This window comes from Monodon monoceros, unplaced genomic scaffold (genome assembly GCF_005190385.1).
Source record: "Monodon monoceros isolate NGI ecotype Baffin Bay Population unplaced genomic scaffold, NGI_Narwhal_1 Super_Scaffold_6, whole genome shotgun sequence".
NCBI lineage: Eukaryota > Metazoa > Chordata > Mammalia > Artiodactyla > Monodontidae > Monodon > Monodon monoceros.
Window position 1 is genome coordinate 41,814,559 of NW_021703783.1, and position 287,742 is coordinate 42,102,300.

General features: G+C 43.7%; 9 protein-coding genes and 1 pseudogene across 21 annotated transcripts in view; 7 read left to right on the forward strand and 3 right to left on the reverse strand.

The window, feature by feature from the left end:
* Window positions 1-40,508: 40,508 nt before the first annotated feature.
* TESPA1 (thymocyte expressed, positive selection associated 1) lies at window positions 40,509-194,851 on the reverse strand. 6 transcript variants are annotated; one of them, XM_029204709.1, is made up of 12 exons: window positions 82,729-83,459; window positions 80,749-80,936; window positions 73,361-74,558; window positions 72,196-72,238; window positions 65,586-65,635; window positions 64,760-64,813; window positions 63,978-64,014; window positions 63,607-63,705; window positions 58,648-58,856; window positions 56,280-57,076; window positions 55,025-55,118; window positions 40,509-41,253 (listed from the first exon to the last, which is right to left on the reverse strand). In XM_029204709.1, the coding sequence occupies exons 3-12, from the start codon at window positions 73,521-73,523 to the stop codon at window positions 41,048-41,050; spliced, it is 1,752 nt and encodes a 583-aa protein (XP_029060542.1). In that variant the 5' UTR covers window positions 73,524-74,558; window positions 80,749-80,936; window positions 82,729-83,459; the 3' UTR covers window positions 40,509-41,047. The 6 variants fall into 6 exon arrangements, with proteins under 6 accessions (XP_029060542.1, XP_029060539.1, XP_029060540.1 ...); XM_029204706.1 differs by having other exon boundaries at window positions 80,749-82,258; XM_029204707.1 differs by having other exon boundaries at window positions 81,191-83,459.
* On the forward strand, window positions 114,038-121,672 carry NEUROD4 (neuronal differentiation 4). Its single transcript, XM_029204711.1, has 2 exons — window positions 114,038-114,312; window positions 120,668-121,672. The coding sequence occupies exon 2, from the start codon at window positions 120,677-120,679 to the stop codon at window positions 121,670-121,672; it is 996 nt and encodes a 331-aa protein (XP_029060544.1). The 5' UTR covers window positions 114,038-114,312; window positions 120,668-120,676.
* Window positions 169,243-170,496, forward strand: LOC114885190 (annotated as a pseudogene).
* Window positions 182,481-183,834, forward strand: LOC114885192 (olfactory receptor 9K2-like). The gene is given in 2 exon segments (XM_029204713.1): window positions 182,481-182,836; window positions 182,838-183,834. Coding segments are annotated over 2 exon segments (939 nt in total). The 5' UTR covers window positions 182,481-182,537; the 3' UTR covers window positions 183,478-183,834.
* A 37,810-nt stretch (window positions 194,852-232,661) lies between the features above and the next one.
* On the forward strand, window positions 232,662-235,162 carry METTL7B (methyltransferase like 7B). 3 transcript variants are annotated; one of them, XM_029205547.1, is made up of 3 exons: window positions 232,662-233,562; window positions 234,607-234,644; window positions 234,822-235,162. In XM_029205547.1, the coding sequence occupies exons 1-3, from the start codon at window positions 233,067-233,069 to the stop codon at window positions 235,056-235,058; spliced, it is 771 nt and encodes a 256-aa protein (XP_029061380.1). In that variant the 5' UTR covers window positions 232,662-233,066; the 3' UTR covers window positions 235,059-235,162. The 3 variants fall into 3 exon arrangements, with proteins under 3 accessions (XP_029061380.1, XP_029061382.1, XP_029061381.1); XM_029205549.1 differs by lacking the exon at window positions 234,607-234,644; XM_029205548.1 differs by lacking the exon at window positions 234,607-234,644 and having other exon boundaries at window positions 234,704-234,991.
* A 285-nt stretch (window positions 235,163-235,447) lies between these two features.
* ITGA7 (integrin subunit alpha 7) lies at window positions 235,448-254,497 on the reverse strand. 6 transcript variants are annotated; one of them, XM_029205544.1, is made up of 26 exons: window positions 254,104-254,481; window positions 249,854-249,981; window positions 249,675-249,754; window positions 248,332-248,587; window positions 247,709-247,840; window positions 246,263-246,470; window positions 246,088-246,153; window positions 245,960-246,000; window positions 245,495-245,583; window positions 245,243-245,370; window positions 245,017-245,112; window positions 244,815-244,876; window positions 244,523-244,692; window positions 243,942-244,091; window positions 243,189-243,304; window positions 242,425-242,617; window positions 242,262-242,342; window positions 242,076-242,155; window positions 241,863-241,937; window positions 241,608-241,710; window positions 240,947-241,123; window positions 240,628-240,759; window positions 238,748-238,861; window positions 238,424-238,522; window positions 238,210-238,335; window positions 235,561-236,162 (listed from the first exon to the last, which is right to left on the reverse strand). In XM_029205544.1, exons 1-26 carry the CDS (start codon window positions 254,307-254,309, stop codon window positions 235,932-235,934), a joined length of 3,339 nt encoding a protein of 1,112 aa, XP_029061377.1. In that variant the 5' UTR covers window positions 254,310-254,481; the 3' UTR covers window positions 235,561-235,931. The 6 variants fall into 6 exon arrangements, 5 of the variants coding, with proteins under 5 accessions (XP_029061376.1, XP_029061375.1, XP_029061377.1 ...); XM_029205546.1 differs by adding an exon at window positions 247,335-247,454 and having other exon boundaries at window positions 245,960-246,153; XM_029205543.1 differs by lacking the exon at window positions 247,709-247,840 and adding an exon at window positions 247,335-247,454 and having other exon boundaries at window positions 235,448-236,162; window positions 245,960-246,153; window positions 254,104-254,497.
* A 6,917-nt stretch (window positions 254,498-261,414) lies between these two features.
* On the forward strand, window positions 261,415-265,116 carry BLOC1S1 (biogenesis of lysosomal organelles complex 1 subunit 1). Its single transcript, XM_029204105.1, has 4 exons — window positions 261,415-261,586; window positions 262,321-262,393; window positions 264,495-264,627; window positions 264,910-265,116. Exons 1-4 carry the CDS (start codon window positions 261,526-261,528, stop codon window positions 265,018-265,020), a joined length of 378 nt encoding a protein of 125 aa, XP_029059938.1. The 5' UTR covers window positions 261,415-261,525; the 3' UTR covers window positions 265,021-265,116.
* A 1,059-nt stretch (window positions 265,117-266,175) lies between these two features.
* RDH5 (retinol dehydrogenase 5) lies at window positions 266,176-269,915 on the forward strand. The gene is made up of 5 exons (XM_029204106.1): window positions 266,176-266,523; window positions 267,075-267,402; window positions 267,569-267,827; window positions 269,119-269,282; window positions 269,578-269,915. Exons 2-5 carry the CDS (start codon window positions 267,093-267,095, stop codon window positions 269,799-269,801), a joined length of 957 nt encoding a protein of 318 aa, XP_029059939.1. The 5' UTR covers window positions 266,176-266,523; window positions 267,075-267,092; the 3' UTR covers window positions 269,802-269,915.
* Window positions 269,916-271,096: 1,181 nt separating this feature from the next.
* Window positions 271,097-274,305, reverse strand: CD63 (CD63 molecule). The gene is made up of 8 exons (XM_029204138.1): window positions 274,194-274,305; window positions 273,554-273,630; window positions 272,435-272,623; window positions 272,193-272,267; window positions 271,995-272,090; window positions 271,751-271,888; window positions 271,423-271,506; window positions 271,097-271,253 (listed from the first exon to the last, which is right to left on the reverse strand). Exons 2-8 carry the CDS (start codon window positions 273,617-273,619, stop codon window positions 271,188-271,190), a joined length of 714 nt encoding a protein of 237 aa, XP_029059971.1. The 5' UTR covers window positions 273,620-273,630; window positions 274,194-274,305; the 3' UTR covers window positions 271,097-271,187.
* Window positions 274,306-285,807: 11,502 nt separating this feature from the next.
* The window catches only part of GDF11 (growth differentiation factor 11), a 6,693-nt gene continuing 4,758 nt past the window's right edge, over window positions 285,808-287,742 (forward strand). Inside the window, 3 exon segments of the mRNA XM_029205892.1 lie at window positions 285,808-285,835; window positions 285,838-285,889; window positions 285,891-286,249. Of these exon segments, the coding sequence (XP_029061725.1) occupies window positions 285,808-285,835; window positions 285,838-285,889; window positions 285,891-286,249 (439 nt within the window).

Sequence of the window (287,742 nt, forward strand, 5' to 3'; positions counted from 1 at the left end):
TCCGATTAACCTTCATCCTAGTGCCCTGCTTTCTTTTCTTTCTTTTTTTAAATTGCCATTTAAAACTTTAACTTTAAAATTAAAAAAATTTATGCCAGCTTTACTGAAGTATAATTGACGAATAAAAGTTATATATATTAAAGATGTACGACTTGATGTTTTGATATACAGACACATTGTGAAATGATCACCACAATCAAGTTAATTAACATCCATCACCTCATGTAGCTACCTTCATTTATTTATTTATTTGTGGTGAGAACACAAGATTTACTCTCTTAGCAAATTTCAGGTATACAGTACAGTATTACTAACTATAGTCACCATGGTGTACATTAGGTCCCTAGAACTTGTTCATCTTATAACTTTGACCATCATCTCTCCATTTTTCCCACCTCCAGCCCCTGGCAACCACTATTCTCCTCTCTGCTTTTATGAGTTCCACCATACCATACAGTATTTGTCTTTCTGTGTCTGGCTTACTTCACTTAGCATAACGTCCTCCAGATTCATCCATGTTGTCTTAATTGGCAGGATTTTCTTCTTTATCATGGCTGAAGAAGAAGACATGACAATAGTGAAGAATATGAGGGTCTCCTCACAAGCGTTTCCTCTTATTAGGGGTCACAGGAAGCCTTCTCTAAAAGCCCCATCTAAGAATTTTTTCAGCTGCCATTGGCTACCCACCCCTAACTGAAAAGAAGTCAGGATGTGGTCATCTACCTTTGTATCCTTGATAGGGCCAAGTGGGCTGGCAGCAAGGAATATGGGAACTAACACAGCACTGTAAATCAACTATACTCCAATAGGAATTTTTCAAAAAAAGGAATACGGGAAGTGGCAGGTGAAAACATGGGCTGTCAGCTGAGTCAACAGCCAGGTGCCCACCACATAAATCAGCAGAAAGCCGAAGCATCTAACAGAAAATTGTGCTAAACATATGATAAAAAAATTCACAAAAGAATTCAAATGACCAGATAACCTTGAGAAATGTTTAACTTTGCTTGTGAGTAAAGGAATGAGAATTAAAGCAAAGAAACATTGCCTTTGGCTTATCTGACTGGCGAGGGTGGAAAAGAAAAATGAGAATCAAGTTTGGAGGGGGGGTTTGGAGAAATTGGGAATATTTACTCCATGCCGAACAATTGTCATTTTGCCAGTGTGTCTGAAAATCTTTTAAAAAGATGTATATATTTTTATCCCAGCAGTTCCACATTTAGAATTTTTTCCTGAGTAAATAGACAGAAGCAAATTTTATTGCTTCTCTCTGTTGTGGAATAGCCCATAATGAAATGGCCACTCCCTACAACTTACTTATCCACTGCGCTGGTGATGTTCCAGCCAGTTTTGTTCCAGCTCTTTGCTATCATGAACAATAGTGCAGTAAATAGCCTCAGACGTGTCTCCCTATGAATGTGTGTGGGGTTGGATTGTTGGGCCATAGGACGTATACATATTTAATATCACCTGGGACCGCCCGATTCCTCCTGGAATGGTAGAACCACGAACAGCTGATGAAAATTCCCTTTCTCCACATATCCTCATCAATACAGAATACACCAATATTTGTTTTTATCTATTTTTCTAATTTTTTGCCGCATTAATGGTGGTAAAGTGGCAGTTAGCTGCTTTAATTTGCATATTTCTGATTGCTAATACATTTAGAATATCTTCATACAGTACTTTTTAGCCATTTGTATTTCCCTTTTTGTGAATTTTATATTCTTTGCCCACTTTTTGGGTTGTGTTTCTTGTTTTATTGATACCATAAAAATTAGCTAATATGATTGTTTTTATGTGTTAGGCAAATACTTTCCTAAATAACTTAATCTTCACAATAAACTCTTATTATCTTCATATTATCGGTGAAGAAAGTGAGACCTTGTGTGGTTAGTAAGTTGTGGAAAAATTACAAGTTCTTTCTGCCCCTTTGAGATGTAAATATTTAAAAAACCCCAGACTTCTTCGGACTTCCCTGGTGGTCCAGTGGTTAAGACGCTGTGCTTCCACTGCAGGGGGCACAGATTTGATCCTTGGTTGGGGCACTAAGACCCCACATGCCTTTGTTTCAGTAGATTTGAGCTGAGACTGAGTTCTGGTCTCTCTCTCTCTATTGCAATAGCCTTGAATGAAGTCTTTCTTGCCTATTTAACTTTGTCCACTGTGGTTTTTTCAATTGGTTATTTTTTCAAAGAAAAACGATGAGAAAATAAAAACCGTATGATAGCCCACTTGTGTGCAATTATGCATACATGTACGTGTGCACAAAGACAAATATGAAATAGGGTTATAAAAATGAGCATAATGGCAATCCTAAAATGGTGGAATTGGGATTTCTGGTGATCTTTTTTTTCTTTTGCAGTACTCGGGCCTCTCACTGCTGTGGCCTCTCCTGTCGCGGAGCACAGGCTCCAGACGCGCAGGCTCAGCGGCCATGGCTCACGGACCCAGCCGCTCCACGGCATGTGGGATCTTCCTGGACCGGGGCACGAACCCGTGTCCCTTGCATCGGCAGGCGGACTCTCAACCACTGCACCACCAGGGAAGCCCGAGCAACTTACTTTTGAGAGAGAGGTGAAAGAAAGGATTTAGGTTCGGCGTCCACGTTATACTTTTCTAAGCCACAAATCGCATTGAGTCCCCTCCCCCACTCCCAGGAGAGTGAGTGAGAGCGCTGTGCGAGGCCAGGAGTACTGGACAAGCAGAACATTATCCGCACAAGAGGAAACAGCAAAATCAGGAAAGAAGCATTCCTCCTTGTGCTAAGAGTTTCCAATATCCATTCCTTTCTTCCTTATCAGTATCAGAACTCCTAAATTTAGCTAAGTCCATGGCCACCCAGAAGAAAAGTGACATTTCTCAACCTCAGACAAGTGTGATCACGTGGTTAAATACGTCCATGCGAGGTAAGCGGAAGAGGTATCGTGCAACTTATAAAAAGTTTCCTTTAAAGAGGAATCATGCCTTTCTTCTCTCTTTTCTTTCCTTCCTGCGGTGTGTCATGTGGGCCTGATAACTGAGGCTACAATAGCCACGTTGGGCCATGAGATGAAGAATGCATGGTCAGGATTGTAGAGCAACAGGATCAAAGAACCCTGGGTTCGTTATGATGGTGGATTGTTTACGGCAAGTGTAGACTTTCAGGGAGAGAGAGTGAGACAGAGAGAGAGAGAGAGAGAGAGAGAGATGTTTAGCATGTTTAAGCCACTGTTTCTTTGTTTATTTATTTATTCGTTTATTTCCTGTGGAATCCAGTCCTAACTAATCTATACTATGGTACTAGGAAATGGGAGGATACACGAGACAGAAATTAATGTTGGCTTGGTGATTGACTAGCGGGCAGCAAGGGCCCCCAGATTTTGCAGGGTGAAAGATTTTGCCGCTACTGTCATTCAGTGGCAACACGTTTGAAAAAAGGAAACTGCTAGAATTGGAGAGCTAAGCGCCTGCCCACTGAGCGTGTGTGGTATTAGTGGAAGTGATGGGAAATCGCCTATTAGTGTACGTCGGCTGCTTCTTGCCACTTTCATCAAAGTCCTGGGAGAGAGATGAATCCAGGCTAGAGCTCATCAGTCTGCAAGCCGAGATAGGAGGAGGTATAGCGCTTTGGGAGGTGCTCTCTGCCTGAGGCCTCTAATTTAAGTTGACTGAAAGTCTGTAATTTGGAGTCTTGAAGTTTGGAAAAGATAATCACTATAATATCCCCAAATGAAGCAGTTATATCAGTGGCTGTGAAGAAACAGCGGGAGCAGGAGATAAAACCATGGCCCCAAGCCTTTTTTAGCGTCCTCAAGGAAGAGTTTTCTGCCAATGAGAACCCAGTGCAACGGCAAAGATCAGATTAAGGATGCTGCCTTGATGCTAAAACTATTTTTTTTTCATTCTGAGCACCTGTAGATAGCTGCTATTAACATGATAGAGAGGAGAGAGGCCAGCCAGTACAAACCAGAGTCTTCAGATTTAAAATCCCTTTGATTGACGCTTAGGTTGCTTCCAGGTCCTGGCTATTGTAAATAGAGCTGCAATGAACATTGTGGTACATGACTCTTTTTGAACTATGGTTCTCTCAGGGTATATGCCCAGTAGTGGTATTGCTGGGTCGTATGGTAGTTCTACTTTTAGTTTTTTAAGGAACCTTCATACTGTTCTCCATAATGGCTGTATCAATTTACATTCCCACCAACAGTGGGATAGGGAGGGTGGGAGGGAGATGCAAGAGGGAGGAGATATGGGGATACATGTACATGCATAGCTGATTCACTTTGTTATAAAGCAGAAACTAACACACCATTGTTAAGCAATTATACTCCAATAAAGACGTTTAAAAAAAAAAAGCACGATAGAAAATCAGTTAAATAAACAATGTATTTCTGAATTAAAAACAAAAACAAAAAACCCTTTGATTGTGGGTTATTTGCTTGTGGGATATCTGGAACTTACCGGATACAAATAGATCAGGTCTCCACTAAGTTTTTAAGGAATTATAGTTATAAGGAAACCATGAGCCTGGCTGTAAAAGCCCGTGATTTTTCCACCTGCAAAACCTACAATCAGTGGGAAGTTGTATAGCTTCTAAGAAGGTGATGTTTTCTAAAGGTTCTAGGGTTGGCTTTGGCTACCGAAGGTGATGCGCAAGGAGGGACAGACTGGATAAGACAGAGGAAAGGGAGTTTACTCCTCAAGACCAGAAGCAGGGGAGCTGGATGGTCAAAATAAGGACTTAGTCTACTACCAAAGAACAACGGAATTAATTAATTGTTATGGACTAGTGACTGGTGTGTATTTTCCCTGCTCCTCTTTACCAAATTGTAGATTTAATCTGTGTCGAAATCCTCCATTGCATCTTGGTGTGTGTTCTGAGCAGATGAGGTCTTGTAACTTATAGGTCACCGGATTACAAGGAGTCATATCCAGACCCAACTGAGAAAGAGTTCATCACCCAGAGAGAGCCCTGACTCTGATCAGGAAGCTGTGACTGGTTGGGACTTTGCTGTTGTCTTTTTTTGTTGTTTTGTTTGTTTGTTTGCGTTACGCGGGCCTCTCACTTTTGTGGCCTCTCCCGTTGCGGGGCACAGGCTCCGGACGCGCAGGCTCAGCGGCCATGGCTCACGGGCCCAGCCGCTCCGCGGCATGTGGGATCTTCCCAGACCGGGGCACGAACCCATGTCCCCTGCGTCGGCAGGCGGACTCTCAACCACTGCGCCACCAGGAAGCCCTGCTGTTGTCTTTTTTGAGGAGCCAGTGTGCATGTCCTTTAGGGAGAGGAAGGATGTACACAGATAAAGCCAAAAAGACAGACGATGGTAGAGAAGGCAAGTTAGTTAGTCCCTAATATCCATCCTCCCCTTCTTCCTCAGCCACAGAAACTTCACATGTTAGCTGGGTACTTGGCTGCTGGACCTAAGGATGATTTTCTAACTGCCATTGAGGCCATTATGGCCGCAGGGCTGTATTCTGGCCAAGAGAGTGCGTACGTGGAAGAGGCTGGTGCATCTGCTGAGAGCATCGTCCTTAGAGAGGAGAATGGGTGCACCCTTCTTTTTCTTGTTTTTCCTTCTTACTGGCTAGGATGAAAGCATGTGAGCTGGAAGTGGAAGAGGTATCTTCAACCAGGAGGCAATGTAGAATCCACATCTTGGGGTGGTAGTGTAACAAGGTAGAAGGCAACTGGTTTACTGGTAATTGTGGAGCCAAGTACAGTGATGGTTCACCTCTGCTTCTGTGAGAGAAAAAAATGTATTTTTGGATCTAATCTTGACATTTCCCCCCAAATTTATATAATCATAAAAAATCCACTGCAGCATTTACTTATTTTGATTTTTTAAATTTTAATTAATTAATTTTAAATTTTATTGGAATATAGATGATTTACAATGTTGTGTGAGTTTCAGGTGTAAAGTGATTCAGTGATACATATACGTGTATCTATTCTTTTTCAAATTCTTTTCCCATTTAGGTTATTACAGAATATTGAGCACAGTTCCCTGTGCTATACAGTAGGTCCTTGTTGATTATCTATTTTAAACATTGTAGTGTGTACACGTTAATCCCAAACTCCCAATCTATCCCTCCCGCCCACCTTCCCCTTTAGTAACCGTAAGTTTGTTTTCTAAGTCTGTGAGTCTGTTTCTGTTCTGTAAATAAGTTCGTTTGTATCCTTTTTTTAAGATTCCACATAGAAGTGATATCATAGGATATTTGCCTTTCTCTGTTTGACTTACTTCACTTACTATGATGATCTCTAGGTCCATCCATGTTGTACAGCATTTTTTAAAATGACCAACCAACCAACAACATCCGAAAGAACCAAGTTGAAGAGATTGAGTAATGATTTGTATTCAGTTTGACTATCAAGAGGTCTAACAAACAAACAAAGCTGTGTTTTCTTTTCCCTCCGAGACCATCTTATTTGAGTGAAAGCACTCGATATATTGCTTGGGATTTGGGGATGGGCTGCTCTGCAACTTGACTGGCAATTACACAGCAGGCCCATGTCCCTGATACTGGCTTGATTTGCCCCCAGTGACGTACATTGTCTCCAGTGTATGATATTTGTCATAAGCAAGCTTTTCTTTTCCTCAACATCAGGCATAAATCGCATTTCTAAGCAGGCAAAAGAGATTAACTCAATGTTCTTTGGCAGTACATAAATAATTTAAACGGTACATAAATGCCACAGAAAGGTAAAGTATTTTGAACAAGTTGCAGTTATTAGATCAGTTATGATACTACGTAACAATAGATATGATAACAGCAATATGATGCTGGCCATTTTAAGTATAGATGTGTCTGTATTCTACATATATTAAATTCCTTTATATACAATGCATTATTCAAATGGAATTATTATACCACCTTGAAAAGTCTAATGCTAAAAAGTAATAGTTGAAGTATTTAAATGTCATAAACGTTTTAAATATATATGGAAATAAAACACTATAATATCCTTTGTTGTAAATTAAATCTGACTCTGACTTGTGGTATTTAAAAAAGTTGAAAGTTGAGCTCCTCTGATGCAAGCCCTGGTGGGCCAGGACCCAGAGCCCTCTCACAAAGTCCCTGCCCCAGTCCAGCCTCCACTCCCATAGGGGGTTCAAGGGAATGCCAGAGTTCGTAGGGTGCAGTTAGGCAGAACCTCTCTGGTTCTATGCTCTCACTTAACATTGGAGGTGACTGCAGCCCAGAGGGAAAGTTACGTGTTTTGGATTATACCATGTGCTTTCTTCTTCCATTAGGCAGTGGGAATCCTTACGGCGATTGGCAGGTCTCAGGAGCCCTGTAGCGTTATGGGAGAAAGCGCTTTTTGTATTACTCTTCAATTTGTTTGGTAGATTTACTAGAGAGAGCCTGTGGATGGAGGAGAAATGGAAAAGGGAGAGGAGAGGTAATGAGGGGAAGGAAGGTGCAAGGGTTACTCTTTACCGAGAGTAATCTGATAAGAAAGAGAGTTCCTTTCTTCCTTCTTTTCTTCCTTCCGTCAAACTTTTCAAAAAGTTAAACAAACAAACAAACATGACTCTCATACAACGTAGTATGATAATATATAAAGGATTTACTTAACTCGTCGATGAGGGAAACAGCAAGATAGGAGGGACTAGCATATTTGTTAAATTAAAGAAAAAAATGGTAGAATAAGATTGCAAAATTAAATCCAAAACTGGTTAATGTCCAGGACTCGAGCTTTGGGGTTATCTTTTCTATGGGACAGAAATCATTCACCGTTCACTATCTTTTCCAAGGTAATATCTGACTTTACAGAGTCTGGGCCCCACTCAATAATAAACAGAGTCAGACAACTATGTTCCCTAGACAATCAGATGATCCTTAAGCAGGCTTGTTAGACAATGTCTTGTATGAACTTGAAATGGTACAAAGTGAGTTTTTTGGTCTTCTTTCCAAGTTTTTAAATAATTTTTCTTAATTCTTCCTTCCTAATTTCCAAAGATCTTTAATTTCTTGCTTGCTCTTTCACCTGTGGTCCTTTATAAAACTATTAGGAGGGCTTCCCTGGTGGCGCAGTGGTTGAGAGTCCGCCTGCCGATGTAGGGGACACGGGTTCGTGCCCCGGTCCAGGAAGATCCCGCATGCCGCGGAGCGGCTAAGCCTGTGAGCCATGGCCGCTGAGCCTGCGCGTCCGGAACCTGTGCCCCGCAACGGGAGAGGCCACAAAAGTGAGAGGCCCGCGTACCACAAAACAAAACAAAACAAAACTATTAGGAGCTCTATTCTGTGCTCTGGGGTCCAATGGTGAAAAAGACATCTACAGAGTTCTAACATTTCTTGCTCCAGCCAGCTCTCTTCATTGTGATGACAGCTGTACCTTCCACCCCAATCTGGTGTTAGAGGTGAGGACAGTCTACATCTGCCTGATCCTTAAGGCTTAGTCTTTGCCATTCATGTGATGAGGATGCCCTGACAGCTTTTGGGAAGCCTAGTGTGGGCTGTTACTTGATAGACAGCCCTGGGAAGGATCAGGCATGTTATCTGCTGCTCACGAGACAGACCCGCAATCAGTGAGTGGAGTTCACGGGCTTCACATCAACGTACCCAGGCATTTACTGTGTTATTTTTTCCCCTCTACATTTGTAAGGCATTTCAAAATCCAGATATTCAATATGGTGTTTATCATGAACTCTTCCTCTGCCCTTTACCACTCCCATCTCCTCAGAGTTAGTCCTCGCTCTTTTAAGAACAAGTAATAGCTGTTATTCCATTTTGTTTGAACATAATTACATGACAAAGAGCTTCTAAGGTATCTCTTATGACAGACAGAAAAATGGTGAAAGAGGCTCATTATTTCCCTGTTTTCAGCCAGTAACTGTGCTAATTACACTGTGCTTTGTTACTTTCTGAATAAACAACAGGAGGGCATGAACCAAGCCTGACAGCTCCAATTGCATGAGTTTCCTTATTGCTTTTACAGTTTATAAATATTTCTTCAACCAGCTTCTTCACTAACAGGCGTGTGATTCCCAGCAATCTCTGTGAAGGCAAGTGAAGGAGAATAAGGTGAAGTTATCACAGATTCACCTTGCTGTGCAGGTGTCTGATACATGCGATACTGAAGTAGAACGCCGAGTTGCACGAGTAAAATATAATCCAGTGGCATATTTTCTAGAAAGAACTTTGTATCTCGGATTAAGTTTGAGAAAAATCTCAAAAATCCTTCTTCAACAACTGCAAATGGTCATCAGTCCATAGTAATAATTTCAACAAGCTTTTTGTTACAATTTTTAACTTTGACAGACTCAAAACTATAAGGCAGCGTCTTTTAAAATTATTCTTGTAACACCTGTTGGCTTGAAGTTTGATTAGTGAGAACACAATGTGTTTCTCCAATACTTCACAAAGTATTCCTCTCTCATTTTCCTGTTTTATTCATACCCTTTGTATTCTTCATTATGGCTTGCCTGGTGCTAGAAAAACCTGGTTTGTGTGTGAATGTAGATGTGTCTGACAGATTCCTGAACCTGGGCTTACATGATTTTGGTATTTTTCTCTCGATCAAAAATTTGAGGTGAAGAAGTTGATATTTTGCTTTTAATTCATCCTTCTATGATGTGAAGAATTTCCAAATAAGCCTTTTTTCATGAAAGACTCATGGTTAGCTGCAATTAAAATAATAAAAATTAAGTGTGATTCTTTTTTTTTGGCTGTGTTGAGTTCTTTTTGCTGTGCATGGGCTTTCTCTTTAGTTGTGGCTAGCAGGGGCTACTCTTCGTTGTGGTGTGCGGGCTTCTCATTGCGGTGGCTTCTCTTGTTGTGGAGCACGGGCTCTAGGCGCGCGGGCTTCAGTAGTTGCAGCATGTGGGCTCAGTAATTGCGGTGTGTGGGCTCAGTAGTTGTGGCTTATGGGCTCTACAATGCAGGCTCAGCAGTTGTGGCTTAGTTGCTCCGCGGCATGTGGGATCTTCGTGGACCAGGGATCGAACCCATGTTCCTTGCATTGGCAGGCGGATTCTTAACCACTGTGTCACCAGGGAAGTCCCAAGATTCTAAAAGGCTATTTTGCTTAATGTCATTTATGTTGGTATCCCAAACAATTCTAACAAGAGGAAGATCGATTAGTCTTCTTTTTATTATCATTTAAAATATATTTTATAAATATTTGTTGGCACAAAATGATATTATATTCTTTCTAAATCATCTAGCTGAAGCCAGATGAATGTACACTTTTCATATTTGTATTGATTAATAATTAAATTTATTTAACTATTTAAAAGTCCTTAGGAATTATTTTTATACATAAAATGAATGGATTTTACAATTGTTGTTAACCCTTGCTGTGTCAGAGGTCCCCAAGTCCACCCTTAGGTTTAATGACTCATTAGAAGGACTGATAGAACTCAGAAAAGAGGTAGTACTTATGGTTACTGTTTATTACAGCAGTAGTATACAGATTAAAATCAGGAAAGGAAAATGGTGCATAGGGCAGAATCCAGGAAAGACCAGGCATGAGCTTCAAGTTTCCTCTCCCAGTGGAGTCATGTGGACAGTGCTTAATTCTCCAGTGTGACAACTTGAATGAGCTATTGCCAACCAGGGAAGCTCACCTGTGCTTCAATGTCCAGGGTTTTTATTGGAGGTCAGTCATGCAGGCATGGAGCACCTGTGTGACTGACCTTAGCTACTTAGTCTCTAGCTTCTACAGAGGTCAAACAGATGCAGTGTGTGGCCCAGGGCCCCAGGTGAGCAGAAACAGGTGCTCCCCATAAATTAGATTGTTAGTGTAAACTATTTGGCATGGCTCAAGTTCCAGGTAGTCAAAGGCACTCTTAGCAGGCAGGCTATTCCAAGGGCTTAGAGGTTATTGCTCCGAAGGCAGTCAAGGGCCAGCCCTTTCTTTGGGATGGGCAGGGTCTGAACACCCTAAGCCTGCTAAGTTCACCTTTCATTGCACACTTGCAGAATTTATTGTTCCAAAAGAATGCTTATGTGAAAGTTAACAGTGCATCTGAATGACACAGCCTGTTTGCGTTACTGATAGTTTTAGGTTATTAGCTATGAAGGTACTTATGAGATAATATAGTCATTGGTCATCAGAGTCTCAGTAATGTCAGAAATGGATGTAGGTATTTAGCTAAAGACTGAGGCTGAAGTCAAAGTTGAAAAGCAGATTCAAAGACAAAGGAGGATGGCTTCCCTGGTGGCGCAGTGGTTGAGAGTCTGCCTGCCAATGCAGGGGACACGGGTTCGTGCCGCGGTCCGGGAAGATCCCACATGCCGCGGAGCGGCTGGGCCCGTGAGCCATGGCCGCTGAGCCTGCGCGTCCGGAGCCTGTGCTCCGCAACGGGAGAGGCCACAACAGTGAGGGGCCCGCGTACCGCAAAAAAAAAAAAAAAAAAAAAAAAACACAAACAAAAAGACAAAGGAGGAGGCCTTAGTTCTTATAGATTCCACAGTTTGCATCTTCCTTCTGCTCCTCATTCCCAGTCCAAGCCCTCAGGAGTTGTTTGGGTAAATCCTAAAGGCCCATGTCAGATATTTAACAGACACATATACCCTTGCACATAACACATTTCTCTTCTGAGCACCTGTTATGTACTTCATGTACATATCTCTACTGGAATATTTAAAATTCACTTTTCTCTTTCGTAGCTGGGTTAAACTTCTTGGAATGGTAAAATAATGAGCTGTTATCTGCAAGGCAGAAATAGAGACACAGATGTAGAGAACAAACGTATGGACACCAAGGGGGGAAAGCGGGGGGTTGGGGGGTGGTGGGATGAATTGGGAGATTGCCACTGATATATATACACTAATATGTATAAAATAGATAACTAATAAGAACCTGCTGTATAAAAATAAATTTTAAAAAAAGAGATGCTATTTTGCTAGGAGGACCAGAGAAACCAGAATCCTATGTCAATCCAGTCACTTCTCCAGTCCTTAGAGATCCTAAGGGGCTATATGTACACAAGAGAGGAAAAACAAAAGCAAAGGCAGAGTCAAGTCAAAATCAAAGCCAAAATCAAAGCAATTCTTTATAACTAGGGCTATTGGTGGCCAACTCCAGTGCAGAACTCCAATAAGTTGGGCAGGGTCTCTTGGAGGACTTTTTCTCCATAGTTCATTCATTCAGCAAACTTTTATTGAGTGCTGACTATGTATCAAAAACTGTTAATATTACTTAGCTGTAAAAAAAAGAATGAAATAACGCCTTTTGCAGCAACATGGATGGACCTAGAGGTTATCATACTAAGTGAAGTAAGCCAGACAGAGAAAGACAAATACCATATGATACTGCTTATCTGCGGAATCTAAAAAATGATACAAATGAACTTATTTACAAAACAGAAATAGACCCACAGATGCAGAAAACAAACTTATGGTTAATAAAGGGGAAAGAGGGGGAGGAATAAATTAGGAATTTGGGATTAACATTTACATACTACTATATATAAAATAGATAACCAACAAGGGCCTACTGTATAGTACAGGGACCTATACTCAATATTTTGTAATAACCTATACAGGAAAAGAATCTGAAAAAGAATATATATATATATATATGAATCACTTTGCTGTAAACTGAAACTAATACAACATTGTAAATCAACTATACTTCAATAAAAAATTTTAAAAAAAAGCAAAACCTGTTCTATATGGTGGAAATATAGGAGGTGTCATAAACAACAGCCCGATAAGTAAGGAGGTTGATTCTATTCAGGCCGTTGCAAAGAGCATGCCCAGATCTGAAAGTCTCAGCAGGGTGGTTTTGCCTTAGCTACTAATATAAGGAGGGGAAAACAAGTTGCAAATGGGGTGATTTACAGGTGAAGTAGTTGAGAGAGGAGGGGGAGTCCAGTCGGTCATCTGAACAGGAAATGTTTTCCTCCATGGTTCGATAGTTTTAAGGGACACATGGTTCTAATCTTATCTAATCAATTAGGAGGCAGGGATGAGAAGTTGGTGGTTCTGAGTCTGGCTTTGTCAGCAGGTTCAGGCAAAAGGAGAATGGTCTGTGTTTGGCCTTGTTGCAGTGAGTAAAAGAAAACTGCTGCTCTCATAGAGGTTACATTCTAGTGGAGGAAGACAGACAATCAAACAAGTAAATATATAAATATATCATAGGTCAGATGGTTAAGTGCTTTGAAAAAAGGCAGCATCAAATGAAATGTGACATTATTTTTTTTTTAATTCATTAATTAATTTATTTATTTTTGGCTGTGTTGGGTCTTCGTTTCTGTGCGAGGGCTTTCTCGAGTTGCGGCGAGCGGGAGCCACTCTTCATCACGGTGCGCGGGCCTCTCACTATCGCGGCATCACTTGTTGCGGAGCACAGGCTCCGGACGCGCAGGCTCAGTAGTTGTGGCTCACGGGCCTAGCTGCTCCGCGGCATGTGAGATCTTCCCAGACCAGGGCTCGAACCCGTGTCCCCTGCATTGGCAGGCAGATTCTCAACCACTGCACCACCAGGGAAGCCCCTGATGTGACATTTTTTGTTACGATGGTGTCACTGGGGAAGAATTCTCTGGGGAGATGATCTGAAGAAAGTGAAGGAGGAGCCTGGTGGATACCTGGGGAGGAGTGATCCAGTCCTGGGTGGAGCATGCCTCTCCGGTGAGTGACAGCAAGGAGGCCACCGTGGCTGGAGAGAGGTGAGAAAGGGCCAGAGTGGGACTGGATAAGATCAGAGGAGGGGCTGGAGGCCACATCACGTGGGGCTTGTGAGAAATGAGAAGCCTTTGCAGGCTTTTAAAGTGGGTTCTCTATAAACCCAAAGTTATGCATTAAGGACTCTGACGATGCAAAACCACATCCGAGATAACCAGTAGAAATGGAACTGGTGGCACTTAACAGGAGAGACCTGATTATTTCCTAATTTTCTGTCTCTTAGATACTGGATCCAGTTAGAAATCTGACCAATCATAACCATATTCCTCTTTTCTGGGCAAGAGTGAAGAGGCGGGTGGAAACTGTTCACCTCTGTCTTTTCTTTGGAGTTTAACAAACCTATGGTCAGCTCCTCGAAGTAATAGTTAACATTTATTGATCAGTTACCATATGCCAGGCACTGCTCTAAACAATTTACATTTATGAATTAGCTATTCTCAAACATATCCTCTAAATCAGGTGCTATTATTATTCTCATTCTTTAGATGTGGAAACGGGGATCAAGAGAAATTAAATAACTTTCCCAAGGTCTTCCAGGGCCCAAGTTGGGATTCAAATTCTGGCAGCCTGGCGTTAGAGCTTGGGGCTTTACTACAGCTGATGCTGTGGAAAATCAATGATATATCACGTATATACCCACCTGAGCCCAAAGCAATCGACCATACAGCTTCTTCGATGTTACCAGAGAAGATTCTGAATTGTGTAGAACTTAATTCAGTTAGTTCCAATACAATGCAGTAAGAATTTGCCTCTGCTTTCTCCCTCTTCCTGTTTTTACCCTTGGATTCAGGGTGTGTTTGGTCACCACGCAATTTAGAGAATGACCACCAGATGGCAGTACAACCCAAATTTAATACAATACCAGTAATTTTTTTTAAATGCCCTTTATTGAACAATTTTGGTTTCCTTCCTTTTTCATGCCTCCATACAGAAATAACGTCTCTAAATTGAATATTCTGCCCTTTGGTCCCACAGAGAAATTGTCCAGAATATTTCCTTCTGTTTTGCTCAGTTACAGCCCTGCAAATCTTTCCCAGGGCCTGGGTGGAGGCTGGTAGCTTCCCCTGTAGCTGTGCAGGGCCTGGGCTTGTACTGGTTATGTTTTCATTTTCAGCATCTACATCAAAAACTTATTAGTGAAACACAGCCAACTATTGGGAAAATAAAATGTTTCATTTTTCAAAGAATTGCATCTGAGGCACTAATATTGTTATCTTGCATCTGCAGGGATTTACTGAGGCCTCCTTCTTGCCCCTTAGAGTCGGTAGATGAAACTTAAGATTCTGGCTTTACCCCTTTCGTCGGGCTCCAGGAGTCCAGACATCTGGATGCTGAGGTTACTGCGGGTGTCACCTGTGGACACCACCATGGGCTCACACTGCCTGCAGCCTGTCCTGCTCATTCTGTTTCTCCATTTCCTGAAGGACCTCGAGGATATTTAAGCTTGTCCTGTCATTTATGGCAGCTGCCATAGCTTCCAAGGAGAAGGGTTTTTTTTTAATGCCAGAGAAACTCAAGAAGGTTCTGCCTTGGTCAAGCCAACATTCTTCTGAGCAGAGCTCCTTAGGGAGATTAATCTACAAAGGAATCAAGAAAAGCAAAAGCAACAAGGTTTTGGTATGTGGTTAAGCAATTCCTTCGCGTTTCACACTTCTTTCCCCTGCTTTCTTCCCTTAACCGAGACCTGGCTCTCTCCTGTGGATGCTTCTTCCGTGGGCTCGCCAGGCAGAGGCTGTTCGTGATCCTGCGTTTCATGTTCAAAGCCAGCATCTTCATTTACCTGCACCAGCTTCCATCGTCCTCATTTTCAGACTCTCCTGCCACACTGAGGGTTTCAGAACTTACTCAGTCATCCTCTGTATTTTAATCCCTGACATCATCACCCAATGTTCCTACCTCTATTTGTCCTTCTATAGCTTTTTAACTACTGTACCTCACCCTGGAAGGGCCCAAACTATAGCCTTCTTACTCTTCGTTGTACGGTTTTACCACCTGCTACTTAGTGGTCAGTTATTAAGCAGATGTTGAATTAGATTGATTGATCAATTATTATCTTGCGTTTGTTTCCTAAGTTAGAGATATCTAGTAAATTGGGTTAGACTAGTAACCTCAAAACTGGACGGCCATACCTTAGAGATATACAGTTACAGATAGCTTCAAGGGAATACATTTCCAGATTCTCAATTTCCACACATTCTTTCCTAAAATGTACTTGCCTGAGAACTGGCCTGTGATCAAGGACTCATGCTGGCTTCCCTTTCCCATCTCCTCTTTCACAGTTTCCCTTCTCCTACTTTAAAAAAGAAAAGCATATTTCTCATTCATGCAGAACAGATGCGTTAACCTTATGTGTAAAAACTCTAGAACATTAAACAGAGGGATATTTGAAATACGGTGCCAGTGCTGAGAAAGTGAAAGACTTGTATAACTGAATAGCCAATCATTTTGCAAATCAAGTGGTTTCTAAATATTTGTCATATGATAGATTATTTTTTTGATAATAGATGGTTGTGTGATGTTCTTAAACACATAACTTAAAAGGAACTCAAAGAACTGAGCGACATTGTTAAAACAAAAGTTTATCCTTTTCTACTAATTGATTTTTTGAAAAAATTGGTGCTCACAAATAAAAATAAAAATAGAAATAGTATTGATGCTGAACCCTGTAGCATTAAGTAATAATCATTCTTGGATACATGAACTAATTGGGAAAAAGCTCATCTATGGAATGCATTTCCAACAATATATTTTTATGTTTGATATTTGTCAAGATTTAGAATTTATATGTACTATTTTGATCGATAGTGAGTAAATTAAAATTGTAACGATAACTAAATTCAGACATAAATTTTCAACATGTGGAATTTTATGGCTACAGAAAAGATTTAAATAATATACATATACGTGTTGCAGAAGAATTTGATAGAGGAATCCATAAAATACTTTCAAGCATAAGAATATATAAAGATAAAGTTCTGTGGAGGAGTGGGGTATAAAACAGGTTAAGGAGAAAAAGGAATTTTATGAAATTTTTAACTCTAAACACATCTCATCTTAAAAATGTTCGATAGTGGGTATCAAATTGCTATGGCATTTAGATTCCATTGGATACCTTTAAAAGAGTGAAATAACAGCTTTGTTTAAAATGTCGGTATTTTAAAGTGCTGGAAGTTATATCACTTACAACTATTTAAACTTAAATAATTTCTTTAAAAATCCTAAATGTCTATTTAAAAATGTGTGAGAGGGTATGTAGGGTTCCCAAAAATTTTAAGGGTGCTTGTGAGTGAGATGTTTAGGGATCACTGGGCTAGGCCCCGTGGGTATCTTTTTTTTTTTTTCTTTTTGAGCTTTTTATTCTGCTTGAGTTGCCCAGTGTACCCATACTGTTTTTAAAAATAAGGGTTTCTAGTATGGCTTAATAGCTGGTAGAGTATATTTTTGAAATTAGCCTGGCTGTTTGTGGATTTTTGTCCTCATAATCCATATAAATATATACAATTTTGACCATGATTTTATGAGATATAATATCTTTATAAATTTATTTTAGGGTATCTTTTTTGACTCCAAGCCCAAATGGTCCCCTACTTCCCTTGCCTAAGACTGAATCTTGGAAGTTACTACCCAAATGGGATGAAGAGTTTATACCTACAAATATTAGAGGAAAAAGAGCCAAAGTGAAGATTTCCCCATTGCCTTTATTCACAGAAAAACATATCTTCACATTTGTCCTGAAATCTGACCAGTTGGAGCAGCACTTTTTCTCCCATAGAAGAAGTGAGGTGTCAGTTGTCAGAAGAAATGGAGAGCGGCTCTGTCTAGCTCCCAAGTGATACTGTGAGACTAAGGTACAAAATAAATGAAACTGGGAATATTTATATCTGCTTATAGTATTGAGTCGTGGCATGTTTAACCCAGGTTCACAATTTGAATAATTGCCACTGAACTGTAATAGTAATCAACAACTACTTCATTATTATTTTCTATGATTTTTGTGTTTCCCCTGCCTAAGAATGAGGGAGCTTTCCAAGAATTTGTCCTGCTTATTGTTAGATGGGGTGCATTTACCTTGATATTTGATGTTTAATACATTGAATTTTCTGATATTTTGGATTGAATGTTTTAAAACTGAATGATAGATAGGGAGGGTGGGAGGGAGACGCAAGAGGGAGGAGATATGGGTATATATGTATAACTGGTTCACTTTATTATAAAGCAGAAACTAACACACCATTGTAAAGCAATTATACTCCAATAAAGACGCTAAAAAAAACAACAACTGAATGACAGCCCAAAGGATTCATAGACATTATAGCTTGGTTAATAAGTAATAAATGAATATTTAAAGGTTGCTGGGTATCTATAGAATCAAAGATTATAGCATGTCCCATGGCTCTAGGCTCTCTCTGCTGTGCTGTGGGATTCAGGAGAACCAGAAAGAATCAGGAGTGAATTTCCTTCTAAGGATGGACGTTGCTTATGCACGAATGAACTGTATGTATGTTAGTTTCAGGTGCATTACATAGTGATTTGACATTTATATACATTATGAAAATGACCACTGTGATAAGTCTAGTAATCACTTGTCCCTATACAAAGTTATTACAATATTATTGACCATATTCCTTATGAAGTGTATTACATCCCCATGGCTTATTTATTTTGTAACTGAAAGTTTGTACCTCTTAATTTCCTTCACCAGAGGGTATGGTGCTAAGTAAATGGGAACTTTCTTAACAAGAAAAAGTTAAGGTCATTTACAAATGACCTACAGCAAATATCATACTTAACCATGAATTAGTAAATGCACTTATCTTAAAATCAGGAATAATTCAGAGAATGCTGCTATCACTATTTGTTTTCAGCCTAGTACCAGGTTCCTCGCTTGAACATTAAAATGAGAAAAGGAAAGAAAATATCAAATAGTTGAAAAGGGAGAAAGAGAAATGTCATTATTTGTGGATGACCTGATTATCTCTATAGGAAACCTGAAATAATCTATAATTTATAAAATAGACATATTTCAATTTCTCTATTTGCAAAATCTAGATTATAATGTCATTTTATGTTATGTTATTTTATTTTATTTTTAATTTTTAGAAGTAAGTAGGATGTTGTGTAGAGTCTCCCAACATTGAAATTGGACTGCAGTTTCCAGCTTCCCCTACAACCAGGAGGCAGTTTTGTGTGAACTAGCTCTGCTAATCTTAGCAACTTTTACAAGACCTTAATCTGGAGATGAGCATGTGTGAAAACACTCTTCATTTTGCTGGCATATATTGCCTGCAGAAGCATCCAGGTTAGAAAGAGAGCAGTGGTTGTAGGATTGAATTCTAACACGGAAGCACATTTCATAGGTAGCACTCACTATTGCTTAGTGAAATTCTTAGCGTTTAGTGCTCTGCCGCAGATGTGCTTATGGGAGTGGTTTTCTCACCAGACCAGCCCTTCGGCAGAGGTATTGCCATTGTTCCTGGAAACTTCGACATCATCCAGTTTCTCCAGTCCTTTGAGTGATTTTAGGATCCAAATGATAAGCTGTATTAAGTAACCTTTCTGCTGAAATTAGCTTTAGTCCAGGTTAGTGTGTAATAAGTGTCCTCCTGATACACAATTATTTTTACTTTTTTCTTATCTTTAACATGCATGCTTATTTTATACAGTTGTATTCATTGTGTCTAAACAAGATTGGATTTATAGTCACTTAGTTTTACTATAAATACTCTTTTCATGTTATTTGCTTTTCAGTGTTATTTAAAACTTGTTTTAATGGTTACAAAATAGTCCAACATTCTGTTAAATGCATTTTATTGTGAGACATTTGGGTTATTTCCAGGTTTGGGTTATTTTAAGAAATGTAGCAATAATCACTTTTATGCATTTAACTTTTTTCTTTCTTTGAATCTATTCTTTGGATCACTTCATGTGTGGCTTTTGTACCTACGGCTATGTTACTTCCCAAAATATTGTCCCAAATTTCTCAACATAACTTCTGAAACCCTGGAATGTAGAGTATTTTCAGAGAAGTTTTATACCCATTGTCTTATTTGTTCATCAGAACAAATTCCTTGAGTTTGACAGGGCAGGTTTTATTGAACTCTTTCAGTTGATAAAACTGAACTCCAGATTTTTCTATGACGTGTCCAGACATTACCCTGTAGTAGCAGAGCTGATATCAGAACCCCATGATGCCAATATACTATTGTCAGTGTCTTTGATTTCTCTCAAGTACCTATCCCATTTGCGACACTGTTCTAAGCCCTGGGGCTACAGCTGTGAACAAGACAAAGTAAACAAAGTTCTTACTCTCCTGGAACTTGCCTTCCAAAGAGACAGGCAAGAAACAAAGAAGAGAATCATATGGAACTTCCTTTAGGTATCAATTACTTTCCTGAAACTGTAGCATTTGAATGAATCCTTTTAACCTTTCTTCCTCCTTTTCTCTCTCTCTCTTTTCTACTTTCTTCCTTTTTGATTCCTCTTTTCCACCCTATATTTATCGATGTATTTAGCTGGACTTTGTGCTATATTTTAAGAAAAATAGTGCAACATGAGTGATGTAAGAGTGCAGAGTCTAGATGTGGAGAGAGAATGATTATAATAAAAGTGAATGTAATAGAAAAGCAGAAGATGCAACAGGATAAGATGGCAGTTCACTGAACCAATGTGGGTCAAGGAAGGCTTCCAAGAAGGAGGATGCAGGAGTGAATCTAGAATAATGAGATTTCAGGCAGAAGAGGAGTTGGAAGGGTTTTAGGACAGGAGTTCACAGAAGGATTAGCATGTAGAACAGCCCACAGGGTGCATTCTAGTGTGGATTACCATGGTTAGAACAGTTCAAACTGTAAGTTCCAATTTGAAGAGGAGCCTTCTCAGAGCAAGGAGGAATATGACCTCATTGGGGTGTGTATGAAGCTTTATAGATTGAAAACCGGACAAGATTCATAGGGTTATAAAAAAAGTTATTTAATACAAATTCCTGATAGGGATATAAAAATAAACTTCAAAAAGGGCAGTTTTTGTGAGGTATAATGTTCTGAAAACTTTTCCTTTAAAATTAAAAAAAAATTTTATACAAATTTTAAAGGTTACTTTCCATTTATAGTTATTACAAAATATTGGCTAAGACATGGAAACAACCTAAATGTCCATCGAAAGATGAATGGATAAAGAAGATGTAGTACATATATACAATGGAATACTACTCAGCCATAAGAATGGCTGAGAATGAAATAATGCCATTTGCAGCAACATGGTTGCAACTAGAGATTATCATAGTAAGTGAAGTAAGTCAGAAAGAGAAAGACAAATACCATATGATGTCACTTATATGTGGAAACTAAAAGAGGATGCAAATGAACCTATTTACGAAACAGAAACAGAATTATGAACATAGAGAATAGACTGGTGGTTGCCAAGGGGTAGGGGATAGGGGAAGGGATGGAGTGGGAGGTTGGGGTTAGCAGATGTAAGCTGTTATATATAGAATGAATAAACAACAAGGTCCTACTGTATAGCACAGAGACTACATTCAACATCCTATGATAAACCATAATGGAAAAGAATATAAAAAAGAATGTATGTATATGTGTAACTGAATCACTTTGCTGTACAGCAGAAATTAACACAACATTGTAAATCAGCTGTATGTCGATTAAAAATAAAAAAAGCCCAAACCACATAATATTGGCTATGCTCTTTGCATTGTACAATACATCCTTGAACCTATCTTATGCCAAATAGTTTGTACATTTATGTTTGTACATCCCGCTATCCCATCCTGTTATTTTCCCTCCCCACCACTGGTAATCACTAGTTTGTTCTCTTTATGTGTGAGCCTGCTTTTTTTTTTTTTTTTTTTTTGTGGTATGCGGGCCTTTCACTGTTGTGGCCTCTCCCGTTGCAGAGCACAGGCTCCGGACGTGCAGGCCCAGCGGCCACAGTTCACAGGCCCAGCCACTCCGCGGCACGTGGGATCCTCCCAGACCGGGGCACGAACCCGCGTCCCCTGCATCGGCAGGCGGACTCTCAACCACTGCGCCACCAGGGAAGCCCGAGCCTGCTTTTTTTATGTTCACTCATTTGTTGTGTTTTTAAGGTTCCACATATAAGCAATATCATACAATATTTATCTTTTTCTGTTGGACTTATTTCACTTAGTGTAATGCCCTCCAAGTCCATCCATGGTGCTGAAAATGGTAAAGTTTTGTTCTTTTTTATGGCTGAGTAGTATTCCTTTGTACATATGTGTGTGTGTGTGTGTGTGTGTGTGTGTGTGTGTGTGTATCTCACATCTTTATCCATTCATCTGTTGATCAACACTTAGGTTGCTTCCATAACTTGGCATTTGTAAATAATGCTGCTATGAACATTGGAGTGCATGTATATTTTTGAATTAGTGTTTTTGTTTTTTTGGATATATACCCAGGAGTAAAATTGCTGGATGACATGGTAGTTCTATTTTTAGTTTTTTGAGAAACTGCCATACTGTTTTCCAAGGTGGCTGCACCAATTTACATCCCCATCAACAATGTACAAGGGTTCCCCTTTCTCCATGTCCTAGCCAACATTTGTTATTTGTGTTCTTTTAAATGATAGCCATTCTTAGAGGTGTGAGGTGATATCTCATTGTGGTTTTAATTTGCATTTCTCTGATGATTAACCATGTTGAGCATCTTTTCTTTTCATGTGCCTGTTAGCCATCTGTATGCCTTCTTTGGAAAAATGTCTATTCAGGTCTTCTGCCCGTTTTTAATTGGGTTGCGTTTTTCTGATGTTGAGTTGTATGAATTGTTTATGTATTTTTGATATTAACCCTTTATCGGTTATATCATTGGCAAATATTTTCTCCCATTCAGTAGGTTGCCTTTTCTCTATCTGCTAATGCTAATATCCACCTTCTGAGTGGGTGTCTTTATGTGGTTCCTAGATTGTCTAGGTTCTCCACTTCACACTGGACTATGTATGTTGGGGCAGGAGAAGGTATGAGAAATTCCCTGTGTTTTCCTTGCTCTCTACTTTCATTTGGTTTTCCACAGCAAGTAGACAGAAATTGGTGGGACCACAAGGTATGTACTTATTGGCTACTACCTTGACTTATTTTTCCTTTAGCATGAGGTCTGTCTAACTTCATATTTAATAGAAATTTTACGGTAAAGACCAAAAAGTTTCAGCCTTTGGCCATGTACCTATTTGTGGTGGCTATAATCAGTCAATTCACTTTTCCTTTGGAGAATTTCCCAAGAAGTAGAAAATGACTTTATAGTGGGTACTTGTCAGGGAAGAAGTATGGACCATATAATTTTGACAGTCTTTCAGAGTGTATTGGAAATGTTTAAATCTTATTGCAGGTCAAGATTTAGGCCTGTCTTGCAGGTTTACCTATTCTCCCCTTCCCACCAGCATACTGATTTATTATAAATATTTTTTAATCTAAGACTTCCGGGCACCATGTTAAATATTTCACATATTAAATAAAAGCTTCATCTTACACCAACTTTTAAAAGTAGCAAATTGTGAAGAAGTGGAAATGGATGTACAGAGATCGTGTGTTGCTGTTCTGGACACATGGCATATATGGCCAAGAACTGCTTTGTATTCAAGTAGTCTAAGTTCAAGTAGTCTAAGGAGGCTGTTACTAACATTGCTTTATATTATTTCACTGTCTGGCCATATGTTGGCACATGATCAAGGATCTGTATTGGACTGCCTATGACTAAAATTTTGATCTTCCTTCTTTTCACAGTAAGGCTGTCTTATTGCATATTTTTGGAAAAAGATTTAATGTCTTGGGATTCTTCTCATTGTCAAACTTTCAGCTTGTGGTAGGCTCCTATGCTGGGTTCCATAGACCACCACATTCTTTTGGAGAAAAGTTGATCTTCTCCCATGTACTGGGCTCTAGGAGCTCAAAACTCAGATCTTTGACTCTTATGAATTCAGTGACATTAGGCACTGTTTTTCCCCTGGCAGGTAGTATATAAGGGAGCCACATTCTGTAAACTTCTATGGAACTGTCAACAATCTCTCTCTCTTTCTCTCTCTTTTTAATGTGTGTTACAGTTTTATTTGCATGAATTGCCTCACTAGTGGGGGATATTTGGTGAAGTCACCCAGCTGGTCAGTCATAGGCACACGTTGCCTCTTCTGCCTTTGGACCTGCTGGGCTGGAATGTGCCCACAGTTCATCTCACCTGATTGCCTACCTTCTCTTCACATCTACTCTTCTCAACAAATGTATCAGTATTCAAATAAAGCCACATTAAAAGTAAAATACATTTCCTCTTATAAAACTATCCAGATAGGAATGGAGAAATCTCAGGGAACAGAGTTAGAGCTGCACTTTGGAAACTTAGAGTAATAAATATGGAGCATCTGCACTAAATAATATAATCTGTGATATAAAATGTGTGCTAAACATGCAAAAGACCTTAAGAACCCAGGTTATAGGTAGTTTCCTTCTGCCCGAAATGATAGTTTTTTTGTTTTTTTTTTCTGTCTGCTTAATTATTTAATCAATATAACCAAGTTGGTCAATCTTCTTTTGTTGAAGACAAACCATCAAGGAAGTAAAGGAAGGCAGGTGACCCAGTGGAATCCTGTTATCAGCTGGATGTTGGGTAGGTAGACGAATATTCATTACTAAGAGGCAGAGACCATATTTGTAGAATGGCCTTAGCTGGATATCCAGATTTAGGGTTACTTATAGTAAATAATCCCAGAATCCATAGATTTATGAGCACAGATTTCTGGAAATGGCTATGTCAGCCATACATTTCATTTAATCATTTCACATATAAAAGTTTGTTTTAGGGCTTCCCTGGTGGCGCAGTGGTTAAGAATCTGCCTGCAAATGCAGGGGACATGGGTTCGAGCCCTGGTCTGGGAATATCCCACATGCTGCGGAGCAACTAAGCCCGTGCGCCATAACTACTGAGCCCATGTGCCACAACTACTGAAGCCCATGTGCCTAGAGCCCATGCTCCGCAACGGGAAGCCACCGCAATGAGAAGCCCGTGCACCACAACGAAGAGTACCCCCGCTCACCACAACTAGAGAAAAGCCCGCATGCAGCAGTGAAGACCCAACGCAGCCAAAAAAGAAAATTTTTTTTTAAATTTTAATCTTATACCAACTTTAGGATATATACATATCTTCTTTTTCATATTCTTTCCCATTATAGGTTATTACAAGATGTTGAATGTAGTTCCCTGTGCTATACAGTAGGTTCTTGTTGATTATCTATTTTATATATGGTGGTGTGTATGTTAATCCCAAATTCCTAATTTATCTCTCCTCTCCCCCTCCCCCACACTAGCCCTTTTGTTAAACATAAGTTTGTTTTCTATGTCTGTGAGTCTATTTCTGTCTTGTAAATAAGTTTCTATTATTTATTTAGATTCCACATATAAGTGATATATGATATTTGTCTTTGACTTACTTCACTTAGTATGATTATCTCTAGGTCCATCCATGTTGCTACAAATAGCATTATTTTATTGTTTTTTACGGCTAATATCCATTGTGTATATACACCGCATCTTCTTCATCCATTTATCTGTTGATGGACATTTAGGTTGCTTCCATGTAAATAGTGCTGCTATAAACATAGAGGTGCAAATTAGAGTTTTCTCCAGATATATGCCCAGGAGTGTGATTGCAGGATCATATGGTAGCTCTATTTTTAGTTTTGTAATGAACCTCCATACTCTTCTCCATAGTGGCTGCACAAATTTACAGTCCCCCCAACAGTGTAGGAGGGTTCCTTTTTCTCCACGCCCTCTCCAGCAGTTATTATTTGTAAACTTTTTTTTTTTTTTTTTTTTTTTTGTGGTACGTGGGCCTCTCACTATTGTGGCCTCTCCCATTGCGGAGCACAGGCTCCGGACACACAGGCTCAGCGGCCATGGCTCACGGGCCCAGCCGCTCCGCGGCATGTGGGATCTTCCTGGACCGGGGCACAAACCCGTGTCCCCTGCATCGGCAGGCAGACTCTCAACCACTGCGCCACCAGGGAAGCCCCTATTTGTAAACTTTTTAATGATGGCCATTCTGACTGGTGTGAGGTGATACCTCATTTTAGTTTTGATTTGCATTTCTCTAATAATTAGCAATATTGAGCATCTTTTCATGTGCCTGTTGGCCATATGTATGTCTTCTTTGGAGAAATGTCTATTTAGGTGTGTCCATTTTTTGATTCAGTTGTATGTTTTTTTGATATTAAGCTGTATGAGCGTTTGTATGTATTGGAAATTAATCCCTTGTCTGTAGCATCATTTGCAAATACTTTCTCCCATTCTTAGGGTTGTCTTTTCATTTTGTTTATGGTTTTCTTTGCTATGCAAAAGCTTTTAAGTTTCATTAGGTCGCACTTTTTTATTTTTGTTTTTATTTCCATTGCTCTCGGAGATAGATCCAAAAACATATTGCTGCAATTTATGTTAAAGAGTGTTCTGCCTATGTTTTCCTCTAAGAGTTTTACAGTATCTGGTCTTACATTTAGGTCTTTAATCCATTTTGATTTTATTTTTGTATATGGTGTTAGAAAATATTCTAATTTCATTCTTTTACATGTAACTCTCCAGTTTTCCCAGAAGTGGGAAAGCAATCTTGAACTTTAAACCTGGAACACATACTGTAGCTCATTCCTGACTTACTACAAAGATATACACATACGATCAAAGGATTTTTGCAAAGCTAGCCAAACAATTCAATGAGGAAATATAAAAACTCTTCAACAAATGGTACTTGATAAATATCAATATTACCGAAGAGAATCTAAACCTTATGTAATACCATTCCAAAAAATAAATTTATGATAGATTATAGATATAAACCTAAAAGCTAAATGAGAAAGCTACTAGTACAAACACAGAAAGGTATTTTATGAGCTTACGGTAGCCAAAAATTTCTCAGAAGGAATACAAAATGCATCAATATTAAAACAAAAAATTGATGAGTTGGACTTCGTCAAAATAAAAAAGTTTGACTCATCAAAACCACCATCAAGAGAAAATAAACAAGCCACCAATTGAGATAAAATACTAACAACACATATCTGATAATTTATGAATTAATAATGAAAAGACAAACAAGCAAATTGAAATGGGCAAAACACCTGAAGATATAATTTACAAACAAAGATGTAAATAAGCACGTAAAAAACCACTCAGGTTCATTAGCCATCAAAGAAATACAAAATAAAACCAAAATGAGATATCATTACATATCCACTACAGTGATTAAAATGAAAAAGTATGACAACAGATGTTGGCAAGGATGTGGATGAACCAGAATTCTCATTCATTGCTGGTGGGAGTGTAGGATAGAATGAGGACTTTGGAAAAGTGTTTGGCAATATTTAGAAAATACTTATATCTATCCTATAACCTGGCAATTCTATTTCTGGGTGTTTATTCAAGAAAACTGAAATATGTAACAAATGGTTTCATAAATGATAATTCACAGAAACTTTATTTGCAATTGCCCAACAGTTGGTGAATCTTTCTAATTTTTTCTCAAGTTTAACAGATGTATAATGATAACTCTTGCTGAGTTTTTTATATTTAATAAGAACTTTTTTAATTAGAATGGTAAGAAAGACATCCGTATTTTAATAGGATGAGGACTAAATAAAGCCATACAACGTACATGCAGGATGATATGCGCATATTCTTGCTGAATTTAATCAGCATTTGCTAGTCAGTAAATTCAAGCGTCTTGCGATTAGCTTTCTGAGTTCCTTTTTTTGTAAGTTGCCTATTCATATCCTTTGCTCATTTTCTCTATTAAAAGTGTTTTTTGATTGATTTTCTGCAGTTCCCTAATTATTTTAAATATTGGACATTTGTTGGTTTTAGAACCAACTTTTTATGTCAACTGTCTATTAACTTTGCCCATCATGGACCAAGAAGAGTTGAGGAATTAGGCATACTTAAGAAAAACATGAGAATATACTGGCATTTCCCAATAGCAGAGTTTTCACCAATTACAGATAGAAATCTTGACTAGAATAAATATATTATACCCTGGATCTTTTGTAGCATATCCACACTACTTATTTGCACCATCCTTTGAAAAATCCTTAATCAATATGGTTTATGTTAGTGTATTCTGTTAAAATGATGAAAGAGTTTGGGAAATTAAGCCCCACTTTGTAGCATATACTGTGTTAAAACGAGCTCATACATAGGATATATTTGGCTTTGTTTTTCCAGACAATTTCATTCAATGGAATGATCCCATCCTGGCACAATAAAGAATCTCAAAGACTTGATTATATAAATGGGAACTAATTAAATTTAAAAAACTAAATATATGATCCAGCAATCCCACTCCTGGGCACTTATCCAGAGAAAAACATGGTTTGAAAGGATACATACCCCTCAATGCTCACTGCAGTGCTGTTTATAATAACCAAGACATGGAAGCAACCTAAATGTCCATCGACAGAGGAATGGATAAAGAAGATGTGGTACACATGTACAATGGAAATTACTCAGCCATTAAAGAGAATGAAATAATGCCATTTGCAGCAACATGGATACAACTAGAGATTATCATACTAAGTGAAGTAAATCAGAAGGGAAAGACAAATACCATATGATATCACTTATACATGGAATCTAAAAAAAAAAATAATGCAAGTGAACTTATTTACGAAGCAGGAACAGACTCACAGACATAGAAAAGAAACTATGGTTACCAAAAGAGAAAGGGGGTGGAGGAGAAATAAATCAGGAGTTTGGGATTAACATACACACACTACTATATATGAAATAGGTAACAACAAGGACTTACTGTATAGCACAGGGAAGTATATCCAATATATTGATTTCCTATTGGCTGAAAAGTGTGGAGTCTGGAGTCTGTTCTTTACAGGGCACCTCTTGCTGCATGTACATTAACAACTCAGGACACACACAGGCCAACCTCTAGAAGACGTCTTAAAATATACAGGTCATGTATAATATAACTAAAATATTTCAACAAATTCCCACACTCCCTGAGCTTCCTGATTTGTTCTCAGGGATCTCTCCATTCACCTGGGGGCAAAGGCTAAGAACTGGATTTCAAACAGAAGCAAGTCTATTCATCAAGGGCTTCATCATTATTGCCTTGGTTAAATGTACATTGCAGAGATCTCAGAAAAAAATATCTATGTCTTTTAACCTATCTGCTACACAAGTGATTGCTATTCCTGATGCTGAGACATCACAGGATGGACCGGTGAGAGTTTAGCTAATGACTCCACGTGTGGCCAGGCAGCCTGCAGGTGCCTTGGACTGACATGAACCCCTCCTGCAAACGCACACCTCAGATAACAGCCACAAGTGAAAGTAAGTTCCTAACCTAGGAATCCTGTTAGCCTCTTCTCACAAAGTCACCAGGTAGAAATCTGAATTTTAGCAGGACCCTAAGCAGAAATCCTTAACAGAGTTACTGAGAGTGGGCCCCAGGCTTTCTCTATGAGCCCATAGGGTCTGACAGTTCATATAGTAGAAGTTTCTGCCCATATATGTGCAGACTAACCCTCTGGCAGAAATCAAATAGGATTTCTTTGCAAAGTTCTCTTGGGTTTTGGATTTGAAAACTACCCGATGCAGATTCTTCTTACAGACCATTTGAAAAACAGATGCAAGCTTCTCAGTGGTATTTGGTAAAAGTAGCCTCACTATTGAAGAACATCACACTGTTCTGAGGCCATAAATAACTATGGATTCCGGTCGTGCCCTGGATGATGGGAGATAGACAGTCAAATATGTGAGGACCATTAAGAAATGCTCCCTCATAGTGTGGAAGTTTACTTTTAAGGGTGTGCTAAGAATGAAATTTCAGGGAGTGACCCACTCATACAGAAACATGTTGTATTGCTGCTTGCTGGTGGCAAATAGGGCTCTCAAAGAACCTCCCTGACATCATTCCAAGTGGTCTGGGGCATAAAATGACTGAATTACCAATGAAAGTTCTTGAACTGAGAACAATGTTCCTGCTTGGAAGTTAGTCTCAAGCAGGCTCTGCAGATACCAAAACACTGATGAAAGAAAGCAAGGGTAAATCTTTTCACTGCATAGAGTTGAAAGTTCCTTATTTAGCAGTGAACAAAGTTTTAAGCTCCTGCCCTCTGGGGAGAATTTAGATATGATAGACAATAAAAAGAAATGATGTAATGAAGAAAACGCATCCAATATTAACAGGAAAATATTGGATTAATAATGGCTGTGGGTGAAATGACCTGACACCGGCAAGTGGATCACATTGGACCTCTATTGTTAGCACCACGGTTCTGTAAGTGGGTTTAAGTATTGGGTATTAACTGGGCACTCATGCTACACTAGGATTTGCTTATCCTGTAAAGGACTAATCTTGTATATAAAATAAAAGTGTGGAACAACCAATTCATCATTAGTTTGGTCCACTTGATTGTATTTCTTCTCAAGGTATGAACTGTACTGTTACTATGAACTACTATTTAATGTACAGAAGTGATCAAGAAACATGATGTTTTTTGATGAAATCCAGTTTTTCAATTTTCTTTTTCCTATTATTATCATTTTCCATCTAAGAAATGTTAGCGTTCCTGAAGTTTAGATAGATGCACTTTTTGGTTTAATTCTAGATGTTTTATAATTTTAGTGTTTATGATTTTGTCTTTGATTTTTGTGTATGGTATGAGATATGAATCATGTTTTTGTTATCATATAGGTAGTTCTGTGTTTTTTCAGCATAATTTGTTGAAAGAATTTCCTTTCTTCTATTGAATATCCTTAGCATTTTTGTCAAAAACCAATTAACAGTAAATGTGTGAATCTATTTTATAATTCTTTATTCTACTCCATTGACCATTTTTTCTATCTTTATGTCAATATCTCAACGACCTGATTAATATAGCTGCATAAGTTTGGAAATCAGGTGTGTGATTCCTGCAACTTTTCTTTTTCAAGATTATTTTTGTTCCCTGACATTTTTACTTTGTCATATACATTTTGCGATCTATTTGTTAATTTTAACAACAAGCCTTCTGAAATGTTGACTAGGATCAGAGTGAAGGTACAGACAAATGGATATTTAAAATTGTTATTTCTTCAATGACATGAACAGAATATACCTATATTTATTTAAGGTTATTTGATTTCTGTCATTGAAGATTTTTTTTTTTCTTTTTTGCGGTACGCGGGCCTCTCACCGTTGTGGCCTCTCCCATTGCAGAACACAGGCTCAGGACGTGCAGGCTCAGCGGCCATGGCTCACGGGCCCAGCCGCTCCGTGACCTGTGGGATCTCCGTGGACCGGGGCACGAACCCGCGTCCCCTGCATTGGCAGGCGGACTCTCAACCACCGCGCCACAAGGGAAGCCCTGTCATGGGTATTTTGATAGAGATTGCATTACATAGTTGCCTTGGATAGACTGATGGGACGTTTTAACAATATTCCTCCAATCCATGAATATGGGCTATCATTCTATTTACTTCTATCATCTTCAATATTCTTCTTCAGTGTCTTACAGTTTTCAGAGTGTACGTCTTTCACTTCCTTGGTTAGATTTATTCCTAATTTTTTGGAATAGTTTGAGAAGGATATAGGTGTTCACTCTCTCCTAAATGTTGGATAGAATTTACCTGTGAAGCCATCTTGTCCTGGATTTTGTTTGTTGGAAGTTTTTAAATTACTTCTTTGATTTCATTACAGGTAATTGGTCTGTTCAAATTTTCTATTTATTCCTGGTTCAGTCTTGGGAGATTGTACATTTCTAAGAATTTGTCCATTTCTTCTGGGTTGTCCTCGTTTTTGAATGGCAAGTGACCTAAGTTGAACCAATCAGACTGAAGCCAAAAACTTTTGTATGGAAATAGGGGGAAGAGATTTATTCTTCAGGTGACATGTACTTGAGGAAGCATTTAGCCCAGGATTGAGTGGCAGCCATTTTTGGATTATGAAAGGCAAATCTAATTGAAAACAGAACAATTATCAAAGAAGCAGAGGCAAGAAATGGAAAGAATAAGCTGCTTGGTCCCATTATTTGAGCTATAAACTCAAGCCTCAAGTGAAGACAGCTCTATCTCTAAATTCTCGGGCACATGAGACAGTACATGTCCATTATTACCTTAGACCATTTGAGGTTTTTGATACAATCAAAGTCATTTCTATTAGAACAAAGTTGCACAAACATAAGGCATTTAAAAAAGTGCTCATCAGCCTGTAGAACAGTGACTGGCATGTGATAGAGGTATTTGTCTTGAAAATGTTTTTGTATTAGTAGCAATAGTTAATTATTGTTATGTGTAGCAATAGTAAAAATTAGCAATGAAACTAATGATCACTTATGTCTTCAGGTTCTGGATGAATGTGGGTGTGACCACAGAGGCCTGAGCATTTGTTCAAATGAGACTTAACTGAGCTTTCTCTTTCCTACTTGTCACCATCTTCCCTCTTAATTGCCAACACCTGCAAACACACAGTTCTTGTCTCAGTAGAAGACCCCTGGCTCTTGAATATGTCCCCTTTGACATTTAAACAACCGATGCTCCTCATATGCACCATAAAACGCTCATATTTCAGCTCCTTCATAGGCATTCTAAGAGGGATATAGCCACATAGAGGGACCAAGGGGTTTGAACCAATTTTCTTTCTTGGGTAAGACCTGGAAAATTGGTCATCTGGGATTAATTATCCCTTTCCACTTCCAATACTTCACCCTTCCTACAAGCATATGTGATTTTTAAGGGACATTTCCCAATTGCCATGAATTCTTGCAAGTTTTCTGAGTTCACAGCCCTTTGAATTCTTTGAAGAACTTTGGTTTGCTTTTGTCTGCAAGGAGTTCCGAAGCAGAAATGCACTGTAACATCTTGCTCGGTCATCACTGCTGTGTTGCCTTATGGTTATTACTGACAGTTAGTGCCCCCATGGGTTTAGTCTTAACTTCATTCTGCTGAAATCTTAGCTCATTTCTCTCCTCCCATTCTTCAGCAGGGAAGAACAATTGTTCCCCATTCCCTGCAGGTAATAATGTGGCTTACGCATGTAAGCAATGACTCAGTTCTCACTCAATCTGCTCTCTCTTCAGCTACATCATCCTAATGCCCACTGGACAGACTGAAATAGTCCAAATCTATTTTTAGGCACTTTTGGCAACAGACAACTTAGAAAATTCATCTCACCCATCTCTCTGCATCTAGGCAGGATCACTTTTTGCCTGGTCGAGCAATATTCTTTCTTCCTTCTGAAGTATTAAGATCCTCAAGGGGAGGGAACAAATCCCAGACTTTCGTCCTACTGTTTCTTTACATAGCCACTAAAGCCCTACTTTCAAATTTCTTCCTTCCTTCCTTTGGGTGTACAGATAAAGAGAAGGTCCCAGTGCCTGTCTTCTAGTAGTTTTAATATATATTGGGAGATAAATTTTATATGAGGAACAAATTGGGAGCCATTTCTGGTGTAAGAGCTAACATAGAATTTATCTGAATGGATGAGGAAGGCTTTGCATCTAACCTAAATCTTTGTTGCTATTGTTAAGTTCATGAGATGGTGGACGTATTTTATTACAGTTCATTTGGGAGGATGAGGATGCAACAAGGTGGAATGAAAGCAAATGGTGAAATACCTCATGACTAAATCAAAGATTCAATGGTTAAGATTTGAGATCATCTAATCTGGTCTCCTCATTCCTCATTTGTTCATCTATTTAAGAAACAGAGTGACGCTTATGCATCAGGTGGTTTTCTAGCCCTGAGGACATTAGTGAACAAAACAGATAAGTGTTTTCCTGCACAGAGTTTACAGTCTATTAAGGAAAAAGAGGCAATAAACATGGAGGTAAACATAGAATGCGAAGTAGTGTAAGTTCTGTAGAGAAAAATTATGGCAGGAAAGGGGGATATGGATTAAAGGCGCTTCTACAGCTGTAATAGGGAGTTGAGGAGGACTCTGAGGCTGAGAGAGAGAAAGAGACTTGTCCGGGGTCAGGAGGCAGGTTTACAGCCATGACAATGCACAAGCTAACATTTCTTACTCTCAGTCCTGTGTTCATTCCTCTATTTCTTCTGCATGCAGTAACTACTGGTTACTGCATCCTGACTCACTAATGAGAGGCCACAGGGAAAAATGCCGAACAACGCATTTTTCTTAAAATGCTATAAATACAGTAACCTTGATTTTGATTATAGTATAAAAGTTGAATTTACAGGTACATTTGGGAAGTGGTATAGGATATAAAAAAAGACTAGCTGTGCCTTAAATTGCAACTTATGAAAAGAAATAATATAATGCCTTATTATATATATGTATGATTTACTGTTTGCTTTCATGCATAGAAATTATCTGCTTGCATATGATTGTTTACTGGTGACCAAGTATAGCCACAGGAATGTACGGAAGGAGAAAGTGGTATTAAAGAATGGTAACTTTATCATGCACTAAACATCTGAGAAAGAAATTTTCTTAGGATAGAAAATCTTTACAAAACCGTGTCATTAGAATTGTCTTGAGCCATTTGCTGTCCAAGCTCGGGTGTCCTATTATAGCCCTTTATGGAAACATTTCCCCGTAGAGACAGGACTGAGGAAGGATGGATGAAGCAGAGGACTTCCTTAGATACCCTCAGGCTATTAATTCCCATCCTCACACTAACAAAGAGGTGGGTATAGGGAAAATGATCATGCCGACCAGCAGGTAATATAATAGTCATTTTGCATTAGATATTAATAAGCACCAAGCATCAGCCTTCTCCACCCCTAGAAGAGTCACATCACTAATCTGGTTTGGTTTATAAAAACTGTGAAGTCTTGAGACCTTAGGGGCTGTGAATGTGTTAGAATAGGCAGCAAATGTGTGCTGAGCAAGGGCAGGAAAGTGACTGGAGATTAAACGTTCACCTTGGAAAACTGCCTAAGAATACAAACTGATGCCCAGGAAATTGAGACTTACAGTTGTTTTATGAGAAAATATCGTTTTTCTGTATTAAAGTCATTAGGTCCTAAAGAATTAACAAACCTCAGAAATGGAAGAAATCTCAGATATCATTTATAATATTAATAATTTCAGGGCTTCCCTGGTGGCGAAGCGGTTGAGAGTCTGCCTGCCGATACAGGGCACACGGGCTCGTGCCCGGGTCCGGGAATATCCCACATGCCGCGGAGCGGCTGGGCCCGTGAGCCATGGCCGCTGAGCCTGCGCATCCGGAGCCTGTGCTCCGCAACGGGAGGGGCCACAACAGTGAGAGGCCCGCGTACCGCAAAAAAAAAATAATAATAATAATAATTTCAAACCCTTCTCTCATGATTAATAAGTGCCAGGCACTCTGCTCTGCTCTTCCAGAAAATAACTCATTTGATGCTCACAGCAAGCTTCCGGAGTAAATATTATTCTAATTAGTATTGAACAAGATGGCCTTAATGTTCCCTTCAACTTAACTGAGCTTTAGGCAGGCTTCTTCTTGATTCTAGGCTCCTGATCTCCATTTTCTTAGAGCATTTTTTTTTTGAAAACTTGCCATTGTAGGCTTAAAGACTTAAATATAAGACATGGCACCATAAAATTCCTAGAAGAGAACATAGGCAAAACATTCTCTGACATAAATTGTACCAATATTTTCTTAGGTCTGTCTCTCAAGGCAAAAGAAAAAAAAGCAAAAATAAACAAATTGGACCTAATCAAACTTATTTTTTTCCACAGCAAAGGAAACCATAAGCAAAGCAAAAAGACAACCTACAGACTGGGAGAAAATATTTGCAAATGATGCGACCGACAAAGGATTCATCTCCAAAGTATACAAACAGCTCATGCAGCCCAATATCAAAAAGGCAAACAACCCAGTCAAAAAATGGGCGGAAGACCTAAATAGACATTTCTCCAAAGAAGACATACAGATGGCCAAGAGGGACATGAAAAGATGCTCAAAATCGCTAATTATTAGAGAAATGCAAATCAAAACTACAATGAGGTATCAAATCACACTGGTCAGAATGGCCATCATCAAAAAGTTTACAAACAATAAATGCTGGAGAGGGTGTGGAGAATAGGGAACCCTCCTACACTGTTGGTGGGAATGAAATTGGTGCAGCCACTGTGGAAAACAGTATGGAGGCTCCTTAAAAAACTAAAAATAAGTTGCCGTATGATCCAGCAATCCCACTCCTGGGCATATATCCGGAAAAGATGAAAACTCTAATTCAAAAAGAAACACGCTCCCCAATGTTTATATCAGCACTATATTTACGATAGCCAAGACATGAAAGTAACCTAAATGTCCATAGACAGATGAATGGATAAAGAAGATGTGGGGTGTGTGTGTGTGTGTGTGTGTGTGTGTGTGTGTGTGTGTGTATATATATATATATATATATACACAGTGGAATAATAGCCATAAAAAGGAATGAAATAATGCCACTTGCAGCAACATGGATGGATCTAGAGACAATCATACTAAGTGAAGTAATTAGACAGAGAAAGACAAATATCATATGATATCACTTATATGTGGAATCTAAAAAATGATACAAATGAACTTATTTATAAAACAGACTCACAGATGTGGAAAACAAACTTACGGTTACAAAAGGGGAAAGGGGGTGAGGGATAAATTAGGAGTTTGGGATTAACCTATACACACTACTATACATAAAATAGATAACCAACAAAGACCTACTGTATAGTACAGGGAACTACATTCTATATTTTATAATAACCTATAATGGAAAAGAATCTGAAATATATATAAAGAATGTATATATATATATATATATATATATATAAATAAAACTGAACCATTATGCTGTACACCTGAAACTAACACAACATTGTAAATCAACTATACTTCAATTTTAAAAAGTAAAAAAGGCGGGAGGGAGGGAGACACAAGAGGGAAGAGATATGGGGACATAGGTATATGTAAAACTGATTCACTTTGTTATAAAGCAGAAACTAACACACCATTGTAAAGCAATTATACTCCAATAAAGATGTTTAAAAAATAAATAAATAAAAAGTAAAGAAAAACATAATAAGAAAATAAAATCCCACCACAGCAAAAAAAAAAAAAAAAGAAAAAGAAAAAAGAAAAGAAAAAAAAACTCCTTGCCATTGTAAATTATTCCTCTACCCCTTTGAAACAGAAATCTCCAAGTCTCTTCCCAGTTCTACAACTCAGGACTATCTTTTACAGGGACCTGGGAGCCATCTCTTTGGAATGTAATCTTCGAAAGAGAATTAGCACCTTTATATCCCAGTTTCTGTGGGAGGGTAGGCGCCTAACATCATAGGTGCCTAGCCCTAAGTTGAAAAACTATCTCCTGTCACAAAGATATGAGAGAGATTTTTCCTTTGGATAAAGCCAGTTAGCAAATACAGATGGCCTATGGCCACCTCCTAAGGTCCTTGGTGCTTTTCCATTAGCTCACTCTCACCCTTAAAAACTATCACTCCTGCTTCAGCAGAGTTGAGTTCAGGCTTAGTTCTGGCCTCTCTCCATATTGCAGTAGCCATGAATAAAGTAACACAGTTAGTGAGTGTCTAGATTCTAAACCTACCCCTCACTTTACTGACATTCTGATGCTGTGAGTCAGGGCTTTCTGTCTCATTAGAATCCTTCCTAGAATAAACATTGCTGTGCTAAAAGCACTTTTATACCATTACTTTGCTTATTCCAATCCGGTATACTAGACAGGACAGTCCTCAGTAACTTTACTTTACAGTTGAGAACTTAGGGAGGTTAAACACCATGCCTAAATCATACAGCTGGCTAGTGAATGATGAGGGTATAGGCTTTCATATTTGGGGCCCCAAGTAGGGTTTATATCCTTGTTGCACTCTGGAGCTGTGAATCTAAGTAGAGCCAGATACCTGGGAAGGGATAACTTGAAATACCCACCCAATCCTCAGATTTTGGCAACTCTGAAAGCTTATACCCTCTCCAAACCAGCTAAGGACCTCTGGTCCCTCTATCCCCATTCCAATGGTCCCTCTCCCCACTCTTCCACCCAGCAGCCTCCAGAGGCCTTCATGTAGTCTGGAAAAGCCATCTCCTATAGCCTTTTCCACCCACATTACTTTCCTTTGAACCAGCTCCCTGTAATGACCCTGTCTTTCCCCAGCCTATACTTAGGATTCACTTAGAAACTGCAATTTGTATATGGACACCTGTCACTTTGCCTTGTGGGGCTGCAAGTATGAGCAGCCTGCTTCTTGTGGGTGTCCTACATCCCAGATTGGCTCCTCTCCTTTCACAGGGTTTCCTAGGTGACCCAGAATGGCAGTGAGGGCAATGGGGGTGAGGTGGGAGTAGTTGTGGCAGAGAGAAATCAGCATTGAAAGGGTGTTAGGGATTAATCTCCAAAATATACCAACAACTCACGCAGCTCAATGTCAAAAAACAAACAACCCAATCCAAACATGGGCAGAAGACCTAAACAGACATTTCTCCAAAGAAGACATACAGATGGCCAACAGGCACATGAAAAGATGCTCATCACTGCTAATTATTAGAGAAATGCAAATCAAAACCACAATGAGGTATCACCTCACACCAGTCAGAATGGCCATCATCAAAAAGTCTACAAATAACAAATGCGGGAGAGGGTGTGGAGAAAAGGGAACCCTCCTACACTGTTGGTGGGAATGTAAATTGGTAAAGCCACTATGAAGAACAGTATGGAGGTTCCTTAAAAAACTAAAAATAGAACTACCATATGATCCGGCAGTCCCACTCCTGGGCATATATCTGTAGAAAACCATAATTCGAAAAGATGCATGCACCCCAGTGTTCATTGCAGCACTATTTACAATAGCCAAGACATGGAAGCAACCTAAATGCCCATCGACAGAGGGATGGATCAAGAAGATGTGGTACATATATATATATTCCATTGTGTGTGTGTATACACACACACACACACACACACACACAAATGGAATATTGCTCAGTCATAAAAAAGAACGAAATAATGCCATTTGCAGCAACATGGATGGACCTAGAGATTGTCACACTGAGTGAAGTAAGTCAGACAGAGAAAGATAAATATCGTATGATATTGCTTATATGTAGAATCTAAAAAAATGATACAAATGAACTTATTTACAAAACAGAAATAGAGCCACAGATGTAGAAAACAAACTTATGCTTACCAGTGGAGGAGAAAGGATGGGGAGGGATAAATTGGGAGATTGGGATTGACATATACACACTACTATATATAGAATAGATAACTAATAAGGACCTACTGTATAGCACAGGGAACTCTAGTCAATACTCTGTAATGGCCTATTGGCAAAAGAATCTAAAAAAGAATGGATAAGTTTCCCCAGCTTCTGTGGAAGGGTAGGAGCCTAACTTAGGGGTGGGGGGAGGAGAGCTAGTTCCAAGTTGCAAAACTACCTCCTGTCAAGAAGATACCAGAAAGTTTACTTTTCCTTTGGGTAAGGACAATTAGCAAACAGAGATGGTCTAAGAAGCCTGCCACTACAGCTCTTAAAAACTCTCCAGCCCTTTGTTTCCACCTAGCTAGGCAACCAGACTGGTCTATGCTCTATGACTGGCAGTACTATCAAAATAAAGTAGAGTTCTGTTTGCTCGTAATATCTGGTATGATTTTTTTAATCTTTAACACTCATGGTTATCCTTTCTGTCTAATCCCTTTCTCCTGATCTTTGCTATTGTCGACTAAAAAATTATTCACAACCTAAAAGTTGAGAGCTGTTTTTTTTAAAAATATATTTATTTATTTACTTTTGGCTGCATTGGGTCTTTGTTGCTGCGCCTGGGCTTTTCTTTAGTTGCAGTGAGCAGGGGCTACTCTTTGTTGCAGTGCGCGGGCTTCTCATTACGGTGGCTTCTCTTGTTGAGGAGCATGGGCTCTAGGCACACGGGCTTCAGTAGTTGTGACACACAGCCTCAGTAGTTGTGGCGCACAGGCTTAGTTGCTCCGCGGCATGTGGGAATCTTCCGGGACCAGGGCTCAAACCCATGTCTCCTGCATTGGCAGGCGGATCCTTCACCACTGCGCCACCAGGGAAGCCCTGAGAGCTTTGTTTTATTTGGCGAGAATTTTTAGGACTTCAAGCCTGGGAGGCAGAATCTCAAGTAATCCTGAGAGTACGGCTCTGAGGAGGCCAGGGAGGGGAGCTAGGATACACAGGAGTTTTGTAACAAAGCGCAGGTAGTCGGGAACATCAAAAGATTACTATTAATTAAAGAAAACCAGATATGTCAAGTTAAGGAATTTCACGCTTTTCTATGTATGAGAAGATGCAGGAATGTGGCTCACTGAAATCATTCCTTTGATATACACCTCAGCTATCTGGGGCCAGTATCCTGTGTTTTCATATCCTGAGTTTCCTCAGGGCTCACCGACTCACGTTGAAGGGCTGCAGTCATTGATGACTGTGACATCCTTTGTTTGCTGGTATGGTAGGCAATATTCTAATTGTCTACCATACACTATCTTGCAGTGTATTAGGCAACCAAGTAATACATTACTGTAAGCGTGCGCGCGCGCGTGTGTGACCTCTCCCACCCTACTAAAATTTTCTTCGAGAAGGAATGTATCTAAAATGCTCTATACCACATATGGCCTGGTAGAGTCCTGTCAGTGTTCAAGCTCTGTTTATTGACAAAACATTTTCCTTCTGACACAAACCACAACTGCTTATTCTTTTTAAAATATGCGAAGGTTGGGCTTCCCTGCTGGCGCAGTGGTTGCGAGTTCGCCTGCCGATGCAGGGGATGAGGGTTCGTGCCCCGGTCCAGGAGGATCCCACGTGCCGCGGAGCGGCTGGGCCCGTGAGCCATGGCCGCTGGGCCTGCGCATTTGCAGCCTGTGCTCTGCAGCGGGAGAGGCCACAACAGTGAGAGGCCCGCGTACCAAAAAAAAAAAAAAAAAAAAAAAAAAATTCCAAGGTTTAAAAAAATACTGTGAATTTTTTGCCATGGCCAAGAGGAGGGATTCTGAATCCCACTCATCTCTTTTCCTATGAAGATCCAAAATTTAGGATACAGGGAGAAAATGGTTTTAGTGGGGAGGCTCCAAGCGTATCTCCTTGGATGAGGCCTCAAGAAGAAAAACAGGACAATGGTATGGTGGAAGACTTCCTGGAATTTAATTGGGAGCACAGAGGGATGAATAGAGGCTCAGAGGGAATCCTACTGTAGGCTGCACCAAGGTTTCAGGGCCTGAAAGTGGGATTTGTGCTTCCTCATTTAGCTTGAGCCCTTTGAGAGTATTCCAGTAGCAACCCTTGTTCCCCGAATTTGATCATCCTTAAATCTTCTAACTGTCCTAGGCAGTGTCAAAGCTTGAGAGAAAATTAAGTATTTGTCCAGGTTACCACTGTCCCTATCATGTAGATCATGTATTCTAATACCCACAGAGTAGAAAAACCAAAGAGAAATGAAGTGACTGCCTAAGGTCTGTCTCTGTGCATGCTGTTCATGATAGCATCAGGATGGAGATTCCAAGTCTCTTACTCTGGTCTTCTGTCCGGTGTACCAGGCTGCTTTTCTCCTACTGAGATTAGGAGTCTGTAGGGCCAGAGAGCAGGAGCTGGATATTGGAGGCCATACAGCCTCCTGCAAGAGGAGGTGGGAGTTAGGCTCTTCTATGAAGCTGCTGCTGTCAGAGCACGTGCTGTGGTGGTGGTAAAAGCCTGCAATGGGAATTTAAAAGAAACACATCATGCATTTTTTTAAAAATTGAAGTATAGTTGATTTACAATGTTGTGTTAGTTTCAGGTGTACAGCAAAGTGATTCAGTTATACATACATTCTTTTTCATTATAGGTTATTACAAGATATTGAATACAATTCCCTGTGCCATACAATAAGACCTTGTTGTTTATCTGTTTTATATATAGTAGTGTGTATCTGTTATTCCCAAACTCCTAATTTATCTCTCCCCTCTCCCACTATCCCCTTTGGTAACCATAAGTTCGCTTTCTATGTCTGTGAGTTTGTTTCTATTTTGTACCTAAGTTCATTGGTATCATTTTTTAAGTTTCCACATATAAGTGATATCATATGATATTGTCTTTCTCTGTCTGACTTACTTCACTTAGTATGGTAATCTCTAGGTCCATCCATGTTGCTGCAAATTGCATTATTTCATTCTTTTTTACGGCTGAGTACTATTTCATTGTGTATATATACCATATCTTCTTTATCCATTCATCTGTCTGTGGACATTTAGGCTGCTTTCATGTCTTGGCTATCGTAAATAGTGCTGCTATGAACATTGCTGTGCATGTATCTTTTTGAATTAGAGTTTTCACTGTATATATGCCCAGGAGTGGGATTGCTGGATCATATGGTAACATTATTTTTAGTTTTGAAAAGAACCTCCATACTGTTCTCCATAGTGCCCGCACCAATTTACATTCCCACCAACAGTGTAGGAGGGTTCCCTTTTCTCCACATCCTCTCCAGCATTTATGGTTTGTGGGTTTTTTAATGGTGGTCATTCCGACTGGTGTGAGGTGATACCTCATTGTAGTTTTCATTTGCATTTCTCTGATAATTAGTGAAATTGAGCATCTTTTCATGCACCTGTTGGCCACTTGTATGTCTTCTTTGGAGAAATGTCTATTTAGGTCTTCGGCTCATTTTTTGATTGGGTTGTTTGTCACATCATGCATCTTTTTTTTTTGCGGTACACGGGCCTCTTACTGCTGTGGCCTCTCCCGTTGCGGAGCACAGGCTCTGGACACGCAGGCTCAGCGGCCATGGCTCACGGGCCCAGCCACTCCGCGGCATGTGGGATCTTCCCGGACTGGGGCACGAACCCGTGTCCCCTGCATCGGCAGGCGGGCTCTCAACCACTGCGCCACCAGGGAAGCCCACATCATGCATCTTTGAGACAACTTTGTGTACTGGATTGGTAGAAACTTTTATACCCTACCTGGGGAAATGTTTCTCACTACTATAAGTAATATTTAAAGTTATTATTAGCAGCAGCAGCAATGGGATCAAAGAGTCATGTGACTTAGGCTTTCTGCTCTTCTCACCATGAAATGAGATTCCTGAAAAAGTTCACTTCTTAATGTTTAGACTTACAAAAGTATACCTATGCTTTTATTCTTATTCTTTTGTAGACTGCTGAGCACTGCTGGAGAAAATGACAAAACCATTCCCAATCCATGTTCTGCACCTTGAGCTGAGCCCTAATGCTATTCACCAATTCGACTATTAATACATATTTCTATTAATAAATATTATTCTTGTCCTTTCTCCATAGTGGTGATCTCAAATCTTTATGATCCTCCTCAAATTTCTTGCCTCATGCTTTTAATGATGACCCAACAGGAAAAAGAGAGAAACCAGTAAGCATATATTTCTTGACCTCCTCTCCAGACAACCAATGTAACTGTATTCACACCTGTCCTTTTTCCTTTCCTCTAAACTCAAAGGTCCTGGCTAAACCCTCCAAAATACTTTGGATCTCAACTTATTCCAGCTCTCTGTTGACCTCACATCCTCATTTCCCTTCCCTCCTGAACCATGGCCTTCTCCACCCTATTGATTCTTTTCCTTCAGCAAATATACATGCTTAAAACTTCCACATCCTAGAAAACAAAACAAAACACTCCTTAGAGTCTCTTGACCCCTTTACCTACTTTGTTTGCATAATTTCCTATTCATTTTTCACATTAATATTGTAAAGCCCTGTCACACAATAAAAATACTGTTACCAAGTTTCCTAATCATTTTCTAGTGGAAAATCCAAAGGTATAGTTGCATTGTCTTTCCTAGTGGATAGTTTATGACATATGTTACTGAACACTACACCTTCCTTCTTGAAGCAGTATTTTGCCTTTTTAAACTTATACTTTAAAATATTTGCCTTCCAACTTGTTGCTTCTACTGTATTTTGTTCTTAATAAAAGCGCATTAATATTCACTTAGTTACCTAAGAAACCTGCCAATTTCTCTGTGTTCCTTTATTTTTCTCATCCCTTCCCTCTCCCACAAACACAAATATGCTTGGTCTTAGGCTTAGCCATTGTACATATTAAATATCTCAAGATCTCACTCTTCTTCCTCTCTATTCCCAGCACTCTTGTCTTATTTCTGGTCATTACATTTCTCCTCAATCTTTTGTGGTAGACTCTGAGATGATTTTCCTTACTCCACTAGCTCCCTATTTAATCCATCTCCCATACCTCTGCTAGAATGATCTTTCTAAGAGATAAATCTAATCATGTCACTTCCTTCATAAATTTTTAAGTAGTCTCCTATCTTCCTAGACTAAATCAAAACTCTGAAAATAACACAGAAGACTTTGTTTCATAATCTGATTTCTATTTATCTTTCCTATTCTTAATTTTGATCCTCTCCCACATATTCCCTTTCGACCACTAGGCAGAAGGTGTAGCTTCTGAAGATACAGTATTATGACATTCCATTCCTCTTTGCCTTTGAACATGTTTTCTCTCTGCCTAGGATATCAATGTCTTGTTTCTTCTTCTACCTCCCCCCATAACTTTCTCCTGTTCAACTTTTACTCGTCTGTCCAGATTCACCTGGACATGTCATCCTCTGGGAAGTTCATTTTTCGATGTCCCTATGGCATTTGATGAAATTAAATCAAAGTAATTGTGGATTTTCCTATCATGTCTTTCACTAAACTATGAGCTCCAAGTGGCCTGTGAGTGTTCCTGCTTAACCTGCGTAACACTCATCTTGCCGGTGAGTTTATAAGAAGGCAAGCAAAATTCAGTGTTGATAAAGGTAGTGAGGTTATTGGTGCTTAGCTCAAAGGGTTAGGGCACGAGTAAATGAAGGTCAGATTCAAGTAAAGGTAGTGAGGCTTGCTCTGATCCACAGCTACAGTCTGAGCTCCTGCACACTCTGGGCAGTGTGCACTGATGAAAAGAGCACTGGTTTGGAGTCAGGAGACCTAAGTTCTAGCTCTGATTCTGATATTAACTAAATAACTGATTCACTTTGTTATAAAGCAGAAACTAACACACCACTGTAAAGCAATTATACCCCAATAAAGATGTTTACATAATCTTGCTAAGTAATTTTCCTGCTCTGAGCCTTATCAAGCATAGAATGGTTTTTGCTCTCTATGTGATTATAAGGTTTATGTGAGATAATATCTCCAAAAAGGTTATATAATCACTAAAGGCCATTCACATGAAGGGCTAGATGAGGTAGTGTGGATGGAGCCAGGGCCTCTGCTCTGCACATCTCCAGGAGCAATGCTTACACTACAGTCTATGTGAATGTTGACACATGAAGCCATGTGGCGTGACTGCCTTGGATACAGCCCTGGTAATCCACTGGAATATTTGAAATGTATAACGCAGAAAATGAACATTATGTTAGGCATATAGAAATTACTCTTCTGCCTTCCACAGTTCCAAAGAAGAATGAGGCAGTACAGATAAAGGGAAAGCAAAGGAAGAGAAACGAAGATGCAAAGAAGTGTAATGGCAAACACAAATTCAAAATAAGAAGTTAAATTTCCTTGTTGAGAAATAGGCTTTGCCTCCACCCCCCTTTTCTTAAAGCATGGTTCTTTTGTGTGTGGGGAGGGGTGATGAGAACTCTTAAGATTTACTTCCTTAGCAACTTTCAAATTTGCAATACAATATTATTGACTACTGTATCCAGGCTGTATACTATATCCCCATAGCTTATTTATCTTATAACTGAAAGTTTGTACCTCTTGATCCCCGTAACCCATTTCACTTACCCTCCAACACTTTACCCCTCTGGCAACCCCAATCTGTTCTCTGTATAATGAGTTTTGTTTTGTTTTTTTGTTTTGTTTTGTTTTTAGATTCCATATAGAAGTGCAATCATATGGTATTTGGCTTCTCTGTCAGACTGATTTCCTTTAGCATAATACTTTTTTTTAAACGTTTTTATTGGAGTATAATTGCTTTACAATGGTGTGTTATTTTCTGCTCTATAACAAAGTGACATATACATATATCCCCATATCTCTTCCCTCTTGCATCTCCCTCCCTCCCACTCTCCCTATCCTACCCTTCTAGGTGGTCACAAAGCACTGAGCTGATCTCCCTGTGCTATGTGACTTCTTCCCACTAGCTATCTATTTTACATTTGGTAGTGTATATATGTCAATACCACTCTCTCAATTTGTCCCAGCTTACCCTTCCCCCTTCCCGTGTCCTCAAGTCCATTCTCTAGTAGGTCTGCGTCTTTATACTCTTGAAGTCCATGTACGTTGTTGAAAATGGTAAGATTTCTTTTTTTAATGGCTGAGTAGTATTCCACTGTATACATATACCACCTCTTCTTTATCCATTTATCCATTGATGGACACATGTTGTTTCCATATCTTGGCTATTGTAAATAGTGCTGCAATGAACACAAGGGTGCATGTATCTTTTCAAATTAGTGTTTTCATTTTATTTGGATAAACACTCAGAAGAGCATTTACTGGTAGTTCTAATTTTAATTTTTTGAAGAACCGCCATACTGTGTTCCATAGCAGCTGCATCAATTTACACTCCCATCAGCAGTTCATGAGGGTTCTCTTTTTTCCACATCCTTGCCAACACCTGATATTTGTTGTCTTTCTTACCATGTTGACAGGTGTGAGGTGCGATCACATTGTGGTTTTGACTTGCATTAGTGATGTTGAGCATCTTTTCATGTGCCTATTGACCTGATCTGTATGTCTTCCTTGGAAAAACGTCTATTCAGATCCTGCCTATTTTTTAAATAGATTGTTTGTTTTTCTTATTAATTGAGTTATATGAGTTCTTACATACTTTGGATATTAACTGCTTATTGGGTATATGATTTGAAAATATCTTCTCCCATTCAGTTGGTTGCCTTTTTATTTTGTTGATGGTTTTCTTCACTGTGCAGAAGCTTTTCAGTTTGATATAGTCCTATGTATTTACTTTTGCTTTGTTTCCATTGTTTCTGGAGTCAGAGCCAAAAAAAAAATATTGCTAAGATCAATGTTAAGTAGCCTACTGCCTATGCTTTTTTTTTCCTAGGATTTTTATGATTTCTGGTTTTACATTCAAGTCTTTAATCCATTTTGAGTTAATTTTTATGTATGGTGTAAGATAGTGGTCCAGCTTCATACTTTTGCATGTGGTTGTCTAGTTTTCTCAACATAATTTATTGAAGAGACTCTTCTTTCTTCACTGTATCTTCTTGCCTCCTTTGTTATAAATTGGTTAACCATACATGGGTGGGTTTATTTCTGGGCTCTCTTATCTGTTGCATCAATCTGTTTTTATGCCAATGCCATATTGTTTTTATTACTATAGTTTTGTAGTATAGTTTGAAATCAGGGAGTGTGATGCCTCCAGCTTTGTTTTTCTTTCTCAAGATTGCTTTGGCTGTTCAGGATCTTTTGTGATTCCATATAAATTTTATGATTGTGTATTTGATTTATGTGAAAAATACCCTTGGTATTTTGAAAGAGATTGTACTGAATCTGTATATTGCTTTGGGTAGTAAGGAAGTTTAAATAATATTAATTCTTCTACTCCATGAGCATAAAATATCTTTCCATTTATTTGTGTCTTCTTCAGTTCTTTCATTGATGCCTTATAGTTTTCAGTGTAGAGACCTTTCACCTCCTAGGTTAAATTTATTCTAGGTATTTTAATTTACTTTATGATGCAATTATAAATGGGATTATCTTCTTAATTTCTCTTTCTGATAGCTCATTGTTAGTGTTTAAAAATGCAACAGACTTTTGTATATCAATTTTGTATCCTGCACCTTTACTGAATTTGTTTATTAGTTCTCACAGTTTTTTGGAGGAGGCTTTAGGGTTTTCCATATATAAAATCATGTCATCTGCAAATAGTGACAATTTTACTTCTTTCTTTCCAATTTGGATGCCTTTTATTTCTTTTTCTTGACTAATTGCTCTGGCTAGGACTTCCAGTACTATGTTGAATAAAAGTGGTGAGTGTGGTCACCCCTTCCTTGCTCCTCATCTTAGAGGAAAAGCTTTCAGCTTTTCGCCATTGAGTACGATGCTGGCTGTGGGCTTGTCATATATGGCCTTTATTATGCTAAGTCATGTTCCCTCTATGCCCACTTTGTTGACAGTTTTGATATATTTAAGTTGATAGCAAGTTAAGTTTGAATGCATTCTAAAACTCTATATTTTAACGCCCCCATCCACATTTTGTGGGTTTTATTTTTATTTATTTTTGTTTTTTAATTGAAGTATAGTGGATTTGCAATGTTGTACAAATCTCTGCTGTACAGCAAAGTGACTCAGTTTTACACATTATACATTCTTTTAAAATATTCTTTTCCATTATGGTTTGTCCCAGGAGATTGGATATAGTTCCCTCTGCTATATAGTAGGACCTTGTTGTTTCACATTTTGTGTTTTTGATGTCACATTTTACATCTTTTTATTTTGTGTACCTCTTACCTAATTATTTTAGTTCTAGTTATTTTTACTGCTTTTGTATTTTAACCTTCATACTGGATTTATAAGTTATTAATCCACTACCTTTAATATATATTTACCTTTACCAGTGAGATTTTCACTTTCATATGTTCTCTTGTTAGTAACTAGTGTCCCCTTTTTTCAGCTTAATGAAGGTTCTTTAACATTTACTGCAAGACTGGTTTAGTGGTGATGAACTCCTTTAGCTTTTGTTTGCCTGGAAAGTTCTTTATCTTCTTTTCAATTCTAAATGATTACCTTGCTGGGTAGAGTATTAATTGGTTGGAAGTTTATTTCTTTCAGCACTTTGAATATATCATGCTACTCCCAGCCTGCAGTTTTTGCTGAGAAATTGGCTGATAGTCTTATGGAGGTTAGCTTCTGCATAACAAGTTGTTTTTCTCTTGCTATTTTTAAGATTCTCTCTTTATCTTTAACTTTTGACATTTTAATTATGATCTTGGTGTGGCTCTCTTTGGGTTCATCTTGTGTGGAACACTCTGGGCTTCTTGGATCTAGACAGATCCAGACATCTAGTCTGTTTCCATCACCAAGTTAGGGACATTTTCAGCCATTATTTCTTCAAATATGTTTTCTGCCCCTTTCTCTCTTCCCCTTCTGGTACCCCTACAATTCAAATGTTATTCCTCTTGATGTTGCCTCATAGGTCCTTTAAGCTATCTTCACTTTTTAAATTTCTTTGTTCTTTTTGCTGGTCTGTTAGGTGAGTTCCACTGCCATGTCTTCCAGATCACTGATTCTTTCTTCTGCTTCATCTAGTGTGCTGTTGAACACTGCTAGTGTACATTTCAGTTCAGTTATTGTATTCTTCAAACCTGTGATGTTTGTTTTCTACTTTCTTTTATTATCTATAACTTTGTTTAAAGTTCTCACTGTGTTTATCCATTCTTCTCCTGTGTTTGGTGAGCACTTTAATGACCATTACTTTGAACACTTTATCAGGTAAATTACTTGTCTCTATTTCATTGAGGTGTTTTTGTTTCTTTTCCCTGGGTTTTTATCTTGTTCTTTCATTTGAAACATATTCTTTGACTCCTCATTTTTGCTTGACTCTCTGTGTTGTTTCTATGTGAAATAGCTACGTCTCCCAGTCTTGAAGGAATGGCCTTGTGTAGGAGATGAACCTTATCATTTAACCTTTCCCTAGCTTGTTGTCTCTCAAACATTTGTGTTTGTCTAAGCAGCCTGATTTATTCTGGGTAGGTCCCAGTTGTTGAGGATGTGCCAGGACCTCTGAGTGTCCTAGAGGAGGGATCTCAGTTTGGGGCTGATTGAAAGTTAGACCTTCAGGCAGCAGCTTTTAAGATATGCAAGTATATACGGTCCTGTGGGACTGAAATTGTAGACTCTGCTGGCATCAAGACCAAGAACCCGGAGATGTCCCTTTGAGAATGTTGCAAAATTCTGGGCTCCAGTTGAGTGTATAAGCACCTTTCTGGGAGGTACTGGTGAGCTGTAGTGAAGTCAAGTGAGAGTACTGGCTAATGTTCCCTGAGAACACTTCTGTAGCATCTAGATGTGTGGTTAACTTGAACTCTACTTCTCAGGCTGATGCTCCAGGACAAGTAAATAGGCCTTTTGCATGGGAAGACTGGGGGTTGTTTCAGTCTGCTGTCTGTGCAGTGCCCTGCGGGTGGTAGCCTGCCAAGAACTCTAATTGTTTCAGACCTGTGGAGCCCAGAAAGGCAATCCTACTGGCCATCAGAACTAGGCTGACTCAAGGAGCATTCCCCGTGTGGGCTGTGCTCACCTGGCCACTTTGGTAGGGCCATGGGGGTGTACTGTGCAGCGGCAGGTCACTCACCTGGCAGGTTAAAACATGTCTCTTTAGGAAACTTGTAAATTCTTTGTTTCTCTGAAATGTATGTCAATCTTTTTTAAAGGCAAGATCAGCCCCTTGAAACCTTTACAAACCAGAAATGTCTCTCTCAAGGATATGGAAGCCACTGCTTTGAAATGTATCAAGGATCATAGAACCCCCATCTCCCAGTCTCCAGTCTAACTTAGATGCCTGGCTCCAACTGCAAAACCACGAATTGCCATAAAAACGTGAGAGGTATTTATTATTCCTTTGGCTAAAGGCAATAAGCTAATATGGTTGGCCACCTCAGTTATCAGGTGAATCTAGGATGAACTATGTGTGAAAAATGGTGCTGTCAAGTCCTCTTACTTGAGGACTAGTTATTGTTTATTTTGACAACATGTATGTAATGGGTTGTATCTTCTTGGATATATAAGAGGGTAAGACCCCTTTCTGTCTCTGCAATCTCTTTAGCACATCCTTTGCCTGTGATGCACATCATATTCTGGTTTAATGTTTATTCAAAAACATAACTTTTTTCTTTCTCTTATACCTTTCCGGAGAGGGATTCTGGGGTGGCAGAAGGTTTTGTTTTTAATTATATTTACCCCACAGACACAAAACAACCTTGGTAAGAAATGTAAATGAGGCAGAAAAATAATCATCACATTCTCATAGTCCTCTCTCTCTTTCCTCTCCCTTTTCTTGTCTCTCCCTACACTTCCTATCTGATAGTTCCTCTTGAGAATTTATTTTGGTATAAAAATAACTGTGCCCAGGGTCATCACCTATAAAATGGGGAACAATAAAGCAAGCGAAATCACAGGATTAAATGATTTAATTCCCACAAAGTGCTAAGGATAGTGTATGACATGTAATAAGCACTATATATATTTGTTATTGTTAATATTATCATATGGCAAAATCTTTCATCAAGGAGCAAGTCTGTAGCTACCTGGCTCACAGAGTTTCCACCAAGCACAAACAGATAGTGTGTTGAGTTACCCACCATTTGGGATTATCTCAGACTAGTTCTCTTCTTTATCCTGTGCTCTGCACCAGCCTCCCCACCTAATCCTTCCTGACTCTTCTCCCACTGCTGCTAGCAGTGTTGATAATAAAATGAAACCTCTCACTTCTAGATATGATCACTTCACAAACAGGATATATATTATGCTGTACTACCTCAGATCTGGTAAAAGAAACAACAACAACAACAAAATAAAAATAAAAATATTCTCCTTAGCAGTGCTTCTCATAAATGTGGTAAAGGTCAAATGATTTAAATTTCAGCAACAGGGCACCAATAAAAGGGCCATGAAGTTGAAATTCTTGAGCAAGGTGCAAATTATGAGGGATGAGTGTCATTCTTTGCCAGGAACTTGGAGGAAGATTAAGACTTCTCTGGAAGAGACTAAAAGATGGAGCGGGAGGGATGAAAGCTGATAGCTGGGAACAAGATCCTCTTTTAACAGAAAATGTGCCCTTGTGCTAATTGCAGAAAGGTGCTCATCTTATATAGATAAATTAGGGGAAAAAAATAAACTCTCTCTTAGAAGAAGAAGACCCTTGAGATTATGGAAGGTAAGCTCAGTAGAGCTGGGTTCCAACCCCTATTTGCCTCTTCAAGTGAGTGTCTTTGTGAAATATGAGGACCACACAACTAGACACAGCTACTGGCTGGGTGCTGCTACCACTTTCTATCCATGCTTGCACCTCTCCTATGCTTGACAACAAGTAGTAGATTAACACCTGGGACTAGATACAGAGATCCTGGGAGATAATTACAGATCCTGGAAGGGGCAGTAGATCTGAGGAACTGTCCCACCTAGTTCTGCCTTTGATGGTGGTGAGTGAATTTCCCTATCCGTGTTTCTTATGCAGTCTTTAATCTTGCCAGTGCTGAGCTGTTTTCATAGCTACTTCCCACTCCATGTGATCTCTTAGAGGATGATAGAGGAGTGGATTGAGAGAGATAGCTTATAGCTTTGTGAGAAGATTAATAAAGAAACTCATAGAACATTGGAATGATTTGGGAACCACTGTGACCCCCTGCCTCAGCTGAAGTCTGTGTCAGTGAAGGAGAGATCTCTCATTTTTCTAGGGGAATCATAAAAGGAAAATCTATAAAATCACCTCCTCATTTACCTGAGAGGCTAAGTGCATTGAATTTCTAAAGTTACTGTGTTTCATTGAATCTGATAAAACATTGTTTGTAAGACATAATTAATTTTGTATTCCATTAAGAAGACAAATATATGTATTATATATATATATATATATATATACACACCCACACACACAAGTATATTGGTTGACACTGCCAACTGTTAGACCCATTCTATTTCAGAGATATTCAAGTGCAGAAAAATGTACATCTTAGAATAAGTGAAATACAGCATCTCTAAACACAGTAACTCCTGCTGTAATGAAATCCCATCACCTAGCAGAAAATGGAGTCTAGTTACATCTAGTTACTTATTTGAAATGTTTAACTCCTAGAAACCTCCTCCCTGGCAACTCAATTCCAATCTTTCTGTATACTGACCTTTAGTCAAAGATGGGACGTTTGTGAGAGGAACTGACGTTTTGGGTATTGCATGAATTGTCTAGAAAGGTATAATCATATAGATCCTACACAGCCTGCTTTGCTGGACAAATCGGCATTTTCTTGTGCGAGGCTGACATCTGCTGGACAAGTAACACTTGAGCAAAGCTTTGTTTTGCTATTTTAGAATAAATTAAAATTTTTGGCAGGGAAACCTAGCTGTGGTGCATATACTCCACATTTTCTATTCGAATTTTATAAGTTTAGCAGTTAATTTTCTTTTCAAATTTTGTATGCTGTGGCTGAGCTTCAATGAGCTTTAGAATGACAGCTTACCCTCAGGGCAACTTTAATATGTGAGGATAAAGCCCTTTAATTAAACTAGTCTTTCTTAACCCTCATGGGGTGTCAGAATCACTGTCTGTGAGAGACTGTTTATAAAGATGGCCACAGCAACCCTCCCATTCCACATTGCCTTTTCACAGTGTGACTTTGCCACTCCTATTTAAAAAGTAAAGTCTGTTTTCCTTCCTTTTGAATCTAGGTTGGCTTTGTGCTTTGATTTCAGCAATAACATGTGGTAGAGGGGGCACTGTACAACTTAAAACATATCCTTAAAAAGAGCCACTGCGACTTCAGTTTTTGCTGAACATCCACGTAAGAAAGACAAGTTAGACTACTGAAGAATGACTCACCACATGGAGAGAGTGCCTGCCTGCCTGCCGGTCAGCAGAGAGATTCAGCACCAAGGCCAGCGCCAATAGGGTGAGCCCATTTAGACCTTCTAGTCCAGCCCAGTCAACTAGCCAAAAACAGCTGCATAAGTGAACCCAGATGAACCAAGCAGAAGAATCCCCCCCCCCCCAGTAAACCCACTAAACAGCAAGAAATCATAAATAAGTTTTCCTTTAAGTCACTACATTTGGGGTGGTTTATTATGCAAAAATAGGTAACTGCTAACACGAGGAAACTTTAAAAGAAGAATAAACAATGATGCCCAAGTCCAAACCTAAGAGATTTGTATTTAATTTTATTAGGTGGAGCCCAGGAAATAGCAATTTTTTTAAAAGCCTGTAAGACTGGGATTCACTGATCTAAATATTTTGCCCATGATTACCTTTTCTAAAATCAGTAGCAACAGCAACGTCGTAACGGTTATTCCAGCATATGGTGCATTACCTACACAAACTCTCTGTCAGGTTTCATAGGAGCAAACAAAGTTAAGTGAGTTTGGCAAGATTACTGAGCTAGTAGGAGGTAGGTCATTTGACTCCACATCTTAAATTTTTTCAACTACATATAGTAGATTGCTGTCTTCTGACATTTTACCTCTTTTGTGAGTGACTGATACATACAAGCTATATACCTGGAGATGAAAGTTATGGGTAAGAGAGAACGTAGAGTGATTAGGACCCTAAACCCACAGATAATTAGAATTAAAGGAGTTGGAATCATAAAGACCTTTGTGATTCTGGACCAGTAACAATGAAATTTTGGTGTCAAACAAAAAGCTATTGGACTAGGAAGTGCAGTAAATAGTACTAAGACGTTCAAAATGGAGGGAACCCTAAGCAAGATGATTAAAAATCATTATCTATGATGCCATATTCTCTGTGGTCCTAGTGGATAGTCAGTTGAAGTACCAGGAGATTAATTTCTGCTTAGTTTAAATAATAAAACTTTAGTCAAAATTTTCAAAAACTAAAGGAAAGCTCTGAAAGAGTTAATACTCGAAATTCATATCTAGAGGAAAGACATTTTAGCTGCAATAACTACCTACGTGAGATTCATTGTCCTTCTTTGAGGAGAGAAGGAGAGCTATGTACATCAGACCCTAGCTGCAGAATGGAACTCAGAGCCTAAATGAACATACATGTGAGATACATTGAGGACTCTTGCCTAAGTCCTATGATTTGGGCTGATTAGAAAGTAGCTAAAAGCAGGTGCTGGGGTATAAATCTCCATGGTTGGTCTTCATCTGGTTGGTCTTCACCTGTTGCAAACTACAATGCTTCTCAAACTTCAATGTGCAAGTAAATCACCTAAGGATCTTAATAAAATTTGATCCATTAGGTCGGGGGTGGGGAAGGGCTGGGATTCCACATTTCTAACAAAATCCCAAATGATGCTAATACTGCTGATCTGCAGACTACATTTTGAATATTAAGGTTATACAGAATTTTCCCCCCGAGCAACAGTTCTCAGACTGTGATCACCAGGCCAACAGCATTGACATCACTTGAGAATTTGTTAGAAATGCAAATTCCTAGGCCCTGTCCAGATCTATTCAATCAGAAACTCTGGGAGTTGGGACCCAGCCATCTGTAGTGTCACAAGCCCTCCAGGTGATTTTGATGCTAAAGTTTGAGAGCCACTGATCTAGGAAAGTATTTATCCAGCCATAATAGAATTACACTAGGAGGTTTAAAACAAAAAAAATCAGTCCCTGGGCTCCACGCCATACCAATTAAATCAGAAGGCAGGATGTGGGACACTTCACTGTGAGTATTTTTAAAAATCTTCCCATGTGCTTACAATGTGCAGTGAGGTTTGAGAAACACACACACACACACATACACACACACGAGAGAGAGAGAGAGAGAGAGAGAGAGAGAGAGAGAGAGAGAGATCCACTTCACTTACTTCCTGAGTCTTTGCCAGCAAAAGTCTGGTAGAGGTGGTGGTTTCTGGATCTGCTGGGCCAGTGGCTCTCTTCCTCCTCACTGTTGCTTTGCACCTGTAACCAAGATCCCGGCAAAACTCAGTCAGTGCCAGTGTTGGAGAAAAGTGCAGAATGGCAGATACCTGTAAAGGAAAGAGGCTGAATGTACTTGAGAGACTTGGCCTCTTCTCTTGTGGTAGGAGCCTGGTAGTGAGGAAGGCAGGAACAGCTCTACATTCAATGAGAGGTGACATACATGCAAATGACACTGCAAATCATCATGGCTTCTCTTTGTGGCAAGGATCTGAGGGCTTTTCCTCGAGACTCTAGCACTTGATGGCAGTACTGTCCATAGACCCAGGCAAGAAGAATTCCAAGTTTTAGAGAGCTCACAGGATGAAGAGTTGGTGGACCTAGAGGATGTGTCCACTTTGATCTTGTACTACCCCTTCTAGACCATGCTCTGGATACCCAGAATACCCCCAAATGCTATTCAAATGGCCCCAAGCCTGTTTCAGGGAAATGCATTGGCTTTGCCTCGTGTCTGTTCTCTCAAAGACCAGCCTTTCTCCTAATGTATGCACTCCCAGGCCTGAGGGATGACTAATGGTGGTTATATGTGTGGGTAGGGGGTTTGTGGCATTTGTATATGCAGGCTGGGGTGTTCACATATGTATGTGCAAAATCCCTTATGGTGCAGGGCAGATCTGGCCATGGGAAGAGAAGGGGACAGGATGGGGAGGGTCTCTGCCCACCCTGCCATGTTCTAGCACTGAAGTCCTAAGAGTGAGAATTCTAGATTTGAACCTGAACTTCTAGGACTTTGCGGTTACATGCTTGTCAAGGTAGAAGAGAAGATTTCATTTACTCGTGTTTAGCCTAGTGTGTAACCTCTATCTGTACTCTTGTGTGGATCCCACAAATGACAGGGGCAGGTGTGCTTGATGAGAAACTTCAATGAAGATCAGATTAGATAAGGAATTAGAAAAATAGTGCTAGAAACCTGGGCACTCTTAAGAAACCAGGCTCATTTCTTTTTCTCCCTCCTTGTATATTAACCCATTCCCAAAGGTTTCTGAATATAATTCAAGAATTGAAAAAATAAAATAAATAAATAAATAAATAAAAAAGAATTGATATATCTGGCAAGGAAAAGGAGCCTGGACTTCCTTTACCCAAGGGAGGGAATCCAGAGCCTTTCTCTGCCAGCCTCTCCCTCACTTTCAACCCACTCACCTCCAAGTCCAAAGTGTCCTGCAGCTGCTGGGTTAGAGATCGGTGCAGTTCTGTTCTCTCTTGGCCCTGTTTCCATTTCTGTTGGATGGTGGACAGGTCCAGTGATTTAACCTTCCTGCCCATGGGATTCTTCTGAAACAGACTCTTTCTTGCTCTGCTCTTTCTTTTCCAGAAGGTCTCATCCTTGGCTGAATGGGCTTCCTTACTGGTGGCTTGTAGACCCCACAGCTGTCTCTTTACCTGTGCAGGGTCTGTGCTCCACTGTAGATCTGCTCTGGGCAGAGAATGTGTGCAACAGGGGTTAGAATCCAGAGTTTCTGATGGTTCTTGCAATGTGGACATCCCCTGCTGTGTTTCCTCTTTAAAGCAGAGGGCACATGGACAGGAAGAAGTGGGCAGCTTTGTACCCCTGATGGGGGGCACAGGATCTCCCTGTGGGACTGGCCCAAACCCAGGGTCTTGCTGGAGGACCAACTTCTCTCCTCGCACTCTGTCCATCACTTCCCACACCACCTGGTCTAAACTGTTCCTTTTGGGGGTGTGGTCGGGTGGTGATAGCCTATCTCGTGGGCACGTGTACAGGCACATCTTGGAGATGGCTTTCCGGAGGCGCTCTCTGGGTGAGTGAGGTTCAGGTTCTGGGGCCAGAATCTTGATGGATGGCACATCAGTTGCGTTGCAATTCCAGAACATGTGGGATGGTGTGAACTTTTGGACAGGGGTCTTAGATACGTAGGAGTACAGACAGAAGAAGGCATCGGCGGTGACGGCCAGTGTTTGCACTTGCTTAAACCTGCCTGAGTGCAAGAGTTGAAGACGGTGAGTCTAGGGGGTCATCAGCCAATTACTTCTTGAATCTTTCCCTTCAACAGCCTTCCTAAAACTCAAAATTCAGAAAGAAGGTGCCATTTTCTCTACCAGCGTTTCTCCCATTTAGATTTCTGACACCCAGGATTCTCTTTCTTGACCTTCTTGACTTTTTGACTCCCTATCCCAAATAGTCCAAAAATTAATTCTATACGGGATGAAAAACTTTTCTGTATCTTGATTTAGCATATCTTTTCTGCTGTCAGTATACAATGGTCTCTATCACTGTGTTTGCCTTAGATGACAAACATGACTAAAAAGGGCAAAATTAACATTATTTTCTTAGTAAGAAAACTTTAGGGTTATAGAAGTCTTCTTTGATAGCAGCAAATCTGAGGGATAGCAATTACTAGGCAATGGACAGAGGTAGAGAAATTTAGATGGACTATATCATTTCTGCTAGACTTTGCTTCTCAAAGTGTGGCCAGTAGTCCAGTAGCATTGGCATTACTTGGGAATTTATTGCAAATACAGACTCTCAGACTGTATCCCACACATTTTAACAATATCCTTCAGTAATTCACACATACACCCATGTTGGAAAAGCACTGTGATAAACCATATATCCCTTAAACTGTAAGTGTCCTAAAGGCAAGAATCATGTTTCTCTTGCCTAGCTGCTGTCCTTCCGGAATTTAACAACTAATTATGTACTTGGCACATAAAATAAATTCAATAAATCATCCTCAATCTTTAGTGTGTGAAAGAATCATCTAAAATGCTTGTGCAAATACTCCAACTCAAAATCCTTGTTCCAGCAGGTGGAGCTCAGAAGCGTAGTTTTACCAAGTTTTTAAGTTGAATCTGTTGCAAGGAATCTGAAACAGCACGGTCAGAAACACTATGTTGGGGGGCTGTAAAAGAATATAATTTGAAATATATTGTAACACATAGAATAAAATAGAGTCTTTATCCCTCATCCAGGTAGAGAAGCCCTCTCCTATCTTTCCTTAGTATGGAATTGGGACAACTTAAATCATTGTTTCCCTAGACGTGGTCTAAGGATTATACATAAGAATCATCGGCGTGCTTACTTAACATAAATATTCCTGAGCCCTTCCTTCTCTGGAAGAAAAGCCTATGAATATGAATGTTTGATTAACTCCTGCACAATTTAACATAATTAACAGAACCACTGCCCTAAATGGAAATGATTTTAATGTAGTGGCTATAAATGGGGAACATTCAATAATTCCAACTGAGAAATAGAAAATGGGGACAAGATTTAAAGACATTGTTCCTATTTGATTCAGCTGAAAGAGAGAAGATCTAAAGAAAGTAATAGTGATATGAGGTCTCTTGAAGACAATTTCTTCAAGAGAGAGAAGAGAAGTCAGAGTTCTCTATCTTCACTGAAGACAGCATAGGAAGAAACAGACACAAGAGACAAAGGGTCGAGTGAAGCTGACCAAGAGAAAGTAGTATTTAGAGCCACTGATCCCTGTTGTGAATGACTGCAGGCTGGGAGAGAAGTTGAGCATATATCCGTGGTAACACTCACTGGCCAGCATGAGGCACGGGTCTTCCATTTCAATCCTCCGCACCTGGGACTTCAGGAAGAGCTGGAAATCAATGCCTTTGGCCTGAGACGGAGTGGTGAAAAATCGGGCAGGAATTCGAGAAGTGTCTTTGTGGTCCTCCTGGCCAAAGCCCAGACTGAAAAGGACATCTTCTGCATCTTCTTGCACCTTGTCCAGAATCTCTGAGATGCTGCAAAGAGGGGGTTTGGGTAAACAAGCAAAGCTTTGAGACACAGGGTAATCCAGAGTTATCTAATAAAAGTGTCAGGAGACTGAGGTACCTTTCTGGCCATTTCTCCATCTGCCACTGTGACTGAGAAAAGCTTTCACTGCTCTGAATCTAAACTCTCTGTCTGAAACACGGGAGTTACAATCTCGCCCTGGTTTAAAAATTGAACGAGATTCTGTCATGACTACAGTGATTACAGATGAATGAAAATTTGCTATGAGAGGGATCTGAAAAATCAAAAGCAGTCTAGATGCAAAGAAACCTTGCAGTTGTGTTATTAACCTGTCAGTTCCCACTTGCACGTACTGTGACACAGCTGGCTTTTGCCAAGCGCTTTGTAACTTGCTACCCAGCTTGTGCCAGTGGCTGTGTGGAACACCCAGGCAATGAGTGTGTAAGGAACATAAAACTCATTTTATTCTCACCCTGAGGATAAAATTTTATCTATACAGGTATGCTCAAAACCTGATTTTGAGAAGTAGGCCCCTTTACAGCACAATTTCAGGACAGAAGTCCTGCATTACAGACCAAACACTTTCCCTCTGTCTCTGTCTCTGTCTCTCTCTCGGTATGGCACCAACGTATGTCTACATCCAAAGCTTGGTAGCACCAAGCTGGGTGACACTAGAGCTCACCAACTACGTGTTCCAAACAACCATGTGGGTAGGGGAGCTGTGAATTATTTGAGGCTTTGACTAATCACTGTTACTCTCTTCAGAAAGGAGGCTAGGCTTTTTGATCCAAATCAAGACCATCTTATTCAAGTAATAGCTGAATAATTGGAATCCCTGGATCTATTCTCGTGCATTCCTCCTAACTGCCAATTTTTTTTTTTTTTTTTTTTGTGGTACGCAGGCCTCTCACTGCTGTGGCCTCTCCCGTTGTGGAGCACAGGCTCCGGACGCGCAGGCTCAGCGGCCATGGCTCACAGGCCCAGCCGCTCCGCGGCACGTGGGATCTTCCCAGACCGGGGCACAAACCCGTGTCCCTTGCATCGGCAGGTGGACTCTCAAGCACTGCACCACCAGGGAAGCCCCTAACTGCCAATTTTATCTTCATGATCCTAAGTTTCCTTATCTGAATTGTGGGCATACGACTAGATCACCGAGGAGGGGGGAGATCAAGGTGGCAGAGAAGGAAGATGCTGAGTTCACCCACCCCAACGAACAGATCAAAAATACATCTCCATGAGGAGCAACTCTCGCTGAAAACACACTGGAGACTGATACACTCTTACACAGCCAAGGCTGTAAAGCAAGATCTACACGGAATTGGGTAGGAAGAGAAGAGAAACAGTCAGGTCAGGACCTGCATCCCTGCAAGGGGACACAGAGGAAGAGGGGGATTACATGGGCTCTGAGATCCTCCCTGGGGAGTGGGTGGTTCAAACCACAAACTGGGCACCCCAGCCCTAGGGTCTGACGCTGGGCAGAGGAGTCCCATTAGCTGGCTTGAAAACCAGTGGGACTAACAGGATGGCTGCAGGAACCCTAGACTCTGCTCGCGAAGAGAGCGCACTCGCTCGCTGACTCCCTGAGACAAGGAGGAGGAAGCAGATTGAAAGTGCCTTGACTCTGGCCATCTTCCTGTGACCCACACGGGGCACCCACTATAGTTCCTCTTGCTCCATGGTGCAGCTCTCCACTAGGGTGAAGGCTGCCATTACTGTGAAGGGTGTGTAGCTGTGGGCGATGGAGCTGGCTTGGACCTGGCGCTACACGTGAACCGGGCGATGGCAGCCATTACTGGCGCTCCCAGCAGAGGCAGATGGAGAGCGGTCTGGAACTCTGACTCATGTGCCAGGACCGCTCCCCAATGGGCCCTTGCTTGCAATGGGCACCTGCCCCAGCCCTTCTTGCTCCAGCCCTGCTCCCCTCTGGGGCGAAGGTACCAATGCTGGGATGCAGGAGAGCACACACTCAGAGGGAATGGAACCAGCTCAGACCTGACCCTCAGGAATTCTGCTCCAACAACTTAGGACACAGTCTTGCCCCGGATAGGGTGCTGTGAGCCACTGAGCACAGGAGAAGCCCTGGCTCACACCAGCCTCTGGCTCTAGCCCTTCCATCCCCAGCCACAGCTTCCACTAAGGTGACAGCTGCCAGCACACCTCGGGGGGGAGAGGTGACTTGTGTCCACTTCAGACCCGGTTATAAAGCTATAGTCATCAGAGCAGTTTGGTACGGGCACAAAAGTAGATATATAGATCAACGGAACAGAATAGAGAGCCCAGGAAAAAACCATGCACTTACAGTGCATGATAAAGGAAGCAAGAGTATACAATGGGGAAAAGACTGTCTCTTTAATAAGTGGTGCTGGGAAATTGGACAGCTACATGTAAAAGAATTAGAAAATTTTCTCACTCTGTATAAAAAAATAAACTCAAAGTGGGTAAACACTGTTCCATAAGAACAGAAGTCATAAAACTCCTAGAAGAAAACACAAGCAGAATACTCTTTGACATAAATTGTAGCAATATTTTTCTGGATCTCTCTCATAAGGCAAAGGAAACAAAAGCTAAAATGGACAAATGGCACTTAATTAAACTTAAAGCCTTTTGCACAGTAAAGGAAATCACTGATAGAATTAAAAAACAACTTACTAAATGGGAGAAAATATTTTCAAATGATATGACTGATAATGGGTTGATATCCAAAATGTATAAATAGCTCATACATCTCAATATCAAGAAACAAAGAACGTAATTAGAAAATGGGCAGAAGACCTCAATAGACCTTTTCCCAAAGAAAACATACAGATGGCCAGTAGGCACATGAAAAGATGCTCAACATTGCTAATTATTAGAGAATTGAAAATCAAAACTACAATGAGGTATCACCTCACACCAGTCAGAATGGCCATCATCAAAAAGTCTACAGGGCTTCCCTGGTGGCACAGTGGTTAAGAATCCGCCTGCCAATGCAGGGTACATGCGTTTGATCCCTGGTAGGGGAAGATCCCACATGCCGTGGAGCAACTAAGACTGTGTGCCAAAACTACCAAGCCTGCACTCTAGAGCCCAAGAGTCACAACTACTGAGCCCGCATGCTGCAACTACTGAAGCCCATGCGCCTAAAGCCTGTGCTCTACAACAAGAGAAGCCACTGCAATGAGAAGCTTGCGTACTGCAATGAAGAGTAGCCCCGCTCGCCGCAACTAGAGAAAGCCCACGTGCAGCAACGAAGACCCAACACAGCCAAAAATAAATTAAAAAAAAAAAAGTCAACAAATAATAAATGCTGGAGAGGGTGTGGAAAAAAGGGAACCCTCCTACACTGTTGGTGGGAATGTAAATTGGGCAGTCACTATGCAGAATAGTATGGAGATTCCTCAAAAAAACTAAAAACAGAGTTACCATATGATCCAGCAATCCTACTCCTGGACACATATCCAGAAAAGATGAAAACTCTAATTTGAAAGATACATTCACTCCATTGTTCATAGCAGCGCTATTTACAGCAGCCAAGACATGGAAGCAACTTAAATGTCCATCAACAGATGAATGGATAAAGAAGATGTGGTACATATATATACAATGGAATATTGCTCAGCCATAAAAAAGAATGAACTAATGCCATTTACAGCAACATGGATAAATCTAGAAATTATCATACTGAGTGAAGTAAGTCAGACAGAGACAGATAACTCTCACATGATATCACTTATATGTAGAATCTAAAAAAATGATTCCAATGAACTTATTTACAAAACAGAAATAGACTCACAGACATAGAAAACAAACTTAAGGTTACCAAAGGCGATAGCAGAGGATGGGGAGAGATAAATTAGGAGTTTGCAATTAACACATATACACCACGATATACAAAACAGTAAACAGTAAGGACCTACTATGCAACACAGGGAACTATACTCAATATCTTGCAATAACCTATAATGGGAAAGAATCTGAAAAAGTATACCTATATACACACACACACACACACACACACACACACATATATCTCTGAATCGCTTTGCTGTACCCCTGAAGCATTGTAAATCAATCAAATACACTTCGAAAAAAAGTTTTAATGCAGATATTTGAGTCTCATCTCCAGAGATTCTGTGTTAACTGAACTGGGGTGTTGCCAGGACTAAGGTTCAATAAAGACAAATCACTAAAGAGAGATAAGAGCTAATAAGGTCTCAAATTCAAACTCTGACTCCAAATTCCAAACAATTTTTATTATAGCACACTAGTTTTCATCACTTTCCATCTTGTTTTAAAGTTATTTGTGTGTGTATTTTGTTCACCCTATAGGCTTGGTGGGCTCCTGCGGGCAAACTCTTTGTCTGCTTCATCTTCGAATTCCACACAGTCATTGCCTGGCCTGCATTTGGGGGTACAAAATTATCTGAATGAATCAATGTTTTATTGCCTCAATCAACCAATCAATTAATACATTCATTGATTGTTTACTGAGTACTTATAGGTCCAGGAACTGTGATGGTACCGATACTACACCTCTTGGGGTACAAGGTGCAGGGGAGGAGACACCTGTATTTTACACACAGCATCCAGCTCTGAGCAGTAGATTCCTCTGCATCCCTGCTATTCTTGAAGCAAATATTGTTATGCTTGTCAAGTATGTGACTACATAAAAGCTCTAGCAGTATATCCCAGAAAAAAAACTGGCAACGGTTCTTAGTTCCATTCTCTTCTACCTCTCATCTTCCCCGCCCTTACACCCCTGCCAAACTTGGCACCTACCTTGAACTAGTCTTGTTGGTCCCACCAGTCATGCTACTGGAAGCCAAACTGCAGCCAAGATCCAGTAGCTGCCCAGGCCGGGCTGTCTCCAGGAAGCTCCTGCAGGGATCAACGCTGAAGTCATACTAATCTTGTGAGCAGTCTGCACCCTGGTCCCTAGACATGCCCTGCTGGGCACTGTCACTCCATGCTGGGTACCTTTGAACCATCTACTGTAAAAACTCAATCTATGGTCTCATTCCGAGTTGGAAATCTCACCTCTATTGTGAATCTTCAGCTCTTTGTTTTTAATTTCTTGGACTCTGACACCCACCCCAGTTCAGTAGGTCCTGAAGGAGACATTGTTCAGCCTGGCTCAACTGAACACTTACCTGGAGAAGAGTTTGCTGTTGGCGGCCAACAGTGTGGCTGGACAAGGAACAGAAAGGCAAAGAAAAAGTTAGAAGGGAAAATGCAAATCACCTAAGCTGTCCCTCCGAGCTTAAAACTCAGCCCCCTCTGTTCCTCTCTGCCACTACTATAGGCCCCTGAATCCCATGAACTCTGTTCTTTATATAAGTATCTGAAGATTATCAAACACAGACCTGGACAAATACAGCAGAGAAAAACTGGCCCCGAGCCTCTGAACTTCTGAACCATGCCTGGTGTCCAGACAAGAGTTTCTCTGTCCTGAGGAGGACAGAGTCATTCAGGCACCCAGGCTAGTGTTCCTGCCTCACCACGTGAGTCTCTACGGGTCCCAGAAGACACTGGTAGGTTGCGGTACCTCCATCCTTTATCCCAGCCCTTATTTTCCTCCAATGGAGTCTCTCTCTTACACCCAGTACTCAGACTGCTTGGGGCTTCCTATACAGAAAACCATCTCAAAGATGTCTGGGCAGCCACTTTTATGGTGATTTTATATATTCAGGGGCCAAAGGAAAGCTCCAATGATGGACCAGTAGATGTCTTGATAGGCTGGTGAGGAAGTATTTCTGGGCATGTGACACTTTCTGAGTTTTCCATTAGATCATATGAGATTGCCCTTTCCCTGCAGATAAGACTCCAGGGATGGGCTGCTTCTTTCTGCAGTTCTCCCCTTCCATTCTATCCTTAATTCATCCAGTAGATAGCCTCTTCCTCAATTCCAACCTCAGAGAGCTGTGCCACTTACCTTCTGCTCCGAGGGTCAAGTCATCTTCAAAGCTGGTTCCATGGCTGGGGCACCCTGTCAAATAATAAGGCAAAGGCTGCAGAAAATCAGGCTTGGACTCACACACGCACACACACAATCACACATTAGTATACACATCTACAACCACACAATTACATCATACATCCACATGTTTGAAAAACTACCCCAGCCACACAGATACTAACTCAGAAGTCACATTCATATTTTGATTTAAAAAATCACGTAAAAACTCACCTACAATTAACCTGTCCCCTATATCACATAGTCATGTACACAATCCTCTTCCAAAGAATTGGCACGTGGGGGTATGCACTCACACATAAATATACAGACACACATTTTATTTTATTTTGAATTTTATTTTATTTATTTTTTTATACAGCAAGTTCTTATTAGTTATCCATTTAATACATATTAGTGTATATATGTCAATCCCAATCTCCCAATTCATCCCACCACCACACCCCCGTCACTTTTCCCCCTTGGTGTCCATACGTTTGTTCTCTACATCCACACATATTTTATGAAGCTCGTTTTCCATAGCAGTGGTTGTTAGCTGAGCAGCCACTAACAGAAGCTAACCTTTGAGGACTAGTCAGCCTGTGGGCTCTGACCCAACACTTACTCTATCCTCTGGGCCTCCTGGACTGTCTTATGACCACTAATAGGTGTTCTGTAGGCAGTGAAAAGATAGCATCTTACACACGTGCACACACACACACACACACACACACACACACACACACAGCCGTGTCGCTGTCTAAGGTAGAGGAACAAGAGGAGAAAGAACAGAGCCTCTGCTTACCGTTGTGGATCGGCTGTCCTGCTTCCTCAAAAAACCCTTCTTCAAAGTATCTAAAAACCAAAAAGAATCTCATAGGTTTAAATCACTACATTTTCGAAAGGGCTTTTCTTCAAATATTTCCCACAAGTTCACGTAATTTTCCAATGAGAGTCAGTAGTATTTAAACTGCTTTTATGTTGAAGAAAATGGAGAGTGATGATTTGACTGACAAATCCATAGCGGTAGCCAGAAGGTGCTGTATTTTATTTTATTTTATTTATTTTTTTTGTTCATCACATTTATTCATTTTCATCCTAATTAATAATAAATAGAATTAGTTAAAGCAGGAATAATGGATTCGAGATTTGTTAGATAATGGATTTGAGAGTTGTTAGAGATCCTGCCAACACAGAGACACACAACACAATTTCTTACATAAAATAATTTTACATCCCAAGGGAATTATCAGTATGATACACACACACACACACACACACACACACATATATATACATAAAACTTCATAAACTGCCAAGGTGCTGTATTTTAGATTGTGCTGTCATTGTGCTGATAACAGTGTCCCAAGTCAGTTTAGCAATGATTCTTCAGTAGCTAGGAAATAGGAAAGATACGGAAGCAAAACTGGAGAAATATATTTACAGAAGCAGGGGTCTGGGTGCCATAAACTTTCCATCAGAAATACAAATACTGAAACTAAGAAAAAACTTTTAGGAGGTCATCTTATCTACCTACACCTCCTTCCTTTTCATTGAGCCCCATTGTTGCTGAATATCACATCTTTCAGGAAGCAGCAGGAACCGCATCTTGGTTAGAGAGTACATTTCTACATTTTGAGATATGGGCTTATCAAACATTTACTGTCTCCACGGGAAGAACAATTGGAATTCAGCATACATGGTAGTGAGAAACAACTTAAATGAGGAAGAAATTCGCTGTCTCAAACGGGTGATTGAAGTTGTCTGTGGAAAAAGCTTTGAACAGGGACCGGAGCACCTGGATTCCAGTCCTGGCTCCTGGCTGCTGCTATGTTCCCAAATATTAAGTAAGGGGATTTAGATGCCTAGATATTATCATTATCTAAGTTCACTTCAAACACCGACGTGCTGTGAGTTTTATAGTTGGCTTTCCTGAAAGTTTTAAAAATGGAAGTTGCACGTGATGCTTTGAATGTAATCTCAAATGGAGGCTGGAATAGAGAAGAGTTGTTCAAGTGAGTTAACAGGGAAACTGACTGGAGAGCATCCATTGGAGCTGGTCTTAAACAAGCCTTCTCCTTTATCAGTCTCCAGAGATCTAGGCACCTCTCAGGCTATTGGAGTATCAGTTCATGAAATGTTTATTAATGAAAATGGGCTTACCGACTCAACGTCTGTAGAACGAGCTGTGTTTAATTTTACAAAATAAATCCCTACACATATAGACATCTTTTGCTGGTACTTTCCTTTCAATAGTGAAAAAATCAACAATATTGTCTAAAATCTGGATTTTTACAAGTCCTCATGAGAAGAACTGTACATCAATATATGCTATAAAATGTGGAATGATACTCAAGGTAATTAAGAATGGGTAACTCTAATAAACACAACTAGAACTACAAATACATACTTCTCTTCCTAATATATAATTACATAAAGATATATATTATAATACTACAAACGTGTTAGTGTATATATAACATTACAAATATTAGTATAAATTAATATTTCCTATTACTATTAAAAAACATTATGATAACAATACAGTCAACTACTAGAAGGCTGAGATCTACTGTTGCATTTAATGCTTGTGCTGTAGCTACACAGTAATGCAACTACTAAGGCCTACAATTACTATAACTACAATAAAACACACTACTGTTACACTTCTAGGTATGCAATCAATGGAAATGCCTGTATACGTTCACCAACAGAAATAATGTTTATAATAACTCAGAATTGGCAGACCCCCAAATCTCTAGTTCTTGTAAAATGGAGAAGTTGCATGATCAATAGACAATGCTACACAACAATGGAAAAGAATGAGCTATTGCTGGATGCAAACACATGGATGAACATCACAAACATAATGCTGAACAAAAAAGGACACATAAAACAGTGCATATTGTATGGTTCTATTTATATAAAGTTTAAAAAGTACAAAATTTATCTTTGATGCTACAAGTCAGGGTATTGGTTACCCTTGGAAGCAGGGCAGTGAACAGAAGGGGACAGAAGGAGCTTCTGGAGTGCTGGTGATGTTCTATTTCAGATTTCATCACTATATTCCCTTTGAGAAAATTCACTGAACCATGTATTTAAGACTCGTTTATTTTTCAGTAAATACTTTATACTTCAACACAATTTATATTGCTATTATTTTATATTTATACGTATACATCTGTATATTTATATACAGCTTTATTTAGGTATAATTGATACACGAGGAACCGCACATACTTAATGTGTGCAACTTGATGAGCTTGGACACAGGTAAACACTTGTGATACCATCCATCACCAATCGAACTAACAGACACATCCAACAACTCCCAGAGTATCCTTATTTCCCTTTGATTTTTTTTTTTGGAAGTAAGAACACTTAATATGAGATTTACCCTCTTAACAAATTTTGAAGTGCACAATACCATATTGTTAGCTATAGGCACTATGTTGTACACCAGGTCGCTAGAATTTATTCATCTGGCATAGCTGAAATTTACATCCATTGAGTTGCACGACAATTTATATTAAAAAGAAAAATGCTACTGATATGTATGCCATACTTCAATAAAATTTACATTTAAAAATACCACTGATAAAATTCCTTATTTGCCCAAAGCAAAATTTAGTAACACAATATTTGTTGGGTGTGCATCTTTCATTTCTGTTTTCTAGCTGCGCGCTACCAGGCATGTCCATAGTCTCTATATGAGGACCAGCTCAGGCTGACCCTTGTGATCGTATGCTCTTCTATGTGTATGTGGAATACACCACAGAAGTATGGACATAGGCCTGGATCTGTTGATCCATGCTCAGCTCCTCTGAGCATGGTGGTTTGAAATTTCATGTCCCTCATCCAAGTCCCAGGCCTTTCATGAGTTATCGCTTAGAACATAAAATCAATGACTAGAGACTAGATCCATAGCTGCTCCTCTCCGCATTTGCACTGAAAGGTCCCTTAGCATCATTTCAAGTCTGACATAGAAGAGCCAAGCTACTGCTCTTCCTGTATACCCAATTCATAAACAAAGAGTAGGGAGGGGGATTGGACTGTGAGAAGAAGCATGTGGCTATTTTTAGCTTCTTCCAGAAATTTCCATAGATTCTGCCTGCAGAGACGGATGAAATAAAAATTCATTTTAAGGCAAGACAAAAATTTAAACAAATTTGTTTTCTGCCCATTTTGGCCTCCTTCCTCCCCTCTGGTGTGCATTATGCATTAACCAGACCTCTGCAATGGCAGAAATATCTGCTCAACCGTAGAGATCAATTTTTCTTCTTCTGGCACCAGCCATGTAATGACCTAGATGATATTTCTTTCTCAATCCCACGTATGGGGTCGTGATGACCCACCTCTCGCCTTGTACGTGCAGACATCTTTGGTGAACTTTATGTACAATTCCAATATGTCATTTCCCTTAAAGATAGGGACTGGTGCAGAACAGACTGGTCAGATGACCTGGGGAGATACAGGGCAGCACCTAATAGAATTTCTTAGCTTCAGTACTTACTTATGACCTATTAATGTTACTAGCTATATTACTTGTAATCTTATTTTAAAAGATTATTTTTTCTTGCATTACCGTATGTGTGACTGAGCCTCAGATCAAATTAACGATGATTAGGTGACTTGAAAAGATTGATCAAATATGTAGCTCTATAAGATCAGTGATAGTGTAAGTTTAGATATAGGAAGAAACAGCAAGAGGAAACAATTTCCTGGACCATAACAGACCAGTAAGACAGGTGGTCCAACTGGTCTAGTAACAGTTAGCTACTGTTAACAAGGCCTAGTCCAGTAATAGTACATTGAGTGGCCTATCAAAGAAATCCTCACCTGACCTGGGAATAAGCATTCCTAGTGCCATGGGACAAACTGAGCATCAAATGCCTCTCAAAGCTTGGTCGAAATTAAGACTGAAAGGGAAGGGATTGTAAAATGAAGAATGTTGCCCACCATCCAGTTCTACAAGAATCAAGTCATTAGCCACTGCAATCGCTGACCTACAATACACCTTGAAGGAATTTCAGGGCAAAGATCAGGAGAAGGCACTTTTGCGCTCTGGGAAAACTGACAGAACTGGCCCTCAGATAGTTAGATATTTTCAGGAGAAGTTTTACTCCCATTCCTTCCTAACATTTTTCCTTCCTAGAGGTAATCACTGTCCTAAAGTTGATATGCATCATATCTGGACACACTTTTCCGGTAAATAAAAGGATACAGATAGATGCCAGGTAAATAGATAGATGGACTTATTTTGTGAAATTTTAAAGTAGCATAAAACTCATCTTTATAAACTTCATGTAGGGGAGCAAAATTTGCCACCCTGAAATGTCTCTTTGGCATGTGGATTATTTCAAGCTGAAGACAACCAAGGCTCAAAAGACTCAGGAAGAAACCTTGACCTTCTGCCTTAGCTGCCTAAAGAATTTGGATAGAGGGACTGTAACAGGAATAGAGATCTCACTAGAGAATATGAACTAGGTGTGTTGGAATTCAGAGTCTGCTTAGTATCCCATTGTCTTTACATAGTCCAGTAAATGTTTGTTTACCAAACATTTGCTTTTTCATCTCCGTGTGAATTGCCTTCCTCCCCTTTGAAGTCCCAAACCACTATCCCCAATATCATCTTTTGTCTTTAGCTGAGGATGGTATTTAAGGTGAGGGTTTCACCATTTTGGTGAGTTACTCAGTTCTCCGGGGTGTCTCCCATGTATACATGTTTAAACTTTTGTTTGATTTTCTCCTGTTAATCTGTCTCACGTCAATTTAATTCTCAGATTAAAGAATTAAAGAAGGACCTAGAAAGAAGGGTAGAGGAAAATTCTTTCCTCCCTGACTCTCACCACTCACATAGTACTACAGAGTATAAAACACTTGTACACATATATCATTTAAATCTCACGAGAATCTTTTGGAACTTTATTATTCTAGCTCTCCACTTTACAGAAGAGGAGTCTGAGATAGAATTTCAGTTGTTTGCTTACAGCTGTAGAATTTCAGTTGTTTGCTTACAGCTGGTTATACAGATGGTTAGCACAAGAATTAGGCTCAAATCTTGGAGCCTTTTCACTCACCAGACTACTTTTTCATCATAAATTTTGGTTCAGGGTTTATCTTGGTAGAATATAGGTAGGGAAAGGTGATTTCTGGAATTTACAATCTTGTATTTCTGGGAATTTATTCTTTTCAACTAGAATGTAGTATGTTTGTGGTCAAGGAGCATATTTTAAACTACTTGGCACCCCTCTAGGCCATTTAGACAATCAGACAGTTAGCAAACTCACGGTCAGTAATAATTATTGACTTGATAAGACTGAAGAATAGTTAATGGGATAAAGACAGTAACTGAGCCCACTGGTTCTCCTGTACGTATCTGGAGAAGCATTTTAAATCCTGGGACAGTTCTCACACACCCAAACCTGCAAACATTACCACCATCCATTTACTTCCCTATATTTTGATTACCCTTAATTAACTCTGAAATTCCGAACCAGATTATGACAATAAAGACAACATGTTTTGTACACAACAAAAACACAAAATAAATTCTTCCTTGCCTTACCTCCCAGGGCAGAGTTAAAATAAACAACCTTGGATTATACAGTGTTATTTATTTCCTACCAAATAAGCCAGGATGGGTTTATTCATAAGTTAATAAACAAGTTTAGATGAAAGGCTATATACAGCTTGAAACATTTCTGAAGAGGAAATAAAGAGTAGGCGGGAGTTATAAGTTCTGAGAATTCATTATCACACAAATGATCACACTTAAATAGGTCACAGAAGCTTTCCCTCCAGGTCTGGGTAGACTGAACCTAAAATGGTACAGGCAGAGGGGGTGTAGGGTTTCAAATTTTAAAGTGTTTCTCAGGAAAGAGGTACTACATTTTGCCTTGAAGTACCTGCTCCAATTCGTCACTGCTTTGAATGACTGGGGTAAACCCTTAGCCCCTCTTCCTGTGTTCTTCAGTAGAAATAAACAACATAATGATTCATAATGAAGAAATACTCTGACCATAAGAACAATTAGGTTTCTAAGTCCTCTTTTGTTACACAGTGTAAAACTCCAGTCTGAAGGGAAAAGCAATGGAGCAGGAATCTGGAATCTAGCCCAGCTCTCCCCTGTGGCTACCCATCTCCATCCTTCTTAGTTTTAGACCAGGTCCAGACTGTACTTCCAGATCCTCACCCTAACTTAGTCTCAGCCCAGCGACGCACTTGATTCATAGCCCCAATCCCCACACTCACCCCAAATCTTTACAATCCCCTCTCCCTTATTTCAACCTCACTTCTAATCATTACGCCCAATTAAAATTCATGTCCCTGCGCTCTGAGTTCTCAAGAGTCAGAGCCTGTTAACACACCCAACCATCAACCACGCTCAGTCCAGCTGCCTCGCCAGCACTTACCCACAATCCTGCAGCCAGTCTTCAATCTTGTTGATTGGATTCCCTAGAAAAGCCAGATATCAGATCACCGTGGAAACTGAAGGAAATCAGACTTCCTCCCTGAAATTCACCCCATTCCACAAACATCATTATATAAGCCACCTCACGACTCCTTTTTCTTCCCATAAAACTTTTCTTTAAGATAAAAGAGGAATATATCCGTGTATAAAAATAGTGGATCGGGTTTCCCTGGTGGCGCAGTGGTTGAGAGTCTGCCTGCTGACGCAGGGGACACGGGTTCGTGCCCCGGTCCGGGAAGATCCCACATGCCACAGAGCGGCTGGGCCCGTGAGCCATGGCCGCTGAGCCTGCACGTCCAGAGCCTGTGCTCCGCAACGGGAGAGATCACAACAGTGAGAGGCCCGCGTATCGAAAAAAAAAAAAGTGGATATTTCTTCTCTCTCTGCCTCTGTGCCCCCTTTCTCCCAGAAACATGGAAAATACCCCAAGGTTTGGGAACAGGTATAGATCCTTCTCTTTAAAAAAAAAAAGGAAAAGAAAATAAAAAGCACAATTTTGCGTTTGCACTTTTTGTTTCCTACCAAATAAGCGAGGGTAGGTTCACGTACATAAGATTTATTTTTAAATTTATTTTTTACTTTTTACTCTTATGTCTGCAGCATCATTGGAACCTAAAAGAAGCTCTGAGAGGCATGTGGAAAAGGTACTATTACTATTTCAGGTACTAATACTTCAATTAGACAAGCATGTCCTAGAGCGGTGAGCGACTTGCCAAAGGTCACGTCACACAGCTGAGTTGCAGCCAGAGTCCAGGCACCCAGATTGCGTGTAACCTTGTTACACAGACACAGAAACACTCCAAACATTCATAGAGAACCCTGGCCTCGGATCCTCACAGAGAGCTGCTCAGGACGAGGCAAAAGTGTGCCTCTTCCTTTTTCCCAATCTTAGGCTGTTTCTTTCTCACATAATTCATGCCTCATATTACTTTACTCATCTTCCCTTAAACTCATTTAACCCAGTCAAAATAAGCCTCGTGGTGGGGGGCGGGGGTGGCTAGCCTAAACCCAGGACCCGCTGCCCGCACTGCAGACCTGGGCATCTGGCACGTTTTCCATATCACAAGAGAACGTGCAAGTCTGTTTGATGTCTAATGGCCTCTTACCTTCCTGGAAAACATCATCCAGGCCAGAAGGCTCGGGATCTGGGACACCCTGCAGGGCTGCGGCAGCCTCCTCTTCCAGGACCTGGGTCTGCCAGTGCCGGCTCTGTCGGAGCCAGGCCCGTCGCCTCTCCCAGGACGTGGGGCTCAGCACAGAGCCCTCCATGGCGCTGGTTCAGACTTCAGGGCCTCCCGCCACAGGGATGCTGTCCTGTGAGTTGGAACACAGTGATGCTGCCTCATCCTCTGGTCAGTAATCACCACTCCCAGGGCTGTCCCCACATCTTCCCAGCTCTGCAGAAAGGAGCGTAGCCCTCTGCCCGTTCCGGAGGAGGGAGGAGATGTCTTGTTCCTCCTCCATCTTCCAACGAAAGGAATGCTCTGAGCAATCTAAACACCAGGTCTTCCAAGTTTGGAAACTGGAAATATCATATGATTTAAGGGACACCGAGAAAGCGCTTCTGACTTGAGAGTTGCTACTTCTCATGATAGGTGAAATGCTGTATTAGAAAACATTTTCTTTAGTTCTTAAGAATTTTGTCTCCCAGAATCTTCCATTGTAATTAAAATATCTTTAAGTTTGCAATGTGTAGATTTCACTTTATTTGATCCTCATAAAGATATATGAAGTCTCAGATCTCAAAGGTTAAACGGATTTTCTAAGGTCTCACAACCAGGATGTCAGTCTAACTACAGTCATTCTGGGCTTGTTTTGTTTCCTATTTAGCATAGGATTTCTCTGGGGGCGGTAGGGATGAGGGTGGGGAGAATCCCATAATAAAAACAAGGAGACATTGCCTGAAGCAATTAGCAGTTACCACTTTCAGGATCATCAGATCACTTTCTAATTTGTCAGCTTGGGTTTCTCCACGGCTCTGAGTTAATTGTCCAGTTCATCAGTGTGCTAATACTTCATTTAACACTGCCTAATCAACACCTCTGTATTCTTCCAAGAGATATATTCTGATGGCACGAGCCACTTATTCAAAGAGGAAGACAGAGAGGATGAATCATTCGATTGTCCAAATAGAGCTTTAAAAGACTTGAGGCTAATGTACAGTCATTGGCTTATAGTCTGTCCTCCTGCCTCTTCCCCACCAGCTGCACTCACAATCCCCACAGTGAACAGGTGGAGGTGGGACCAGCCCTTGTCACTGGAGCTGCCATAAACGCTTCATCCTCATGGCTACACCTTTAACTGCTGGAGTAAGGAAAAATAAAAGGGGGAAATAAATAAGAAGAGCGCCAGTTTCCAGAGACTTCTGCTTCTCAAACACTTAAAAACAAAATCATCAGTGAAGCATTCGACAATTTAGGCACTAAAATACCTATTTTTGAAAAGAAAGTCCTGAACATAAAATGCATTCCTAGGGCAATAAAATTCTTTTGGATGTTTCTGCTTGTTACAGACAAAACATATCCAGAGAAAAATAGTACATAATTACTGCTGTCTGATCTAAATTCTTTTACTGCAGGCCCAGCCTAAGGCATGTCTCTGCCCCAAGGAGAGACAGCAGTTGGCACTATGAAACTTTATTAACCCTGGACACCCAGCCCTTTCTCCACTGCCTGTGCCTTTAAGGGGAAATTAAACAACTGAATGAAGTCTGTGGTGTATAGTGAAGCCACAAAGAGGGGTAGCAGAGAGAATTTGTTGTCCTTTGGCCAGAGCTGTTATGAGGTGATAAAATGAGGACGAAACTGCCACTATAAAGAATTTAGGGAAAGAGTCTAAAAAGCCTTGCTAGTGTGCATTTACCTAGTACTGCACCTCCATCCAAAATATTTAATATGTTGGTGTCAGTCAGTCCGGGGAAGAAAATATCAAAGGCTAACTTGCCTATTGTCTTTAATTTCCAGAGCAAATGAATCTCACCTAAATCACAAGAAATCTCCGGGTCACAAGAAGAACTAATTTGGTGATCAGGGGAATTTAAAAGGAATTCGGGAAGGAAGGGAAGGAGGGAGAGAAGAAGGCAGGAAGAAGGGAAGGAAGGAGGAAAGGAAGGAGGGGAGGAAGGAGAAAAAGAAGGAAAGAAGGAAGGAACCTTCAACTCCCACACTTTATTCTGCCACTTACTAATGGTACAGCCTTGGCGAATTCAATCCCTTTCTCTGGGCTCAGTTTCTCAATGAGGATGTTATAGCCTAGCACAGTGTCAGAATCTCACTAATTGAGATGAGTGATGGAGGCCTCTCCTTTGGTTTCAGCATCCTCTGTGATGCAAATCTATCCCACACTCCTCCTACATCTTTGAAAATACGCCAGACTCATACAGGCTCATTTCCCCTCTGCCCCCTGAAAATGCTTATCCCCCGTTCAACCCTAGGCTTTCCCCATGTTTTTCCCCTCCCTCTTCTTCCCTCTCAGCCTTTGGCCCAACTCTTAACCGATTTCTCCGTGAAGCCAGGCCTGGCTTCCACAGCCTCTAGATGATAGGCACTTCCACTGAGCTCCTTCCCTGCTTGACTTTCTTCTTCATTGTTCTTATCACTAACATACTTTATGTTTTATTTGTTAATCCAATTTATTGTTTATTCTTCTGATTTAAATAGAAGCTCCGCAAGGACAGAGGTTTTTGTCTGGGTTGTTCACTGCTATGTCCCTGATGCCTAAAACAGAACCTAACTGATTTTCCCCAATCTCTGCCACACGTGGGTTATAGAGACCTGTTCACAGGGCATTATGTGGGAACACTGTAAGTACAGCAGTATTTGGAGGCCGGGAGAAATAGAATTGTCTGGTTAGTGGTGACAGAGGGAAGCTGTGCTGCTTGGAGATGAGAAACTGGGTGTTCTCTGTGGAAATCTGGAGGAAGCAGCACATGGTTATCAGACAAGCACGTCGGCAGTAAGAGTGTTAGAAAGAACTGAAGGATGGATGCCCACAGCTGTCAAGATGGCACCCTTGAAAGCACGGAGGGTCCTTGTGACAGAGAGAGGGCATGGAGATATTTCCTCCAAACAAGTCATACAAAAAACACACACCTGGATGTACAATGGAGTTTGGTGCAGTGAAAAGAGCACTGATGCGAGTCAGGAGTCTTGGGCGTTCTTCTAGACTTTCTGTCCAATTAACTGACTTCTGGCAAGTCAATTAGGTTTTTCTATTTGGGCATTGACTTCAACCTCTAGAAAATGAATTGGTGGGACTCAATGTTGTAAAAGTTCGCCTCTAATACCATTGTTTATGAATTTATTCCAATTGAGTCTGAAATATTTGTAGGAATAATACCTGTACAAAAGATGCATTTGTGTAGTTTTTCCTGTAAGAATTAGGAAACAGCCCAGTGGCCTCTGGAGTTACTTGCCACTTAACAAATTCCCTTTCAAATTAACACTGACTTATGAGGTTCTTGGACTTAAAAGCTTCAGTGACCCAGGAAGGTGGTGAGCCTGGATGAGGGAGGCTGAGAAGGAGCCCAAGGAGTGTAATTCAGTCAGGAGAGCTCAAGGACCCCCAGCACTTCTTGAACTTTTCTGCTTCTTTGCTTTAGCTTACCCAGTTTCAGCCACCTTCCTCTCTACCCAAACACATTCTACATTTTGAAGGGCTCCTCAAGTCATCTCCGTTCTCTTGCCCACCACTAGCACCCAGCACGTGCGCCTAGACCACATTCAGCAAGACGTAAGTGGCTTACCTTTCTGGCCGTTATCCACCATTGCTTGTAACCTGTCCCCTAAATCCTACCTCAGGGCAGTGCATGGTACCTTGCAACAGAAGGGGCTCAGTAGATACTGTACCTGCAGAGGACCAAGAGTCACGCTGCTGCTGAAATATTATCCCCCTCTAGTGTGTATCATAGGCCAGGGGCTCCCGACTTTCCACATGGTCTCATATCCTAATGCATGTATTTTGGATACCTTCTAATGAAGAGGAAAACGGCCTGGGGCATAGTCACGCCACCCCTTTGTTGATAGAACATAGGGCCACACAAATCTGACTGAACTTATAAGCTGAAACTATCAACTTCTCTTGTCCTAAAAAAAATATTTTCCAGAATTTTTCACTGTAGGTTTTTATTCCCTGGTCAAAAGTTCCTTCTGGAATCTAAGTACCATTTTTCTTGATGCTGGTTTAGATTATAATATTACATTTAGTCCATATTCTGTGGGGATGAAAGTCTGATGCCTGCTGATATATTTTCTCTGACATTCCCACTAAGCACCTCCCCACCCCCAAAAAAACAACAACACGAATGCCACGCTGGTTCTGTTTCTACTTGCCTGAACCACCCCAAAGCCTCCTTTCCCCCTCTGCTATCATTTTCAGTCCTCTGTCTTTTCTTCTTTCCTACATTTTTCTAGGGATTTACTCCCAAAATATTTCTCCACAATCTGTTGAGTGCTCTGGAATCTGACTACAACCAAGTACAGCAGGAGAGAATTCTCTTTTTCTGAGGATGTTATAGTTCAAAGCAGAAATTGCAGCAGCCATGATTGAAGTTAGACAAGAGGAATCACCATTAATGGTTTAAGACTAGGGAGCTGGGGACTTCCCTGGTGGCGCTGTGGTTAAGAATCCGCCTGCCAATGCAAGGTACACACGTTTGATCCCTGGTCAGGGCATATCCCACATGCCACGGAGCAACTAAACCCGTGCGCCACAACTGTGGAGCCTGCGCTCTAGAGCCCGCGAGCCACAACTGCTGAGCCTGTGAGCCACAACTACTGAAGCCCGAGCGCCTAGAGCCCGTGCTCCGTAACAAGAGAAGCCACCGCAATGAGAAGCCCGCGCACCGTAAAGAAGAGTAGCCCCCGCTCACTGCAACTAGAGAAAAGCCCGCGCAGCAACGAAGACCCAACGCAGCCAAAAATAAGTAAACAACATAAATTTAGTTTAAAAAAAAAAAACGACGAGGGAGTTGTTTCAGAGCTTTGAAAGGAATATCTTCCAACTAAAGTCATCAGCAGAAGCAGTAACTTTACTAGCAGAGAAAACCTTTATGGGTGTGTGATTATTACTACACTGAGAGCATCACTTACTTCCAGGCTCTTTTCTAAGGAATGTAGTCAGAGATTCACTTTATATAAACATGGGCAATTCAAAGCAATAGGTACTCATAATAACTGAGATGTATAGAGTTCCTTATATTTATCCATAAAACTGTCCCATTGTCAAGTATATCTAAAAAAAAAAAAAAACTGTCCCACAAACTACTTCACTTAATCCCAACAATCTCCTTGGAGCTAATTATTGTTATCTGAAGCTCAGAGAGATATGTGCCTAGTCCAAGGTCATATATTTAGGATCTTATGGTGCTGAGATTTAAACTCACATTAGTCTGACTCTAGTTGTATCATCTTTCCACTGATAATGGAGCAAGAGGATAACCTAAGATCACCATGCAGGTGTCACTGATAAATGTAATTTAGGATAAAGGAAGAAGAAACTGTGTTAGTAGATTCTCTAGTTCACATGCTAGATGAACTCTCCGTTTTATAGTCTAGTACAGAAGAGGCAGATAAACCAAAAGTAATTTATGCTTGACTTTGTGACAATCTTAGTAAAGGAAGAGTTACTTTGTCCGGTTATTAGTGTAGTTTTCCTTCTTGACTCCAACGAGATGGTTATGAAGCAGTTTTGCCTTCCTCAGGCTTAGCGTGGTTTAGCAGCCACGGAGGGCCCAACGAGGTTCTAGCTCAGAGGAGAGAGTCTGCCTGGAATTTCACATTACTTGTAGACTGTTGTGGCATTCAGAGCATTTAGCAATGGTTATGGAGCAGCATAGGCAACTCAGAGGTCATACCAGTCCCAGTCCTGTGACTGGGTCCTACAAGTGTGTGGCTAGCTTGGCACTGAGTTTTTGGTGCCATCTGGGGAGTCTTGTGGGAAGAGCTGGGGTAGCTGGGTTAGTGGTGGGCACTCAGTGGTCTTGGAGTGATGAATATTTATCATAATTTGATATGAACATATTTTAATATCTTAGCAACCATATGGGCCTACCAATCTAAAATATGAGCTCTAGTTACAGATGTCTCACCAAGGGGATACTTTGAAGGGGTCTAGGAAGGATGGCCAACTCTTGAGGAGGAAAACTGTAGGAGTGTGCGGCTGTGCAATCAGAGTAAAGCTTGTCTGAAACCACAGTTCTGTCTACTTACTGCATATGTGTCCTCAGTGACATTCCTTATCCCCTCTAAACCTGAGTTTCTTCATATGTAAAACATAGTGTACCAAACTTGTTGGGTTATTGGGGTTTCAAAATCAAAACTCAGATAATGCATACTAAGTCCCTGATGTATAAAGGAGGTGCTTAATAAATATAGTTATTATTGTTATTAATTTCCCCTCAGTCAAAGCCATTCACTAAAGTTGGAACGTTTTCAGGAATAAGGAAAGAAGGAAGGAGAAGGAGTGGGCAGAGCAGGGTACAGAAGTGTGTGTCAAGTCCAGACGGTGAAAGAAGGATGATGCTGTCGAGAAGAGATAAAAACTAAGCAGTAAATAGGTCCTCTGTTCTTACTTAATGCCCAAAGCGATCAGAGAGATCATCTAATCCTGATCACTCATTTTGCAGTGAAGGAAACTGACACAGAGAGAGAGAGACAGAGAGACAGAAAGAGAGAGAGAGGCTTATCTGAAGTCACATAGAATATTAACTGCTATCAACAGGACACACACAAGTTCTGAGTCCCAGGTGTGTGCTTTCTTCCTTTATATCACATAGCCTTCCTCCTCACTCTTGGTTTCCAAGACCCAGCCTTAGGTTTCTCTTGAGCACGCTGGGCCTCCTCCCGGGACGTGTATCAGACGGACCTCTCTGCTCTTCCGGCTGTACTGCGTCTGTACCCCAGCAGTGCCTGTGAACTGGGACTGAGAGTGAGAGAGCGTGGGAGGAGAGAAAAAGGAAACGGACTTTCCATGATGGGGCCTGTGAGACCTTCCGCAACTTATGCATCTTTTCTGCAGTCACAGACAAGACAGACATCACCACTCTTGCAAGGGGCTGTGGGAAATCCCAGGACAGCCAATTTCTTGGTTTTCAACAAGGACAAACTCCACCTCAAGCCAGGTTGACTGCCGCCCATTCTCCATACCCCCAACCCCCGCAACAGGCTCTCACACTCCTTCACAGATAGGCAATGTCTTGCTAATCTCTAACCCTCTCCCATGTCACTGCCATTTGGAAGAACATCAGAACAAAAATTACCCTGAGTGCAGCATTTGTACATCCTGAGACTTCTTGTGGTCTAAGGGAGCAGTTCAACTGATTTGAGGCGAAAAGAGGAATGCTATTTGATAAATAATACCAAGAAAAATGCCCATTCACTTTTGTAACTCGTTTCCTCTCTCTTTTCATCTCCTCCCTCCCACAAATAAGTTTAGCTGAATAAATCCCTAAAAAAGACCATCTACAGCCTCTTTTTCTCTCCTCTTTCTTACTTACTTCTACCTCCGTGATGTGGATGAGTTTTATGGGAGCCTTGTAAACTCCTACAGGAAATATTAAAGTTGTACATTTGGAAAAAAGGGATCACGTGCTGTCCATGTTGGGAGACACTGGATTCTTTCATCATCAAGGCATCAAGAATAAGAGACATCAGTTTGCCTGGACTGGTTTACAGGTAGTTCAGTCTAGAAACAGGAGTGAGAATAAGCAGACTTCTCGATCATTGAGTTAGTTCTGTGAATTCCTATCTTTAATTCTTCAGTCTCATTTCCTTGGTAATGAAGCTCTGTCCCTCAGATACTCATGTTTATTCTTCCCTCTTTTTCTTTCACAGTATCTACACCCTCTTTTCTTCTTCTCAAAATCTGTGTTTAAGCCTTTTTGCAGTAGGCCCGTGTGTGGGCCGGGCACACGGTACTGTGGGTACTGGAATACCCACCTTTGTCTTGTCCTTTAGGCTGTAAACAGAACAGTTGGCAGTTATCAAGTGGAGATCGATGTCTGATCATTTCCTCTTACAGTGTGAATCATGACCTGGGCTGGGACCAAACTTCCTCTCCATTTTCTAACAGAATATGAATCATTAACCAAATGATGGTATTGGGTCTCCATGGCTGCTACATTATACTTAATCACAGGACTCCATCTAAGTTTCAGGAGAGCAAAGGAGTTATGAGAAAGTGTCTTTAGTATGGTTGTAAAGAGTTTCCTTGGGATGCACATGAAGAAAAAATCATTTGTAAGATCTCTTTCTATCTCTCTTGTGATAGCTTTAGCTTGTTATCTCTGATAATCTCAGTAGAGATAGATAATAAACCTATCTTACTTTATTCCTAATAATGTTTCAAGTTACATGAAAATTAGACCAGATCTTTAGCTCTAATCACTCAAGCCTAAACTCAAGATTGGACACACAGGTCGAAAGTCTGCAACCTCCAACCTCCTATCCTGGGCACTGCTGTGTACTGTCTAGAAAGTTCCCTTGCCTCTCTATTTAGGGCTATTTGTGGTAGACAGAGTCACTGGGGATCTCTTCCAAACACTTGGGGTCTTATCAATTCTGGGGGGCTCTTTCATCGTGTCCTTGTTCTACACTGGGGACACACCTCTGCTCCTCCACCCACTGGTGGGTTCAGTAGCAAGTAGGGCACGGGAAAACCCCAGCGTAGAGGATCTTTCCACTCCTCTACCTTCCCCCAAACTCATGCAGGTGGTGACATGCTCAGCCTGGCTACCACTGAGACCAGGTGTGTTGGAGGAGCAGACCCCATCCCTCCTCAGGATTAGACAGGCCATTAAGTGGTCAATATATTCATCGATCCATCTCTGAGATGTACGGCTTGAACACTAAACCTGACAGGTGGTTACTGACCTTGAGCCTTCCAGTAAATTTGGCCCGGTGTCGTCCAGTTGTATAAATTCTCCCTCCCCTTTCACCCTAGTATACGTTGCTATAGTTATCTCCTCAACAACTTTCTTCTACAGCTTTTGAAGAAAGTGGTCATACCTGCAAAAAGCAAAATTCATTCTGGCTAGGTATTCCCGAGAGTCAGAGTTATGGATGCTAGAATGGGACCCAGATGAAGCTAAGAAACGTTTCTCCTTGAGAACTTTTCCAAGTTAGAATCAGATTGAAACGCAGCAAAAGTGAGGACAGCAAGACACAGAGAGGAACTTCTCAGGTGAGAAAGATGAAAAATTCCTAAATATTAATTCAGGCCGTCGAAGGAACCCATGTTCTGTGACCCTAGCGAGAGTACCTCTCTGATAATAGGAAGGAAAAAAAAAAATAAAGAGACCTTGTTCCAAGAGGCGCAGTGATGTATTTTTTAAGGTTGAAGTCAGGGATGTGGGAGCTTTTCTCCTGACATTTCCATTTTTTTCGCAGCCTGATTTTTCTCTGACTTGTTTCCTCCTATCTCCCAGCACCATCCTAAATCAGTACAGTCTTAAAATTGAGGTGGAAGTTGTACTCACCTGTTCGCTGGTAAAGAGCTGAGTTTGAGGCAAAGCAGTTCTCAGAGCTGGGCACAGCCCTTCCCGGCTGGGATGGAGGTGAGGAAAGGGAGAAGGTATCATATTGCATATTGTATCTTTCTCTCTGTCTTCATTAAAATGCTGTTGCCAGCTTGAAAGGGGAAGCGGAAATGAGAAAACACACACATACGTACACTCACATATGTACAGTCCCCTCCTCCTATCCTGGCCACATCCTCTGCTCTTTAGCTCTGCAGACTGACTGTAGAAGAAAATATCTGCGGTCCCCAGAGCTCACCACTAGGGAGCCCGTCCCATCACAGAGCTGCTGTGGTCTTTGCAAGACAACAGGATATCTTTTCCTGCTAAGGGGAAGGTACAGCTCATTTAAGGATGTGTGTATAGGAAAGTCTTCTAACCATATAACTGCCTCAAATAACCCCACTGCCTCACATAAAGCTTCTGTCTCCAGGAGGAGAGGTGTCTAAAAATGGTAAGGCTCTCTCCCGAAAATTATCTCACATTTATCTCAGAGAAGATGCCTACAGCCCCATCACACACTTGAGAGGGATCTAAGCCAGAGTGGATCTGTTTTCGTAACTCTTTCACACTCTGGTAAATTCCCCAGAAGCTTGTTTTCAAATACTGCACCATTGTAAGCAACTGTTTCTCTGTGTTGACTTCTTTTTTTTTTTTTTTAAGCAAGTTTCTTTTCTTTTCTTTTCTTTTTAAATTTTATTTATTTATTTTTGGCTGTGTTGGGTCTTCGTTGCTGTGCAAGGGCTTTCTCTAGTTGTGGCGAGCAGGGGCCACTCTTCATCTCATCATGGTGCGCGGGCCTCTCACTGTCGCGGCCTCTCTTGTTGCGGAGCACAGGCTCCAGACGCGCAGGCTCAGTAGTGTGGCTCACGGGCCTAGTCGCTCCGCGGCATGTGGGACCCTCCCAGACCAGGGCTCGAACCCGCGTCCTCTGCATTGGCAGGCAGATTCTCAACCACTGTGCCACCAGGAAAGCCCTTGACTTCTTAATGTTTTGTTTTCATGCTCAAACCAATTCAAAGTATTTCTTTTTGTAAATAAATGATGGCTTTCCGAAGGTTTTCCAAAATCTGTCACATCCTGGAGATGTCTTCAATTTATTGGCTTTCAGTTCCAAGAAGACTTACTAGACTCTAGAATTTTTTCCCATTCCTCTATCACTTTCACCTCTGACCAGCATTCAGCATCCTTGACAATACCTCTCCTTATCTCTCCAATATTTCCTAATATTTTTTTCTTCTTTGATGTTGCACCATTCAAGTTATTTCCTATCTTTCTTTCCTGGTCCTAATTCTGTTTCCTTCCCTGTGTCATTTATTTATAAATATTTATCATAATATTTATTGTACAAGACACACCTCTGATGTGCTAAGTAACTGTGACTGACTTTCGCATATTCATTCTTTTTTTCCCAAAAAATTTATGGCTATAACTACAGCTGGATCTCTTTTTACCAACAGGACAACTTCATTGGATACTCACAATATATAGTATCGTGGAGAAGCCTAAATAAAATTTCTGCTCAGCAAATTGTTCTCTAAACATTACTTTCTTCAAAGATAAGTAGTATTAAAATAATAATTCTTGATGTCTCTCTCTCTCTAATACACAGAGACACACACAATACATTCATTTATATGTAGGGATAAAAATGTCTAACATATTTTCCCAGTACATAGTAGGTGCTAAACATATGCTTTCCTGAGAATCAACTCAAAATCAACAAATTAAAAAGCCAATGCTAGCACTCCCTTGGTCTCTTTAACATTATTTTTTTCTGTACAAATTAACTACAAAAACTAACTAATGGAACTCTTAAAATTATTTTTAACCTTAAGTTTCTGAAATTCATTAATTTCCTTGACAGTTATTTTCAACATGCTGGAGACAGGGAAAGTACCACCTCTATAGCGCAGTTTAATTTTTAGCGTGATAGGAAGCTGCTCCTGGTATTTAGTGCCTGAGGACCAAAGATGCTGAACGTCTCCAAAGCCACAGGACTCTTCAGCAACAGGAATGACTGTCCCAGCCATAATGCCAACATTCTGATAAACATGGGTGGTTTCATGGTTAGGAGATTTGGTTCTGGAGTCACACCCTGGTGCTAGGTGACTCTGTAGTCCTGGACACATTAATTAACACCTCCAGGCCTTAACTTCCTATCTGCAAAATGAAGATAATCTTAAAGGACTGCTTGCAAAGCTACAGGAAAAAAGGAATGTAGAGTATATAGTCCAGGACTTAACTCACGGCAAATGCTCAACAAATTGCAGCTATTTTCTTAAGGCTCTTGAATACAACGTTTTCAATTTATCTATAAATTGAAATGCTATATCCCTGTATCCATCAAAGTGACCTTACTGATTAAAGAATCCATTTCACAAGGAAATTTCTAGAGATTTTGTTTGTTAAAGAAATGTTTGCTTCTTTATAAGCTGTTGCTGAAAGATTAGGATGAAGGCTATATGATTCCCAGGAGGATAAAGAAGGCCAGAATATTCTTCTATGTTTGTCTTCTTCCTCAGTTGTAGAGTATTTCTCTCTCAGCTACTCTTCCTCTGTCCTTTAATAACGTTAAGAGCCTCAGTTGACACTGTAAAGTTCTCTGATCATATATTCCACAGGCTTCCTGAAACTTTGACCAATTGTCCTTTTTCTGCTAGATGCAGTTCAGGATTTCAGGAGGTTTTTAGGAGATTTTGTTCATTTTTTTTTTCTTGGTTAAAAATAAAAACCCTTAAACCATCTGAGATGTTGAGTTAGCTCTCTGCTGCCCATGCGATTCACCAGTTCAACACTTTATCACATGGCCAGATTGTCATTTTAGGGTGGCCTCCCTCCGTGCTTTATGAAATTTAGTAAAAACGCTGAACTGGGAGTAAAAAAGCCATCTGGCTTTAACACTAGCTATATGACAGTTACTTATCTTCCCTGGCTATCAGTTTCCTCTTCTGACAAATAGAGGAATATTTTCTAAGATTCTCTTGGGTCTAGAAACCTATAATATGTACATACACTGTTTTTCTCTTCTTTCATGTACCCATGTGTGGTTTATTACAGAAAACGAAAATATTAAGTGACGGATCTTTGGTAAGAAAGCACTAGGAAGATGAGAGAGAATGCGTTAGGGAAAAAAAAAAAAAACCTGTTGGCCTTTGCAAAGCTAAGTAAAAATTGCTTTTGCGTGATATTATCCTCCAGACATGTAACCTGATAACACTGATAAGTAAGCACTGAGGTGTCATCAAACAGATGAGCTGGGGCTGCGCATGAGTTCTGAAGCTGTAGAACTGAGAGCTAGTTGGCAGGCTGCCAGCCAGACCTGGGGCAGAGCCAGGACAGCTGCCCGGCGAGGCTGTCCCAGGATGGAGAAGCTGCTGTTCACAGTCGCTGCTCTGGGCCGAGCAGCTGGGCCTCCCTGCCCAGGCCCAGATGCAAGCGACATGCTTCCATCTCAGTTCTCAGCTTTCTCTTTTTCACACACCCTCGGGTTTGCAAACAGCCATTTTCTACTGAGTCTGTCTCTTCAAATTACCAATGTGGGAGTTTGAGTGAGTTTGTCTCCTTCCTGTGCCAAAGGCTCAAAAGTGGGGAGTGGGCATGGATGGAACCCTAGGGGAGAAGGTGAGGGTTCAACTCGTCAAGGAGTTGAAAGTTTTCTGAACTGTCTCCACACCAGAAAATGTCCTCCGAGATCATCTTGTCCTTTTCTCTGCTTCTGTGCTCTGTGAGTACAGGAGTCCAAGAAATGGGATTTGCTAACTTTTCTATCACACCCATCCCCTGAATCACTCAACTTAATTGCAGGAAAGTTCTTAGTTCTCTTTTGCTATCTCTTCCCTAGTTGGAAGTCCAGCAGAACTAAAGAGCAATATGTCACAGCCCTCTGCAGAAGGTGTTCCTGTAGAGATCTGAAATGATAATTCTATTTAAATTGTATTTAATTGGGTACCTTCTAAGTTCCAGAGATAAGCTAGATCCAGGGGGATACAAAGAGAGACAATATGAAATGCTATCTCCTAGAGGGCTTACTCTCTTGTGTGATCAAATAATTTGGGAAAATACATGGTTAACAAGAGAAAAACCTGATTCTTTAAGGTACAACTTCTCGAAGCTTTTAATAAGCTGATATGAATTGTGACTCTCTTAGGAGTTTCTATTTCCCAAATGTCTTAGTCTTTTTGTTTTGTATTGTATTTTTGGAGGAACATGCCAAGAAAATTACTTATGGGGAAGTTGTCCTCCACTACATCCATTTCAGTTCTGCCTTCTCTAGATTAAATAATGACGTTCCTGTCTTTTGTCATACTCAGATGATTTGAACACAGATTGTTTGACTATCTGGTAAGCCTATGTCCTAGCTTTCGTCTGATCAAGCCTGTTTAATTTAGAAGCACGTTGTTTAATTTAAAGGTCTCACTGGGGTCTCAAGTGTGATTCACGTAGTGAGCTCAGTGTTTTATAACCCCTTTGAGGAGGACAGAGCCTGGGGTCCATGGATGTGAGTGGAGGAGAAAGGATCTGGGGATTTCACAGGATGGGAGTCAGAGGACTTTGGGGGCCCTGTGGACTTAAGGAATGAGAAATGTGGAATAATTTTCAGCTTGGTCTCCCTACCTAGAAGAAAAGAGGGCTTCTAGGAGGGTTCCTCTCTCTACCAGGAACCTGGTACAAAGTCAACACTTACAGCAATGGTAAAACTGGTGGTAGGAAAAGAACAAGGGGGATGACTGAAATGCAATCAAAATGTTTGGGTGAAAGAGCATTTAAAGTGGGTTGAACCTTCGAGAAACTATGGAGGAAGTGCCAGCAGGCGAGTGGCCTCACGGATTTGGGAAACGTTTTAAGCTGGGGTCTTTAGGTCCAGCACTCTAAAACCTTAAAAGGATAGGCATGAAAAGCCACACAGCAGGTAGAATTTGGAGGCTGCTGTAGATTTAGTATAAGGGAAAATATGTAGGGTTTGAGTGTGGGGTTAGGGTTTAGAGGCAGAACACAAGAACTTGGGTTCCAGTGAGGACGGGGCAAGAGTTAAACAGACTGGAGGAAGCGGGGGACTCTTTTCTAAGCCTAGGTCCTTCGCTCATCTCTACAGAAGGGAAGCTCTGAAGCCCTGAGGCCATTCCTCCAAAGCGAGACTGCTCTCCCCAGACACAGTGGACCAGAGACCCGGTGGGCGGAGTGGACAGGCAGGCACGGGAGGGTGTGGGGCAGCATCAGTGATGGGGGTAGAACAACACACCAGGATTGCTGGAAAGATGTCAAAATGCTTCATCCGCGTTGTGTCAGTTAATCAGAGGAAGTGGGACAACCGTCAACCTCTGATCAGAGGGACTGCTGCAGAGAGGGAGATCGTGTAGCATCCAGCCCAGCCCTTGGTCTGGGCAGGAGTCTCGGCTCCAAGGAGAGTTCTCTTTGTTAGGGTTAGAGAGAAAGAAAGAGGAAGAAGTGAGGAGAAGAAAGAAGAGAAGCCGAACCAGGGAGAAGCACAGAGAGAATCTGAAAGGAAGTGATTCACACACAAGAGAAAGTAAAACTGGAGCGTAACCTCCCCAGTTTTGAAAGGCAAGTTGCTCTAACCGACCTCTTACAGGAAACATCTCATCTTTCGCAGGCACCTGGTCCCGTCACAACTGCCCTCCTCCTTCCCTGGAGGAGCAGTTCCCTCCTCTGGAGCCCCTCCTGCCCTTACCAGCTCAGACCTAGCAGCTGGCAAGGCCCACCTTAGAAGGTAGGAGTAAATGAGAGGGTGAGTGTGAATGAGATTTAAACCAAAGTGTTCTACAATCACATACTATCATTTTTGCTGCACTCAGGATGAACTTGTTTCTTTTGACCTACATTTGCTAAAAGAGTGAGGAGTCCAAAAGCCTGTCCTTTAGGCTTTGCTCTGAATCTCTCCTGGATTTCAGGATTCTTCACTACAAAATGATCAGATACAAATAAATGGTCTTTAAGGTTCTTTCCAGTATAATAGTTTCTGTTTCTAATAATACTAGTTACCATTTGTTGAGTCAATCTGGGAAAAACAATGAATGTCTATTAACTCTAGCCTTCAAAATCCACTTCTGTAGAGTGGATTTGATAACCCACAGATGAATTAAATGAGACTTTAAGCAGAATCTGTGTGTCCTGACGTTTCCCTTCCCGCAAACCTCTGTACTCACAGATGAATTCTTCAAATAATTTTTTCCCTAAAGACCACCAGGTGGCAGCCTATACCAATTCTCTGAGTTCGGCTGTGGTTACTTACTAGGTGGCATCAGCAACTAGCCCACAGCTCAGAAGGTTGACCTAACCCAAAATGATGAATTAACCCGGGAGACTGGCTGGATTTAGGGGCTAAAGTGGGTAAATGAGGGTTTCTTCTTCAGATTGGGTAGATTTTTATTTGGGTCAAAAAGTTCAATAGGATTTCAAAAGGTTGAGGAAAAAAATGAAGGTTACGCTGGCAGATCTGAGCGAGCATTAAGTACCAAGGTGGAAAATACAGGTTATGTTTGGGAAAACTCAAGCAGCGCAAGGTGAGTTGTATGACGAAGAACGAGAGGAACGTAAGATTGTTAAGACAGTTTGAGGCTAGATCTAAGAAATCCTTGGATGTCATGGTTCAGGGCCTGAACTTTGTTTTATTTTGTAAATTTTTCTTTTGTAATAATTTCGAATTTATGGAAGAATTGTAAGAAGAATAAAGAGAACTCCAGGACATCTGTCACCCTGACTGACATATTTTTCTTTATCACAGTCTCTTTTTTTTTTCTGAACCATGTGAGAATAATTTGCAGATGTTATGCCCCTTTACCCTTTACCTAAAAGCAAAGCTACTGATTTTTACACGTCTAGTACAATGATCTAGATCAGGAAATTTGACAGTGATACAATACTATTATCTAATATAGATCGTATTCAAATTTCATTTCTTCCCCCATAATGTGCAGGATCACACAACGGCACACAGATTTCACGTCTCTTTCATCTCCTTTTGTCCGGAACTGCTCTTCAACTTCCATTTGTCTCTCATAACCTTGACATTTGGGAGGAGTATAGTTCTTCTATCCTGTAGAGCGTCCCCCAAGTTGGTTTTTTTGCAGTTGCATGTGATTAACTTGGGTTAGACAACTTTCATGGGTCAGGATGATGTAAGTGATGTAACATCCTTCTCAGTGCATCACATCGGGAAGCCCATGGCATAAATTTTCCCATTGTTGGTAACACAAGGCAGTATTCTCCTTTTGTTTTGTCTTTTATTGTAAAGTTATAATTTTCCTATTTAATTAATAAGTGCTTTTAAATATTTTGAAAGTAAGTAAACATCCTATTCCTTATCAAACTTTCACTTACTGGTTTCAGTATTATATTTTCTTAATGGTGGAGAGTCAAAAATATACCAAAAATATATGGAGTAGGGTAGGATATAATTAGAACCATGTTTAGAAATATCATTCTGGAAGCTGTGTCTGTGCATTATGTGTTTGTGTGTGGTGTGTGAGTGTGTGTGTGTGTGTGTGTGAGAGAGAGAGAGTGATTTTACTATCTTTAACTCCTGTATATTGACCTTCTTCTGCCTAGAACTCTGGTATTGGAGTTCTAACCTGCTTCAAGAAATCTTTTAACCTTGAGTCTAGCACATGACAACCCTGATAGATTAGAGGGGGAAAAAATACCCTCTTCCAGGTCAATGCTGCCCGATCTCAGAGCACCCACCTTGGTTGTATTTGCTCGCTTGGGCAGACACCCCTGTGTAACACACAACCAGCACAGTGGTAACTGCAGGAGCCTACAGCTCTGGGTTGGATTTGGGGGCCATTAGAATCTGGGAGAGGACAAACATTTCTTAAGCTCTCACTATCCACCTATCTCTCTTCTAGATGTTTCACAATGCAGCCACTCACTTAAATCTCACAGCAAGGAACCCTTCAAGGCAGGCATTATTATTCCTAACGTACAGATGAAGAAAATGAGTTCCAGCAGCCTCCGTATAAGGCCAGGATTTCATCCCTGGTCTGTCTGATTCTGAAACCTGTATCACTTCTGCTCCACTCATTGCCATGGCCATACCAAGAGCAACCCTTGTCATTGTCTCAGTAACTGATATAAACAGCTTCTTAATATGCATTTTCCTCCCAGCATGGTGGGCAATAAAGAGCAGATGCCATTTGTCTTATTTTATAGAGGAAGATATTGCCCACACAGCTATTGACAAAATTAACCTTTTTGACTTTCAGTCAGAAGATTTTTCTAATTATAGCTTGTCCCTCCTTCTTCTGAGGAAGGAGGAGAGGATATGGGTGGCTGAGGGGGGGAAACATAGGGTGTAAAAGCTGTAGGGATGGAGGACTTCAGGGGTAGGGAGACGCCTCTTCTGGCTTCCTGGACGTGGGCTGTGGAGCTGCCCAGTGGTGCCTGTGGGCTTTGGGATGCAGGACACATCTGAGCCCTTCTTGGCTCCTTTGCCAGAGCCCATGAGATTGGCAGGGACCCTAGAGAAGAACCACTCTTCTCTCGGGGGCAGGGCCGATGCTGAGCAGCTGAGCAAGCAGGACTGGGCAGGCAGGCAGGGCCATCTCCTCCAGCTAATCGGTTGTCCAGAGTCCCTGGAGCATAGCTTCCCTCTGTCCTTCTTCCCTCCCTCCCTCCCTCGGGAGGCAAGAGCTGACTTCTCTCCCTTCTTACTCCCAGTGGTTCTCAAGGCCCCCCAGGGAGATCTCTGCCTGGGAACAAGAGAGCCGAAGGAGCGATGGAACCTCAAAGTACAAAAGCAAAGGAAGAACCAGGTTTCTCCTCTGTTTTTTGCTTAAACGACAAGAGGCCCCTAGGACACAAAACAGAGGACAAATTTGCAGGACGTTGCAGGGGAGGGGAAAAGTTAAAAGCCACAGGAAAAGTTAACTCTGAGAGTAAAGAAAAAGAGCCCCAATAAATATCTATATGTCCTCCCACTCCCCCAAATAACAGGCTGAAATGTGAGGGGGAACTGGCTTAGGATTGAAATAAAGGAAGATTTCTGTGGAGTTTTCAAGTTTTATGTCACTTTATGGGGGTAGATAAACCTGTCAGGTCCAGCTTGGACACCGAGGGAAGGGTGGGATGACGCTGGAAGGAAGAGTGTGTTTCACAGGAAGACAGTGATGAAGCGAGTGGTGGGCTGTCAGGATTTGAATCCCTGCCCTGCCATCATTAACCAGCGATGTGAGTTTGGATGAGCTGCATAGCCTTGAAGCCTTAGTCTTCTCATGTAACATGGGACAATAACAGTGCACATCTCTGGTGTAGTGGGAGTGAAATGAGAGGGTATATAAAGCTTAGTATATCACCCAGTACATAGTAAGTGAGCAAAGAATTTAGCTGTTTGTTATCACACTTTTTTTTTTTGCGGTACACGGGCCTCTCACCATTGCGGCCTCTCCCGCCGCGGAGCACAGGCTCCGGACGCGCAGGCTCAGCGGCCATGGCGCACGGGCCCAGCCGCTCCGCGGCATGTGGGATCTTCCCGGACCGGGGCACGAACCCGCGTCCCCTGCATCGGCAGGCGGACTCTCAACCACTGCGCCACCAGGGAAGCCCTGTTATCACACTTTTTACTTATGATGAAAAGAACGTTGGGTTGAGGGTGAGGAAAACCGTTCTTTTATTTCTACATCTTTCAAGATATCCAGTTCTTTTCCTGGTAAATAATATCTTCTTTCCTTTATATGTCCTTTATGCAAAAGGGCTGCATACTGTGAGATCCAAGATCTGTTTCCAGTTGTGATACTAACTCACGTTTTGAGATAATGCACATTTTTATGTCACTACTCCGAGCCTCAGTTTCCCCAAATATATACGGAGAGGATAACACCTATTTTGGGTCGCCGGTTAATAGCATAGTGTTTTGAGTCAGACAGGCCTGGATTTAAATTGTACCTTTAACACTTACTAGCTGTCTGACTGTGAGTATTGTAATTAACATCTCTGAGCCTCAGTTTCCTCCATTGTTAAGTGGGAATTATAGTACCAAATACCTTGTTGAGCTCTCAAAGGACAATTTAAGACATTTAAGTATAAGCTACTTAACCCAGAGCTCTGCACAAAGTAGGCATCCCCCAAGTAAAATGAGTAGCTGGTAGCTTTTTGGTCTAAATGAAATTGCCTACAAAGTATTTTTTTCTATCACATTTCTTTTGCCTAAGACAAGGAGTAGATAATGAGTGTACAAATTTAAAATCCTTCTGCTTTCCCCATTTAGACAGACCCACTGAAAAGGTATCTGAGAATATCAGTCCAGAATTCAACCACAACCTGCTCCAACACTCCCGTCCCCTGTCCCCTTCCCCTCCACACTAGCTAACAAGGCCCATCCATCAACTCTCAAGCTCACCTTTGTCATGCAGAGTGGACGAGTCGCTAGCTACCAAGCACACCACCCCCCCCCAAGAAAAAACACACCAACACACGTGCACACATTCTGCGCTCCACGCACATAATTTCTCAAAAGCCAAATTAAAGTCACCGTCCATCCACGGACAGAAGTCTCTTTCCTCGTCCCTTCTCCCAGGGGAATCCTCACTTTCCACTGACATCACCCTGCACCCCCCATCCTCTAACACAGGCACAAACTGGACACCATCTCTCTTCTCCTCCCCTACTCTATTGCTCAGTAATTATATTCTCCGCCTCCCAGTGTCATGCTAATACAGGCTCCTGGCACAGCTGCCCAGATTAAATTAGAGCCCAAACCAGCAGGCTGACTAATTATATTTTCAGCCTGGAATTCTCTTCCCCCACCTTTGGGGTATGGAGCCAATGAGGAGTAAATTAGTGCTGCCAATATTTGCTGAGGACATTTGACTCTTCTTGCCTGGGTGGTTTTGTCTTCCCCATCCAATCTGGGCCCCTGGAATTAGATTAGATCAGAAAGAGAGAAGAGAGTTTTACTCAAAGGACCTTCCTAAATCCCATCCATCCTCCTGCCGGCTAGCTCAGCTGTGCGTGGCCACCAACATCAGGCCAAAGACGAAAGAATGGCACCGAACTATTTCTCAAGACTGAGATTCTACTCCTGCCTTTAGGAGTCCTTCCCCTCTTCCCAACTCCGAAGTCTCTTCTCCAAATATTCATTGCCACTTATACCTGCAATGATTGTGGCTGAGCTCTTCCACCTCTGTCTCAAGTGGAAAAGAAGGCTACTTTCTTTAACAGAATACTGTTTTACAGTTTATCCGCTAACTTTTGTCTTCGTGGCTGGAACATAGTAAGTATTCCAAATTGCCTGGAGACAAGATTTGCCAGTCCTTCATTTCTTCATTCCAAGAACATTTGTTGTGCACTTACCATACGCCCCATAATGAGATGGATGTGAAAGTATGGAAAGGCGTAACTCCTGCTTTGAAGAAGAGCAGGGACTCATGATTGGTCTAACTATGTATAGATGCGCAGGTGGTTAGTTCCTTTGAGAAATCTGTGCCTCATGCAGTGCTGGCACAGAGGCTTGGGACAGGGATCAGCGAAGGCATCATTGAAGAGGTGACCCTTGCGTGAAGTTTTGAAAAGTTGTTCAGAAAACCATTAAAGGACTTCTCTGGTGGCGCAGTGGTTAAGGATCCGCCTGCCAATGCAGGGGACACAGGTTCAAGCCCTGGTCCGGGACGATCCCACATGCCCTGGAGCAACTAAGCCCGTGCACCACAGCTACTGAAGCCCATGTACCACAACTACTGAAGCCCGCATGCCTTGAGCCCGTGCTCTGCAACGAGAGAAGCCACCACAATGAGAAGTATGCACACCGCAATGAAGAGTAGTCCCTGCTCGCTGCAACTAGAGAAAGCCTGTGCACAGCAACGAAGACCCAACGCAGCCAAAAATAAATCTATTAAAAAAAAAAAAAAGAAAGAAAACCATTACAGTTAAGACAGGACTTCTGAGAGAAGAGATCAGAGATACAGAGGCAAGAAAGGCACAGACATTCATGACCTGGAAGCATAAGGAATAAGACAAGTCAGAAGCATGAGTATTGAGAATTATAAAAATGTTTTATTTCTAGATCTTTGGGGGCCCCTAATTCATGTCTTCTTAGCTCAGGGAGAACAACTCTGCCTCTCCAAGACCTGAGCTCCCTCGGTTAGGGTCCCTTCCTTTGTTATCAACTTTCCTCTTCAAGTTTGCTTGTAATAATCCCTCCTACAAAAAAATGTCCTATTCTTATACGGGACTATTTCCTTTGGAGGCACATTTAAGAAGGAAGCTACGATTTCCAAAGAACTGAAGGCAAAAATTCTGGCGGTAGATTTGTTAAAAATAAAATAAAACCAGAAAAAAACAAAACAAAACAAAAACCTCTGACTGGCTCGTGGATGCTTTCCCATATAGTCACCAATCTCCTGTACCTCTTCCTTGCTTCATTTGTTCATTTAGCACTCATTTTCCCAGGCTCTTTTCTATATCAAGCACTATTCTAGAAATGATCCAGCATCGGTGAATAAGACAGCCCTTCCCCTTGAGAAATTTAGTCTAGAGGAAGATAGACTGACACACTGATACTTAAAAGGAGAGTGTGGTGAGAGCACAGAGGAAGAACACTGTATTCATTTCCCAGGGCTGCTGCTTAACACGGCAGAAACTTATTGCCTCACAGTTCTGGAGGCTAGAAGTCCAGAATCAAGGTGTTAGCCAAGCCATGCTCCCTTAAAGCCAGTGGTGGGAAATCCTTCTTTTTCTCCTCCTACCTTCTGGTGCGTTGCTAGCAATCTTTGGCATACCTTAGCCAGTATATGCATCACTCCAGTCCTCTGTGTTCACGTGGCATACCCGCTGTGTATCTCTGTCTTCACATGGCTGTCTTCTTATAAGGACACCAGTCATACAGGATGGGGTCCCACCCTCCTCCAGTATGACCTCATTTTAACTTAACTAATTACATCTTCAGTGACCCTAATTTCCTAATAAGAGAGCATTCTAAGGTACTAGGGGTTAAGATGTCAACACATCTTTTTTTGGAGGGCACAATTCAACTTGCATCAGGTACCTAACTCTTCCTAGGTATATCACGAAGTTTCCTAGAGGTGTGATTGAACGAAGTTTTGATTCCAGAAAATCAAGTAAGAGTGAGCCAAAAGGGTGATTTAGGGGAAGATGTTCTTACAGAGGAAATAATGGTAGAAGGGGCATAAAAGTATAGAAGGGGCATGAACAGACCAGGGAAGTGTGAAGAGTTTCCCACAGCTATAGAATAGAATATTCAGAAATAAAGTAGTAATTATGGACATGAGAAGTGCTTGCATCAGATAGTGACAGGCACTAAGATGTGTAGACTTTTTCCTAGTGTCAATGAGATGCTGTGTTTTAACTTAAGGACTTGTGACTTACCACTCTGACCACAGAAGAATGGGGCCCTTGGCTGTTAGTAAGTGTGATACAGGAAAAGGAAAGTGGCAGATGGCTCTTTCTCTGTGGCTGAAATGGACTCCTATGGCCCTCCTTCAGTAGAGTGGGCGTGGGCCTCATCTCTGGACTTCCCAATAAGATACAAACCCCAAAGGAAACAGACTCTGTCTTATTCATGTCTATGTTCCCAGTTCTCTGCAAAACAGCTGGTGCAACACAGTGCATGCTGAACTTACATGGGCTGAGTGAATGGATAGATAGTAAGGTATGTTTAGGGCATGAAGACTTTGAGCAGGCCCTGTCGGCCAAGTAATATACCTAGACTCATGCCATTTACTGGTCCTTGGCAGGTAATAAGGGAAGACTCACAGAAATCTCCTTTAGTAGTCCAGGTTTACTATAAGGCTATGTGGGGAAGTAAAGTAGCAGGAGAGCACATGGTAGCAGCAGCTCAATTATTCTGAGTCCAGGAATGCCAGGACTGTGATGCCCAGAGAGGGAGAAAGGGATAATTAAGGAAACAAGTTGAGCTCTCCTAACTCACTGTCTGCGTGTCCCTAAGTTTGCATTTCCCAAGAAAGGATCTGATTAGGTCTCTTCACCAACATCTGAAATGAAGTGTCCCACTGAGTTTTTTTTTTTGTTTTCCGTTTTTTTTTTTTTTTTTTGGCTGCGTTGAGTCTTTGTTGCTGCACGCAGGTTTTCTCTAGTTGTGGTGAGTGGGGGCTACTCTTCGTTGTGGTGCGCGGGCTTCTCATTGCGGTGGCTTCTCTTGTTGTGGAGCACGGGCTCTAGGTGCATGGGCTTCAGCAGTTGTGGCACGCAGGCTTGGTAGCTGTGGCTCAAGGGCTCTAGAGCACAAGCTCAGTAGTTGTGGCGCATGGGCTTAGTTGATCCGCAGCATGTGGGATCTTCCCAGACCAGGGCTCGAACCCGTGTCCCCTGCATTGGCAGGCGGATTCTTAACCACTGTGCCACCAGGGACGTCCCCCACTGGGGTTGTGCCCCAGGCCCTTTAGAGGGGACTGATATCCTTCACACATAATCTATACAAGGTCTCCTCTGGCCATTGGTGCAATCAACTCCACTGTTGAGCTACAGTTTTTAGATAAAGCCTTAATTATAACTTTAGGCGGAATGAACCACCATCATCAAAAAGGGACAGTGGGCCAAGCAGACCCTTAAATAAATGCAATGTACAAACTTTATTTAACAAAAGTAACAGGTAAAGTCAAACAGGCTTTATATCAAGTCAAACTTATGTGAAGAGAAAAACTGACTAGAAGAAAATTTATCTTAAACACCTTACAGTAACCTACTTGCATTTAACTGAGCCCTGTTGCTGTGAAGAATATAGCTCACACACAGGTATGGATGAATAATTTGTACATCTTTCAAGCATTCACTGAATACTATCTTATATACACACGTACATTAATTTGAGAAAGATTTATCTGCCGATCCCTAGATATACTTCTTTTTTGTTGATCTTTTGGAGGGGTGGTCTGAAGAGAAGAACAGGTGGTCCTCACTCATGAACCATGTAATGCCCCCAGCCTGAACTCTTCGGATACCAAGTCTCCTCCACTCTTCTCTACTTCGGACATCAGATGGGTAGTGGGTATTTGTTTGGAAAGTTCTCTGGGTAATGTGACGTACTGGTACTTGTAGTGTTTGTCAAAGGACAAGTCTGAGCTGTCAGCGAGTTGCATGTCCACCTTGGGCCAAGGCAACGACTGGACTGCCAGACACTTATTTTTAAGACCCTTCTTCAGAATAAGCAATTGACTGTATCAGAATGAGATGGTCTGTGTCAGAAATGCCGTGGCCCTTGAGGATCCTGCCATTTCCTCAGCATGTGCCTTGTATGGGCTTGTGCATATTTTATAGACTGCCTTTCATACTTTTCCTCACACACGGGCCTTATCTATCTCCCCAGCCACACTGGGTGATCAAAAGATTATGAACCTTGCAGTCAGGTAAGTGTGGGTAAGAGTCCCTCCATGGCACTTTACAGACGTGTACATTGTTTAGTTATTCACTTTCTTCTTAACTGCTCAGTCCTCATCTGCAAAAGACGAAATCATGTTTCTTTCCACTTTTTGGGGGAAATATTGTATCAGTCAAGGTTCTCCGGAGAAATAAAACCAATTATATATATTTATTTATTACAGGGATTGGCTCACTTGATTTTGGAGGCCGAGAAGTCCCATGATCTACTGACTGCACACTGGAGACCAAGAAGGAAGATAGTGTAATTCAGTCCCAGTCTAAAGGCCCAGTAACCAGGAGCACTGATAACTGAGGGCAGGAGAAGATGGATGTCCCAGCTCAGGCAGAGAGAGCAAAGTGGCCCATCCTGCCCCTTTTTGTTCTATTCAGGTGCTCAGCACATTGGATGATGTCCACCTGCATTGGTGAGGACAATCTTTACTCAGTCTACTGATCCAAATGCTAGTTATCTCCCAGGAACACCCTCACAGACACACCCAGAAATGTTTTACAGGTTATCTGGGCATCCCTTAACACAGTCAAGTTGACACATAAAATGTATCATCACAAACATTAAATTAGAAAACGGCGTGAAAGGCTAGGGACATAATCATTTTCTTTCTCTTTTCCTTAAGAGCACAGATGATTCACAAGAGTTCTTTGCAACCATTTTCCCAGAACCTGCATCAGAGCAGACACCCACAGTTTGCTTATAAATGAACTAAAAGCAATTCAGATACATTTGCACAAGAGAGTATCTTACAAAGTGTTAATGAATATTACAGCACAACAACACTGAGAAACAACTGCAAAACAGTACAAATTGTTAAGTGTTCAATAAACCGGCACTGCCTTCAAAATATGGGAGAGGAACACATAATTAGTTTCTTCCTAACTTTGAAACTGCTGCAGGCCTCTGCAGTTTACTAGACCAGCTGCTTTGTCAGGGCCCTTTTTATCCCTCCACTGATCTTCTCAGCCACTTCCCCCCCACACGTATCCCCCAGCCAAAGGATGAGTTATCCAACAGCAAGGTGTGTGGAGGAGGAGAGAGCCTAGAAGGAGGTTAATCTCAGTCCTGGCTATTAAACCTGCCACATCACCTCTTCTAGGAAGCCTGGCTTCATAATGCAGCTCATATTTTTTTTACTTGACGTACGGTTGATTTACAATGTTTCAGACGTACAGCAAAGTGATTCAGTTATATATATATAACTGAAGAAATATATAGATACATATATATATTCTTTTTCAGATTTCTTTCCATTACAGGTTATTATAAGATATTGAACATAGTTCCCTGTGCTATACAGTAGGTCCTTGTTGTTTATCTATTTTATATATAGTAGTGTGTATATTTTAATCCCAAACTCCTAATTTATCCCTGCCCCCCTTTCCCCTTTGGTAACCGTAAGTTTGTTTTCTATGTCTGTGAGTCTATTTCTGTTTTGTAAATAAGTTCATATTTTTAGATTCCACATATAAGTGATATCATATGATACTTGCCTTTATTCAGTGTCCTTTCGATGTGATCTTAGCAAGTTAAATCAGAAATGGAAGACGAGTGATCATAAAGTTCACAGCCCTTAACTCACAGATGAGGCCCAGAAAGGTGCTGTGATTTGCTAGAGGTCACGGCGTGAGTTATTGACAAATTCTGAACTGAAACCCAAGTCCTTTGGCTTCCAGCCAGTGTTTTTTTTTCATAATTAAACTTTGTTGACATGTTTTGCCATTGTTTGTTTGGGACCCCTCTGAAAGCAAATATTGCCTCTCTCTGTTCTTTTTCTGTTATTCCTCTAATGTTCTACAAAAAGTAGGACAATCATATGTGTGTAGTCTAAATTGAGACACTTTTGAGAATGAAAAGGAGGTATTGCTAATAATTAAGCATGATGCATACTGGAGAATGAGTTTTATTTTACTGAATACTGTTTCTGTTTTACTTTTATAAATTTATCTAAGGTGTTCCTGCCCTTCAAGGAGCTTCTGTTCCCAGCCACCATAACCCCAGGGAACAGTGACAGGAGCTCTTTCAGACCAAAGTCCTTCTGTAAACCCACATTTGCTCTTTCTCTATCTCTCTCTGTCTCTTTCTGTCTCTGTCCCTGCCTCTCTCTTACACATACACACACACGCACACGCCTGCTGTGGAACACACCTTGGGCACCAGAAAGATACCTACATCTTAGACTAATTTGGCTCAGAAGAGAGGAAAACACCCCAGATAAGCAAGGGGGACTAGATAGAGTGGTTCTGGATAAAGACAGAGAGGGAAGGACTAACTTCACCACCTCTTTTTCCCTATTTTCCCTATTTTCAAACAAACTCCCTGGGAGCATTCTTTAACATCTCACTTCACTCTTTCCCCTTGCCATGAACATATACACTTTACAACATATTTAATTCAATTGCTTGTACAGTGTTATAAGCATTTTAAAGGCATAAGCTCCTTGAGGCCTGGAACAAAGATATTTTATTTTGAGTAAAGAATCTTCAACAAGAACCTCTCACTGGAAGAGAAAAGTAGTATTTCTGTCATAGCAGAGGAATCTAGGACAGGTTGAAACCAAGGTAGAACATCCTGACTTTAAACTTCAGGAGATTATTCCTGAGAACACTTGTGAAATTAAATTTTCTAGTTTTTTTTTGTGTGTGTGTGTTACGCGGGCCTCTCACTGTTGTGGCCTCTCCCGTTGCGGAGCACAGGCTCTGGACGCGCAGGCTCAGCGGCCATGGCTCACGGGCCCAGCCGCTCCGCGGCATGTGGGATCTTCCCGGACCGGGGCATGAACCCGTGTCCCCTGCATCAGGAGGTGGACTCTCAACCACTGCGCCACTAGGAAAGCCCTAAATTTTCTAGTTTTTAAACAATTTTCTCATTTCTATGTAAACAATAGTATCATGTAATTGGAAAGAAACTTGGCAGTCCAATTCTCCATTAGATCCTTAGCGCCTGTAACACTGTCTGACCATCCTAGGTGCTTAGTAAAAGTTTATGAAATGATGTCAGGTCGTCCTGCCAATAATGCGGGATTCTTGAGATAAATGCTCACAGTTCTGCCCAACACGTGTAATAAATGTACTACGTTTTGTGCTACAGAGAAGACATTGAAAGTAAGATAAGTGCCGACATGAGGAGAGCACACATTGTGCAGGAGAAATGAACAAACAGCATGGATTGCAATAATGCAACATATGACAATAGTGCTATGATAGAGATTTTTTAAAAAAGGCTTCTTTCACTTACTGGAAGGACAGGCTGATTCAGTCTTGGAAGGAAAATCATTAAGGAGGTGGCATGCACTAGAAAAATGAATGGGTTTTTAACAGAGAGTGAAAATTATTTGTTGGGAGGCAGAATAATCTAATCTGAATATAATTTCGATATGAATAAGGGTTGTAGGAGATGAAGGAGGGAGCATGAGAAGATCAGGGTATTTGAGGAAAAGCAAAGAAGCCAGGGATCCTGGAGGAGAGTGTGCAAGGTAAAGAGGATCCAAGGTCAGGTCGGAGAGGTAATAGGACAGGGAGGAGGGAAGGATGTGTAAGTCACTGGAAGGACTTTATGAGGAAAAGTGTGAAGCTGTTAGACGCTTTTGCGCAAATACTGGAGATAATTCTCACTTCACTGCTATGCTGAGAACAGACTATCAGGGATCAGGGATGTGAACAGGGGGACCAGTCAGGAGACTATGACAATAACCCAGAAAGAGATGATGATGACTCAGACCAGGGTAGCAGCAGAACTGGTGGGATTCTTGTTGTTGTTTTTTTTGTAAGGCTTTTTATTTGTGGTGTATCATATATACAGAAAAATGCACACACAGTAAATATAGAACTCAATGAATTTTTTTAACAAAGTGAACTTACTTGTGTAATACCCACCCAGATCAAGATATAAAACATTACCAGCACCTCGGAAGCATCTCTCTGTGCCTTTTCCCAAGTATTATCTCCCCAAAAGTAACTACTACTCTGACTTCTATCATGAGATTAATTTGAACTTCATATGAACAGAATCACACAGCATACACGCTTGTGTGCCTGGAATCTTTCATTCATTATACTTGTGACAAGCATCCATGTTTTACATGTAGCAGTACTGTATAGTACTTCATTTATTCATTTTATTTTACTCTATCGTAGGTAGACATTTAGGTTGTTTGACCATGGAGATATTATGAATAGTGCTGCTGTGAACGTTTGTATACCTGCCCTTTAGTGCACACTATGTTGTCATTTCTGTTGGGTTTTTACCTAAAAGAGGAATTGCTCAGACGGTTTGGCTTTAGTAAATTCTGCCAAAAAGTTTTCCAAATAGTTTTAACCAATTTAAAGAAGCGGTGGGATTCTGAATACACTTGGAAGGTTGGACCAACAAAACCTTGTTGATTAATTGGAAAAGTAAGAGAAAGAGACTGCACAGAAATGACCTTAAGTTCTTTGGCCAGAGTTCCCAGAGAGAGGGGTTTCTTTTTTTGCCAGTGGCAACTGAGATGTGGAAGCCTGGAGGAGAAGATTTAGGGAGAGACAAGCACTCAGCTTCAAGAAAGTTAAGCTTGAGATGTCTCTCAGTCATCTCTTGGTGATATCAAGCTGGCAGTCGGATATATGGGTCTGGCGTCCAGGGGGTGGTCTGGGCTGAAGATACACACTTAGGCATCATCACTTATTGCAAAGATGGCTTTAGAGTATAATCATATAGAGTTAGATGCAGGACATTAGTATTAGTTGAGTTAGTATAGACTCAGAAAAGTAAATTATAGATGGAAGTTACAAACTACTGGGATTTCAAAGTCTGTGTTTTGAACCACAACGTTGAATTGCTTTCAAAATAATTACATGTTCTTTGTGCCCTAATCATGTGGAATGTATCTCAAGAAACCTGTATTTCAAAATGATTACATGTTCTTTGTGCCCTAATGATGTGGAATGTATCTCAAGAAACCTGAAGGGACTTTATTAAAATTATACAATTGACTAATAACTCATGTTAAACTGGTAAAACATAACATTTTTACTACAAAAAATAAAGAAAATAAAAATCAAAGACAGCTTACGGCCTAAGGGATAACCAAAATCTGTTGTAATTCTTTCCCGACTTTTTTTCTTAGAATATGTGAAAATGCTGGATTCCACCCAAATTCTATCAAAATAGCCTCTTTATAAGGCAAAGCTTAATGTTTTGCTTTCCATGGCAAGGGAGATCACTATCTTGTCAGAGTCTTAAGAAAGTTTTCTTGTTTTGTTTTGTTTTTACAGAGGGACGGGGTGGGGGGGGGTGGGTGTCGACGTACAATGTGGAGATGTAGTTTAAGAAGGAAGTTTCAATGTGAGCTGTGTAAGATGATTAGATAAAGATAATGATATAATAGTTTAGGATTGAGAAAGAAAGCAAGGCAAGGATTATGAAGTGAGAATTTTGAAGTCTTGAATGGTAAACGGTCATTTGATACTATCATTCAATGTACATTTAAAAGTTTTTTTTTTTTTTTGAGCAGAATTCCTGAAATAAACAGTAAAGTATTTGAAACTATTTCCCTCCTGGGCAAGAGCTTCCTGAACATGGAAATCAGGTTAATGTTTACAGTAAGCCGTATGGGTGTAGAAAGTCTTCGGTTCTTAGCATACGTTGCAGGTAACTGAGATCCTATTGTGTAGAAAATTTTGTAGATTATGTTCTTTTGATTTACTTTCTGCTATTTTTCTATGTCTTCAAAATCTGCTGTAGACACCGGCTAAAAGCTGCGAAGCTTTATTTCACAAATTTACCTAAATTGAATTATTCTGCTGAGCCCAACTGAGTTATTTCCTGTTTTAACTTATATAAATAGCACAGGGATGAATTTACTTATACACAGAGATATTTCTGATTTGAGATTATTTCCTTTAGATAGATCATTTGAGGTGAAATTATGGGATGGAAGAATTGTAGTCGCATCCTAACACGAACGTGGCTTTTTGATTTTGTTGTGGTTCTTTCCAGATAAGTTCCAGTCACGTGGGTCAAGCCATCTCAGTGGGCAACCTCATTCAAGTTCACTCTCCCCTATGGGTATTTTATCTTTTTTTTTCCCCGTGCACAAAATAGTTTAGATTTTCTGCCAAGGGAGAAAAAAATAAGGCAGGTATTTAGAGCTCTCTGTATATATAAGCTTGCTCTTTATTCTCTATGGCTCCAAACTGTCAGAATTTTAAAAGCTAGTACAATCGTGCAACACATTTACCAGGAACAAGTTATTGAATTATCAACCCTCATCAAAAATGGTAAAATAAGTAAATCTGCTGATTTTCCTCAGCAATCACAAACAAAACAACAAAACAAAACACCTTAGGGTTTCACTTAAACAAATAAACCCCTGTGAGTTTACTTATACACAGTATATAAAATAGGTTATGTGGCACTTTAGAGAAAAATGCACATAAATGCCCAGTTCCCAGTTGGTGCTGCGTTAATGGGAACACAAATGAAAGCCACGTCTGTCTGTCCGCCTAAAGGCACAGCTCAAATTCCACCTCCTACTGGAAGCATTCCCCTGAGCCACAAGACACCGTCTAGAGGCCTAGAGCCCATTTTGCACTCAACGTCTTTTTCCTTGATTAAAGTTACCCATATGTGTGAAGAGCCTCCGTCAGACTATGAATCCCTGGAGTCCCTGGAGTGTTCCTATTTCGTTCACGTTTGTGTCTCCAGCACCTTATAGGATTTGAACAAAGAGATATTTGTTGAATGGGATATAATTTTGGATTATCTGCAGTTTGGGATTTTCCACACCATTGCTCCCTACTGTCAATGTTCCTAATCCTGAATTTACAGATAACCCAAGATAGTGTTAGATCAGCAAGTGTTAATTATATTAGTATCAGGCATCCCAGTAGGAGAGAGGGTGCAAAGCAACTTCACTGGACCATACTTTCTCACTGATTTCTGTGATTTCAAAGGCTTTCCTGGAGGGGATGGTGGGAATCAGGTTGAGTGAGGGTGGGGGAAAGCAGGGAAAAGAAAACCCTCAAGTGAGGCCTGAGATGGGAAGAGGTGGGGCAAGGGAAGTTTGCCTAAATCTTCCACAGCTCCCTTAGAAATTGCCCCTGGGAAGGGGAAGGGAGAGGGGAGGGGGTGATGGCTGGAAGCCAGGGAGAGGATGGTGAAAGGCTGACAGATGGAGTGCTCCCTTTGAGGGCTCTCTAAGGACCAACCGTTGCAAAGCTACACAATGTACAGAAGTAAATCAAATTGAGGTACATGTGCACTAAAGAAGGGGAAAGATGGGAGGGGGAAGAGGGCACACAGTAGAGAGGGGGCTGAGAGAGTGAAATGGAGACCCTCTCAGAGCCTGAAGAAGAGGGAGCAGAGCTGGTTAGGGAGAGAAAAAGGAAAAGGAAGCCAGGTCTTGGGAGGCTGGGGAGTAAGGGGTAAGATACAGACAGGGAGGGTCATACAGCCAGACTATCCCAAGACCTCAGGGAACTCGGATGGGCGTTTCAATTATTCTCAAATTTACGTAAGACTAAATTTTCAAGACCACCAATGGGTAACTGGGGTGGGGGGGGAGGGGAAGCAATATCTAGAGAAAGACTCCATCAGCATCCTAAATAATAGGTGGCAACTCTCCCCATGAATTACTGTGGGAGGTTCCTAGAGGATAGCACAGTGGTTGGTTTCAGCCTGGCCTCAGCTGGTACCCACAGAAAATATTCAGAGCCTTAATTTAGCCTTTAAAGATGTTAAATCCCTTCTAGCCTAGGGGAATAAACAGCTCCCACCCTTAAAGCTGGATTTGGGCTTCTAACTCCTAGATTCGTCTGGGTGAAGGTGGGAGGAGTTGGGGCTGGCTATCAAGAGGCTGAGCCTGGGGTTATTTTTTCATGGGGTCACTGCATGGGGTAGAGAGAGGTTTCGTCTTTGTCTTTGCTTTTTAACCTCTCCTCTCTCACCTCACCTTTCTCAATTCTCATTTTCATCATCTTTTATTTATAAAGCCCCCACCCGCCAATATCTCCACACCCCTCCAACTCCCCTCATCATGATCCTTTTGAGCCTGGGGAAGGGGTGGGAGTCTTTACCTCTTTGATGGTGGAGTAAACTAAAAGGAACAGGGAGAATTAAGGTCCTCAAGTCCAGGAATGAGCACGTTTGGAGCTTCAATGTAGAGCGTGTGTAGGGTGACCAAACAGTGTACACTAAAGCTGGGATATTTTTAAATGTGAAAAGAGTGCTAAAAATAATTAACTGGTATTAATTGTTCTACATCAGGTGCAAATGGCGACTGTACTAGCAAACTAGAATTTATGGTCACCCTGGATAGGAATAAATTGGCATGTAACCCTATAGCTGTGTTTTGCCTCCGTGTGAGTGTGTGTGTGCACATGTACGTGTCTGAGGGGAGGGCAAGGGTGGGATGTAGAAACTGTTCAACTTGTCACAGAGAATCCCTCTTTTGTGGTAACTACCTAGGACTGTTACTTCCCTTTATCTAACCAAAATGACTCCTTGGAGGAGGTGGAGTATTAACTTATTCCATTTTCATTCAAATCATCCTCCTGGTGTTTAAGGATTAAAAGGATAAAATAATAATAAAAATAAACAAAAGGGACATAGCAATAAGCAGGCTTTCAAAGTACAGCATTCATTTCCTGGCTGTGTGATCTTGGGCAAGCTACTTGTCCTTTCTGTTTTGTTTGCTCATATATCCCCAGTGTCTATTGCATGTAAGAAGCAGTCAAATACTTATTGAAGGCATGAATTAAGGGATCTCATTTTCCTCATCTATTAAAAAGAAGTGATAACAATAGCTCCCATGCCAAAGAATTGTGGCAATTAAATGAAGTAATGTAGGTAAAACTCTCAATTCAAGGTGAACATTCAGAAAATGCTGGCTGTAAGTACTTCTAAAGGAGATAATATATGCAGACTACTGATGCAACAACGGTATGGTGCAGACACTTTGCAAATGTGTTTCCTCCTTTATTCCTACCCTTTCCCCACACTATAATTCTGGTATCTTAAAATACTCACCTTTGAACCCCCAAAGGGCTTCTGTAGTTATGTATTCTCTGTGTTACCTGATTCCCTGCTTTCCTAGCTCATACCAGGAATTGAAGTGTCAAGAAATAAAGGTCACTTTAGAGGAGAGAATAGGAGAGCAGGAGGAAGGGAAAAATGTCTGAGAAGTTCAGACAGACTTTTGTGGTTGAAAACCATTCATTGTAGAAGCAGAATGCCCGAGTTTGCGAACTGGGCTATGCGTCTGTTTCCTGTGTTCTTTTGGTATTTTCCCTTAAAATTAGTGGGAGAAAGAGAAAATTCCACCTGGAAGATGAGTTCCCAGCTGGTGAGTATACAGCCTGCTTCTACAGCTAGCTTCCACAATGGTCTTCTTTCAACACTCTGGTTGGCTCAAAGGTTTTATGTTTTATTTTCATAAGACAGGTTATTCTCTCTGTTCTGAATTCATAAAATACTGTCTGAGAGCATGAGATCTGGGACAGAGTGGGGCTCAGAGAAGGCCAGATGAGTGAGGAGTATCTCTTCTACTGTAGGAGCTCCTAGGGACCAAGATGCGACCATCTCCTCATATTGCATTATCAGCTGTAGCGCTAAAAAGTCTCTCCTGAAATTGAATCTCAGGCAAGTGTATTGTGGGCAAAACATGATTCTTCTGAACATGTCCTGAACAATGGGGAACAAGATGAGAACGTCTTTCTGCCAGGTGCTTCAGTCTGAGACAGCAGAGAGGCCACTGTTAATCATTTTACTTTGTGTCCCTCCTGGAGCATCCAGGGGATAGATTCTGGATGTACAGTAAACTATCAGTTATCTGCTTCAGGAAGGCAATATGGTGTAGTGGACTATTTGTATCCAAATCCCAGTACCATCATTTAGTACCATCAGGTATCACTTCCGGTGTGACCTTGGGCAAGTGATTTAACCTTTATGTATTTGATCAGTTTATTTATAAAACAGAGATAACAGTAATAATAATAATACCTCATAAAGCTGTTGTGATGATAAAAATAATACATGCAAAGCACTTAGCCTCTAACACATGCTAAATGTTCCATAGGGACTAGCTATAATTACTACAGTTAGTAATTAGTTTCTTCTCATTGACTTCTACCCACTCAATTGATGGATGCTTAGGAGAGGTGACATGATTGGAGTGTCCACTTAGAGTAACTGAGCTTTGGCTGTGATCTGAGACTGCCAAGGGCAATGCTCTCCTTGGTCCTCCCAGAAGACTTGGTGTTATTCATCTCATTACCCTAGTTTTCTTCCAGTAGTATAAATTGAAGCTGGATTCTTAGGAAACCTCCACTGCCCCCACCAGATATTTCTCAGGGCTTGACTGAAGCCTCTTAAATTCAACTTAAAGTTTGCTGCTAAGACGAGGCAAATGCTCCTGGGGCTGAGTGTATGAGGGCAGAGTTGATGGGAATTAGTGAAGCAATCTTTTCATGGAATAGTCATACCACCATATACTCCAGAGTCTGGGGTTTGGCGGGGGGAGGCTATAAGATCCTTCAGAAAAATAAGTTAGGCTACTAGTGGGGAATGGGATTTTAAAGACAGCATGTTCTAATATCAATTTTACTTTCACAATTTACATATGAATACATTATACTTGTCTAAAAAGAAAACAATCTTTTTTTGATACCTGCCTGATCTCAATCTATTTTATCTCAGTCCTGAGATATTCTGAAAAGAAGACTCACTGTTACCACTTTGTGTGTATCTATTATTTAATGCATGTGTGTACATATTACAAGTGTATTATGTTGATACACAGAAACTATATTTCTAAAAATCATTTTACATTTTCCCCCACAGCATGTTAATAATAAAGTACATTCCTTTTCAGTATATATACACCAACTCATGCAAATTAAATAGTATTCCGTTATTTGGCTAAACCATTGGTTATGTAACATATTCACAAAGTACTTTTTCGCTATTAAAAACAATACTACAATGAACATCTCTAGTCCATACGTGGTTCCTTGGGCACATATGTAATTATGTTAGACATGGAGAGGGATCCCCTGGTGGTCCAGTGGTTAGGACTCCGTACTCTCACTGCTGAGGGCCTGGGTTCAATCCCTAGTTGGAGAACTAAAATCCCACAAGCCACGCAGTGTGGCCCCCCAAAATGATAAAAAAAATAATAAAAATAAATAAAAGTAGATTATATAAAAAAAAGAAGACATGGAGAAGTAGAGTTTTTGAAATATATATTTATATAATTTGATTTTCTGCCTCTGCCACTATACTGAAAGTTGGTTAAGAATGAGAAATTTTAATTCAGAAATGAGAGCGCAGAGATAAACCCATGCATATATGAACAACTAATTTATGATAAAGGAGCATCAAACACACGATGGAGAAATGATAATCTCTTCAATAAATGGTGTTGAGAAAAACAGACAGCCACATGCAAAAAAAAAAAAAGAAAAGAAAAAGAAAGTAGACCACTATCTCACACCATACACAAAAATTAACTCAAAATGGATTAAAGACGTGAATGTAAGACCTGACACCATAAAACACCAGGAAACATAGGCAGTATGCCTTTGACATCAGTCTTAGCAATAACGTAACTGATATGTCTCCTCAGGCACAGGAAACAAAATAAAAAAGAAACAAATGGGACTAAGTCAAACAAAAAAACTTTTGCACAGCAAAGGAAACCATCAACAAAACGAAAAGACAATCTACTGAATGGGAGAAGATATTTGCAAATGATATATCTGATAAGGGGTTAATATCCAAAATACATAAAGAACTTATACAACTCAACAAAAAAAAAAAAAAAAAAAAAAAAAAAAAAAAACAGGTGGAGGGCAGAATAGACATTTTTCCAAAGAAGACATACAGATGGCCAAGAGGTACATGAAAAGCTGTTCAACATCACTAACTATTAAGGAAATGCAAATCAAAACCACAATAAGATATTACCAAAAAAGTCTACACATAACAAATGTTGGCGAGGATGTGGAGAAAAGGATATGGGAGGCAGATGGTACAGAGCTTTCAAAGGTGCATAAATTTCCCAACAGGTTACAACAAATGGAAGTACTTTTTTGTAGTTGGAATGAGTCACTCTGTATGCCCTGTGGATGCTCAAATGTACAGGCCTTGAATGAATGTGTGGGAGAAGGTTGAGTCAAATGTTCTTCCCAAAAGGGATAAGGAATCTGGGGAGTCCCAAGAAGAGGGTACATCCAAGACTATTACTTGGTTTCTAGATCCACTTTTTTTTTTCACTTTTAAAATTTATTTATTTGGCTGTGTCGGGTCTTAGCTGTGGCACGCAGGATCTTCATTGCGGCATACAGGATCTTTTAGTTGAGGTGTGCGGGGTCTTTAGTTGCGGCATGTGAACTCTTAGTTGGGGCATGTAGGATCTAGTTCCCTGACCAGGGATCAAACCCAGGCCCCCCACATTGGGAGTGTGGAGTCTTAGCCACTGAACAACCAGGGAAGTCGTCTAGATCCACTTTTGTCACTAACTTCATTTGTTACCTTATTCAAACTTGGGGACACAGACTGCACACTTTTGAATGGGCTAGTGTTATTCACCCTCAAAGGGGAATTGTAACATTTAACTATGTCATCATCGCTGAATGGAAGAGCTGGAAGGAAGCCAAGAGATCATAATCCAACCTGGTTATTGACTGGTGACATGAGGCCCAGAGAGCTTAGATCACTCATCATGGCTACACAATTAGAGGCAGAACAAGGTTTAAGAACGCAGGTTTCCTTACTCCCAAGCTTTTTTCACCCCACTGCATCACAATGTGAAAGAATGAAGGACTTTGCAGTTGTAAGGGAGGCTTATTCAATTTCCCAGTTTCTAGACTGTTCAGAAACTCAACTGACACCTCTGTTTTACCCCAGTCTTTATTCAGTAGAGAGTCATGTCACAAATCACTTTGCTCCAACCTGTTTCACAATTATTTTTTGACCCCGTACCACTTCCCTACTGGAGCACTGAGCTTCTTGAGGTCAGGGACTGTGATTCCTTTACCTTCTGCCCCCATCTCTAGACCACCCCAAACCTGTACTAGTCTTTGGAGAATAGCTTCAAGACCTGCTCAAGTTTTACCCGGAATATGGGCAGCCTGAATTCTCACTTTCTGGAAGTTCACTGTCCTACTCTCCACAGTCCCTGATTTATGGCTCCAGACTCCGTTTGTTGGTGGTGTTGGTTTTAATTCAGCAAAAGCTAGCCGTCTCCCGAGGGAAGGTGAGAAGGAAGGACATCTGGGGATCTTTTAGAACAGGGTATGTGGCTTGCAGCTCAGCACCCTGGGGCCTAATGTCAGGCATTGGTCCCTTGTCCTCAGTGTCTGGTCGAAGAAGGCAGTTTCCAGCCCCCTTAGGGGCCCTGCAGGCTGGTCCCCTTTGGGGGTTGGGATCACTGGGAATACTAATTAATTCATTAGTGGGGTTGATGGATTATCAAGCTGTCTCCTGGCAGAGGGGCCTTGGGGGAGGGGGGAAGGTAACAGATTGCTGCCCATAAATCTGCCTGTTGCCTCGCTTCTCTCTGCTTCAATGGCTCCCAGCGTCAAGCCTGTGGGCCGGCAACTGAGCGCTGGTTGCGTTTTCTCCGCCCAGCAGATGGTTGTAACAGGTTAGCTCAGAGCTTTACAAAAAGCGGCAGAGAAAGAAGGAAGGGCTGGGGATTGGCCCTCTGGCCCAAGAACTGTGTTGGGGGAGGAGAAGGAGTACAACTGCCTTGCATTCAGCCACCACCCCTTGCTTCTGCTGACAGCATCACACCCCTCCCCCACCCCCGCCCCTTTCTGCTCTCTCCGAGTTGAATAGCCAACCGTATAACCGTCCAGGAGCTGTGATGAGGGTGACCCTGATGAAACCAATTCCACTCCTCCCTCTGAAAAAGGCAACTCTTAAAGAAAATTTAAGAGTTTGCCCTCTTCGACGCCCTACCGAGGCTGCACGCGCAGGCACACACACTACACACAATTGAACGTGTTTTGAGAGCTAATCCTATTGTGTCCAGTCCCTTACATCTGTCAGAGAAAGCAAGGAGCCCCACAGAATGTTCTGTCCCCACCCTCATCTTTGTCTCAATATGTTCACCTTTCTGCTAATCCACTACTCCTCTCTGCCCTCTGAACATTTCACCGGCAGCATCCTAACACCACCAGTATCATCAACTCTCAAACATCCATGGAGGTCGCTTCAAAGACACAAACAGGGGATCAATCCATCCTGTACATACTCATTGCAGCTGTATTCTAAACACAAATTACTCCATAGATAAATCTCCTCTGGCTGAGCTGTAGATTCTGATTTGGTTTTTAGAAATCCACCATTCCTAGCATGTGTAATTTAATGACTCTGAAAATGAAGTTATTTTGCTGAGCGGATATTTCCTAGATAGGGATGCAAAAAAGATTTGTAAAAGCTTAGAGGTTTTCCTATGAACTGAAAAAAAGTATTAATTTCTATTTTCTGTTTTCTGGGATGGACAAGAGTCACATGACACCTATATCAGAATTTTTTTAAAAAATTAACTATTTTAAACCTAAGGTATTCCTTTCAACTTTATTGGCAGTAAACTATCTTTTGTTTTAACCTTTTGCACATTTCCTTTCAACGAGGCATATTTTCAACTTTTCATCTCTATCACACACATGTGCTTACATTGGTAAAGTGATTTCCAAAAAGCCTGGAGGATTGCCTTCAAGTCAATTTCAAAAAGAGGTTGAGCTTGGGCCCAGAATGCTGTCTTGCTATTGAAGGAAAAAACTTAAGTGATCAGGTCATTTTACAGATGTGAAAACTGATGCCAGAAGTAAAGTTGAACTATTAAAGATCGTGCAGCCAATTGCTTATCCAAGCACCCTTCCCTTCGCTCCTCAGAATCACTAGAAGATTGCAAAATCCTTTACACCTTAATAAGAACTCACAATTATGTATTTGATCTTGGTAAATTTTTACATAAGGTAGTATTCCAAATTTGACAATCTCTACAATGAAGATTCCACACTTTCACTTGGTAGCCTGGTCCACAGATAGCTATCTGTCATAAAGCATATACATGTATTTTCTTTAAGTCTTTCCAGATGTAGTTTTCTTTTTTCTCTTCTAGCAATTTAATCTTACTTCAAAATGCCCCAGGAGTTTTAGGAATTATTTGACCCTTCTTTCCTTCCAAGTTCATTACCAATCAGGTGAACTTTTTCTACCTGAACGCTTAATGATATATTTTTGAAAAACAATAGCGAATTCCAATTTGTACTTCGGGGAGTTAAGTGTCCTCAGAATAAAAGATTTTATTCATTTGCTTTTTGTTTTTAAAATTTCAAACAAACAGAAAAGTTGAAAGAACAGTACAATAAATATCGATATAGCTTTGTCTATATTAAAATGAAAGGGTTTTAAATGGGAATGTTTGACAGGTTAGAAAGAAGGGAGAGAAAGATTCTTCTTCCTTCTATTTTTAGAGTTTGGAAGTTTTAAAGCCAAAGACTCCAATCCACATGTGTAAGGTAACAGTCAATGATGTTGTGTCGTGGGCATGTATCTTTCTCACTCTTTGGCTCTTCAGACGTGGACCAATATTTTTATTTGCCCTTATTAGCTCTTATTAGCTCTTATTACCTCTCAACTTCAGCAACTCTCCTCCCATATTCCCTTTCTACCAACCTCTATCCTCATTTAAACCAACCAACCAACAAACGAATGGCTAAGCAGGACCTGACCAGAGGAACCCTTTGAAGTGGGCGTGTCTTTCGGCTGTGGAAAGGGAGGAGTTAGACTGCGGGCAGTATCACCCCTCCCTGGGCAGCTGGGAAAGCAATCAGAACTGCTGCAACTCCGAGCCTCCGGCCAGAGCGCAGGAGCTGCCCAGAGGCTGTGGTCCTGAAAGCTCCACTCCAGGGAACTAACCAGGGAAAGGAGGTACTGAAGACCAACTAAACTAGCTGCATCAGCCCAAGGCGTCCTGGAGGAGCATACAGAACTCCAAGGAAGGAGTAGAATAAGTAGCAGTCAGAGGAACCAGACCCGGGGGCATTCCTAAGAGGCAGTGTCCGGGTTTAACATGGATCGCTAAAAGCACCTCCTCCTATGATCTGGATGGTCAGGGAGACTTGGCTTCTCTGAGTCTCCTCCAGGACACAGATTCAAGGAGTTCACGCCAGGGATTGCCACTGACAGAGGTGAGCCAGCGGATGGGGTGGTATGGGGACTACTAAAGTTTCTGTGGGTAGTTCCTGCAGACCTAGAGGAGTAGTTGGTGTGAGGTAAGTCTCTTCTGGGCTAAATAAGGAGGGAGCAGGATTTTGGAAACTTGAATAGAGAAGCAGAGAGAGCCAGAACACTTAGGGACAGATATTAAAATTGTAATAATGTCACTAATTCCCATAGCACCTGTCACTCAAAGTGAAACTCAGATACTCTCAATCATTTTTATAAAATAGAGATTACAAATTATCCTCCCATTGCTGTCAAGCCCATTCTTCCATTTTATTAATGCTGAAGAAAAGGGCCAAAAAGTTTAACTGCTTTCCTGAGGGCTTACCAAATATGTTGAAAGAATTGACCTAATCCACCACTCTGCTTACAGTTTTTTTGGCTCGGCAAAGAGTGAAGGGGGTGGGGTGCGTAAGGAAATGACAATAGAAAAGGGAGTGAGAAAAGATGTTGGAAAGCCATGGGGCATATTCTCGCCATTGCCCCCATTTTCTCTGCTAAAAATCCTTAGACATTTGGCATCAGTGGTGGGACCTTTCCTTTTCCTCAGCGCTTTCAGATGGGAAATCAGAAGAGAAAGATTGTCCATATATATTTTTGCCTCCTCTGCCTCTCGTCATTCACCCACCCCTAAAAATGTGTTCAGAAAAATAATAATAAATGTAAAATGCCTCCCTCATTTTTTGACAGAGGGACCAGAGATGAAATGCTGAAGAACAAGGAGGGAAAACTGAAGGATTGAGTAACTTCTGTTTGCAAAGTTCACGGTTAGGATCTGAGGCTATGAAAACTAAAGTATGACATGTCTATGCTGGATAAGGGGTGTGTGTGTGTGTGTGTGTGTGTGTGTGTGTGTGTGTGTGTGTACAGGTATTAATCAACAAGGAAAGTGGAGCGTGTAAAAGTGTGAATAGGAAGAGCACAGAACAGCCTAATGGCTGTTTCCAGGCAGCACAACTTATGAGCACCCTGGTCTGCATTCTGTCTTCAGTGCAGACTTTGTAAATCCAAGCAAGGCATTCAGTCTCTCTGATGCTTAGATTCCCTAGAAACTGGGCTGAATAGTCCCCTTCCTGTTGTATTTAGGATTTAGTCATAGGATCAGGAGGTGAAGTTAGTACAATCAGCTTTTAAGAGGAAAGACACTGTCTAATCACCACAAACACACACGCAAAAGCTCCTTACTCACTTATTCGTCAATTGAAACTTCTCCGCAGCAACTCAAAAATTAGTAAAAGTGTAGGATGAATTCCAGGACAGCCCCACACAGTAGTATGCCCAATGACCTCAGCCCTAGTGATGAAAGTATTGGGTCGCCACAATCATTGCCTCAGCAAACGTTTTTTCCAGAACAGATTTTTAAAAAATGAAAAAAATGTGGAAAAAAATGTTGAATTTGAGAGAATTGGCTAAACTTAAAATTTCACAGAAGGATCCTAAAAATAGGGGGAAATTCTGTTATAAAGTGTAGATACATAAGGAAATCTAAATTCCAAGATTAAAAAATAAAATGAGCTTTATAGGATCAGAATGTGTTTGGGGGTTGCAGGGGGGCCCGTATTGTGCCTCCGGAGCCAGTATTCATTGACTTTTGTCATACTGGAATGTGCTTCATGTATATTTTGAGAGCTAATTTCTTTTCTAGGAATTGGGGAAACCTAAAAATGGTGTATCAGGATACTTTGTGCAATAGTGGTACAGACTTTCCCGTACAGCTTCTATCAAACAATTGCCAACCCTTACATTTCCATAATAACTTTACAAAGTACTTGCTTTCATAAAAGCTTCTAAATGAGACACGAAAGACAAAAATATTATTTCCATTTTGCCCCAAGGGTAAAATAATTAAAATAATTTTTCTGTGCTCTTATAATAAGTGAGTGATGGAACAGGGTTTCAGTTTTATGCTTCTTTCAATACATCTCTGAGTTGGTTCATTAACAGGCTGAGATCCATGGTAGAAATGGGTACCTGTTCTAGAGAGAGCCAAGTTGGTTTCCTTGATCAAAACTCAGAAGTGCATCACACATACTTTCAACTCTCAAGTCGAAAACTGGATGTTTATCTTTTTTTATTTTTCTTCTGCTAACTTTTTAACGCGTTGAAGGTATGTAGGTGCAAAAAGTCAAAGGAAAGGTTTTTTTCTGTATCTCTGAGGAGTCCTAGCTTTTACTTCTATTTGAGAGACTCTTCATTTTTCTCCTCTGAGCTCTGGCTCCTGATTCTGGTAGGAAAATCTTATCCCCAATATTGTTTAATCAGAGACAAAAGGAAAAATGTCCAAGTGCCAAGCATGGTCTGTATTCCACCAGAAACTTCATAACCCTGAAAATTCATATGACTGAGGAGGAGTCCAGCCAACTGCTGTCTCCCAGTTATAAAACAGGATGCAAGAGGCTAACTTCCTTCTGGAATCTGGTGGAAGAGTTTTAGTCAGCCCAGTAGAGGCAGCTGATAGAGCTCTGTTTCCTCACCCTTTGTAACAGAACAGGAGCTTTCATATTTAATTTCATGAGGAGGTTGGGGGAGTGGGTTTATCAGGGAATTTTTTGAAATGGCTGTTGAGATGGAGCCATTGGCTCTTGCTGGCATAAAATCAACATTAAACATAGAGTGTAATTACACCTATTGTGTCCACTTGGCCAGAAAAACTCATGGTGAACTTTTAAGAACAAAATACCTAACATTTACATGGCATTTATGATGTCTGGCACTATTCAAAGTCTTTAAATGTGTTCGTTCATTTTATGCTCACAATAATCCGGTGAGGTAGGGCTATGATTATTCCTATTTTAAAGAGGAGGAGACTGAGGCACAGAAAGATTATGAAGCTTGCCTAAGGTCACATACCTAGTAAGCAAATGAGCTGAAATTTGAACTCAGGTAATCTGACTCCAGGGTCTGTGCTGTCTAGCCACATTGGGGAAAAGGGAAGGTTATTAGGCAATTATCAGATGATCTTCTGAGCCAATCAGAGGAGGTTCCAAACAGATAAGAGGCACAGTAATTAATACAGTCTCCTTTTATTATTCACCCATGAGAAATAATTTTTATTTTTGAATAAGCAAATGTGTGAATGAGTTAGGTAAGAAAACCCAAGGCTAAACAGAAGACTAATATGGATAGTGTTTTACAGCATTTAAAGTTTCCAAAATCCTTTCTCATATTTCTGACTTGCAAAATCACATAAAATATATCGTATCCCTATTTTATCAAAGAGGAAATGAAAGATCAGAGAGCTGATATAATGTGTTTGAGACCAACAACTAGGAATAAAAAGAACTGGGATTAGAATGTGCATTATTCCAGCTTCCATGCTTTTGAAACTACACTACATATTCATGGGATTCCCTCAGAGCTAAGGGACCAGTACCTATGGGAAAAGAGAAAGTTAAACTGGAGTCATCTACATCCTTTCCATGGTTAGTAAGAGAACAAAGATGAAAACTGGTTGCCTTTTATATTGTTTTAGCCAAAGTCATTTGGTTTCTTTCCTTTATACCTGCTGTAAATCTGATTTGAAAGCAGCTCTTTGACGCTTACAGAAACCATCACGTTGCGTTAAAGGCAAAGGGTAGTCTACTCTGTTCTCTTAATCCCACTTCGTGATAGATGTGAGGATCGACAGAGCTTGGCTAGTGTCCAGAGGTACGGAGGTGGGGATGATAAAAAAGCTCAAATGCAGAGGCTAGGTTGGTATTCAGTTTCAGGGGCAATTCAGGGGACTCTCCTTTCCTCTCCTGCTCTCCTTTCCACACATGTGTGTACGACCCAGTGATAATGATGACAATGAAGAGGAGATGAGAGAAACAGAAGGAAGAGGCAAAGGAGAAGGAAACAGAGTAAAAAAAGAGGGGGGAATAAATGAATGAAGGGAACAAGAAAACAATTTGAAAGAGGAAGGAATCCTGGAATATGAGAGTTAAAAAGCAGAGAACATTTAAACTAGTCTCCCTTTGGATGAGGATCGTTTCCTGGTGACTTGCTCTACTGATCCACATCTCCTGAAGTCAAAGTGCCTTTCTTTCTTCCCCACAGCTGTGATGAAAATAAAAAGGAGAAAAAAAAGCATCAAACCTAGTATTTGGAATCAGAAGCACTGGTGTTATGTCCTGCTCTACCTGCTGTATGTCTTAGCATTTCCAGTACTTAATTTACCTGACCTGCAGTGACCTCGACTATAAAATGAGCATAACAATCCCCTTTTCCCTTAAAGTTTTGCTCTAAGACTACACAAATGTTATTATAATGACGTGTGGAACATTAGGTTTCCCAAGCCCACTCCATCCTCTTTGGCCTCGGAGTGCACCTGCCTCTGAAAGGTCTGTGTTACTTTAACAGAAAGTTAATTAGGTCTTTCACCCTCCCTCTGGATATCTGCCTGCGTTAGAAGTGCAGCTCAGCACACAAGCTCCATCATCCATATTAAAAGTGGGATTTTCTGACTTGGCCTGGCTAGCCAGTTGACCAATAGGTTCCAATGTGTGTTTTCAATCAAGCTGCTTACCCAGGAAGCCTTATTAAGTGAGTAAGTCAAGCTGACATGATTTCCGTGCTGATTAACACGAACCTAGGCTGTTTTTGCAAAGCAGTCACATTAATTATTTATAGGAGGTAAATGAGGTTACAAGGAAAACAAGCTCAGATTACCAGAAACAAGTCAAATCATATATTTATATTTTTAAAAGCTATGTACTAATTCCTGCATTCATTGATTTGAGGCTCAAGCCTCAAGGATCAAAAAACATTTATCATGCTCTCCCCTTTCTAATATACAAAGGTGACGGAGGGTTTAACATTTCGAAGACTAGCTGGTGGAACTGGGATGCCCCAATGGAGTTTATCAGATACTTTTACTTGGTAAATTGTGTACCTACGAATCTCTCAACAAATCTCAAAACAATTCAGGCTCTTCCAGAATTGAATGCAAAATATTGACTAAACCACCAGTCTCTTTTGGTTTTCAAATAAGTTTTACAATTGCAAATTTTTCATAGAAAATTCTGACTAAACAGTATCTGTTAGGCAAGTGAGTTAGTCAGACTATTTGCATGTTTGTCTGAAATAGTCTGCGCTATGTTTGCAGTCACTATGTTCCGTGAAGTTTAAAATCTGTTCCCGATTTTCCATTTTTAATGAAATCTTATAATAGTTGCACTAAAATAATCTTAAATAGGTTTGGCAGACTTCTGGCTTGTAATTCGAGCTGCTGCTGTATTCTTGTCTGAGGGTGTGAGATGCGTGTTCAATGAAGAGTTCTCACTTTTAACATATGGGTGGATTTGAAAGATAACCAGTGGTGACCTCCTCTCTTTTCCTGATCCTTTCTAGACACCATGTTACTAACACCTCTAACACCACTAACACTAGACAGACCCGCAAGGCGCTTACTGAAAAACAAAATGGTGATGGTGAGAGAAATATTTCATGATCATGTTGTGTACCAGCAGAGTCAGTAGGAAACAAGGGATGTTATGAGTCAGATGTATATGTGTCTCTAAATAGAGATTGAGTAGTCCTTTGGAGAACATGTACAAAGTCTGAATGATCTCATTACAGTTTTTCATTTATTTTGTGGTATAGTTATATAACAGTTTTCTTATGTTATTGTTTGATATTCTTTTAAAATTTTGCAATATTACAATTATTGTTTACATATTATTATGTAATATCAGAAGTTTCTCTATTTGGACAATAATTTATATGCTCACCTTAGCTATTTCCTTTTATGATCTGAATTCTGGGAAGAAAGAAAAACATGCTTTGAGTGGTATATCAGTTATTTTTGCATAAAATATCCATGAGATAAAGAACCTGAGAATAAAAAGAGTTGGGTATTGACACTGCAATGAATAATCAAGTCAATTTCCTTTTCCTATAGTTGATTTTCTTATAAATGCTGTAGTTAAGTGAGTGTCCTGGGCATTTATCTGAGTTTAGTTATTTATTTACTTATTTATTTATTTATTTTTGCGGTACGCGGGCCTCTCACTGCCGTGGCCTCTCCCGTTGCGGAGCACAGGCTCCAGACGCGCAGGCTCAGCGGCCATGGCTCACGGGTCCAGCCGCTCCGCGGCATGTGGGATCTTCCCAGACCGGGGAACGAACCCGCGTCCCCTGCATCGGCAGGCGGACCCCCAACCACTGCGCCACCAGGGAAGCCCTAGATTAGTTATTTAGAATGGAGAACTTGGGCTAGATAATTATAAGTTGAATTCCAATACGAATTCTCTGCTTTACATCTAAGACATAAAAAGAAAATTTAGTTTTAAATCAAATCAGATGTTCACAGGCACTAACCATTGCTGTTTCCTTTTCCAGAGTCTGGAAATGGCAAAATCTTATGTGAAACCCAAGGAGATGACAGAGTTGGTCAATACACCATCTTGGATGGACAAAGGTCTGGCTTCTCAGAATGAGATAAAGGAGGAGGAGAGAAGACCAGCTGCTTATGGGATGCCTGGCAGCTTAGCTGAAGAGCATGACAGTATTGAGGAGGAAGAAGAGGAGGAAGAAGATGGGGAGAAGCCTAAGAGAAGAGGTCCCAAGAAAAAGAAGATGACGAAAGCTCGCCTTGAGAGATTCAGGGCTCGAAGAGTCAAGGCTAATGCTAGGGAACGGACCCGGATGCACGGCCTGAACGATGCCCTGGACAACCTGAGGAGGGTTATGCCGTGCTACTCTAAGACCCAAAAGCTCTCCAAGATAGAGACTCTTAGACTGGCCAGGAACTATATTTGGGCATTGTCTGAGGTCCTAGAAACTGGACAGACACCTGAAGGGAAGGGCTTTGTGGAGATGCTCTGTAAAGGGCTCTCTCAGCCCACAAGCAACCTGGTGGCTGGATGCCTCCAGTTGGGCTCTCAGTCTGTCCTCCTGGAGAAGTGTGAGGAGAAATCTCCTATTTGTGACTCTGCCATCTCTGTCCACAACTTCAACTATCAGTCTCCTGGGCTCCCCAGCCCTCCTTATGGCCATATGGAAACACATCTTGTTAATCTCAAACCCCCAGTATTCAAGAGTTTGGGAGAATCATCCTTTGGGAGCCACCCACCTGACTGCAGTACACCACCTTATGAGGGCCCACTTACTCCACCCCTGAGCATCAGTGGGAACTTCTCCTTGAAGCAAGATGCCTCCCCTGACCTGGATAAATCCTACAGTTTCATGCCACATTACCCCTCTGCTAGTCTAAGCTCAGGGCATGTACATTCAACTCCCTTTCAGGCTGGTACACCCCGCTATGATGTTCCCATAGATATGTCCTATGATTCCTACCCCCATCATGGCATTGGGGCCCAGCTCAATACAATCTTCACTGATTAGGGCAGTCAGACCAGCATTTCAGAGGAAGATGTGGAGACATTTCCCGTAACTCAAGTGGTTGAGCTGAAGACTCAGTGACCTTAATGGAACCCTACAGATACATATCAAACAAACATATCAAACAAAATAGTCCCAGTCTGTTTACACCTTCTTACACCTGTCTCTCTTTTCTCACCGACTTCTCATATTGTATTGATTCCTTTATTTAGGGTCTTAAAGTGAAATTATATGACTCTTTACAATCATGTGAAAATAGAACAGAAGCCCTGGATCCTATCTTAGTGGTGCCAAAAACTCACTGAATGATCTATGCCAATTAATTTTTCATTTCTGGCCTCTGTTTACTTACTGGTAAAATCAGTCAATTGTTCTAAGTCTAGATAATTTCTAAAGTCCTTCATAGTTCTGAAATTCTGTGACTTTGGTGATCACTCCTATAAACTTCTTGAAAGTAGAAGGATTGAGGAGTAACAGGAAATGGACACCGTGCATGGAATGATCAAATGGAATTGCCAGTGCGTGTCTCTCGGGGACTTGATGATAGGACTTCTTTGCATTTACCTAAAAATAGCTTCCAGAGGCTAACATTCTAACTTGGCTGTCACTGTGAATAATGTTCTTTAAGAGATTAGCTCTATTTCTTGTTGGGCTGAAAGCTGAACATATCTTCCATAGTAATTTGAGAACCATAATAGAGATCTCATACCAACTTGATTCTTGATGACATTTCAAAAGCACTTTTCTCAGTACTAGAGGTGGGGCAAGCAAGTCACTGAAACCTCAGACTCCTACAACCAATGGGACTTGGAGAAGTCATCTAGACCATTTCATGGCTTTCATAACCTGAGGGCCCTGGAAATTCTGATGAAGCTCAGGTACTGCTATTGGAATCAGCAAACAACCCAGGCCACATTCAAGAGCAATAAAATGGCTGTTGGATACTACCTAACCATCTTTTGGGGACTCTCTCCAGCTCACACCCGCCCATGGGAAAACCACTAGGTTTTCTTTGGCAAGATGAATTTCATTTGGTTAAGGAAAAAATGGTTAAAACCACTAGCTTTGGTCCACACATATATTCTAGAAGCACAAGCACCAATCGATTTATTGACCAAACTTGAGTTTTTCCAACATACATATAATTCTTTTGTCTCATCCCCACTAATGGTTACCTCTTCCTCACTTCTAAAATATGTTATTATATATTGTAGATAACATTTCAAGTGACCAGACTTAGGGATGCAGAAATCAAATCCAAGGTCAGTGAATGCTTTTACCAATTTATGTCTTCACCAGAGGTTTATCCTGATTTGCAGGATGTTTCTTTTTCTTCATGTAACTCTTCTTTCCTTTATATCAGCAGTAATTTTGTCAAGTTCATTTTTTTCCAGAGAAATGTGATCTGAGAAATTTCACTGTCCTGTTCAATCTGCCAGGACAATTATTTAAAGCAAACCAAAAGCTTCAATGGTTTACACGATAGTGGGTCACATCCTGCCGCTGCCAGAGAGGATAAGTTTAGGAAGCAGGCAGGGTACACAAATAGGGCCAATGGATAAAACTGACAAGGCAGATTAGTATGTCATTTTCTACAGCTTAGCTATCCCCTAAAACCTGCCAAACTATTTGTGTATCTTGACTTTCTTTACCCTCTTATTATCTCCTTACAGTCTAAGTCATTTTCTTTCCGTTTTGCTTGCAGCAGTAATCCTACTGTTTTTGTACCCTTGGTTTGTAAATCCACTTGAAAGTATCCTTGCAGAGAGCTCTTAAACCCCATCAGCCACCAAAGTGGTTCCCCTCACCACGATTTGCCCTAGAGGGAATAGACAAGTAAAATGATTTATAAAGCCATCCTATGTGCTTTCTGAGTCTATACTGACACTTACCTTCCTGAGAGGCTATGGGGGGATCTATCCTTGAAGTTAGCATTTTGTGGCATTTAAGTTTGTAGATAATGAATGTTGTCTGAATTATTTATTAGTTATTATTTATTTAATTTATTTCTCCATTCCATGCAAATTCCTTGGGTTCTAAACATGTGCTTGCAAACCCACCCTAAGACTTCATTTGGAAAGTAGCTCATAATTTTGCTAGAAATTCCTGAGTTTGGGGGTGAGGGCAAAGGAGGAAGTTAGTGCCGAGTTACCTGTAATAATTTCATAAAAAGCAGCAATAATTTGAATGGCTATGCAAGGTAATATTTTTAGACTTTTTTTCCTTCACTCTAAGATGAGCCAGTTATTTTTTGGGAATCTGTTGTTTATGCTTTTGGGGAGTATGGTACCCATGAACCAGTGTGGGATTGTTCAGAGAGACTTTATAATTGAATAAAATTTGGAAATGCAGTGTAATTGGAAAGAACCTACTCTCCAACCCCGGATGGTCTTTTTCTTCTGGGGACTCTACCCGATAATGCAAAGCAATTGCTTAAACATTTTGTAAAAAAAAGTTTTTTCTCTTTTCCTAGCAGAAATAAAGCTGTGAGTCTTCTTAGACATTGTGTTGCATTGTCAATCTTAAAAGTTCTTCTTCACTCTCACCTATTAATTTTCTTTGACTCTAAATCCTGCGATTGAGAAAAAAACAAATCTAGGGCTCTGAGCATTCTAAGCCATCAAACAGGTGACTTAGATGACTTACAGAGAGGTGGACCACAGGAAGATGAACTATTATCCAAAATTTAGGTGGGCCTACCAACTCTTCAAAAAATTATGAAGTGTGTTTTTTGGCAATAGCTCCGTCTCAGGATTTTTTTCCTTCAGATTTCTCCAGTGAAAATTTTCCAGGGTCCCTTTTTACATGCATAAACTTCGGATGACAAAGAAATAATAATGATGATGATGATAAAAATAAACTTTAATAAAATATTGTTGGTTAATCAAGGGAGAGAATTTGTTTAAAATAGTTAAGAAACAAAAACTACAGAATGAAAGTCATTCTCCCACCCCATCCTCCATCTGTCCAGTACCCACTCTCCAACTAGAAACCACTTTTTAATTTTTAGTTTACTAGTTACCAGAGATCTTTTATGCATATATAAGAGAATATTAGGTACATTAGGTACAAATATGAAGTTAGATTATCCTCTCCTTTTTTCTTCTGTTTTTGGTAGCATAATATAACACAGTTCTGCATACTTTATTTCAACACATACGTTTGAGTAGTTTCATATATCATCAAACTTTCTTAATTCTTTGTTATAGCTGGTTAACATGTTAAGTAAAAAAAAACATAACGTATGATATTAAATTACAAAATTTGGATTTTTCCAATTTTTTGCAATACTGAATGGATAATAGTGTATGTATCATTTGATGATTATTAAGAGAACATTTAGCAAAGAATATTCTAGAGGAATACAGATAAACTGACAGATACCAGCCACAATCACATCTAGCTGTTAGAAATGCTTACTATGTACTGTCACTTTTCTAGGTGATTTACATGTATTCCTTCAATCTACAACAATCCCTCTAAGGGAGACACTATTATCATCCTCATTTTACAAATTATGAAGCTAAGGCATGGAGTAACCTGTTCAAGCTCACCCTGCTAGTGAAAGGTACAGCCAGGATTTGAACTAGATGATTTATCCAAAAGGTTTGGTTGTTTGGCTGCTTGGCTGGTAGGTACATAATGTTGTCATATCTACAAAAGGTTAGAGCTGGTGGAAGAGGAGGTACTTTTTGACACCCTTCAAATTGTCCATATGACATATGGCACCCTGTTGTATCTGTGACCCAGGCTGGCCCATACCCAAGGTCTGAAATGGAACCTGAGAAAAGACTCTCTTTCCATTGACAAAAGCTCAGCTTTCAATTGTATGTTGTCTATGTAGATATAGGTTAGCTCACAGATCAGTGCTTTGTTTCTTGAGAGTGCCCATCTTTCCGAGGGCTTAAATCCATTTCATGGCTGTCATCTTATATATCTTTAGAGTTTTAGAAAGAAAGTTTTAACAGGGAATTATCGATATGAAAATAATAAAATCTTTTACAACATAGGAGCAGCCTATCTTCAAGATTATTTTTTTCTGTCTATCTAACTTCAGAGTATAGTCTGGTGCATTAATTGCAAGCATTGGCTTTAGGATCTAATAAATGATATTTTAGTTATGTAACTTACTAGTTGAATTACCTTTATTAAATTGATTACCTTGCGAAACCCTCAGTTCCCTCAAATTTAAAAGGGCAATAATAGCAATGACTTCCTCATAGGGTCATTCTGATGAATTAATTGAGATAACATGTCCAAAGCACATATTTAATAAATGGTATTTATTACCATTCATGTTACTATTCATTATTCTTTGATTACTCTCACACTGACTTTTCTCTTTGTCTCTAATAATATGACTAGGGAGTGCTGATGGTGACTGCAGTAGGCTTATTTAGGGAGTCCATAGAGATCTTTAGTTAAGAGGGTTGAATCAGACAGACTTGGGTTTGAATCTAACTGGCTGAGTTCAAAGCTAACCAGGCAATTTATTCAACATCTCTGTGTCTCAAGTTCCTTCTTGACAAAAAGGGCATAAAAATCCCACCAAATTCACAGAGTTGATATGAGAATTAGAAGTGATGATAATGCCAAAGAAGGGTTTATCTCAGGTTCTGGCACAAAGGAAGTAATATACTATTATTATTGTTATTGCTATTGTTATTATTGGGAGTAGACGGGAAGGGATGAGGAAATTGAGAACAAGAAAGCAGAAAAGATCCTTTGAATTCATACAGTTGATCATTGAGTCGGGCCAATATCAAAAGCCAAGCCTTTTGACTAGTACTCCTTACGTTGGAATGTGCTATTTTCTAACTCATCACAGGGACACCTTTAACAGAAATCCTCAAAGGCAAATTTCCTGAATGTGGGAAATAGGAAGCATTGTATTTTTCTTTCTTTTCTAGAAATTGGCCTGGAGTTAAAAGAAGACTTGTGGTAGCATTTTGCTGTCATCTGACCTAAGACGATGTAGGAAAGGAATACTATTATCTCACATATACATAGTACTATATATTTCTTTTCAATTCAATTTTGCAAATGGTTGCTGAGCACTTCTTCTGGGCCAGGCATTAAGCCAAGGGCTGCGAATACACAAATGAATACAGGACTGTGCTTTGTAAGTTTATAGTTCGACAGAGTATACATTAATAAAGCATTTCTACCCAGTTATCATTCAGTGTTGACAGCAAGGTGAGGCAAGAAGTTCAAGTATTATAGATGCTGTTTAACAGAGGAGGAAGCTGATACTCAGAGACATTTACTGATTAGCTAGGTCAAGCAATTAGTTAGAAGTTAAGTCAGAGACTATCTGATTACAATGTTTTGTTGGTTTGCTTGTTTTAGATAAGTAAAGTCCTGCTTTATTTGTGGTTAAATAAAACACACTTTCTGGGATGAGGTTAATGGATTATTATGACAATTCTGGATAATTTACTGGTTGAATAACCTTGGTTAAATTAATTAACCCCTCAAAGCCTCAGTTGCTTTGCTAAAATGGCTAAAATGATTTACTACAAATATGAAATAAAGCAAAGAAAATTGTAGTCAAGGCCCGGTTCAGATGCATAGTAACCAGGGAAGTAGTTGATCATAAAATCAAAGGAATCCCATTATGGCTGTCATAATACACAAGAAAATAAAATGTTTGACCAACACCTCAAATGTGTGTTAAGTAAATGAATTAACTTGCTAAATGTGAACTGAAGAAAATTTTAGAAAATAATGGCTAAAGCCTCAAGGAAAGGAAGAAGAAATTGCTGTTTATTGGGCATCTAAACCAGGTATAAGTCCCAAAGTAAAGTTCTTAATGTTACATCAGTCTTCAAAATAAACCATTTGAAGGAGGTTCCAGATAATCGTAAAAACCTATTTACACCTTGTAGAAATGTGTAAATAAATATGACACCGTGGCAAGTCACGTAAACTCTCTGAGCTTTTGTTTTCTCATCTATAGGATAAGACGACCGTGCCATTAGAAACCTGAAGTTGCTCTCATCTTAATGTTTTCATGAGCAGTAAATGTCCATTTTCTCTGACCGATTACACATATTTTGAAAAAAAAGAATGAACGATGATTGAATAAAAGATAACAGATGAAGAAAAAGTGGACTACAAAGCATAAAATCAAGGGGGTGCCTTGTGCGGTTTCATCATTACTAGTCAGCTATCTTAAGAAACTGGGTGGCTTCAATTTATCCATTTAGACGGCAGTTTTCTAGGCCATGAACTTATTCTCTAGCAATAACCACCACAACATGTCTGGCAAGCCCATAATCTACATTTAGCTAAAGTAAACTTATCAAAGATAGAATTGAGAAATTGTGTCATTCCTAGAGTTGTGCCCTTCCCCCCCACTCTGCCCCTTAAGTGGGAAAGAACAGGAAGATGTTGATCATGTTGTTTACTTGATTGCAAATACAGCATGTTCTCTGTTATCCATATGGATAATTCATGTTGTAGATGACTGACGAAAAATATTTCATATGAAGCTTGTTTCTCCATGCCAGTTTTATATTCCTAGTTTTTGGTGTGTGTGTATGTGTGTGTGTGGTGTGGCATGTATACACACACATATTAATGTATCTATATGTAAACAAACATATCAAGGTATATATGTAAATATGTGCATATATATTTGAAGGTATGTGTCTATATATTTTTTAATTGAAGTATAGTTGGTTTACAATGTTGTGTTATTTCAGACGTATAGCCAAGTGATTCAGTTACATATATATATATATTATATATATATATATACTTTTTCAGATTCTTTTCCATTACAGGTTATTACAAGATATTGAAATATAGTCCCCTGTGCTATACAGTAGGTCCTTGTTATCTATTTTATATATAGTAGTATGTGTATGTTAATCGCAAACTCCTAATTTATCCCTCCCCTGCAAAGGTACATATATTTAACACGTATAGATTGTTGCATGTTGAAAACACACACACACACACACACACACACACACACACCTTTGAATGTACTCTAAAGTCAAATGGGAACACTTTTTGGACCATTTAATTCTTGGCAAGTCTACAGCCTGAGGCTTTCCTTCATTAATGTAATGCTACTAGTAACTGAGCTAGGTTAGGCACGGAAGAGTGGAGGCCGGCCGAGGCCGAGAGGCAGGAAAGAAGTGCAGGAGGCTCTAGTGTTCCCTGCTGGACCTGGAGGGGCAGCCGGATAAAGGTTAAGTGCTCCCTCCTCCTCTGAGAGCTGGCCTCTGAGCTGATGCAGATCCAGGGCAGGCGGGCACGTGGCTGCCCTCAGAGGGCCAGGCACAGGCGCGAGCTGCTCGGGGACTCCTGGGGCAGACGCTCCCCTGGCTCCTGCTCAGCCCGCTGCTGCCAGCCGGCGGCTTCCCTCCTGCCAGACCCCTGGGCATGCTGATGGGAATGGCACAATTACCTAATCCCTGTCCAGGGAGATCTAGGCCACATGCAGACAGATGGAGGAGCAAGGGGATTCAGAAATGTTTAGGACTGGAGGAGCGAAGGAGAAAAGCGCTGGGAGAGGTTTGCCTAATGGGCCAGACTTGAAAGGAGGTTCTAAAGTCTCCTTGTCTCCAAGCAGCTCCCAGGCAAGCTGTTTTCTCACCTGAACAGAAGCTCTGGAAGGAAGGACCTTGGCCTTCCCCTCACTGCTGGCACATACGCTGAGAAAAGGCATTGACCCACAATGTCTGGGTTTCCAGAAGGAAGAGGAAGGATAGATGGGTATGGAAAGAAACAGAATCTGGGAGAGTCAGAGCTCCAGGAAGGCCCACTGAGAGAGGCTGACAGAGTCAGAGATACAGAGATCAAGGCAGCAGTGCAAGCGCTCACCGTGTTTCCTTCCTTACTTCTTCCTCTTCCCTCACGCATTCTCACCCTCACTGCCCACTTAGGGCCCTCAGAATCTATCTGTCTGGACTCCTGCGATAGTGTTCTTTTAAACTTCCAATGTTTTTGCACGCAATGTTTCTTTTCTTCGTGAATCCATCCTGATTGACTGACCACCTTAAAGTAAAGCCACAATCATGTCATTTCTTTGGTCAAAATCCTGCACTGGTCCTTCAACCACTATAGAATGAGGTCCAAGCTTCCCAAGCCTAACATTTAAAGCCCGTGCACCACAACTGGTCTTGGTCTACATTTACATATCACTAATGATATATATATATATATATATATACACACACACATATATCACCCCATTCCCCCCACCATCTTACCCTCCTAGCTATACATCTGTGTTGCCTCTCTGGATTACAGCTCCTCTAATCAACATGAAGTGAAGTTGCTCCCCTGCCTTTGTTCCTGGCAACGCCTTTCTCCGGAGTGCTCTCTCCTCCATCGTCACTTGCTGAAATTGTATTTATCCTTCAAAGCCTAATTGAAATTCGTCCTTGATAAGCCTTTACCAGATATCCCTATAATAATTAGGACCACCTTCTTTATTTTATTTATTTATATGTATTGTATTTATATTATTGCCTCCTTTATATTTATTTAATTATTGCCTCCTTCTTTTTGAAGTTTAGAGAATCATGATAATTGATGCTACAAGTGAAGTTACTGTTTCCACTTATGTCTCCTTTACTGTTTATAAGCTTGAGAAGAGAGACTGTTTTATCCTCTTGCACTGCTCCCAGTGCAGTCCTTTCCATATAGTAAGGAGAAGGTAAAGCAAATTTTTTCTTTTTTTTTGGAGCACGTGAACACGTGCTGGGAATTGTGAAGGTAACTTTACATTCCCATGAACTCATACAGCTTTGGGAAAAAAACTTTTTTTCTTTTTCCATTTTACAGATGATCAAAAGGAGGTTCAGATAATGTCCAAGTCTACACAGCTCATAAGAAGGAAGTGATGACTTGTTGTCAGAGTGATTTTTGCACAGTAGATGTGTCAATGAAAAAGACTGTAAACATTTCCTGAGTTTTGCCTCCCCAATGTCCACTATGCTAAAGAACAAAAACTTCACTATAAAAAATTTATTTAGACAAAGCCAGACAGGCTGGTTGAAACAATATGGAGGTAAATACAGAGACCAATAAAAGCTGTTGAAGGAGTAGAGTTTTAAAAACAAACAAAACCAGAGGAGCAGAAAAAGGACCAACATATAGGCTAAGTGAGACAGAGAGAAGGGAAGGAGAGAGAGGAAGTCTAAATGAACAGAATAAAGGCAAGATAAAAGGCGTGTGGGTGCAATTTCCTCAAGTGGGACATCTCAAGTATATTTAGATGCTGTCCCAGAGGACCTGGGGTCTCCACGGAGTTGGGGAGGTAGGTCCACTTCAGGAAACAGCCAGCTGCTGCCTCTGTTGTGCCTCAGGTAGGAGCATGTGTATTGATTCCTGCTGCACAAAAGGCTGGGCACCACCACGATCTCCACCAAGCCTCCCTGAAGACAGTCCCTGGTTATGTCTTCAGAGCAACAGAAATATCACCACAATAAATCGTTCTGGAGAAGAGCAAAGACTACGGGTCTCCCAAGTCGCCCCATTCACCAGAAGACTTATGTCACAACATGAAAGTTTCCCTTTGGTCATTGGATATATCTTCTTTTTTTTTTTTAATAAATTTATTTATTTTTGGCTGCATTGGGTTTTCGTTGCTGCATGCGGGCTTTCACTAGTTGCGGCGAGCGGGGGCTACTCTTTGTTGCAGTGCACGGCCTCATTGCAGTGGCTTCTCTTGTTGCAGAGCACGGGCTCTAGGTGCGCAGGCTTCAGTAGTTGTGGCATGCAGGCTCAGTAGTTGTGGCACTCAGGCTTAGTTGCTCCGCGGCATGTGGGATCTTCCCGGACCAGGGCTCGAACCCCTGTCCCCTGCATTGACAGGCAGATTCTTAACCACTGTGCCACCAGGGAAGCCCTGGATATATCTTCTTTAATGACAAGGTACAGAGAAAAAAAAATGGTTTACCAGTGATGTGGGTGGATCAATTTCTCTAGCTCACAGAGCCATTGAGTTCTCACGATTTGTTTTGGGTTTGTGATCTGGACAAACTCTATGTGAATGCCTGGCTTCCCACATACTGTAATTGACTTTGGACAAGATTCATAAACTCCTAGAGCTTCAAAATCTTTATCTGCAAAATGATGACAATATCTTGCAAGATTTCTGTGACATTAAATACAATGATTACCTTACATGTATCATGAGGCCTGGCACATTATTAGTGATCAATAAGTGGTACTCTGTCATAGACTCTGTCATAGTCATCATCATCAACGTCATTCCCTCCTACACAGGTGCGACCTCCATCACATTGGGCTAATGGAAAAAGAGACCAAAGAAGAGGCGGAGAAATGAGGAAAGGGGACCCGTGGGGGTACAAGTAGTACTGGATGATGACTGAAGCCATCAGAAGGAATTACTGGCTTGCAGTCTGGAGTGTGTGACTCAGCTGGAGCCTGAGTACAAAGGGGTCCCTAAGCAGAAGCATCAGGGACAGACAGGGGGCAGCTGACACCGTGTCCACCGTTGGCACAGTCCAACAAGATTTTCAAGGATAAGTGAAAAAAATGCAGTCCTGAGAGGGAGCATCGCTGAACCATGCTGCCCTGTTTTTGGGTAGCAGCTGCAAGCAGAGATAGCAGCTGCAGTTGTTCTCAGCAGCCCGGATTCCCAGGGAAAGTGGGCATCAGGCAAAGCAAAAGGGGGAGAGATAAGCGTGGGGCAATGCCCTGGGTTCCCAGGATGGGACATTCCATTGCACAGAAATAAGGGGCTTGGGGTGACAAGGAAAGGGTGCTCTGAATGTGAAATGATGCTCAGTGTTGAGAGCAGGCTGATAGATCTTTGGAGAGAGCTAGACTGGGGGTCAAGAACTTTCTAACCGTTTCTGCTCCTAGACTGTTGCATAAACACGAGCAGATAATAATCATAACAGCTAATATTAATTGAGTGCTAACCAGGTGCCAGGCAATGTGCTTCATTTTTTACATATATGAAATAATGTGATTCTTAGTATGATACTATGAAATCGGTGCTAGCATTGTCTGCATTTTACAGATGAAAATCTGAGGCACAGAGGGGGTAAAGCAGCTCTACCAGTTCACATAACAAGCAAGTGACAGATCTGAGATTTAACCCAAATGGTTTGGCACCTGAGCTTGCATTTTTATCCACCACTCTCTACCAGCACTGTCCAATAGAAATGTCTGCAATGAGGGAAATGTCCTGTAACATCAAGCCCTTTAAAATTGGCTGGTGAAACTGAGGAACTAAATTTTTTAATTTATTTAAGTATAATTAATCTAAATTTAAATAGCCTCATATGGTTAGGTCCTATACAATGGATAGCACAGATTTATATTACCTCTCTAAGGAGACAGATCTCTATCATTTTCAGTTATTATTTTTTTTCCATCTAAAAATTTTGGGTTTGTACACAGGGATGGAAAACATGTGAAGTGATTTCCACCACTTCCTCCATGCCTGCCCATATGGATGTCATTAATGAAGCAGGACTCTCTTTCTTACTGAACCTGGACCTTCCTCAGAATCCATCACAACACAAGACTCTAAGCAGTCGCTGTGAAGGACTTGGACTCTTCGTTTGATAAGAAAGGGGCCTCCATCTCTGGACCCTAAACAGTATCCAAGGAAAGTACTAGGTTTAGGCATTGGAGGGAAAGAAGACATCTCTTCCAGTTCTTTGCATTCCAGCAGCACTGGTTTCTTTCCTCACCATCAATTGTACCCACACCAAATTGCTTTTCACCCACATAACATCTTTCCCATCCCTTAAGCCTAAATCTGGGCGGCCCATCATTTGCAGTGCACTCAAGTATTTAACTGGTTTTCTCTGAAGACCTGATCCAAGTCAACGTTTGCTGCACTGGATGTCTATTGTCTTATCAGCAAATACGAATGGAGACAAAGGAACACTTCTTTTTTTTCCTAAATGTATTTCTGAAGAAGTCCTCTACCAGCATCCATGGTGCATCTCTGCACTGGCAGAAAGAGACTGGCAGATCAAAGACAACGGAGATGCTATTTCTTGCAAACGCAAGGGAAGTAACAGCTCTCCAGATAATTCTCCAGCTAGAATTTTTGTTTTGAGCCTTGAAATCACCTGAATAACCTACCCTTGGCATCAGCCTAAGCCTCTGGAAACTCCAAGGCCTTATTTGACAGGTATTTTCCTAGTTGATTCCTAACTAACTTATTCTCTCTTTGCCGAATGACCTTCCAGCTCCCCTGCCTTCCCTTGGTCTTTTGCCTGCCGAACTCCTACTTACATTCAAGACGCAGTTCGGATGTCACGTGCCCCGGGAAATTTTTTTTTTTTTCTTTTTGCGGTAGGCCGCCGTCTCACTGCTGTGGCCTCTCCCGCTGCGGAGCACAGGCTTCGGACTCGCAGGCTCTGCGGCCATGGCTCACGGGCCCAGCCGCTCCGCAGCATGTGGGATCTTCCCGGACCGGGGCACGAACCCATGTCCCCTGCATCGGCAGGCGGACCCCCAACCACTGCACCACCAGGGAAGCCCGGGAAGCTTTTCTGATCCCGCTCCTAACACACACAGCTCCCAGGCTGGATGAGGTTCCCCTGCTCTGTGAGCTAATAGCTCCTCTGCTCACCCCCCCCCAAGAGTGTTATCCTCCCACCTCTATGGAACATCTAAGTCACTCTGCTCTGCTCCTGTGCTCCTAAATCCATCTCCCCTGAAGACTTGCTCATCAATAGTAGGAAGATAAATGGAAACCTCTGTCCCTAGCACCTCGCAAAGAGCTTGATATATGGCAAGAGTTAATACATACTCATTGAGTGGACAGAAGAATAAATGACTGAGCTAGAGAGATCAGGCTCATGTGGCAGAGGAGATGCGTGCTACTGACGGACCAACCCCAAGGTCAGGAGCAAGGGAGCCTGTTCCCTCGCCAAGCTGACCTTTTCTGTTCTGAACAGAATAATCAAGGACAGACTCTCTCTTCCTCATTCCCTGACACCCCCATAACATTCCAGTCATTCTAATTTTATCTTCACATTTGCCTCCAGCCCCCAATCCTGCACAGTTCCAAAACACTTGGCTTCTCTCTCCCTCTGCCCCAATTATTCCTCTTTCTATAGCATCGGAATCTCATTGTCATGCCTGCCCTATTCCCTCCTGACCTCTCAACCGCCCATTGTTAGATGTCAGGAGGGCCCGGGTGGCAGCTGGGCCCCAGCAGGGCAGACCTGGTGTCCCCAGGGCATCCCTGGCAGGTGCTGGAATACTCAACAGCCGGGCCTGATGTCACCACCCCCATCCTCTTCCGTAGGTTCCCTGCCCCCTCCCACCAGCTCCAACCCCCTTTCTCAGGAACTGTTAAGAGTCTGAACGGTCAGCATGGCTAGGTAGAGGCTTAATGAAAGAAAACAGTTTGATTTTTTCTCTGAAAAAACTTCAGGCCTGTCCTCTGGGTTATTTGTACTCTTGTGCATATCTTAACTCAGTCAGACCTCCTGTGTGCTATTATAAGTCTAGGTACTATTAGCTGAAAGCAACCCCAAATACCAGATTCCAACTCTGAACGTTTTGGTTACCTCTGTCTGCAAAACTCTCACTACCACATCTTCTGAGACCATCAAATGTTGGTTCCATCATTCAAAGCTATACTCAGTGCTAATCTTACAAGATAGCCTCTCCCAATTCCAGCATCTCTCTTCCCTTCTGTGGCCCCTTCAAGCACCTTGATGTTCCTCTGCCACATCCTGGGTCCCCTGTCTCCTCACTGTAGACAGTAGTATGCGGGGTATATCCAACAAACCTAGTTCAGTGCTTGACACATAGGAACTAAATACTATGTACCAGTTATAATCCAGTTATGAAGTTTACCCTCATAACTTCATTTAGCTTGAGCCCCACAATAACCCACTGCAGGGATATTATCATCCCCATTTTAAGATTAGGAAGCTGAGACTCTGCACTTATTATCTGCCCATAGTTATACAGCCTGTTGGTGATAGAACCAAGGCTTGGTTTTTGTGGTCTTACATTACATGATTTTCTACTTAAGTTCATTAAATATTCAATTAAATTTTATTGATGGAATTGTTAAGGTGTAGTGATAACACAGATGCCAGGGACACAGACCAAATAGGAGAATAGAGAGGTTCATATATTAGGAAGAATTTTCCCAGTTTTAAGAGGGAATACTGTTTATCTTCCTGAATGCCAAGAAAGGAAAAGGAAATTCCTATTTACATGGGCTTGGATTAAGTAGACCTCTAAGAAGGTAGAGAGATGTATGGAAAGATCAGTTTTGAAATTCTTTCACTTCCTCATTTAAATTCTTCGTAACCATGTCTTATCCTCACCTCCAATGACATCGATACCAATGCCAAGTAATAAATGACACTCCTGCTCAGCAAGAGAGCTTTTCCATTAAATAGAAAGTCTGTGCACTTCATTTTGTCCTACCTTCGTCTTACCCTTTACACCCTGCACTCGCAAGTCTGTAGGCCTTCTTATTTGGCAAAGGTGATACTCACTAACATAGATTTAATCCCTGAAGTGGGTCTGGTTTATAAGCTGTTCACTCCAAGCCTCCTCAAGGCACTAACGTGTGTGATTAAGATCGTTAGTCGGGACTCAACTCTAAACTTTCAGTCTTGGTTGGAGACTTCGTTATCTTTCTCCTCACCTCGCTCTTTCACCAGAGGATTCTGGCTGATTCATTTAAGGTGTGAGGCATGTGAACAAAGGAGGTTTCTGCTGGAAATGAAGAAGATGAGACATCGAGCGCGGTGGTTCTCTTCCAGTTCCCAACTGGTTCTCTTCCAGTTCCCAACTGGTTCTCTTCCAGTTCCCAACACGGTCCCAAAGAGGACCGTGGGGTCTTAGTCTCACCTGCATATTCATGTTTGTTCAAGGAGGTAGTCACGCAATTAATAGGGTAATTCCTCAATAATTTGTTCTCTGGGGAAGGCTGCTGCCTCACTTGGGGCTTCCACAGTTAAATGTTCAGATTCCACTTTTGCATTTGAATCATTCCCAGAGCTGGGAAATAGACAACTTGTTGAGTCCCTGGGGCAAGAGAATAGTTTTTTAAAGACAGGTAATAGCTGGAAGCTAGTGATTCTGGCCAGAGGACATATAAACTCTTCACAGCTAGGAGCTGCTCCCCTGCCAATGCCCTGCCACCCCCTTAGGTCTTGAAGTATAGCTCTCCTCCCCGATACGCCCCATTCCTACACCAGCATATTGTAGATAACTGTAGTTTTGTAAACCAAGTTATGTTTTTAAAAAGTGGCAGTTAATTTGTCACTTGAATGAGTAATGTTTTGGAAAAATTTTTAAACCCAGAATCTTCTAAAGCCAACCTTCCTTATTTTCCTCTTTTTTTCCTTTCTTAAAAGAGTAATTAGGGCTTCCCTGGTGGCGCAGTGGTTGAGAGTCCGCCTGCAGATGTAGGGGACGCGGGTTCGTGCCCCGGTCCGGGAAGATCCCACATGCCACGGAGCGGCTAGGCCCGTGAGCCATGGCCGCTGAGCCTGCGCGTCCGGAGCCTGTGCTCTGCAACGGGAGAGGCCGCAACAGTGAGAGGCCCGCGTACCGCAAAAAAAAAAAAAAAAAAAAAAAGAGTAATTACACATTGAGGCTTCCTTAAAATAAGTCAGACCTTTATATATGTAATTATTCTGACATGGCTTTCTAATTTTTAAAACTTCTGTTATCAACAATTAGTGATGTCGGTTGTATGCACATCATTGCCCATTGCTTCAGTTTCCATATTGGAAAATAGCAGGGGATGAGTCTCTGTTCCTCCATACCAAAGAAGACTAGTCCAATAATCATTGTGCATTCTTCTAGAGAAGGGGAAGGATGCTTTCCTAGGCAGCCAGGGATGATCTTTATACTAGGGATGGACAGCTAGTTAGATCAGGGAAAATGTCTGAGGTTCAGAGAAAAGATTGTGGTGCTGTTTCCAGGTGCCCTTCTGCTTCCAAACAACCTACTCACCTGTATCCATGATATTCATATTACATTTTGATTTCTAGCATGCAAGAGATGGATTCTTATGATCCATGTTAATTAGTATGTAGCAACAACTAACAACAGTGTTTGACGTTACCAGCCATCTTCACAGTATTCGATACCTATTAGGTGTTCAATAGTATTTGTTGAATTAATAGATTATATGGTTAATTTTTAGTTCTATTCAAATACATTTTTCATTGATGCAATGCTCCCTCCTTTTCTATTTATTTTACCCTCACAATAACTCTGAAAGCTAAGCAATGGATATGGGCTATCCAACTATCAGCCCTGAGTACCGCCTGGCACGTGATTCTTCTGGCACATGGTTAGTTCTTTTCTGTCCTGGATGGTACAGTGTAGTGTATGAGCTGATCAAACCAACAACATCACTAAAATGCCGGTTTTTTCCCCTCTAAAAGGCCTCTTTTTTTTCTCTAGGACATGTATAAAACGAAGGTAGAGGAGATTACTTCATATCCCTCTGCAATCATCCTCCTAGAAATCATTCCTCAGGATTATGTTCTCTTCCCAGCTCATCCCAGTTTTGCAATGGGGCATCTCTCGTTTTATGGGACTCATGGAAATGACCTGATGCTGTTCCTGAAGATTGATATCAGAGAGCATGTAAATTGTCACAGGCTATACTCTCTTCTACTTTTGAGTATCTTCCTCCTAAAGCCACCCCCTGAAGACTTAGGTAAATTAAAATCTATATAATATTAGAGAAAAAAATTGAAATTATCCTCTACAAATGAGTGTTCTTATAGGCCACGGGAAAAATACTCCAAAGCACGTCACCAAGTGCCCCCTTCTCAATGTTCCTAGTTTCTACACCCATTCCCTGGAGAGAAGGGCTGCTTTCCCTGGCCTAAGCAAAGGGAGAGAACATGACCCCTATTGAATACCACGCCAATTGACGGTACTACTCTCCGGAAAACTTCGCTATTGATTTGCTTTGCAGACCTTTTATAGAGTTTACTTTACAAGACATAAACTACTTCCTATCCACATTTTGCGGGGGGGGGATTAAAAAATGGGAAACTTCTGGGGAAGCATTTAGGTAAGGATGAGAAAAACAGGTTTCTCATGCAAGGACTACAGGCTGCATCCATCCTCTCAAAGCCAGTATAGATCCTGCTTTTCTAACTGCTTTAACAAGGAGACATTCTATTCTTCAGACAGATTCTAAAACTTCTGACTCACTAGTTGTGATTTTTTTTTCCCCTGAAGCATATGCTAAACTTGCTCTTTATTTTCATGTTCAGCCATCTACTGAACGCTGTAGGCTTTAGGCCAAATAATGATCAGTTTCCTGATACTGATGAACCACTATCCCCTCTGGCCTACTCCTTCTCTAATCCCCAGTAATCAAAATGTCTGGCATGTGGTCTGTCTTCATCAAATCTTTGTTGCTAGGATGGTCACAGGATGGCTGGCATAGGTCCTCTAAAATTCCACCCCAAATCTGGAAGGAAATGGGTTGTGGGTAGGGAATAACACTCTTCTTTACTTTTTCTCTTTTAATCCATTAAAAAAAAAAAAAATCCAGGAATCTACCCGGCAGAATTCCTTTTATGTTTCATTGGCTAGAATTGGATGATCTAACCATCCCGAGCTGGAAGAGAGACTAGACCCTTGTATTTTTTACTCTGTGTCCCCTGAGGCAGACTCACATGATTGGGAACAAGGGGAAATGGGAGTAAAGACTGAGTAGGCAACCAACAGTATCTGCCAGAGTAACATTCAACCAAAGCTTGTGATGACTTTATAGTTTATAAAGGATAGTAAGTTTTTCAGTTATGAATTTTTTTAATTGAAGTATAGTTGATTCACAGTGTTGTGTTAGTTTCAGGTGTACAGCAAAGTGATTCAGTTGTACATATAAATGTATATATATAGTTATTCCTTTTCAGGTTCTTTTCCATTACAGGTTATTAAAAGATATTGACTAGAGTTCCCTGTGCTATACAGTAGGTCCTTGATGTTTATCTATTTTATAATAGTAGTGTGTATGTGTTAATCCCAAGCTCCTAACTTATCCTTCTAGTAATTTGTTCATTTTATCAAGAGCATTAGTTTTTTCACTTGGGAATTTTTTTACACGTAAATTTTCATAAACCGTGTTAATTTGATCCATTGCTATTTAAATTATGTAGACTTTTCTATTAGGAAAAAAATGTCCTCAGAGACCTGGCTGTATTTTATTATCTTTGAAGTAAAATAGAAGTGGGCTAGTAAAACAAAAAGTGGTTATTGCAGACTTAAATCCAAACACACCTGGTTTCCTCAGCAGTTGCCCCGGGAAACATGTTGAATAAGACAGCGCAGAAGAAAAAGGAAGCTGTGAACAGTGCCATCCATTTTCCAACACTGCTCTAGAATAAAGTGAAGTTCACTAGCTATAGACTGCAGAACATTTTTTCTTCTTATGAAGATTGTGTTAACATCATCTCATTGCTGAAGTTCCTTAAATATTACGAAGAACAATTCACCAGTCAGGTTTTAAACTTTACTTGGCACCGTGATGTATACTTTGTCTGCGTCTGGAGGCTTGAGTTCATTTAACACAACTCAGTGTTCTCTTAGAGTCTTTTTTCCTGTTATGAACTTTAATTTCACCTTCAAACTTTTTATTTTTCTATATTTTCCAGACTGTAGTTCTTGGTGGAGCCATCAGGAGTGGCATTCTGCCTTCTCTCTGATACTTGTTAACATTACTACATCTTCACCAAGCAGTGCCTTCTTTATTTATATTCTTTCTCAAAACTTAGCTCATTCTCAGTCTCTTTTCTATATTTATGGTCTATATTTATGGCCATAATATCCTTTTGTGAACAAGCTTAACTATAGGTGCTTTATTCCAAATGCTACGTAGATTTCTTTTGAATTTTTTCAAAGGATTTTCATCATCATATTGTTTCTTTGTAAACCTAGAGAAGTGGAATTGAGGTTTGTACCCTTAGAATTAATACTTGTTCTGATACATGTTAGGTCTATAATCTTGGCTGAATCATTGGACATTTGTTTATCAGTTCAGTCTTTATAATTTGTTATTTTTTTTGAAACTATAATGATTTGAGATCATTTTAAAGTTTTCCGTAACAACTGTGTAGGCTTCTATGGTCTAGGATTTTACACTTTATTGTAAACAATTCAAATACAAAAATGCATAATGTAAAAAGAAAAACTTATAATCCAATGCTCATTGCAGATAACTCGGGGGGGGGGTGTGTGTGACTGTGTGTGTGTGTGTGAAAGCAAAAGCAATCTGTACATAATGGTCTAGTATTTAAGGGAACTTTGTATTATTTTCTATTTCTAATGATGGCTTTAGGATCCCTTTTATTTGTTTTTTGGAGTCATTTTGTCTTATGTACCCTTATAGCCAACTTTCTTCTCCTCTCCCCTTTACTGACTGTCAATAATCATTTTCCCTTAGCTTCTGTGAGTTTACCTAGTTTAGGATTGCTGACTCAATTTTGGCTGGGGAGTTTGGGCTCTCTGACCCATGGTAATCTTTACCTGGTCTCTAGCTTTCCTTGGCCATGCCTAAGGTCTCAGTCCTGGATCTCTCCCCTTCTATAGACAAGCCACTGCCTCACAGGTTTGATATGACAATGACTTCCCCAGGCAATAATACCCCACTTCCCATCCCCATCATGGGTTTCCCATGGGGGAACATATTGGGCATCTCAAGTAGTTTAGAGTCAGGGAATACCTTAGGGATAAAAAAACAGACACAGAGTTTAGGTTATTTATCAGGAGTCACAGATGTTGAGTGGGAGAGCTGTGTCTAGACTGAAGTTTCCAGGACTCTTCCCATACAGGCCCTGCTGATCCTGAATATCTGTGGGCAGCAAGGTAAAGGTTAAAGACAGCAACGAGGATGCACTACAGTTACTAATGGAGCCTGTATGCTAGGTGTCTTCTGTCACATTTACCTTTTGTTCTCCTACTTTAACCAGGATATTTTAATTTAGGAATTCCAACATGCTTCACTTCTATAAAATGTATTTCCTTTTAAAAATGTGTGTGTGGGCTTCCCTGGTGGCGCAGTGGTTGAGAGTCTGCCTGCTGATGCAGGGGACGCGGGTTCGTGCCCCGGTCCGGGAAGATCCCACATGCTACAGAGCGGCTGGGCCCGTGAGCCATGGCCACTAAGCCTGCACGTCCGGAGCCTGTGCTCCGCAACGGGAGAGGCCACAACAGTGAGAGGCCCGCGTACCGCAAAAAAAAAAAAAAAAAGTGTGTGTGTGTGTGTGTGTGTGTGTGTGTGTGTTTCATGGTAAGGGCTAGCATAAAATGAGAAAGCAGGCAAGCTAAGTCCTCTGACAAATAGAAAGTACCACACCAGATATAAGACCGGACAGACACAGGGGAGGTGAGATCAGGTGTGACTGCTGTTATGGTGAAACCATGACTCACACCTTATGCTACATACGTCAAAGTAGACAGTCCTAGACTCACTGTGAATGTTTTCTGCACATTCAGGCAGAAAACCTAGTAAAACCAGAAAATTAGGGGGCAGAGGGATGCTCATTTCTGTGAGATCAACTTTGGAGCACTGTCATGGGTTCTGGCGTTAGAACTCTTGGGTTTGAATCCTAGATCTGTCCTTTACTGTTTCTTTTTGGACCTTAAGCAAGTTATGTAATATTTCTGGGACTCAATTTTCTCATCTTTAAAACAGGTGTAATAATAGTACCTCCCTCAAAAGGCTATTATGGCAATTAACTTAACTAATGCATGTAACCAGTTAGTTGGTGAACTACTGCTGTTATGACTCACAGCGGTGGTGAACAAAATAAAGGAGAATTTATCCTGGTTCTATTGGAATCTTAGGAACTAACGATAAACCCCTTTATTTTACAGATTACGGTGCTGAATCCCAGAAAGGGGACATAATTTTTCCAAATTTATTCTGATAATTAATAATAGCATTAGCTCACGGCATTTTTGTTACCTAATTCACTCTTTTATATAAATTAGAATAAGTTAGCTCTGGGAGACATGTCTCTGGGCAATTATCTTCCAAAGAAGGTCAGTCCTTTGAAGTAGGACCTATAAGCTTGGAGACTTCTGTATTAGGTAAAGCAGCCCTCTCTGATTGAGTTCAACTGGCTAGTAAAACTCTTTCACCTTGCCCCTGAGTTTCTCATCTTTTCTTGAATTTAGATTAGATAATACATACTTTTTTTCTTTTAACGGCATTCTGCCTAGGAGTAAGAGAGATTTGAACAAGATCATGCAGGTCATCTCAGTCCTAGGCTGTTTGTGGATAACAGCCCATATAAACTTTTGATGCAAACCTGTAACAGAGCTGGAAGAGGACCAGTCGGCTTAGAGACCCAAAGAAAGGAGTAAACATCACCCAAAGTCGGGGGATTTAGAACCAAATGCCCTCACTTCTAATTCACATAAAGTCCTACCTTGTTTTCTGCCTTTTTACCTTGAACATCTTTGTTTACCTAGTTTCCATTCATAGGCTTCTTACTTGCTAGACTCTGGAATCAGATCTGGTAACAGTCGAGAACAATAACGGACCCTCTGTGTGTGTTTTCCATTGAGTTAAGCTGGTTGGGAACTTCTTCTGTTTGGGGTCATCCGATTGAAAATACTTAAAAGTAAGTTTTCAAATACCTCTGTATTGCACCCAATTTCTTAGTAACATCAGTTTTCTGCTCTGTTCCTCAATGATCAAGTTTCTTTTCTGGGACTCCATTCCTCTGAGAGTCACTGTGGCTCCAGAACTATGGCTAGACTCTTCCAAGGAGGCCCACCAGAACTGTGGAGCCAACTGAATGACTGTTAATTGAATATCCATAGATAATTTACCTACCCACCAGTTCTGCTCGTGTACACACTCTGGGACTTTGACTCAGTTTAAAACTTAGTGTGTCTATGTATATATACATCTTGCTTGTTCTTTCTGCTGTAAATGAATGACCTTTTGAAGTCTACCCTATGGTTGTATTCATATTCCTGCTTACTGGTCCCTAAATAATCTGTCCCATCTGTCTTCCACAGTCCTACCTTTACCTTCACCTAATCTTATAGGTCTTTCTAGGTTCTCAGCCATTTTCCCCACTAATCTGATACTTCCGCTGGGTTTTTAATATCAAGTTATAAAATCTCATGGTCTTTCAATCCCTCATATGTAGGAGGTAGAAACCTAAGGCATCTGTGTAAGTTTTGGGGATAATTTGGAGAATTTCATGTTCCCACTGTGGATGATACAATGGTGCCTCTTTAAGAACCCCCGATCCCTGTTTATTTCTTTGTTTTGTTTCATTTTGTTTGTTTCTCTTTCTATTCTTATAATATTTGCTGTGCCAAAAAGTTCGTATTTGGACATATTTGTTCTTATTTGCTGGCTCCTTTTGTGCTTACTTAAAGTAAGTTTAACAGATGAACACAACCTATGTATACACAAAAATCTAATGGAGCTGTAAAATATTCCTCCCACATTCTCCTAAAATTAAATTCCTCTCAGTCACTTGGAAACCCAATAGAGGAGGGAAGTTGGATCTTTCAAAGAAACTGGATTAGGAAAAAGAGAACAGTAGGTTGCGTCCTCATATTGCCTTTAGGCTCTGTTAGCTCAAACATTAAAACTACAATTTCGGGGCTTCCCTGGTGGCACAGTGGTTCAGAGTCCGCCTGCCGGTACAGGGGACACGGGTTTGTGCTCCGGTTCGGGAGGATCCCGCGTGCCGCGGAGCGGCTGGGCCCGTGAGCCGTGGCCACTGAGCCTGCGCGTCCGGAGCTTGTGCTCCGCAGCGGGAGAGGCCACAGCAGTGAGAGGCCCGCGTACCGCAAACAACAACAACAAAAAGAACTACAACTTCAACTAGGAGGTGGCAGCATGGACATCAACATAGTGCTTCCCAGGAACTTCAGCTTCCACGGGTTCTGTGGAGGGGTCATATTCACAAAGTCATTGGTAAAGAAGGGCATCCCCTATCTCTCCACACTGTGCCCGTTTTATACACAGGACTCCTTCAGCTCATCTCCAAATCTTACTCTAGTCCCTGAATTCTCTGTGAGGCAAACAACTTGAGGTCTATCCAAGACTGAGTTTAATGTTTTTATTTTGTGTGTGTGTGTGCTGTTTTCACCTAACCCTTAGGGAACAGGGCTTAGAACAGCTTGTTGTGTATACAGAGCCTTCTACACTTAGAACAAAATTAATTCTACCAGATGTTAATGAAAAGGTTGTTGTAACTCCTTTAGCATTTAGTTCCTCTCCTTGGATTAAAGTGAAGGCAGCGATATGGTTTATTATTTTTTTCATCTCTCTGTATTTCTCTGGATCTAGCAAAAATCTGGTACAGAGAAGTAATATGTAGTTTATGAATTCAGTAGACAATTGGTTAAGTGGGCTCTTAGGCATTGCCAATGGAGGCTAAGTGGAGAAAACCTTGGTCTGACCTCTAAAGCATCTGTCATAGATTATACCCACCGTAACTATAATGCAACACTATTTTGTAGTAGAACATAACCAAGCCAGAACTTAGATCAATGCCTGATGCATCATAGATGTTTAACAAATGTTTCTTCCATCATAAGTTTGATTTGCACAGCAAATTTTTTTTTTTTTTTTTTTTGCACAGCAAATTTTAAACTCAAAGTAGGAGAAATGGAGTGGGCTGTAGCAAATGTGCTGAAGAGGTTGTCAAAGCAACAGTTGCACTGGACAAAGTTAAGCAGACAAGGAAGATTTTATTCAAGGCTACTGCAATAGAGGAGAAAGGCCAGAACTCAATCTGAACTCAATTCTGCTAAAACAAAGGGTGGGAGAGTTTTTAAACACTGGGGTGATCTAGTGGAAAAGGAGAGGGAGACATTAGGGGGAAGTCATAAGCCATCTGTTTGCTAATTAGCTTTATCCAAAGTAAAAATAACCTCTTCATATCTCTAAGAAAATAGTTTTGCAACGTAGAGCAAGCAAGCCTCCCACTGAAGTAAGGCTCCTACCTTCTTCCAGGGACTGGGAAATAGGGGTACTATCTTTCTTGATGACTACATTTCAAAGAGATGGCTTCCAGGTCCTTAAGAAAGACAGTATTCGATGGTAAAACCAGGCAAGGGGCCGTTAAAAGTTATATTTACATCTCAGAGGGCAGAAAAAGAATTTACAGTTACAAGTTTTCTAAAGAAAACACTAAGGAAATGGAGGTCAGGGGCTTAGGGTCAGGAAGAAGCCCGAATAAACTTTAGTCAGGCAGATGGGAAAGTTAAAGCTGTCTTGTCAAGGTCTCAAATAAAATCCATGACTTAGTTGAACTTGCCCTGTTTTGGTGTCAATCCTGCTGGCTTTTAGACACAGCTCCTTTTTAAGTCCTTTTGTAGCTCTGGCCACGTCACTTAACTTCTCTAAGCATTCTTTAGGACAGCCAAGAACTGCAGTAACTGTTCCAGCTCCTTCACCGGTCTATTGTGAGGATCTAATCCCACGGATCAGAGAATGCTTTGTAAATTAAAGTGTTGCACTGTTGTTCAGGAGGGGGCTGAAATTATTCTACTTTCTTAAGATTTGGGAAGTCTGCGGCTCTATCTCAGAGCTCTCAAGTGTATTTTCTGCATTATGGGAATTTCTACCTTAGCCTTTGCTTGTGTCACTCATGAATCAGAGAAGTCACCTTGAGATCTCCTTGTCAAACCTCATAATTTTATTTGAGTGGAGACCTAGCTCTTTAACAAGGAAGGAACTTGCCCTTGGCTATACCTAAGTCGTAGCAGAACCTAGGACTCCTGACTCTGTTCACTGCACAATAATGCATAACATATTCACTGAAAAACTAAGCCTTTTCCCTCAGGAGCAGCTCTGAACGCCCCACTCTCTAGGAAGCCACCTTTACTACCCTCCATTCTTTGTCTGATTGCTGCTTTGACAACGTTAAATTGTTTCTGCTGCCAGTTATCCAAGGTTGCCTTTCCCGTGTCTCTGTGTCCCGCTGTGGCCTTGGATATCCAGAAACAGGGCAGACTGGCCACACAGAAATGGGATCGCTTTTCTGGGCTCTAGGACACTGATCTCTGCTTATCTGCCATGGTTTTCCCCTTCATCTCCCAGATGAGAGTGACAATTTGATGATTTGGAGGGCCTGAAGAGAGAACTGCAGCAATCTGGACAGTGTGACCCCGAACTTGACCCCTATAGGCCCTGCAGGCTAATCCCTACCTCGGCTTTCCCAGTCCCCATCTCAGGAGGTCAGGCAGTGAGGTTGCTGACGTTGGTGTGGGAGCAGGATTTTGAGCTTCCCTCTCTGTCAGCTGGTGTCTGTTTTCACGACAGATGGTGGGTGGTGACGTGGCTCTATTGTCCTCCCTTGGCTGCCCTGGAGGGAGATTTCCTTTGCCAGCAAACGTGCTGTACTTCCAGAGGAAAGAGCATCTGCCTCTGAGGACAGGTCCAGGAGGCATCCCTACTCTCTCTCCACCACATCCCTTGGCCTGAAAGTAACTCTTCCCTCATTTAAGGCCCAGAGAGTAACCTGTTGTTCTCACTCAGCTTTCATGGCTGCAGCAAAGGAACAAGTTTAAACTCCCAAAAGAGTCCATGAAGTTAGGTGTGAGGAGGGATTTTTTTGAATGTAAGGGTTATTACAGATGACTCAATGAGCTCAAAAATTTCAAATTTGTTCATAATCAAACCTGCTTCTCTACTACATATTCTTCTTCTCTGATACTCTCTCCTCCTGTCCTAATACTGCTGTAGTTTCCCCTAAGATTGTTCAGAAGAATTTTTAATTTTAGATAGTGGAAAATGGGAAGTATTTTATGGAGAACTTTCAGAGAGCTCAGTAGTGCTTAAATTTTTGCACGCATCAGAATTGCTTGGTACGTGCTTGTGCGGAGTGGTGGGGGGAAGGGTAGGAGAGCTTGCTAAGATGCTGATTTTAGGGCTAAAACCTTAGAGTCTTATTTAGTAGGCATGACTACTCTGGCATGTGTATTTTTGGTAAGAACAACAGTGACGATAAAGTTGAAAACTATTTCCTAGGGTTTTAGACTGAGGCTATTCATTTAGCAGATTAAAAAAGTATATTGAGGGAGAAGAAAATGGAGAACTGTTTGCAAGGCTTGTTGCTAATGGAGGATAGAGGGAAGAGGAAAGAGACACGTAGTTAAATAAGAGAAGAAAGAAGAGAAGAGGATTTTGTGAACTAAAGGGCTCAACCGCTTGTGAAAAAAGGAAGCCCTGGAGAGCTTAATTAAGGTGAAGACTGAGGTGGAGGAGTCTGGCAGTCCCCGCCTATTGTAATATACTTAGGACGCAGAGCCATTTCAAAATAATACTATTAATGTTTTCTTTGGATCAAACTAGAAAGAAAATGAAAACTGTCCGGTTTGATGGAAGATGCTGAGCTTAGGGCCTAAAACTTGGAACTCTACTCCAGGATCATGTAGATCGTAGGGCTTCGCGATACCCCTGCTCTCACGCAGCTATTGGAATAATATTAATGAATAAAAAATAATTTATGCTTATAGAGTGGTATAGTGGTTAGGATATCAGCTTTTAGTCACTGTATCAAATAAGTCCAAAATATCTGTGACTTAAGATAGAAGGTTATTTTTCCTTTACAAAAACTCTAGGAAGTGTGACCAAGAATAGTAGGGTAACCACAGTTTTCAGGGACTCAGGATCCTTCTCTCTTGTTTTGCTGCCATCCTAAAGGAGCAGCTTAAAAACAAATTGTTTTACTGAAGTGTAGTTGATGTACAATGTTGTCAGCTTCTGCTGCACAGCAAAGCGATGCAGTTATACATATATCTAATAGTTTGCATCTGCTAATCCCAAACTCTCAATCCATCCCTCCCTCACCCCTCCTCCCCCTTGGCAACCACAAGTCTGTTCTCTAGGACTGTGAGTCTCTAAACATGCAGCTTTTATTCATCTCTAAGATGGTTACTCTTGCTTCTGCCATCATAGTCACATTCCAGCCAGAAGGAAGGACAGCGATGGGGGAGGGGGTGGGGGTAGAGAGAAGAGAAGGTGGGCACAAGCTTGCTCTTGGAGAATGATCTGTAAGTTACATACACCAGTGACCTGAACTTAGTCACACAGCCATGCATAGCTGTGAGGGACGTTGAGCCACCATATGCCCAGCTTCACCTTATATTCTAGGTAAGGGCAGAAAAACAGATATTGGTGAATTTCAGTGGTATTTTTTTCCTCACAAGCAGGTTATAGTTCCTAAAACGTAGCAAATGAATCATATCTCATTCTCAGTGTGAGACAAGTAACATGGCCAGTTTTATTTTTCTTTTCAGATGAGAAACTAGGCATGTGACAAGTGGCTGATTTTGACTTTGAACTCGGACAAGCCTTTTGATTACAAGTCTCCTATTCTTTCCACTATGTTGGGATGTTTTCCATTAAAACAACGTAAAGACAGAACTTTTCTGACCTTTCTGATTGTATCCAGTAATTAATTACAACTTCTATCCCTCCAGACACTTTCTAATTCAGGCAACCCCTTTTACTCTCCTCCCTAACCCACCTCACACTCCCATCTCTCCACACCCGGTTGGAGAGAGATTTCCAAGTCCTGCACTTTGAATTCAACAGCTGCCAGGAACCAGAGGGCTATATTTTGTGGTTATTTTAATACAGGTTTTGGGAGCAGCCTCTCAGTTTAATCCTTGGCAGATAAACTCACAGTAGAGAGATTGGGAGTTATTTACAAAGACTTGCTGGCTGTAGGAGATTGGACAGTTGTTAATCTTTTCAGCTGAGGTTGAGGGAGCCCATTTTCATCAGAATTTGTTCAGGAATAATCCTTTCTTTAAATTCTGGCCCAATTCCTCCAATAATTGCAATCAGGGCAGTGCTCTTTGGAAGACAGTGTGTTAATATGGAGTTTAAAGGAATCAAATAGGCAGACTGAAATAGTTCCAGAAAAGAACCCAAAGAGCTTGTTTGTTGCAGTTTGTTGCTCTCACATAATTTAAGGCTGCCATGGCGGAAGGGGTCTAACAACCACTGTGCTTCCACCTGTGTCTAGGGAGGACTTGTCTGAAGTTATGCCACATGTGACCCTGGGAAATGAAAACAAACTAAAGACCCCCATGACTCACTAGAGAATTTTACTCCAAGAAAGAACTGATAAAAGAAAGAAAGATTATGTTCAAACAAGTCTATAGTGGGGACTTCTTATGACAGTGTCACTGAGTAAATACATAATTATGTTTCGTTGGGGAAGAAGGTATCACTCAACTGTAAACCAAGAGACCACGTATGTTAATTTGAAATCTTTCAGAAGCAGATGCCAAGATATGATTAGATCAGCAAGAGATTTTGGGGGGAGAAATGCCTATGAAGGATTAAGGGGACAGGGGAGAGAACAGGAGTGGGAAGAGAAATCCCTCAGATCTCGATGCAGGTCTGATACCTATGACAGGAGAGGGGAAGGAAGCAGGATTGTGTAGGAAGACTCAGACCACAGCATAGTTGTAAGAAAGTTTTGGCGGTGTCATTGGTGAGTCCCTGAGTCCAAACGGCCTGTTGGAGGAATCCTGCATGTTGTAGGGCCTGTCTTGTGGTTAGTCATTAACAGGGAGACCACAGGGGTAACATGGCATCCATGGTGGTGGATCTAGAGGGATGTCAGCCAGCTGTGCTCCCTGCAGTAGGTTCTTTTGAAGAAGATCCCAGTAGCTCATTTCCGTGGCATCACACCCAGGTTCCCAGTTGTTTGGCTTGAGTAATTTCCTTCCCTATCTGGGCTTCAGTTTCCTCATTTATAGAACAAAATGGCCATGGCTAGATGATCGTTAAGTCCCATGCATCTCTTTCCACCTCTGATTTTACAGAATCTCAACCTTTAATCCCTAAAGGGTGGATGTGTGTATGTGTTGGGCAGGGGCGTGAGCTGGGAAAGGCTGGAGTGGACAGAAATGTGTTAACGGCTGTGAGGAAAGATGGAGCATTCTGTCAGGTACCTTCTTCCTATCTCAGTCCTCTCCCTTTTCTGTTCTCTGTGCTCCAACCTGGGCGATGTCTGGGCCAGCCACGGCTTCAGCCTAATCTAATCTTATCTATCAGAGAGGTAATGAACTATAAAAGTGTGGATTCATTTACAATTAGAGGGGAGTTTTGTGTTGGCTGGAGTCTGCTGCTAGCCAGAGAATAGAAATTCAGGCTAGGTTGAAAGGCCCCATCTGTGCTAGCAGGGCCTGCCGTTAGGGGCTGGGCAAAACCTGACTGAACACAGTGAGGAAAGAACAGAACTCATATCAATGATTTTTTTTAAGGGAGAAAAGTATTTTTATTTTTATTCATTTATTTTTAACATCTTTATGGAGTATAATTGCTCTACAATGTTGTGTTAGTTGCTGCTGTATAGCAAAGTGAATCAGCTATACATACGCATGTATCCCCATATCCCCTCCCTCTTGTGTCTCCCTCCCACCCTCCCTATCCCACCCCTCTAGGTGGTCACAAAGCACCGAGCTGATCTCCCTATGCTGTGCAGCTGCTTCCCACTAGCTATCTATTTTACATTTGGTAGTGTATATATGTCCATGCCACTCTCTCACTTCATCCCAGCTTAACCTTTCCCCTCCCTGTGTCCTCAAGTCCATTCTCTACGTCTGTGTCTTTATTCCTGTCCTGCCACTAGGTTCATCAGAACTGTAGAGAAAAGTATTTTTAGATTTTGTCTTTTTTCAGGACAAGACCAGAGGAAACAAAGTTTTCTTTGATTTTCTTACCCTAATTTCTCAGGTAGAGCCCAGGTATACCCACAATCTTTATGGCTTTGACTCTCTTTTCTGAGACTCCTGAATCTTCACCTCTCACCGTCTCCCTCCTCTTCCTAAATGGTAAAGCTTTAGGCAATGGAATAGCCTGTCCTTTGGATTTCAAGAAAGATCTCATTCTGTTGGAACCCATACAAATTCTGCCAGAGAGCCTTAGAGACGTTCATTCTTCCTTTACTTTTTTTTTTTTCATTTATTTATTTATTTATTTTTGGCTGCGTTGGGTCTTCATTGCTGCACGCGGGCTTTCTCTAGTTGCAGCGAGTGAGGGCTACTCTTCGTTGCGGTGCACGGGCTTCTCATTGCAGTGGCTTCTCTTGTTGTGGAGCGCGGGCTCTAGGCGCGCGTGGGCTTCAATAGTTGTGGCTCGCGGGCTCTACAGTCCAGGCTCAGTAGTTGTGGAGCACGGGCTTAGTTGCTCCACAGCATGTGGGATCTTTCCGGACCAGGGACTGAACCCGTGTCCCCTGCATTGGCAGGCGGATTCTTAACCAGGGAAGACCCCTTCCTTTATTTCTGTAATCCAAAATTGTACCCATCTTTCACAGTCCAGCCTTCTGGCATTTCCTAAGAATGTACCCTTAGAAGAATCTCAGAGAGTTGTGATCTGTTTTCCTCTCCTAAACCTCCATTGCACAATGGAATCCTCCCGATGAAATCTATCCTAGTTTGCCTTGCATTAGAGACATTTGCTACTTGTTTTTGCTCATTTTTTTTCTTTACTGTGTTAAATCTCTTTGATTTCAGGGATGTCCTCCCCACACCACTAATCTCTATATCCTTTGCCCTGAGCCCATCTTTAATTAATGTATAATATTCATTAAATACAAGCTTACTGAGAAGAATAATGTATTCTCAAGAAGAAATACTTGAGAAAGACTGTCTTCTTGTCCTCTTTTATCTCTTCGCTACCCTATTTTCCTGCTTTGCTTAATTCCCTTTTCCAAAGGGAACACTGAGCAAGCCAGTTAAAAAATAAAGTGAATTTTAAAAAGCGAAGTGGTTTTTTTTTCCCATGCTATTTGCATGGAAGGGAAGACCCTTGTCCCTTGACCCAATTATAATTATTCTTACCTGAAATGTTATAACTTAAAGTATAAGTCTGGGGAGTCCCACTGCAATACATGGCTTTCCTGAAATTCTGCATGAACTTAGTTACAAAACTGTTTCAATATTCATCCATCTATATGGCAACGTGGCAATATTCTTTACATATAAATATTTTATTTTTACTTTTCATTAAACAAGTAATAAAAGCATCCTTTATCCCAGTTCTGCCTCTTACTAGTAACCTGATATCGGGCATACAAAATTTCTCTGTGCCTCAGTTTCCTTATTTTTAAAACAAGTATAATAATGGTATCTTCCTCAAAGATTTTTTGCGCAAATATTGTGCCGTAAAGCAAGTGCTATTTAAATATTTGCTGTGTTTATTACTGTTACTGTCAAAAATTATTAAAAACAGAGAAGCAAAATTAAAAATATATCTATCAATATAAGAGTCATTCATAATCCATTACCATGTAGCCAGATTTCTTTGGAGGAATTTTTTTAAGTGGCTAAAACTTTTCTTTCTTCTTTCAATGGACACATTTGTGTCTGGGACTGAACCAATAATATTTTGAGGATTTATAAAATGTCGAAAAAGAGAGCTGGACCTGTGTCCTTACAAAGGTTCTCACATTAGACTGATCTAAATTGAATTGTAGAACACTTGGGTCATGTAGGGAGTAAGAATTCATGCACTGTATTAGGGAGTGGGAACCATACACGGGAGGGCTTCTATTTTAAAATCAAGCAAATAACATGAAAATCAGATGCAAAATAAAACCCAGATTAGCATATAATCACATTAGCAGACTAATTGAGTCAGGAGCGCAGCACTTTGGGTAATAAGGTTGCATCCTTCAAAGGGAGAATAAGACAAAGTCCAAATTGTTTATCCATCCTTCTATTTCAATGCAGAGCAGAGGGTCCTGGGACCAGATGTGGCCAGGGTCCCATCCGGGCACTTAGCACAGTATCACTTACTCTAGGGGACCTATAAGAGGGGATTAGGGGTCATAGACTGAGTGGGGCAGCCCCCTAAGGCCTGAAGGATTAGCATTTAATGCAGCCAGCTTTGCAGAAAATCGGGCTCAGATGAGGATCTAACCTCCTTTATTTATCTTTGTTTTTCAAAAGCTCCAAGAGTGAGGGGGTTTCCTTCTCTTTTCATACGGTGAGGTTTTTTCCATCCTGAGAAACTGGGGTGGGGACAAACACGATGGATCTCCAGGTATTTGTCAAATCTGAAATAAAACTTATTTTCCTTCAATCCACACTTCCTGTGTTTCTTCTGGGCTTTTGTTCTTTCTGCCCAGTTACCTTTTATCCAACCTCTCCTCCTAGATACCTAACCCCGAATATTTTAATTGGAATTAGATCCTTTACTCCTCTTAAGTCCGAATGGAAACAGCAAAATAAGTCCTACCTTCTAGCCCCCTCAATGTATTTGGAGCAGTCGTTAATGTTGCTACGTTTGCCTTCAGCCATTCAAAATTTATCTGTATAGTGCTTACTATATATAGGCCAGGCTCTTCTAAGCTCCCCTGCCTAAATCATTACAATATAATGGAGAACACTAGAATAAAACAGACTAGAACCTAATGCAATTATTTATCTAGATTGACTACAATTTCATCCAGTTCAATTCCTTTAATTTTACTGGTGAGTAGGTGAATTTATGAGATATTTAGCAACGTGTTCATGACCCCAGGTCTAGATATTGGATGACAAAGCCATATCCAGGGTCATTCACACTCATAACAGTGTTCTTTTCACTGTACTCCCTACGTACAATCACAGTTGACCCCTGAACAACACTGGAGTTAGGGGTGCTGACCCTGGCGAGTCGAAAATCCATGTATAACGTTTGACTCTCCCAAAACTTAATTGCTAATAGCCTACTGTTGACTGAAAGCCTTACCAGTACATAAACAGTCAATTAACACGTATTTTCTGTTATATGTGTATCTACATATATTTTATGCATTCATGACATACCTAATATAAATTTTTTCGACATTCATAGGCTATGCAGTTTGTGAGTTTTTTCAAACTGTTGCAATCTCCAAAAATTTTTCCAATATACCCATTGAAAAAATATCCACGTATAAGTAGATCTGCACAGTTCAAACCCGTGTTACTTAAGGGTTAACTGTACTTCCTTTTTCAGTTTCCCTCTACTATATTTTCAACATCTCATAAAGCTGCAATACTTATAACTTATCTGCAGAAAATGAGTTTCATCTGAAAGTGGAACATTTTGTCCCCATTTATTTTCTCCCTCCAATTTGCATTACACATTATCCAAAGGGATCAGAAACTTCTATGAAATACTCCTATTTCCTACCTTTTCTCTGAGGCATAGGAAAAGCACAATAGCAGACCATACAGAACAAATTTCTTAGTAAATCTGCAAGCTAATGAGATGCATAGAAGTTCTTAGGCTAAGCTTTAGAGCTAGACCAGGGCTCCAATGATGCTTTGTTGCCGAAATATCAGCTTCCCTGTGCACTGATGCTGTACAGAAACATGGAGACAGAGATTTTGGAGGGAGAGAGAGATGGCTTTATTTTTCTGCCAGGCAGAAGGGAAGACACAGCAGGCTAGTGCCTCAAGAACTGTGCCCCCCTGTCTTGGGGAATTACAGGGGGTCTTATAGGTGGAACTCGCAGTCCAGGATAAGTGATAAGGATCGAAGTGGTGAAGGTCTTGCATTCTTCTTCTTGCAATATTTTTAAACAGTCACTGCTGGTGTAAGGCAGCCTAGCCTGGTAATTGGGTCCGTTCATCTCTGGGTTATGGGCCTGAGACCTTCTTTCTGAAATGTAAACAGCTACAAGGGGTGATTTGCTACAAGAGAATGCAGCGAGAAAATGCCAGGTGCAGGGTCCAATTCATATGGAATCAGAGAGTAATTAGCTTTGTTTAGCTTTGTGAAGGACCAGTCTAGCTACAAGTGTTTGTTAGTAGCAACAGCTAAAGAATATAACCAAGATTGCTTAACTCTTTCAGGCCTGTATATATATAGCTATTTCCCCAGCCTGTTCATTGTTGCTTATTTTCCTTGTTTATCAGAAAAGTCTCATTTCTATTTTTGCTGCGACAGCTTCTGATATTTACTGCTCGTGTGGCAGTAGGCAAGCTCCTCCCTAAGATTCAGTCTTCCTCATCTGTAAATTGTGAGACGGTGTGACCCTCACAGGAGGGTTTTTGAGAATAGAGAGGGCTATATATGTAGAACAACTGGCACATGGAAGGCACCAACCAAATAGTAGTCTGTAAGCAAACATATTTCTTAATATGTTTATACTTTGTGTCTTACACTTTGTGGACCTGGCATGGAGGTAAAGGGAATTTAAAAGAAGGAGAACGCAATGCAGTTTATGCTCCAAAGACATCTAAAGTCTCAAGAAATGGCTGAAATCCAAAACTGCAAGTTCATAGGCAGAATTCTAGTTTCTGGTTCCTCATGTAAGGAGCTTGGGAGTTGCCACTCTGTCTAACAAGTAAAAAGCTGCGAAGACTGAAAAACTAACAACTCTTCTTGGATTCACAAGAGAGGGAAGCACACAAGGCAAACCACCGCCCCCGAGATTGGGTTTACCAGAGCAGATGCTCACAAGTGACACCTCTGTGGGAAGCAGGGGCAGGGCAGGGTGACCTGCTCTGTAAATGATGAATTGCTGGAGGCTCCATGTGGACGCCTCTGAGAGTTAAAAACTCCAAGGGGACCCATCATGGGAGATGGGCACAGTTTTGTGATTTACTTCTAGGAGCTTGACCAGATTCTCACAGCAAGTATCTGAGAAAAATCCCTGCATGCTTCAAGCAGTTGGAGCGGAAGAGGAACAGTTTTGAAATACTTTGGAGAACTCTGTTCTTAACAAGGCCTGCCCTCTGGAGAAACTAGTTCAGCAGAGCCTAACTGACTAGAGGGTAGGAAATGCCCCACACCAGCCATCTCCAGCTGTTGTGTCCACCTAAGGCGGGGAGAAGAAAACTGAGAAGCTCTTGAGAAGTTCACAGTCCAGAGGCACACGCTCATTAGAAGCCAGACACCTGATCATAGGACACACATGCTTCTCCTCTCCCCACACCTCACAACCACATCACTAAAGGCCTATTTGCAGCAGTTCCGTTTACCCAGTACAACATGTCTGGTTACCAAGACAAAATTGCAAGGAATACCAAAAGGTAAAAAAAGAACCACAACTTGAAGAGACAGAGCAAGCATCAGAACCAGACGTGGCAGCATTGTTGCAATTATCCAGTTCATAGGCACTTATTAAAAGTGTCTCCAGGATCTAGTGTTGGAATAAAAAGCATAAGATGCTGCTCCATGCTTCAAGGGCATTGATGTCTAGGGAGAGACAGATATTACGTTGCCACAAAATATCTAATATTTGCTAGTATGAAAGGATCGATCCAGTACTACATGACACAGGGAAAGGAAATTTGTATAGAGAGAAGACAGAGACTGTTAGAAAGACATTTAAGTTATGCATTAAGGGGTAAAAGTAGAGAGAAGCATTCCAAGCAGTGGCGATGCCAGGGCAAAGGACAAGCTTGAGAGTAACTGAGGTGTCCTGGGACTAAGGAATGTTCTAAGGGATCAGTGAGTAGTACCGGTGGGTGGTGATGCGTGTGGAGGGGGTTGGTTAAGGATGAGTTCAGGTAAACTGTAACCGAGTAGTGCCAGCCTAAAGTGTTTGGACTTGATCCTACTGGTGATAGGGAGACACTGGCATTTTTACACAGAGAAGCGGCAAGATTCAATGTCAGTGGCTGGTATCCTGACGTGGGACCAAAGTGGTCCATTTTGGAGAAGATGTGCTTAACCAATGTATCCTGGAGGAATTTTTGTTCAGTCTGTTAGGGTGGTGTATTTTCTCTGAATCAGATTTAGGGAGACATAGATTGCAGGGCCTCCTTGATAAATGGGGAGTGAATCAGAGGCAGAAATGGCCCAGACCTGGACTCCTCTCCCATCCCTCCGAGGCTCACGAGAAATTTTTCAAGGTGCCAGTCTGGTATTCATACCCCATCTGTCACGAACCCCGTCGCAGTCCTGCCTCTCATTAGAGGGTGGGCAGCCCCTTTCCCAGCTACCTCCACTGCCCTCTCACCCAGCCTCTACACCAAAACAATCGGATCAGAGGCCCGAGGATTGTTTCCTATGGAAATCAGGCATGTGGAGCCCCAGGGGGAATAGCTCTGCTCTCTTATATTCATTTTCTTCCAGAAAGGAAAGGGATTGGGGAGGGCAGTTTCTAGGCCTTCACATATGTCTGAGAGAAAGGGACTGAGAGTGTCTTAGGGTAGAAAAGGGTAACGGGGTAGCAACAGAATTGCTTGCCTAGGTCACAGACACTTCTGTTTGGGGGAGAACTTCAGATTTCTGGGGTTCTGAAAACTGAGAGAGGTAACTTCATATCCAACTATCCTAAATATTGGTATATTAATTATATGAGGATAATAGCATTATAGTGGGATAAAGAGACACCTCATTTGTTTTGCTATTACACCAAGAATTTCAAAAGCAAACAGGACATCATATAAGGTTACAGGTCATTTGTTTATTTTTGTTCTGCTGACCAGAGCTGGATAAAATTTTTTTTTTCTTTTAAATGGGTTAGTTACTCAGTGATGTTCAAAGAGTCAGAATGTTACTGTGCAGATAAAACATCTGCAGGTTTGACAATGGTTTTTAGACTTCAGCTGGATATTAGCTTTTTTTTTTTTTTTTTTTTTTGCTGTACACGGCTTCTCACTGTTGTGGCCTCTCCCGTTGAGGAGCACAGGCTCAGCGGCCATGGCTCACGAGCCTAGCCGCTCCGCAGCACGTGGGATCTTCCCGGACCGGGGCACGAACCCGTGTCCCATGCATCGGCAGGCGGACTCTCAACCACTGCGCCAGCAGGGAAGCCCTGGATATTAGCTTTTAATAATCCTGCATTACTTTCCAACTAAACTAGAACTACTTCACAATTAGCCATCTATATCTATATTTATATCCGTATTTCCTAGACATCTTGTTATACTTTCAAAATTTTGTTAAATGTACCTTGTCTATAGCCCTTACTTTTTACCTCTCCACCCTAAATTTTTGCAAAGAAAACAAACATGAATTACCATGTAACTGTTTTTTAAAATTCCAAATTGATGTATTTATTAGAGAAACTCTGCGATTATGACATCAGGAATATTCCTGCCAATCTGAGACATTTGTGTAAATCTGAGGCTGAGCTAGGCGCAGGGCCCAGGTGTTCTCTCCAGGGGGCAATATGGGTGGATGATGGGGGTTGGGAGTTGGATCAGAGGGTGAGTGAATGGACAGACTCAGACAGCTGAGGTTTGTATTTGATTTGATGATTTGATTTGATCTGAGAAACTTGATTCTTAGGCACAGAATAAACCTGTCCCTTTTTTTCAGTTTGCCTAGTGCTTACTTTTGACAGCATCTTATTAGAACACTTCCTTTTTAAGAAATTATAAGAGATTCCCCATTTCTTATTGAATTAAGTAGTAACACTGAGAACAGTCTGTCACTCAAAGCTTCTACCAACAGCCTCAATCTACCACTCTTATCATTTACCCAAATACTTCTGATTACGAACTTTATACACTTGCCAAAACAGAACACATTTGTTTTTCCATTAGTGCAGACTCTGCTTTTGGACTTTCCTAGACGTGCTTTTGCTCCTATGTGTGCTGTTGCTTGGAATTCTTATCATCTACCCCTCCCCCACTTCTCTCCTCCCAAGAGAACTTGATTTGTGCCGATTTCTTGAAATCAGCCAGATGGATTTGGCTCCTTCCTTTAAGTCTTCAGGACAGTTCCTACCTCACTGGTGTTATTTGCAGGTTTTTGTATTAACCTTTTTAAAACCACATTTATCAATTTCCCAACTGTAGTCCAGACCCTCATTAGGGCAGTGGGTGGCCTCCTTATCCTTACCCCCATCTCCATCTCACCAGATCCCTATACCTATAAAAATATATTGTCTCTCCTACTAATTAGAGAAGAGGTAATACACATTTTAAGTTATATATGTATATATATATGTGTGTGTGTGTGTATATATACATACATATATAAACACATATATACATATATACGTATATATATACATATATATACGTATATATATACACACACACATATAGTGTGTGTGTGTGTGTGCGTGTGAATTTCAGTACCTTTGCATCTTCCAATTTTGGATCTCTATTTATTCAATGTAAAGTTAAAGGGGCTTGATTCAATGATCTTAAACGTGTATGATTGATAAAGTGTTACAGATTCTACAGTCCTTCCTAACTCATTAAGGGCATACTTTATGATTGTTGGGGGGCAGGGACTAACCTTTAAAAGGGTGTCTTACAGAATCTGTCTTATAAATATTTATTTGAATTAAAAACAAATGTCTAGCGTCTTTACTTTGTGAAGTTCAAATCAAGCCTCTCTCTTCCTCTGCTCCCTCCCCAGTTCGCAGAGATCCTGCTGTGACCGCAGCATCCTGTCCCTGGGCCTGGGTCACAGCTTGCTGGGACTCAGCTTTCCGGAGGGGGCTGCAGACACTGGGGGATGACAGATGGCTCAGCAGCAGCAACAGTTTGAGGAAGGAGTCACCAAGGGGAATCTGAGAAGGGCGTGTATCAGGCCTTCCTAAGAGGTAGAAGAAAAGACCCAAGGGGGGTATAAATACCAGGGGTTGTCTTATAGACAGGCTTTCGCAAATTTGGACTAAGGAAACAGGCACAAAATAAAGAGCCTCTTCCTTGGGCAAAGACTTATTTTCCCACTTTTCCTACCATCTTTAGAAGCCTCTGTACAGGTTACTGTGTCCCTGTTGTCTCTTTCTGGTCAACCTCTTTCTGTAACTTCAGATAGGGTCCTTTTCTGATTCAACAGGTTTGGGGAAGGGGTCAACACCTCCCTCTGGCCCAGGCTAAGGCCCTAACTTGACACCTGATCTGTGAGCCTAGAGTTCGAGAACGCTGAACTTTCAGGGCTGGTGGGATGCTAAGGAGCCACTGAGATTGGAACACCTAGGCCAAGGCCCTGAAGTGGCAGGATGACCAGGGTATGGGCAGGACAGGGGTCCACTATGATTTTATTTCCAGTTTATCTCTGGTCAAGTGATTAAATCTCAGGGCTTAATCACCATGCTGTTCACTCACGTGCAGCCTTGGGGAGAGCCCCTCCCTCTGGGGCCGTTAATTCTGGAAATCCTCAACCTTCTAAGCCTGTTACACCAGCACCTCAGGATTAGACGGGGTGTCCACCTAGTGGCTGCAGAGGAGAACTGCAGCTACATTCCTTAATTACCTCTTTAAGAGGTTGGGCGAAGAGGAAGCATGACACCAGGAGACCAGTCATCCATCTCACCCTCACCAGGCGGAGTCCAGTGTCTTATAACACTTCGTTCAGGCAAGTTCCTCTGAAGGACCAATCATATCACTTTCGTGAAAGGCTAAACCTATTAATTTCATTCAACACACTGGGGATTGGTTTTAACATCCTTTTCTGAAAAAGAGTGATCAAGTCAGTGATTTTTGTGGTCAACGATATTACACTTGAGTGTGACTTGGGCAAGTCACTTAATTTGTTGAACATCCATTTCCAGATTGGTAAAATGAAGATGATATTTTCTGCCTAACAGAATGATTATAATTAGTGCTTAGTGCTTTACAGTTTACGAAAGTGGTTTACAAAAGCTACAACTTACATCACATATAGTGCTATAGTAGATGGTCATGAGAGATTAGTGATATGAAAATGTAAATTATACTAATAGGAGGATTTATACAATTAAGGATCTTTTTTTTTTTTTTTTGCGGTACGCAGGACTCTCACTGTTGGGGCCTCTCCCGTTGCGGAGCACAGGCTCCGGACCCGCAGGCTCAGCGGCCATGGCCCATGGGCCTAGCTGCTCCGCGGCATGTGGAATCTTCCCGGACCGGGGCACAAACCCGTGTCCCCTGCATCGGCAGGTGGACTCTCAACCACTGTGCCACTAGGGAAGCCCCAATTAAGGATCTTAATCCTAACATAATTCTGAGGGAGATTTAAGGTGATTCTACCCATTTCCTAGATGGGAAATCTGAGGCACAACATGAAAAATGACCACAGAACAAATCAGGGTCAGAATGAAATTAGGCTCATCACACTGTTTTTCAATCATTCTAATATACAGTTGGCCCTCTGTATCTGCGGGCTCTGCATCCATGGATCCAACCAATTGCAGATCAAAAATATTCGAAAAAAATTCCAGAAAGTTCCAAAAAGCGTTTTGAATTTACCCCGCTCTGGCAACTATTTACATACCATCTACATTGTATTAGGTATTATAAGTAGTCTAGAGATGATTTACAGTATACGGGAGGATGTGTGTAGGTTACATGCAAATACTATGCCATTTTATATAAGGGACTTGAGCATCTGCTGATTTGGGTATCCACAGGGGTCCTGGAACAAATTCCCTGTGGATACAGAGGGACGACTGTACTCACATATCAAATGATCGCAGAGATAGTATAGCACTAGTTTCTTGAACATGCCTGAGCCCAAAGTGAGTTCAATTATCCTTTGATCTCAGAGAAGTAGAGATAGGATATTCAGATAGGATATTCCTCCCACCCTTTCCTACCTTCTTCATCAAGGATGTTTTGTGGGGTTTAAAAGACCAATTATTCCAAGTCCTAAGGGAGGTAAGGGGGAAAAGAAACATTATTGCACATTACTGTGTTCTGGTCACTGAGATAACTGTGGGGTACTTTACATTTGTCATTAGAAGTTTAAGCCCAGCAATAATTCTAAGAGAGAATGTAGTGAAAGAACCCAAATTATTCTACAATGGGAGAGACACTGGAGAATTTTCTGACATGAACTGTCAAACATTGGAAGAAGTGCTAAGTGGCGCTTATGCAATTTCCTGCCCAAACCCTTTAGATCTTTAAGGGGCAAATGAAACATGTTTAGTGATTATTAGTGCCAAACATTTTATATATCTCATTAAAACAACAACTCTCTGGTGCAATTATAATTATCCTCATTTTATACATGAGTCAACCGAATCTTAGAGATTTAAAGCTAAAAATGTCACTCTAGTTCACACAGCTGGAGGCTGACTCTAATGCCCTTTCTCTTTTTATTATATTACACGCACACCTTGTTTTATTGCACTTCCCTTAATTGTACCTTGCAGATACTGCAATTTTTACACATTGAAGGTCTGTGGTAACCCTGAGTGGAGCAAGTCTACCGGAAGCATTTTTCCGAGAGCATTTGCTCACTTCGTGAGCAAAATCTTCATTTTTATAATTCTTGAAATATTTCAAACCTTCCCATTAGTATTATATTTCTTATTGGTGATCTGTGATCAGTGATCTTTGAGGTTACTACTGTAATTGTTTTAGGGGGCCATGAATCACACCCATATAAATGCTAAACTTAATTGATTGTTGAAATGACAACTAGGGATTTAGAATATAATGCAAACTTAGTTGAAAAAACAGTGACAGGGTTTGAGAAGATTAACTCCAAATTTGAAAGAAATTCTTCTGTGGGTAAAATGCTATCAAACAGTACTGCATGCTACAGAGAAATCATTTGTGAAAGGAACAGTCAATTGATGTGGCAAAATTCATTGTTGTCTTATTGGAAGCAATTACAATAGCCACCCTACCTTACAGCAATTACCACCCCAATCAGTCACCAGCCATCAACAACAGGGCAAGACGCCCCCAGTAAAAAGATTACTACTCGCCGGAGGCTCAGATGATGTTAGCATTTTTTAGCAATATTTTAAAATTCAGGTAGGTACACTGGTTTTTTTTTTGGACATAATGCTATTGCGTACTTAATCGACGACACTATAATGTAAACATAACTTTTATACGCACTGGGAAACCAAAAGATCTGTGTGACTCGCTTTATTGCGATATTTGATTTATATTGTGGTGGTCTGGAACCGAACCTGCACTATCCCTGAGGTCTGCCTGTATGTTGATGTAACACACCAAGACCTCTACTGTCCACTAGTCACAGACAGATATTTAAATTTAAATTAATTGAAATGAAGGAAAATTAAAATTCTGTTTCTCAGTCACATAAGCCATATTTCAAATGTTCAGTAGTCACAGATGGCCAGGGGCTACCCTACTGGACAGAGCAGATATAGAACATTTCCACTGATGCAGAAAGTTCTAGACAGAACAAAATTCCCTCTATATGAGAAATGGTGTAATGAAGTGAATGAGGGCACAGGCTCTGAGAATCAACAGATTTGGGCTTGAAACCTAGCTTTTCCACTATGAATTGTATAATCTTAAATTACTTATCTTCTTTAAGCCTCAATTCACTGGTTTGAAGCATGAGAACAATAAAACATTTTCTCTCAAAAGGTTATTATGCGTCAAATAGCAGAATCCCAGGAAATTCGCAGGCACTTGGCAAAAATTAGCTATTACTACATACATTCTAGTTTTAAAAAAATGAATAGGTTTTGTTAGAAATAAGTATAAAGATGGTTTGATTTACTGGAGTTCTAAAATAAACCAGGTTGGTGTGGGAGCTTCCCTAAAGCGTGTACAGTAAAAATGTTACATTCTGGGAAACCCCTCAGGCCCAGGCAAACTAGGAATGACTAGGAATGACTAAATGACTGCACTTAGCCTGAAGGAGAATGATTGTAAAGTCAACTTAAAGGTTTATCTATTTCTATAGCCTAATATTACTTTAATTTGCGCAACATCCATTCATTTTATATTTAAAGTAAATATATGAGGTTCAGCCAAAAAAGTGAATGAGCCTATTGATACCCAAATCACTCCCATTTTGTGGGGAGGGGTTAGAAAATGGGAAGGTACCAAAAGGAGATCTTAGGTCATGGGGAGCTGGGACTAGAGAAAGAGGAGAAGGCCCCACGAAAAAACTGCTTGCTGCTCAGTTTACGTATTTTATTCCATAGTATCATTTCTCTTAGCGATAACCATCGTCTGGAGGCTTTGGGGTAGAGAAATGGCACAATGAAGGGTTTTTACCATTAGGGAGTGTGCCCTGGGGGCTAGAAGACAAGGTTCAGATCCCAGTTCTGTCCACTAACTGCTTGTTTGACTTTGGAAAAATGCCTTAATTTTTCAGAAATTAGGTTTCCTCTTTGGAAGGTGAAGTTTAGCTTGGGCTAAATTGATCCTGAAGTTCTTCCTAAGGTTAACACTTAGGATTTAATGGGGACATCTCACTCAAGGTTTTCTTTCTGACCACGGACAAGTCAGTGTGGAAGCAGTGTTATCATAGGGACGTGCTGCCACCACATGGTATTTTCGGTTGTCCGCATTCACTCGTTTCGAAAATTTCTGATTTGATATTACATTTTAATACTGGTTTCTCCTAAAGGAATACAGACATTTGCTTAGCATTTGGAAGCTTTGGGATGCAATACTCTACAGCTGAGCTTGTTTCTACTGACTGACCCTATAAGTAATCACGTACCACATCTATACACATAATTTTTTTGATGAAAAAGATGAATCCATTTTATGAAGTTATGAGATTTAAAGTCAGTTATTTCTTAAACTTAGAATAAAAGGTATTTCTGTCATACACATAAGCCAATTTTTTCCTGAGTAGTTTTTAGAAAATACATTGTTCAGTACCATGCACACATGTCCCATTATATAGAGAGCTTTGCTAGCACAGCGCCTTACTGCTAGTGAGCACTCAATCAGGATTTATTGTATGAACAATAATGAACAGTTTCAGGATGTACCTCTTTTATGTTGTCATAGGTGCTTTACAAATATTGCTTTAAAAATATAGGTACTAAAGTATAGATCTAAGCACTTTGGAAATATTTGGAAATGTATATGCTCGTATCACTTTTATATTGTACCTCTCTCCTTCAAAGTCTAATGAAGCTGAAGTGGAGCTCTGGAGAAGATAGAACGGTGTAGCTGTTCTTTCAAGTCTGGGGCTTGATCCTTGGAGCTCCAATTCCCATTCAGAGGAGAAGACACCTCTGATGTTTTGCTCTGTATAAAGTCACTGTGTCTTAAAAAAACATGCATCTTGAGCAAAATTCACTGTTTTTAGTCAACAGCAATTGGTTGATATGTGTGGGGAGATTTTTGAGTTTGGAAGAGCTGCTGGCCACTTAATGGTTCATCCAAGCATGTGGTGAAATTACTCTTCCAAACTATAACACAAAAAGAGAAGTAAGCGGTTAGCTGGAGTGTAAGATTAGGTCAGCAGGTAGAATTTGGGATTGGCTGATGTCAACTCATTCTGACCGGTATCACATGTGGGTTAGCAGCTAGAGAGAAAGGAAAAAAGTGATTTCATGTGTCATTCAAGGACCAGGGAGTCAGGACAGAGAGTAAGCCTGTGCTCATTACTTTTTGCTGAGACAACCTCTCATTATCTCTATTTCAATTTTTAAAACAACTAAAATACTTCACCGCTGTGGAAAGTACTGAAAACAGTGTAATATACGGCCATCTAGGAACTTCCTCAATTTAGCAAATTTAACACTTTCTGTTTTTGCTTCAAAGCTCTCTGGGTTTTTTTTTTTGTTTTTTTTTGGGGGGGGTTTTTTTTGCGGTACGCGGGCCTCTCACTGTTGTGGCCTCTCGCGTTGCGGAGCACAGGCTCCGGACGCGCAGGCTCAGCGGCCATGGCTCACGGTCCTAGCCGCTCCGCAGCATGTGGGATCTTCCCGGACAGGGGCACGAACCCGTGTCCCCTGCATCGGCAGGCGGACTCTCAACCACTGCGCCACCAGGGAAGCCCCACATGTAGATGTATTTTTGATGTATTTGTGGGGAGGAAGGTGATCTCCACATCTTACTCCTCTGCCATCTTGAAGGTCCCTCAGGTATCTTTATGTTAATGAGCTATCCTAGAATCTCTGTGAAAACAAAGCTGGATTTATAGTGATTTAACAAGTGTACACCTCTTAAATTAATTAATAGATCTTCATAAACCTTTAAGGAGACATTACCAAGCAATCTTGAAGTATTTCTGTTCAAAAATTATTTCAATGAGCACCTAGAAGGCAGCCAAGAACATTTTCTATATGATTAAAATACATTTTTCTTGAATTTCAAAATGTGCTGTGCCACGAGTGAAATATTATCGAGATGAAAGTAAAGCCTGATAATTCATATTTCATTGCTTTAAGAAAGATCATAGTTAAATCAGACTGGTAATATGATAAATGATGTTTAAAATAGTACTAATGATGTATATTGTATGATCTCTTTTTTTCTCTCTTGTTCCACTTCTTAGAAGAATTCAAAATTATAAAAATCCTCCATTGTCTCTATTTTTATTATTTCTTGCCTAATATGGACTCTTTATAATTCTATGAACAGAGGTGAATCTTTTCTTAGTTTATATTCTATACTTTTGTACAAAAGCAATATAAATGATATTACTCTATTATATTGTCCTAGGTTAGGTTATCCTTGAAATATTAATATGTTACTTTTATTGATATAGCATCAAAAAAGTAACATTTGACTTGGCTTAAGAACAAAATTTCTTCTCCTTCTCCATCTTCTGCTCCTTATTCTTCCTCTTCTCCTCCTCCTCCTTTTTAAATAGAAGCAAAGTGCAAGGCCTATTAATCTTGTGTCTCTTTGCAGAAAGAAGTTTTGTGAAATGATTTTAGCATGTTTCAGAAGTGATTTCTATTCTAAATCTTCTTTTCCTGATTGCAAACCAACACATGATGGCTGAAACTGCTCCCTTCAGCTTTATGCCTAAAAGGAGTCATTCTATTAGTTCTAGAATAAAAGATAATTGTCTTCATGTATGTTAATCTGTAAACTTAATTCATTCCCTCATCCTCTAATAAAACCAAATTGCTATACAATTATTTGAACGGATTTCAAATATGTAGTAGAGCAGTGGAGTGAGGATGGAGACTGAGAATAGTATTATTATTTTGTTCCCCCCTTGATTTGAATTTATATGAATTAACTTTATGTCATTTTTGGGGGGAGGGGGTGTGTGCAGTGCGTGGCCTGTGAGATCTTAGTTCCCCGACCAGGGATCAAACCCAGGCTCTCGGCAGTGAAAGCGTGGAGTCTTAACCACTGGACTGCCAGGGAATTCCCTCATGTCCTTTTTTGAGAAAGTTATTGGGAGAAACAAGTGAAAGAAGCAGAGAAGGTCATGAAGGCTTTAGGATCCAAGGGATTTTTGCAGACCAGAGAAAAACAAAAAATAAAAGCTCTTACAATTGAGGGAATTTTGAGAGTCAAAAAGAAACTCAGCATACTCTCTAATTTTGATTGTTACTATATCATTCATTTTAATTTGGTAAAGACATTTTGTGGATCGTTTCCTGGTTTTTATTATCCATACCACTCTCTGGAAGGATAAATGACATTTGGTTTAAATGCCATCTATAAGAAAAGATGTGTAAGATTATCCTTAATTGCTAGACGACTTAATTGACAATGAATGTGTTGTCTCATAGAGAAATAATAGAAATATTTCAAATTAACCAAAGTTGTCTTGGTTACTTAACAGGTCACCCAAATGCAAACAGGTTAATTTGGATGCTCCTGGGAAATCAATATTTATTTGTTCTTAAAACTACTGAGCTCTAACCATCATATTAAGAGTTCAGTAAAATTTGCTATCTAATCTAATATACTCTTTTACACAGTTAACATTTTTGATTGGTTCCTTATAATGAAACTTCAATTTTTTTTCTCTTATTTAGAAAAGTTTGAGATGACGTGGATGTCTTGACAGATTTATGTAGAGAAAACTAGGATCAATAAACGTCACAGGGGCTTCCCTGGTGGCGCAGTGGTTGAGAGTCCACCTGCCGATGCAGGGGACACGGGTTCGTGCCCCGGTCTGGGAAGATCCCACATGCCGCGGAGCGGCTAGGCCCGTGAGGCATGGCCGCTGAGCCTGCATGTCCGGAGCCTGTGCTCCACAACGGGAGAGGCCACAACAGTGAGAGACCCGCGTACCGCAAAAAAAATAATAAATTAACTAAATAAATAAACGTCACAGGATAAAAAATATAAAGGTATCACTCACATTTTGTTTTTGCACTTAAATAAAATTAGACTAGTTCCAGAAGTTGAAGCCTGATTTCATTTTAAAAGATCTCTAAGTATGACAGTTAGTTATTTAGTAATGTACTTGCAGTTGTAAGAGCTCTTTTTGGTAGAAAGTTCATATTATCTTGGAATGTACTTTTAGCTTCCTTTTCCTTCATTTATTTTTTATTACTGAATTGAAGCAAAGTATTACAGATAAAGATGAATATTAAATGATAAATTGAAATTTAAGGAAGTGTCCTTTTCTTAGTACAAGTTTATCAGATTTTAATATTTTGAAATCACAGATGACATCTCACAAAACATCTCATTTGACAAGGTAGAGAGATATAAATAAGTGTCAAGTTATGTTGTGTTGTAATTAACCCTAGACTTGAATTCAAAATATTTCATCTTGAGTCCAAATTCCATTTTTAACCAGGTGTGTTACCTCAGGCAAGTCAAACTATCTCTAATTTTCCTTTGGCCATGTGTGTAAGCTTAATGGAATAATGGATATGAAAGTATTATGTCAACTATAAAGTCTTTTTATTTATTTATTTTAAAATTTTTATTTATTTATTTTTGGCTGCGTTGGGTCTTCGATGCTGTGCATGGGCTTTCTTTACTTGCGGCAAGTGGGGGCTACTCTCCTTTGCGGTGCGCAGGCTTCTTATTGCGGTGGCTTCTCTTGTTGCAGAGCATGGGCTCTAGGCACACGGGCTTCAGTAGCTGTGGCACGAGGGCTTCAGTAGTTGTGGCTGATGGGCTCTAGAGTGCAGTCTCAGTAGTTGTGGCTCGCGGGCTCTAGAGTGTAGACTCAGTAGTCGCGGCACACAGACTTAGTCGCTCTGTGGCATGTGGGATCTTCGCAGCCCAGGGCTCGAACTAGTGTTTCCTGAACGAGCAGGCGGATTCTTAACCACTGCGCCACCAGGGAAGCCCCTAGAAAGTCTTCTTAAATGTGAAGTGTTATTTGTGAGAGTAGAGAAAGAGCAGAAACTTTACTTGTTGACTTTCTCTTATGCCTTTAAGCAGAAGTTTGCCATGGATGATAAGGCAGGAGACAACCATTCAGAAGTGACTGACTTCATTCTTGCAGCATCAGGGTCCGTCCAGAGCTCCACAGTCTCCTCTTCCTGCTATTCCTGATTGTTTATGGGATGGTCCTTCTGGGAAACCTTAGTATGATTGGCATCATTGTGACTGATCACCGGCTAAACACACCAATGTATTTCTTCCTAGGCAATCTCTCCATCACTGACCTCTCCTACTCCACTGTTATTGTACCCAGAACCATGGTCAACATCCTGTCTCAGAAAAAGACCATATCCTTTGCAGGTTGTGTGGCTCAGCTGTTTCTTTATGCACTTTTCATGGTAACAGAGGCCTTTGTCTTGGCAGCCATGGCCTATGACCACTTCATTGCCATCTGCAACCTGCTCCTCTATACTGTCCGCATGTCAAGAAGTCTCTGTATCCAGTTGGTGGCTGGTTCTTATCTCCGTGGCTGGGTCAGTTCCATTCTTCAAATCAGTGTAACATTCTCAATGTCCTTCTGTGCCTCTCGAGTCATTGATCACTTCTACTATGATTCAAGCCCAATTGAGAAGATCTCCTGTTCCAATGTCTTTATCAATAAGATGGTGTCACTTGGTTTGGCTATCCTCTTTATTTGCCCACAATAGTTGTCACTGTAGTATCTTACATGATATTGTGTCCACAGTTTTAAAGATCTGCTCCAGCGAAGGAAGGAAGAAAGGCTTCTCCACTTGCAGCTCCCATCTGGGGGTTGTAAGTTTGCTCTATGGGACTGTCTCTTTTGTCTACCTCACACCACCAAATAACCCAGAACTTCGTAAAGCAGCTTCAATATATTACATTTTATTCACACCTATGCTGAACCCTTTACTCTACTCTCTAAGAATGTTAAAGATGCCATGAGAAAAGTCGTATGGAAGAAAAAAGTTTTACTCTAAATATACTTCCACTTGACTGTTTCTTGCATCATTTGATTTTTGTCCTCCGAATCTCCTAGACTTATGCATTTAAAGCTCAGGTTTTAAAAAGAATAAAAGCAAAACCAAAAACCCTATCTGTTTTATTCAGCAGCATTAATAATATCCTATAAAGAATGCTACAAATTCACTTTTCACTATTTACTTTTCATTTTTCCTCAAGGCAATGTTAAATCTGAAAGTTCTGGACACCCATGAAAATTTGCTCTATTTCTAAAGAGATATATTTCTCACTCTCCAGGTAATAATATGTATGTAAATGGAGAAGTATAAAATTGTACTGTTTCTCTTCCCTGTATGCCTAAGTAAAATTTAGAAAATACCTAGTATAATGATTCACTTGGAACCTGTGTGACCCAACTGGTTTATATGCAAATGACAGAATAAATGCTAGTGTTGTGTTTTGTTTTTGATGTCATGTCAAAGGTGTGAGGACACGTGTATATGATGAAGAGGGAAAGGAAAGATGAAATAAGCAGTGATCTTTGTTGAATTAAAGGGGCCAAATAAGAAGAAACATGAGAAGACTGCAATGATTTGGTTTAAATTATGACATTTTAAAATTATGACATTTTGGTTTTCCTTGAATGGCACAGTCTTCTTCCTTTGCTCTCATATGATAAGAACATTTTATGATATTTATGATGTTTTACAGCTCATGCCCTCTATCTTTTGGGTAATACAAATTATTGGTAGTGAATGTGCAATTAAGGAAAGCACTGTGTTGAAATAAAGTCAGTTTGAAAATCTCGGTTAAAAATATCACAATCCTGGGCTTCCCTGGTAGCGCAGTGGTTGAGAGTCCGCCTGCCGATGCAGGGGACACAGGTTCGTGCCCCGGTTCGGGAGGATCCCACATGCCGCGGAGTGGCTGGGCCCGTGAGCCATGGCCGCTGAGCCTGTGCGTCCAGAGCCTGTGCTCCGCAACGGGAGAGGCCACAACAGTGAGAGGCCCGCGTACCGCAAAAAAAAAAAAAAATCACAATCCTTTACAATAACCTCTATGGATAGCTGGATTATATGTAAATGTACATACATATTTGTGTGCGTGCATGTGTGTGTTTGTCTGTCTATGTATGAGTGTGTTTGGGTTATTTGAATATGGGGTAATTTTAAAATGTGATTAGTCCTAAATATCAGATGTCAACTGAGAAGGGAAGGGTGGTTAAAGCAGCATCCCACAGATCTGATAGGTATTAAGGGAAGCCAAGCTCTAGAGAAAGTCGTGCCAGAGTTATCATCTTTATAGTTGATATAAGTAATGCTTTAGTTAAACAATTACAATGCCGAAGTCAGGACAACATTAAATTCTAGACAAGAACTAAACCTAAGAAATAAAATGTAATTACCAGTTTTGTCCGTCTACTTGGCATTGTGAAAACCTAAAGTATGGATCTTTGATTAGGTCTTCTGTTTTTCCGTTTTTGTTTAGATAGCAAAGCCTCCTATGATGAATGCACAACTGCATACATCTTTATGGGTTAATGTTTATTAGCATAAGAGATTTGAGAAATAAATATTCTTATTGAATAGATAAAGAGAGAAGCTAAGTGACAATAAATCAAGGTTATATTTATCTCCTTCTCCCTAAACCTGTGGATCTACCATTTTTCTTGGTGCTCAGATTCTACCATTTTTCTTGATATTCAGAAAAATGTCATTTGAGGGTAGAATACGAATCCAAATCAGCTTGGGAAACTAAGTCTGGAAATACTCTTTTTAGGTTTAGGTTTTACTTATTTCCATTGCATGTCTATTACCCTTAGAATGTCACTCTTTGATGTATCTAACAAGTGTGGGTTATGAAGGACTATTGGGAAAAGACAATCAAATATTGAATAAGAATATAGCCTAGATTAATTTGCTTTAGTTTTTAGCCTGGTGGGTTATATTTCCTGTTTTGTAGCCATAACAGATTACAGTATTCCTGTGTATAACCTCAAAAGTGGCATTGCTTAAATCATTCCAAATGTTGGAAGAAATCCAGGAAAGCTGAAAATCAAGGCAGATTGCTTTCAAACGTGTTAAATTAAGCTCTCTTACTTTCTTTTAATTGTCATAAACGTTTTTCTCGGTAAATTTTTTTCTGGGCTCACAGGCCTTATATGAAAAGTAGTGCCTAATTTATACCTCTCTTGTTACATGTGCCATCAAGATTCCATCAGAACAACCCAGTGTCTTACCAAACTTTCGTTGGCTTTTATTGACAAAGTGTGTTCTTTTTCAATGATGCACGGATTGCTTACAAAATGTTGTCACATTCCAAGGGAGTTTGAGGATTGTATTCTGCATCATGTACATCATACGTCGTTACTTTGAGGGGACTTGAAAACTGTATCCACATGGAGAAGTGTTTCAATGGGGATGTGATCTTGAGAGGCTGAAGATTGCATTAGACGTCTCAAACACTTAATTTGTTTGTACTGCATTGTCTCATCTTCCCTGGTTACAAATTTTTGGACATGCATGTATATTAATTGTCCTATAACATCATGTGCTGTATTTTGTCTTTAATTTTTTTGATTGTTAATGTTTACCTAATGTTTTTAGTGTATTGATGCAGAAATTTGGTGAGGGCGTTTATACTAATATTTTCTATTGCCGGGATACTAAGATTCTCTGACTCACGTAATTGCAAATGATAATTCAAAAATTCACAAATGTAAGTTAAAATTAGTAAATTAAACATCGGTTGGACAAACACCCAAAGCTTGCTCCATTTGTGTTTCCTTAGGATAATTTTAACTCTTATTATGAGATTTAAATTGTTGTGGTGATTGGAATAGCTGAACTGATTAGATATTGCAGAAATGTTGAAATTTGAATATGTATTGGACTGTTATTCTTACTCTTGTGAAGTATGAGATGTCACTTTATCCTATCCCATAATATCAGTATAAGTCATAAAACCAATAAAAAATTTTGAGTGTGCATAAGCTATTATATAATGATCTCAGTGAGTACAAAGCTACTTACTGTTAAGGGCTGGAGAGGGAGGGAGGGGAAGAAGAGGGAAAGGATGGGATAAGAAAAAAGCAAGGTACCCTGGAACTGAAAAGAGAATCCATTTCAACATCATTTCTTTTTTTTTTTTCAACACCATTCTTTTTTCTTTTTCTTTTCTTTTTTTTTAGTTGAAGAACAGATTTTCTTTTCCTTTCTTTAAAATTCTTTTTCAAATTCTTTTCCCATTTAGGTTGTTATATAATATTGAGCAGAGTTCCCTGTGCTATACAGTAGGTCCTTGTTGGTTATCCGTTTTCAGTATAGCAGTGTGTACATGACAATCCCAAACTCCCTAACTATCCCTCCCCACCACCATTCCCCACTGGTAACCATAAGTTCGTTCTCTAAGTTTGTGAGTTTGTTTCTGTTTTGTGAATAAGATCATTTGTACCCTTTTTTTTTTTTAAAGATTCCACATATAAGTGATATCTCATGCAACTTAATATCATCAAAACAAACAACCCAATCAAAAAAATGGGCAGAAGACCTAAATAGACATTTCTCCAAAGAAGACATACAGATGGTCAGCATCATTTCTTAATTATTCTAATTTGTAAAAATAAAAGACAAACCCCCCAAAAAACTTTAATCAAAGACTAATTTTTATATTTCTTACTTTTACAGAATATGACTTCTAGATTTTAAAAATAGTTTCTTCTTTCCTTATCAACTTGTAAACAATCATTCATTTATTCACATTGTTTGGCACTGTGATGATGGGTATCAGTTTCCTCAATTTCATGTCTTATAGTTAGGTTTCTTTAGTGACAACCCACATAACTGAACTTTGGATGACTTAAGCAAAAGGTGAATAATTAGACATATAAAATTTTCCTTTGCTCTGGTGGCACATACACAATGATAAGGCTGGAGAAAGTGAGTCCCTAGGCAGCATTCTAGGAAGTTAGAGAGTGAAAAATAGACAAAGAACCTTCAAATAGGATCCAATAGTGTGACGCTGTCAAACGTCACACTATTAAAAATATTTACTTCAAGAAATTTCAGGCTCTTTGTCCCTCTGCTGGATAGTTCTGAGACAGGGTCTAAATAGCTCTAAAAGTCCACAAAATGTTTGGGCATATACTTTTCTTCAGTGTTTGGTCACCCAAAAATTAGACACAAATATTTAAAGAAGGTTTGTTGGAAGGATTTCAGTTCATATCTTACTCAAGAGTATCCAGCCTTCTCTTCATTCCAGTGACTCTTTGTGAACCAACTCAGGTGTATGAATTGGGAGATGGGTATGATCTGAATCATGGTGGCTCAAGTCAGCTTTCTGTTGACTGGAGAGAGCTAATCTTTCTCTCTCTCTCTCTCTCTCTCAGAAGAGTGTCCACTTTCTTTATTCCTAGATACTTCATGATTACCTAACCTTAGGTGGAGATTACTATACCACATCCATCCTTTGGACTAATAAGCTAGAGTTGCTACTATTATGTTAACCAAATCTTCCTTTGCTCTGTCAGTCAGAGGCCACAGTTTGAACTCTCTCATTCCTCTATTCTCACTGATATCAGGAAGGCCATTTTTAAGTTTAATGTCTGCCACCAACATCCTTAGAAAGAAGCATCCCAGCTGCTTCGAAAGTTGCTGGCTGTTTGCTTTGTCACTGGTGAAGGGAAGATTTTCTGACACCTCAGGGGCATCTAACCAGGATATATGAGACAAGAACTTCTATGGTTAATCCTCCTTGGCACTGCTATCTCCTGAAGATATTGAATTTCTTTTTCTACACTTTTCCCAAAGTGTTCTAGGGTCTTAACTTCCTTTAGAGATATCCAGTATTAGTTAATGAATTGTATTCATCAACCCAACCAACTATTAGACTTTGATTTATTTACATAAGCTGGCACACTAATTGTCAAAGCTTTGGTAAGTAAGAATTCTGCCCAGTATCTCCCTCCCCCTCAAGTAAAAGAGCCCTAAAAATTCATTCACACCAAAACACTTTTGCTAATATGTATCCAAAAAACACTCATAATTTTAAGCCAGTCTTCCACAAATTCTGCATCTGCCTTGGAGCAGTATTCTTGTCCCAGCATGCTGGTGATAATAATCGAGCTCATAAAATGAAAATGAGGAGTGGAATGAAAGGGGAATTAGCTTCTTTCTTCAAGGGAACTTCCCCAGCTAAAGGAGTAGCAGCATCTTAAAGTGAGCAGGGAATAACTCTGTCAGGGAGGTAGGTCTGCTTTCTTGTGCAAAGGTGGTTGTGGTAGAGTTTCCAAAATGTCAGAATTTTGAAATGTTTTAAGTAATGTTACAAACCTAGGAATCCTCAGTTAATTGTATGAGAGATATTGAAGGAATGAATCAACATACTTTGTGTTCAGCAAACCAAAAATGTACACTCTGGGTTTAGTTTTCTGCAACTTCATATTTGCAGCTGTAAAATATAGATTATTTTGTTATGGTGACAAGTTCCCTATCTAAAGAGAATTTAAGAATCTGATCTCAATTTTAGCTTTAATTTGTCAGAAGTACTCACAGCATGTTGCAGTCTTTGAATTATCATTGCCATAATTACATCTCATAAAGATAACTCTATTGGTCCATCAGATTCTTGCTTTCAGTGGGTATATGATTCCATTTAACCGTGTGGTAAGTTATAGACATTTTTGCCACAAATTATGCAAACAGCTAGGTTCTATTCTTAATATAAAATAAAGTTTCTTTTTCTTATATCATATTTTTGGCCAGATAAGCAATTAGGCCCAAACCCTAGTTTTCCCTGAAGCAATTACATCCATGCATTCCCTGGAACTGATTTTGAGTATTTGTTTAAAGTTTTGGATACAAGTAACAGAAACTTAGTTAAGTAACCTAGGCAAAAAGTTATTCATTAGAAGGGTAAGGGTATTGGTTAACACACAGAATTGATAGGAAGGCAGAAGTTTCATGTTTAAAACAGGGTAAGACCAAATACATTGCAGAGAACAAAGAAGCAAGATATATAGGAATGGTCTGGCAGGGATCCATCTGAAAAAAAGTGTCAAAAGTTGGAAATATAAACTTCAAGTAATATCATTCTCTGAGTCACACTGCTAAAACTTCAAATTCCAGTGAGGAAGCATTCTATTGGCCTTTCTTTGGTATGGGCCTGTTTGCCAAGGGAAGATAAGACACCTAAATTGAGTCCAGTGGACTGTATCAAAATGGAATTTCGGCTTCCCTGGTGGCGCAGTGATTTGAGAGTCCGCCTGCCGATGCAGGGGACACGGGTTCGTGCCCCGGTCCGGGAAGATCCCACATGCCGCGGAGGGGCTAGGCCCGTGAGCCATGGCTGCTGAGCCTACGCGTCTGGAGCCTGTGCTCCGCAATGGGAGAGGCCACAACAGTGAGAGGCCCGCGTACCGCAAAAAAAAAAAAAATGGATTTTCCGGGCTTCCCTGGTGGCGCAGTGGTTGAGAGTCCGCCTGCCGATGCAGGGGACACGGGTTCGTGCCCCGGTCCGGGAGGATCCCACATGCCGCGGAGCGGCTGGGCCCGTGGGCCATGGCCGCTGAGCCTGCGCATCCGGTAGCCTGTGCTCCGCAACGGGAGAGGCCACAACAGTGAGAGGCCCGCGTACCACAAAAAAAAAAAAAAAAAAAAAAGGAATTTCCTAATGCCTCAAAAATAAATTAAGCGTTATTAAGGAAGGGGAAATGGAAACCAGAGAGCAAAAAAGCAATACATAGCCACTATACAGTTTGTATTTCATGAAACAGTTCATGAAAAAGAGACAAGACTTTTTAACATATATATATTCATTCTTTTTCAGATTGTTTTCCATTATAGGTTATTACAAGATACTGAGTATAGTTCCCTGTGCTATACAGTAGGTCCTTGTTGTTTACCTATTTTATATATAGCAGTGTGTATATGTTAATCCCAAACTCCTAATTTATCTCTCCCCTGCTCCCCACCACTATCCCCTTTGGTAACCGTAAGTTTGTTTTCTATGTCTGTGAATCTATTTCTGTTTTGTAAATAAGTTCATTTGTATCATTTTTTTAGATTCCACATATAAGTGATATCATATGATATTTGTCTTTGTCTGGCTTACTTCACTTAATGTGATAATCTCTAGGTCCATCCATGTTGCTGTAAATGGCATTATTTCATTCTTTTTTATGGCTGAGTAATATTCCGTTTTGGGGGGTTTTTTTGTTTTGTTTTGTTTTGTTTGTTTTCTGTGTGTGTGTGTGTGTGTGCGTGTGTGTATACACATACCACATCTTTATCCATTCATCAGTTGATGGACATTTAAGGTGTTTCCATGTCTTGGCTATTGTAAATAGTGCTGCTGTGAGCATTGGGGTGCATGTACCTTTTCGAATTAAGAGTTTTCTCTGGATATATGCCCAGGAGTGGGATTGCTCGATCATATGGTAACTCTGTTTTTAGTTTTTAAAGGAATCTCCATACTGTTTTCCATAGAGGCTGCACCAAATTCCATTCCCACCAACAGTGTAGGAGGCTTCCCTTTTCTCCACACGCTCTCCAGCATTTATTGTTTGTGGATTTTTAATGATGGCCATTCTGACTGGTGTGAGGTGAAAGTAAGCACCCCCAGCCTTCAAAGCCAAACTTTCTGGAGGCTCATCTCCTCATCTTCCTAGCACAGGAATCCTGTGCTGGGGATCCTGATATGAGCCTCAGACCCCTCGCTCCTTGGGAAGAACCTCGGCAATTGTAATTAATCCCCTGCTTGTAGGTCACCCACCTGTTTGTGGGTCACCCTGGAGTATGGGTCTTGGCTAAACCGAGACTCTGCCCCTCCTACCCTTCTCGTTGTGGTTTCTTCTTTATACCTTTAGTTGTAAAAGATATTTTCTGGTAAGTTCTGGTTTTACTTATAAATAGATGTTCTGTAAATAGTTGTAATTTTGATGTGCCCCTGAGAGAAGGTGAGCTCGGAGTCTTCTTATTCTGCCATCTTGAGAATTCTCTGTTCAAATTGCTTCTGCTAATACTGGTATACCCTATTAGGACTCAACAAATGTCTTACTCACTATTATGCCATATTGCACTAGTGCTTTGGTGCAAGGCACTCACTTTACAAGAAGAGAAGTAAGGTGATGCACTCATACCCATGAAAGTCAATAGAATTATCATGCAGCTAGTCAAACAGAGTCAGATGAATTTATGGAATGGTGGTATCACTTATTGAAGACTCAGTTGTTGAACCAACTGGCTGGCAATACTTTACAAAACTGGGTTATTGTCATCCAGGATATGGTCTGTGCTCTGCATTCAGAACCAACTTATGAAGATGTTTCTTTCCTAATCAGACTATGGTCCAACCACAATGGGTCCAAGTGGGAATGCCAACCACCACTATAAAACCTACTAACCCACTCTCAACATTTTTTCTTCACTGTCTGAGACGTTTGACTTTGCTGAATTAGAATACCTACTACCCAACAGACAGATGATTTTACTAGGGGACACAGCAATTGCTCCTGCCTCCTGGGCATACATTTCACCGAAATACAGGTAAACAAAATGCTTTGTGTTCTTTTGGGTAACTGATACTGATTAGCAAAAGATATTAATAAAAAGGAGAAAAGGAGGAGTATGGTAGTGACCCAGGGAATTTTCCACCATGCCTCCTAATACTAATGAACAACTACAGCAATTCAACATGACAAGACCAAAAGGGCTCAGATCCTTCAGCAGTGAGGTTTGCATCACCCCACCAGGTAAACAACTTTTGGACACTGTGGTTATTGTTGAGACCACGGGGAATATGGAAAGAAAAATACCAACTATTGCCTTCAACCAGTTGCGCATGTAAAGACTTTATGAGCCACCATTATTTTCTTCCTTTTTACCTATTCTCCTTCCCTTACTATGTTACAACATGTATTTATGGCAGTTAGCTTAATGATTTAATTTATATCAAATACAAATTGGGATTTTCTTGACTGATATAAAACAGTTTAAAAATAATTTTGAAGTGTATATAATGACTGTTGAGAAATTAACTTAATACATGACATCTGGATAAACAGCGGCCATGGATCACGGGCCCAGCCGCTCCGCGGCATGTGGGATCTTCCCGGACCGGGGCACGAACACGTGCCCCCTGCATCGGCAGGCAGACTCTCAACCACTGCGCCACCAGGGAAGCCCCCTGGACAAACATCTTTGAATCAATTAAAGTTACAAAGTGAACCTATCTTTAGATATAGTTAATCATTATCTATCCTTTACTTAACCAATTAGGGAGCACTTATTGGGCTTTGCCCCACATCTTAGTCATGCTGCTGTACTCTTTATTATCAATTATTATTGACACAATGTATCTAAAGAATAAATATGGAGAGTTTTGAGTGAAAATGAAATGAACTTTACGGCTAGGAACAAAATTTCCCTGTAAGTTATGTTTCATAATATATTTCCTTTCATATCTATTTCTATTTGCCTACCAAAAACTTTGCTGAAATGATAAATTGAAATGCTCCTTTTCAGTGAAGAAATTAAGACTGAAAGATGGTTTTGGTCCCTCCCAAAGGATTCTCACAATAAGAAAACAGCTCTTGTATGTATTTTGACTCCTATTAGGCTTAGGCTCCTTTTTGTTCCCATTTTCTTTCTTTCTTTTCTTCTTTTCTTTTTAAAATCTGGAGTCTCTGTGTTCCTCATGGACCTTGGCTCTGGAGCCTAGCTATCTTAATAACTAATTTATGCTTCTTTCTTTCCCAGGAGGACTATCTCCCAGAAGGTGAGGGAAACCTCAATGCTGTAATTATTTGAAAAATGTGCATTGTTATGTCAAAACCAAAGCCATTATAAATAACCGCTGCTGGTATTTTGGCAGATTATCAGAGACTCCAGATGATTCAGGGCCTCTGCCTGGATATCTAAGACGATCTATTTTCCTTCCTAAAAGCGTTCAAGCACCCAAGAACGCAGGAGAGAGAATATCCTGCAGATTGATTCCTCAGGTTCACTTTGCATAACTACAGAATATAATTCCTGGAAATATTTCAGAGTTAGCCCAGCATCATTTGGAAAATTCACTTGTTTCTCTTTTTACAAAGAATGATAACATTTTCCAATATCAACTTCTAAAGGAAAGGAGAGTAGTTTATATAGAGCAATAAGGAAAATAAGTTTATTTTCTCTATGGGAAGAATATGAAACTGGGATAATGAACACACCTTTGGAAAGTTTTTTTGGGGGGAAGGGGTTCATTTGATCTTGACATAATGATTTTTCATTACTTGTAGTTGTAACATAGTCATTAATTAACTTTAGGTTTACTCTTTCTAGAATTAATAACAAGACAAAAACATCAGAATTCTGCTGCTTCCTTTTACAGAATATGACAAATTACCCAACAATATAAGGTAAGAGTAAAATTTCAAACGTGAGTTTTTGACAAATAATAAATCACAAACCGACTACTTGTCTATTGGCTACCCTGGGAAAAACTGTCCCTTTTCCAGGCATAAATGGCTTCAGTCATAAACTTATTAACATTGGAATGAGTTTGATAGGAGTAAATCTCAAAAATTCAAATGATCTGTTTCCTTGCCCCTAGGCAAGATTAAGGAAATATAAATAAAATATATGATTTTTCAAAAAAGATTTCACAGCTACTTTAGTTTCTTTTCACTGCCTAAATAGCTTATACTTCCTCAGACCCTAAGTATGATCTTTTTAAAATCTTGCTCCTTTATAAGTATTTGAATATTTAATTTTTGATGGAGTTGGTGCATAACAAAAATGTATCAAGAAGACATCATGCCATTTTCCTGGAAATCATCTATTTTAGGCAAAATATTACACTTCTCTCAGATTTCTTTATCAGAGGTGATAGATATCACACAGTGATTAAGAGCATGGATTCTGGAGCCAGGTTTCTTGGCTTCAAGTTCCAATTCTGACCCTAGTATGTGGCTCTCAATAAATATTATTTCTTGGTACCTCATTTTCCTTACTGTAAACTGGGGACTATAATAGTACTCAGCTCACATTATTGTTGTATGTTTTAAATGAGCTACTATGAAAGCATTTAGAAAAGTAGCCTATAAAAGGTGCCACATAATGTTTGCTATTATTATTGTTGTCTAAGCAGAGTCATGCATATAAAGCCCTGAGGGGAGAGAAAGAGGGACCAGGAGTTCAAACTCTTGCTTGTGCTGTCTAGTAAATGAACTAATGATGGCTGTGAAGGTTATGTCCAGGGTAAATAAGAATTCAATCAATGATTTCTTCATATGTATCTTTTGTTTAGTATCCATTTCTAAAGAAATTCTTCTGTCTAGTCAGTGTAAGGCTTTTTCTTTAAAAACTATGAGCTGTCAGCTGAGGAAATGCAGGGAAATTGTATTTATGAAAGGGGTTTGGAGGCTCATATGGAGAAATAGCATGCAAATGCTAATAATTTTTGTGCTTGGTTGTGCACAACTTTTTCTTTGTAAGCATATAACTTACATCGGAATCGAAAGTTTGCATTACCCACAAGAAGTAATTGCACCTTTTAAGTAGTCTTAAAATTCAGTCACTTTCTTTGTATCTGCTGGTACTTAAGCCCTCCAAGCTAAGTTTTCCTAAACTAGACTGACTACTGAAGCCCCTAATATCTCTAAACCCAGACACCAAAATTGCTTAAAAATGTCATTTATTGAAATATTTGTGCTCTCTCCCAATCACTGTTTCATGACATTAAATTTATTGCATAAATCACGAATTGGAAATATATACAGAAGTGACACTTGCAAATGTGAAGGGTATTTGGATGAAAATGCATGGCATTAGACTCAGAGGAAAAAGCTCTAGTTCCACCACTTGTATGAATTAGAACATAAAACTAACCTTTTGGTTCCTCATCCGTTGCAGTTGGCTTAAATTTAAGTCACTGCAATTTTTAAGGTTAAAATAAATAATGATTTTAGAATAGCTTTGTGAATACTAATACTGTAAGAGATTATTTGTAGCTAGGATGAAAGCCAAGAGTTCATTTGTTTATTCTGCCTTGTGCCTCTCAGCAGGTTTCTGGCATGGCTGACAGGGGAACAAGCAATCACTCAGAAGTGACTGACTTCATTCTTCTAGGCTTCAGGGTCTGCCCAGAGCTCCACATTCTCCTCTTCCTGCTATTTCTGCTTGTCTATGCCATGATCCTTCTAGGGAATGTCGGCATGATGGTCATTATTATGACCGATCCCCGGCTGAACACACCAATGTATTTCTTCCTGGGCGACCTCTCCTTCATTGATCTCTTCTGTTCATCTGTTATTGTACCCAAGGCGATGATCAACTTCTGGTCTGAGAGCAAGTCCATCTCCTTTGCAGGCTGTGACCCAGCTCTTTCTCTTTGCCCTCTTCATGGTGACTGAGGGATTTCTGCTGGCAGCCATGGCTTATGACCGCTTCATTGCCATCTGCAGCCCACTCCTCTACTCTGTCCAGATGTCAACACGTCTCTGTGCCCAGTTGGTGGCTGGTTCCTGTTTTTGTGGCTGCATCAGCTCAGTCCTTCAGACCAGCATGACATTTACTTTATCCTTTTGTGCTTCTCGGGCCATTGACCACTTCTACTGTGATACTCGCCCACTTGAGAGACTATCTTGTTCTGACCTCTTCATCCATAAAATGGTTTCTTCCTCCTTATCTGGCATCATTATCCTGCCTACCTTCACAGTTATTATTGTTTCTTATTTGTATATTGTGTCCACAGTTCTAAAGATACCCTCCACTGAGGGACGTAAGAAAGCCTTCTCCACCTGCAGCTCTCACCTGGGAGTCGTGAGTGTACTGTATGGTGCTGTATTTTTTATGTATCTCACTCCTGACGGATATCCTGAGCTGAGTAAAGTGGCCTCATTATGTTACACCCTAGTCACTCCCATGTTGAATCCTTTGATTTACTCTTTGAGAAACAAAGATGTCAAAGAGGCTCTAAACAAACTTTTGGAGAAGAAAAGTACTATTCTGTGATTATTCTTTCTCTTCCACTAATGATGCTGTGGCTGTTTATTTTGTACTCCTGGCCATCAATGAAATTTATTCTCTCGAGTATCATAAAAATATATTATTGAAAGCTTTTTAAGGTGATGTATCCTTCCCATATATTACTTTTTTTTTTCCATCTGAGACATTGTCAATCCTAAATGTCCTGGATATTGGAGATGTTCTGGACATTAGAGAAGCATTTTTCAAGGTGAATCTTCACACTGATCTCAAATAACATTTTATTTCACGGAATTGATTTCTATTTATTTTTATGGCATAGTGCTGAACACTATTTTTATATATTATTATAGCGTTTAAGCAATTATTTTGTCTGATGTTAGTCTCTGGAATTGCTCCTTTGCTTGCACATTTTGGTCATTGACAAGAGTGTTCAACTTATTTCTTAAAGTGAAATATTTCTCAATTTTATTACTAGTTTCTCTAGCATATTAAATGGTGTTGACCTGAAACAAAAAGACTGCCAAATATTTCTCTAGCAAAGGTGGGTTTATTTGGGATCAGCAGAGAACTGCAATTTGTGGTCTGTAATCGTGGTGAGCCACGCACAAGGCCCTGCACGTCAAGGGAAGGAAAACAGTTTTATAGAGGGAAGAGGAAGTTGGGAGGGCTATAGAGAACAGAATCCCTGGCTTTTCATTGGCTGAGTTTTTGCCAGGGAAGAAGAGGAATCTTCTTCTTGTGTAGCCCTTCCAAAGGAATAGATCAAAGGATGAAAAACGCAGCACTGTTTTAGAGAAAAAAAGCCCTGTTCCTGAAAGAATGGGTTGAAGATTAGCCACCTTAGGAGAAGCAGCCCCCATTCTGCAGGGAATAGGCTGAAGGCTAGTCAGTTTCAGTGGAACAGTCTGATCTCAAATCTTACCAAAGTGCCAAACGAGTACTAACCTAAAGAACAAAGCCTTAACCAGAAAGACAAAACCTTTAAACAGATCCCAAATAAAGCCTGGAGATCTTCAAATGCAAAGAGGGTGCCAGCTCAGATCCAGGAGAAAGCCACACCTTCAAACTCCAGGGTAGGTGAGAAAAACAGTAAACAACAATGGGCTCAAATGAGGGTACTGCACCTGTTTGCTCACCAGTCCCAGAACTGTCGGGAGTCTTCTCTGGTCCCTGTATGGGCCACCGAAATGTTCCCCTGAAACAAACAGACTACCAGGTATTTCTCCAGCAAACATGGGTTTACTGGGGAGCAGCAGAGAACCGCAATTCAGGGTCTGCAACCATGGCAAGACACATGTAAGTCCCTGAATGGCAAGGGAAAGAGAACTCTTTTAAAGAAGGAAAAAGAAAGATTAGGTGCTATTGTGAACAAAGGGTCCCTGGCTTTTCATTGGCTGGGTCCTTGACAGGAAGGAAGAGGAGTCTCTGTCCTTCCTGCTGGGCTCTGTTTTTGTTGTTGGGCGTGAGAGCTCCCCTCTCTCTGAGCTTCTAACTCTTATTTAACTGAGGTTTCTGTTGACTCATTTTTTTACAACCATTGTTGAATTTTCACTATTTTATATGTGTTCTATCAAGAAGAAGTAATAAGAAGAAACAAACAATAAATAATCTTCATTATAGGCATTAACTTGGGAAATTGTATATTGAGTGTGTCTGAGGCCCTGCTTGTTGCTGGATCCTAATATAAAGAACCAAAGTGGGGGACAGAGATATACAAACATTTTTGAGCAATCATTCCCTCCAATGGATCTTCATAATTTTTTCCTATATTAATTATTTAAGGAATATTTAATAAAAGTATAGAAGGCAGGCATTCATCAAAATAGACTGTGACCCAAAATTTACTCTGTCTCTGTATCTTCATTTATTCGATTAATTTTATTTACTCTCTGTGTAATATGTTCTGATCTTGTGGTAGGCTCAGGTATAAATAACCTTATTCTTTAGGGAATTTACAATTTAATGTGGGAATCAGATCCTTGGACAGACAATTAAAATCCGGAGATTTTATTTTATTGTTTATTGTATGCGAACAATAAACACAGAGGTTGCAAGGTGGGGTGCCTGAGAGTGGGTGCTGGTGACCAGGGAAAGTCTTCTTAGGGTTATATGGAAAATATATTTAAAGGACATAAGATTGGAGTCAGGGAAACTGCTGTATCCCTTTATGTTATAGATGGGGCTTGAAGTATGCCAATGTAAATTTTAAAAGGCTTATTTAAAAATGACAGGTGAAACACACAGAACATAATAAGTGATTAGAATGAGGAGAATGTACCAAAGGAGGTGTGTCTCATCTTTTTTAACTTGAATGATGTGTGTGGTGATGGTACAAACACATAAAAAGTAAAGGAGCTCTTAGCAAACTACAAGTAGAAGGGAATTTCCTTAACTTGAAAAGTAACATCTACCAAAAACCTAGAGCTAAGATCATATTTAACTGTGAGAAACCAGAAGCTTTCTTGCTAAGATTAGGAACAAGGCAAGGAAGTCCCCACTACAAAACCTTTGCAACATCCAGCTGTAAGTCTTAGCTAATGCAACAGACAAGGAAAGGAAAGTGTTATGGGCTGAATTATGTTTTCCAAAACTCGTATTTTGAAGCCCTAACCCCAGTACTGTAGTATATGACTATAGAGTTGAACCTTGAACAACACGGGTTTAAATTGTCCAGGTCCACTTACACACGAATTTTTTGGTTCAATAAATGTATTCGAAATTTGTTTGATATTTGCGACAAAAAACTTGCAGACGAACTATGTAGCCTAGAAATACTGAAAAAATTAAGAAAAAGTTAGGTATGTCATGAATACATAAAATGTATGCAGATACTACTCTATTTGATCATTTACTACCATAAAATATACACAAATCTATTATAAAAAGTTAAAATTTATCAAAACTGATGCACACACTTACAGACCATACTTGGCACCATTCTCAGTTGAGAGAAATATAAAGAACATAAAGATGCAGTATTAAATCATAACCACAGGAGACTGATTGTAGTACATACTGTACTACTGTAATAATTCTGTAGCCACCTCCTGTTGTTGTGTTGAGCTCAAATGCTGTGAGTATCCACTTAAAAACACCATGTGACACTAATCATCCCCGGGTGAGCAGTTAGTCTCTCCAGTAAACTGGGTACCACAATAAAAAAGTGACCTTTCCCAGTTCTCATGTATTTTTCATCATGTTTAGTGCAATACCTTGGATAACTTAAATAACACCATGGGACTCCTGCGAAATGCCACTAGTGATGCCAGAAGTGCTCCTAAGAAGCAGAGAATAGTCATGACGTTACAAGAAAAAGTTGAATTGCTTGGTATGTACTGAAGATTGAGGTCTGTAGCTATGACTGCCTGCCATTTTAAGATGAATGCATCCAGTGTAAGGACTATTATAAAAAAAGAAAAAGAAATTTGGGAAGCTGTTGCAGTAGCTATGCCAGCAGGCATGAAAACCTTGCACTTTTGTGAAATACTTTATCTCGTATTAAAAATGCAGCTTTTATTGGGTGTAGGATTGCGATAAGAAAGCCATATCTTATAGACTCTGATATGATTTCTCTCCCATTGCGGAGCACAGGCTCCGGACGTGCAGGCTCAGGGGCCATGGCTCACGGGCCCAGCCGCCCCGGGGCATGTGGGATCCTCGCGGACCGGGGCACAAACCCGTGTCCCCTGCATCGGCAGGCGGACTCTCAACCACTGCGCCACCAGGGAAGCCCAGGGTAGAGCTTTTACCCTATGAATGGGAGCTGGGTAGAGATCACCAGACATTTTAGCTACTCTCGCCTTGAATAGAGTTTCTTCAATATGGAGCTAGAGGGGATAAGAAATGTTTGCAGCTGCCACTCTCAAGGGGATATGGTAGTCTTTGTTTGGGATCTAGGGGCAGAGGGATCTCTATGTTCTTGCCTGCACCTGCCTGAGTACACTTTGTCCTATGCTGGGGTGAAAGAGGGCAGGGAGGGAGTGGGTCCTGGCTCAAATGTCATAGATTCTCGCTATTCTTCCTGAGATTTAGTAAATTTTATTGCATTAATATTTCTTGGCTTATCGTTTATTTCCAGATGTTTCCCTGGTAGTCTCTTCAAAAGTCAAACGTATATTTATTATAAGAACTAAGCATTTCAATCTTCAACATTACCAAAGATAAAGGAAAACAAGTCTAGGCAAATACATATGAACATTCATACCAGCTTTATTTACAATATCTAAAAACTGAACACACATCAACTGCCCATATATTTAAGAGTGCATAAACAAAATTTGGTATATGTGTACAATGGAAAAATGGAATACTACTCAGCAATAAAAAGAATGAGTTACTTATACGTGACAAAATAAATAAATCTCGGAATCATTTTACTCAGTGAAAGAAGTCTGAGAGAAAAGAGCACATAATGTGTGATTCCAATATATATCATTCAGATCATTGGTTATCTGGAAATGGCTTTGGAGGTGAGCATGGACTGGAAAGAGGCATAATAAATCTTTGAGAAATGAAGGAAATGTTCTGTATCTTGATGTGGTGGTGTTTTCATTGAAGCCAAAACTCACAGAATTGTGCACTTCGAATGCATACTGTTTATTTAACACCAATTATTCCTCAATAAAGTATTTTGGAAAAAATAATGAGCAGACCTTTTTTTAGATCCAAGGATTTGCATTTTAGAGCAATGACTCAGAAATATCTTTTTTTGAATGAAACTTTAATTTTCACCTAAAAAACGATAAGCTACACAGGAAATAGAAAATTTACAATTTACTTATTTATAATAATTATACATATTTATTATTTAGAATAATAAATAATAGTCAGTATTATTTATTATAGATATTTCTTATATAAAAATCTGAATGTTAAAAGTAGGCTAAAACTTTTTTTTTTTTTTTTTTTTGCGGTACGCTGGCCTCTCACCACTGTGGCCTCTCCCGTTGCGGAGCACAGGCTCCGGACGCGCAGGCCCAGCGTCCATGGCCCACGGGCCCAGCCGCTCCGCGGCATGTGGGATCTTCCCGGACCGGGGCACGAACCCACGTCCCCTGCCTCGGCAGGCGGACTCTCAACCACTGCGCCACCAGGGAAGCCCCTAAAACTTTTTAACATAATTGTTGTTGCTGTAGCAGCAGCTGAGTGAGGATTCAACACCATGAACACTATCATTTAAATTAAGAAAATCTCATTAGTTATGACACTACAATCAGCTATAATTATAAATGTAATGTCATGTCACAAGATGAGTTTAAAGAAGTAATAATATTATAGACCAGTGTGATCTTTAAGTTAGGCAGGCATATTATACTAGCACTCCTTTGGGTGTAAAATACAGAATCTTTCATGCAGCACTCCTATAATGGAACAAACCTTCAATGAAAGTGGTTTGTAATTGTTTTTAGTTCCAGTTCACCTAAATCCCAGGTATAGGGTCTTTGCCCACTGGACATTAGTAATCTTACATTAAACTGAGAAACCAGAGTCACTGCAAAGTCAGGACAGCTGACTGTCGAGCACATAGGCAAAACCAGAATTTGAAAGCTCAGTCTGAATCTTGAGCTTATTTTCTTAACTCTTAATGATTAACTATTATTATTTATATTTTCCTCCTCATTTTGTGAGGCAGCATTTCCCCAATGAGAGATGCTCATACATTAGAAGTCATCATTGACTTCCACCCATTTCTCATTTTATCAACCATCAATCAATATTCAGCTTAGATTACCTGTAGTTTTAAAGCTAGTCCCTCTCTTCACTGTCTCGTGTAAGACTGCCATCATTAAAGCCACTGTAACCTCTTACTTGGACAGTCACACACTTTCCATGATTATCTACTTTTTCCATGAATATTTATCTACCACAAATTACCAATGTGATTTTCATTAAATTCCAATTTGAACACAATATATCCTTTAAAAAAAATCCCCAGTGGTTCTCCACTTCCAACACAATAAAGGACATCTTCCTTTTCTTGTTATATAGGTCTGCACAATTTCCATGAATTTCCTTATCTCTCACTCCTTCTCTTGTGTATTAAAAATCAGGTATTAAACTTCAGGAAGTTTAACATGCAGTTATTTAATTTCCTTTGCACAGAAACTTTTCTATTTCACCTTGCTCAATTCCACTTATGTTTTAAAATGTACTTACAAAGTTTACCCTGATCATTTAGATCAGTCATCTTTAGCGGCTGCACTCTCTTTGTATTTTCTACACATGCCTTTATTCATTGGGTTTACCATATGAATGCTAGCTCTCTATTCAGCTATTTTCCCCTCAATTATTATGAGCTCAAGTACAGAAATTATTTCTACCTAGGAATTTTTATAGGGCAAAGAGGACATCAAAATTCAGTAAATATGTGCTTCCCTGGTGGCGCAGTGGTTGAGAGTCCGCCTCCCAATGGAGGGGACACGGGTTCGTGCCCCGGTCCAGGAGGATCCCACATGCCGCGGAGCGGCTGGGCCCGTGAGCCATGGCCGCTGAGCCTGCGCGTCCGGAGCCTGTGCTCCGCAACGGGAGAGGCCACAGCAGTGAGAGGCCCGCGTACCGCAAAAAAAAAACATAGTACCGTTGACTGTGATCCAAGGATCTGATACACAGAAGCAAAACTAGGTCACTACTTTCTTATCCATCAAAACAGCTTCTCTAGGAAGTTGGAGGTTCAACAAGACTTCAGAGAAAAACCCACATGTTTCCATGACTTCCTAACCAGTAAAAAAGTCAAAATGAACTTTTGAACATTGATCCCGAATACACTGTGCCCTTCCAAATTTTAACTCTGTATGGATCTAATTGGTATAGTAAAATCTGCATCAAGAACCTTAGTAGCAGGAGACATTTTAACTTTTTAACATCTCCATCTAAAAAGCACCTGGAGAGGAGCTTTGGTATCTAATGCAATATACTTTTTCTCATTCCCTAAACTTCTCACAATACCATTAGCAATAACAACATGCTAATGATTATAAATACACAAGAAACACTTACTGGCATTCACAATAAGTTGGACGAACCCTCAACAAATTCAAAGACCGAAATCATTCAGTATATGTTCTTTGATCATGGTCAACTTAATATAGAAATGAATAACAAATAGATAACTAGAAAGCATGGACATTAAAAATAAACACTGCCTAATAGTCCATGGATAAAAAGGAAATCAAACTATCTTTTTATTTAGTATAAACTAAACTATAATAATGATATATCTAAACATCTGGAGTGCAGAAAAAGAAGTACTTAGTGCGATAAATAAAGCCCTATAAGTAACTATTATAAAGGAGAAGGCAGGAACATAAATAGACTAATTGTCTATCTTAATTACGTGAAAGAGAAAACAGCCAGTCCAAAGAAAGTAAAATAAAATAAAAGAAGGTAAATAATATAGGTAAAAATTAGTTATATAGAAATATATAGATAATATAGGATATTTACATGGCTTAATATTGAGTTTTTGAACGATTAGTAAGATGTATAAAACCCTAGCCAACTTAACAAAGGAAATACAGCAACACTGAATCACAAGTATCAGGAATTAAAAAAAAAAGGCCGTAGTAAATAATATTTTTTAACCAGAAATGATGATTTTTTAAATAAAGGTATTTTAAATAGGATGAAATGACATATAAATGATAAATATGAATTTTAAAATGTCAATTAATTTGCTGATATAAACTTCTGTATATAAAATAGATAAACAACAGGGTCCTATTGTAACATACAGGGAACTATATTCAATATTCTTTATTACAGGACAGTGGAAAGGGGAGAAATTGTTGAAAATACTTTTGTTTGAAAAGCGCATCAGTTCAAAGTGATATACCTGACTTTCTGGTGTTTGGGGTTGGCCTGCCTCAGTTTGCCTCACTGGATTAGAGCAAAGAGCATCCTAATCCAGACTTTAGGCAGCACAGCCCAGACCTCTATCAAAAAAAGCACTGGGGGGCTTCCCTGGTGGCGTAGTGGTTGAGAGTCCGCCTGCCGATGCAGGGGACACAGGTTTGTGCCCTGGTCCGGGAAGACCCCACAGGCCGCGGAGCGGCTAGGCCCGTGAGCCATGGCCGCTGAGCCTGCGTGTCCGGAGCCTGCGCTCCGCAACGGGAGAGGCTGCGGAAAAAAAAAAAAAAGCACTGGGAGAAAGGTCCATTTGCATCCGCATTCACAGGTCCACCAGGCCCAGCCCCTGCGAGGGACTGCCTGGAATACAGATGGGCCACCTCCCGCCACAGCCACTTAGGGCTTTTAGGGCACCTCAAGAGAGGACTACAGGGTCACTGTTCCCCGGACCACAAGCAGGTGCAGCTAGACAATGGCTTGGTTGCAAACCGAAGCAAGTTGTCTGTCTAAACTGCAAACCCAGTTTCAAAGAGAACACTGCTGTCTGTTTGGCAAACCCCCAAGAGGTCCTTATCTTTCTTTGTGAGGAGCCTTGGAAGGAATATGGATGACAGATTCTGACAACTGTTGAGGCCGACTGTGTGCAGATCCTGACCTCCCTAGACCTTGCATGGATAAAGGGGGCACTATGGGGTTTGCCCCACTTTACAGAAGAACAGAGAGAGGCTCAGGGAAGTGAAGTAACTTGCCCAAGAGGAGAGGAAGAATAGAGATTTGAACACAAGACAGCCTGACCCCTCTGGGTAATGGGGTTATCAACCATCTTGCTCAGTGGTCACCAATAATGAAGTGACACTTCCCAGGATGGGAGAAGGAGGGCAAACCTCAGTCAGGAATCAAGAAATGGGGAGTGACCAGTGTCTGCTGATTAATATTATCCGCCAGAATGACAGCGAGCCAGAGATGCAAGCCAGCCCATGGCCTGAGCAGTAGAGGACCCCTGGGAGCCGCCCCCAGGCAGCTGGAACTGAGACATTTCAATCTCAGTTTTGTTCCAGGAAACGCTCAGGGCCTCTCTGAGTCTCCACGTGTTTGGCTGTAAAACAGAAATACTACTGCCTTCCAGGGTTCCTGTGAGGATGAGCTGAGAGCAAGCACGTAAGCCACCAGCCTGGTATTTGACGCCAGCTGTGCCAGCACCCAGACAGAGGCTTGTCAGCTTTCTCATCTCCAGCTTGCTCTCCACTCACCTTAAAACTACAGGTCCAAGTACAGAAAAGTGGTTTCTAAGAGAAGGGCCTCTCCTTGTTTCCAGGCATCCTACTCATATTGTCGGGAAAACATCTCAAGGTCACACAGGACTTTAAGAAACAAAACTAAATGACAGCAGTCCCACCTGTAACTGAAATTTGTGGTAATAATGCTGAATTTTTATTTCACCCCAAAGCTGTGCCACCACAAAATCTGCGGCAGCCTTGTTCCGAGCGTGCATGGGACTTGGGGGAGCACGTATTCTGCAGGAAACCCCAGAGCTCCACCCCGCCCACGGCCTAGTGGGGTGGGAAACCTCAAGTGCAGCCCAGTCCTCGACTCCTGTACCATTGACCGTGGCAGCAAAACCCTGAGCCAGACAGGGTCTGCGTCTCCTTGTCCAAAACATGACAGAACTTCTCTGCAAATATGCTCTGACACTCCGGCACTTCAGTGGCCTGCAGAGAATCACTCTCGCCAAGTGTTATCGATGACACAGCTGAAAACCAGAAAGAGTTCCTTCCCTAGCCACAGGACTACTGCAATCCCTTGCTTCATACTGTACTTGGGGAAACCGAGGCCCAGAAATCTAAGCCTCACAAGTTCCCCCAGAAGGTGAGGCCAGAGAGGCTGGGGCAGGGACTCCTCACTCCCCAGACCATGCAACCCTAACAAATTAAACCACTTCACTTTGAGCTACTCCCACTGGCCTTAATGAGCCCACGCTGGGAGGCTGGGGTGTACACAGAGTTATAAAGAGAAACCCAAGTTGGAGCCTCAGATTGCTAATCAGTAGCAAAATATTCCACGGACCCTAGTCCTGCCCTGAACTCAGACTGAGAAGGTAAAGGAAGAACTGCCGGGCTAGCACCCGACCTTCCCAGGCACAGACCCCCGCCCCCACGGCAAGGCACCTGCACAGGCCACTTGGCCATCGAACCAAACAGAGAGGGTCCGGTCCCCACCCCATCCCCAGGCTGTCTCTCTGGGGAAGAACAGTCATTTAAGATGACGAGATACATTTTCTCTGAACTAGGAAAGCCTTCAAAGAGAACCAGAAAGGGCTGTTTCATCTCCACCTTCAGGCACATACCCAGGCAGCAGCAATTACCACCAGAAGCAGGAGCCAATCCACCAAAAATGTGGAAGGACACGGAGGCAGGAGAGGAGCGAGGCAACAGGGAGGAGTTACTGATCAGAGGGCTGGCAAATGGGGCCCGGCTGCTCCGCCCCTACAGAGCCCTCTGCCCTGGGTCGGACAGTCACACGGGTGTGGGAGACGGGCGCCATGCTTTCCTGAGGCCAAAGGTCCTCCCGCACACAGCCTGGGGCGCCCACAACCATGGCGCTTCCCGTAACGTAACCAGCAGTTTACAAATCCCTTCAGAGGCTTTTATCCACCTCAAATCCAGGTGGTAGGGATCATCGTCTCCATTCTACAGAGAAGGAAACTGAGGCACACGGAGTCGAAAAGCCAGGATCCATTCCAAGCACATACTCCTCGTCAAAGTCTTACAGCCTCGGCTGAGAAAGGTCCCCGGACCCTGAGAAGGGCAGGATTAAGAGCCAACCAGGAAGGCTCTTAGCCCTGGTCCTCTGGCCCAGCTGCCTGTGCCCCTTCCCAGCGGGCAGGCAGCACGGAGAAGCCCGGGAAGAATTCCAGCCCCAGCACACACGTGAACGCTGCTCACGTTTGGGGCTGCCTGTTGTCCCAAATAAGAGGGGAAATTTCACTTTTGCGCAAAAGGCCTTTTGGGGTTTGGTTTTGTTTGTTTGTTTTTCCACGAAAAACCTCCCGCTCCCGGACAAGGGTTTCCAGGCTGGGATGCGGCGCCTCCAGCCAGCCCCACAGTTCCAGCCTCTAATACTCATAACTCCGCCGGAGAGAAACTTTGCTGGGGTCTGGCGGGTCCCGGGCCCACTGCTGATTCCACGCCTCCATCTTTTAACCAGAAAATCACCAACCACCCAAAGCCCCACTGCAGGTGGGCTTGGGATCTCCCTGCCCAGAGCCGGACGCCAGCTGGAGGAGGGCTCTAGAGTGGCGGCCACCTGTGGGGGAAGGGGTTGTGCGCCCGAGACCCGCGCTGCCCGGCCGGTGCCTTCCTTACCGTACAGGCCATTGGGGATGCTTCGCTGGTGAGATGGCGCCAACAGGTCGTCCAGGGACACGCAAGTGGCGACGGCCTTGTTTGCGGGCCCTCTGCGGTCCGGGGGGCAGCAGCGGGGCCGGGAAGTGCTGGTGGGCGTCTGGGCTGTTGCAGTCGCCCATGTCTCCCACCGCGTCGCCCGCCATTGGCCTGCTCAAGCCGGCCTGGCTATCGATGGAGCTGCAGGAGCCGCCGCCCGCGCCCCGCGCTCCCGGTCCAGTAGCAGCAGCTGCTCGGTGAGCTCCAGGTTCCCGCGCAGCAGGGCGTCCGGGTGCGCCTCGCGTCCGCGCAGCTTCCGCGGTCGCGGGCCACCTCGGGCCACACGGCGCCGGCTGCGCGGCGCCCCAAGGACTGCCACAGGGCGCGGGCCTGCGCTCCTTCTGCCGGTCGTCATCCAGGAAGCAGCAGGCTCGCGCAGCCGCCGGTTCACGTCGAGCGTCAGGCCGCCGCGCTCCAGCACGAGGCCCACCTTCTCGGGCGCCGGGCGCCAGCTCCTCCTCGTTCCAGGCGGTGTCGCAAGAGCTGAGCCAGGTGCCGGACCAGGAGCTCTTCTAGTTTTCCAAAGGTCGGGTGAGTTTACTAATTAATAATTTTCTCTCTTATTTTTCTTTTTGCATTATGATAGAAAACACATTACTGGTCAGAGAGACATTTAGGTCCCTTGCAGAGGGAATGGCCACTACTCCGGTTTTCCTCCACAGGAGAGAATTTCTCTCAGGACCCATCACGGGTATGCTTGCTTGTTGGTCTAGTCAATAAAAAAGTACAGAGAACTAAAGAGAGAGAGAGAGAGAGAAGCTACATATTTTTCCCTGGTACTTGTTCATTTTAACAATTTTAACTCATGATCTAAACAGTGAAGAAATGCAATCCACGTTGCAAAATTACTTCCTGTTAAATATTTGCTTCTTTTCATACTTTTGTTTATTCATGAATTACTTGATTTCATAGTTGGTAGAGGGTTTACTCTACTGGAAGGAGTACAAGGAATCATATCCAGTCATGAGACTGTCTCATATTTTCCAAACTCTTTACTTTTAGATGGTTTTAGTTACATTTCTGTCTTTTAAAAGAAAAATGTTTCTGTTGAAACCAGAAATGTGTTTATGTAACAAATGAAGTGGCTTTGAGTTTCATTTCTGGAGAATTGTCATTTTAATTTCGTGCTACTGTGTTACTGTGGTTTTTCATGGTGTTTGATGAGTTGTTTCTCTGCTGGTACATTTGAAGTAGTGAACACCTTTCTTCTTTAGGAAAAGCTGCTTTAAAAAAAAAAGATTATAATGATTCAACAGGTTAGTAATTAGCGGTCTTTCTCTTGTTTTCAGTAGGTGGTACTATAACACCAGTTTTCGGTCCCTCTTACCTGAGCTGCCTCTGGTTATATTAGAGATTTGACACTTTCCACCCTCCACTACCTCCGCCAGAGGTAGTTGCCCAGTGCCCTCATTGTTGCTGCTTGTGCATCCAGGGTCACTGGTGCCTTGCTGCTGCTGTGGCGAATGTCACCACCTGGGGTTCTGGGATGGCTGGCATCTCTGCTACCTTCGGGGTCTCCTGGGATGCAGGCTCCACCACCCCAGGGGGAAGGCAAAAGTTTCGGGGAAGCTGTGGTCACGGGTTCCTGTGCTGCGTCTGGAGTTGCTGAGTTCACAGGTGCTGCTGCTGTGGGCAAGGGGCCAGAGTCACGAGTGCCTCTCCAGCTAAAGAAATGGGGTGGCGGGCTCTGCTGTTGCATGATTTCTTGTGGCTGTGGTCGCTATTGCATCATGCAGGCCTGAGTCATGCGTGCCACCTTCCCTGCAGCCACCGGCTTCTCTGGGACTACAAGCTTAGCTGGGGGTCTGGGACCACAGGTGCCAACTCTGCTTATCCCCTGGCTCTGCCTCCTCTGTTTCCCGCCTTCCCGCCCACCCCCGCTTTAGATGTGCAGATGTGTGGCATTCTCTGGTGTCCTGGTGTGTTGGGCAGAGGTACCTTTGTTGAATTATGGATGTTTTACTGGTTGTAGATTGAAGGGGAGAAACAAAGAGAACGTCTCACATCACTATGGTGCTGACTTAAAATTTTTTATATGGTGTATCTTATTAAAACTTTGATTTTTAACTTTTTTATGTAGCATTTTATAGCTGTGACTTTTCAAAGCTTCAGCTTTTCCCCCCACTCCCACATATATAGTAGACACCATATTTTGAAACGGGAGGGATTTATCTCATTTACATTGACTGTAAAGATCTGTTATTGTTCTTTACTTTTGCCATTTTAATATCTTTGTTCTATGTTCCTTTTTGTTTTTGTATTTTTCTTTTAAATAAATAATTACCCATTCACTTTCACCTTTGAGAAATATAAGCTTAAATTATATGCATCACTTATGTTTATATATAGGAATTTACTCTCTGTTTATGTTTGTTTACCCTCTCTTATTTAAAATTGAATTTTCTTCAATATTTGATCTATATATTATACATTTAGAACTACAGAAGACTGCATTAGAATTTTTCTTCAACCACCAAACATAATTTAGAAAACTCAAAAGTCTATTATATTTACCCACAATGTAGTAGATCATCTACAATATATTATATATTATTCTTTGAATTTCAGTTTTTCTATGAAATCTCTTATAGCTGAGATTTTTATAAATCAGATTTCCTTTTCTTTGTCACAAATGTAATTCTCTTAAAATAAAGGTAGTATATCTCATTTACATTCATTGTTAAATCTATTTTACTTCACTTTTGTCATTTTTTATATTTTCTTAGTCTATGTATGTTCCTTTTTTGTACATTGTTTTAGAGAAAATAATACTTCTGCTGTTTCCATCTTTGAGAAGTATAAGCCTATATTACATCACTTGTGTCTATAATTAGCAAATGTATCACATTTTTACCTTTCGACTTTTAAGATTCAACAAATTATTAAAACTCATCTTTTACTTTTAGAAAAAGTATTGTTCTCCGAGCCTTGTAAAATTACACATATCTGTCAGCTGTTCTTATATGTAAACAAATGATTTGGAATGTAACAGATCTTTTTCCAGAAAATATTATTGTATCATTTAACAGATGAGAAATAGAGGTCATTATAATTTTATAGATATTTAACTTATATACTTTACATGCCCATATATAGAAATATTTAATTTTTATTTTTTTTATTTTTTAATTTTTTTGCGGTACGCGGGCTTCTCACTGTTGTGGCCTCTCCCGTTGCGGAGCACAGGCTCCGGACACGCAGGCTCAGCTGCCATGGTTCACGGGCCTAGCCACTCCGCTGCATGTGGGATCTTCCCAGACCGGGGCACGAACCCGTGTCCCCTGCATCGGCAGGCAGACTCCCAACCACTGCGCCACCAGGGAAGCCCAAGGGTTTTTTTTGTTTGATATTGTGGTAGTGCTTTCAACATCTTTCTTAATATTTAACTTTCAACAGTTTAGTTATCATGTGTCTAAGATTGAATTTATTTGTGTTTATCCTGTTTCAGGTTTTTTAGCTTCATTTAATTTATGAATTTGAATTATGAATTCATAAATTAATATATATTTCTTTCTAATTTAGAAGAATTTTGCCATTATTTCTTCAAATACTTTTCTGCCTTTTTCTATCTGTACTCTTTTTCTGAGACTGTCATCATGTAAATTAAAAAGAGTAAAACCTCTTTTTATAATTGTCTGATAATATCTACTAACATAATCTCATATGCATCCTATGACCAAGAATTCCACTCCTCATTAAGTCAGAGGAAATGTATATATATATATATATATATATATATATATATATATATATGTATGTATATTCACAAAATATATGTACAAAATATTAATAGCAGGAATATTTGTAAATGCCACCTAAATGTCCATCAAGAGTAGAATGGATAATTAACTGTGGTACATGCATGTAACGAAATATAGCATCAATGAAAATAAATTAATGTTTTTTATTTTTTTATGAGATGGTCAGTCAGTTGTGGTCACAAAAAGAGACAGAGGAGAGGCTCAGGAACAAACAAAGTTTATTGTATTCACAGGCCCAAGAAACAGGAGGCGCAGCACACCACACAGGGCCACATGGGAAAGCTATCAGAGTGGTCAGGAGGCAGAAGATAGGAGCAGTGGGAGAGCACTGGGCCAGAGACTTTATTGGGGTCTCTGTGGGAAGGCAAGGTAAGGCAGGGTGAACTGTTTACAACTGACTAGTTTGAATAATTTCAGTGGGTTTTGGGTAATAGGGGCTGTACCTAGTTGCCCGGCCCTGGGATGATTAAGGTAGAGGAATATTATCTCCAGGGTATTCAAGCATGGCTTTGAGTTGGTTTGTTTAACCAAGGAAGTGAAAGATCTGTTCATGGAAAACTGTAAGACACTGATGAAAGAAATTTAAGAAGACAAATACTGGAAAGATATCCTGTTTTCATGGACTGGAGGAATTAATATTGTTCAAATGTTCATAATATCTAAAACCATCTATAGATCCAGTGTGATCTCTATCAAAATTCCAGTAGCATTTTTTACAAAAATAGAAAAACACAATCTTAAAATTGATATAGAACCACAAAAAACCCTGCAGAGCCAAACCAATCTTGAGAAAAAAGAGCAAAGCTGGAGGCATCACACTTTCTTTTTTATTTTTTTGACAAAGAATCATAAGCAGTTTATTAAATAAAATAGGGAATGCTCACAAAAATATCTAAACATCAGTACTTGCAGATTGACAAACAAATGTAGCATACTGTCAATCCCCTACACTTTTCGTATAAAACCCAAATCAAAATCAGAGTTTTATGTATTTGGCATCACACTTTGTGATTTCAAACTATACTAAAAAGCTAGAGTAGTCAGAACAGTAGTGTACTGGCAAAAAGGCAGATTCACAGACCAGTTGAATAGAATTGAGAACCCAGAAGTAAATCCATGCATATCTGGTCGACTAATATTTGAGAAGTCAACTAATGTTTGACAAGGGAGTCAAGAATACTCAATAGGGAAAGGAGAGCCTTTTCAATAAATGGTGCTGGGAAAACTGGATATGCACATGCAAAAGAAAAAACTTGATCCTTATTTTACACCACTCACAAAAATTAACTTTAAATGTATTAAAGACTCAAATGTAAGACTTGAAACCCTAAAACTCCTAGAAGAAAATATAGGGATAAAGCTCCTTGACATTGGTCTTGGCAGTGACTTGTTGGATATGACACCTAAAGCACAAGCAAGAAAAGCAAAAAAAAAAAAAACAAAAGCAAAATGGAACTATATAAAACTACAAAGCTTCTGCATAACAAAAGAAACAATCGACAGAATAAAGAGGCAACCTACAGAATTTCAAAATATTTCCAAACCACATATCTGATAAGTGGTTAATATCTAACATATGTAAGGAACCCATACAACTCAAAAGCAGAAACACAAATAATCTAATTTTAAAATGGGCAAAAGACCTGAATAGATATTTTATAAAGAAGACATGCACGTGGTCAACAGATACATGAAAAGATCCTAAGCATCACTAATCATCAGAGAAATGCAAATCAAAACCGGTTTGAGATATCACTTCACCCCCTTTAGGCTGGCTACTATCAAAAAAACAAGAAATAAAAAGTGTTGGTGAGGATATGGAGAAAAGGGAACACTAGTGCATTGTTGGTGGTAGTGTAAATTGTTAAACCACTGTGGAAAACACTTTGATGGTTCCTCAGAAAATTAAAAATAGAGCTACCATATGATCAATCAATTCCACTTCTGGGTATATATTTGAAGGAAATAGAATCACTGTCTTGAAGATATATACATATATATTTGCACCAATTTCCTGCATGCACCAGTGATGTCCTTTATAGCAGGGTCCCCAACCCCCAGGCCACGGACTGGCCTGTTAGGAACCAGACCACACAGCAGGAGGTGAGCAGCGGGCACGAGCGAAGCTTCATCTGTATTTACCAACACTCGCGTTACCGTCTGAGCTCCACCTCCTGTCAGATCAGTGGTGGCATTAGATTCTCATAGGAACGCGAGCCCTACTGTGAACTGCACATGTGAGGAATCTAGGTTGTGTGCTCCTTATAAGAACCTAATGCCTGATGATCTGAGGCAGAGCTGAGGCGGTGATGCTAGCGCTAGGGAGTGGCTGCAAATACAGATTATCATTAACAGAGAGGTTTGACTGCACAGAGACCATAATAAATCAATTGCTTGCAGACTCATATCAAAACAAGTGACAGGGGCTTCCCTGGTGGCGCAGTGGTTGAGTCCGCCTGCCGATGCAGGGGATACGGGTTCGTGCCCCGGTCCGGGAAAATCCCACATGCCGCGGAGCGGCTGGGCCCGTGAGCCATGGCCGCTGAGCCTGTGCATCCGGAGCCTGTGCTCTGCAACGGGAGAGGTCACAACAGTGAGAGGCTCGCATACCGCAAAAAAAAAAAAAAACAAAAACAAGTGACAATTAAGCTGCCTCTGGTGACAGGCTTTAAGTCAGAATCCGACACTTATCTTAGTGTGTGTGTGGACCGCCCATTATTTTATTTACCACTTCCGTCCGTGCCTCTTTCCCGCACTGTGCACTTGTCTCAGTCACAGTTTAGGTAAGCCCCCAAGCTAACCCTAGCCAAAATGAGTAAAAAACAAATGTCTCTGGAGAGCTTCTTTGAAAAGTGGGAAAGACCCAGTGATGAGACAGTGGAAGACTCTAAGACTGCCAACAAAAAGAAAGCTGCATTTAAAAGAAAATACCAAGAGTCCTACTTAAATTACGGGTTCAGTGCAACAGGTGATTCACATTCTCCAAGCCAGCTTTGTATAATATGTGGCGACCGGCTATCCAGTGAAGGCATGAAACCTTCAGAACTGCTCACCTATCTCAGCTTTCAAAAGAGTTTGAGCATTACTTCCCAACCACAAAAGACCCCCAAACTGGGAAGGAATGGATCCGCAATCCATTTGTGAAACCCAGGTAAATCGACTTTGTACTAGAAGAGGATCAACTGCTTGAGATCGCAAATGATGGTGGCCTTAAAAGTATGTTTGAGGCAACTTCAATCTTCATACATTCTGGATTAAGGTCAAGGAAGAATATCCTGAGATTGCCTCAAAAGCACTGAAAAGCCTGCTTCTATTTCCAACATCCTATCTTTGTGAAGCAGGATTTTCTGCAGTGACAGCAACCAAAACGAGATTACGGAGCAGACTGGATATAAGCAACATACTTCGGGTGTCACTGTCTCCCATCATCCCCAGATGGAACCATCTAGTTGCAGGAAAACAAGCTCAGGGCTCCCACTGATTCTGCATTATGGTGAGTTGTGTAATTATTTCATTATATATTACAATGTAATAATAAGAGAAATAAAGTGCACAATAAATGTAATGCACTGGAATCATCCCGAAACCATCCCCCCACCCGTCCATGGAAAAATTGTCTTCCACGAAACCGGTCCCTGGTGCCAAAAAGGTTGGGGACTGTTGCTCCTTCTGGAGTTTATAGTTAAAAGAAATTTACATCTCTAATGCAGCAAACCCTGGAGACCAATCAAAACCTCACATAGCACTCTTCTGTTGTTGCCATTAATCACCTTGGTCCTTAGAGAATATTTATATAAATATTTTTAGTTAAAGATGAAGTCACCCCCAGGGTAGCATGTTTGGGACCAGTCGACTCTGATGATTTCCAAATAGTGTGATTCCCAGTGGATGTCTAAAATAACACTGCATTTTCACAGTTAAGTGTGCCAGTTAGAGAAATACCTAAGAGAGTTAGAATCATGCCTTTGAGGTTAATGAGAAAATGGGACTCCACAGGTCTCAAAGTACAGTTGGGGTGTAGGGTAGCTAATTTCTCAAACTTCCTCTAACAATTTGATCTGTTTTACCATAATTAGCTATATACCAGGGCAACCAGATGATTCCCACTGGGGGAATGAGACTTTTGCATCCTGCTATGAGTTATCTTAAATAAAGCCCATGGAAAATAACTCACAATGTTAATCTGTCTCATTGGGCCCTATTAAAAAGTAAATTTAGTCAAAGAACAAAATGAGAAAGAACTTTAAGAAATCTCTGAATAGGTGATTACAGGGCAAGATAAAGTTGAAATAGTTTTAAGTAGTACATTACATGTTTAAAAATATAGGGTCAGAGACAAGTGTTTACTTAAGTTTTCATACTTGTCATACACACACAGACACGCACACACACATACTCGCAAGAATCTCTTGGGTGAACGTCAGCATTATTGGAGTAGTTTCCAAAGAGTCCACATGTTAAAAGTAATTTTAGTACATATTCAAACACTATTATTTTCTGACTCCTTTCACAGGGAATTATATCTGCCCTTGACCACATCATTTTTTTTAAAAATCTATTTGAAAGTGATTTGTAGCTTCCTGTTTAAATTCATTTTACATTTCTTAACGTCTAGAAGTTAAAAATTTATTTACAGTTATTTTTCCTCAAGGGGAAATAGCTATCTTATATTATTCATCAGGTTTAATAATCTAGAATAAATTGGGAAAAAATAAAAACTCTTTTTCTAAAACTGTTTTCTTTATATATGGGCAAATTTGAATCACTGTTTCTCTTCTAACACATGTAAAGTAACATTTTACCCAATTTCTTGGCATTTTAAATATATATATTCACATATGTATTTTTTAAATCATTTTGAATAGTAAGATGCAATTAAACCATTTCTCTTGAGATGCTATTATTGGGAGAATGAATGAAGATATTTCCATTAGTCAATCAGATAAACACATTACAATCTTTACTTCACTCAGTTAATATACTCATTATTTGTATTCCCTTCAAGGTCACATATACAGATTATAGATTTTATATATATTATCTCAGAGCTATTGTTTGATTGATTAGATTGAGCAGTTGCTTTGAACCACATTAGAAACTATTGTCATATGATACTCTAGCAATATTCTCAGCTACCAGAGCAGCCACACAAGAGAATAATAAATTAATTTCACCACTCATGATTTAGGATTTGATATCAACTAAATATCAAAATCATATCACAAGCAACCTGTAATAACAATTACGTATACACAGGATTTGAGGAATGGCTACCAAAAAAATCCTTGTCCAAATCTTCTCAAAGACATCTATTATACTCAGCCATCTTTAAAGAGTTTTCTCCCTGTCACCCACCAAGAGTTCAAAATAACTCTGGGAAGATAATTATGGGGAGGAATTCTCTATGATGATTAAAATTAGTAAATATGAAAGAAGAGAGTGAAATGGTGAAAATGATGAATCTAATCTACATAAAACAATGCATAGGGTCTTTCTACTTATATTTTCAGAATAATTGAAAAGGAAAACAAGGCACTATGTTAGCTGTTCATCAAGAATAAAACATTTTATACCTTCTGATTGAGACTAATTTCAGACACTAAATAATTAAGCTATAATTCAAAGGTTTCTTTTACATTTCCCAGAACCTCATATCATTTAGAGGTGGAAGATTTATTATTTTTTACAAAAAGAGGTAATGTTTAAATTTTAAAGCTTTTCCTTAAAGTAGAAAAATATTCTTGTTATCATTTTTAGTGAAATAAGAGAATTTCAGTTTTGATTATAGGTTATCAGATGATTATGGGACAGAAATTAATTAATGATATATTTAATTATAGTTGTTTATCTTATAGCATTCATGCATATAAATAATCCCCCCAAAGATTGGAAACCATATTCTACCTAAAGATAGAGGGTGGGATCAGGAAGGAGTGATACAATGGGTATTTAAATTTTAGGTACCCTCTTTTAGTGTTTATTTAACACTTTCAAATGCAAAATGTTTTGTGTTTTTTTTATGTCAGAGAAATGCTTTAAATAATTTAATTTAACAGACAATTCAAAATTAATTCATTCTATATTCTTCCTAAATGAATAACCAATTATCAAATGAGAATTTCATATTTTTGAAGGCAGTCTATTTCATTTTCAAATGGCTCTGCTTTTTAGAATGAGTTTCTTCATACTAAGAGGAAAGGTGCTTTCCTGTTAGTTCCTCCCATTGTTTTAAAAGCTACCTTTTTCTTCTTTAAGAATAAATCAAACCTCTTGTCCTTTTACATGTGTGATGATAGTAACTTTGGGTTTCTTGTATAATATTCAGCTTCCCTAACAACTTCAGTCAAACCTTATCCGTCAAGACCAAACATAGTGATCCTGTCCACCCTTATGCTCTTGATATTATTTTACCTGGGTCTTTCAAATGTAGTAGCACTTAAAATTGAACAGAATTGGGCTTCCCTGGTGGCGCAGTGGTTGGGAGTCCGCCGGCTGATGCAAGGGACACGGGTTCGTGCCCCGGTCCGGGAGGATCCCACGTGCCGCGGAGCGGCTGGGCCTGTGAGCCGTGCCCGCTGGGCCTGCGCGTCTGGAGCCTGTGCTCCGCAACAGGAGAGGCCACAACAGTGAGAGGCCCGCGTACAGAAAAAAAAAAAAAAATTGAACAGAATTATTGATTTATTTATTTGAAAATATTTATTTGGTGCTCGCTTCTTGAAAGATGTAGATAAAGTCTGTGGACTTCTTGGATTGAATATTTTGGAAATCACTGATGACCATGATATGCTCTTAAGCAGCGTATAAGTTATTGTGGAGAGGGATTCCAGGGAATTATAAATGCTATTGAGAATAATAAAGTTAGGTGACAAAAACGAGTCATATGTGACACACTCTTTCTTTGATACACCCATAAAACAGAGTGAAGAAGGAAAGGAGGGAGTGATCCTGTTTCTTTGGGTAACTTTTAAATAATTTTAATAAATGTAATACTTTTCATAAAATTGCATATGTCACATTATCTTGAGAGCTAAAATGTCACGAAGCGCCAGGTTTTTTTTAAAAAGTGTAAAAATGTTCAGACTCGACTATGTTCAGATACAGGCACTGTAAATTCTGTCCACCAGACGGCACTGCTAGGGAGCTTTTCATGGACAAGTCCTATACTCTATACGATGAAATAAACTGCCTCTGAACTTAACTAACTGGTAGGATGTGAATATAGTTATATGTCATTTCCTTCCTTACAAGGCATTTATTCAGCAGTTAGTACCTTGGACTGACTGTATTGCGTATACTGAAAACACATATAATTTGGTAAAAATTTGTAAGCATACAAAATCCTATTCTGGGTTATTATACTTATTACCAGATTGGTCAATGTTGCCAGATCAATCAATAATTATTAACAAACACTTGGCACCTGCTTTTCCCTAGTGACAACTGTATATAGAAATTGAGAAAATATTACTTTTTGAGTCTTACCTAAGCATTATTTTTAAAAATTCAAAAGTTAACACCGAATGACCGTATGCATAGTGCTGTCTAGGAAAGGGTGTAGACACTGATTATATGCTTTGGTCTGTGTATTTGGGAAATTTCTCTTGAGTCAGGTGATCTGGTCACAAAGATTACTTTCGCATTATATAATTTGTTTGGCTTTTTCCTTCTGACGAAAGTGGAAAAACTTCATAAAATTAGGAGTCTCAGGAACCCTGCCAGATGGATGACTCTGAATTGTTTATGCTATAATACATGAGCAATATTTGTTGAAGAAATGTTCATTATTCTGAAATACCCTTAAAGGATATGTACATGTTAGATTTGTTTGATTAAATAACGGAATTATTAAAATCTATTTTAATTCATGAAATTTGTAGGGAAAACCACTGAACACTTTAACCATTAAAGACATGTCAAGCTAGAAGAAGAGTGTATGGCAATAATTAATTTTTTCCAGGAGAGTAAAATGATAGAGTTAAAAAAAATAGCGATATCTACGTCTGTAGAACTTCAGTTAAAATGGCTTTTGAATTATTGAATTTTTCAGTTACTGGTAAGGAATACCTCATCTCAGAATAATGTAAGCAAATGATAAAAGGGGGGAACATTATTGTCTGCAGTAGAAAATTGCAACACATGTATTACTAAAGCTGGATTCACCGGCCTGTAAGTCATAATGACTCCAGATAATTATTGCAGCTCTAGGCAGTGTTTTCTTCTCATTGACATCACAGTAACGATTACTCTCTTACCTTGTGCTACAGCTCTTGCGAGCTCCGGAGTTCTATATTCCCAAGTTCAAGTCTGATTGCAAAGATATCACCTTCTTCTGTTTGCTTAAATAAAAACTCAAGAGTTAGTCTGATTGGATCTTTCAGAGTCATGTATCAGAGTTTGAGCAAATACCTTCTGAGGCCTTGGTCACAAGCCCCGCATGTTCTATAGTGCTAACATGTAGTCTGAGAATCGGGAAGGTGTGTTTTTCCAATGAAAAAGAAGGCAAAGGGACAATGGTTGCTCAGGAGATAAAAATTCAAAAAATGCCTCATACACATTAGAATTAATAAAGGAGGTAGAAAGGAAAGCATAGTGAGATGTATTTAAAATAGATTTCTCTCCTCCAACCCATGGTTGGTGGAGGGTCAAGAAAATGTACAAATTGAGTATTTTATACTTCTAATTTCCTATCAGATTTCTGAAACTACAAATACAAGCTGACTAATTGATTTGGGGATTGGGGTGAGGTTAGGTAGATTAATACTATGACTGAATTAACATTCCATATCTGGGTTTTCTCTTTAGCCTCTTCATTTTCTTCCCTTTTATGCTTAAGAAATTTTTTTCACCCTAATCAGTTTATTCTTCGAGTTCGAACTTCCTAAATCTTCTGTTTCCACTATCAACAGAAAGCTTATATTTGGGACCAGGCCCTGAGTAGTTAGGTATTTGCCTGAACAGGTTATGCACTTCTCCAGTGTAGTTGCAGGCCTCACTGCTACATCTATCTTAAGACAATGTGGGGAATGAATGTCCTATGAAAAACTGACTAAAAAATTGGAGCATGTTTTATAAATGATTTTTCTTTATATCTGCAACAAGCAGGAAGTGAACCACTGCACCATTCAGCCATTTATACATGTTAACGCTGAAGAAAAGGGTATAAACTGAAGAAAAAAATATAATAATATAATATTTAAGGTCATGAATTTTTCATTTACAAATGGTGTTACCATTGGCAAGTTTCTTAAATTCTCTGTGCCTCAGTTTTTTCATCTATATAATGGAAATAATAATACCCTCATTGCAGTGTTGTGAGGTAGAACGGAGACAGACTTTGTAAAACACTCAGGACAATGCCTGGCAATGCCTGAATATTTGATCCAATTATTATTGTCCCAAAATAGGAAAAAAAATAAAAATAAAAGTTTTGGGGACTATTGTATGCACTCAGACATGGTCATGGTTTAAAGAAATTTATATTTTGCAACTATCACCATGACTGTAGTTTGGAACAGACTGAGTAAGGTCAATTCTAGTGGATGTAGAGAGGTCAATTAAAGGGTAAAAAATGATGACAATTTGGACTATGCCAGCAGAAAGAGAAGTGGATGGATTTTCGTACATTTCCTGTGTATAGTTGCCATTATTTTGTAATAGATTGAATATAGTGACAAAGATAGCTATGTTACAAGGACAATTGTAAGAGTCTTCCATAATAGTTTGTGCTACGATATAGAATGGAAAATTTTGACATAATTTTCAAGGTGGGGTTCACTCATAAGTTTGCTTTGGACATGTCCAGCTGAGATGCCTTGCATTTCCAAGTGAGATATCAACTAGAAACTGGATTTCAAATATCAAGTTGGTACTGTGGGATGTTAGTGGTTAATGTATTGAAATTACAGGGAAGTATCTTAAATGTCATTGGTACATATGTAATATTAGAGACTGCATATTATCAGCCAGCTTCAGGAATTTGTCTGTGTTCTTATCCATCATTTACTGAAGGAGTTGGCTAAATATGATTTTTTGAGGACAAAATAGGCTTAAAAATGATAGTTGTCTTCAAAAAGTTTACAGGAAACCTGTTAATAAACTTTTACCAAAAAGACACACTTTTACAATTTCAAATATGCCCAACACCTGTTCTTCCTCTGTCCTTTCTCCATTGCTTTGAAATGGCAGCTTCTTCTAACAAAGATGTTCCCTGATGTATGCTCTTAGAATGGCAAACATCTTCTTCTGAAAAGTGAAGTTTGGGTTTAATGTTTCTAGTATTCATAAGAGGCTTTCTTACTAAAATAGTTGGAAATTTTTTAAAGAGTAGTGAAAGAAGAAGAACTCTGAAGGTAAAGTGAATATGTTCTATGTATATTATATTTTATGAATTTATAGAGCAGCATACTAATTATGAAGATTACCAAGTTGACATTAATAAGGTGCTCATTGTTTTTGGTAAATTTTCATACTTCGGAAATGATGTGAGGATAGATGATTCTAGTCATTCAGTTTTCTACTTAAGCCATGGTATAACATAAATGCTATGCGTGTCACTGGCTTTCATGTAACAAAATCAAGTATTTGTAACAGAATGCTCTATTCTTTAGGAACACAACTATGAAATGGCTTTACTTTTTTCAAATCACTGTTTAGTCTTGCTCTTTTGATTCTTCCTTTTGTATCCCTGAACTATCTCTGTCAGATTCTATAACTTGCAGGTATAACATAGTGAATTGGAATTTTAAAACGTTCATCATATTTAATTGAGAACTCAGCCAATGCATAACAGCTTCTAGACCCTGTGTTGTCCGGTGAATTGATGAGTCAGGAGTGAGAGAGAGGAAAAGGGCAAATTTCCTTACTGGATGAGGCCCAGGCAATTATAGGATATAGTTTTTTGGTTTTGTTTTTTTTTTTTTGCAGTACGCGGGCCTCTCACAGTTGTGGCCTCTCCCGTTGCGGAGCATAGGCTCCGGACGCGCAGGCTCAGCGGCCATGGCTCACGGGCCCAGCCACTCACTCTGCGGCATGTGGGATCTTCCCGGACCGGGGCACGAACCCACGTCCCCTGCATGGGCAGGCGGACTCTCAACCACTGCGCCACCAGGGAAGCCCCCAAATTTTTAAGATGTCTAAAAACCTCAATGAAAGTTTTCACTGAAGTTCACAGAAATGCAAATGGTAGCAGTACCAATCATGCTAGTAATCAAAATTAACTATTTAACACTTTACTATTTGCCATGCGCTGTGCTGAGCAATTTTTTTAATATTTATTTATCCAGCAAACATTTCTTGAACATCTACCTTGTGTCAGGCACTATTCTAGGCACTAGGAATACACTAGTGAACAAGACAGGCAGCATCCCTGCCTTTATAGGACAAGTATTTTAGTGAAAGGAGAGAAACCATAAACTAATAAGTTGATTTCAGATGATGCTAAGTGACCATATAGCAAAGAGTGACTGGGAAGGCTACATTTTATCCTCACGACTATCCTGTGAACCATAGAAACGATGGAAATCATTGTTTTACACATTAGGAAAAATTAAGGTATAAAAACGTTAAGAAACCTCCCAAGATCTCACAGATAGTAAATGGCAGTCAGGATTGGATCTTGGAGCTTTCTAGCACCAAAGCCAAGCTCTAAACCACTGTGCCATAGTGCTATCTATAACCAGCCTTCTGGTAAACCTTCCTTAGCCAGCTCCATATTCTCCACTCCTAGACTTGCTAATATATTAAGGAACCCTATTCCACTCTTTAATGTCCCTTATTCCCAAGGACAGACATGGACTCCACCATCCCTAGCCTTCCATATCTTCTTTTGCACTTGCAGGAAGACCAACATTCACACAGGTACTAAGAGTGAGTTTCTGCTCAAACAAAGGACTCACATCAGAGGAAATTACTCTTTTTCCCAAGTGGCTTCCTTCTTCCTAAATGGAGATGATCAGAGCTTTGTACTTAGATCCTCACCTCCACCTGCAGTTTCAGCCCTGCTTGAATAGCACCTGGGGATAGAGTTGCCAGATGTAGCAAATAAAAATATAAGACATCTAATCAAATTTGATTTTCTGATGAACAAAGAATAATTTTTTAACGTACGCATGTCCCAAATATTGCTTTCTCGAGAAAGATAAAATGGTGCTAAATCCTTCTGGCCAAATATTTCACAGGACACACTTATACCAAAAAATTACTTGTTGTTGGGCTTCTCTGGTGGTGCAGTGGTTGAGAGTCCGCCTGCCGATGCAGGGGACACGGGTTCGTGCCCTGGTCCAGGAAGATCCCACATGCCGCGGAGCGGCTGGGCCTGTGAGCCATGGCCGCTGAGCCTGCGCGTCCGGAGCCTGTGCTCTGCAACGGGAGAGGCCACAACAGTGAGAGGCCCGCGTACCGGAAAAAAAAAAAAAAAAAGAACTTCTTTTAAACCTCATTTAACACCAAAGTCCTGGCTGCCTTAGGTATTTTTGCTCTACCACTTTAAAATTTTTAAGTGAAATAAAAGATAGTATTTGAATGAAATAAAATAATAAAATAGTTATAAATAAAAAACAGGAAGGAGGTGGTAGAGAGTCCGGGCAATGGACCCAAAAAGGCAGACTTTTTTCCGGAAGAGCAGTGTGACTCTGGAGGTATTCAAAATGATATCACATCTCTCCCGTGTGGTGAATCTCTGAGTAGCCACGTTCCAGGTCATCCCCTCTCTCTGAGCTGTGGGTGAGGAGATGGTAAAAGGAAGGGGACTTGAAGGATCTACTTGTCCAGATTCCAGTCTACAGAGGAGGAAGCTGAGATCTGGAAAAGCTCATCTGGTTCATCCTGGATCATTCAGTGAATTAAGGGCGGAGCCGAGCACGCCTGACAGGGAAGAGCCCACTCTCGCTTCAGGTAGGACGTTTCCATCAGGTCCATAGGTAGGTGTGATTTCCGCCAGACCAGATTTCACATTCCTGGAATACACCTGCTTGCCATTCCCCTGCCTGAGAACCTTTCTCCTCTTCTCCTCAAGTTTGCGTCCTGCCCACCTTTCCAGGCCAAGCACAGACACACCCCATCTAAGAAGTCTCCTCTGTTTCTCCCAGAAAAACCACATCCCCTCCACAGCCTTCCATGCTGTATCATTTCAAAACTTAGTAACTTGAAACAACAAGCATTTATAAACTCAATGTTTCTGAGTCAAAATTCCGAATGTGGGGGGCTTCCCTGGTGGCACAGTGGCTGAGAATCCGCCTGCCAATGCAGGGGACACGGGTTTGAGCCCTGGCCTGGGAAGATCCCACATGCCATGGAGCAACTAAGCTCGTGTGCCACAACTACTGAGCCTGTGCTCTAGAGCCCGTGAGCCACAACTACTGAGCCTGCGTGCTGCAACTACTGAAGCCCACGTGTCTAGAGCCCGTGCTCCACAACAAGAGAAGCCACCACAATGAGAAGCCTGAGCACCGCAACAAAGAGTAGCCCCTGCTTGCTGCAACTAGACAAAGCCTGCGCGCAGCAACGAAGACCCAACGGCAGCCAAATAAATAAATAAAAATTTTAAAAAATATCTGAAGGTTGACAACTGCAAAGTAAAAACATTAAAAAAAAAAAATCCGAGTGTGACTTAGCTGGGTGCCTGTGGCTCTCATAAGACTGCGGTCAAGATGGCAACCAGGATGACCTTATCCCAAGGCTCCCCTGGGAGAGGGGCTGCTTCCAAGGCTCACTCCTGGGGCTGCTGTCAGGTCTCAGGCGCTCACTGGCTGGGGACACCCATTCCTTGCCATCAGTTCCAGCTTATACCATGGCACAGCTACCTTCCCTCCGAGGGAGTGAGCGAGGGAGAGAGTGAGAGAGCGTGAGCCAGCAAGATGGAAGTCAGAGGTTTTTTGTAACCCAATCTCAAAAGTGGCAGCCCATTACTTTTTTTTTTTTTTTTGGCCGCACCTTGCGACAGGTGGAACTTCCCCACCCAGAGATCGAACCCAAGCCTCCTGCAGTGGAAGCGTGGAGTCTTAACCACTGGACCACCAGGGAAGCCCAACAGCCCATTACTTTTGCTGTGCACAGTCAGTTAGAAGTAAGTCCCTAATTTTAGCCCCAAAATGTCCAGGTTACAAAAGACCGTGCCTGTGATCTTGATCACTCTCTCTCACGCTCCCTCACTGGCTCAGAGGAAAGGCATCTGCCACGTTGTGAGCCCCAACGTGTCAAGGACCTGGTGTGTCCGTTTACTCAAGGGCAGGGGATTACATGAGGGCCTGAGCTCCAGGAGGTAGAGTGGCTGGGGGCCAGCTGTGGGGGCTGCCTGCCACACGTGTGCAGCTCTGCTACAGTGGACATTGCCCGAGCATCTGCTGAGTCTAGCCCTAGTTGAATAATCACTTTAGTTAAATCCCGTCATCTGCCTAGTGGACCAGGTGTTATTATTATCTCCTTGCAGGTGAGAAGGCTGAGGCCGGGACATGTGATAGGTGTGACTTGCCCAAGTCCCATTAGCCAGTAATCGAGCCAGGACCCAAACCCAAGCCTCTGACCCCAAGCCCAATGCCCTTTCTACCTCAGCTGCCTGTCACTGATCACTCTCCAGGTTAGACTCCTGGTTTCACCACCAAGCTGTGTGACTCTGACCTCTCAGAGACTCGGTTTTCTCATCTGTAAAACAAAGATAATTCCTACATCATAGGGTTGTTGTAGGAATTAAATAACATAATGTATGAAAAGCACTTAGCACAGTGTCTGGTATATAATAAAACCCAGCATTGTGTCACATGAATCAGGGGAGAGGGAGAAGGTGAGTTCACCATGTCCATTTCCACCCTGGTCTGGGAAGACAATAAAATTTCAAAACCAAAAAAGAAGCCACCCAAAGGATACCAAGGTTGAAGGAAAAGTACCTTGAAAGTTACTACTTTGAGTAGAGAGGAGCTTTAGGAGGCCCTCCGCTCCCAGCCTCTAGGGCAAGGAGCGGGTTTTCTTCATCATGTCCTGTGACCTTTCTCATAACATTTTTATTCAGATGAAAATAGAAATTGGTTGGCTGCAGTATCTGGGGTGTGGGTTGATGGGTGGACATGAGGGGAGCCAAGGAGAGGGAAAAAGAACTGAAGAATAATAAAAAGAGAAACGGGATCCGTGGCTGTCAGCCAAGCCCACAAAGATTAGAAGATGAAACGGGTCTCAAGATGCAGCTGAAACCATCAGGTTAGACCCAGGGAACTAGAACTATAGTGGCCTCCAGGCTAGAGATCACAGAGACACACGTAAGTCTAGGAAATCCATGTATCCTGAACCCCAGACCTTCCTGACTCTCCTGGGCTGAGCTTTCACTTCGTGGGGAAAATGGGTAAGGGAAGATCTCACAGGTGCTAAGAGCTCCTGAGAGAGTGCGCTTGGGGCAGGAGACTGGCTCTCCAACCCCCTGAGATCCTTTTAGCTCTGAAAGTCTAAGGAGCGTTTTACGTACATCCACATGTAACTTAATGATTAACAAATACTTTCTCCTCTGGGTTGCTGTGTAAGTTTTAACTAATTCCTCGGGGTCAGCCAGGTCTCCCCCAGGTCTGCCCACCAGCCCCGCAGACCCCAGAGCCTTGGCAGCAGTGATGACCTCAAATGAGAACATCTCCACAAGTACAATGGTTATCACAGCCACAATAACTGAACAATTAATTTTGTCCCTCAACGTTAAAAAAAAAAAAGAAGAAAGAAAGAAAGAAGAACACAGGGAATTATACCCAATATTTTGTAATAACCTATAAGAGAAGAGAATCTGAAAAAGAATATATATATATATATATACTCAGTTATATATGTGTGTGTGTGTAACTGAATCACTGTGCTGTACACCTGAAACTAACATGATACTGTAAATCAACTATACTTCCATTTTTATAAATAAATAAATAAATAAAAAGAAAAAGTTTGCAGCCTAGCAATGAATAGAGCAATTCAGCAATTTCATGATCTCATTTGGTCCTCGAATCAACCGTAGAGACAGGCCTAGCAGGTATTACTACCATGTTTTAGTAAAAACAGAAAACTAAGGAGCTACGACGTGACTGCAAAGTCACTTGGCCAACGAGGGTGGAGCTGGGACTTGAAACCTAGAAGCCAAATCTCTGGCTCCCAGTCCAAGACACTCTAATACACCACCCAGTCCTGCCCAGCTGGGAATCCCTCCCTTACCAGCTCTGTCCCCACATCTGTGACTTGTCCTCTGAAAGCCCAGCTCCTTCCAACATCAAGAGGCCACAGTGTCTTACACGGCAACCCAGGAACAGCTGACCTCCTCTAAGAATCCCCCTACTTTCTCACATCCTGCCCCCTCAGCATCCAGCCAGGCTTCTGGAGCAAGAACGAGGGCATCCTTTGGGGAGGTCATTGGCCCCTGCCCACAGTCCTCACGATGCATCTGTAACCTACCCACCACTCTGCCCTATGAACTTCCATCCCAGAGCTAAGGGGAGACTCGCTGTTTATGTTTGTCGATTTGGTGTTTCGTTTCTTGTTGCCCAGCATAAATAGCTTACAAAGACATAACAAACAAACCAAAAAAAGGGAAAAAGTAGGAGCAAAGGAAATAAAGAGAAAGAAAATAAATTTTTAAAAAAGAAAGTTAGGGATATAAAATAGAGCCAAGAATGAAACTTTAAAATGCAAAATATAAGACCTATGCCCTTCCTAAGGTTGGGCCACAAGTTTGGCTCAAAACTGTTTAGCAGCCAACCCAGAAAGGAAAGTGCAGTCAGTTCCAGAGTTCACAGTGTCCATGAGATAAAACAGAGATAGACTACTCAGGGCAGTATAACTGTTCTTGGAGCTAAGACCAGACAGAAGGCTCTCCCAAGGACACCCCTAGAGAGATGATTGTGGTTCCCGTCCTTACCATTGCTTTAAAAGGGAGTTTCTTGGGATGGATTCTAACAACTGCCCTCAACACAGGCGATGCCGTTGCACCAAAGGACTTTGGCAGCTGTGGGAGGGACCGGGTGCACCATGTACCCAGCTCTGTCCTCATGGACCTTGATCTAGGGCAGGATTTCTCAATCTTGGTATGATTGACATTTGCGGCCAAGTCATTCTTGCTTGTGAGGGGCTGTTCTTGCCTTGTAGGATGGCTAGCAGCACCCTTGGCCTCTGTCCACTAGATGCCAGTAACACCCTTTTCCCCAGTTGTGACAAAGTGTCTTCAGACCTAGTCTGACCGCCTCCAGTTGAGAACTACTGACCCAAGGGTAGAAATCATTGCTTCTATTTTCTTTTTAATGTGGAGAGACAAAAGGAACCTGGTTTTATTTTTATTATTCTTTACAGCTTTATTGAGTTCTTATTTACGGAATACAAAATCCACTCATTTACAGTACGCAATTCTTGGGAATTCCCTGGTGGTCCAGTGGTTAGCACTCAGCGCTTTCACTGCTGGGGCCCGGGGTTCAATCCCTAGTCAGGGAACTAAGATCCTGCATGCCGCATGGCACAGCCAAATAAATAAATAATTTTAAAATATATAGTTTAAAAATTATAAAGTGCACAATTCAGTGGGTTTTAGTATATTCACAGGGTTGTGTAACCACCACCACTACCTAATTTTAGAACATTTTCATCACTTCAAAAAGTTACTCTGTACCCCTTAGCGGTCACTTCCCATTCATCCCTCCCCCAGTGTCTCTCGAATGGATTTGCTTCTTCTGGATATTTCATATAAATAGAATCATGCAACATTTGGAGTTTTGTATCAGGCCTCTTTCACTTAGCGTAACGTTTCCAAGGTTCATCCATGTTGTAGCATGTATCAGTTTATATCCTTTTTATTGCCAAATAATATTCCATTGTATGGATATATCATATTTTATTTATCCACACATCAGTTTAAGGGCACTTTGGTTGTTTACACTTTGGGGCTACTATGAATAACTCTGCAACAAACCCTCACAATTTTTTTTTTGAATTATAGTTGATTTACGTTGTGTTAGTTTCAGGTGTACAGCAAAGTGATTCAGTTATACATACATATATATCTTTTTTTCAGATTCTTTTCCCTTATAGGTTATTACAAAATATTGAGTATAGTTCCCACACGTACAAATTTTTTTTTAATTAATTAATTTATTTTTGGCTGCGTTGGGTCTTCGTTGCTGTGCGCAGGCTTTCTCTAGCCGCAGCAAGCAGGGCCTACTCTTCCATGCATGGGCTTCTCATTGTGGTGGCTTCTCGTTGCAGAGCATGGCGCTCTAGGCGCGTGGGCTTCAGTAGTTGTGGCGCTTGGGCCCAGCAGTTGTGGCTCGCGGGCTTAGTTACTCCAAAGCATGTGGGATCTTCTCGGACCAGGGCTCGAACCCGTGTCCCCTGCATTGGCAGGTGGATTCTTAACCACTGTGCCAGCAGGGAAGCCCACGTACAAATTTTTGAGTGGATATGTTTTCAGTTCTCTTTGGTATATACCTAGGAATGGAATTGTTGGTATGAGCTCTATGTTGTGTTGTTGTTGTTGTTTTGAAAGGAAGATGTATTTATTTATACTCATTTTTTAGATTCCACACGTAAGTGATATCATAGGATATTTGCCTTTCTCTGTCTGGCTTCACTTAGTATGATGATCTCTAGGTCCATCCACACTGGGCAGCTTCAATCTTAAAATATTGTCACTGATCATTTGACCAATGCCCTGATGATAGGGCTTTCCTCACTGACCAGATAAAGACAAGGCCTGTGAGTGGGGCTTTTCCAGGGATCTTCCAGAAAGGTCAAACAGTGACAATTCTCTGGGGTTCTGCTCTTTGGGGAGTGCTTCAGGAGCCCGGCAGGACTGGAGTTGCTTGGGTGTGGAGTGAGGTCACAGCTTTCTGTGATATTAATAAGTTGGTCCATAAGACTGGCACTCACGGTTTTCCATTGTTTTTAGTGCCTTTCTTGAAAGGGGAAATGCAGTTTCTGCACTGTTTCAGAACATACGAAACCATGAGTTAACTTTCTACAACTGTCATAACTGATTTCGCATCCTATCGACAATCTGCATGTGGCAGGCAAGGTCACCCAAAGAGTGAGAGAGGGCTAGTGTTCTTCCATTTTTCAGACTGTGGGTATATTAGAAAATGAATGAGTGCCAGAACAGAGTTACTAAAACATTGGTATTTTTTTAACATCTTTATTGGAGTATAATTGCTCTACAATGTTGTGTTAGTTTCTGCTGTATAATAAAGTGAATCAGCTATACGTATACATGTATCCCCATATCCCCTCCCTCTTGCGTCTCCCTCCCACCCTCCCTATCCCACCCCTCTAGGTGGACACAAAGCACAGAGCTGATCTCCCTGTGCCATGCAGCTGCTTCCCACTAGCTATCTACTTTACATTTGGTAGTGTATATATAAAACATTGGTATATTTTTTATGTTTATTTTTAACCAACCAAAACTTCTAATACAATCAATAAATGCAAAGACAATGTGACCTTACTTGGCAATAATAGCAAAATCTATACTTGAGGGCCTTCAGGAATACAAGGCCCAGGCCAAAAAGCTCTCCCGGTTCCCTGCGTGATAACAAGAGCCTTCCTTTCTGTCCTAATGGGAATTTCTCTGCTCCCCATGGGAGGTAGGGAGTGAGAATTCAGATAAGTCAACCTCAAGTTCTCTCTTACCAGGAGAGCACCTGTAGCTCAGTAGGTCAAAGTGGTGCCTCCTCCCAGCAAACCCAAGGAGGTAGGAAGAAGTTCATCCTCCCCCATCCACGGCCATATCTCAGCCCCTGGCAGCATCTTTCTGCCTCTCCAGGCTTCCCCAAGTGAAAAAAAAAATCACTCCTAGTGCTATAATGGATATTTACACCATTTCTTTCCTGTCTGGCCAGGGAACTCTGGACAGAGCAATCCAGAATAAAAGGACTAGACTGCAGCTTTATTTAACTCATCCCTGTATCACACAGCAAAGGAGTCCTTAAAGACCCAGGACTTAAGAAGAAAAAGGTTTCTTCTTCCTCTTTCTCAAACCGTGTTCAAGCTTCAGATTTTAGCCAAATGTTGATAGAAGCTTTCCTCTGTCCAGATTTTACCAGATCCAAAGTGGGGAGGAGCTCTCTGATTTCATGAATGGAGTAGGTTTGTGTGCGGTAGCCAGTTTCCTCACAAGTTATCTAAAAAGCAAGCACACCTCACTATAGCAAGGATTAATTTTTCTCTAGCCAGTAAAATCTGGTTTCACATTAAGAATATATTGCGGACTTCCCTGGTGGCGCAGTGGTTGAGAGTCCGCCTGCTGATGCAGGGGACACGGGTTCGTGCCCCGGTCCGGGTAGGCCCGTGAGCCATGGCCACCGAGCCTGCGCGTCTGGAGCCTGTGCTCCGCAACAGGAGAAGCCGCAACAGTGAGAGGCCCGCATACCGCAAAAAAAAAAAAAAAAAATATATATATATATATATATTGCCCCTCATGTTAAGATTTGGATTCTATTCCTTACAAAATGACAACCTATGCTAGGGAACACATGACTTCTTCCCAAGCCTGCATTAGCTCTGCTAGGTCACACACCCCCTCCCAGGTCAGGTGCAAACTTCAAGTTCCCATCCACAACACTCTTCCCTGAGAGAAGAAAAGAAGAGAGCTCAGTAAAAGCAGCTATCTGGCTTTGATTGAAGCTTTACTCTGATCTTCCACATCTTGATGTTTACTAGGCAAAATAATAATAACCATACAGTGATATCTTAGCTCTGAATGATGCAAGTGGTTTAGAAAGCACTGTCACTTGCATTATTTCATTTGAGCCTCATCTGAGAGGTAGGCACAACATATTTTTCCCTTGGAACAAAGGAAGAAACTAAGGCTCAGATAAATGACAGGCTACTTAGCTTGCAAATGGTAGAATGGGAACTAAGTGCAGAATTTCTGACTCACAGTTCAGTGCTTTTTATATAGCATATCATTGTTTACAGAGTGTTACTTCTTTAATATTGTCATGTCGGGCTTCCCTGGTGGCGCAGTGGTTGAGGGTCCGCCTGCCGATGCAGGGGACACGGGTTCGTGCCCTGGTCCGGGAAGATCCCACATGCCGCGGAGCGGCTGGGCCCGTGAGCCATGGCCGCTGAGCCTGCGCATCCGGAGCCTGTGCTCCGCAACGGGAGAGGCCACAACAGTGAGAGGCCCGCGTACCGCAAAAAAATATATATATATATATACCATAGTTGGCATGTTAACTCATATCTGATGGCTTCCATTATTTTTGCTGTGAAATACCGAAGCATTATATGAGACCATAAGAGGTTGCATGCAGAAGCTACACAACAAATATATGTAACAAGAGGAGCACCCTGGGTTGCTGGAGGGCACACGCTCTTCTTGCCACTCCACTCATGCTCCTGTGAATTGTCCTTGTGGACAGAGGATATCTAAGATGAAAGTCTGCCAAACTGCACTATAAAGCAGGGCGTTCTAGCACAGCCACCCCTTCAGAAGGTGAAAATATTGCTTAGGATTGACGAGAATAATGTTTACACTAGACATTCTGACCCCTACTCGAACCCTGAGCCTTGCCTCATTCCCGAAGCTGAGGACTCAGCCCTGGTCCCTGCCCCAACCCCAGGAACTCTCTCATCTGATCCTCTGGCCTTGACCAATGCTCACTGACTAAGCCTCTGCCTGTCTCCCCTACCAGTTCCATCCAAGTCCACCTCCTGCCTCACCCCGCCCCCGCCAGCCTGACCCTGGCTGGACTCCATTTGGGCTTGCTTAGCCAAGCCCAGTCCCAGGCCCCAGGCAGCTCCTGTCTGACCCTGCCTGTGAGGCGCTGAGTCTGTAGATCTGCCCATGTGGGCACAGCTTAGACTGAGGCCTTTTCCACCACCCGTTCCTGAAGTCAAGCTCTGGAATGTCCAGGCAGCCCCACAGAGCACTGCCTCTTGGAGGAACCAGAGGGACCAAGGACCCTGAACTCACAAGCTCCATCCCCCTTTTCAGCCAAGAAAGTGGTTTCTTAAGACCGAGCTTCTCGAACGTAGTTGTATAAGAACCTGCTGTATAAAAAAATAAATAAAATAAAAGTCAGAAATTCCAAAAAAGAAAAAAACCATAGATGTTCATATGAATGACCTGGGAGATCTTGTTCAAAATGCAGATTCAGATTCAGTAGGTCTGGGGTGGAACCCAAGACTCTGCATTTCTGCATTTCTGTAATCTGCTAACAAATGCCCCAGTGAAGCCAATATCGTTGGTCCAAGGAACACACTTTGAGGACCAGGGTTCTAGAATACTAATTACTGTGGTTCTGCAAAATAAAAAAAAAAAAAAACACACACACACAGTTCACAGTAACAATGGCCCTAATCTTCACCAAGGGAAGAGAAGTTATTCCCTCCCAGAAGGCTCCAGCCCACAGAACCTGGAGTCTGTCGCTGCATATTTCGCACTAATCCCGTGCAGCACTGCTTTGCGTTTCACTGAACAGTTTCTTATAGGTGTGTTTTGTTTACTACTCATGAGTTCCTTTACGGCACTCATCCATTCTGCAAACCTTATTGATCTTTACTGTGTTGGTGCTATAGTGGAAGTTATCAGACCGTCCCTGTGCTCAACAGGCTCAACAGGGAGACAGATCTGTAAACCGGTATCTTTGATGAGCACAATAATAGTATCCGTAAATAATGTGAGGGAAAAGAGGCCTAGAGCCCCATCAGGTCAGGGACTCATCAGGAAAGCCATTCTGGGAAAGGAAGAGCCTGAAGTGAATCTAATAAAGAGAGGAGTGAGCCGAGCTAGGTGCAGGGGACCCGCCAGGCAGAGCACAAAACAGCCGGGGAGGAGGGGGAACTGCACATGCACACACTCCAGCTTGTGGGACCACAGCTGGCAAGGGATGAAGCCTCAGAAAAGAGGCTGGGGTTTCTTTCCATCAGGGGCCGATCACAGAGGGCCTCGCCTACCACGTCAAGGGGCTTGGACTTTTTCCTGCAGACAATGAGGAAACAAGTCAGATTTTTAAATAAGGGTGTGACATGGTCATGTTTGTGTTTTTGGTAAAGCATATTTGGTGACCGTGTGGAGAATGGATTTGAAGGTACCAAACTAAAAACGGGGGTTACCCACTAGGAAGCTGTTTTCATGGTCCAGAAACCAATGAGTTGTGCCTGAACTAAAGCACTGGTGGTTCAGATAAGAAAGAGGAGACAGATTCAAGACATGTTTAGAAGGTATTTGGAGCTACATGGCAGGATTTAGTGATTTATTGAATGAGGATGGAGACAGAGAACAGGAGGCTGAAGAACGGCTCCCAGTGCTTGGCTTGGGTCAATTTTGATGTAGCCAACCAAATCAGAGAGGACGAGAAGGGTTGCTTGTCTGGAGTTCAGGACCAGATCCAAGCTCTAGGCTAATAGGTCTCAAATATTTATCTCCAGCCTAAAATGTTCTTCAGAGTTCTAGATTCACCATTTAACTGTTCCCTGAACGTATCACCACAAAATCAGCATATGCTAAAACCAAATTCACCGTCTTTCAAAAGAAGAAATCTCCTTATTCTGGTAAATTTAATCTAGTGACCAGAATCAGAAGCATCAAAGTAATCTGCTAAGAATTATAAATGCTTAGCGGCTGCCAAGAGCTCCTGGGGAGTTAATGTTTAATGGGTACAGAATTTCAGTTAGGAAGAACGGAAAGTTCTGGAGATGGATGACGGTGATAGTTGCACAATAATGGGAATGAGGGACTTCCCTGGTGGTCCAGCGGTTAAGACTCTGCGCTCCCAATGCAGGGGGTCCGGGTTCCATCCCTCGTCAGGGAACTAGATCCCACATCCCGCAACTAAGACCAAGCGCAGCCCAATGAATAAATAAATATTTTTTAAATAAATAAATAAATAGACCTAGAGACTGTCATACAGAGTGAAGTAAGTCAGAAAGAGAAAAACACATATCGTATATTAACGCATATATGTGGAATCTGAAAAAATCGGTATAGACGATCGTATTTGCAAAGCAGAAATAGAGACACAGATGTAGAGAACAAACGTATGGATACCAAGGTGGAAAGGGGAGGGTGGGATGAATTGGGAGATTGGAACTGATATATATACACTATTGATACTATGTATAAAATAGATAACTAATGAGAACCTACTGTATAGCACAGGGAACTCTACTCAATGCTCTGTGGTGACCTAAATGAGAAGGAAATCCAAAAAAGAGGGGATATATGTATACGTATAGGTGATTCACTTTGCTGTACAGTATAAACTAACACAATATTGTAAAGCAACTGTACTCCAATAAATAAATAAATATTTTTAAATTTTTTAATTAAAAATTTTAAAATTAAATTTAAAATAAAAATAAATAAATAAATAATGGGATGAACTTAATGCCACTGAACTATACACTTAAAAATGGTGTAGGGCTTCCCTGGTGGTGCAGTGCTTGAGAGTCCGTCTGCCAGTGCAGGAAGCACCGGTTCGAGCCCTGGTCCAGGAAGATCCCACATGCCGCGGAGCAACTAAGCCCGTGCGCCACAACTACTGAGCCTGTGCTCAAGAGCCCACGAACCACAGCTGCTGAGCCCGTGTGCCACGACGGCTTGGGCCCGCGCACCTGGAGCTTGTGCTCTACAACGGGAGAGGCTGCCGCTATGAGAGGCCCTCGCACCTCGACAAGGAGTGGCCCCCGCTCACTGCAGCTAGAGAGGGCCCGCGTGCAGCACCGAGGACCCAGCACAGCCAAAAATAAATAAATAAAATTTTTTAAATGGTTTAAACGGTTACTTTTGTGTTATGCATATTTTACCAAAAATTTTTTAATGAAAAAAAGGGATTATTAGTGCTACCTTCTTATAAATCTCCTGTATAAATCTCCTCCTCTCTGTCCCCACCTCCGTTGTTCCAAATGTCATTATCCCTTTGACCATTGCAAATCCTCTCTCAACTGGTCTCCCAGCCTCCAGTCTTTTTTCCTTAAATCAATCATCAGAGAGATGTTTCCAACAAGCCAATCAAACCATATGACTGCTTCCCATTACCTGTAGGATAAGATCCAAACCCCTTAGGTTGGCATAGAAGGCCCTCAGTGATATGGACCCTTTTCTCAATTTTTATTCATCCATCCAATAGATGTGTGTTGAATGGTCCCTGAGACATGCACTGGAAATGACCCCGAGGGCATGGCAGTGAAGAGGAAAATATGCTGTCTGGCACTGTAGAGCTAACTCACTAGAGAAAACAGCAGTTTTTAAAATATAGACCAATTTTTTAAATTACAAACTGTGATGAATCTATTAGTCATGAGTTTTGTTTGTTGTTGTTGTTCTTGTTTTGGGCTCGGCATGTGGGATCTTAGTTCCCTGACCAGCTGACCAGGGATGGAACCCATGCCCCCTGTGCCCCCTGCAGTGGAATCACAGAGTCCTAACCGCTGGACCACCAGGGAATTCCCTACTGTCGTTTATTTGACACACACGTTTTCAGTGTTTACTACTTGCCAGGTACCGTGCTAGGTACTGGACATGTGGTGATAAGGAAAAAAAGACAGAATCCTTGCTCTTATGGAATGTATTAACAGACACTAATTAGATAGCAACAGCAATAAACACTAATTACAAACTAAGCTAAGGACTATTGCCCTAGATGGGGGAAGGAAAGCGATGCTTGATCTAAGATCTCAAAGGTGAGTAAAAGGTAACTAGGCTGGAGGGAGGAGGGGACTGCTGAAGAGAAAGGAGCATAAGAGGCAAAGGAAATGACAGGCTCAAAGGCCCTGAAGCAAAAAGGAGTGAGCACAGGAGGAACTGTGTGAAGAAGGCGGTATGGCTGAAGCCTGGGGGCAGGGAGAGTAGAGAGGTGGGCAGAGGCCAGAGAGGCAGGGCCTCTGAGCCACACTAAGGAGTTTGAATTTTATGTTAAAGATAATGGGAAGCATACGGTATTTGCTTCCTATTATCTTTAACATAAAATTCAAACTCCTTAGTGTGGCCCGTATGCTAACACATATATATGGAATTTAAGAAAAAAAAATGTCATGAAGAACCTAGGGGTAAGACAGGAATAAAGACACGGACCTACTAGAGAACAGACTTGAGGATATGGGGAGGGGAAAGAGTGAGCTGTGACAAAGCCAGAGAGAGGCATGGACATATATACACTACCAAACGTAAGGTAGATAGCTAGTGGGAAGCAGCCTCATAGCACAGGGAGATCAGCTCAGTGCTTTGTGACCACCTGGAGCGGGGGATGGGGGGGTGGGAGGGAGGGAGACGCAAGGGGGAAGAGATATGGGAACATATGTATATGTATAACTGATTCACTTTGTTATAAAGCAGAAACTAACACACCATTGTAAAGCAATTATACCCCAATAAAGATGTTAAAAAAAAAAAAATGGGAAGTCACTGAAGGATTTTAAGCAGAGGGTGGAAGTGGGGAGACCAGTTACAAGGCTGTTGCAGTGCAGCAGGCAGAGGAGGGCTGTGGCCTGCCTGGGGTTGTGCCAGTCGATGGAAGCACATGAGATTAAGGTGAATCTGAGATGTAGAGCTGAAAGGATTTGGAGGTGGCTTAGATGTGGGAATGAGGGAAAAAGAAAAATCAGAAATGAGTCCAGCTTTTAAACATGTTTGATGAAGAACTTTTGGCTGGCGTTGTAACTGTGTATCATGACTGGTTGTTTCTTTGTGTGTGTTTGTTTATAAAACGTTCTCTAAATATAATTACTATTCTTTGTAAGCTATTTCTTTAAAATAAATTTGAAAACCTTTAAAAAAAAAAATGAGTCCGAGAATTACGTTACACTTTTTCAAGTGTGATAATATTGTAGTTATATTTTTTTGTTTTGTATCTCTTAAAGGTGTAGACTAAAATATTTAGAGATGAACTGAAAAGATTTGCTTCAAAACAATACTCGGGGGTGGGAGGGGAAAGTGGAAGAAGATGTGGGCAGAGCAGGACTAACCAAGGGTCAACGTTTGTTAGGGCTGGGGACCGCACTGGTGGTCCAGGATCGTCCACCCTCCCATTGCAGGGGGCCCAGGTTCAATCCCACACGCCGCAACTAAGACCCAGCGCAGCCTAATTAATTAATTAATTAATATTTTTAAAATTTAGGAAAAAATTCCAGAAGGTTTCAAAAAGAAAAAAAAAGTTGTTGAGGTGGACGACATATACATGGGTGCATTGTACTATTCTGTTAACTTTTGTATATATTCAAAATTTTCCATTATACAAAGTTTTCAAAGAGAGAACGATAAGATGAAAGAAGGAGGAGGAAGAAGAGGAGAGGGGGAGGGGAGATTGAAAGGGAGAAGGAGAATAAATTAAGTCCTAGGTTTTAGCTTGAGCAGCTGATGGTGCCATTTACTGAGCTGGTGAAGAGAATGGGCAGAGAGTGGAACAAGAGATTTAAGGAGTATCGTAAGTCCCGTTTTGGACACTTTTAAGTTGGACACATCCAGGAGGCATGCGGAGGAAGATGTCATGTAGACAACTGGATATGCAAATCTGAATGAAACTCAGAGGAAAAATCTGCACAAAAGAGATAAATATGTGAATAATTAGCATATACATGGTGTTTAAAACCATGAAAATGGATGGAATTACTTAATGAGAGAATGTAGACAAAGGGAGATCCAAGACCAAATCCAAAGAAACAAAATTTAGAGGGTTGAGTAAATGAGAAAGGAGTCTGAGAAGTAAAACCCAGGGAATGGTATAGAAAAAGGAAGACTGTTATTGGGACAGCCTAAAGGAGATAATATTTCAAGGAGGAAGTAGTAGCCAACTGAAGCTGTTAAGGGGTCAAATAAGATAAGAACAGGGTCAGAAAGAGAAAAGCAAATACCGTATGCTAACACATATATATGGAATCTAAAAAAAAAAGAAAAAAAAATGGTTCTGAAGAACCGAGGGGCAGGACAGGAATAAAGATGCAGATGTAGAGAATGGACTTTAGGACACAGGGAGGGGGAAGGGGAAGCTGGGACGAAGTGAGAGAGTGGCATGGACATATATACACTACCAAATGTAAAATAGATAGCTAGTGGGAAGCAGCCGCATAGCACAGGGAGATCAGCTCAGTGCTTTGTGACCACCTAGAGGGGAGGGTGGGAGGGAGAGGCAAGAGGGAGGGCATATGGGGATATATGTATATGTATAGCTGATTCACTTTGTTATACAGCAGAAATTAACACACCATTGTAAAGCAATTATACTCCAATAAAGATGTTAAAAAAATAAAAGGATAACAGCAGGGAATAGCCACCGGATCTGGCAATGTGGAGGTCATCGACAGCCTTGATAAGAACAGTTTTTATTAGAGCGATGGGTTGGAGGGGGTGGAAGAGTGAATGAAAGGTGAGGAAATTTAGATAACACGAGCAGGTGACTCAAGAAGCACGACTGTGAAGTCGATCTACAAAATGAGGTTAGCTAAAGGGAGATGTGGAGTCAAGAGAGAGCTGGGTTTTATTAACCTGACATATATTAGAGTACATTAGTAAGTTGAAAGATCCAAGAAGGGGTAGAGATAAATGATTCAGGAGAAAGAGGAGATAAAACTAAGATGAGAATCCGTAGCAGCAGTGTTCATAATACCCGAAAAAGTGGAAACAACCCAAACGAACATCAACTGATGAATGCATAAACAAGCTATAGTATATCATACGATGGAATGTTATTCGGACATAAGAAGGATGAAGCATTGGTACATGCTACAACATGGGTGAACCTTGAAAACATTATGCTAAGTGAAAGAAGCCCGTCATGGAAGGCCACATATAGAATGATTCCATTTATATGAAATGTCCAGAATAGGTAAATCCATAGAGACAGGAGGCAGATTGGTGGTAATGGGAATGTTGGAAGAAACAGAGAGTGACTGCTAATAAACACAGAGTTTCTTTTGGGGGTGATGAAAATATTCTAAAATTGACTGTTGTGATGGTTGCCCAACTCTAAATGTACTAACACCACTGAATTGCATAATTTAAATGGGCGAACTTTATGGTATGTGAATTGTGAATTATCTCAATAGAGTTGTTATGTTATATGAGTAATAAAAAAGGTTGGGCTATATTAGAGACCTAAATAGAGAGATTAACCCTGGACAGGAGTAACAACATAGGATCCATTATAATAAAGCAGGAAGGATGGGAGAAGATTCAGATAATCTGTAGGTTTTGTGATAGAAAAGAAAGAAGTTTACATCTGATAGTTTCTATCATAAAGGATGAGATATATTCATCAATTAAGAGTAAGGGTAGAAAAGAGCTTATAATAGGTTTGAGGACAGAGGATTTGGTATGAAACATTCATCTCAATACTTATTTAACACAATTATGTATTTTTATCTCAACCCCAAAGTCCACATCATTCTTTTTTTTATTTTATTTTTATCTATTTATTTTTGCTGCGTTGGATCTTTGTTGTTACGTGCGGGCTTTCTCTAGTTGCAGCGAGCGGGGGCTACTCTTCATTGCAGTGGGCAGTCTTCTCATTGCAGTGGCTTCTCTTGTTGTAGAGCACAGGCTCTAGGCACGTGGGCTTCAGCAGTTGTGGCACGCAGGCTCAGTAGTTGTAGCTCACGGGCTCTAGAGTGCAGGCTCAGTAGTTGTGGTGCACGGGCTTAGTTGCTCTGCAGCATGTAGGATCTTCCCAGACCAGGGCTCGAACCCGTGTACCCTGCATTGGCAGGCGGATTCTTAACCACTGCACCACCAGGGAAAGTACAGCCTTTGGCTCAGGCTGATGGAGCCTTGAATCACCCATCTCCACTGCTGCTACACAACGACCTCTGCCCACAACAGCCATCCTGTCCAGCTGAAAGCAGGAAGATGCCCTCTTCCTACCACAGTCTGACCTCCCTCGAATGCTTACTATTGGCAGAACCCACAAGCACGGGAGCCAGGTAATTGTAGTCTGCAGACTCTTCATCCCAGCAAACTAGAGCATAGTATAAAAGGGTGGGTGAAAGCCTGAGAGAAAATAGGTATAACCGGTGGGAAAGCATTAGATGTATTCCCATTAATTTCAAGAACAAGGAAAGGAATTTAGTGTACATACTACTATTTAACATTGTTCTGAAGGCATTAGTGAAATCAAGTAAGCAAGAGAAAGAAATAAAAGGTATAAAAATTGGGAAGGATGGAAAAAAGAAGTAAAATTATCATTATTTACACAGATCATTTTATACCCAATAAGTCCAAATAATTAAATAGAAACAATTATTATAAACAATGAGATAATTTAGTAAGATGACTAGGTGGAAAATGAACAAACATAAATCAAAAAAGATGATATATATATGCAAATGGCAACCAACTAGAAGATACAATGAAAAACAGACTCCCTCTTATATTAACCAAAAAAGTAAAATAACTAGACAATAGAAATGTTCAATATCTTTGAAATACTGCTGAGGGGACAAAAGAAGATGTGAATAATTGAGAAGACATAGCATACTCTTGGATAAAAAGATATGTCAGTTCTCTCTAAAATATATTTAATACAATCCTAATAAAATGCCCACAGCAAACATCATACTCAATAGTAAAAGACTGAAATCTCCTTGAAGATAAGGAACAAAAAAAGGATGACTGCTTTCACCACCTCTATTCAACATAGCACTAGAAGTTCTAGCCAGAGCAATTAGGCAAGAAATATTAATTTAAGAGTATCCACATTGGTGGGACTTCCCTGGTGTCATAGTGGTTAAGAATCCGCCTGCCAATGCAGGGGACACGGGTTCGAGCCCTGGTCTGGGAAGATCCCACATGCCACGGAGCAACTAAGCCCGTGTGCCACAACTACTGAGCCTGTCCTCTAGAGCCCGTGAGCCACAACTACTGAGCCTGTGTGCTCCAACTACTGAAGCCCGCGTGCCTGGAGACCGTGCTCCACAACAAGAGAAGCCACCGCAGTGAGAAGCCCACACACTGCAACGAAGAGTAGCCGCCACTCGCCACAACTACAGAAAGCCCGTGCGCAGCAACGAAGACCCAACGCAACCAAAAATAAATAAATAAATAAAATTGATTCTTAAAAAAAAAAAAGTATCCACATTGGAAAGGAAGAAATAAAATTATCTCTGTTTACAGATGATGTGATCTTACATGTAGAAAACCCTAAAGATTCCACACACACACACAAAAAATGCTGTTAAAACTAATAAATAAATTCAACAAAGTGGAAAGACATAAAGCCAACACACAAAAGTCAGTTGCATTTTTATACATGAACAATGAACAATCTGAAAAAAATTCCATTTACAATAGTTTCAAAAAGAATAAAATACTTAAGAATTAACTTAACCAAGGAGGTGAAAGACTTGTACAATGAAACTGCAAAACATTGCCAAATTAAACTAAAGAAGGTATAAATAAATGGAAATACATCCCCTATTCATGGATTGGAAAACTTAATATTGTTAAAATGTCAGTACTGGAATTCCCTGGTGGTCCAGTGGTTAGGACTCCAGGCTCTCACCGCCGAGGACCCAGGTTCAATCCCTGGTGGGGGAACTAAGATCCCACAAGCCGTGTGGAAAAAAAAAAAAAAAAAGTCAATACTACCCAAAGCAATCTATAGATTCAGTGCAATCTCTATCAAAATCCCAAAGATATTTTTTGCAGAAATTGAAAAATTCATCCTAAAATTCATATGGGATCTCAAGAGACCCTAAATAGCAAAAACAATCTTGAAAAAGAAAAAAGAACAAAAGTAGAAGAATCACACTTCCTGATTTCAAAACCTACTACAAAGCTACAGTAATCTAAACAGTATAGGGACTACCCTGGTGGCACAGTGGTTAAGACTCCATGTTCCCAATGCAGGGGGCCTGGGTTTGATCCCTGGTCAGGGAACTAGATCCTACACACGCATGCCCCAACTAAGAGTTTGCTTGCCACAACTAAGGAGCCAGTGATCCACAACTAAGGAGCCCATGAGCCACAACTAAGGAGCACGCCTGCTACAACTAAGACCTGGTGCAACCAAATAAATAAATCTACATTAAAAAAAAAAAACAGTACGGTATTAGATAGGGAATTCCCTGGTGGTCCAGTGGTTAAGACTCTGCACTTCCACTGCAAGGGCCATGGGTTCAATCCCTGGTCGGGGAACTAAGATCCTGCATGCCATGTGGCCAAAAACAAAAAACAGTATGGTATTGGAGTAAAGACAGACGTATAAAGCAGTACAATAGAATAGAATCCAAAAATAAACCCTCATAAGACAGCAAAGGCACAGGTAACAAAGAAAAAATAGACAAATTGGACTTTGTGAAATTTTTTAAATTTTGTACATCAAAAGACACTATCCCCAAAGTAAAAAGGCAACCCACAGAATGGGGGAAAACATTTGCAAATCATATATGATACCAGATTATTACCCAGAAGAGAAAACTCCTAAAACTCAACAACAACAAAAACAAACAACCCAATTCAAAAATAGGCAAAGGACCTGAATAGACATTTCTCCAGAGAAGATAGATGAATGGCCAAGAAGCACATGAAAAGATGCTCAACATCACTAATCACTAGGGAAATGCAAATCAAAACTACAATGAGATAGTACCTCAAACCCATTAAGACGGCTACCATCAAAAAAAAAAAAAAAAGCCAGCAACAATTGTTGGCAAAGATGTGGAGTAAACAGAACACTGTTGGTGGGAATATAAAATGGATGGTACAGCCGCTGTGGAAAACAGCATGGTGGTTCCTCAAAAAATCAAAGATAGAATATCATACGATCAGCAATTCCACTTCTGGGTATATGCCCTTGAAAAGAATTGAAAGCAGGGAGGGTCCCAAAGGGGTATTTGTACACCCGTTTTTTTTGTCTTTTGGCTGCACCATATGTGAGATCTTAGTTCCCCGACCAGGGATCAAACCCGCGACCCCAGCATTGAAAGCACGGAGTCTTAACCACTGGACCACCAGGGAAGTCCCCCATAGCAGCATTATTGACAGTAGCTAAAACATGGAAGAAACCCAAGTGTCCATTGATAGATGAATGGATAAGCAAATGTGGTGTATACATATAACAAAATATTATTCAGCCTTAAAAAGGAAGAAATTCTTCAATATGGTACAACATGGATAAGCTTGAGGACATTATGCTAAGTGAAATAAGCTAGTCACAGGAAGATAAATACCGTATGACTTCACTTACATGAGGTACTTAGAGCAGTCACATAGAATCACAAAGACAGAAAGTATGATGGTGGTTGCCAGGGGCTTCTTGTGGGGGGAGGAGAGAATGGAAAGTTACTGTTTAATGGATACAGAGTTTCAATTCTACAAGATAAAAAGAATTATGGGGGTGGATGGCGGTGATGGGTCCACAACAGTGTTAATATATTTAATACCACTGAACTGTACACTTAAAATGGTGAAGATGGTAAGTTTTGTTATGTGCATTTTACTACAACCAAAAAAAAAAAAAAAGAAAAAAAAATTAAATGATACCACCAAAACAAAAGAATAATTACACATTTTAAATAAATGAACAAATAGCCATTCCACATGCAGGTATTTACACACAGGAAATATAAGCATATATCCACACAAAGACATGGACATAAACGTTCATAGCAGTTCTATTTGTAATAGACAAAAACTGGACACAATCCAAATGTCCGTCAACAGCTGGATGGATAAATAATTTATGGTAACTCCATAAAATGGAATACCACTCAACAATAAAATGAATGTTGATTTTCTTTTCTCTAAACAAAACTTCCTTCAGCCACTACGCATGGACTCTCTACAAGAGGGAAAGTCCAATAGCCTCAAGTCTCACAAGGAGCATTTTCCAGGGTCATTGGTGGCCTCTGGGGGAGGACGACTTTAAACAAAGTCCCTGGTTGGGGCGGGTGCTCTGTCCAAGTCCACTGCCTCTGTCCTGCCGGTCAAACCCACTGTGCCCCGGCCAGCGCGGGGCTGAGGGATAAGGTCTGGGACAATTCCTGAGTCAGGCAGGGATGAGCTATTTCAGGAAAGTGTCTCCCACACGGCGCCGCTGGAGCCAGGGCAGCCCGTGTGCTGCTGCCCAGCAGAGAAGTTTTGTGACCGCCCCCCTGGGGTTGACACATCCTTCTCTGTGTTTGGCTTCTATCTGGGGCAGAGGCATGTTACAGTTTACAAAGCCCTGGGGGTGTTCCAGGGGCACCCAACCAGAATTTCCAACTTGCATAAACTGAGCAGAACCTGAGCCCGGAATGAGGCCGGGACGTGCCGCAGGAGTCTGCTCTGCCGGGGCATTTGGCCCCCATGAGGCTGTGATCTGAGACGTAGCTCCCCTCCCCCTTCCCGCGTCCCTCTGAGATGATCAGCACACACCAGCCTCTTCAACTGGGCACAGCGCCCCAGAACTCAGGACACACTGGCACCACCTGTTTCTTCGCCCCACGTAATAAAATTGGTTGAAGAGCCTACGGGATTTTGGGACCAGCGCCCTCTGGAGAGATTTCATACATCAACTCCTCCCCGGCAAAGAGGAAACGGCCAAGTAGGAGACAGGGAACAAAGTCCTATCACTGGGCGAAAGGAGACTCGAGTCTGCAGCGGCGGAGCAGAGAGACAGGCCAGCCACCCAAGGGAAGCTCCACTCAGAGCCAGGCTACCATGGACACCCTGGTCCGACTCCTGCAGCTGCTGGTGCTAATCCTGACCCTGCCTCTGCACCTCATGGCTCTGCTGGGTTTCTGGGAGCCCCTGTGCAAGACCTATTTCCCCTACCTGATGGCCATGCTGACAGTCAACTGCAACCGCAAGATGGACAGCAAGAAACAGGAGCTCTTCAGCCAGATAAAGGGGCTGGCAGGAGCCTCGGGGAAGGTGGCCCTGCTGGAGCTGGGCTGTGGCACTGGCGCCAACTTCCAGTTCTACCCATGTGGCTGCAGGATCACCTGCCTGGACCCGAACCCTCACTTTGAGAAGTTCCTGACAAAGAGTATGGCCAAGAATAGGCATCTTGAATATGAACGGTTTGTGGTGGCTTTCGGAGAGGACATGAAACAGCTGGCCAGTGGCTCCATGGACGTGGTGGTCAGCACCTTGGTGCTGTGCTCAGTGCAGAGCCCAAAGAGGGTCCTGCAGGAAGTTCGGAGAGTACAGGCCGGTGAGCAGATTGGGAAGTGTATGGGCACGGGGCAACAAACGTAGCATCAGACACCCCAGTGTCCAGGGCACCCAGGATGGGGAATCTCAGGCACTAGTGCATTAGACACCCACCCACCCCCACCTGCTGGTGAACAGGAGATATGACCAGGGCCTGGATGGGGCAGGATAGGGTGCTGTGGAATCACACAGGTGATCCACCTAACAAAGGGGGAAAGAGGGGTGAAGGACACCTAGGGATGTGGTGTTTAAACTGAGATCTGAGGGGTTAAGCAGGGGGTGGAGGGAGTGGCGGAAACAAAAGAGTGTTCTAAGTAGAGGTATTGGGGTAGTGGAATCCATAAAGTTTGGAACTGGGTGTGGACAGAAAGGAGTTTAGGATGATTTCCAGGTTTCTGGCGTGAGCGACTTGTGGAGGGAGTGAGGGAGGGTAGAGAGAAGTGCCATTTGCAAGATAGAAGAAACCTGTTTTGGACTTGTTAGGTCTGTGGTGCCATGGAGACAGCCAGGCAGAAAACCCAGAGGCACTTTTAAGTCCAGATCTGGAGGTCAGAAAAAGATGTAGCCTGGAGATTTAGATTTGGAAGTCATCAGCTTGTAGCTGGTAAATTCCAAGCACATTGGAATTTGAGACCAAAACAGGAAAGGCCGTAGAATATCTGGCTTGTATCACCTATTGGACATTTCCTTTTAGATTCATGCTTTCTGGAAGGTTTAAATTCATTAACGTTAACAGTTACTTATAACTTTTGGTTGTTTTGTTGTTGTTGTTTTGGGTGCATGGGATCACCTAGGGAGGGTACAGTGAGGAGGAAAGAGCTGGAGGAACCCCAGCTTACTCAGGAGCCCAGTGCACCCTTCCGTGGGATGCTGGCTGAGATGTCCGGGATGCAGGCGTCTTGGTCTCGGGAGAGGGCTCAGCGCGAGCATCTCTGTATCCAATGAGATCTCTGCTCCTGGTTCCCCACCTCCCCATCTGTCTGCCCTCGGCTACACTGGCCTTCGGGTCATTGTTTAAAAATATCTCACCGGTCATGGCCCCTAGGTCACAGGAGGCTCTTCACACTCACTTTGAGTTGGGGGGTAAGAGCCGGGGGATGCGGAGAAGGTCACAGAGCCGGACGATCTCCCTAAACTCGCAGGCCAGCACCTCCCACTCCACCAAGAGGTTTTGACCAGGCTTGGTCAGCGGGATGGAGTTGAGAGTAGAGGAAGGTTGCAGAATGGAGCAGGTAAGTGACGCTCTCTCTTCTCTCCCAGGGAGGAATGTTTTTTTTCTGGGAGCACGTGGCTGAGCCACGTGGAAGCTGGGCCTTCCTGTGGCAGCAAGTTTTAGAGCCCACCTGGAAACACATTGGGGATGGCTGCTGCCTCACCAGAGAGACCTGGAAAGATCTGGAGAATGCCCAGTTCTCTGAACTCCAAATGGAACGACAACCCCCTCCCATCAAGTGGTTACCTGTTGGGCCCCATATCATGGGAAAGGCGGTGAAATAAGCCCCTCCTTCTCCCACCTCTCCGCGGGGAGCCCCTCTCCTTCTCTAACTTCAACCCTTCCTTGTGCAGTGAAAAAGCTCTATTCCCATCCTGACTACGGGGAGGAAACAGTTATACCCTGTCATATCCCTAACTGCAAATTCCTCAACTGGGTCTCCCAGTTTTTGCCCACTACCCCTAGGACAGCTCCCCGTCCCTTCCCCGTGTTCCCCCCACTTTTGAGACCACACCCACGTGCCCCCAGGACCTGGTCACAAAAGTCACCAGTATCCCTGCCAGGCGCCCTGGGCTCCCTCCAACCACCACCTTTGTCCTGGGCTGCGGGGATGCAGAGAGAACCAGTCCTCTCTGGAGACCCTGCAGCACTCAGCAAAGAAGCCAGAGGCTTCGTCCTCGCATCGTTTTTAATAAATAGACAAAACCCACGGATGGATGCAGCAAACTAAGGTCAGAGGAGAGGGGAAGCCAGGGAGGGAAGAGCCCCTGAGTCAGCGACATAACCTCCTCCCCACCCTCTGGGCTTAAGGCACTTTCAGGGAGATAGGTCCTCGGGGTCCCATTATACAGGGTGAATGGGAGAGGGAAGGATTAGGGTCCCTTCTCCCCACTTTTGCATCAGGACACCACTGCCCTCCTCACCCTCCCCCACGACCCATCCCTGATTTACCCCCTCTCATCTCACAGCATCCTAAGGGGAGGTTTGGGGGTGGGTGGGTGTGGTCCTCACGGGGAGAGAGGTCTGTGCCCCTGAGGAAACAGATCCTGCCACATCCTGATGGGACACCAGCAACCCAGCCTGCCCCCTTCATCCCTAGGAGCCATCTCTGGGGAAGGGGTGCAGGGGACCCATTGGCCAGGCTGGGAAGGAGGAGGCTAGGCAGTGCCTGGCACAGGTTGCCCATCGGAGCCTGGCTCCGGATGCCCATCCGCAGCCAGGATGGGGTGTGCATCGGGCCCCCCGCCCCGGGGGCCGCCCCAGTTGTTCCTCAGGATGGTGCCCGTCTTCTCTTCCTTGAACTGTTGCCGGTCTTCCCGTGGGATCTTCACCGCGTGGTACTGGGGCACAGTGGCTTCGGGGTACCGCGCTCGCTTGAAGAATCCCATCTGGAAGAACAGCAGGCCAGACATGAGCAGGCTCTGGGGCTGAGGTCCCTGGAGCAGATGCCCAGCACAGCCCAGCCTCCTGCCTCCACCATGCCTGGGACAGAAAGAACCAACAGCAGCAGAAAGGGGCTGGCTGGGCAGCAGCTCGTGCAGGAAGCAGCCCTCACAGGTGCGACCATCAGTGCTGGGTCCCCAGGTTCTCACTGACAGCAAGAGAAAGACCAGGAGGGGCCTGAGGTGCAGGACCAAGGACATCTCCCTTGGTGCCTGAAAGAGGGGGTTGAAGGTAGAACATCAGGACTGCTGACCCCAAAGGTTTCCACACCCCCAAGATTTTTAAGAGACCCAGTAGCATCCCCTAGAACACAAACAAGAGCAGAGGGAAAACATGGCTTCCTAGAGCCCCGCAAACTCCAGAATGATTCCTCCCAAGCCTCATACGCACAACCCCTACGTGCCGAGCAGCGTCGCCCTTAGGCGGGCCCTCTCCTCTATGAATACAGTAGCCTGGCCCCTCCCTAAGTCATGAACATGCTGGCCCTTACCTACCAAGACAGAAATGTGCCCCTTGCACACTCACACTCAGGACTTCCCAGGACTCCTACATGCTGGACTGCATGGCACCTCCTTGCACATGTGTCTCTGCACACTCATGCCCACAGAAAAGACATGCACGGCACCTCCCTGCACTCCCCACATGCTCACAACCCCAGGAGCCCACCCAACCCTTGTGCGTGCCCCAGGCTGTGCACACGCACCCTTAGGGCCTCACCCTGACAACCACCTCCCCTCAGTTCCTGGAACTCACACCACCCTCATGCAATCTCCTTTCTACACCCTGCACATTCCTGGTCCCCTGAATGCTGGGAGCTCGACCTACACTCACATACATACCCACACACGCACACACACGCGCGCACACACATGCTCACACACAACAATTACCCCACGGTCCCTGGACCCCCCAGCTTCCGCAGCTGAGGGCTGCACGGCCAGACGGGCCCGGTGGTAGTTGGTGGGGAAAGATGAGCTCTGGCTGTCCCGATGGAAGAAGCCACACTGGGACGTAAGGGAGGAAGGGAGCAGAAGAGGTGGAGGATGGGAAGACTGAGGAAGGATGGGCGCCTCTACCTCTGCCTTGTCCCCCTTCCATGGGAGCAGGAAGCAGAGATTCTGGAGCCAGTTTCTCGGAGGCATCAATCTCCCCTAAGAATGGCAAGGTTCCCGAGAGTCTGGACGCCCAGAGGCCTGGTCCACTGATGACTCACATTTGCCAGAGGGTGTGCTTGGTCCTGGGGAGGGGGGCAGTTCTCCATAGGGCCCCAAGGGCATGCATGGCTCCACATGGCCCAGATGTGGCATGTGGTTCAGGGGATGACCGCTGGTGATGGACGTGATTCTCTGTACTGACATGCGCATGAACGGGCTTTTAATGTGGAGCCCCAGACGCACACGTGATTCTGGCTACACTCTGTGTGTATGAGAATGGCTCCAGGTAGAGCCTGGTATGTGGAGGTTCCGAGTTCAGTCCTGGCAACAGTTCCCTGCAGGCAGTTCTCCACACTGCTTGGCTTTCTTGGCCACAGTTTCCTTCCCAGCCTTACCCACCATGCTCTAGTTAATTCAGACCACACTTCCCTGCCTCCATGGCTTTGCCCCTCATAGTCCTGAAAGGCCCACACCCACCCATCCCTCTCCCCACATCCAGATCCTACCACCCCACCTTCTAAGGCACAGCTCCAGGGCCACCTGCTCTCAAGCTTTCCCTCGCCTGAGCTCCCACTGCACTTTCTTGACTCAGTCCACTGCCTCGTCCTGGACTACTCCCCTCCCCAACTAGACTATAAAACCCCTGAGAACAGGATCTACATCTGACTTATCTCTGAAACATCCAGGGCCCGATAGAGACCCTGGTACACGCAGGGTAAGTGCTCAATGCAGATTTGCTGAATAAATGGGAGACTGGGTGAGAGAACCACACCATGAAAGGCCACCTGCCTGACAGGGGAGCCCTGCTCCCAGCGGCATCACCCTCCCCAAGCCTCACCTTCCACATGAGCAGCACCAGCAGCGCCAGCACCAGCAGCCCAGCCAGTACAGCCAGAAGGATGGCCCACCAGGGGACTCCTTCTGCCACCACAGCCACGGGGTCCAGGTATACCATCACTGGGATCTGGGGAGCAAGGGGTTAAGGGAACAAGGGCTGGAGCAACAGGACAGAAGAGCTTCCCCTGCTTCATGCCCCCAGCCCAGCAGCTCACCACTGTGGAGGCATCTCTGAGCAGCAAGTTCTTGATGGAGGACTTCACGGTGATGTTGGCTTGAACAATCACTTCCAGGGACTTCACAGCCGAGTACTCCTAAGGGAGCAGGGAAGGAGACCGTCCTCCTAAATGCCCCCACGCCCCCACCTCCCCCGAGCTCCTGAAGTTGTAAACGGAATGGTGCCCAACACAGAGGGTGTTTCTGCCTGTCTTGGGTTGAGAGTGTGCTGCATTTGGATAGGAAGGAGAAAGAAGAAGTGAACCCCAGGGCGGGGGTTGGGGAAGAGGATGCCCAGCCCAGCGCCCCAGCCTGACTCTCACCTCCAGGAAGGTGCTGTTCCAGAGGCGGCCCCAGACATGCAGCACAGCTGCACGGTCAAAGCTGTAGAGGGGGCAGCTGAACACCACGCAGCTGGCCGTGCCCCGGGTGCAGTCCTGTGGACCAGGACAGGCAGGGCTCTGAGCTGCTTGGCCCCAGCCCACTGAGCTGCCCAGGGCCCAGCACCCTCACAGACGTGGTCACACAGACACTGTCTGCCCAGAGCCTTCCCTCCATCCCTCCATGAGCCCCCATTTTCCCCTGGCTCTTCATTCAATATCTCTCCCATTTTCCTTACCTGGCTTCAAACTCCCCTCCTCCAAGAAGTCTTCCCAAACTAACCCTGTGGTCCAAAATAGCAGCCTACCCCAAATCTGGGCTATTTGGCTTTGAAATGCATGGGGAGCAGGGAGGAGGTCTCTTGACAGCAGCAGGCAGAGTATCTTCCCCAGTAGATGCTTATGTTACCTAATGACAGTCCCATATATTGAGCATCTCTCTGCAAGGTACTTATCTCATTTAAATTCACAACTGTCCTGCAAGGTGAATATTATTATCATCCCCATTTTTCAAACTAGGAAAATTAAAGTTCAAAGAGGCCAGATGACCTGCCTCAGGTCACACAGCTAGCAAAGCTGGAAAGAGGTGGCACAGATACTTGAACCCAGGTCCAGAGGGGGCAAAGCTACGCTCCTCCGCGAAGCCCAAACTCACTGAATGAGCAGGAGGATGCCCGGAGCTGCTGGGGGGACAGGGGACTTAGGCCCTTCTCCTTCCAAGCCTGACCTAAATCCATTTGGCCCAATGCCACCTAATGGCCCATTTGCCTAAAAATTAACGTTCTATTCATCACGCTGCCTATACGGAAGAATGGCCACTTTCGAGCAATTCAAGAATCCTTGGTCGATCTGTCTAAAAGTCATTTTAAGTAAAAGAATCCATTTCAAAGTTCTTAGCAAAAAGGGTGGCCTTTCAGAAGAAATCATTCACCTGGAGAAAGCAGGACTATCCATGTAACAGGGAAACAGCAGTTACACAAGCTCATACCACCCCTGAGGTGACTTCATTTGCTTTCCACCATGCTCTCAGGGGGGCAGGGAAGCTGAGGGCCCCCAGGAAGGATGGGCTGTGGTAGCGGAACTTCCTCCCAGAGATGCCACCAGAGCTGGCCCAACTGCTGCCCTCCCCCTGCCAAGGTCTCTTTGCCTCTTTTTGCCTCTATTGCCCATCCTTTCCGCACCTGGGATTCACCTTCTGCCACCAGGCCAAGCACCCCCCGATCTGTGCCCCCCCCCACTCTCACTGCCAGCGCCATCTTAAAAGGGACGAGTACACAGAGTCTGCGCTGATCTACTCAGTGAGCCCCGCCAGGAACAAAGCCGTGTGAAACGAGGAAACAGGGAGGCAAAAGGGCTCGAAGAGGATAGGCTTAATGAATCACATAAATATACTATCGATTTAATTATTAGAACTTTTAAAACCTTCAAGTGTTTTTTGACATTGTGAAAATCAAGCAGGTTTCCTTATGCAAATTGACTTTCTGGCCTAAAAGAATTCAAAAGAATAACAAACGGATCTCAGAGATGGCTAAAACCACCCCCTATAAAATGTGACCTTTCATACAAGCGCAGGGAGAATCAACCGCGTGGGTAACGGGCTATGGTAAGTGCCCTGCTCTGGAGTGAACACCTGGTGGGCATGGGGGAGCGGCGCTGGTGATGTGAAGTGCCCTGTCACCTTGCCCCCGGTGTCTGTGACCATCACAGCTATTGACAGGCTACCCAGCACCCTGAAACTCCCTGCCCTCCCCTCTCCCCGCCATCCTCTGTCATACCACGTGCCCCACCCCATCCTGCCTGGGCCACGTTTGCCCCGCCCTCACCAGGGTGACGTTTTTCTTCTTCTCAGCAGAGGACACTGGCCACCAGGACGTGCTGGGCTCCGGCCGCTCGTGAGGCTCCTGCGGCTCCGGCTGCCCCAGCTCCCGCCGCCTCCTGTCCCTGCTGTCCACATCCTGAGGTGCGGAGGGGGCCCAGTGAGGGTCCCTCCAAACGCAGCAAGGAGAGGTGGCACCTCCTCCCCAGCACCCTCCTCCTGGCCCCCCCACCGGCCGCAGACCCCCAGCCCCATGGCATCCTTCCCAAAGTCTGACCACTCCCCACCCTGCTTCTGCAGCCCCACCCACCTCGCCTAAGCCTCACCAGGTGGAGGATGTTGGGCCTGGGGGAACAGAGTCCCCTCTTCCCCGGCCTCTGCCCGCCCTCCAGCTCCACCCGCATGGGGTACAGCAGCCACTTCCCGTTGGCAATCTCGTGGGGCCACATGATGTTGAGGAAGGCCGAGCCTAGGGTGTTGAGTGACTGGCCTTGGTTGGAGACCTGTGGGCACAAGAGAGTGCAAAGGACAGGTTCTGAATCCCCAGAGATGGAGGGGACGGGGCTGCAGGGAAGCCTCAGGAAGCATAGCTTCAACAAAGTCTCAGGACCCTAGATACAGGCACCATTCTCTGCCCACCCCAAACCCAGGAAAACCCGGAGATGTCACCGGGAAATGCGGGGAGGCCCCAGCCAAGCAAGGGCAGGGTTCTAGGGAGAGACATCAGCCCTCCCCCATGTCCCCATCCACCAGCGGAGGCCCCTGGGCCCTCATGGCCTCCCCAGACCAGCAGGTGAGATGTCCAGTCAGGAATGAGCAGGAAATGGTCAACTGAGCCCTCAACACAAACACCTGCACACAGCCAAGGCCCAGGAACTGGGGGAGACCTCGAACCAGGCGCCAGATGGGAGAAAAGCCACAGCCCTGGGGACATGTCTCAGCTTCTCCTCTGTGCCAAGAAGGGAGGGACCTCACCAGGCCACTTACCGTAACCTCATACTTGACCTTGCTGCCCACATCCCGCTCAGACTGCATGGCGCTCTCGCCCCGCACCACGCCAGAGAAGAAGAGCTGCTGGGGAATGGCCACCCTGGTGAGGAGGGGTCAAAACAGGGGCTGAGGAGGCCTGGGGCCTGATGGAGGGTCAGGAGGGTCAGGCCAGGTAAGGCAGAGCCCAGGCCTGGGTTTGGGGGTAACAATGCCCACCGCTCTGGCGGAGGTGCCCCCCTGGACAGGGCTTACCCCGTGATGGACAGTGGCAGCTCGATGAAGACACGGGCTCGGGCAGAGACCGGCTGCAGTTCCTGCTCGCTGATCCTGGAGTGTGGCAGGGGCAGGCGTGGGTGGCGGGCACAGGCACCGCCCCAAGGGATCAGGTGAGGACAGCAGAGCCCTTTCTAGGTGGACTTCAAGCCACTGCCCCCACCCTCACCCACCCTGCCCCGCCAGCCTTACGTGGCCAACAGCAGCTCCACCTCCAGCTCTGTGGTCTCAATGGTGATCCCTGAGGTGCTAAGGATGAGGTAGAAGGTGACCTAGGCAAAGGGTGGAGCAAGATTAGAGTCCAGGAGGGCGAGGGGCTTGAGGAGGGGTCAGGGGTGAGAGAGCCACTCGGATAGGGATAAGGGCAGATATGCCGACCTGGGCACCTCTCTTCATGGGGTTCCCCAGCTCACACTCAACATGGGAGGCGTTCTCATCGGACAGGCATAGCGGCTTCTCCTGGAGTGGGGAGAGAAGGAGAGATCAGCTTGGGTTACTGGAGCCCCCAAGACCCCACCCCTGCCCTGCCCCGGGCCCTCACCGCAGGGTCCAGGGCCCGGACTCCTGAATAGTGCAGAGAGGCAGGGAGGGTGACCAGGAGCTGGGCTTCATGGGCGTCATCCCCATCAGCCTGGGGCTGGGCTGGGTCCGAAGGCAGATTGGTGACCTTCAGCTCCAGGCCGATGACTGGCTGCCCACTCAGTGCAAACAGGGCTGTCGTCCCATCCGCATCCCTGGGGGGCCAGACCCCACTCTAAGGCCGGAACACCTGCCCCCGCCTCTCCCTTCCCCCTCCCCCCGCCAGTGCATGCTGCCTGCCCCCACTCCCTGAACCTCTCCTCCCACCCTGGCTCTCCCGAATCTCCGCACACACGGCTCCAAGCCTCAGACTCAAGAGAGTCAAGACTGGGAGTCAGGGGACCTTCGTTTCTGGCCCCGGATCCAGCACTTACTGACCTTGGGCAAGTAACTTAACCTCTCTAGGCCTCCGTTCTCCATCTCTAAAGTGGGACTAGTAATATTTCCTGCTTCATGGGGTTGTGAAGACCTAACAGTGGGATGTATGTGACGGTATAATTTTTTATATGGTGAAGGCTTGTCACTCTCTGCCACAGGACCCCTGTGGGCCCCTCAGTGCCCTCGTCCTGCAAACTTCTGAGCTCTCAGCAGGTCCTCCCCACCTTCCACCTTCCACCCTCTCCCTGCAGGCTCAGCCCCCGCTCCTGCTGGCCCCCGCAAGGGGACTTCCTTCCGTCCCTTGATCTCTTGCCTTCCCACCCCACCTGCTCCCTCGCTCCCCCTCACATGGGCAGAGGCTGAAACTCCGTGTCGCTGATACGGGCGCAGAACCGGGCGTGGACCAGCTGCAGGTTGCTCTGACACACCTTGTCTTCACCACAGCCTTGCTTCAGAAAGTGGATCTGGGGAGAGATTTGAGGAGGGGGTCATTCCCAGGGGGTGCATGTATCGCCAAGGCGTATGGCGGGGTAGAGGAGCACGGGAATAAACAACCTGAGTTCAACCCGCAGATCTGCTGCTTCCTAGCTGTGTGACACCCAGCTGGTCACCTAACCGCTCTGAGCTGTGTCCTCAGCTGTGGGAGTATTACAGTGCCGTGGTAGACAGCAGCAGGCTAGTCCACAGTGAGGCCGCATTTCCTTGGCCTTTCTTGCATGTAACTAAGTCCCAGACTTAGAACGTGAAGAGAAGTAAAGAGCATCACTTCCGAACTGGCCGTAAGACCCATACAAGGAAGTCCCCGCCCCCCTCCAACTGATGGGATAGAGGTGACCTAAGGACCTTGGAGGCCACATTTGAACATGGCAGACCCCCAGCACCCTGGGCCCCTGAATGACTGCCTGTCCCCTCTGACTAGGAACGCATGATAATTTGGGCCATTTTACATCTGTGGCCCACCTGTTACAGCACCTAGAGATATGAGGAACAACTGGGGTAGCATGAAAGAATTTTGCAAGCTATGAATGTCACTGGCGAGGGATTCACGATCCCTGTCCCTCCCAGCTTCTTTTCCTGGGCTAAACCAGAACGCATGTTCACCTCTGTCCGCTGGGTGCTGGGCTGGTGGGCATTGAGGATGGGGGCCACGGGGGGCAGCCCCTGGCCAGGAGCCTGTCGCCGGAGCCGAGGGGTCTGGAGACTATAGGACAGAGTCACCACGATGGCCCGAAGCTTGTCTTTGACATTCTCCTGGGGAAGGGAAAAGACAGACATGAATACAAGAACAACTCCCAGACCCCAGCCCTGCCCAAAGCCCCAGCCAGACCTAGGACAGATCCTGGAAAGAGGCTCAGGGACACGAAGGAGAGAGGTGGAGAACTGGGCTAGCCGGGGGAGAGCAACTGGGGTGGAGAAGGGAGGACAGCCAGGATTTAGGGCTTCGGGGACCAGACGAGAAGATGGAACCTGCCGTGGCCATCTCCAGGGCGTACAGAACTTGACAGGAGATGCAAGAAAACGGCAGGTAAAAGAGAGGCCCGAAAGGGAGCCTTCCCAAAAGTCGAGATCTTAGACTGAGGTGTGAGTGTGTTTGGGAAGAAGATGAGAGGAAGCCAGGGGAAGCCAGGAAAAGAGAAGATGCGATGACAATGACCCTCAGAGGCCAAGGGGTCAGCGTCCACCTGAAGCTGAAGCATAGTGTCTCCACAGACTCGGTCATGCTGGTGTTTCAGCCACACGGTGCCTGAGGCCTGGTGCTTGGGGTCATCTGGGCCACGGCTCAGGAAGGTCACACGGGGCACCTGACCCCGGAGCCTCCGGTCCGTGTCCCCATCTAACGTGTAATCCAGGGCTGTGGCAGGTGGGAGAGGAGGGGCCGGTGAGCTGCAGAGCAGCTCCAATGGGCCCTTCTCTGCACCCCGGAGTGACCCACCCTGACACCCAACGGGGTGAGCGTGGAGGGGCCTCACTCACCCACAGCGGGGCTGTAGCTGCTGGGCGATGCAATGTAGCTGAAACAGACCCTGAGGTCCATGCTGCGGGGACGAAGACAAGGCTGACAGGCCCCGGCCACACCCCAACCCTGCCCACTCCTGCCCCAGCCCCAAACTGGGTAGACAGTGGAGAACTGGACCCTGGAGGCTCCCCTCCACCCTCCCCTCGGACCCCGCCTCACCAGACCGAGTGGCCACTGGCGCAGTTGGGCTGTTCTAGGTCGATGCTTCTTGGAAGAATAGAGACCTCGTGGGAGACGTGGAGGACGGGCCTGGCCCTGGGGAAGGGGGAGTCCAGGGCACAGGAAACATGAGAACATGAGGCTGGGAAAGAGGGGAGGCGGCAGATCTGGCACTGCAGAGCGGCTGGGCCTTGGAGGGGGAGGCCAGCAGAGGAGGACGGCTCACCTGAAGAGCACGGCAGTGTCAGCCAGGGAGCCCACCAGCAGGTCCGGGTAGCGGTTCCCATCCACATCCAGGCCGCCCGACAGAGAGTAGCCAAAGCTCTTTATGCCCACAGCCTCGCCTTCCAGCACCTGGGGGACCAGACCATCAGCCTCCCCACCCATCACACCCCAGCCTCTGCCTCCCCCGCCCTCTGCTGCTGTGCCCCCTGGGTCCCCCAGACACCCATTCCCTCATCCCCACCACTCCCCTCACCTGGGAAGGTTTGACGACAAGCCCCAGGCTGCTCCCGTGGTAGATAAAGACTTTCCCATCCCCGTCGAAGGGAGCCCCTACAGCAAGGTCTGCAGGAGTGGGAGAAAGGCAATCAGACCTGGGGGCTGAGGGTGGGAGGCATGAGGTCCAGGCCCCTACTTTCCCTCAGTCACTCAGTTCCATACCCTGTGTTTTCTATTTTATTGAGAGGCTACTAAGTCCTGGGCACCTTACACATGTCATTTTTAATCCTTTCAGCTACTCTCCGCAGGTATCACTAGCACAGAAAGGGTACTTGCCCAAGGTCACAAAGCTGGTAAATGGTAAAGCTCAGACAGGAGCCCAGGTTGCTCCTCTCCCTGAGCCCTCAGAAGACCTTCCCCTTGACCTCAGAGGCGCTTCTGCACCCCTGCCCCTCCCCCTTCCCTCCCCCCCTTCCCCAGCCTTCCCTGTCCCCAGTCACACCTGGGAAGCCATCTTGGTTGAGGTCCCCCAGGACAGCCAGACTGATCCCAAACATGGAGTCAGGAGAGCCGCAGAGCCGGAGAGGGGAGACCCCAGCCCAGTGACCCCCCTGGTTCATGTACACATACACGGCACCCCCCAGTTCTTCTTGGCGCTCAAAGAAGTAGGGGGCACCCACTACCAGATCTGTCCAGCTATGGAGAGAGAGAGACAGCCAGTGGAGTCAGGAGGAGAGGCCAGAGGCGCCTTACCCCTCCTAGACCCAGCCTCCCCCAGGCTCCACCCACCTCAGCCCACTCTCACCCGTCATTGTTAAGATCAGCCACCGCCAGCGAGTAGCCAAAGCCAGAGGTCAGGCGCTCCCCGGACAGCATAACTTCAGGCACCAGGCGACTGGCGCTGTCTTTGCGCAGAATGACCACGGCACCCTTGTGGTTGGCACGGGGGGCCCCTGCCACAAAGCTCAGCTCCTCTGCTCGCACCAGACTCTTCCCCGAGTCGATGGAGAAACCTGGATGGGGGCGACTCACCAGTGAGCTCTCCCCACCAGACTCCCAGCCAGGGTAGGTCACAGCTCCTCCCACCCTGCCCCTCCCTAAAAGGTAGAGGTGCCCTCTGAAGTATCACCACCACAGCTGGACCACTCCTCTTCCCCTCCAGAGGCCCGGAAGCCCTCCCCACCCAGAGACTAAGGTCTGGCACGAGAAGTGCGGTGAGGTCGGCCTCAGGGACTGGGGAGGAAGGAGAAAGGCAATGGCTGAGAAGGCCAGGCCGCGGGGCTGGGGGCTGAGGCACTGGCAGGAGCTGGGCCAGGGCGCCCCCATATGATTCCGTGGAACTGCTCTCCTCTCTGCACACCCAGGAGGCCCCCATCCCATCCAATGCACCTTCTTTGCCCCCTACGCCCACCATCCTGGCAGGAAGAGGAAGACTTCACACGGACGGGAGAGGAAGAAACGGGGGGAGATGGGGAAGAGTTTGATTCACGCAAGCTTCTCCCAGGCCTCGTTTCCTCCTCTTCTGCAGAAGGACGTGGATGATAAAGGAGAGGGACTTACCAACACAGTTGGACCTTTCTCCGCACATGCCCACCATCCATCCCTCAGAGAAAGTCCCCCAGAGGCCTAGCCTCCTTCCTTCCTAGTACAGCCTCAGCCCATCTGGATCTTCCTCCGTGGAGACCCCCGTTCACAGCCCCGAGGCTTCACCCCTGGGGCCTCTTCTCCTTGGGCCTTGTTACTGCGCTCAGCTCTTGTCTGTAACCTGGGCTCAGTGGGTGTTTCTCTGGGTACGTGTTGGGGGGCAGGGCAGGAGAGGTGGGGAGGCCAGGCTAAGCCCCCAGGGCCCAGGAGGACGTGGAGGGGCGCTTACAAACCTAAGTAGCTATTCAGGGCCAAGTCTCCGGCTGGTCCTGGGAGCCGGTCAGCAGGGTCCAAGGTTTTATACACCAGCTGGTCAGGGTCTGAGCTATCAATGTTGGTCACAAAGAGCAACCCTGCGGGGGGCGGGGCAGGGGAGACACCAGGGGAGGGACATCCAGAGGAGGGGCCACAGAGTGGGGAGACAGAGGCAGACAGGAAGAGGAAGAAGTGGAGAAAGAATACGAGAGAGACAAACAGACAAGAGAGATAAGAATCAGAGACAGAGTGAGGGACAGAGACAGAGACGGAAGGATGGGAGCATGGAGAGAGAGGACAAGAGAGAGAAGCAGAGGGTTAGAGCGGCTCTGGGCCGGGGAGGGGTCCCTACCAAAGTAGCTGTTGGCAGGGACGGGGATGAGGCGGGGGTCCTGCTCCTTCTCACCCCCCGCCTCGTAGGGCCCGTCGTCCAGATGTGCCAGGTCCGCTGAGCCCTGCACACAGAGCTCCACCCTGGCCGTGCCTGCAAGGACAGACCTGTTAGTGCCCAGGGCACGGAGCACGGAGCACCCACAGGCCAGGCGCTAGTTAGACAGGCACCCAGGGAAGCCCCTCCTCTCCTTTCCAGCCCTATCTCCACCCCCTCCCGGCCCAAGCTGCCTGGGGTCCCCCAGACTTGGCATCACACTCACCGAGTGTCAGCCCGGCCAGCGGCAGCGTGCGGAGATGGGAATGGGAGTGATGAGGTGTGGGCTGGTGTGTTGGAGCATGCGGGCCCCGGCTGGGCATGTGGGAGCTCATGCCAGCATGTTGCGGAACTCTCGGCCATGCGGAGGAGAGGCGATGGCCCCGTTCGTGTGCGTGCTGGCATGGCTGTGGTGAGAAGCGTGGCAGGGCCCCAGGGCTCCACGGCAGTGAACATGTGGGCGTGCTTGGCCACATGCTGCCCCCAACCCTCTCTCTGAGGTACTGGACATGTTTGTTCCCTTCTCCCCTCCCCAGGGAGTCACTCACCCTTCCAGTTATAGGTTCCTGGGGCCCCAAAGAGGAGGTAGTGGCTGTCGGGGGAGAAGGCAGCAGCCGTGCCCTGCTGGCAGAACCCAAATTGTTCGTGGCCCTGGGGGCGTCCCTCACAGAACTTCCACTCCCCACCATCCAGCTCATCGCGGACGGCCAGATCCTGGCTTAGCACAAAGCAGCGACCAATCACGTCCCTCGTCTCCAGTATCTGGTCCACACGCTGCCGCGCCTCGTATCGGTGCGCACAGGTCTGTGGGAGAAAAGGAGAGGGGGTCATTCCACTGTGAGGGCCAGGACCCTGCTTGAGCCACACTGCCCGTGTGCAGACATTTGGCAGACACTGGTTCACTTGCACACAGGTGCACGCACGCAGGTGCGTACAGGCACGCACACACACACAGACACATCTGCCAGCATCACTTGGGCACCGCCCCCCAGCCCAGTGTAAGGCAGGTATATATATAATCCCCTGCCCTATCCTCTCTGCACCCACTTCTTCACCCTGGCAGGAAGAAACCCTGTTGTACATTCTGCACCCACAGCACAACTAAGCCAGCACCCAGAACTCGTGTCTCCTCGATCCCGCCAGATGGGACCACCCCCAACATGCCCAGCTTGGTACTGCCTCTGAACCTTTCTAAGCACTGCCACCTTGTCTGCAAAGAACTCCCTTCCCTACTCTACTCTCCAAGTGTTGCTTATTCTGGAAATCCTGGCTCCAATCACCCCACCTGCAGGAGTCTTTGCTCTCCACTCCTCCCTTGAACTTGTATAGACTGGGGACCATACCACTCACTTAGCATTAACCATATTCTGCCCCATAGGGACTTATTGTTTGTGCATGTTAGTGATAACAGAGAGAGAGAGAATGAGAATCTCTGAAACTATGCAGGAGGCTAGCTGAGAACCAGGCTTTTCCCTGAGTTTACACATCCTCTCTCAGTAACTAGCACAATGCCTGATGTATAAAAGGTTCTCAGTAAGTTTGACAAATCAGTGGATGGATGAATGGTTAGATATTTTTTAATTTATAAGGACAGGGACCATGTCTTACACCTTTTTGTATCTCTCTGAGGTCCTCAGAAGCGGACCATCATACCATATTGCCAACCTGAGTTCTGTAAGCACATCTGTGCATATGCACACACCATACACACACACACACACACGCACACACACCACCCTTGCATAAGTCACAAGAAGTGGTACTCATTGCAGTTATATTACCGTTACAGAGTCAAACTGCTTTTCCTTCTTTTTAAAAATTAATTTTCATGACCTTTTTCAATAAAAATAGTAAATATTAAAAGTCAACAAAAAAAAGATATGGTACTCACAACAATCTTGCCCCCAGGTCCCTGGCTCCGAACACTGACTCCCAACCACTGGTTCTCCTTACTCTCCTTCTGCACGTCAGCTGGAGGCGGGACACTGGGAATTAGGGGAGGAAAGAGGAAGCCAAATCCTCCCTTCCCCTCCTCCTGTGCCCCCCACCCCACCCCCACAGGGCCCTCACCTCCCCGGTCGATGTCCACTCTGTAGCAGTCAGTCTCTTCCAGGCTCAGGGGGCAAGCGAAGAGGCCTCCAGTGCGATTCGCCTGCTGCCCAGGCAGGGCCAGGGCTTGGGGAGCGCCCACCAGCAGCCTGCACGGTGGGGCAGCGGCAGGAGTTGGTGGCCACCTCCCCAGAGCTGCCCAGGCCCAGCTCCTCGGTACCAGGCAGAGTGTTGAAGGACTAAGGCAAAGGGCCAAAAGCCGGTTCTCCCATGTCCTGATACGGGCAAATTAACACACTTGGCCGTGCAATCATCACATTACACATGCACATACCATCTGGATGAAGAACCACATACATAGTAGATACACACACACACACACACACACACACACACACACACGCCACCCAAGCAGCCTGGCCAGCACTGCTGGTTTGAAAGAACCGCCTGTTCCCAGCACCTGTTCCTGACCAGCCCTTCCTACCCCCCACTCCCTGGCCCCATCCCCAAGCTCTGCCCTCCTCCCCAACCACAGTTCAGTTGAAACCTTCCAAGAAATGCCAAAAATGCTGGGAGCAAAAGTAACAGCACCATGAGGTGGACCAGGGACCAGCCTTGGGGGGCCAAGCAAGAGACTAGATATGGGTCCGCCTCCCTCACCCTCTCCTCGGGGATCTGTCAAAGACCCACCGCCCAGCAACCGTGCCAGCCCAGGATTCTATCAGTCACGCCGGCTGGCATGGAGGTAGGGGCAAGTTTCTCTTTCTGTCTCCAATCCTAGCCCCGTTCTCCCCATACATCCTGAATCCCCTACCCCATCCTTCCTTCTGCTCCCCCTGTCCATGATTTTCTCCATTCCTCCCCCCGCCCCACCCCGGCCCAGCCTGCTCTCCTACCTCCCCCTCAGACGCTTTCCCAGCTACAACTTTCTTGGCAGGACAATTTTCCATGATCACAGCCAAGTTCTTCCCCAGGGGAGGACTGTGCTGGGAATGGAGGTTGCCTGGGTCCCCTGGGGAGGACCCCCAGGCCAGGAGTGAAGGAGAGAGAGAGGTGAGGTGATTGGCACCCAGCTGGCTACAAGGATCTTCTCTTCGCAGAAGGAGACTCAAAAGCGTCAGCAAGACAAACCTCGAGGCCTCTCTCCCCCACTCTTTTCCTCCATCGCCCTCGCTGGGGCGCAAGGCCCAAAACTGTGTGGGGCAATACTGCAGACAGGCATCTGTGGGGCACTGTGCCAGTTCTGATGGGGCACAGAGCCATTCTCCCTTCCCACAACTCCTCCTCGTCTCTTAGCAGCTGTCACCCCGTGTCAGAGCCAATGTCACAAGAGAGGGGGATGGGGAGTGTCAGGGAAGAGAGCATACACCGGGCATAGTTAACAACTATTTATCGAGAACCTATCATGTGCCAAGCCCTGTGTCAGGCACTGGTGACACAAGGAAGCAATATGTATTCAGCACCTACCATGGGTCAGGCCCTAGGCTAGATGCCAGGGATATGAGGAACTAATGTTTATGACTCCCTACTAGGTGCCGGGCACCAGGCTAGGCATGTTACCTGCATTATCTCATTTAACCTACACAACAATCCTATGTGAGGATTCTTTGCTTCTCTTTCAGATGAGGAAACTCACTCAGAGACATTAGTTGGATGCTGGAATTCAAACCCACATATGCCTAATTCCAATATCCATGCCTTTTCCACCCAATGACTGGCCACCTTCCGAAAAGGAAGACAGGGATGAGGAGAGGAGGGTACCCAAGCAGAAAAAGAAGCTAGGTGGCATGGCCAACCTTCAGACAAGTCCATGGTGCTCCCACCTCCAAACACAGAGATGGGGAGCCCTTGGAGGACTGGGGCTGCCTCATTCATCTTTGCATTTGCCCCCTAGGAGGTGTCCATATGTGTTTGCTGGACCCACACATTATGTAGGCTCACAGAGACACGCAGTGTCTCAGCTGGTCAGCGCATAACTAAGCACCGGGAGAAGCTAACAGTCGTGTTTAATGCTCACATCTCCCCTGGAGGTCATGAGTAGGGAGTAGAAAGGAGGGGAGGGGTGCATATGGAGGAAAGAAGCTGAGTGCATAGCTATGCCCAGCCCCACCCTTGGTGGAGAACAGACCAGACCATCCCACCTGGAACAAGAGTTCCCACACACAGCCTCTCCAGTCCCTCCACCTCTGCCCCAGCCACACACTCCCTCCTGGCTTCATCCCATGGTCCCCAGCCACCCCAGGCCTCTGGACAGAACAGTAGCCACAGATGCAGCCACTGCAGAGAGAAAGGCAGCTAGGAGCAAAGGACTCCCTGGGAGCCTGGCTAAGTGGGGGTGAAGGAGTAGCCCAGTACCTCTGCACTTCTCAATTCCCCATTCACTCCAGGCCCCAACCCAAGTCCGGCCCACTCTGACTCTCTCAATCTGGATGGCCCTCTGGGGAGGGTGCTTGGCCTGAAAGGTTGGCTCAGCCCGGGGGGGTGCTCCAGCCAAGCCTTTGGATCCAGGCTCGCTGTAAGGCACTAAAGCTACGCTCCAGCTCTGTGGATCACCATACAAGAAAAAAGGTACCAACACTTTTATAGCACCCACTGTGGGCCTCACACTATTCTCAGCATTTTACGTGTGTTAACAACTCTTTCAATGCTCACAACAACTCTATATGGTAGTACAGTTGATGGTATTACAGTTGATGGAAATAAATGAGGCTGAAACCACAGAGCAAAGAAGGTTACACTTCAAAGTCTCATCCGGGGCCAGATTGAAAGACATCAAAATTGGTGATGTCTTTCGATCAGCGAGTGCTGGGGAAGGTGACCTGCAACCCCAAAGCCAAGGACTTAGCGAGGTATCTGGCCTCTCACAGGCCACCAGACAGCAGAGCGCCCCCTGCTGGGGCAAGAGCAGGGTGAGGGGGTCAGGCCCCTCCGGGAAGGCCCCCAGTTTGGCTCAGGGGCCACCATCAGAGACGAGGGGGAAATGACAAGAGACCAAGCTATTAAAAATAACCTAGAATTTGCCTGGAAATAGCTCAGAGAGCTCAGCATGTCCTAAAAAGGCCTCCAGTCCTAGAACTCTAGCACATGGGGGGAAGGGGGAGGGAGGGAGACAGAGATGAGGGAGGAAGCAGATAGAAGGCTGAAGAAGAGATTTCCATTGCTCCCAAAGTTTGGGGGACTGCTTGACCCCGCTCCCTGATGACAGGGATAATGGAAGAAGAAGAATCAGAGCTAGCCCCTCCTCCCTGAGCAGGGGAGAGAAATGAGCTCTTGTCCCTACGCTCTGCCCCCAGGCCAATAGCAGTGGGGAGAAGATAGTCCCAGTGGACAGCACTGATCCCAGTAATGGACACTTAGTGTGGCTTAGGCACTGGCCTAGGAGAGAAAAGTCCCCAGGCAGGAAGGGGTGGGCCGCTTTCTTCCCCTTCCTGCCTCTCTTTTTAAAATCGTATAAGGAGCTGGGGCCAATAGTACAGGAAGCATGACAGTCACAGGCCCCATAAGTGTGTCTTTCTCCTACAGGTCCTGAACTGATTAGAAAATAACCAGAATTTTCCTCTGCCCCTCACTCTCCCTGCCTCTCCCCACTGCTGAGATTCCTGGAGCTGGAAATTTCCTGAGGAGGAGGAAGGGGAACAGCCTGGCCAGCATCCTTCCTGGATCTCTCTCACTGCTGCTGCTGCTGCTGCTACAACTTTGGAGGCTCTGTTTTCTGCCACCCTCTATCACCAAACCACATAGTTCAGACTGCCAGACCCTCCCAGGTCCTCTCCCAGCCTTCCTGTGGTCCTGAGCCACAGAAGCGGCAGCCCAGTGTCCTGATGCTCTCTTTCCATCCCATGGCAATGGCCTGGCAGGAAGTTATTTCTGGAGTCTACCCTTCATCCCTTCACGGCACCTTCAGCATCTCTGTCCTTTCCCTCTCCTCCTGACCTAAGCAGAGGCCAAATGCTCAATCTCCCTCCCTGAGGGAGTTCAGCCCCCGGAAGGAGGGGAGCCACAAGCCCTGGGACTGGAGCAAGAATGCAAGTTGGGGTGAAAGGTGAAAGGAGACAGCTCCCAGCCAAGACAAGGACCTTGTTCTCCAACTTATCCCCAAAGCAAGATGCTGGGTCTCAGTCAGACCCAAGACAGGCAAGGCTCCAGGCTGGGGTGTGGGTTATCTGTAGACAGCCTGAGTCTTGATGGGGTTGGAAGATTGAGAGATGGGGCGGGCCGGGGGGGCATCTGTGGCTCGGGCACGGGGATTCTGCGCGGGTGTGGTGACTCACCAGCTTTGGGGTCCGGGCTGCAACTGCCGATGCAGAGCCACAGAGAAGCCAAAGAGGCTCCCTGGCTCGCCCTCCTTGCGCAGGGCGCCCATCACGTCCAGATTGAAGGCGACAGCCCCTGGGAAGAGCAGTCCGGCAAGCAGGGAGCCAAGAAGGTAACAAATGCCAGGGGCCCCCCATGGATCGCGGCCCGGAGTCCCTGCCATGGGGCGACCCCCGCGCGCGCTCCGGGAGAGCGCAAGGAAATCCGCTCGCGCCCCGAGTCCCAGGTCTCCCGAGGCGAGTCTCTGGTCTCCGAGTCTCGCTGGTCCTTCAGGGGGTCTCCCAGTCTTCCGCCTCGCCACCCCTCTCCCGCCGCTCCGCCGCCCCAGCACCAGCCAGGACAACTGCAGCGGCTGCAACCTCTGGTCCACTCCGGCTCCCGCCTCCGCTCCCACGGGTGCCGCCCCGGCCCCGCCCTCGCCCCGCCCCTCGGCCCCGCTGCAGGTGGAGGCCGCCGGAGTCGCAGAGGGATGCCCAGGAGGGTGGCTCCGGGTGGGAACCCTCCCAGCCCCACCCCACCTCGGGCGCCGCCCCCGCCAGCGCTCTCCCTTTCCCCCGACTCCTGCCCTAGCCCGCGAGCGGTGGAGGCGGCGTCTGGGAACGGGGAGGGAGTGAGAATTACGGATAGAAAGGCGCCGAAAAAGAGGAGCGGCGGGGGGCGGGACGGGTAAGAGGTGGGAAGTGGATGAGGCTCAAGGGCAGTCTGGGAAGAGAGAAATGCAGAGAGAAAGATGCAGATGAGTCCGGAGTGGTCCCTTAATGCTACCTTCTCCTCATGGACACACAGAGCACCTCTCCTGCTGTTTGAATCAAACCATTTCCCACCCCATCCCATCCCACCTCTCAGAGTCCGGCTGTGGCGACGGCTCTGCTAGACACACACATCGTCAGCGTTCAGAGAAGCAGAGGAAAAGAGAGGCGAGAAGAAAGAAAAACTCATCAGGCCTGGGGAGGGGAACAAAGGAGGCAGGTAGAAAGAAAACTGAAAGAGAAAAGAGATTGAGAAAGAAGGGTAAGAGTTTGATCAACAAGGACGGAATGAAGGGAGAAAACAAGGAAAAGACTGAGGGTGATATAGGAAGAGGAAATTAAGCTGGGGGGAAAGCATGGACTGTCAAGGAAGGCCAAAAATGTGAGAGATTGGCCCCAAGAGGGAGAGGGATGGGAAAGATGTCTCTGGCTTCCAGATCCTTCCCAGAACCGTACATTTCCTACCCTCCAAAGGGGAAGGGATTGGAGGGGACAGGGTCCTGCGCTGGCCCGGGCAGGATCGGGGTGGGGCTTCCCAGGGATGTGCACAGGGACTTGCCCCTCTGCCTCTCCCTTCCCCCCAGGCTGAGACAAAGGCAAAGGGGGGGAGGACATTTTCCAACTGTGCTATTTATAACTCTAATCCAGAAATGGGGCCAAGAAGAGAGATAGGAAATAATTTGACACAACTGGAACCTCACTTGCTGCCACATCCCATTCCTGGTTCTCTTTCTTACTGGGTGTTGGTCTTGGGTATATCCATCTTTCCATTTTTCTCCCTTCTCTCTCTCACCCTCTGGTTTTGTCTCATCCCCAGCTCTGTCTTTATCCCCCTTCTTGTCTCTGTCACTTGGAATCTTTCTAGACTATTTCTCAATGTCTCTAGTATTTCCTTTGCCCCCCAAACAGTATCATATCCTTAAGACTCTCTGTTCTCCCTCCCTGTCTTCAAAGCTCCAACATGTGTTCTCCCTAATTCCTTTTCCCATATTCCCTTTGTCTCTCTTACTTCTTTTTCCAGGATTATACTTAAATTTTTTTTAATTTTTTAAATAGGCTCTCACTCTGCTGCCCAGTGGGACAATCCTTGCCCTGTGTAAGTTTCTACACATTTGAAAGTTTGGGCCTCCATTTTTGCAACACTACACTTGTGGCCATCCCCTCCAGGGGACCAGCACACCTCTAAACAGGTGCTGTCCAGGTAATTCAGCAGGCTGGCCCCTAGATCCTACTTTTATTATCCCCCAGATATGCGCTCTCCGTTCCTTTTCTATCTCAGAGCGCAGACAATGGAGAAGAGCTGCTAGGAGAATGCAGAGGAGTAAAATCAGGATAGAACCCAGACTCCTGACTCTCGGCCCAAACATCCGACCGGGGTCAAAATGCCTTCAGAGCCCCAGCTGCCTCTCTCTCTGCACCTGCAATCCTTGCCTCCCTGCATCTCTATTCCACTGGCTCCTGCTAAATCCGAGGCTGAAATCAGACGCCAAGAATCTGCTTCTGACCTCCTCTGCCCAAATATTTGAGAAGTCACCTCACCCGCCACAGGAGGAAGGAGCAGGAAAGAAGAGAGAGAGACAGGCCACCCAAAATTAGCCTGGCTATAAATAGCCGAGAAAGGGAGGGAGGTTCCCTTTCCCAGACCAGCCCCAGACCAGCCTAGTAAATGTAGATGTGTAGATTTTCCCTAAAGGAGAAATGAAACCAGATTGTTGGAGTGGGGAGCAGTATTTCAGGTTAAGGGGGAATGAAGAAGCCGGAGGAATCCAGAGAATGGAACAAGCTTAATATTCGAATAAACAACCTGCCAGAGGACTTTTGTATTTGAGTTCAAAGTTCAGGAATTCATTAAACTAAAACCAATGCTGGGAATTCTCTGGTGGTCCAGTGGTTAGAACCCCGCGCGCTTTTACTGCGGTGGCCGCGGGTTTGATCCCTGGTCGGGAAGCTAAGATCCCACAAGCCCTGCAGCACCGCAAAAGAAAAAAACAAACACCAATGCTGATACTATGTGTTTCCACTAATATAACAAAACTGTGGAGATGAAGAACAGATTGCTGATTGCCGGGGTACAGGGATGGGGGAGGTAGAGGTGTGAATATAAAAGGATAGCACAGGGAGTTCCTTCCTGGGGATGAAGAGCTCTGTATCTTGATTTTGGTGGTGGTTATCGAACCTATCCGTGGGATAAGATTGCATAGAACTATGCACACACACAAATGAATGCATGTTAAAAAAAGAAAACTGGAGAAACTTGAATAAGGCTTGTAGGCTAGTTAACAGTATTGTACCTATGTCAGCGTCCTGGTTTTGATATTGTGCTACAGTTATGTAAGATGCCGCCTCTGGGGGAAGCTGGGTGAAGGGGTACACAGGATTTCACGCACTATTTTTTTTGCAGCTTCCTCTGAGTCTACAACTATTTCAAAATAATTTCAAAACATTTTAAACATTGATGGATTCCAGACCCAGCAAAGACTTTGGCCCTTGTCTGGCAGCCCCTCCCCCTCTAACAGCCCTCTTCCCCTCTGACAGGGACCCCTGTTTTTCACCTCCCCCAGATCACACATTTCCCAGCTGCTGTCTCTAGCTTAGGAGCAGACACTTCCAGGACACACACTGCAGGGTTAACTTCTCCCTATACCTCATTGGCAGCAGAGCCTTGGAGCATATGTCCCAGGGTCAGCCTCTTCCTCCCCAACATACATGAGGACTTTCTCACCCCACCCACCTCTCCAGCACTGGAATCCTTCTGCTAGCCTCTGAATTCTGGCTGGAAGCAAAGTTCGAACTATGGGAGTGGCTGGGAGAGAAAGAATATAGACGTGATTGAGGACAGTCAGTGGGGAAATGACTTGACCGCTCTGGTCTTTGAGGATCCCAGGGAAACCCCTTGCGTCTTGGGGAAAAGGACTGTGAGGTCACTTCCCACAGTGAGCCATTTAGACTGTCTTGAGGGCCCCTTTTCTTTGAGCACTGGCTTCAGGCCAACATTTGGAACTTGGCCACACCACCAACGGCCCCCTCTTGAAGCCCAGCCAGATCTCCCAGTATGAGAAGCCTTCTCCACTCACACCATGTCCTCCCTCAGTCCTCACCCAACTCCTAACAGCTCAGCAGCATCCGGCCCTAAGGCTTGGCCTGGCTAGTCAGCTTGGAGCTTGCTAATTAAAGCTATCTGAAAGACACCTCAAAAGAACAGGGAAATGAGTGGACAAAAAGAGTATAGAGTTGCATTCATTTATTCTAAGAGAAAAATAATCTGAGTGGGAAATTGTAAGCAGAGGTGGGCAGAAAGAGATTTCAAATTTCAAGAGTCATTCTCCAGATATTCATGCAGCCAGTGTCCACCTCTACCAAAGGCAGGTGGAGCTGAGTTTCAACCACAGTAGACACTGAGGTTAGACAGTGAGCAACAAGGGCCCAGAAAAAGAGTAGGTGGAGGATGACCCTGGAGAGATCAACTGGAGTCCCCTGATACAGGCACCCATGTCCTCTGCCCAGCTCTAGGGCAAAGGAACAGCCAGTGTGTGGGAGAGGAGGGCGGGGCTGATGTCCGCAGAGTCCTGGCAGCCTCTATACCGTTGTGAAAATGTCAGGCAGTTGTACCAATGGGGTGAGGGTAATACAGGATGAGCCTGGCACTCTCCATGAGTCATCCTGATCTTAACAGTACAGACTCACCACTGAAACCCCCAACACCAACCCTCCCTCGTTAGCCCCTGCCCTCTGTTTCACGATCCGCTTGTCACCATTCTCTGGCACCCCGGCCAACCCCTGCCTTTCTTTCCCAGCTTTGCGAGTGAGGCACCAGGCATCTTCCAGTCTGCCTCTGTTTTGCTGGCTCACTGCGGTTGGAAGCGAAAGCCAGAGTGGGAGAGGACTGGGCCAGGCTGCCCTGCAATGCTCTCACTCTTCCCGCTTCTATTGATCAGCTCCTCTCTGGAGCGGAGCCTCTTCCCAAACACTCCTCCCACTACCAGGATTCCCTGCAACTGATGCCCCACAAGCATAGAGAGGTATAATGACAAAAGACATGGGGCCGTCCCCAAAAGTGCTTCTGGGCCTCCCCCTCCTGGGTTCTCTCCCATGGTTTCTATAGTATAGTACAGTGGTTACACTCAAGCTCTGGCCTCAGATAGCCCAGATCTGTATCCTAGCTAGACCACTTATGAGCTCTATCACTGCACTGCTCTGTACTGCAGATTCTTCCTCTGCAAACTGGGGATGACAGTTATTACACTTCACATGATTGTTCCAGGAATTAAATAATACACGTAAAGTGATTCACACATGGTAAGCACTCAGGATATGTTGTGAAAGAAGTACACATAGAAGCAAAAACACATACGCACAGTATCCAACACTTTTTATTCAGTTTTTATTTTGGCACTTAATGTTCTGCTTTATGCTGCCACTTAACCATTTTAACTCACTAATCCTTTGACACTTGTACACATCCTGGGATTTAAGATGCTAGTCTGCAAAGAGTTGAGTGAACTAATCCATAATCTTCAACTCTGACTCAGAAGATTCAAGAATGTTCTATTCTAAATCAATCAATGGGACTTCCCTGGTGGAGCAGTGGTTAAGAAGCCTGCCAATGCAGGGGACACGGGTTCGAGCCCTGGTCCGGGAAGATCCCACATGCCGCGGAGCAACTAAGCCCGTGCGCCACAACTACTGAGCCTGCGCTCTTAGCCCACGAGCCACAACTACTAAAGCCAGCGTGCCTAGATCCCGTGCTCCTCAACAAGAGAAGCCACCGCAATGAGAAGCCCACGTAACGCAACGAAAAGTAGCCCCCGTGCACCGCAACTAGAGAAAGCCCGCACACAGCAACTCAGACCCAACGCAGCCAGAGATAAATAAATAAATAAATAAATCAGCATCCATTTCTCCTCCCCCTGCAAGTAGATATAATAAAGTCAATTTCCAACTATGTAACTGAATCACAAAGTGAGAGAGTGCCAAAGTTGGAAATAGCCTTAGATATGGTTTAGTGCAGTGATTCTCAACCTTGGATGCACATTAGAATCACCTGAACAGGGCTTCCCTGGTGGCGCAGTGGTTAAGAATCCGCCTGCTAATGCAGGGGGGGACACAGGTTCGAGCCCTGGTCCAGGAAGATCCCACATGCCACGGAGCAACTAGGTCCACGCGCCACAACTACTGAGCCTGTGCTCTAGAGCCCGCGAGTCACAACTACTGAAGCCCGCGCGCCTAGAGCCTGTGCTGCACAACAAGAGAAGCCAACAAAATGAGAAGCCTGCACACCAGAACGAACAGTAGCCCCCGCTCATAGCAACTAGAGAAAGCCCGCGGCGAGCAGCAACGAAGACCCAACACAGCCCAAAAAATTAATTAATTATTTTAAAAAAAGAATCACCTGAACAGCTTTTTAAAAAATAATTATACCAGGCCTCCACCCTCAGAGATCTAGTTAATTGGTCTTCGACCAAGGCATATTTTTTTTTTTTTTTTTTTTTTTTTTTTCGGTACGCGGGCCTCTCACTGTTGCGGAGTACAGGCTCCGGACGCGCAGGCTCAGCCGCTCCGCGGCATGTGGGATCTTCCCAGACCGGGGCACGAACCCGTGTCCCCTGCATCGGCAGGCAGACTCTCAACCACTGCGCCACCAGGGAAGCCCCAAGGCCTATTTTTTAAAACTTCCCCAGATGATTCTAATGTATAGCCAGGGCTGAGAACCACTGATTTAATCCGATCTTCTAATTTTCCTAAGGAGAAAACCAACACCCGGAGTGGATAAGCGACTTGCCCAAAGTCACCCGGCATGTCAGTGCACAGAACACCAAGAGAGAATGCTGTAACAGCAAGAATACGTTGCTGATGTTTATAATTTTTTCTTGTTGGGGTTAATCCCAGAAGCATTTCTCTTTAGTTCAGAGAGGTGTTATATAATTTACCTTTTACGTTGGCAGCAGCTTATTCTACTGGTAAGACTGAAATAAATGGGTTTGCATTCCCTGACCACAAAAGGACAGAGATGGAATTGCACATTCACCACACATAGCCAGCCAAATTAGCAAAGCTCCCTAGGAGGCCGCTGGAAGGGCCTAAAATGTTTCTTCTGAACAATGAGCAGCCAGAGCTGAGGGACTTTGGTGGGGTGGTGAGAAGAGAGAGAGCTGGAAGAGAGGAAAGCATTCCCCCCCTAGAGGGAGGAGCTGAGGATCAACTGAAAACCGACCAGAGCTGCCAGGAGGGAACGGCCAGAGAAGGCAAAGAATTTCAATGAGTCCTGGGAGCCTCTGCTCCCGCAACAACCGAACCGTGATGGACAGCCTGGCAACAACAACCCTCCTGGGAGCCTGAGATCCAGAGAAGATTAAAAACTGGTTCTGCAATTTGGGTACGAAACCCACATTCCCACACTCACCAAAAGTGAGCTCCCAATAAAGACAAGAGCTCACCTGACCCTACTATCCCCTCCCTTCCCAGCCAAGATCCTCATTACCTACCACCCCAAGTCTCAAAAGGAGGGCGGTTCCGGGCCTCACGTGACACTGCAGTCACGTGACCCCCGGGCCCAGCGGGAGCCGAGCAGCTCGTTCCAGTTCCGGGAGCCGGAGGGGGCCGGGCGCGCCCTGCCCCCAGCCCGCCGCGACCATGCTGTCCCGCCTGTTGAAAGAACACCAGGCCAAGCAGAATGAACGCAAGGAGCTGCAGGGTGAGCTAAATATCCAGTCCGCCGTTTTCCCTCCCGCCGCGGCCTAGCCTCAGCCCGGAGCCTGGACCTTGAGTAACGGCCCAAATCCAAGGAAAGGCGCAGGCCAGTGGGCGCGGGCATGTGGGAGAGGGAATCAGAGGAGCTTTTTGGGGAGCTCCGTTCTCTTGCCAACGGGCCCTGGTCTGTAGCAGCGCTCCAGTCCCCCACGGCAACGCCCCCCACGCTGTCTCCGCGGCATCCTAGCCCCGCCCTCTGTCACGGAACGCTGTGCCGATTGGTCCAGTGAGCCGCTCATCCTGGAAGTGGGAAGGAACGCTCCTGAAAGGAAGCGGGTGTTGGGGTCCCGGCAGAGCTGGGATTTTTGGAGGCCTGAAACCACCGAAATGGGGGTGGGGCCCTTGTTTCCTGAATCCGGGCTGGGAATCCCGGAGTTACCAATCCTAAAGCCAAGACATTGGGAAAAGCGTGCCTGAGAGGCTGGAGTCCTGGGCGCTGCCACAGACTCGTTAGCGTCCCCGGGCGAATCGCTTCCCTTCTCAGGGTACCAGTTTCCTCACCGCTAAAATGAAAGGGCTTGCTTTATGTTTTGCAAGGTCCTTTCAGCTCTGGCACTCTGAGATTAGTTGAAATGTTCCCACAACTAGCAGAATAGTAATGAATGGGTGGGGGAACCTTAAGCACCACCCCTCAAAAAACCAAGTCTCCAGTCTAATCCCTTTTCCCCCTCCACCCAGAGAAGAGGAGGCGAGAGGCTATCACTGCAGCGACCTGCCTGACAGAAGCTTTGGTGGATCACCTCAATGTGGGGTATGAACCTCTTCCCATCAACACCAACCCTGCCCCCCCAAGTTTAGGCACTGGCAAGGTCTAGCCCTCAGACTGCTCTTGAGGAGATGAGATGTTCTGCTCATTCCCCTATCCTCCTCCCACCCAGCTTAACTTTTATGGAGAGAGGCTTGAGCCAGCTCTGACCCCTAACAAGGGCAGAGAGGAACAGCTGCGGTGGTTGGAAAAGCAGCCAGATTTCCCCTTCCCAACAATAACTTCCCTGGTGCTCACAACTTGATGCCGTCTGGCCACCTCTCTTCACCCGTCCAAGTCCAGCTGTCACTTCCAGCAGGAGGGAGAGCACCGTCCTTCACCACAGCTTCCCAGCCCCTCCTTCTCCACCTCCCACCCTCTGGCAGACCTGGAGAGCAGCTGGCAGGAAAGAGATGGCACAGCTGGTGAGGGTGAGGGCAGAACCTATGCCAGGAGCCACCTTAGAGCCAGGCTGTCACTTCCCTTCCTTCTGGGTCTCCAGAGACCACCCCTTGCTTTGGTCCTAAGTGAGGATGCCAGTAATGACCAGTGACTTGGGAAGGAGCAAAGAACATTGTCTCTTGACCCTGAGTGACCCAGAGAAGTGGAGAGATGATGATCTGATAGCCAGGCCATCTGTTGGGAGAAAGGAGGCAGTATGATGCCTTCCACCCCAGGGCAAGTCGAATAGCTTGGCTGTGAAGTCAGAGACTGAGTCACCCAAGTGAGCCAGGCAGGAACTGTCACCTTCATTGCTCATCTCGGGAAGATTAGAGGGAGAGAAGGCTGTGGTTGGGGCCTCTGATCTCCCTTCCCTCCAGGCCTCTCCCTCCACGCAGTGTGAATGAGAGAAAGCAAGAGGTCAACAGGGAAAATAAGGAGTTCAGGAACTCCCAGGGGAATCTTGAAGCATTGGGAGCACCCTGCTATGACTGTTTCAGCTCCTCCAACACCCCGTACTGTGACCCAGCTGTCCCCCAGAGAGAAGGGACAGGGTCTGTGCCTTTCCTCCCTCCCACATTGGTGCCTCCTGGGCTCTGCTCTGTGGTTGGCCCAGGCTTCTCCTGCTCCTCTTCCTTTGCTAGGGGCCACCCCTCTTTCAGCTTAGAGGGCAGCTAAGCCAAAGCCAGATTAGAAAGGGTTTTGTGTTGCTGCCCACGGCTCCTCTCATTCCCCAGAAAGGAAAACAAAGGCTCAGTCTATCTCAGCCCCTGTCAGGTGTCCTTCCCACTCTCTAGACACCCCCCCGCCCCATCCCCTTGTCCCCTCCAGTCTCCACAGATTCCAGTGGGTGGGGGCAGCGGATGTGGAGTCTCTCAGCTGACCCAGAGCTTTGGGGTGGGGAATGAAAGATTCATCAGCCAACAAGGGGGAACAGTTATTGCACAGTTATTGCGGGGTGGGGGGGGGTGAGCGGGGGGCGGGGATACCAGCCTTGGGGCAGTAATGTAACTGCAGGCAACCATGATCAAGGAGAATAGAAAACCTGTTGCCTAGAGCAGAAGGAAGAGAGAGAGAGAGAGTGTGTGTGTGTTCGTTCATCTGTGTGGGCGAGAGGAGGACTGGGAGAGAGAGCCAAGAAGCAGCCCTTGGGATATCTTCCCTTGACCCTGAGTTCCTGGGGAGGGGGTTGCTCTCCCATCCCACCCCAGATTCAGGGAGGAGCCCAATTTCCCTTCCCAACTTCTCGCATGGATCCCTGGCCTTCCAATCATTGCCAGATGTGTCCCTGCCGCTGGATTTCCCAAGCTTCCCCACGCCCCTTTTTCCCTCCCAGCTTCTTCCTCAGTGATACCCCTCAGCCCCACCAGGTTAACCCTCCCTTTTCTCACCCAGCTTCAAGAACTCCTCTGGGGGTAGGAAATGGTATGTTTCTGGTCAGCTCCCGGCTAGGCTCTCCTGGGAATCCTGGGAATGGAAGGAAGGGACCGGGCTCATTTGCATGTACATCGTAGTCATTTGCCTCACATCCAGGAATGGCCAAAATCACACGGTTTTCTCCAGCCTGACTCCTGACCGGCCTCCCACTCTGGCAGTGGGGTATCAGTTCTGGAGACCACTCCCCACCAGCTGGGGGAGTTGACCTCCTTCCTCCTGCAACCTCTAGCGTGGCCCAGGCCTACATGAACCAGAGAAAGCTGGACCACGAGGTGAAGACCCTACAGGTCCAGGCTGCCCAGTTTGCCAAGCAGACAGGCCAGTGGATCGGGATGGTGGAGAACTTCAACCAGGCGCTCAAGGTAGGCCACGCTCCCTACGTCTCCAGCCACATCCTGCGCCCCCATTGGCTGCCTCCAGTGGGGTCACCTCAGGCCTGGGGTTGAGGAGGAAGTGGGGATCGTCCCAGAAACCCCAGAAATCTATGGCCCCAGTGTCACAGAAGCTAGAGAAGTAAAAGCAGCTGGTGGGTCCACGCAAAGCCCTTTCTAGGGGATGGAATGAAAGTGCCCCCATCCATCCCCTAGAGCCACACCCCACCCACCCTGACTCCCGGACTCCCACACCCCACCACCACCTTCCAGGAAATCGGAGATGTGGAGAACTGGGCTCGGAGCATCGAGCTGGACATGCGCACCATTGCCACCGCGCTGGAGTACGTCTACAAAGGGCAGCTGCAGTCGGCCCCCTCCTAGCCCCACTGCCCTCCCCTCCCCCACTCCTCCTACCTCCCCCAGGCGGGCAGGAAGGAGGGTGACAGGCCATGAATAAAACACAAGCCTCCATTTCTCTGTGTTTGTCTCAAGGAGCTACTAGCTCAGTGTGGGGGGTAGGAATGGAAGGTTCGAAGACTCTTCCTCTGAGCAATGGTACCTTTTGGGTAGAGGCTGGAACTAGCTTCCTCTTACAAGCTCAACTCTCTTCTCCTCCTTGGGCCTGGTACCTGATGCAGGTTACTGTTGGGTAAGCAGAGGGTGGGAGTTTCCCACCCCTCCCCAGAGAAGGGCAGGGGGCCCTGTCCCAAGCTTCCTAACCCAGGACTTCCATTTCCCGCAGAGGAGAAACAAGACAGGGAGCAGGCCTGGTCCAGCTCTGGCTCTCTGCCTCTCCACGTGCTCACGGCCTCTCCCAGCCTGGTGCTAAGCAGTGTCATGAGTCTGGACCAGTTGGGAGATTAATTCTTGGGCATGGGAGCACTTCAGGGCAGGGAAGGGGGAGGAGTGACAGGTCCAAGGTCACCAACAGAGAGGGGCAGCTGCCATCCTTGATAGATCCCTCCTCTGAACAATCTGTGACAGGACTTCCCTTGTGGTGCAGCGGTTAAGAATCCGCCTGCCAATGCAGGGGACACGGGTTCGAGCCCTGGTCCAGGAAGATCCCACATGCCGGGGAGCTACTAAGCCCGTGCGCGACAACTACTGAGCCTGCGCTCTAGAGCCCGCGAGCTGCAACTACTGAAGCCCGGGCACTGAGAGCCCGTGCTCTGCAACAAGGGAAACCACTGCAATGAGAAGCCCGCGCACCGCAACAAAGAGTAGCCCCCGCTCGCCGCAACTAGAGAAAGTCCTGCACACAGCAATGAAGACCCGACGCAGCCAAAAAATAAATTTAAAAAAAGAACAAAAAACAACAACAACAAAAAAAAAACGGGGCTTCCCTGGTGGCGCGGTGGTTGAGAGTCCGCCTGCAGGACACGGGTTCGTGCCTCGGTCCAGGAAGATCCCACATGCCGCGGAGCGGCTGGGCCCCTGGGCCATGGCCGCTGAGCCTGCGCGTCCAGAGCCTGTGCTCCACAAAGGGAGAGCCCACAACAGTGAGAGGCCCGCGTACTGCAAAAAAAAAAACAAACAACTAAGCCTTGTGGAATTCAAAAATTTAGAAAAAAAAAGAAAAAGAAAAGAATCTGTGACAGAGGTGGTCAGGGAGCCCCACTGGAAAAGAGAGCCAAGCAGGGCACTGGGCGCTTCTGGCCTGTAGCAAGCCCTGGCTTCAACCCACAGGCCTCAGCCTCCCTGGCTCCTCCTCCCCCACCCCGCCCCACATGCACTTAATACTTCTGGCACCCAGTCCACCTGCCTCGGACTTTGGCCTCAGTGGTAGCTAGTGGGAGCCTGGGAAGCCCTGGAGCAAAGTTTCTCAAGCAAAGCAAAAGAAGAAACTTCAGGTGTCGTAGTGCCTGCTAGCTTTCCCCTGAGAAGGTAAGCAGGGTACTGGGAGCTTGGGGGCTATGAGAAGACTGGCAAGATGTTCATGTATTGATAACTCAAAGCCTAAAGCTTTTCATGCGCCTCCTCACACTTTATCCCCTTTGATCCCCCGCGGTTCCCAGGTGGGTGTGCTGGGTGTTAGTCCCACTTGGTAGATGAGAAAATAGGTTCCGAGACACAGTGAGGTGCTCGGCCTCACACAGTAAGCTTGGAGCCAGCAGGACTAAAATGCAGGGGCTCCGTATGTGTCTCCAAAAATAAGGCCCAGCTGGTTTAGCAGGAGGTAAGAGGTGATAACAAGATCCCTCTGCTCCTGTGTGGCGGGTCTGCACACAGGACCCAGCTCATCTGGTTTTAGTTAAGTTACCCACAGATACAGGGTCTGCCCAGATCTTCGCTTTACTTAGATGAACTGTAGTTTGCGAGTCTCAGTCTGCTCAAACCAGAGACTTCCAGTTATGGGGAAGATATGAGGGCCGAGGGCTGGTGGGCCAGAGTAAACTAGACAAGTCTCCCTGCCCGGCTTCGGCTGCCACCTGCAGGTCACTTGGGGTCCGGCCATGTGGCTGCCTCTGCTTCTTGGAGTCTCGCTCTGGGCAGCACTGTGGTTGCTCAGGGACCGGCAGAGCCTGCCCGCCAGCGATGCTTTCGTCTTTGTCACCGGCTGTGACTCGGGCTTTGGGCGGCTTCTGGCACTGAGGCTGGACCAGAGAGGCTTCCGAGTCCTGGCCAGCTGCCTGACCCCCTCAGGGGCAGAGGACCTTGAGCGGGTGGCCTCCTCCCGACTCCACACCACACTGCTGGATGTCACAGATCCCCAGAGCGTCCGGCAGGCAGCCAAGTGGGTGGAAACACACGTCGGGGAAGCAGGTGAGTATGGCAGGGGGCCACCGGGAACGGGGCGTAAGGTGTGCACTCGCAGGGGCTGTGGGAAGCTAGAGGGACTGCGGGGGAGGAGCAGGGCTCAGATCCTCCCGGAAAGGAGAGGGCCCATTGGAATGCCTCACCTACCCTGTGCCTGTCTCACCCCCCACAGGGCTTCTTGGTCTGGTGAATAATGCCGGCACGGCTGGCATCATCGGGCCCACACCTTGGCAGACACGGGAGGATTTCCAGCGGGTGCTCAATGTGAACACACTGGGTCCCATCGGGGTCACCCTCGCCCTGCTGCCCCTGCTGCGGCAGGCCCAGGGCCGGGTGATCAACATCACCAGTGTCCTGGGCCGCCTGGCAGCCAGTGGAGGGGGCTACTGTGTCTCCAAGTTTGGCCTGGAGGCGTTCTCTGACAGCCTGAGGTGAGGGGTGCAGGGCCCTGCTCCCAGTCCGGGGGAGCCCACCCAACAAGCAGGTTAGCATCTGCCCTGCAGAGCTGATGAAAGCAGGGCGTGGTGGAAACTTAGAGACAGTTTAGGGCTTGAGTTTGTGGGTTCAAATCCCAGCCTTCTCCCATGTGAGCTTGGTGACCTTAGTCAGTTACCTCTCTTTTCCCCAGTTTGTTCCTCCTCTGTTAAATCAGGATGAGAAGGCCCGCCTCATGGGTGAGTAAAATGAGGTATATGTGAGGCCTCAACAGAGCCTGGCACATAGAAAATGCCCCCGGAAGCCCGCTCTCATTCTTATTGTTATTATTACTAATAACAACTATTACTTACCATGAGCTAGTACCTCTACTGAACACTTTCTCATTCGATTCTCCCCAAAATCCTGTAAGGGTCGGTGTTAACACCCTTAGATAACGTAAGTTACCCAAGACCACATGACAGTTAGTGGGGGCACTGCCACGTATGCCCAGGTCTGCTTGCCTACAGACCCTGGTCATTACATTCTCCTGCCCCTCATCTTTAGACAATAACGTTCAAAGTCCCACGAGAGCACAAGGGAGACTTAAGGATGACACAGGAGCAGAGTTCGATTCCCCCAAGCTGGGCCCACCTCCTGAAGGAAGTCTTCCTCTGTCACCATCACTCAGCAAATGACATCAATATCTACTTTTGTCCCTATGCCTGTCTTTTAATCTTCCAATCAGCATCACAGAACATGTACTTTATACTTGGACTTCTGCAATCTGTGCCGAGCACTCCCGCCTTCCCCCAGCAAACACCAGTCTACACCCTCCATATCCAGCAGTTGGGGCTCAACCCTGTGTTTTGGGATCTGGGGACTGTGGTTCTTCCAGTTCAGGAGCTGGCAGATTGTGGTTCTCAGGCCAGATCCCGCCACTGGCCTACAAGCTAATAATGGCTTTTACATTTTTAAACGGCGACAGTGTAAATGGTTATATAAGTAGCTACATAATATCATTAATTTTAGATCTGCAACGTGGAAAATATTTACTGTCTGGCCCTTTAAGAAGTTTTCAAGTCCCTGCTCTAGATGCTAGAAGAGAATACAAAGGAAAACAAACTTCAAAAATACCTCCTTCCCTCTGCCCCACTTGCCCCTCATCCCAGGGCAGCGGGGATATCCCTTCCTGTCATGACCACTGACCCTGTGATGCTTTCCTATCTTAGCCTCCCTACCCATGTCCCTGAAGTCCTCTCCCTATAAAGACCAGAACCCAGAAACCTCCCTCTGCCCCCACTCCAGGCGGGACGTGGCTCCTTTCGGGGTACGAGTATCTATCGTGGAGCCTGGCTTCTTCCGAACCCCTGTGACAAACCTGGAAAGTCTGGAGGACAGCCTGCAGGCCTGCTGGGCACGGCTGCCTCCAGCCACACAGGCCCTCTATGGGGAGACCTTCCTCACCAAATGTGAGTGATGGGCCCACGCAGGGGCATATGAAGGGAAATGAGAGTGCCACAAAGGCCAGGCCTGCACCAGCCTGCTGGGAGGAGGTGGGTAGAGCAGTCAGGGAAGGGGTGAGGGTGAATGGGATGCCATAGAACACCCAGGCCATGTGCAACCTGCCCACTCCCCAAACTGGGGAGGGGACTGAGGACCCCTCTCACCTCTACTGGGCAGCAAGCCCCAGGCCCCAGGAGATAGGGCCTGAGGTAGGCTGGAACGGGACAGGGACACTGATTACAACCGTCCGCTGGGCCGCAGATCTGAGAGCGCAGCAGCGCATCATGAACCTGATCTGTGACCCGGACCTGACCAAGGTGAGCAAGTGCCTGGAGCATGCCCTGACTGCCCGTCACCCCAGAACCCGCTACAGCCCAGGCTGGGATGCCAAGCTGCTCTGGCTGCCAGCCTCCTACCTGCCAGCCAGCCTGGTGGATGCTGTGCTCACCTGGGTCCTTCCCAAGCCTGCTCAGGCGGTCTACTGAACTCAGCCCTCCAGCAAGAGGTTGTCGTTCAAGGCAAGGACTTTGATTTATTTCTGTCCCCCACCCTGGCACTGCCTGGTGCCTGGTACAAAACAGGCACTCAATAAATGTGTATTGGGGCTTCCCTGGTGGCGCAGTGGTTAAGAATCCGCCTGCCAGTGCAGGGGACACGGGTTCGAGCCCTGGTCTGGGAAGATCCCACATGCTGCGGAGCTACTAAGCCCGTGCGCCACAAGTACTGAGCCCACGTGCCACAACTACTGAAGCCCGGGCACCTAGAGCCTGTGCCCTGCAACACTAGAAGCCATGACGATGAGAAGCCCGCACACCGCAATGAAGAATAGTCCCCGCTCGCCACAAATAGAGAAAGCAACGAAGTACAGCAACGAAGACCCAACACAGCCAAAAATTAATTAATTAATTAATTAAAATGTGTGTTGTTCAAAACAAAACAAAAAACACTGTAGGTGGGCAAAAATGAAGGTGCCCAGTGGAAGATCCCATGTAACTCCTAACTAACCTAGGCTGACATCCTCCAGGGTCTCTGGCCCATTTAGTACCTGCAAAACAACCAGCACCCACTCGGGGGTGCAAGGGGATTGTCTTGCATCTGTAAGGCATCTTTGAAGCTGCACCTGGAGGGGTGGCCACTAGAGGGCACTGTTGGATGTTTCCTTTCTTCCTGGAGTAAGGTTGAAATTCAGTGTTTGGAGTGGGAAGGGGGGCATGGGGAGGTGATGAAGAGGGGTCAAGGCCAAGCTGGGTGGTTTCCATGGGAAAAAAGCCAATACCCTCTTAAATTCTTCTGTTATCTAACGTAAGTCAAGAAGGATAGACACTGGCCACACAGGTATAAAAGCAACTTGTCACCATCCTGAAAGGAGCCAGGCCCCCTTGAGGGTCAGTGTGGCAAGGAGTTGCTGGGCCCTCAGAGGTGGGCAGAAGGCCAGGGAGAAGATGTCGACAGTGGATGTGGGCTGCTCTCTCCCAGGTAGGACCTTTGTAGAGAATCCCTTTGACGTGGGAAATGGCTTCACGAACCCTTCAGCACTGAGCCTGGCAGCAACAAGACTAGGAGACAGGGAGGGCAGTGGGCCTCAGCCTCCTCGGGATCCCCACTTTCACTACCAGCCCAACGAATGCCTTCAGCACAATCCTCCTTTCCTCCACACCCCCCAAAGTAGGCCTGCCTTTCCAGAGGTGCAAACAGAACGAGGTCCCAGAGGACAGGAACATGGATGAGGAGGGGGAAGGGATAAAGTATCACTCTTTAGGACAAACTGAGACTCTCTCTCTTTTCGGTCTGGAAAAATAATCCGTTTAATTGAAAAACCTGGAGTATACTACCCACTCCCCTGGATGAGGGGGCTGAAGAGACTAGACCCCCTACATCACCTCATAGCCACTTCGGATGCTCTTCACAAGGCAGCAGGCAAAGACGATACCCAGGACCTAGAAGCAAAGACAGAGATGGGGGTGAAGAGGAGTCAGGGAAGCAAGGTACCCGGGGCCCACCCAAGAGACCCCAAACACCACCAGGCCTCCCCTCCCCAGGCCAGCACCTCCTGCTCAGCACCCTCCCACTGCCCCTAGATCCCAGGTGCTCAAGGGCGTCTCTCACCTCCACAAAGGCAATGCCCAGGGCCACTGCAGCCACCACCAGCACTTTGCTCCTCAGCCAGCCCCCGATCTTCTCCACACAGCCCTGAAGGGTGGCAGGCACACAAGACGCCATCAGAAACTTCCCACCCACCTTCCTTGGACCATCTGTCTCTCCCCCACCCTCTGTACCTTTAACCCCACCCCTAGTATTCCCAAGTTCCCTCCCCACCCCTGACGCCAAACTTCCCAGAGCCCCAACCCTCTCCACCTCCACCCCGGGTCCCTCTTTCCTCCTGAAACATTTCCCAGCTTCCCCAAGTCCCCTACTATCTCAGCCCCCTCCCTACCTCAGTATGGATATCCTTCACGTTGAAATTAATCCCACAGCCCTGAGTGACATTGACACAGCAGGAGTCAGGGACTCGCTTAGTCACAATCAGGATCTTCTCCCAGTCTGTGTAGTTAGCCGCCCCGCAGCACTTAAACTGTGGAAAGATATGGGGGAAAAGGCTGTGAGGTGAACCTCTATCTTCAACATGGAGATGAGAATCTCCTTCCCCCATTACCCCTGCTCCCAGCAACCCCACTCACGTCTTCCTGCATACTGTCCAGGATCGATGCTGTGTGGTTGTTTTGGGGATAATTCTGCATCTGCTGCCGGAAATCCTTATTAAATTCTGATATCACCTGGGAGTAGGGAGGAGCACTGCTGAGGCCAGAATTCAGGGAACCTGGGTCCCAGAGCATCCAGGCCTCTGAGGCAAGGCCCTCCCCTTACTCCCTGCTTACCTTGTCTCTAAACACATAGCCAGCAATGGCTGCAGCCACCTCCACCAGCATGATAAGGGACAGGAAGATGGCAAACTGCAGGTGCAAAGGACGGGAGTCACGTTTGGAGTCTGGGTGAGAGGGGCCTGCCGGTCTTGGGAACGTTCACCAAGGTTTCCCTCACCCACCCACCCCGACAAGCCCCCTCCAGAGAAATGCCCTTCCGCAGTCCCAGGCACCCAGGCTGGCCCGTACCCACTCACCGTGATCATAAGGCAGTAGTTCTCCTTGCAGGCTCCACAGCAGCCCACAAAGGCCACCAGGAAGAGGAAGGCACCCACTGCGATGATGACCACGGGCAACAGGGAGCCAGGGGTGGCCCCCGGGGTGATGGTCTGATTCAGGACGAGCTGGGCCCCTATGCCCACAGTGATCAGCCCCACCGCAAAGGCCTGGGAGGAGGGCAGGTCAGGATTCAGAAGACCCACAACCCATCAGCCCTTCACGGTGGTGTACCCAGGACACAGGCAGAACCCCGTGCCATACAGACCGATTCTCACAGCTCCAGGAAACTTTTGACTATGGGGGAGAAGGAGGACGCATCCTTGCCCCACAGTGAGGGCTGGGAAATTGTTCAAGGCTCTCTGGGAGAAGGCAACCAGGAGGAACCATGCCTTCCTTCAAGCAGCTCCTCACCAAAAGCAAACAGAGAAGTTCCCAGAAAGCCTTGAGCCCAGGGCACATATTCCTAACAAAGAGCAGTGCTTCCTTTGAGCCTCTTCCTATGGGCCTCTGGGCGCCCAGAACCGCCCTCTCACTGTCCTCCAATGCCCCCCACATCCTCATCAGCTGTGACTAGGGCTCCTCAAGCCAACTAGGCCAGGGGCGAGAAGGGAGGGGGAAAAGGGGGTAAAAGTAGCCTGCCCCTTCCTGGACAAACAGTAGCCTCTCCAGCCAGGAGCCCAGGACGGGAGCAGTGGAGGTGGGCAGAGCCCGTACCCACCCCAAGCAGCCGGGAGGGGTGATGAGGGAATGGCAAGAAATGAGGGAGTGGAGGGGGAGAGAGGAGGGTGGCGATAGCATCAGGCGGTTGGCTGGTTGCCCCACTGCCCCATATCACAAGAGACTGGGTCACCAGACAGGAAGGGCCCGGAGGGGTTACGGGGAGGGTGGCCCGCCATTGTCGGTCCAAACCAGCCTCAGAGGTTCCTGAAAGCTGGAGGAGAAGAGGACGGCCGCGCTGGCCTCGGTCGTTCCCGGGCTTTCCTTCCACATCTGGTCCCCAGCTGCCTTCATTCCTGGCCCCTCAGCCCTCACCACTCCGGAGCCAGGTCTCCCCGCACCCTGCCAGCGCGCCCTCACCGTCCCCGCTCCCCACTCACGCAAAAGGCCAACAGAAGAACGTAGAGCAAGAACTTGACACATTTCATTCCTCCTTCCACAGCCATGGCTGCCTGGCCTGGGGCAGAGGGGACGGCAGGGGGATCAGAACCTGTCGAAGGGGGATCTCGGCTTCCGAGCTCCCTGCCGGCCCTCGAGACCTTCCCTGCGGGGCCCCCATTCCAAGCCCCTCCCACCCGGAAACCCGCGGTCAGATCCACGTCTCCCAGCCCCCTCTTCTCCCCGCAGGAGAGGGGTGGGGGCGCCCGCCGCCCAGGCCGGACCCCGCCCCGCCGCCTCCGCGGCCCGGGACCCAACCCAGGGCGCCGGCGGGGGCCAGCGCCGGACGCCCACCCTCGACCCTCCAGCCCCCAGGCGTTAAACACCCCCCTCCCCACCCAACTAGTCACGAGAAACAGTCCTCAGCCCCAGCCCGACCCCCAGGCCCTTTCCCCTGGGCTCTGACCACCGCCAAACAAAAGTGCGGCCGGCGCCCCCCCACCCCCACTCCGCCCGGGCCTCCGGAACTTTGCAAAGTTGCAAGGGCCTCGGGAGCGGCGAGGAGCGCGGCGGATCTTCGGAGGCCCGGGGCGAGCCCCTCCCCACCCCACACGGAAGCCGGCGCGAGCCCCGAGGCCTCACCTGGGCTCCCCGAGGCTGTGCGCTGCTCTCCTGCCGCGGCTCAGGGGCTCTCTAGCTGCGCCCCCCCGGCTCTGGCCCCGCCCGGCGCGCGGCCCCGCCCCGACTCCAGCCACAGCCCCCTCCCCCGCCGAGTGGCCCCAGCCTCCCTCATGTGACACGGGAACAGCTGCGGCCTGAGTCACCCGGCCCGCGTGGGGAAGGCCGAGCCCCCAGCCCGGTCGAGGCCACGTGGCCCCTGCCCGTAAGGCAGTGCCCACCCCCGCAAAGAGAGGACGCCCAGGGCAGGACCTCGGGGTGCCTGGCGCCCTTCTGGCGCCGCCAGAAGGGGGCCACCTCGGGGTAGGAGAGCGGGATCCGGCGCCGCCTGGTTCTCTCTGGCTCAGGGAAACGGAGGAGACGTGTGAGAGCCAAAGGAGGGATGAGCGGCCCGAAGTTACTCTCTGAGCGCCCGGCCGGGCGGCAGAGCTGAGTCGAGGTGACAAGATGGTCTTCAAGAGGCCTGCATTCTCCACCCAGAGCCCACTCCCTTCCTCTCGCTCCAGCTCCATTCCACCCCTTCCCCGAGTCAGCAGAGGGCGCTGCTGGCTCTCTGGAATCGGGTGGGGGCAGAATAAACTTTCAGAAGGTCCCCAGCCTCACATCCTGGGAATCCCCCAGCGTTCTAGAGTGGGTGTTCCTGTCCCTCTCTCTCTTAGTCCCTTCTCCATTGTCTAGGGCTCCTGAGTAGTGAGCTGAGAAGTGGAGGAAGCGCTTCCTAGCACCATTCCACCCAATCATGGCACGTCAGAGTCAGATCCCTCCCTCTGGGAGAGGATTGCTGAGGTCAGCTCCCACCCCTCCTGGATCAGCCTGTTAACGGTAGAGGCGTGGGGAGGACACTAAGGCGGGCATGGCATATATCCCCTGGATTTCTCCATCCCATCCTAGCGGACAGCCCAGAGGGCAAGGCCAGGAGAGGACTGGAAGGTGAGGGGGTTGGTCTCAAGCTGCCTCCCTCTCTGTGGGCCGTGGTGGTCCGCAGAAGGAGCTGTGTGAACAAGCAAAGGACAGAACCAACCACAACACCCCTGCCCCCCTGGCCTGGACCCAACCCCTTAGGTTCTTCTGGTCCTGCCTGAAGAACCGTTTCCTGAGCCTTCAGTATGTGTGCACAAGGAAGGAAACTGTAAGAGCAGAAGGAAGGAGATCTGGGCTGGGCCGAGGACCAGTTTCCAGGATCACAATCTTCCAGCAAGACACACCAAGCCCCTTCTGGACTTTGCTTCCCAATTATCACGGCAGGCAGGCCGTGGAGGAGGAGCAAAGAAGCTGAAGAAAGGAGTTTCATCTGTTTCTGCCAAGCACATGCTGGGCGCAGGGCCAGCGAGGTGAGGCAATTGGTGGCCCCGTCCTCTGCCAGCAGGCAGAACCGAGCCCACACTGTGAACAGAGGCAGAAACCCCTGGTGGCAGCTGGATGAGCGCAGAGGGAGGAACAGGTGGTGCCTCTGCCCCAGAGAAGAAAGAAAAAGAACAGATTTCACAGAGGTGGGTGGTGCGCTCCCAGGTGACCTTAGACAATAAAAGGGTAGTCTCTCCGTTCCAGGGACAAGGAAAGGGCCAAGTGTAAAAAAGGAGTAGTTTTCAAAGTCCATGGGGACTTCAGTGGTCCAGTGGTTAAGACTCCGAGCTCCCAACGCAGGGGACCCGGGTTCGATCCCTGGTCAGGGAACTAGATCCCACATGCATGCCGCAACTAAGACCCGGCGCAGCCAAATAAATAAATAAATATTTTTTAAAAAAAAGTCCATGACACGTTGGGGTTGGCCAGCTCACAGGGCTGGGGAAGGATGTGGTGACAGATGGAAGTGGGGGAAGGTGGGCTGAAGTCAAGATGTAGAAACTTTAGCTACCTCACCACCAAGTATAATGCTTGGTCTTTGACTGAATCTTTGCCTGAACAAACTGTGAAAGACATTTTGGGAACAGCTAGGCAAATCTGAATATAAACTGAGGATTAGACATGAGAAAGTAATTTTGTTAGCTGTGATGATAGTATGATTATACAGGAAAATTATTTTTTAAAGTTGCATACTAAAATATTTAAGGGTGAGATGTCCTGTCTGTAATTTATTTTGGAATACTTCATAAAACAATAGATGAAGCAAAAGAAGAAGACAGTCTAGGTGACAGGACTGTTGAGAACCTAGTGGCTGTGTGGGGTGTGTTCTAGAGGCAGAGGGGAGAGGGTGGGTGAACTCTCTTGGGATTGGCCCTACCGTGAAAGGAGAGATGAGTGTCTGGAGGGTAGCTGGCACATCATGGTCCAAGGGAGAGCTGATGAAGGCCAGAACCAGGGAAAGGAGGGGAAAATCCTTGGAAAAACCCTTCAGAGAGGGAAGATCAAAGAATGGGGTGACTGCTTACCTGTGGGAGCAGGAGAGGAAGTGGGAAGAGTCTGAGATGACTCAGAGTTTCCAAACCTGGGCGCCCAGGGGAGAGGTGGTTGTCACCCAAGGCAGGAGGCACATGAGAGGCAGCTGGGTGGAGATGTCCCACCTGGAAGTGGGGATGTGAAACTCGGGAGGGAGGAGTAGTCAGACTGGAGATAAAAAGTGATATCTAGGACTTCCCTAGTGGCGCAGTGGTTAAGAATCCTCCTGCCAATGCAGGGAGCACAGGCTCAATCCCTGGCCCGGGAAGATCCCACATGCCGCGGAGCAACTAAGCCCGTGGGCCACAACTACTGAGCCTGCGCTCTAGAGCTTGCGAGCCACAACTACTGAAGCCCGTGCGCCACAACTACTGAAGCCTGCGTGCCTAGAGCCTGTGCTCCACAGCAAGAGAAGCCACTGCAATGAGAAGCCCGCACACCGCAACGAAGAGTAGGCCCCGCCCACAGCAACTAGAGAAAGCCCACACGCAGCAACAAAGGCCCGGCGCAGCCAAAAATAAATAAAATTATAAAAAATATATATATATATATGTAAAGTGATATCTAAATCCATAGATGGGTGAAGGCCAGAGCAAGAGAAGAAAACAGAGACAGAGTTTTGGGAAACCCTTATGTTTAAGGAACATGGGGGAGTAAAGGAGCTGAAAGGGAAAGGAAGTTGCGGAGCTGGACCCCTGCACTCTGCCAGGCACTGTGCTGGGCACTTAGAGCCATGAGTTCATTTAATCCTCATGACAACCTGGTGAGGTCCGTATGATTTGTCCTGTTTTAGAGATAAGGAAACTGAGGCTCAGAGACAGGGAGTGATGTGCCCAGAGTCCAAGCAGGTAAAGGGCAGTGTTAGGATTTGAACCCATATCTCTGGGGGTTCCAAAGCCCGTGCTTTTTCCTCTCTCTCTCAGAGGCCAAGAGAAAAGAGAACTCCATGACAGGAGGAGGGGACAGTGGCCAGAAGCACCAAATAGTAAAGAAAGGTGAGATGCCAGAGAAGGCCATTGGATGAGGTGGCCTTTTCCAGAGCAATGTCAGGGCAGGATCCCACGTACCTGCTGAGTGGGGAGTGGAGGCATCCAGGTAGGCAGGGGTGGAGCTGAGGTGAAGGTCAGGAGAATGGAACCCTCCTAGAGGAACGCCAGGGGAAGGGCAGGGAGCAAACTGTGGCCAGTGCAGAGTACTGCAGCAGCTTGGTCACGCAATGGGAGAGAAAGAATGGGGCCAGGGAAACCCCGGAGAACAGACCTGTGTGGAGCTGGAAGGGAGAGGGCAAGAAAAGTCCATTCCTGGTCACCTTCACAGAAACAGAGAGTAGTGTGGTGGCTGCCGGGGGCTGGGAGGAATAGCGAGTTATTGTTCCACTGGGTATGCAGTTTCTGTTTAGGAAGATGGAAGAGTTCTGGTGATGGATGGTAGTGACAGTTGCACAACACGTGAATATACTTAGAGCCGCCGAACACTTAAAAAATGGTTAAAATGGTAAATTTTGTGTTATGTATGCATAATTTTTAATTTATTTTTTTATTTTATTTAACACAATTTTTTATTGAAGTATAGTTGACTTACAAAGTTGTGTTAATTACTGCTGTACGGCAAAGTGATTCAGTTATACACGTATATACATTCTTTTTTTATATTCTTTTCCACTATGGTTTATCATAAGGTATTGAATGTAGTTCCCTGTGCTATACAGTAGGACCTTGTTGTTTATCCATTCTATATATAAAAGCTTGGGGAATTCCCTGGCGGTCCAGTGGTTAGGACTCTGTGCTTCCACTGCAGGGGCCACGGGTTTGATCCCTGGTCGGGGAAGTAAGATCCCTTATCGAGATCCCTTGATGAGGCCAAAAAAAAAAAAAAAGTGAAAAAAAAAAAAGTTTACATCTGCTAACCCCAACCTCGCACTCCATTCCTCCCCCGGCCCCCTCCCCCTTGGCAACCGCCAGTCTGTTCTCTATGTCCCTAACACAATTTTTTAAAAGAGAATGGCCTACCCCTCTAGCCTGGGAAGTAGGCATAGAGCCCTGTGTACCTCTGAGTGGGGAGGAGGCTGACCTCAGACTTGGCCTTCAGAGCTTTCAGCACCAACTCCAAGTGCTAGTGTCCAGAAATGCCACCAAGCCGCCTGATTAGCTCAGGCTTCTGTCCCTTCAGCGCCTGGCACTGGCTGGTGGTGGGTGAGTAGGGTGGGCTTGTCCCCTGCCCACACAGCAGAGCCAGGCTGCCCTCTAGCTCTCCAACCAGGGCCAGCAGCAGGGCATGGGGGCCTCAGGTGTCCCAAGCAAGGGTGGTTGCCATCTGAGAGCATGTAGGCATCGGCCAGACCCAGTGCAACACACAGTAGCTTGTAGCCAGCGCCCAAGGCCTCCCAAAGCTCAGATCCGTACAGAGTCCAGCGCCTGCTGCAGACACCTTCTTCCCTCCACTCAGCAGGACCCCTGCCTGAGCCCCACTGGGAGGGGCCGGCTCAGAGATAAGATGCAGGTGCCCTGGTAGTAGAGGCCCCAGTGAACTGGGAACTTCTACCTGCAGAAGCCCTTGGGGGCAGGGGAGCATGGTAGAGAAGCCAGGAGGCATGGGGAAGGAGAGGAGGAAAGAGAGGGAAGAGTTGAGGAGGGTTGGAGAGGGACACAGAGATACAGGAGCAAATAGAGGAGAGTGGAAGACAAGGGAGAGGTTGGGGGATAGGAGAGGGGAAACAGACATGAAGGAGGGGGTGGAGAGAAAGAAGGGGAGGAGACACGGATGGGAGAGAGAAAGGAAAAGGGTGCATCTCTACACTGGGGAAGGTAGGAAGGGTGATGCTGGGACTTAAGGTCAAGAGGTTGGGTCTGAATTGGGGGCCTGAGATTTCAATCCAGAGGCCCCAGCTTTGGATATGAGGGAGGCATGGGTGCTTGATAGCAGCTCCTAGATGGTAGGGTTAGATCAAAACAAGGGCAAGGTTGGAGATGTTCTGATTGTTGGAGTCTGTGGGCATAGAGAGGGGCCTCCAGTCACAGCGCACCGTGGTACCCAGAAGAACATCATCACTGCCAAAGTCAGCTTACCTCCTCACTGTGAGGAAAGTAAGGCCCAGAGAGATGAAGCCACCGACTCAGCCACCACCCGCAGATGAGAACCAGGGTCTTGACACACCAGCTCCGGGGCTGGGTGCACCATGTTCGCTGTCAGCAAGCAGCGCCCTGAGGTCAGAAGCCTTGGTGAGAGACACGTTCTCCCCCACGTGAGTGGGTGACTTGGACCAAACTCTCGCCCTCCCCGAGCCTCAACTTTCTGCCACTTACGCAGGAGGGAGACTACTCCCTCACCTCACAGGGTAGTTGGGAGGATCAGAGGAGAATGAAGGGGATCAATTTTGTTACCTTAAGAATGATAAAGTCTTGATCATACCCTGTTTTTAGACTCATGGGAGTTACGATGACTTCGCTTTGAGAAATGTCTGGACGCCGCCCCACTTGAGATGGCCGAGGAAAGGGTTGGGAGGGACAACCCAGCCTCCTTTAGGTCCTACTCAACTTGGCCTTGGCCCAGAGTTCCAGCTCCGGCTCCACCCCAGCCCCGCTGCCAGGCTGTATCCTCAGCTCTCCCCCACATTCTTACCCATTTCTTTCACTGCTCCTGGGCCCCCAGCCCCTGACCTCTGGCCACTCCTTCCCCCTACCCTTGCCTGACTTCTGTCCCAGCCTCCTCCCAGCCTGTGTCACTGTTACAACAGGGTCAATCCAGACGCCCAGCTGGTGACCGGGCAGGAGAGGCAGCTGCAGCCCCTGGCCTTCCGTGCACCACCTGGGCCAGGAGCTCGGCTGCTGTGTGGGTCTGGACCAGGGCCTGCTCGGGAGCGCCGTGGTCTCCACCTGAGAGTCAGCACAACTAAAGTTTCTCCTGAGAGGTAGCAGACAAGAATCTGGGAGAGGGACTTCCCTAGCAGTCCAGACTTTGCCTTCCAGGGCAGGGGGTGCGGGCTCCATCCCTGGTCGGGGAGCTGGGATCCCACATGCCTCGCGGCCAAAAATCAAAACATGGAACAGAAGCAATATTGTAACAAATTCAATGAAGACTTTGAAAAAATGGTCCACATCAAAAAAATAATAATCTTAAAAAAAAATAAATGAATCTGCAAGAAAGGAGAAAGAGGCAATGCGGGGCGGGGTGTTTAGCCCAGGTTTCTGTTCCTTGGGGCTGGATCAGCACATCTACCAGGGGTTTGAAGTCCCTGGAGAAGCAGACTTTGTGCTCAGACCCCTCCTTTTCTTTGACCAACAGCTGGAATAGTGGTGCCTCCTGCCAGCATAGTTGGGCCAAGGGGCCAGCCTTGGCCACCGCCACCAGCAGGACCCTACCACGGGCCTGGAGAAGGAGAAACAGGAAAGAAAGACAGGAAGAGGTGGGCAGGCCTGGGGAGACCAAGAGTGAAGGTAGAAAGAGGGCACACCCAAGGACTGAGAGGGCTGGGCCTGCCCTGAGAAGGTAGGGGGAGCGGATGGGGGCAGAGGCACTGGAGGAAGATGTGAGTCCTAGTGATTCTCAGGGTTCCCCACTTGTATCCCACCCACCTCCACCCCCTCCCTCCAAAACGCTAAGTCTTTGGCTCCCTCTTTCCAACCTCCAACTTCTCCTAGAGGGCCTCGAGGTTAAAGAGGTTAACAGGCCTGCCCGACAATCCAGGCAGGGTAATTATAGGGTTTAGAACAGTGGTGTGGGAGAAGATGGTAATTACACAGGGAGGTTCTCTCTGAGGGCTTCAGGGTTTGTGGGCAGGGACCTGGGAGGGGCCCATTCCACAAACAAACTCTCGCCAGCCCAGAATAGCCTCCCCACACCACATTCCCTGAGGCTCCTGCTGGGAGGGCCAGGAGGGGAAAGCCCCTCCTAGGGAAGCCCCCCCCTTCCCAGCTGCTTCTCAATGGCCCAGGCTTTCCCCTCCTTGGAAGGACCTGCAGTGCCAGGGAATGAGTCCACTGACCCTAGTAATAGGGTCTTTAGGAGGACGAAGCAAGAAGAGATGGGATTAGAGGTCATGAGTTACTGCCCACTAAGCCCAGCTCTGATGGACAAGGCAGTTTTGGTGCATGGTAGCAGTGCAGGATAGCAGGAGCCCCTCCTCCTCACAGTGGCTCCCAGTGCGGGGGTCTGCAGCTCTGAAAGTGGTCCAGGTGTCTCTGGCCTCGGACCCTGGTGACCAGCTCCTGGGACCTGCAGTTCCTTTTCCTGAGGCTGTAACATAAGGGACCCTCTACCCAGGGCTACACAAGCACCTCTTGCCTACAGCAGCTCTTGAAACCTCATCCCTCCTTCTCTCCCAGCAGCTCACACCCTTCAAAGCTCAGTGCCTCCCTTACGCCCCAACCCACATTTGCTATGAACCAGTCAGGACCTTGAAGGAGGCGGGCCTGAAGGTTGCCTGGGTAACACCGGGAGAGGGGCACCCTTGGCAGGAAGACAGTTGCCTGGGAGACCAGGGCAGTGGGCGGGGCCCCAAACCCTGGTTAGCTAGTGTCGTGATGAGGAAGGATCTAAATGTCCACATCTCTCCAAATTCCTTTTCCTTAAAGCCAGCAGGGTCCCCTCCTCGGGACTGGGTCTAGGGCAGCTGGAAGTCTGAAGCTCCTGAAAGAGACCTCCCAAGGTTTACCTACAACTCAAGGGAACCCAACAGTACCAAGCCTGAGGGAACTCAAGGAAAGTGGCAAGATCTAGGAGGGGGTGGAGAGAGAAACAAGGCTTAATACTTTATGATATAGAACTTCTTGGACTAGAAATCTAAAGTGAAAATACACAAAGTATGCAAAAAAAAAAAAAAAAGTCGTTTTAGACCCACCTCCAAGCAGAAATTCCAGATTCGACCACCAGATGGCAGTCTTGCCCACTCATTGGATTAAATGCAGTCCTGTAACCCGCGGGAGGAAGCCAGGAGGCAGAAAATCCTTTCTGTCTCACAAGTTCCAGACTCTTGCTCTCTAGTATTTGGCAGGTACCCATAACTCCTTATGGCCATAAACATACAGTTTTCTTTCCCTAACCTGGCTCTGACCAGAGCCAGTGAGCAGGGTTCATTCATTCTTTATTCAAAGCCGTTAAGGAATACTTTGGTGATAAAAGCTCCCGCTCTCCTGGGTCTCACAGTGTGAGGCTGATAAGTTAGGTAGTAGTAATGACTAATTATCTCATTTAAAACTGTGTGTCAGGCAGTTAATCTTCATAACTTTATGAAAGAGGTACAGTATTGTTATCTCCACCTTACAGGTGAGGAATCTGAGGCATAGAGCCAAGTTCACACAGCCAGAAAAGGGGGAGAGCTCTGGGGCTTGATCCCAGGCAGCCTAGTTTGAGTCTAGAAGCTATGTGATTAACCTCCATGACACACAGGATGGTGCAGGTATAGCTAGGAGTAGCATCTACTCTAGTCTTGGGAGTCAGGAATGGACTCCTGGAAGACATGTCCAGAATCTCATCTATACTGAGACCTGAAGAAAGAGTAAGTTGAGGGGGGTGGAGGGAGGGAGTGGAGGTAGGAAGGGGAGTTGTTCAAGAAGAGGAAACAACTTGTGCAAAGATTCGGAAATGATCAAGAGAAAGAGGGTGAAGGCTACATCCAGGTTTTTGACCTGGGTGATTGTCATTCACTAAAACGAAACAGAGCAGGATGGGGGCACAGTTCAGGGGAGAGAAGTTCTCTGTTTACCATATTTAATCTATGATATTTGAGGGTGTGTCCAGATGGTGATATCGAGGAGGCATCTGGCCCCTGAAAAAGGGGGCCAAGTCTTACTTACCTTTGCATCTCTCATAGACCTGCCGCTAGCTACATGTTTGGTAGGGAAGTGAAAGCTGGGCCACCTCCTCTGAGGGAGAAAGAGGTGACACCACCTCTGCTCTCAAGGAGTTTGCAATTTTGCTGAGGAAATGACATCAGAGAAACATTTTGGAGAACAGGATATGCCAGAATATGTGGTGAAGGTAATCACTGCTCTGGGAAATCGGAAAGGAAGGCAAATCATCATGAAAAAGAAGCCCATGAAGGCCACTATTAATTGATTGTTGTGTAATCCTCACAGCTAGTTGAGGGCAAGCAATGTGATCCTATTTTATAGATGAAAAAACTTGATGAAATGTTGAGATGCTCGTGTCTTGGAGGGAACCAGCTGTCTAAGTTTTTTTTTTTTTTTTTTTTTTTTTTGCTTTTTTTCATTCTGCTGCAGTCCTAGTTCCTGCTCTCCATGGACTGGATCATCTCTTCAAAGCTCCCCAGCTTGGTCCTCCTCATCCCTACCCAACCTTCTTCCTTCACACCTAGACCCCCAGTTTCTAACCTCATTCCACTCCAGCTCCCCAGACCAACTCTGTCCTTACACCCAGTGCTCCATCTAATGCAAAGCGGAAACCAATGTCTCTCTGTTCTGCCTGAGAAGCCCAATAATGTTCATCCACGTATTCAGTAAACATTGTGTGTGCCAGGAAGCAAGCAAGATCTGATCTGATCCCCTCAAATATTTTCAATCTACTGGTTATTTGTCTATTGACCTCTAGGGCTTTAGACTCAAGAAATCAGCCTGAAGAAACTGAGGTCTGGGAAGAGGTATGCAGAACCAGAAGAAGTTAAGCACTTCAGGAGCATTTTAATACCTTGGCACTCTTATACTCTGTCCTCTGGCTGTACCCAGGGTTACACCTGAAGACTAGGGCTGGTCCTACATCTGGGTTTCTCCCCTTGGGACTTACGTTCTCCAGCTAAGGCATCTGAAGGCAGACCTCTCTCTCATCCTCACCCCTGCAACTACAAGCCCCTTCTCAGACTTCCAAGACCCTGCAGATCCAAAAATCCAGAGGTCCAGATTCCTCTGCAAGCACAGTGGTCTCTGGCCCTGTTTCCTCGCACTCCTCCCCTAGTGGTCCCCAGTTCCTGCCTTTTCCAGCCTACTGACTCCCTTATCCCCTTATCAACCCTCAGTTTCAAGTACACGTTCTTCCCAGCTCTAAGTCTTCCTCTGGTCTCAGGGCTTCCCACCAGCTCTCCACCTTCTCAGATTGTCCCTGGTCTCTTCTCCTCCTATTCTTCCTCACTAACCCCCATGTCCATCTCTTGCTTCTTGATCCCCTTGATGAGCCCAGCCTGATTCTTCCCTCCACACCCTCCCCACTTCTGGTACTGGGCTACTTCTGATAGCTGGGGCTCCTCTGGGCTCAAATTCACCTCCTCCCCCTTGGGCTCTCAGTGCTCCCACCAACGCTGACTCTCGTCGCTGGGCTGTCTCTGTCTCTTCCCTCAGGAGTCTCTGTCTTGCCATCTCTGCCTTCCCCTGATCCTCTGTGTCTGCCTTCTCTGTGTCTACCAAGGGGCTCCCTTGGTACTGCCCAGTCTCTGGGCTTCCCCCGCCTCCCCCTCCTGATTTCTATCCCTCTCTCATTCCCAGGGTTCTGGTCTCCGTCCCATCAGCTCCTCTGCTCTGTTCCCATCTCTATGCACCCCTGACCTCCTGTGGTCTGGATCTGTAGACCTCCAGCTCTCCCCCCTGTCTAGCCATACCCTCTCTCCTCCCTCTAGTCTCTCTCCCCTATCTTTGTCTCATGACTCCCCCACTAGTTATGCCTGTCACTTTCCTTCTCTGTCTCTAGTTAAGTCTCTCCTCTCTGTGTCTTCCCCCCTCTGACCCTCTCCCCCTCCCCCCTTTGTCTCTCCCTCCTCTTCCTCCCGCTCTATCTCTGTGCCTCTGGTCTGTGTCTTCCCCCCTTTATCTCTCAGTCTCTCCTTGGTCTCTCTGACTCTGACTTTCTCTATCTCTCCTTTCCTCTCCCCCACCCCAATATCTCTGTCTCTCCGTCTCTCTGAGCCCTCGCTCCCTCCCTCTCTCTTTTCCTCGGCTCTCTCCGGCTCCCTCTCTCGCCTCGGATGACAGCGCTGCCTCTTTTGTTGGCTCCGCAGCCAATCGCGGCCGCTGACGACACGGGGGCCGGGGCTATAAAGGGCCTGGCCCGGGCTCGGGCCCCCCCAGCCGCCCGCCCCGGCCGCCCGCCCGCCCCGCCCGCGCGCCCGCCGCCCCCCCCCCCGCCCCCCCTCGGCCGGGCAGCCCCCAACCCCCGCGCCGCCGACCCCCCTCCTCCTCCCCCTCCCCTCCTCCCTCCGCCCCCTCCCCGCGGACTTCCTGTCGTCCCCGCCCCCCCATTCCTCCCACCCCTCCCCTCCAGCATGGTGCTCGCGGCCCCGCTGCTGCTGGGCTCCTGCTCCTCGCCCTTGAGCTGCGGCCCCGGGGGGAGGCGGCCGAGGGCCCCCGCGGCGGCGGCGGCGGCGGCGGCGGCGGCGGCGGGGGGGGCCGGGGGGGAGCGCTCGAGCCGGCCGGCCCCGTCCGTGGCGCCCGAGCCCGACGGCTGCCCCGTGTGCGTGTGGCGGCAGCACAGCCGCGAGCTGCGCCTGGAGAGCATCAAGTCGCAGATCTTGAGCAAACTGCGGCTCAAGGAGGCGCCCAACATCAGCCGCGAGGTGGTGAAGCAGCTGCTGCCCAAGGCGCCGCCGCTGCAGCAGATCCTGGACCTGCACGACTTCCAGGGCGACGCTCTGCAGCCCGAGGACTTCCTGGAGGAGGACGAGTACCACGCCACCACCGAGACTGTCATTAGCATGGCCCAGGAGAGTAAGTGGGAGGCGGGGCATGAGCCGTGGGGTGCTGGCTCCCACTCCGGCTCCGGGAAAGTGAGTGGCTCCCGCTCCGAAGCGGGGAGCTCCCGGTTGCTCCGGCCGGAAAGCCTTTTCTGCGAAAACTTGATGGATTGGGGGGCGGGGGCTGCTCCACAAGTTTTTCGAGCTGTGGAGATGGGCTGCGGAGTTGTGTGCACGCCCCGCTCCCGGAGGTGAGGGGGCAAACGGAAAGGGTTGCGAGATACCGCTTCCCACCCTGTGTGTGTGTGCGTGTGGTGGTGGTGGGGGGTTCGGGGAAGCTGGGGTCCCCCTGCAGCAGAGGGCAAGGGACAGCAACTCAGTCCTGAAGGGCCCTGGTGGAGAGGCTGGAGAACAGAAGCGGGAGGCTTCGGAACCCCCGCAGTCCCAGCCGGGCTGCCGTGCTCTCCGCCTCCCAATGGCCCTGGCACCAACTCAGCACCCCTTCCACCTTGGGCTTTGCAACGCGCCCCCCGGACTGCAGAAAACCTAGTGCTCCTCTCCTTCTCCCAGGAATGAGATCCCAGAGCCCTGTATCTCTCCCGTCAGCCCAGCTGGCACCCGTCCCATCGGGAGCCCTTCTGACACCAGGTCTCCCAAGGGGCCGGGAGAGCTGTGCCTTCTTGGTACTAACCGAGCTCAGAGAACTCAACTCCATTGCGCTGGGGCTTAGGGCTCCGATTTGGCAGCTCAAACCTTAGTGTTGTATCGCATGTTCACATGCCCTTAGCCGCAACCAGACTTGAGGAGAGAGAGGAAGACCTAGGGGGATAAAGAAAGCAATAGATGGGGGGGAGGGGGGGACCCAGGCATCCTAGTCCCTGGCCAAACGGAAGATGAACATGTTAATAGACTTGAGCTGCTTTGAAATTTTATGGCCTGGAAAATCCAGGCCAACACTGTCCACCCCCCCCAAACCCCCCAGCTCCCCCTAAGGTCAGATGACTCCCTTTTCCCCTCCCCCACTGAGGTCTCCCCCATCCCAGCAACTCTAGGGAGCCAGGCCCTCCCTTATGCCCTAGTGGTTTGGCAAGTCGCCCCCGACCCCACAACTGTTTTGTTTTATGGCTCTGAACAGAAGAGGGGGAGACCGGTTTATTGGCAGATGGGTCATAAAAAGCTGGGGGCTGAGGGGAGTCCTAGTGGCCCGACCCCCAGGGAGAGGCACAGGAACCCAGGCGTGCATCCGGGAGGCTGAGTGCCTCACACTGCCACCAGTTTTTCTGTGACCCTAACTCCACAGTACCGGTCAGGGCTGTAAAGAACTCTCGGAGGACTAGGAAACTAACCTGAGGTGGGGGGTGGGAAGGCCTAGGATCTGGTCTTGAGTTCCTCAGTCTCCCTTCTGCTCTTAAGGCGTCTGCTTTATAGAAGCTAGGGTCAGTCTGAGACTGGCTGAGGGCAGGGGTGGGGGCGGGGATACCAACAGAGTTAGAAACAGAGAGTGGTAGAGGGATTCTGAAAAGAGTT

What these genes read in the sequence shown, in the direction of transcription:
- BLOC1S1 (XM_029204105.1), top strand. Translation starts at nt 261,526, where the DNA reads ATGCTGTCCCGCCTGTTGAAAGAACACCAGGCCAAGCAGAATGAACGC. An exon ending in TGAACGCAAGGAGCTGCAGG is followed by an intron (nt 261,587 to 262,320) that starts GTGAGCTAAATA and finishes CCCTCCACCCAG; the next exon opens with AGAAGAGGAGGCGAGAGGCT. An exon ending in ACTTCAACCAGGCGCTCAAG is followed by an intron (nt 264,628 to 264,909) that starts GTAGGCCACGCT and finishes ACCACCTTCCAG; the next exon opens with GAAATCGGAGATGTGGAGAA.
- ITGA7 (XM_029205546.1), bottom strand. Translation starts at nt 254,309, where the DNA reads ATGGCAGGGACTCCGGGCCGCGATCCATGGGGGGCCCCTGGCATTTGT. An exon ending in CAACCAAGATGGCTTCCCAG is followed by an intron (nt 245,584 to 245,959) that starts GTGTGACTGGGG and finishes CCACTCCTGCAG; the next exon opens with ACCTTGCTGTAGGGGCTCCC. An exon ending in AGGTCAAGTATGAGGTTACG is followed by an intron (nt 241,124 to 241,607) that starts GTAAGTGGCCTG and finishes TTGTGCCCACAG; the next exon opens with GTCTCCAACCAAGGCCAGTC.
- METTL7B (XM_029205547.1), top strand. Translation starts at nt 233,067, where the DNA reads ATGGACACCCTGGTCCGACTCCTGCAGCTGCTGGTGCTAATCCTGACC. An exon ending in AGTTCGGAGAGTACAGGCCG is followed by an intron (nt 233,563 to 234,606) that starts GTGAGCAGATTG and finishes CATGGCCCCTAG; the next exon opens with GTCACAGGAGGCTCTTCACA. An exon ending in CACTCACTTTGAGTTGGGGG is followed by an intron (nt 234,645 to 234,821) that starts GTAAGAGCCGGG and finishes CTTCTCTCCCAG; the next exon opens with GGAGGAATGTTTTTTTTCTG.
- TESPA1 (XM_029204710.1), bottom strand. Translation starts at nt 73,523, where the DNA reads ATGGAGGGCTCTGTGCTGAGCCCCACGTCCTGGGAGAGGCGACGGGCC. An exon ending in AACAGCAAACTCTTCTCCAG is followed by an intron (nt 63,706 to 63,977) that starts GTAAGTGTTCAG and finishes TGATCCCTGCAG; the next exon opens with GAGCTTCCTGGAGACAGCCC. An exon ending in TGCTGGCAAAGACTCAGGAA is followed by an intron (nt 41,254 to 55,024) that starts GTAAGTGAAGTG and finishes TTCCCATTGCAG; the next exon opens with GCTTTTACCACCACCACAGC.
- RDH5 (XM_029204106.1), top strand. Translation starts at nt 267,093, where the DNA reads ATGTGGCTGCCTCTGCTTCTTGGAGTCTCGCTCTGGGCAGCACTGTGG. An exon ending in GCGTTCTCTGACAGCCTGAG is followed by an intron (nt 267,828 to 269,118) that starts GTGAGGGGTGCA and finishes CCCCCACTCCAG; the next exon opens with GCGGGACGTGGCTCCTTTCG. An exon ending in GGAGACCTTCCTCACCAAAT is followed by an intron (nt 269,283 to 269,577) that starts GTGAGTGATGGG and finishes GCTGGGCCGCAG; the next exon opens with ATCTGAGAGCGCAGCAGCGC.
- CD63 (XM_029204138.1), bottom strand. Translation starts at nt 273,619, where the DNA reads ATGGCTGTGGAAGGAGGAATGAAATGTGTCAAGTTCTTGCTCTACGTT. An exon ending in TTCTTCTGTTGGCCTTTTGC is followed by an intron (nt 272,624 to 273,553) that starts GTGAGTGGGGAG and finishes CCCTCCTCCCAG; the next exon opens with GCCTTTGCGGTGGGGCTGAT. An exon ending in ACTACTGCCTTATGATCACG is followed by an intron (nt 272,268 to 272,434) that starts GTGAGTGGGTAC and finishes TTGCACCTGCAG; the next exon opens with TTTGCCATCTTCCTGTCCCT.
- NEUROD4 (XM_029204711.1), top strand. Translation starts at nt 120,677, where the DNA reads ATGGCAAAATCTTATGTGAAACCCAAGGAGATGACAGAGTTGGTCAAT.